Raw genomic sequence first — 270,315 nt, forward strand, 5'->3', positions numbered from 1 at the left:
AAATATGTCTTCCCAGGGGTAGGGTGGTGTGAGGTGTGGGGGTGATTAGAGAGGAGGAATCTTGACATAAACAGTGGTCTGTGCATGTGGAGTAAAATGTCATGGCTCTTCATATCTCACGGGATGCATGTCAGAGAGCAGCAGCGTGTGCCTGATCCAAGGGTGGAGTTTTTCCTCTGAGGACAAAGGGTTACCCAGTGCACACCTGCACAGGTCCAAGTGAAGGGTCAGTGGTTTCAAGTGGTTCGAGAGAGACAATATCAGCATTCAGGTTCCCCCAGCACAGCTTAGGCACCCTTATCACTGTGACCTGTAAGTCAGCAGAGTTATCTATAACAAAGTTACAGACAATGGACTGCTTAGCTAGGTGACCTCTAAAATTAGGGACAACAGCAAGTCTAAAAGCTAGGGAAGCCAGAAGGTTTGTACGGGTTTTCTCTCAGGCCTTCAGGTGGTCATTTGTGAAGGCACCCATGTCCTCTGAAACTTTGGTAAATGTGTAGGCTTTTCTCTTGTTCGTCTGTTATAACTTGTTGTGGGGAATTAGCCATGACCCTTGCAAAGGGTAAGGAAAAGGTACTATATTTTTCTGCCTTCCACCCTGATCGAGAGCAACCCAGACAAACAACTGAAGAGCAGCTCCCTGCTTGCCCATGTTCCCACACACTCTTCTCCTGTTTCCCATGTTTCTGAGGTTTCTCTCACTGCCCGTCCCAAGCACAGTACCGAGAATGTCAAATCTTAGATTAGAATTCAAAGGTGGCAGTGACATTTAGTGACATGAAGGCCTCCCCTGCTTGGACCAGAAATGGGCTAGTGGGGTAATTCACTCAGGAAATTACATAAGAGTTTATTTTAGGAGTATACATATGTATACTCCTAAATTACATACATATGATTTTTTTATGATACCAAGGATTGAACCTTTTTATTTATTGAGACACAGTGTTGCTTAGGGCCTCACTAAGTTGCTGAGATTGGCTTTGAACTTGCCATCCTCCTGCTTCATTCTCCCCAGCCATTGGAATTATTGGCATGCGCCAGCTCACCTGGCAATTTTTTAAAAAATTACTAGGTCACAAGGCCTCAGCCGTACATCTGGTAACGAATGAAAAGAAAATTTCTTCTTCCCCTTAATATATATCAGCTTTGCAAAACAGGAGCAGTGGAGAAGTTAGTTTAGGGCTTCAGTGGCAAGGTATGGAAGGGTATTTTGGGCAGGTTTTTTTGTGTTTTTGTTTTTGTTTTTTTTTCCCCAGTACTGGGGATTGAAACCAGAGCTATATCCTCAGCCCTTTTCATTTTTAATTTTGAAAGAGGGTCTCCCTAAATTCCTGAAGCTGGAATTCCAATTTGCAATCTTCCTGCCTCAGCCTCCCCAATTACAGGTGAGGTGTCACCCAGTTGGTTTGGGGCATTTATTTATTTATTTATTTCACAAATGGAGCCCAACTTTTTATTTCTCGGGTTGTACATGATGTAGAGTTACACCATTCCTGCACTCATACCCATACCCAGGGGCAATAATGTCCGTATCATTCTCCCATCTCCCCCCCCCCCCCCCCCCCCGCCCCATGGGCTGTCCTGTGGCAGCTGAGTTTGAAAGCTGCTACCTTGGAGGGGATCCATGGCAATCATATTTTGGGAAAGTTCTACTTGAGTCAGGTAAGGGAAATTCAGATCAGAGGGTTTTTTTTTTTTCCTGCATCTTCTGTGCTCACAAGTTTTCCTTTGCTTTACCAGCTCTGCAGGTCAGGGTGAGTCCCAGTACCTTCAGGAGGCTGGACTGGCTCCCTTATGTCCCACTGTCTGCCCCTGCCTGCTGTATTCTCTAAGAGAGCAAAAAGGTCTCAGGACACGGTAAGTCCTGAGTCCTAGGCCCTGTATAGCGGAGGGAAAACTTCTTTTCCCTAACCTCCGAGATCACTGGGGCCTCTATTTTAAAAAAAGACAGGCAGGCTTGCAGAAGAAAAACATGCATGACTTATTTACTATGAGTTTTATGGGACAGGGGATCTTTCATAAGGAAATGAAGACTCCCTCAGAACAGGTAGACCTGGGCATTTTTATGACAGGTTTGATGGACAGTAGGCAGTCACGGAGACACACAATAGGGCAGAAAGGGCCTGATGGGATAGTAATGATCTCAGGAAACTTGGCCAGACCTGTTGGTTGGGATTCTCCTGTGTCCCTTCATCTGTGAAGATAAGGGTGTTCTCTTCCTCTGAGTATAAAGATGGCGATTCTCACAGGAATGTCTAGTGACCAGCTTTAGGGGGAAGATCAAAAAATTCTTCCTACTTTTTTACAACCTGCTGTCAGGGTGAAGGGCAGAGGAAGATAGAGAGACCTTCCTTCAGCTTAAAACAGTCAATATGCCAAGGTGCCATATCCCGGTGTAGCAAGTCCTGGAACCCCATCATCAGGAACTCAGGCTGTGTCCCTTCTGCCACATTCTGCTGATCAAAGGAAGTCCTACGGGAAGCGTGGGTTCAAAGGCCAAGGAAATAGACTCCACCTCGGAGGGGAGGAGCAGAATGGAATTTATGGCCTTTAATCCACCACAAAGTTTGGCTAGATAGCAGGTAGGTGAATGTGCCCTGTATCTTCCTGAATGGAGCCCTGAATGAACCACCCCATCCCTTACCCCCTGCAGAGATCTGCAAAAGCTTCCCTCCCTCCCTCTCTCCCAATTTTTTTTTTTTTTTTTTTTTTAGTTCCTGGGATTCAACTTAGTGACATTCTATACCCAGCTACATCTTCAGCCCTTTTCATTTTTTAATTTTGAGACAGAGTCTCTATAAATTGCTGAGGCTGGACCTTGAGCTTGCAATCCTCCTGCCTCAGCCTCTAGGATTAGAGGTGTGCTCCACTGCACCCAGCCGCATTTCTCTCTCTCTCTCTCTCTCTCTCTCTCTCTCTCTCTCTCTCTCTCTCTCTCCTCTGTAGACCAGCTGAAGGCAAGTTCTATGACCTTGATCGTGTCACTTTTCCTCTGTGGCCCTCCCTCCCAACTCGGGGACCCATTCTGTCCCCCACCTCAGGCCCTCACTTCTCTTCAGCAGGGGCACGGGAAGAACTCTCAGAATGGAGTGGAGAACTAGGAAAGCCCCTCGAAGCTTCTGGATCTCCTAGTAGCAAAAGAAGACTTGGGAAAACAGGACAGTTTGATCTGGTGAACCTGAGTGGTGGTGTGGAGGGGTTGGAAACAGCTGGGAACAGTCACCTTTAACTTCCTGGCCTTGGAGAGGCCCTGGGCTGCCCCAGGTATCGATGCTAGCAATCGGGGCTCTCTGTCCTGCCTGGTGGAGCATATACTAATACGTAATGGCCCACAATGACTTCTCCTGGGACTCAGCCCAGGTAGGAGCCCAGGCATTTGAAAATCATAATGGCTTTTCTTCCCTTTTTAGCCTCAGTGTGTTCGCTCCCGGCCTGAAAGGCCTTATTAACCCTAGTGCATTGATAACTGGGTTGTTTCTCAGGTTCATTAAATACTTCCAGTCAATACAGATAAGAGGGGCTGGGATGTAGCTCAGTTGGTAGAGTGCTTGCCTTACATGCACAAGGCCCTGGAGGGTTCAACCCCAGCACCACAAAAAAAAGCATTCTGTTTCTGGTCAAGACAAAAGGAAGCAGAGAGCCTAATTCTCCTTAAATAAGTGTCTCTTTCATCCGAAGAGGATCAGAGGATGCATGATTCTTATAAGCCTGGGTTCAACAGAGAAAGGGCGAAGCCAGAGGCCCCCTAGTGGGGACAAAGGGAAGAAACAATTCCAATGTGTGGCTGCTCACAAGCTGAGCCTGGGTTTTCTCATCTGTTACATGAGCCTCAGGATCAGAGGTCAATGACCTCTTTTTTGGGGGAGTGGTGCTAGGGATCGAATCCAGGGCCTTGTGCGTGTGAGGCAAGCACTCTACCAACTGAGCTATATAAGGAAAAATTGTGTTTGTTTTTTTTTTAAAAGAGAGAGAGAGAGAATTTTTAAAATACTTATTTATTTTTTTAGTTTTCGGCGGACACAACATCTTTGTTTGTATGTGATGCTGAGGATCGAACCCGGGCCTCACACATGTCAGGCGAGTGCGCTACTGCTTGAGCCACATCCCCAGACCGAAATTGTGGGTTTTTTAAATTAAATGGGATTCCAGTGTGGACACTCATCCATCCTCCTCTGCCTGATTTGTCTTTGACTAGACTATTTTCAAGCTCTTTAGAGATAGAACTTAACTTGTAAAAATAGTAATAATGATACCGAAATGAATACCTTTCTAAAGAAATGCAAATGTGTCCATTCCATAGCAGAACGCAGTAGATTCTCTCCCCACCACGGGGCCTTAGCCTTGAGCCAACTTGCCAGTTCTTTCCTATTGTATCCATTTGTAAATTTACTCTGTTGTTCCTTAACTGAAAATAAACTTGTGTTTCCTTTGGCATTGGAGGTGATATCTTAGGGTTTTCTCATTCATTCATGAGCTAGACTCTTTGCATTTTATAGCTGTATTCCAGTGGTGATTATTCATCCTTTAACTTTCTACAGAAGCAGATGAGGAGGCCCAGAGAAGAAATGAACTCTTTCCTGAGATCACCCAGCTTGGCTGTTCTGAAGCCTTGACCTGAGCTCTTTTAGCTGCTCTATGCACAATAAACAGTCTCTGAGGTACCTCACAGGACGGCCCCGAGGACCCGAAAGTGGAAAAGAAAACAAAACTGGTGTGAAAAAACTGATGTCACAGAGGCCAGAGCTTCCTGTGTGGGCTGTGACCATCCTGGGGTCTTGGGCTCCAGGCACTCCTTGCCTCACTGGGCTTCGGGAAGGAGGACTGTAGAAGTGCTGTGGTGATTTAAAAATACATTTCTTTGATATTCCTCCATTCGAGAGTTGGAACCTTAGAGAGGTAGAAAGTAATTCCCCTCCCTTGCGTGTGGTTGGATTTAGTGACTCATTTCCAACAAACAGAATGGAACGGAAGTGATGTTGTGTGTGAGTGGGACAGGGACAGGGGGGGAGGAGGAGGGAGGCTCTGGATCCGACAGTAGCGCTGTAGGGCTGGGGTGGAGCTCACGCAGAGCCCTTGCCCAGCACCCCCCAGGAGGCCCTGGGGTTGATTCCCAGCAGCACAAACTAAACAGAATGCCAGCATGGTGCCTTCCATCTTGGTCACCCTCTCCTGGATTTCTCCCTCTGGGAAAGGCATCAGTCCTGCCTGAGAATACTCGGCGCTGGGGAGAGGCCCATGAGGCCTTCAGCCACACTCCTGTGGAGTCAAGTCCGGGATTTGACCAGGAGGTGGCAGTAGCACAGGATGAGCCTTAGTTAGGCCCTGTCCTGACAGGATTGCCTGCGGGGGAAGGCGGCTGGCTGGCAAGAGGCCTTCCAGGAGCAATGACTGAGGCTGTCACCTGGAACCGGAGGGCAGGGGAGCTCCTGGGGGCAGGGGAGATTGGAGAGGATCGTTTTGGGTGTGTAGACGATGTCCCTCCTCAGCACACAGGGCAGAGTCTCTGGGTCGGAGAAGAAGGGAAGCCACGATTTGGGGTGTGTTAGAGCTCCAGAGTTTACTGTGTCTATGGCCAGCAGATGTGGGATGGTAGTGTGTGGAGTATGCAAATCAGTCAGGGTCTATGAAATCATGGCATCTGCAGGTAAATGGTTGGAGCTGGAGAATATCATGCTAAGTGAAGTGAGCCAATCCCCCAAAAAACAGAGGCCGAATGTTCTCTCTGATAAGTGGATGCTGATCCATAAGGGGGGGTGGGGCATGGGAAAAATGGAGGAACTTGGATTGCACAAAAGGAAAGGAGGGGTGGAGAAGGTGCATGGGTGCAGGCAAGATGGTGGAATGAGATGGACATCATTACCCTGGGTACATGGATGGACTGCACATATGGTGTGACGTCACAAGGTGTACAACCAGAGAAATGAAAAGTTGGGCTGCAGTTGTGCACAGTGAATCCAAATGCATTCTGCTGTTGTATATACCCCCATTAAAGTTAATTAATTAATTTTTTAAAAATCAGGCAGGTTCTAAATGACTAGCAATACATTTGGACTACCTTTAAAACAATTGGGTCTGTCAGAATTTGAGTTTGGCACTGCAGGCTTTTGAGTCAATGAAGAAATAACACAGTGCCAAGGCAGAGCCGATGTGTGTTTGGCTCCTATACGTGGCACACGTCAGTCTTTGAGTGTTTAGTTCCAGTCAAGCTTTCAGATGACTGGCACCCTGAAAGAGCTTGACCGAATCTTCATGGGATGCTCTGACCCAGAAACCCCCAGCAACTTAGCTCCCAGGTTCCCAACATCAGACACCAGGTGAGAAAAACCCATGTTTGCTTTCTAAGCTATTAAGCTTTGGATGCTTGTGATGCAGCAGTAGGCAACTCATACAAACTCCTTGAGAAATGAGTCAGTGCCGCTGTGTAGAGCTTAACTCTGTGCTCATGTCCATTTGTTACACCAGAGTTCTTTCTCTGTCACCTTCTTCCCTGCCCAAAGCCAGGAGGATCTCAGAGAAGATTTATCTCTGTCCTAACTGGATTTTGTCCTTGGCTGTGGTTCCTAGTAATTGACTCTGATTAAGTCTCAAGGAAGGAACTGGCTTTGCCATGTCCCATCCTCTTTTTCCAGAATGAATCTAAAGGAGTTTCTTCCCAGCAAGTGCAGCCTCCTCCTTGCCCAAGCTCATGGGGCTGGTGCCCTGGGACCCAGATCCTCTCACAGCACAGCCCACCACCCTCACAGGAGACACACTGCCACGATGATTCTGCTTTCCAAGATATCTGTCCTCTATCCATCTCTCAGCTCTTGGCTGGCCAGGAAGTCGGTGAAGCCTCTGAGGCTCCAGGAGACCCATGCAGCAGCCAGAGAAGGAGAGGCATCCTGGGTGTTGTCCTCCAGACAATGGCTCCCCCTGGCCCCTGTGTGCCCACCTCTGGCCTCCATCTGGGGCTACAGAAGTTGGGGATTTCTTGTTTGTCTCAGGATGCTCTACTGCTAAGCTATAGCATCAGCCCTTTTAATTTTTTTTTTGGGGGGGGGGTACCGGGGATTGCACTCAGGGGCACTTGACCACTGAGCCACATCCCCAGCCTTATTTTGCATTGTATTTAGAGACAGGGTCTCACTGAGTTGCTTAACACCTCTTGTTGGCTGAGGCTGGCTTTTGAACTCACAGTCCTCCTGCCTCCACCTCCTGAGCCTCTGGGATTACAGGTGTGTGCCACTGCGCCCAGCCCTTTTAATTTTTTTAATTTTGACACAGGGTCTTGCTAAATTGCTCAGGCTGACCTCAAACTTGCAATCCTCCAACCCCAGCCTCAAGAGTCACTGGGATTATAGGTGCACATTAGCAGTCAGAAGCTGGAGGGCAAGGTTTACTCTAAAACCATCAGCTGGCAGTCTGAATGCCGCAGTCTGGCTGGGCACAATTCAGGAGCCACTTGTTAAAAGAAACTAACTTTAGTTTTAGAACCACACACGCCAAACAAAACAGCTCCTCAGGAAAAGCCCTCAGAGCCCAACTGCCACCACCGGCTTCCCCCAAGCCTCTCACACCAACAAACGCCTCTCCACCTCCCACAATCCTCCTGCTCTTGAGGCCAATTGGCTGGGTCGTGTGGGCGGAGCCAAAAAAGTCCCCCAATGAGCAGCTCCATGGTCTGAAAGGGCAGGAAAACAGCCCAATGAGGATAACCGCAGAGGAGCCAAACAGCTAGATGTTGCCGGGGCTGCTGTGAGCCAATCATCAGCTGGCAGTCTGAAAGTTTGCTGGCAGCTGGAAGTTTTCTGGGGCCCCTTTGGCTGTGGCTCTCAACATGAAACTCCACTTGGCCCAGCAGAAAGCTCAGACACACAGGTTATGGTATAGCTATGACTGGACCCCAGGACCTGACTTTAAACCCAGAGCTCAGACAGCTGGGTGGTCCCTCACCCACCTCCCCAGACTCCAGATCTGGTATGGAAAGACCTTTACCCCAGCTAAAGGAGGACTCCTTCCTGCTCCTCGACTTTACAGGAGCCTTTTCCAGGGCCTCTCTTTGGTCTGGTAAACTCTGACCTGCTTTCAGACTTCAGTGCAAAGGCTACTTTTTCTGACCCTCTCTTGACCTCTCAGAGCAGTCAGGCCAGCCTGTCCAACAACACCACCCGCAGCCTGCATCCTATGCTGGTCCCTTGGGGCATTCCCCAGGATTTGAATTTTTGCTTACGTTTATCCAGGCAATGAAGATCTGAATCTGTACTTTAACAATCTCTGATTGTTACACCCTCAAGTCGAAGAACCACTAGGTTAATTCCTGAGCCCATTGGCAGCCTCTCCTACTGCCTAGCTTAGTTTAGCCAAGCTTGGGGGCTTGGGCTGCCAGAAGGAAGTTCATAGGGTCAGGATCAGGCCACAGATACTTCATAAAAGAGCTAGAAAAAATTCAGTAGGAGTCCACCTGTCACCAGGCTGCTTACGGGGGCAGGGGTCCATGCCACTGGGTGACTGTCCTACTGTACACTGATGGCTCCATCCTCCAGGGTGCAGAACTTTGACTGTGGGACAAGTGAGTGTCCCCAGAACTGCTGAGGCTGCTGGCAGCCAGGGCCCTGCTCACTTCCTCACTCCGGACCTGGTGCGTCCTGAGGGCAGTGGCAGCGACTGTAGGTAACACCCTACACTCTCCACAGCCTGGCGCGGGCCTGGCACCTACACAGAGCCCTGATCTGGGGCTCTCCCTGGCAGAAGCTGAGCAGCATAAGAGCCTCCAGGTGTCAGAGCTGCCTGGGCTCCAAGAGGGCGGCTGCAGCAGGGGAGGACGAGCCTCTCTAGCTCTCCAGCCGAGGCCCCGCAGCAGGGTCCGCTGCTAACCAGGGACTGCTGGGTTGGGAGGGAGGCTGGCCAAGATGCCTTCCATAAATTGTCAATTGCTTGTCATGAGTCTCTTTCTACAGCTTTTTAACTTCTGGGTAAGTAAAGTCACCATGGAGGAATCTTCAGGGATAGGTAAGGAAGGAGGGTTTGGCCAATGGGTCTAGGCCAAGGTTTCTGAAATCACTGCTCAGGAGCACCTCCCTATGCCTCTACCTGAGATCCTCTCAGCTGACCAGACCCTGAGCAAATGCCTGGTGAGGCTAGTCATGATCCCCCATTCCCTCATCTCTGCCCTCCTCTGATTAGAGGAACAGCCTGGGGTGGCCCTGCAGAGAGGGTGTATAAGGGAGGGGAATCTCAAGTCAGAAGAACTTGCTTTTATTATCAACAAAGTTCCAAGAGACGTCAGCTCATTCCTACCATGCTGGGACTTTAATTAAATTTTAAACCCTTATTTCCTTTTTTGAATTTCCATGTATCCAAAGAGAAAATTACAACAAATTTAGTTCTAGGTCTAATTGACTTTTTTATTCATGATTCATGAATTGAGCAACATCTCATTCTCTTTTTTTGGTACTGGGAATTGAACCCAGGGTTGCTTTACGGATGAGCCACATCCCCAGTCCTTATTTATTTATTTATTTTATTTTGGGAAAGGGTCTAGCTAAATTGCAGAGGGCCTCCCTAAGTTGCTGAGGCGGGTGTTAAACTTGCCTCAGCCTCCCAAGTCACTGGGATTACAGATGTGCACCAGTGTGCCTGGCTGGGCAACATCTCATTCTATAAAATAGAGTAAGTCAAGTGTTCCAAAGTACTGAACAGAGGAGTTTGACCTTATAGACAAAAAAAAAAAAAAAGAAAGAAGAAGAAAGAAAGAAAAAGACAAGGGCTGAAAGAAGCAATCTTTGTCACTGGCTTTCCTGATTTTGTGGAAGTGTGGAACAGTGACTCTGTTTTGGCTTGGTCTGCTGGGCCCAGTGCAGAATATCAGTCCAAACCAATAGCCTCCTATGAATTGTATTTAGCACATGGAAAATACTTCATGTTCCTTGTCTTCAGGTAAACAGTTCATGAAAGCTCTGCTAATGATGATGGAGAACTGTGATTTCCTTGGGAGCTTGTTTTATTTCATTTTCTTTTACTTCCTAGAAGAAGCAGCATCAGGGGCTGGGGTTGCGGCTCAGCGGTAGAGCGCTCACCTAGCACGTGCGAGGCCCTGGGTTCGATCCTCAGCACCACATAAAAATAAATAAACAAAAAGTAAAGATATTGTGTCCAACTATAATTAAAAAAAGAAAAAGAAAATAAACAGCACCAGAGTGGGGAAGGAAATGACTTTAGCAGTCATCGGTTGAAGACAGCAGGACTCCTTGTCAGGGCTTTGGTAATATCCCTCCAACAATGTAAACAGGGCCTGTTACTCTCATCATTCTAAGGAGGCCAGATGGGAGAGTCACGGGACCTGGGCTCTCACACACGGTGGGGGCAGCTCCTGGAGGAGGGGATGCCCAGGTGCAGGAGTGGGGGGGGAAGTAGGGGCCAGGATCCTGGTTTGAGGTTGCAGGGCTGCTGTGGGCCACACGAGGGCGCACCCGCACTGCCGCATCTGGGCTGGGGGGGGTAGCAGGATGGAATGAAGACCTTGGGGTTGGGGTGGGGGGGAAGGGAGGAAGGGCGGGAAGGGACTGACTGTCCTTTGCACCCAAGGACTGGCCCCCTCTCTCCAGGCTTCTTGAAGAAGGCCGGTGTGATGTCCCGGGGAGCCCTGGAAACAGATGGCTTTCAGGTCCTGAGGAATTCATGGTAGGTCAGGGCTGTCTTTGTCGGGGCAGGGGGGCTGTTTGCGCCTATTGAGGTGTGTTTCCTGTTGATCCAAGAGTGTTTGCTGTTGGGTTGGAGTGACGGCATGCACACCACAGGGGTGTCAATGTGGAGTGTGGGCTCCCCAGGGATACAGTGTGGGAGGTGGCAGCGGGAATGTTCTGGTTCCAGAAGGCTGGGGCTGGTGCTAACAAGGAGAGAGGACCCTGAAGCAAGATCCAGCCCTCATGGACCCAGGCAGGTTTCCTCGTCTGAGGCAGGGACGAGCCTCCATGTTTGGCCAAGCTGGGCACATCCCCCTGCCCTAGCCCAGCAGGACGACATATCGGTGGCTTCCCCACCAGCCTGTGTCCTCCACGTCCTCTGTGGTCCTCCTTTCCCAGCAGAGGCAATAGTTCACAGCAGTGCCAAGCCCTGGAGCCTGTCCAGTTCTGCCACGCAAGGACCTGGAGTTACCAAGATTTGCCCAGGGACACAGCTAAGGTCTTGTGACCCAAGGAATAGCACTGGTCTTTCCCCCTCGAAAGCTGCACGGGGCAGTTGGCAAAAGAACCCAGATTGGGGGTGGGAGGGGCAGCTGCCGTGAGCCCGGAGGCTTCTGCCCACTCCCACTGTGGTCACCAGACATCTCCTTCACATGAATGAGCTCTGCAGGCTGTACCCTGGCCTGGTGTCTCAGCCGGGGATTTGAAGGCATTAGTGTTGGTAGAAATTAAACCCGGGTGAGGACCTCAGGTCAGTAGGCTGAGGCTCTGGACGGTGTCCCAGAGCAGAGGGAAGAGGAAGTCCTGAGGCTTCTTGGAGCCAGACTGGGAGGGGAAAGAGCAAGCCTAGGAGTCCTTGGATTCTGAAACACGGGGCAAGAACAGGACTCTGGGTGCCCAGAAGACCCCCTACTGGGAATGGAAAGGACTCTCTGGGGGTCCTGGTTGGTTCCTCTCTCCCTGTGCAGATTCCCCAGTACATATCCCCTCTGCATCTTGGCCTTGGCTCTCTCCACCCCCTCCTTCCCAAGGGCTTCAATAACTGGGACCGTGTGATAAGTGTGAGAGGAAAACATCATTCGGGAACCTGACCCCTCCAGGGAGTGGCAGGATTTATAGTGAGCAGGAGATCCCAGGAGCAAGACTCCAAGAAAGCATTGGTATCATGTCTGAGTTGGTCAAAATTTCAGTTTAGTGGACTAGGAAAGTAGCTCCGTGGGAGAGCCCTTGCCCAGCATGTACAAGGCCCCAGGTTCAATACCCAGCACAAAACCAAAACAAAACAAAATTTCAGTTCCATCACCTGGTGGTCATGTGACCTTGATGAACAAAAAAACCACCAAGCCTGGTGGTACTCGCCTGTAATCCCAGCCACTGGGAAGACTGAGGAAGGAGGGTCACAAGTTTGAGGCCAGCCTCAGCAAATTAGTGAGACCTGTCTTAAAATAAAAAATAGAAAGGCCTGGGGATGTGGCTTAGTGGTCAAATGCCCCTGGGTTCAATCCCTGGTACCAAAAAAAAAAAAAAAAAAAGCCTAACTCATCATCTGCAAAATAGAAACAATATTTACCCTGCAGAAGTTTGCAGATTTAGAAATAAGGATAGTAAATGATCAGTAGTAAATGCTGTTACTGTTACTATTTTCCAAACATCCACACTCACTAGGATGGCTCTGGGACTCTCACCTTTCTAAAAAGCAGGCCTCTCTTCTAGGATCCAAGATCCAATTATAGAGCAGTCCTAGAATTTGCCTGCACTAGTGTGATAGTAAGAAGTTGATACTGAGGTAGGTGTGGTGGTGTCGTAAACATGTGGTCCTTGCTGCTTGTGAGGATGAGGCAAGAAGATCACTTGAGCCCAGGAGTTGGGCAACAGAGCTAGACTCTCCTAAAAAAGAAAAAAAAATTAAAAAAAAAAAAAAAACCTTAATTTGACTGGAGGTTTAGCACAATGGTGGAACATGTGCTTAGCAGGCATAAGACCCTGAGTTCAATCCCTAGCCCCCCAAAATAAAAAATAAAGTAGTTATGTGTCACCCAGGGGTTTCGGGCTCTTGTCTCCCTGTAGCCAGGAGACATCTGGGGAAACATCGTGATTTGGAGTTTATTGGCCAGCAGGCTGTGAGTCCTGTGGGACAAGGGTCTGGAAGTTTCCTCCTTTCCTCCTGGGTCTCGCAGCAGAAGGAACACAGAACTTTCTGGCCTTCTGAGAAGGAAGAGGCCACCTAGCTGCCTGTTCCAGCAGGATTTGGGGCAGAGAGCCTTTGTGGAAGGCCCTAGTGACCACCCCCCTACTTTGCCTACCTGGGGTGGGGTGGGGGGTGAGAAGCAGGGCTGGGGTAGGCGTGGTCCTCCAGCCCTGGGGGAGGGGACAGGGCCTGAATGCAGGCCAAGTGTCCTGAGCTTTCCCTTCTTCTCTTCCCACCCCCAGCCTCCCATCTCTGTCACCCAGTATAACCCCCATAGGGGAGCCTGGAAGGAGCCTCCCAATTCCAGGCACATAATCGGTGCTTACTAATTGTTGGTGGAGTTGAATCACACGCAGGCCATTGAATGGGAGGGAAGGGGCTTTCTATGAAGTCAGTCCAGCACAGGCAGCCTGTGGGTGGGCACCATCCCAGGATCAACTGCCGGCAGTGGATGGGAGCCCCACCCTATCGGGTGCGCCTGCTGCCGAAACCTGGCAGCCACCCCAGGTTCCTCCCATCCCCCACCCCACCCCCATGGCTCACTCTGCCTCCTCCTGAACTCAGCTCTACTGCCCCCCCACCCCCATCCTCCTCTAGGCTGCCATGATTTCCGGCCCAGATGGCCAAGTTATAAATGAAACCTTGCACGCAGTCCTGCCCTCTTCTAACCTGTTGCACAAACTACATCAAAGTGATATTGCTGAAACCAGAACAGCCACGATCCTTTCCCTGATTAAATGCCTTCAGCAGCCTCCCAAAGCCCATAGGCTAAAGCTCAATGCCCAGGAAGGACACTGCATGCCCCATGAAGTCTCCCTATCCTCTTTTTTAAAATTTTTTTAGACATTGATGGACCTTTATTTTATTCACTCATTTATATTCAGTGCTGAGAATTGAACCCAGTGCCTCCCACAGGCTAGGCAAGTGCTCTACCACTGAGCCAAACCCCACCCCGCCTCCCCATCCTCTTTCCTCTCCAGCTCATCCCTTACCCACTCACCCACCACACTGTGCACCAGTAAGACAGATGTCCACTCCTTCCAAATGACAGACGCTCTCCATCTTCCAGGGTTTGTAAGGGTTCCTTGGGTGGATGTGAACGTCATTACACACCCCTTGCTTCTTTCTGCTTGACCTGGTCCATGTCGACTTCTCCTTCCAGCCTCATGTTAAGAGTTCCCTCCTCCTGGAAAGACTTCATGGCTCCCCATCTCCCCCCGGACAAGTCTTGTCAGGGTCCCCTGTTTGACTCTCACAGCCCTGTTGATCCCAGGCTTTTGTGACAGTTTTCTTTTATGTAGAACAATTTACTTTGTCCTTAGTCTATACTAAAGGGCATGGACCTGTCTTGTTTGCTGTTGACTCTCCCAGGGCCAGCACAGTGCTGGCACACAGCAGGCACGTGACAATGACAGCATATGAACCATAACCCACACTTACTCAGCACCTGCTCTTGTGCCAGGAACTGTCCAGGACACCCTCCAGGCAGAACCCTTGCTGGCTGAGAAGCATCCAGGATCCACCGCCACCTATTTCCTGTACTTCAGAGGCAGAAAGCTCAGTCAGGTGCCGTGGCACATACCTGTAATCCCAGCCACTGGGGAGGACAAGGCAGGGGGATCGAAAGTTCAAACCCAGCCTCAGCAACTCAGCGAGGCCCTAAGCAACTCAGCGAGGCCCTGTCTCCAACAAAATATAAAAAAAGGGCTGGGGATGTGGCTCAGGGGTGAAGCACCCCTGCGCTCAATCCCTGGTGCCAAAAAAGAAGGGAGAAAGCTGAACATGGCCTTTCCCAGATCCGGTCCTTCCCGAGGGACAGTGCAGACGGGATCCACCGCTTAGACCCTCACATGAGACCGGGGAGGTGAAGGAAGCCGCCTTCCTGCTTGGGCTGCCCCTGGCAAGCTGGCCATGCAGTTGCACGTTATTTCCTGCACCAGCAGCTGGTGTCCAGTCACCACCCTGGGCGCCAGGGGACAGCTGGCAGAAGCAGTGAGGCCCGTCTGCTCCCTGGCCACAGCCGTTGGTGCAGCCTTGGGCGCCCGCCTGCCTTTCCTGCTCAGACCCAGCGGCAGACCCTCTAGAGACTTAGCTCCCCCTCCCATGGCCACACAGGCATCCCCCATGCCCCCAATCCTGGGTCCAATCACTTTCCATTCAAGACACCTCTGGTGGCTGCTGTGTCCTGCATGGAATTCTGCCACACAACCATGACTGTCATCATTTTGCCAATGAGGAAACTGAGGCACAGAGGCGCATGGCCAGTGAGTGGCAGGGCCAGGCTTTGGTTCCAGGTCTTTCTGAGTTTGGTGCCCATTCTAGTTACTGCCTCTGAGAGTATGTGACACTGGTGCCAGGGGAGGGAGGTGGCTCAAAGAGCTGGGGGCAGGGGCCGGGCTGCCTTCTGTCCTGAGGCAGGTGACCAAGGAACCTGTCCCTTCTTGAGCAGCACAGCAGCGCAGCCTCCCGGGGAAGGGACAGGGGCTGTGTTGTCCCTAGATGGGCTGGGCAGGGCCGGGAGGCTGCCTGGGAGAGCCAGGCTGACTGGGCAGGACATCAAGCTCAGGCAAGAAACATTCCTTTTGTAGTTCATCTCATTGATGTTGCTTAATCACAGTGAGACCATCTGGTGTACCACTGATAGTGGCAAACATGCACTTACGACCTTGGGAGAAGACAGTATGCCTCGGAGACTACCAGGACAACTATCAGGGGAATGATACCAACAATTTGGAGTGTGTGTCTCAGCCAAGGTCCCCATGAGCCAAACCAAATAAAATAAACAAAAGAAAACAGGTCAATGGCAAGAATAAACTACGTAAACCTAGTATCTGTGTCCAGAGGGCAGTAGAGAAGATTTTAGATGTTGGTCTGAAAGCATTTTCAGTCCATGTCAATCTGATGGATTTTCCTGGTTTGAAATTTGCAAGTGTCCCACCCAGTGAACTTTCTGAGCAGTCCACATATCAACAGGCACGAAGCTGCCCATGTATAAACTGTTCTGGTGAATTCTCTGGAGCCTATATCAAGTCTTCTGACTTCAGGGAACCTTTTAATTCAGACTTTTTTTCCCCCTAAGGGGCTATTTATTGATTGCATAGTTTATTTAAATTCCTTAAAACTGTTTGGTCATGCTAGGAGCCATGACCACATACCTATGATCCCATGACTCACGAGACTGAAGTAAAACATAAAGTTTGAGGCCAGCCTCAGCAAGACTGTGTCCCACAATAAGAAATAAAAAGGTGTGGGGACGTAGCTCAGTGCTAGAGCATGCCTGGATTCAATTCCCAGTACCAAAGGAAAAAAAAAAAAAAAAGCTGTCTTGAAGCTTTTGTAACATAACCAAACTAGCATTTCCAATTGTTTCCTGTTACAAAAAGAACAGATTTTGTTTGAGTTTATGCAAATAACTCTATTGCCATACAAATAAGAATATTCCCTAAGAGGGCTGGGATTGTGCCTCAGTGGTAGAGTGCTTGCCTAGCATGCAGGAGGCACTGGTTTTGATCCTCAGCACCATATACAAAAATAAATAAAACAATTATATCCATCTACAACTGAATATATTTAAAAAAAAAAAAAAGAATACTCCCTAAGAGTTTCCCAGTTCTAGAGTTATCAAGTAGGGAGCCAAAAAATGTTTCAATTTTTGTTCACAATAGTATACTTTACCAAATTCCCCAGATAGCTTAAGGGGAAGAAAAAAGTTTCCTTAAATCTGAAAAATGCAAAACAAAACCAAAAACAACAACAACAACAAAAAAAACCCCTAAAGAATGAACAGTGTTTGTTTTTTGTTGTTGATTTTTGGTACTGGGGATTTAACTCAGGGGCACTCGACCACCGAGCTGCATCCTGAGCCCTATTTTGTATTTTATTTAGAGACAGGGTCTCACGGAGTTGCTTAGCATCTCACTTTTTTACTGAGGCTGGCTTTGAACTTTCGATACTCCTGCCTCAGCCTCCTGAGTTGCTGGGATTACAGGTGTGGGCCACTGAGCCCAGCCATGTCATTAATGCTTGTTCTGCTTGATATTGGGTTAGCAGTTTCATAAACTCTTCACTTTCATTAAGGTTCTGAAAATTCTTACTCAGTTCAATGGTACGGTCTTAAGAAATCTTATGCTTGTTAGGGTTTTCCACGAATTTCCTTAAATGACGTTAAACCTAAACCTTGAAGTTACCTTTGTTGTAGATCTGAGAGAAGATGGAACACTTCAGTAATGTCGTTGCTTACCGGGTGTGGGGGTACATGTGCATATAAACCCAGCAATTTGGGAAGCTGAGGCAGGAGGATCACAAATTCAAGGTCAGTCTCAGCAACTTGCAAGGCCCTAAGCAGCTTAGCAAGACCCTGTCGCAAAATAAAAAGAGCTGGGCATGTGACTCAGTGATTAAACAGCCCTGGGTTCAATTCCTAGTACCAAACCAAACCAAACCAAAAAACCCACCTGATTAAACAGGATCATAGTCACTATGATGGTTATGAAACGATACCAAAGTGAAGAAAGATTTCACTGCAAACACAGGAAAGTTACATAGTTTTTTAAAAAAAGAACTTAGCTCTTTTAATATTGAGAAGACTAAGTTTTTTTTTTTTTTTTTTATCAAAAGACCTCATACAAGACAAGATATTCTGTTCTTCATAAAAGACAGAATCCGGGTATGGGGCTTGCCCAGCATGTATGTGGCCCTGGATGTGGTCTCCAGCACTGGGAGGGGAGACGGGGGCACAAATAGACACTACAACAGAATCCCACAGAATCCCTTAGCAGATAACTTAAAAGGTAAAGAAACCCTTTCAGAGCCTTTTATCAATGCTCCGAGGAAACCATTTCTTTAAAAGGGAAGACCAAATTCTAGTTTTGTTCTAGTTTTGATACTAAGAATAAATTTAAGCTGGGCTTGGGAGGCTGAGGCAGGAGGATGTGAGTTCCAAAGCCAGTCTCAGCAAAAGCAAGGCACTAAGCTACTCAGTGAGAACCTGTCTCTAAATAAAATACAAAATAGGGCTGGGGATGTGGCTCGGTGGTTGAATGCCTCTGAGTTCAATCCTCAGTGCCAAAAAAAAAAAAAAGAATACATTTAGAAACCTCATTCCTCCAGGTGGTGGTGGTTTCTCACTCTGTGCCCATCACTGGCTCCTGGGGCATGCAGAGGGGTTGCTGTCTCTGCTGTGTCTCACCCATGTGCTCCTGTGGCTGCTGCCACCACTTTCCCTGGGGTCTAGGGAAGTAAGGGAAGGACCTTGCAACCTGTCACCAAGACAGCATATGAGCTGACCATTATTAGCTGCGGCTCATCTCTCCAAAGCCACGAAGCTGACCATCCAAAGCTGACAATCCCGGAAGGCCCTTCTGCCACGAGCTCTGCAGAGGGATAGTCACATGACAGTCCTCCTGGCAGAGAGGCAGGAATGGGTCAAGCGTGAGTGAAGAAGACTCAGAGCTCACAGAGGACCAGGGTACAGCTGCCCAGCTGCAGGCATCTCACCAACCCTCTGCTGAGGATGGGAGGGCCAGGTTGGTCTTCCCCTTTACAGCCCTTCCACAGGGAAGCTCTTCCGTGAATTCCAGGGGTCTCCCAAAGATGATAAAACAATCATTATACAGAAGCAGGCAACTGAAATGGAGGATTTGAGGAGGCATGCAGAATTTCTTGTGGTTGAGAATGAAAGATTAAGGAGGGAAAATGAACCACTAAAAATTGGAAAGGCCAGACTTCTAACAGGTCCAATGGAGAAGGAGCTGGACATCGACGCTAATATTTTTTTTTTTTTTTTTTTTAAGAGACAGAGTCTCATTGTGTTCTCCAGGCTGGCCTCAAACCCCTGGCCTCAAATGATCCTCCTGCCTCAGCCTCCCAAGTAGCTGGGGTTACAGGCACACACCACAGTGCCCTACATACTGATTTTGTTGAAAAGTCAGAGTTATGGAGCTTGCTGCCACAATTCAGAAACTGCCCCAACCTCTTCAGCCCGGCAGAAGTTTGCAGCAAATACCAGGGAAGACAAGAACATTCCAGTATCCAATCTTTCTGCTCTTTTCTCAACGCCTGGAACTCCCCCTTTAAGGAGCCCTCTGAGGAGATTCTAAGAGGACTTACCAATAATTAAAATGGAAAGCCTGGAGGAGGTCAGAAAAAGAAATAATACCGTAATACAGCTAATCCAGGAAAAATAGAAAAACCACATAAAAGTGTAAACCCAGAAATGCTTTATCATCTGGCTTCCTGCAGGAGAAAAGGCATTGCCAGGAGGTTTGGGAAACAGTTGCCATAAATCATGTCAAATATCTGATTCACTGACTCTACCCAATGATTCCTAGTGGCAGAAACTAAACTCTAGGAGATTTGCTTTCTCCTGATAAAAACCAAATGTCTACCTGAAATAAATAATAATTATTTTTCTTATGCATTCAGGGTTAAAATGCATAAAAGTACATTTTTTTTTTTTTTTTTAGAGAGAGAGAGAATTTTTTTTAATATTTATTTTTTAGTTCTCGGCGGACACAACATCTTTGTTGGTATGTGGTGCTGAGGATCGAACCCGGGCCGCACGCATGCCAGGCGAGCGCGCTACCGCTTGAGCCACATCCCCAGCCCATAAAAGTACATTTCTTGAAAGCAATCTAAAATGTCATAAGCAATAAATAATACGGTGGCTGAATCTGGGACATGGGACATGCCTGTAATCCCAGCCACTCGGGAGGCTGAGGCAGGAGAAAGTGGTGGCTAGCCTGGGCCTAGACCCTGTCTCAAAATTAAAAAGTAAGTAAAAAGCCCTGTGTTGAATCTCCAATACAAAAAACAAACCAACAAAACAACAACAACAACAACAAAAAATATGTTTAAAAATTTCTGTTTAAGCTGGGCATGGTGGCGTAAGCCTATAATCCCAGTGGCTCAAGAGACCAAGGCAGGAGGAGTTCAAAGCCAGCCTCAGCAGTGGCGAGTCACTGAGCAACTCAGTGAGACCCTGTCTTTAATAAAATATAAAATAGGGCTGGGGATGTGACTCAGCCATCAAGTGCTTCCGAGTTCAATCCCTAGTCCCCCACCTCCATTTTTTTTCCACTCAAATTTAGTTGATTTGGCTACACCAGATTCTCTTTTGCTCACTCTCTCTCCAAGTTTTAAAATTTTTTGCAGTGCTAGGGATGGAACCGAGTCTTTTGCATACTAGCTATATCCCCAGCTCTCTTCTCAACTTTTATATCTATTCAGCTTTTGCCCTGTATTATCCTTTTTCATCCTAAAACAATATGTCATCATACTTCAAGACAAAAATTAATTTTTCTTTTAACAATCAACAAAAACCTACATCTTTAGCTGGGTGCTGTGGTACATGCCTATGTAATCCCAGCGGCTCGGGAGGTTGAGGCAGGAGGATTTTTGAGTTCAAAGCCAGCCTAAGCAATTTACTGAGGCCCTAAGCATCTCAGTGAGACTCTGTCTCTAAATAAAATGCAAAAAAAAGGGGGACTGGGGATGTGGCTTAGTGGTTGAGAGCCCCTGGGTTCAATCCCCAGTACCAAAACAATCCCCACAAAAGAATATATCATAACTTTATTCACAAAGAAATGCATCTTATTTTTTGGTATATTTTGCATATGGAGTTGTTTCCTTTTCAAAAATTTTTTTTAGTTGTAGGTGGACACAATACTTTTGTTTTATTTATTTATTTTTATATGGTACTGAGGATCGAACCCAGTGCTTCACACGTGCTAGGCAAGTGCTCCACCACTGAGCTACAACCCCAGCCCTTTTTATAGTAATTTTATCTTTCATTTTAGTATGAATTAATTGCCACATACCAACATCTGTATATTTACCCATTTTATAATTTCTAGATGCATGCATTTCCTCATAATACCATTTTCTTATGTGACGCAGAACATGTTTACCAACAGATCCTTAGTTCTTCCATAATAATAAACCAGAAGGAGATAAGTTTGATTTTATGTTCAGTAATTAATGTTTTGGCATTTTATCTTATTTGGAAATCTTCTAGGCATTTAATGAATATCTATTATTCATTTTTATCTTAGCCTAGCTTTTAGATTGCAAATTACCAAAAAAAAATATTTTGACACCATTTTAAATATACATATATACACACATATATTTATAGCACAGAAATATTATTGAAAGTTTTACTTAAAAATTGTATTACATTTACTTACGTTCACCTAATTCACTAGTTTTAAAGAATTTTTGTATTAGGGATTGAACCCACAGCTTCATGCATGCTAGGCAAACACTCTACCACCAAGCTACACCTAGCCCTTTTTTCAAGTTGCTGAGATTGTTCTGGGATTTGCAATCCTCCTGCTTTAGCCTCCCACGTCACTGGGATGGCAGGTGTGTGCCAGCACACCGGCTCTGCTTATTTTTTAAAATCTAATTTGTACTTCTGACAAAAATGGGACAAGTTAAATCTACCTGCTCACTTGGCCATAGCTTTTTAAAACTAATACTTGTGAAAAAAAAATAAGATTTTTTTTTTATCAGTTTCCAAACAGTCCCCTGCTCTCAATTGTAGACACAAAGTCCAAGGTTCCTAATGAAGATCCTGAAACTTTAAGTTTACTGCTTTAGTTAGATAGGAGCTTTCTAATTTAGCTTCTGCTTTTAAGCAGATTATGGAGTTCAGGGTAGAGCCCATGGACAAACAGGACTGACAAAGCATTTTTCTAAATGGATTACTCTGAGCCCAAGAATCTGACTAGGGCAGAAAACTAGTTAAAGAAAACCTTGTTGATCTGAGGGCTTAACTTTATCAACACTTTATCTAGTTTTTTTTTCTTCTCCCCACCCCCCTCTCTTTTAGATACTGGGAATTGAACCCAAGGGTCTCTATCTCTGAGCTACATTCCCAGCCCTTTTTATTTTTGAGACAGGGTAAAAGTTGCCCAAGCTGGCCTCAGACTCATGATCCTCCCATCTCAGCCTCCAGAGTAGGTGATTATAGACATGTGACATCATGTCTGGATTTTTTTTTTTTCCTTTTCTTTTTTGAGACAAAGTCTCACTATGTTCCAAGCTGGTCTTGAGTTCATAGGCTTACACGGTTCTGCAGAGCTCTAGGATTACAGGCACATACCACCAGGCGGGCTATATATAGTTTTCTTTTGAGGCTCAGGATTGGATGGTGACAAAGCAGATTCAACTTTAAAAAAATAAATAAATAAATTACCCACCTAAACTTGTCATTTGCTCTTTTTGGAGGAGTCTTTCAGAGAGGCAATGTTTCGAGTCTTCTTCATATGAAAAATGGGTGTCCTGTTGTCTAATTTGGGAGCCCTTATTTTCAAATATGCCTGTTTTTTTTTTTTTTTTCTCCTTTAGGCAAGCTGGACAAAAGTTGTGAGTCAACTAAGGGCCTACTGCTTGCAATGAACATCTGAAGCGGGGGCAGTGTCGTGGGACTAAGTCCTTAACTTGTGGGGTCTGACGCTTTGCTGGATGGAGCATGTCAGGATGGAGCTCCATGACAGGACTCCCAAAGATTATCTTTGAAAAGGGAAGGGAATTCAGAGAATTCAAGAAATGCTTAGTGTGGGGAAGTAAAAGCAGATATTTGGTCACAGAAGTGTTCTATGTTGAGTGTAAGTATGTAGAAAAATAGCCAGTTCTTCCTCTACAGCAGCCCTGGGGCCTTGTGCCTCTGAGGTTTGGCCTGTGGACTTTAGGGCCCTGATCACAATGTATTGCAAACAGCAGATTAAAAGCTTCTTAAGAGACCAGGCTAGCCTGGGGCCTGGTGAATAATTCGTGATTAACACGTGATTATCAGTCCCTTCTCACAGAGCTCTCCCTGGCCACTTTTTTCAAGGAGAAAAACCTCCTGCATAAACTTCCCCAGATCCTAAAATCAAAAGATATCTCTCACTTTGTATGCTGTTTCTTCTCAAGAAGCTCAATCTGGTAGGAATTTTTTTTAAAAAAGGAAGCTGGGCACAGTGGCACACACCTGTAATTCCAGCGGCTCGGGAGGCTGAGGCAGGAGGACTGTGAGTTCAAAGCCAACCTCAGCAACTGCGAAGCACTAAGCTACACAGTGAGACCCTGTCTCTATTAACCACAAAATAGGGCTGGGGATGTGGCTCAGTGGTCGAGTGCCCGGGAGTTCAATCCCTGGTACCAAAAATAAAAATCTAAAAAATAAATAAGTTAACAATAACGATGCACTGCACTGCTATGAAAGGACAAATAGGGAGTTGGTGCAGAGGAGAAAGGAGGCATTTCCAGGAATGGGTCAGCAGGTCTGAAGGCAGGCAGGTGTGCGACAAGGGCTTGCACTTAGGAACTAAGAAATCCAGTTGAGATGGAGAGCAGGGTATGGGTGGAATACTGGCAAGAGAAAAAACTGTAGAGGCAGCGAGCAGCGTGGTACACACCTGTAATGGCGGCAACTCTGGAGGCCGAGACAGGATTGCAAACCGGAGGCCAGTCTCAGGAGTTTAGCAAGACCCTGTCTCAAAATAAAAACTTAAAAAAGTGCTGGAAATGCAGCAGACAGGAGCTGATCAGGAAGGGACCAATGGGTCAGGCCAAGGAATTTAGACTTGTTTGGACTTTATCCTCAAATTATAGGATTTTAAGAAGAGAAATGACATGATTATATTTGAATTTTATTACTTTTATCTTTATTGGTTTGTTTAAAGTAATAAAAAAAAGCAAAAGATAAACAACTTTTAAGTAACAATACTGAGAGAATTGGCCCTTTTAGAAAACTCATTTAGGCAACAGTGTTGAGACTGGATTAGAAATAGAGAGTGAGAACAAAGCCAGGGAGGCTTCTATAAATCAAGCCAACAGAAGAGGAGTGATGGGAAGGACAAACAGTCAATCTGCAGGACTTGGCAACTGATAAGGCACAGGGAGGGGGGGGAGTGGCTGGTGTAGAGATAGATACTGGGGGGTGGGGGCTCTTAACTCTGCAGGCCTGCTTCCTCATTTCTTAGCCTTTGAGAAAACAAGATAGTGCTTGAAATTTAGAAGGAAAAAAGTTATCTAAAGTCTCTGTAGCTCCTTTTTCTAAAAAGCATATACAAATAAAGCCTGAGCAAAACCACACAGGCCCTTTTTTTTTTTTTTGACGTTAAGGTGATTTTAAGATTAAAAAGAAATGAGAAGAAAGGAAAAAGATAAATCACAAAGGCTACAACAATCACAAACCTTCTCTGAATAATTATGCCTATACAGATTGTCAGCACACCAGGTGACTTTTAATCCATCCCCATCCAGTTCCCCTCCTGGCCCTCTTAATGGCTTCTAGCCACTTCCTCTTGGGATGTGGCCAGTCTAAACTCAGGAAATTCAGTTTTAATTCTGGAATCAGTAAAGCATATTAGAAAAGGAAATCCCCAAGTGTAAAAAGAATCACATTATGAGTTTCAAAGCCAAGGGAAAGGATCATAAACTAAGATTGTGAATTTGCTGGAAACCATTTTACTCATTTTGATGCAAGGCTCCTGCGATTTGGCTTGGCCACTATTCACCCTTCAGGATCACCCAGGATTTGGCCTCTTCCATTCTTGTTTCCAGAGCTTCCACCCTGCACAGCCTTCAGCTTTGGCAGAGTTGCTTTTCTGACCACAGGGGAGGTGCTGGGCCAGGATGAAGGCCCACCTAAAGGGCCAGTATTTTGAGTTACACCTACCTCCCAGGGATTTTGCTTGAGATATATTTGAAAAGCCTTTGTAAATAGATGAGCGAGGGCATAATCAGCTGTTCTTTATTCATCGCTGTTCTGGTTGATGACTTAACTGACTTGCTACACTGTGTAGCAGAATATTCATAGATTGATTTTTAAAACCACATGCACTACGCAGTATGTTGTGTACCTTCACACTTAATCCCTGCAGTAATTGTCATATTTAGCAAAGATCCAGAAATTAACTTGCTCAAAGTCACACTTTTTGATCCTTTTACACTCTCCTACGATTGGGTTAGGTTTGCTAACCCTCTACATCAGTTTCCAGTCTTCCCCAATGGGCTAGCAGCCCACAGTCGGTCTAGGAACGGTATTTGTATTTTTGCTTCTTGAGAAAAAACAGCACGCAAAGTGAGAGATGCATTTTGGTTTGAAGATCCAGGGAAGCTTCTGCAGGAGGTGTTGAAGATGCTCCCAAAATTTGGATGAATTAATGTAAACTTACCCTACATCTATTGTTTATATCTATTATGTTGCTTTCTATTTTCCCCATTAGAATAGAAGATTTAAAAAAAAAAAAAAGATAACTGGCAGGAGGTAGTTGAGTAAGAGCTATATGCACAAGCAGATTCCACCTTGTTTTTCTTTTTGGCGCTGGTGTTTGAATCCTGGGCCTCACTCATTGCTAAGCATGTCACCACTGAGCTATACCCACCCCTAACCTCAGTCTTTTTGTGACATCAGTGTATTGTTTTCTGAAGCTGAGCTCAGAAAGATAATGCCCCAGAACAACCACAACCCTCTGAGGTGGCTGAATGCTGAACCTCTGGCTTCCTGAGTTCAACATTTACTTACAGCTGATGCTCAGAAGAGGAACCGCAGGAATGTTGTCTCCAAGACACCTGCCTGCAGGAAGGAGCCCTGGCAGCTGGCCCAGTGCAGAGGGACTCCACAGCTTAGGTCCAGTCGCCAAAGAGCTTGAGTTCCACGTCTCACTCACCCCACTTTCACCAGAGTACAACCCTTGAAAAAGCTGAAAAAAATTACTTGCTTATAATCATCATTAGCTTCATTTTTATTAGGAGACAACTGTCTCTTGCCAGAAGTCTTCCAGATCAAATCCCGTGGTTTTTTTCCCCTTGCTACATTAAAATTTTCTTTTTAGAGCTAGGGATACGCTCAGTGGTACAGCACTGGTCTAGTAAACATATCGTGCATCTTCACTTAATATTTTCATGTTTATATCACAAGGACATTGTAACTATCATTTAAATACTTACTGATACCCCCTTAAAAGATAAACATGAACTTTCTTAAAATTTGAAAGTTTTAGGGAAAAGGATAAAAATGTGAACTCCAGGTACTTGATACATATTACAAAACTGCTTTCACAAAATGTCATACAAGCCGGGCGCAGTGACACATGCCAGTAATCCCAGTGGCTCAGGAGGCTGAGACAGAAGGATTGAGTTCAAAACGAGCCTTAGCAACAGAAAGGTGCTCAGCAACTCAGTATAGAGCTGGGGATATGGGTCAGTAGTTGAGGGCCCCCAAGTTCACTCTCCAGTACCCCCTCTCCAAAGAAAAAGTTATACAAATTTACTCAGCCACCAAGCAATAATTTGTCATTTAAACCAAGTCAGTGATGTAGTAGGGAAAAATAAAAATCTCTTCAATTTTCCAATTTGCTTTTAAGGATATTGCTAGGGACAAAAAACTTTAACCAGAATTAGTTACTGATTATATTTCCTCATTTATACAATCAACACAATTGTGGAGGGAGTGTGCTATTATAGTAGAAAAGAGCAAGAACTTTAGGATGCATCTCACAGCAAAGAGCCAGACATACAAGCACAAACCACAAATGATTTCCCATCCATTTACATACAAAAGAAAAACAGGAAAACTAAAAGGAGGGATGTGATCAAAAAGGATAATTTGATCACTTAGCTAACATTCTAAAGAGTCACCGCAAAACCATTCTTTCCAAGTAAGAATCAGCTTTGGAATTGTAAGAGTACAATGTTTTCCCAAGCACTTAAGATTTTTAAAAATAGGGCTGGGGTTATAGCTCAGTTGGTAGAGCGTTTGCCTCACATGTGTGAGGAGGTACTGGGTTTGCACCTCAGCACCACATAAAAATAAAGATATTGTGTTCATTAAATATTTTTTAAAAAATATTTTAAAAGAAATTTTTAAATATGTTTACATTTATCAAGCACTTGCTATTAACATAGCTGTCACTTGTCAATTAATCTTTGACAAACCTAGGGCTGGGTACTAATTATTAACATTTTAAATAGGAAATACCCTGATGCTTAAGGAGGCCAAGTTACTTGGTTGAAGTGACGTAGCCTCCATTTGAACCCAAGCAGCTTACCTTTCGCCCAAGCAGGAGGCTGTGACTCCTTTTCCTAGCTAATGCTACCCTCCAGGCAAGTCAACACAAAGCCAATGGATGATGCCCGTCAGTTTTGGAGAAAGATATTCTACCCTCACCCATCCTATTACTTCTACCTGCTCACATGTGAATGAATTTGCCTCTACAGTCCAGACTTAATTAGAAAAGGGTGACTGATTCTAATGCTAGAACACATTTCAGGAGTGATATACTTGAACCTCACCCCACCCCCATCAACACCAGCCCAGATGCTTCTAAAGTCTGAAGCAACTTGGCGTGATCACATTGGAGCAAGCCAGTCAAGTTTGGGATGTCACTTCTCATCAAGTACTGAAAGAGCGTTCATAGTTACACAAACTATTATTAACTTCTTTCTTCATGTCTTCTAGGCAAATGCCTGACTTGTTTGTTAAAGCAAGTCGTGTTGCAAAAGTGGAAATTTACTGTTAATCTTTCCTTACCTTTCCAAACAAAAGTGTGTGGTAGGAGGGAGGGGCCACACCTGCACTGATGAATGAATTTATCATGCTGAGAACCATCTGCTAGGGAAGGTAAAACCCAGACACAGGTTTTTCAAACAAACATGTAACCAATTCCCAATTTATCAATTAAAATTCAATACAATAAAATGTGAGCTCATATAAAAATACCAAATGGTTAACAATTTTTCCTTTTTAAAATAAAACTTTAATATTGACATGTACAACTATAATATAGACATAAACTACTAAATTCAGACAACTTAATAAACCCAGAGGATTATTCATTGTGACTAACTCAGGGATAAAAAGAGCCCAAATTTTCCAGTTTGTTTTACCATCATCCTTTCCTGAGTACTTTTTGTAGAAAACTGTGCTAAGGTGATCTAAACTTTATTAAGAGACTTGCATGTAACCATGATAAATGGTCTGATTTATGTTAGCATGATCTCCTATAATTGTCAAATTTCTAAGTAACTTTCCTGCTCCTTGTTTCAGAGTGTACTCTTGGTTCGTGTCTCAGGCCTTTTAGATACTGCATCTACCTAGGAGGGTGGGGGGCAGTGAAAAGGAAAAGGTAGGAGGAGTCCTACGCACACATCTCTTTACCCACAGCAGCCACTAAAACCACTGAACTGAAATAAAAATTCATATGAAGTCGTTCTTCAAATAAAGTAAGGGACAACAGAAAAGATCAGAAAGCTGGATGTTTCCAGGATTGACTTACAACGGAGAGATGATCAGCCAGTTGTTAACCAGGACCCTTAATCCTTAACTAGGAAGAGAAGACATGGAGCAGACCCATGTTGAGTTTTCAACTTGGCTGTCACCAAAACTGATCTTGTATAAAACCCCTGGGTCAGGGTTTTAGCTCAGTAGTAGAGCACATGCTTAGCAGATGCAAGGCCTTAGGTTCAATTCCCAGCACCAGAAAACAAATCCTTAAAACCTACCTCTTTAGTGCAAAAAATTAAATAAGGGCTGGACAGGTGATAACAAGTATAGTTCCAGCTTTGAGACAGTAACTTTTGCTTTTGATTACAACAAATTCAGAACCCTTCATTCTAGAGTAGTGATAAATCTACACAATATTCTCACTCCTGTAACAGGATTTAACTACTGAACATGAACAACTTAACATCTGGGATGGGGAGCAGGGATAATCCTCTAAGGCTTGCTTTATTATTTTTTTCCATTTCTATTACTTACAATTCCTCAATAATTGTCTTCATTTTTATAGAAAAGAGGTTAAACATGGGTTTAGTGTCCAAACAGGCTCAGTCTCCAATACTCTCAGCAGGCTTCTTCCCTCAAATTCCTTCCTCTCTGCCATAACACTCATACAAAGGGAGTTTCTCATTGTGTCCTTAATGCTAACTGCTCTGGATGCTCTCAATTTAGGAGAGGAGGTTTCAAATTCCCCTCCTGCTTGTCTTAAAGCAAAGAGGAAAGGTGAAAAATCAACACAAAATAAGCTATATACACAAAATTAAGGCACATAAACTGGGTGGTTTAATATTAGCAAAGGCCAAACTGAAACTTGATAATGAAAATGAAGACACAGCAATATTTTATTCAACAAAATAAACATTTGGAGGAAGAAATATTTTCTAAAAATAAAATAAATGTTTTATTTGCAAAAGCCAGTCTCTTATACAAGGTTTTGAAATCTATACTTTCACTTATCAATTACAGTGGTATTTTAAATGCATTGAATAATTCACTGAATATATTTGTCTTTCTGCCTTAATTTAGAAGATATTAGGTTAAAAAATAAAAAAATATTTAGTTCCAACCTGTCCACCTCCCCTCCTACCCATATACCAGAACCATTCTCCACATTTCAGGTAAGTAAAAAGGGTCACAAAACTTGAGTTTCACGTGGATATAAGAATGTGCCCAATAATTCTAAGCATATGTCATAATTTTCTTCTTAAGCCCATTCAGAAAAAGAGGATTTACTGAAACTAAGCATACTTTACAACTTCCCTCCCCATCTTTATAGGTTTGCCTCGGTCCAAATTTTTCTGGCCCCCTTGAATTTGCAAACACTGAAAAAAATGTAAAACAAAACATGACATACAAACATTTATCTATACTGAATAACACAGCCCTAACTAGAAGCAAATATAAACTGAATCACCAAAAATCAATGTGGAAAAATTTCAGGAGACTGTAGGGGGACAGCTCAGTGGTAGGGCATATGCTTAGCATTCTTGAAAGCCCTGGGTTCAATCCCCAGGACCACCTAGACAAAAACAAGAAAGCAGCAACCAACAACACAAAGCCAACAGACACAAAGATTCCAATAGTCTCAGAGTATAACTGAGGTTTTAGAAAAACCAAAGGTGAATATAGCTGATGCTTAAACTATCTGTCTATATTTAATTACATGAGTTGCATTTACTTAGGAGCCATGACTATAAAGTTTTCTAGACTTTAATACTTTTAAAGTGAGAAAAATAATACCCAGTGACTTCAAAAAAGACAATGATCTATAACCACTCAAAATGTTTTTGAATAGGGGAGAACAGTAATTTAGTGAAAAACACCAACAAACAAACAAAAGGAACAACAACAACAAAGAAAAACCCCACTTAGTTTCTAATAAGAATCCTGGAAAAGGTACCCGAGAGATGTTGACAAATACTATGTGGCTAGGACTGTCACGATATTTCTCAAGTTTTATGCTTTAAATTTTCTAAACATATAGCTAACAGGCACATACATACGCCAGGCAACTACTGATGCTAGAAAAATATTTTAGTCAGCATTTTATAAAACCTCCAACTTCAAACCAACATTTCTGTTCATAAGTGTTCCAATAACAATGTCTGACAATACATTACAAATAACAATGAAGCAAAATTAAGTTTGAGTTGCCTCAAACAAGTTAGTTATTTTCTTTTAATGTGACACTTAAAATAAATGAATTCAGAAGAATGGTTTAAAAAGTTAAGGCTCTCTAAAGAGTTCTAAAGACTAAAACTTAAGGCACATGTTATAATCTTTTTGACACTATTAAAAGCTAAGATTAAAATAAAACAAGACAAAAAACACTACTTCTTTCCACATACTTTGCCAACCACTCCCTCCCCAAAGCATATGATATTTTCAATTCAGGCTATTGGTAAGGAGTGAAACAAAAACTCCATCATGAACACTGGTATGTTTTCCACACAAATGTTCACTGTCTGTGTTGAGCACCACTGATAGACTACAGGCCAGTAGAGTATTTTCAGAAGTCTTGGGTCACCAACTGCTCCATTTACGCTCCAGCCTCTTTGGTTCAGACTGGACTCTCTTCCTCTTTGGGGTCTCCTGTGCTTTTTGGCTTTGGAGATTCTGCTGCTTTAGTAACTTCTTTTGGATTATCACCAACATCCATTCTGGTCTCCTCCTCTTTACTTTCCTTTTTCTGCTTCTCATCTAATTTCTGTTCTTTTGCCAAAAGTCGATAATTGATTCCCATGCCAATGAAGAGATAGATACCAGCAAAAATTAGGATCACACCACATGACCAGTATGTGTATTTGTAGTCTCCATACAAGTCATTGAGACGACCTAAAGAGATAAAAAAGAAAGAAAGCAATGTGGATAAAAATGAACAGGGATACCCTTTCCCAAAGTATTAAGGATCCTGTCAGGAAAAAAAAAAAAAAAAAAAAAAGATGTTGATCCAATCTTCTACAAGCCCACAAATGACAAATCAGTATAAAAAGGAATTTCTAAAAATTATCTATTTAGAGTCGCCTTGTATATTGTTATTTTTGGCAACTTGAAAAATCATCAATTCTCGGGCAAATTCGAGTTAGCAAAAACCTGGAGATCAATCTGTAATCAAACCCCTCAATACATAATGGAAAAAGTGTTGCTCAGAATCTGGGACTCTTGTCTGAGGACACAAAGCTATTCCAGTTACAAGAGGACAATGCTCTTTCTCTAGCAGAATTTCCCAAAGAGTGTCCTGTGAACACTTGCCCTGTGCTGGTAACTAAACTAACAGCAATATTTAGCCACCATTCCAAGCACTTCATTTTGACAGGCACATTCCATGGTCATCCTCATTTTATCTATACAAAAGTAACTTATCCAAGGTCATAAAACTAATAAATGTAACCATTTGGCTTTAATCTGGGAATTCTGATCCCTGGGTCTATTGTGCAAAAGTGAGCCGAATATTTCAAAGGTCAAAAGAATCTGGGGTGGCATATCCCTTCCTTTTATCTTCAAGGCTTTGTGAAGTCTGATAGTAAAGAAATCCATTTAATTGGTGTTTCTACAGGAGGACCAGTTAGGATTGTACCATTAGGATCAGGAGGAATAGGAAACAGGAGTTTGGTTAAGGGTGGTAGTTGTGATGGAGAAAAATGAGCATTAGAAAGAGATTAAGGAGATGAAATTTGACAGAATTTGTAAACTCATTGGGAAGAGATTAGAGGAAGAGAGCCTTATGAAAAGACAACTGTAGCCAGGCATGGTGGCATAATCCCAGCCAAGTGGGAATAGAGATAGGATTGCAAGTTCAATACCAGCCTCAGCAATTTAGCAAGTCCTTGTCTCAAAAATAAATAAATAAAGATGACCGGCACGTGATTTAGTGGTAAAGCATCCTTGATTCAATCCCCATTATCAAAGAAAAAAACCAAAATGATAGCTGTCGACTTTTGTTCACTCCCCAAAACGAAATTCCAAAAGTATGTATCATATCCAAAAGAGGTTCAAATTACTTTCTTACTTTGTGTTATCTATGGAGCTATTAATTTATAAGATGAAGTATTTAGTAACCTCAGGGAATAGTTCCCAAATTACACACTGACTTACAAGCTATATAATCTTGGCCAAATTATTTTACATTTTCAAGCTTCTATTTCTTCACTTATGAAATGGGGATTAAAATAGTCCTACCTCACAGCCTTGTGAGATGCAACAGATACATACAACTTTAGTGTTGGTACCACTGTAAACTTACACAACAGCTATTATTACATTATTTCTACTGGAATAAATTCCAGCATTAAAATAAAACTCCCTGAGGGCTGGGGATATAGCTCAGTTGGTAAAGTGCTTGCCTCCCACGTACAAGGCCCTGGGTTCAATCCTCAGCACCACAAATAAATAAGTAAGTAAGTAAGTAAATAAGTAAAATTCCTGGAGCCGAGAATGGTGGTGCATGACTACAATTCCAGCAAAAGCAGGAGGATTACAAATTCAAGCCCACCCTCGGCAACTTAGATCCTGTCTCAAATAAAAACAACAACAAAAATCTCCAAAGTACTTTTAAAGGTAGAATCGTTCTCCTACAAAGAATGTATTGTTAGTTTTAGTGATAGAAAATTTTAAAATATTGTCTTTTAAAATATCTGATCCTGCTCCCACAATCTTTCATGCCCTTCCTTTCCATCTTGGGCCTGGCAGAATGGCTCCCACAAAGAAGGGTTGCAAGAGGAGGGGCTGTTCTGCTATCAATGAGGTCGTGACCTGGGAGTACACCACCCACATTCACAACATCTGGAAATCTGCCATGATGAAGGAAATGGGAACTCCAGATATGCACACTGATAATAGGCTCAAAGCTGCCTGGGCTAGAGGAACAAGGAATGTCCCATATCACATTCAAGTGCAATCATCCAGAAAACATAATGAGGACGAAGATTCACCAAACAAGCTCCATACTTTGGTAACCCATGTCCCTGTTACCTTGTTCAAAAATCTAGTCAACGTGGATAAAAACTGTAAAACAACAACAACAAAAAAACCTGATCTTCTTGTACAGCTGATGGTTCCATTTTATTTGACTCTGTATATCAGCAATTATGCTTTGTCAAGTTGTGTGCCAGTACTGAGAGCACAGAAATGAGACACACCTGCTCTTTGTCAAACAGCTCACTAATGTTTTCTATCACTGTCCCAATCCTGTAAATCTATATTTTGAATTTCTTTTTCAGTTGTAAATGGACATGATAACTTTATTTATTTTTATGTGGTGCTGAGGATTGAACCCAGTGCCTCACATGTTGTTGTTGTTTTTGGATAGCAGAATCATAGAGGTAGGAAAACATACTATACCTAACAGTGGTGGCCCCAGAAGGACAGGACAGCATTCCACAATGGTCACCAATCCCACAGCGCTGGAGAACCTCTGTGGTCCAACGAGGTCCATCAGTGTTTCAAACAATACAGAGCTGAGCCACCCAAAGGCAAATCCAAAGAATCCCGCATAGATACAGAACCCAATGTAGGTGTTGGCAGATAAAGGTGCTAACAAATGGCATGCTCCATTTGCAATAACAGAAGCAGCAAAGAAATACTGGACTCGAGGTCTTATCCACTTTGTGTTGGCTACCAGTCCCATGGAAGGTCTGGCTACCATGTCAACAAAAGCCAGAATGGAAAGAAGGAAGGCTGACTTCTCACTAGAATAATGCTTACTCTTGCCATAATTACTAAGAAAAACCAAAGGTGTAAAGAGTCCAAAAAACATGATCACATTTCCAGAGAGATACAGCAAAAAGCCTCTGTGTGTGAACAGGGACAAGTCCAGGAACTGGTTAATTTTTTGAATAGGTGAACGTTTTTCCTTTTTGCGGTTTCCTCCAATGAGATCTGTATTTGCATCACCTACATTCTTTGCATCAGATTTTCCAGCTTCTTGAAGGGATTCTTTGGACCTAACATTTTCTTTCTTTGTTGGCTTTGGCCCTATGGGTCGCATCAAGGATCCAGCTACACAGCAATTTAATAGGAGGCCCCCAAGAATTAGGAAGCTTCCTCTCCAGCCAAAGATACCAAAGAAAGCCTGATTGAGGGGGGCCAGAGTAGAGAGGAACACAGGGCTGCCAGCCATAGCCAGTCCATTTGCCAATGGTCTCTTCTTGTAGAAATACTTGCCAATCATGGTCAAAGCAGGATTCAAGTTGAAAGCAAGCCCAAGACCTAAGGGAAAGGGGCAAAATTAACTTTTATAAATATCAGAAATATCTCCAATATTACTTAACCAGACAAAGAAACTAAAATAGGAGGTGTAAGTAATAGAAAGGGACAAAAGAGTCTCATTATTGGCTACATTCTATAGTGGTTTAAAGTGTGAATTCAAAAGTGAACTACAGAATTCAAATCTCAGCATCACGACTTACTGGCTATGCAACAGCCCGAACAACGAGTAATACTATTTCAAAATAAAATATAAGCTGGGCATGGTGCTGCACACCTGTAATCCCAGTGGCTGGGAGGCTGAGGCAGGAGAATTGTGATTTCAAAGCCAGCCTCAGCAAAAGCAAGGTGCTAAGCAACTCAGGGAGATCCTGCCTCTAAATAAAATACAAATTAGGGATGAGCATGTGGCTCAGTGGTTGAGTGCCCCGAGTTCAATATCCAGTACAAAAAATAAAAATGACTAGGAATGTAGCTCAATGATAGACTCTCCCTGGGCTCAATACCCAGTACTTCAGGCAAGCACTCAACTACTGAGCTATATTCCCAGTCCCATTATTCTTATATCAGTAAGAAAATGAATTTATTATAACAGTTGTCAAAAAACATGTTAAAAAATTATACTCAAAAGACCTAGACACAAAATGAAAAAACATTTTCTAGATTACCCCTTACTTTCCTAATATGCAGAGACAAATTACAATCTGAAGGTACGCATTACCTATTGAATTAGAAATGATGAAACAAACAAACAAACAAAAAAGGATACCCCATTGCTGGCAAGTACATCCTCTCTCATACTGTGGCAGGACTCTTATTCACCCTTTTCTGGAGGACAATTTAGCATATATGTATTTAAATAACAAACATAGAAGGAAGGGAATGTATCTCAGTGGTAAAATGTTTGCCCAGCATGCACAAAATACCCAGCAAAAGAAACAGAGAAAATAAAAAGACACACAGCAGTTTCCCTTTAAAACCCTTAATAGGCAGGCATGGTGACAAATGCCTGTGATCCCAGCATTCTGGAAGGCTTGAGGCAGGAGGCTCATGAAGTTCAAGGCCAGTTTCAGCAACTTAATGGGGCCCTAAGCAATTTAGTGAGATACTGCTTCAAAATTTTAAAAAAAGTGGGGACGGGGGGTGGGGGGTAGGTGGGGGGGAAATTGTCATTCAAGAGATCTGAAAGTTGAACGCAATGAGTACTAAACGACCAGCAAAAAATTAACACTCAAAAATGAATAATACTTTACCTCCAATGACACCAATACACAAGTAAAGTTCCGATACAGTGTTACAGAAAGAAGCTGCAATCAAGCCACAGCCAGACAAGCAGCCACCAATAATCATGACTGGACGACTGCCGTATTTATTCACCAGGATACTGCTGATGGGACCTGGGAGAGAACAAAAAATTTAATATATAGGAACCATATTCCCTCATATCTACACAAGGCATGAATAACAATAAAGAACAAGTCCTCTAAAATGGCAATGATAAGAATCTTTGTGGGCTGGGGATGTGGCTCAAGCGGTAGCGCGCTCGCCTAGCATGCGTGCAGCCCGGGTTCGATCCTCAGCACCACATACAAACAAAGATGTTGTGTCCGCCGAGAACTAAGGAAAAATAAATAAATGTTAAAATTCTCTCTCTCTCTCTCTCTCTGTCCCTCCCTCTCTCTTTAAAAAAAAAAAAAAAAAAAAAAATCTTTGTATTATTACCTGCGAGTCATATATATGTGTGCTAGAAAGTAAAGACATTTCAAGATTTACTAAAATACAAAAGATCCCAGTCCATCATTAATTTTTTTCTTTAAAGGCATTTGGAATACCTTGTTAATGAATGTTCACAGGGTACTTGATGCATGCAGGATGATCAACCTATGTATAGTAAGTTTGCTCTAGTTTCAATTTTTGGACAGGCATTTTGATATGATGAGATGTAAGAACACATCCGAGTAGGTTTCTAATTTTAGTGCATTATTTATACATTACAACCAATGTGGCTTGTGTCACAAAGAAAAAAAAACAGTCAATAATACATAATAATTTTTTTTAAGTTTAAGTTTTCCATTAAAAAAAAATTAAAAAAAAAATTCTCAGTTACATCTGGATGTCTCAGGTATTGAACTGAATACATCTTTTATTTTTCAATTACTACGTTTCAATACTGTGAAAAAAAGCTTGCAGAAGATCAAGTTAGATAATAATCAATTTTATAAAAGTAGTTGTAATGAGACTCCAAAACAAAAAAGGGCCAGATGTGGTGTTATACACCTATAATACTGCAGCTCAGAAGGCTAAGGCAGGAGAACGGCGACTTCAAAGCCAACCTCAGCAACTTATGGAGGCCCTAAGCAGCTCAGTGAGAAAGCACCCACTCCTGGATTCACTCCTCAGTACCAAAAAAAGGTGGGGTATGAAATGAAAGGTTATTTGGGTAACCAGATTAAATTCTCAGCTAAACGTACGAAGATGATTAGTTTTACTTGAATGGGAAAGAACCACATGAAAAATAATCAGAAAAAGAATTTTATGTATAAATTTTCAAATACAGAAAACATGGCCTCTCACTTGCTATGAGCAAGTACAATTTGCCCCCCTACTTTTTCCTTTTTTTGGTGGTACTGGGGATCGAACTCAGAGGCACTCAACCACTGAGCCATATCCCTGACCCTTTTTTGCATTTTATTTTGAGATAGGTTGCTTAGGGACTCACTAAAGTTGCCGAGGCTGGCTTTAAACTCAAAATCCTCTTTGCCTCAGCCTTTAGTTTTACTAAATAAATATATTTTTATCCTTTTGAGATTCATTATCATGATGATTGGATTTTCACACCATTGTGTGAGATGTGCCTCTTTCATCGGTCATGATGTTGGCACAGTACTTGTCTGATACAGAGGGAAAACAAAAAAAGGGGGGAAAAACTAACAACATTAGCAGAATTTTTTTTTTTTTTTACAAAATGGAGTAACATACATTGAATTTCATTTATTCATATTTATAAAACTACTTGTGTCATATATCATGCATATGGATTATGGAAATGATAACTAGGTTTACAGGACACATCAGTCTATCTGGTTAAGGTAGATGACTGCAAATGGAAAAGGCTCAATGCAATGCCTCAGTAGGGAAGAAGACACAAGAAAAGAACCGATACTAGAACCTGCAAAGTCACAAAGCGAGTGAGAGCCGAGTTTCACATCTAACCTATCCCCACTATCCTACTACAGTACTCTGTAGTTTTGGAAAAAAGTTATACTGCAGAAGACACAAACCACATTTCTATTAGCACAGCACATTCTGACCTTACTGTGTTTCTTTCTATACTTAGCTCCCCTAGAAGACAATATGTTTATTTTAAAAATCATAAACTGACTCTACATATTCAGAATACACTGATTATATAAGCTAGTATTATTATTCAGAGTTGCCACATGGTATACTAATATTAAAAGGACAGGCTCTGATCCAAGGGAATCCTAATTCAAATTATGGCCCCATCACTTTCTTCTCTTTGCTCCCCAGAGGTAGTGACAGTAGTTATTATTATTTTTTATTATTAATTATTTGCAGTACTGGAGATTGAACCCCGGGCCTCACAACTTGAGGTTATTATGAATTTACCTTTTAGGGTTGTTGAAAAGAATAAAAACGAATTCACATGTGAAGTGTTTAGTAGGTCTTCTTCAACAAATATTGGTAGTAATAATGATAACAGTAGTGCACATGCTTATGCTTTTGCGCACTTGTTTGCACGCACTCTCTAATCATCTGATAGAGACATATGTATGAATAATAATATGAGAGGGAATCAAAACTTTTGATTATCCTTGTATCTCAGAGGACCAAGTCTAAGTAAGTGGCTGAGTCAAGGACTAGCTGCCCAAAAAGCTCCAGAGTGTGCACAAAACAGTTTCCACTGATACCTTCTAAGTCACTGCTATAGTCTGAATGTTTGTGTCCCCTCAAACCTAAGGAAACCTAACCCCTAAAGGAGCAGTATTAAGAGATAGGGCCTTTAAGAAATAATTAGGTCATGAGGGCAGAGCTTATGAATGGAATCAGTGTCCTTGTAAAAGAGGCCTGAGGGTGCTTGTCTTCCCTTCTGTCATGGGAACATGCAGCTAGAGGTAATCATCTATGAGGAACAGACTCTTAACAGATAGCTGAAAAGACTAACAGTCACTTAATGAAAATATTAAGTCCCAGGTAATTTGAAAATAATCTGAAGTTATAGCTTTCGTGAGACTGAAAAACTGAACACTGAAAGAATATTTGCAAAATGGTTCCATATAAATCAGTAATGAGATCTTTGTATAGTCAGAATTACAAAGATTAATATTGCTATACTGTTGAGTCTATGAGGTATAAGTTAATACTGTAAATTTTGCATTCAAAATTCCAAACCAGAGTATTAAGATATTCATTGTGAGACAGGTGAGGTGGTGCCTGTAATTCCAGTAGCTTGGGAGGTTGAGACAGGAGGATTAAGTTCAAAACCAGCCTTAGCAAAAGCGAGGTGCTAAGCAACTCAGTGAGACCCTGTCTCTAAATAAAATTTAAAAATACAGCTGAAAATGTGGCTCAGTGGTCGAGTGTTCCTGAGTTCAATTCCCCCACAAAAAGAAATTTATTGTGGTACTGAAAATATGTAAATTGAAGCTTTCATATTAAAAAAAAAAGGAAAAACAAAAAGGAGGCAACTAAGATAATCTCCTAATAATATACTTACATTCTTAATAACTATCAGTACCTATCTCTCACCCAAAGCACTAAAACCAAGACTATCACTCACAGCTGAAATCATACTACCATTTAGAGTGTAGTGTTAGTGCACAAGATAAAGGATTATGACAGGGCTGGGGTTGTAGCTCAGTGGTAGAGCACTTGCCTCTCATGTGAGAGGCACTGGGTTCAATTCTCAGCACCACACATAAATAAATAAATTTAAAAAAGGTCCATCAACAACTAAAAAAAAAAAAAAAAAGGATTATGACAACTGTGAGATGAAAATTCTTACGGTACATATCACTTAGAGAAACAACAACAACAACAAACCATTTAATAAAACTTCTGCCACACAGCTCATGATAGGCAATTTGTCCTTCAGAGTTATTTAAGGAATGATGGCCCTAATTAGCTATAATTAAAAATAGAAAGCGGTAGTTTATAGGCCTATAAGACAAACTCAGAGAAATGTGCTAGTTATCTCACTAACTGGGTGAGGACAAAGAAGGAACTGTTTCCCCTAAAGGAAAGTGTCACATGCAATTAGCACAAGTGACATCACTTACTTTTGATGCAAAATACAAGTGGCTCCCAAGCTCTTTGGTAGTTTAGAATTGCAACATGTGAACCTCTGATTTGTAATCAGCTTAAAGATACAATGAATACCTGGAATGCCTCTGGATAATACTTATGCCAATTTCTTCAAGTCATCATACTCAAAATCTGGTTAGAAACTCTGGCAGATTGGAGTTCAAAGCCTGTAAATTATAGGCGCTCAGAAACTTTACAAATGTCCAAAGCCCAAAGTTTCTGAACTTAAAAAAAAAAAAAAAAAGTACTACAATTTAGCCCTTAATTTCTTTTAAAATGTATGTGAAAGACCTAACAGGCCTATCTTAAAACTGTAAAAAGCAGAAAAAGCTGCATGGTGAAAAAAATAGGTATTCCCACTCTTGTTCCTAGACACCCAGGTTATCTTCCTCCAAGGCAACTATTTTTTCTATTTCTTCTGTGAAAATTTAATAATGCGTAATTTAATTATGATTTCTACTACATATTCCTGCTTCATAAGCTTATATTATTATCTCCAAAGAATTATAAATTTCTCAGAGGAAGAGATCAGGACCAGTGTTCTTTATTATAACAAATAGCTCAGTGCTGAGTATACTCATGGAGCTCCATGAAAGCTATGTAGAGAGTAAATTGCTTATTTATGTGTCTCAGTGGTAGAGTGCTTGCCTAGCATGTGAAAAGATTCTACACTTAACCTGCAAATAATTTAGCCTTTGGCTGCTAAACTGGTAGCAAATTGGACTAGTACTGAGACACATTCCCAGCCCCTAGAATCTTTATAATGGCTATTAAAGATTTACATGTGAGTTTAATTGGAGGCAATAAATTGCTAACAATGACAAGATATAACAGAATTTTGTCTAAACAAAGAAACGACACACTGTCAATCCCAATAAACAAAAGCACTTGGCTCTAGAATTCTTGCTAACTAAGCAACTACATATTTTATTATGGTAGGTTTAACTTTTTTACACGTTTAACTGTGATTTGATGTCTTATAGTCAAGCAAACAGTATTTTAAATAATATTAAGTAAGCAATTTACTCTCTACATAGCTTTCATAACATGCCAAAGAAAACAGAAGGGAAAGAAATGATAAAAACTCAAGTTTAAAGTACAAACGAAATGCTTTTGGGATGCAAATCACAAGGAACAAGGGAAAGTTCTATTAGTTTTTTGATTTTTTAACATCATTAAAAGAGATTTTACCTGAGACTTTGAATTATTCTAACCAGGTTATTTTAGTTTAATTCTTCCAATATCACCTTTAAAAAATATGTTTACATTTCAATAGTCTAAAAAAAACAGCTGCGTACATATAATTTTTATGAAACCTTTTAAGCTCAATAATACTTGAATGGGGCAGATCACAGCTGTTCACAATTTCTTATTTCTATTTCAGAAAACCATAGTGAAACAAATGGAGTAAGATTTGACATGTTATCAGAAATGAAAAACATGACTCTAAACACAAAACTTCAAGAAATAACATTTCAAAACATCTTGAGACACTTTAAAAATGCTATCAAAAGAAACTGGCTGCTTAATGAAAATTATTAAAAAAACAAGTTTTTATGCATAACTTACCTCCACCATACATGACGGCCAACATGATGGAAGATATCCACGATACTTCACTAGTGGTGGCATTGAATATACTTTCAATTTCTTTAAAGAAGACTGTAATGGATTTGGGAAATGCATAAGAGAAGCCGATAGAAATGAAAGCTCCAATTACCACTGCCCACCCCCAGCCTCCATCTGGGGGGGTATATCCAACTGGTCCTCCAATTGCTGGTGGCATTTTAGGTATAGATGAATTCCAAAATGTAGCTCAAATCCAAATATCTGAAGAATATAAAATTAAAATAGTATGTCAATAATAAAATATCCTAAAAACAAAACAAAAACCCTTCTGTGCAGCAATATGTGTTTCACTCCTGGTACCTGGAATAGAGCCCTGTGTGTGGTAGCACACACCTGTAATCTGCACACACCTGTAATCTGCGTAACTCAGGAGGCAAAACAGGAATACTATAAATTTGAGGCAAGCCTCAGCATCTTAGTGAGACCTTATCTCAGAAGACTAAGGATGTGGCTCAGTGGTAAAGCGCACCTGGTTCAATCCCAGTAATAACGACGACGACAAACTTGAACCAAGTAGAACAGATTTCTGTCAAACAAAATCATGTTTGCTGGGTGCAATGGCACACGCCTGTAATCCCAGCAGCTCAGGAAGTGAAGGCAGTAGGATCGCAAGTTCAAAGCCAGCCTCAGCCACGGGGTGGTGCCAAGCAATTCAGTGAAACCCCATCTTTTGATAAAATACAAAATTGGGCTGGGTATGTGGCTCAGTGGTTAAGTGTCCCTGAATTCAATCACTAGTACCCCCCCCCAAAAAAAATCACATTTCATTTTAATTAATAAATGTGTTAAATTACACATCACTGTGATAACCATCTCATTTTTCTAGAACTAATTTGAACTTAGAACAGGGAAGGCAGGAATTTTTTGCCCATGCAAAATAAGTTCATGCTCCCTTCAATATTTCTGACCTAATCTCTTTGGATTTCTGTCATAGGACTCTCTAAAACAATGCCTTCTATAATTTTTCCTTCCTTTAGGGCCCTAGAGATTTTTATTGCATGGGGCAGTGAAACACAGTAAGATATGGGATAAGTAAGAGATATAAAATATAAAATTATATTTTTATTTTATATTCGGGGAAGGATCTTCAGATAAGGCAAGGTAGAAAAGCAGAAGACCTCAGGCATCCATTTTTAGAAAAAATGATTTTCAGCTAAGATTCCATCTAAATCTAATGATCTGGGAAAGAATTCCCTTAAAAATATCACCTAAAGATTAAAGATGCTTATTCTAGGGCTGGGGTTGTATGTAGCTCAGTGGTGGAGTGCTTACTTTGCATGTGTGAGGCACTGGGTTCAATCCTCACCACCATGTAAAAATAAATAAATAAAATAATGGTATTGTGTCCATCTACAACTAAAAAAAATAAAAATTAAAATTAAAAAAAAAGCATTTCACTTAGCTAGTATTTACAAGGTTTCCTAAAATTTCTACTGAACATAAAAAATGTTATTTAACATCTCAATTCCACTAACAGAGGCAGCCTAGATTCTAAGATTATGTTAAACAGAATTCCTCTGGGCATCAATTTTATGAGTTTTTTCTTATACATATAAATATGAAAAAAAGAGAACACTTGAAATTTTTCAAAGAACTACTAAAAAGATTAATTCATCTCAGAATATTTACATAGAATAACACCCACACACAGACAGTAGAGCTGTTTAACACATCAAGTCCTGACTGGAACAGCTAATACGTGCTGGACGTGATTAAACTTTGGGCTTAGCTGCCAGCTATGATTTGTCCTAATTAAGCAGTTCTAATTTTTAGTCACTAAGACTCGCCTCATCATGTTAATAATACCTCATTCTATAATGTCAAAATTAGATTTAGCACTTCAGGATAAAGCTTTAAGATGATTCAAAAATAAATACAAAGTGAAGAAATAAAGGGTACACAAAATAATTTTGGAAAAAAAAAAAAGAACATTTATAAAACCCCCAAACTGATTCAATATAGTTCTACTACCATCTAACAAAAGGCTGCTCCGGTTAATTTAAAAATTCTTATTGTACATAAGGTACAAGCAGGACTCCTGGCCCAGTATGTGGAGCTCTATTAAGAAAAGGGAGCACATAAATATAGATGTTCAGAGGCTAAAAGGGACTTTAAGACTTTAATCCTTACAATGTACACAGTAGCCTCCCTATCAGCTTAGCTACTGTTGCCTATAAGTGATGGGGGGGATTAAGAGAAAAATGATAGGGTGATGAGAAAAGCTCAAATTGCCTCAGACAGGATGATATGAAATAATAACCCTAATTTTTCATAGCAATGATAACAGTAGCAAGAACCCCTTTCGGAGTTTCTGAAGTCTCTCCTTTTCTCATGTGTCTTTGGAATTATGCTTAGTAAACCAATATGAAAAGCCAAAGTTATGCTCCACACCCACCAAGTTTTGGGTCCACTCTAGAAGAGCTACAAAAGCTCTTAAAAACAGTAATCATTATGTTTATATTATTTATATTATATTTATATTATCCATACTTTTCCCATCAACACATAAAACAGAGCCATTGTCATTTCCTAACATGACAATGGCAGTTTGTGATCGAAAAAGAGGCAGGAAGTATCTAAAAATCAATAATCTTAAAAGAATTTATTACTAAGTTTAAACTAGTTTTAAGTTTCAGCTACACATGGAAACATTCAAATCCAGAAGGCTGATTTACTGAAGCTATTACTGCTAAAGAAGCTAACCTTCTGCTCTTTACAACTGGCCCTAATCCAGCTTCATAGTTTACAGAACAACCTGCCCCAAATTAATCTCCAAGACTCAAGAACTAGTAAATCTCACCTTCTTTTGCCTTATTTTCCACTATTAAACTGATTACAGTGAAAAAGGAAGGAAAAAATAAATAAGTAGGCTGGAGTGTATAGCTCAATGGTAAATGTGTGCTTAGCATGCACAGGTCCCCAAGTTTATTCCCTCAAATCAAACAAAAAGCACCCATCTCAGTAAAAATACAACCACTAAACCTAACACTCAAGCAATGCATTGTTTTGATCAAACTGCATATGAAGAACATTTAAAAAGTATAAACCTATCTCTGCAAACCTCCAACTATCTGTCTTTGGGGAAAACCTACCTATATTACAAGTAAAATACACTCTCCTCATTCCAAGAGAAATCAACAAATTGCTAACTAGAATGCTTTAAGAAGCATTTCAAGTCTATCTTCCAGAATATGTGTAAATAAATTCTTGCTTTTAACCCATTTTTATCTCTCTAAAAAAAAAATCAAATATTTTAGTTAATAATCTCAGTTTTTTATATGATCTGACCTTTGTACTAATAAACTAGAAAAAAAATATATTTTTTAAGACAGCAGATCTCAGCCAGGTACAGTGGTGCACGCCTGTAATTTCAGCAATTCAGGAGGCAGAAAGATCCCAAGCCTCAGGCCCTAGGCAACTTAGTGAGAACCTGTTTCAAAAGAAAAAATTAAAAGGGCTGGAGATGTGACTCAATAGTTAAGCGCCACTGTGTTCAATTCCTGGTAACAAAAACAGGAAAAAAGTAAAAACAAAAAACAGTAAAAAAGACATGTGGCCACTATGGAAAACATGGAGATTCCTGAAAAAAAAAAAAAGGTCAGTAAACCATACCTTCCAGGTATATATACACCAAAGAACTGAAATCTGGATCTCAAAGATCTGCACTTCCATGTTCTTTGCAGCATTAGTCAGTAAAAGGCAAGAATGAAAGCAACCTAAATGTCCACCAGTGGAGAAATGGATAAAGAAAACGTGGCATATACATACAGTAGAATATTATTGAGCCTTAAGAAAGGAAACCCTGCCATTTGTGACAACATGGATAAATCCAAAGGACACTTGCTAAGTAAAATAAATCAGACCAAAAAAGACAAATACTGCATGATCTTACTTATATGTGAATCTAAATTATTCAAAGAAGCAGAGAGTGAAATGGTAATTGCCAGGAGCTGGATGGAGGGGGAAATAGGAAGGTAACAGTCAAAGGGCACACACTGTACAACACATAGCAGCATTATACCAAATACTTAATTTGCTAAGAGTGTATATCTATATTAAGTTTGTTTGTATTTTTTAACACAAAAGGAAAAAAACAAATTGGGAGGAAACTTGGAGGTGATAAGCACAAGGCATAGACAGTGATGATGGTTACAAAAGTGTAGACTTATCTCTAAACAGCTCAAGTTGTACACATTAAATAGCTACAGCTTTCTGTATGTCATCATACATCATTAAAGCATTAGAAAGGGAAGGGAGGGCAGATCCAGGAAGCAAGATATTAAAGATGTGTCATGAAATTCATAAAGCTATCTTATTTTCCTGGGTTTATTGTTCTAAGTAAAAATTCGCTTTCAGGGCTGAGTTGTCCAGCATACTTGAGGCTTTGGATTCCATATTCAGCACCACACACAAAAAAACAGCCACACCAACAACAGAAATTCTTCATTCTCATACCCAACACCTGCCCCCTGAACAAACAAACCAAAGCAACCTTAAGCAGATATATAGTTGAAAAGGGGAGTAAATAGCTTTTTCAGATAATTGTGAATGTTCTTTGATAACCACACTAAAGTTTGGCAAACGATATAGCCTTTTGTTTGTTTTTGTGGTACTGGGGATTGAACCCAGGGCTTCACACATTTGGGCAAGAGCCCCTACCATAGAGCTATAACCCCAGTCCTTTTTAAATTTTATTTTGAGAAAAGGTCTAAGTTGCCCAGGCAGGACTTGCCTCAGCCTCCAATTATACGCAAACAGCACACATGGCTCTATAATCTGGACCCCTGTAATGCTGGGAATTGAATCCAGGGCCTCAAGCATGAGGGCAAACACTACAACATAGCTAGCTATATCTCCAGCCCTATAGTTTTTGTTGTTGTTTACCTTTTTTAAAAAATTGGTTCTTTTTAGTTATACGTGAAATGATAGTTGAACCATTCTATACAAGCACAGAATATATCTTATTCTAATTAGGACCCTAGTCTTATGGATGTACACAATGGTATGATACACTGTGGTATATTTATACATGTATATAAGATATGTCATATTCACTCCACTGTCCAGCCCTGTAGTGTTTTTTTGTTTTGGTAGTGGGGATTGAATTCAGGAGCACATAACCATTGAACCACATCCCCAGTCCTTTTTTGTATTTTATTTAGAAATAGGGCCTCACTAAATTGTGAGGCTGGCTTTGAACTTGCAATCCTCCTGCCTTGGCCACCCAAGCAGCTGGGATTAGGGTGTGTGTCACCATGCCCAGCTTGAACAGCAGTCTCTACCCCAAATCAGGAATTTGTTCAAAGTTTTCCCCAACCGGAAAGCTTATAATAAATGCTTGTTAGAAGTAAGAGCACCATAAAACAGAAAAACCTAACATTCCTAATTTATACTGTGATCCAGAAAAGGCCTGCTGTCTTTTGACTGAACGTATCATGTGATGGAGCAGAGTGTTTATCAAATTGCTTAGCCCTTTCACTACCTAAAATAAGACAGAAGGTGGTGCTGGAGGTTGAGAATAGGGTTTCTCCAGCATAAGTCAGTTAATACCCCTTAATTACCAAGCTTTCTGGCATCTCTCTTAAGTGTAGTTTTATGTATAAATTGTTCAAGTATGACACTTTATCTTGTGGATGATTTTTTTTGTGGCTAATCTTTGCTAAATGAGTTCAGTTGGATTTTCTTAGTTGAGCAAAGGCTCAAGACTGAAATTCTTTAAAAGGGCAGAAACAAAGTTGCACATATCATGGAGGCCTGCAGATATAAAGACCCAGCCTCAAGAATAAATCCCAGGAAATGGAATTTAGTGCCATCGCCAAATGACATGCAAAATACGTACTCCTGGCTTGTTTGATGAAGTGATTTGACATAAGTTTTTTTCACAGAGCTTTCTGATAATCAATATTTTACTTTACCAGCAGTTAAGAGTTCCTTGTGCTGTTTCATGAACAAAGCTACGAAACCTAATTCAATGAATGATAAATAAAAAATAGTGCCTTTCTATTCTCAACTTTCTAAATTTCATTAAGAAATTATAATATGCCCAAATAAGATTGAATTTTCACTTATATTTCCATTCTACTGGGTCTATGTTGATGTACAATTCTAATTAATTTACCTTAACTTTAATACTCAATAGTAGTCTCATGATGCTATTATTATGTCAACTATAATTTTCTGGTAGTTGTTTTAGAAATGAAGAAGAGTAAAGTAATACAGAGAACCAACGAAGTTGACCATACTTACAGGTGAGTGAACAGGAAAATTTAAAGGTAGTGCATGATTTTATACAATGAGGGTGGAAGGGAAAATAGCCTCAGTAACATAGAAATTCTCAATTGTGAGTTGATTCCTCTGTTGAATTAGTTTTAATATTTAATTTTTTATTTTTTATTTTTAAAGAGAGAGTGAGAGAGGAGAGTGAGAGAGGAGAGAGGGAGAGAGAGGGAGAGAGAGAATTTTTTTTTTTAAACATAGTGGCACTTAACCACGGAGCTACATCCCCATCCCTTTTATTTTTTTTTTTTATTTTTTTTAAGAGAGAGTGAGAGAGAGAGAATTTTTAATATTTATTTTTTAGTTCTCGGTGGACACAACATCTTTGTTGGTATGTGGTGCTGAGGATCGAACCCGGGCTGCATGCATACCAGGCGAGCGCGCTACCGCTTGAGCCACATCCCCAGCCCCTTAATATTTTATTTACCCTCCCTACATTAATATAATTTCTTTCATAAGTGATCCATTTGTAGACTTGCTAAATATATAAGAATAATGGCATTTTGGGTTGAGAACAATTTTCAAAATAAGGCAGAGAAACTTCTACTTATAGTCTGATTAGTAAACTTTGAATACAAATTCCAATAAAAAATATTTGTCCCTGTTACAATTCAACTTGAAGCTCAAGCCTGCATGAAAAATTGTGAAACAGCTGTTAAAAGGTTTATAGTTAAGGGGCTGGGGCTACCGGTCAGTGGTAGAGTGCATGCCTGACAAGTGTGAGGCACTAGGTTTGATCCTCAGCACCATATAAAAATAAAGAAAGATTTTGTGTCCATCTACAACTTAAATTTTTTTAATATTATTAAAAGGGTTCATGAAACTAGTAACTATTTTTACTTCAATTGACAATTAGAAATAAATGAGAACAAAATACAGTAATGTTTTATTTTTTTTAATGACTTTTTTTTCAAATTGACATTTTTTATTACCAGGAGTATGGCCCCTATTCTAGGAACAAGTAAATTTAAGGGGACATGGCATGAAATACAATTTCACACTGCTACCAGTGCTACTTCAAAAACACATTGCTACTTCAAAAACAATATAAGCTACTAGCACTTAAAATACATCATCCCAGGTGAAAGTAAGTTTTACAATAGCATATTAATTCTCTAATCTCAATAACAACCTCCTAAAGTGGCAGCCTGGATTCCTTGGCCATTTTACTGTGCCTTTCTACTATTTAAGTACATACTAAGTTTCTTTATGAGCCTTACAACTCCACAGATCAAGGGTTAGTTTTTTTTTTAATGCAATAAAGAATGGGGCCTGAGCTGGGTGTGGTGATGCATGCCTGCAATCCCAGCAGCTTAGGAGGCTGAGGCAGGAGGATCTTCAGTTCAAAGCCAGCCTCAGCAAAAAGTGAGGCCCTGATCAACTCAATGAGACTCTGTCTCTAAATAAAATATGTAAAAGAACTGGGGATGTGGCTCAGTGATGAAAGAAAGAAAGGAAGGAAGGAAGGAAGGAAGAAACTATAAAACTATTCTGGGGTAAGCATACATAAAATGTTACATTGCTGGAGGCTGAAAGGGAGATAAAAAATTAGAGTGCCAGTGAGTTCAATTCCCCATAACACACACACACACACACACACACACACACACACACACACACAGTCACAGATATTCATTATAGAAAAATTGGAAGATATACATACATGTGTGAATAGAAAAACTTACCTGTTATTAACATTTTTATGTCTATTCTCTTGACTTCCTTTTAGGATAGTCATGGAGAAGCATAAACATCAAATAGGGGCTCATATTATATTCTGCTTCAGAGCCTACTTTTTCTACTTAATATCATAAACTTCTGTTTGGTTTTTTGGTACTGGAGACTGAACCCAAGAGTGTTCTTCCACTGAGATTCATCCTCAGCCCTTTTCATTTTTAACTGATACAGAGTTCAGCTAAGTTCCTGAGGCTGGGACCAAACATGCAATCCTCACCTCAGCTGGGACTATAGCTGTGTGCCACCACACATGACCTCAGAAACCATATCTCAAAAATAAATACATAATTAAAAAAGACTGAAGACGTAGCTCAGTGGTAGGGCACTTGCCCAGTGTGTGGAAACCCCAGAATTAGAGAAAAAACAATACTGTAACACTGTTGCATGCTTAGGTATCTCTTTTATTTTCCTCCTTCTATAAACATCCCATAAAACACTACTGTGGTAAATTAGAGATTTTGGATAAATTTTTAGAATTCCTATAAAAATTCTAAGGTATATATTACCAACTTACTCTTAAAAATTACATTAATTTGTACTCTTCACCACTGTGTAATGAAACAGACTATTTTCAATTAAAAAATACACCAATGTTAAGAAATCTAAGGGTAGAGATGGAAATATGGCTCAGTGGTCGAGTGTGTGCCTACCAAGCACAAGGCCCTGGGTTCTATCCCCAGGACCCTCTCCCCCCACCAAAAAAAAAAAAAGAGGAAACACCTACATCTTTTCTACATTAAGTTTGCTGAGTATTTAATATCAGATGAACAAAAAATTGGCAAAACCATGCAATATAATAGAACCACAGGTTATTTAGAGCTAAGCACTAAAATTCTTGAGTAAAAGCTGGACACCTGGTCAAAAGTAGTGAATTCATTTTTACTTTACACTGCAAACACCTGACTTCCAGAGCATTTTACCATTTCAGGAATCTAGGCTACTTCTCAAAAGGCACACAGAGAAGCCTGTATATCTATTAATATATTGTATTAATATACTGTATATCTATTAATATATTGTAGAAAATATAAGCACAATTAACTAAAACAAAAGCTACAGAATCAAGTCAGCTCATTTCTCTTTAGGATTGGAGTTAATGGATTAGTGCACATAGGCATAAAATAGTAGATAAGGATGTCCAGAGATTAGAAAATAACTTCTAAAAGATATTTCAAAGTTTTAAGAAAAGTTAGTAGAACCAATTCTTCATTATATCAGTCACAATTAAAAAGTATATTTTTAAGTTTCCTTCTCTTTGACACTGCTGTGTCATTAGTGCTTCTCATATTTACTAGTAAAGATTGAGGCTTTTTGTCTCATAAAACCAATGGAAAGAAGGAAAGGGGGAAAAAGATATTCTGATAAGCATCACTGTAAAAGAGGCAAAAGAGGAAGATAAGTAATGGACTTTAAAAATACTGATGTATGGTTCATAATGAATCATTTTTCGGGCAATTTTAGCTGTAAATAGACAACCTTATGCCTCCCTTGGGAGAAAGACACATAATGACCATTAAGGGACACCACTACTGTAGGACACCTTTGTCCTAAAGACCAAGTCAAATAAAGGCAAAAAGCGTAATTTTGTTCCAAATTCACAAATTAACGTGATACAAGAAATACTCAGTAATTTGCAAAAGTAAAAAGACTTTTCATGAATTAATAGTTTACCTAATTTTACCTAACACTAAGGTATAACTAATTGCTTTTCTGAATACATCTCACCACATGGAGTTAGTTTCCTGTATGACACCTTATCAATGTTTCTTGGGTACTTTAAAAACTCTACAAGTTGTATGTCTATTTCTTTTTTTGTAAGCAATATTCCCCTAATTGAACTGTTGTGTGCTTTTTTTTAGATCATGAAGGACAGAGGCTATTTTTCTAGTTTTAAAAATTCTACACATATAAATGACCAAACGGTAAGCTTCAAGGAAATTTGTTTTTACAGGTTTTTTAGAAATAGAAAAAACTGAAACAAGAAAAAAACCTCTTTAGTCGTCCTATGCTCTCTGGATATAGTGCCCTCTACAGAGAGGCAGGGAAGTTTCTGTTCCTGTGCAGGTTCCCTCCCACTCCTTTTCTCTTGTCAGGCTGGGCTGCTCTACCACTTAGCCATACCCAACAAAAACTTACCTTCTTTAGTGATTCATTTTTGCCTTTTCACAGACTAGAAAGTAACTATTGTTTATGTCCTGAGTCTTATGACCCTTTCATGTGTTTACTTCTTCCCAAAAATGGACCCATTTCATGTTTTATAAACCATAAAAATGAAATAATACCGAAGAAAGGACATATGTTGTATCCATCAATGCTGGATTTTGCTTGGCAGAATTCCAGATTATATTCTGGAATAAATACCTATCAAGATCTAAGTGGGCCAATTCAATTTACTAATATATGAGCTACCTTGTTCCAGAATCTGAAAAATAAATATTATGGCTAGATTAAAATTAAAAAGCAGCATATTGTCAGGGTTACATCATTTATTACTCTGAATGTAAATGAACATTTTTTAAAAATATTTTATTTAGTAGATTCTAGTATTTCTGCTAGAATCTACTACACTTGAAGAATTCTGAAGGCTAATAAAGAGCATAAGTGGATTAAAATTCACTGAAAGATAGACAGAAGGCGTTTTCTTACAAAAAACTGAGCTGAGGGCTGGGGATGTGGCTCGAGCAGTAGCGCGCTCGCCTGGCATGCATGAGGCCCGGGTTCGATCCTCAGCACCACATACAAAGATGTTGTGTCTGCCGAAAACTAAAAAATAAAATAAAATAAAAATAAAAATAAAATTCTCTCTCTCCCTCCCTCACTCTCTTTAAAAAAAAAAAAAAAACTTAGAGCTGAATTATAGAATTAACATTATACTTAATTTAAAATAAAAATCTTTCTTTAAGGACTAGAAATAGAGTAATAACAGTTCATTTAAAAGCTTTATTCTCATTCTAAAAGCTTTCAAACCATATTCCAAGATATTTTTTTCAGCAAGGTACATTGGCGCACACATGTAATCCCAGCTGCTCAAGAGGCTGAGGCAAAAGGACCACATGTTTAAGCCATCCTGGTCAACTGAGACCCCGTCTCAAAATAAAATTAAAAAATGGGCTGAGGATGTAGCTCAGTGGACGAAAGCCCTTGGGTTCAATCCCCAATTATCAGAAAAGAAAAAAATAAAGCCTCCATACCTTTCTACTAATTCCTTGCACATTCAGTAATCACATAATAAAAACCTTTTGAACGAGTACAGATTTCACTATGATAGTACCTTTGACCACACAGAACTAAGTTGTTTTTTCTTGTTGTTTGTTTCACTAGTGCCAGACAAACCAGAGTATTAAAACCGAGTACTACTGGGCAATTAAAACATTCATCATTTAAAAATTTTTATTTGCATAGCATTTTTAGAGCAAAAAAAAGTCTATTTATATAGTCACTACAGATATAATCAAAAGGAAATTAGTGTTATTAACTCAAAATATACTAAACTTAAAAAAGCCCTTTTAATTGCTGACAATATAAGGCCAGGCTACGTTGTCATTAAGATAATATCAGTAATTTAATTAGAAATATACAATTTCCAAATAAGCATTTTATTTTCCTGAAAACTATAGTAATTGGTAAACCACTCTCCTTTCCTCTATTCCATCCAACAGATTTCTGTGGGTAATTAATAATACTGTTATATAATTACATAGGTTGAAGTAAGGATGTACAACTGTAATCTGCAGAGGCAGGTATTTCAAATCTGAGGTTTATCAACCTTTTCAGGGGTTCTTCCAAATGAGCAAAGTAAATGCATTCAGTCATACACTAAGCTGTTGTTGAAGACAAAGTTTCAAGTACATTTGCTGATTTCAAGGTACTCAAAACAAAGGTAAGAAAATGCCAAATAAATGAAGGCATCCACTGTTCCATTTAACACAGCCCTTAAAATAAAACTCCTTTGAAAACACAAACTTCCTGAATTCAAAGCAAAATTATTCTGCCTGAATTTGTGAAGGAAAATTATTTTAGTCGAGTCCAGCACAGTGGTGCATGTCTGTTAATCTCACTGACTGGGGAGGCTGAGGATTGACAAATTCAAAGCCAGTCTCAGCAATTTAGTGAGACACTGACTCAAAATAAAAATAAAAAGGGGCTGGGGATGTGGCTCAAGCGGTAGCGCGCTCGCCTGGCATGCGTGCGGCCCGGGTTCGATCCTCAGCACCACATACCAACAAAGATGTTGTGTCCGCCGAGAACTAAAAAATAAATATAAAAAAATAAATAAATAAAAAGGCTGGGGATGTGGCTCAGTACTCCCCCCACCTCCCCCCAAAAAACACATCATTTTGCTCTACCTTAGCATATACATAAGCATTTTGTTTCCTAATTTGTGAAGCCAGTATTTATAATAAAGGAGAGTAAGTCAATGGCCCAAGAATTTACCTAACCTATAACATCATCATTCTACAACCCTGCAACATTATGATCTATAGCCTATGCTGTATTTGGTTAATTTCACTCTCACGTGGGAAAAAAAAGTAAAGGAGTTAGGAGCAGAGGTCCTTAGCATCTTTAGTGCCAGATTCCTTTGGTGGTTTTCAAAAGCCCATGGAATTCTTGTCAGAATAATGTTCTAAATGCATAAAATAAAATGTAAGGTAGAACTGTAAAAATATTTAATTGGATGTAATAAGGCGTTTGTAAACAAATAATAAGTAAGCTGGGCACGGTGGTGCACGCCTGTAATCCCAGTGGCTCAGGAGGCGAAGGCAGGAGGATTGAGTACAAAGCCAGACTCAGCAATTTAGCAAGGCACTAAGCAACTCAGTGAGATCCTGTTTCTAAATAAAATGCAAAACAGGGCTGGGGAACCTATCTCAGTGGTCAAGTATCCCTGAGTTCAATCCTCAGTACCAAAAATAATATAAAATAACAACTAAGACCTAGCAGTAATGGTTATAACCAGTGTTTAGTTGATGGTTGGTTTGTTGTTGTTGTTTCTTCAGCACTAGGATTGAATCCAATACACTCCAGTGACTCTCCACCACTGAGCCACGCTCTCAAGCCCTTATTATTTTTATTTATTTTATATTTATTTATATTTTATTTATACTGTGCCCAGCTCCACAGTATTTCTGAAGTAGGGAGAAGCTTAAACAATTTCAAGACAGCTATAATTGTATGAACTTGCCTCAGCCTCCTGAGCTGCTAGGATTACAGGTGTGCACCAGTGTCCAGCTCATTAGGCTTTTATTCATTCAATAATCTTCAGAAGATGTGGGCTACACAAGGCCCTCGGTTCAATCCCCAAAAACAAGATGAGGGCGAGGGGCAGGGAATGGAGGGAAGAAACTAAACAGAAAAGTACTCTGAGCCACATGTGGTAGGAGGCTGAAATAGGAGGATCGCAAATTTGAGGCTAGCTTCAGGGACTTAGCAGAACCCTATCTCAAAATAAAAAGGACTGAGGGTGCTGGGGATATAGCTCAGTTGGTAGAGTGCTTGCTTTGCATGCACAAGCCCCTGGGTTCAATCCCCATGCACCACAAAAAAATAAAATAAATTTAAAAAGTACTTGAGGATTTACACAGGAAGAGCAAAATCACAGGGAACATATTTTCAACCCATGATCAAATAAGCAATTTATAATACCAGTACATTTTGAGAAATTTCTTCTTTACACAAAAGCTAAATCACTATAACAAAATCAAATTCAACAGTATTATGAGTTGTGATTAGCAACAGGGTAGTGTGGACAAACAAAAGAGCTGAATCCTGTTACAGCATAAATGGTCAATGGCTCAGGCCTTGCCACCATTTTCACTGATGTGGTACACGTGAATTTATCCCATCATTGCATGTACTCTAAACACCATTTCCATAAGATGACTGCTGTGGCTGGCACTAGAGCTCAAACATGTTACCCATACTCAATTTTTCTATCATATGGATCCACTGTAAAATTTCCCACGACCCTCCAAACAAAGAAAAAAAAAATCACAGGGAAGAAAGTACAAAGGAATATACCAGAGTGTCTGGGCAAATTAAAGAAAGAATACTGGGTGTGTTGACCATGCCTGTAATCTCAACTAAGGAGACAGAGGCAGCAGTAACGTAGGTTCAAAGCCAGCCTCAACAACTTAGCAATGCTGGAAGCGACCTAGCGAGACCCTGTCTCAGCATAAAATATTAAAAAAGGGTTGGGAATGTGGCTAAGTAGTTAAGGGCCCTTGGGTTCAATCTCTAGTATCAGAAATAAATAGTAATATGTGTTCTGTAGAACACAAATGAAGACTATCCAAGCAAATACTACTTGGGTAGGCACTGAAAGCCATGAGAAATTAGAGAAATGGCATGAACAAGAACTGGCAGCAAGTAAGACATAGTAGAGAAGGAGGATGACAATGATAGACGCTAAAAGGTCATAGCAATAGCCCAAACTATGTAGTGGTGATATGAATAAAGGGGAGAGGGATGGAAGCAAGAGCTAAGCTAGAGAGGAAATGACTGGCACCTACCTGCATACAATAGTGCAGAGGGCCCACTGGGGGAAATAATAATAAGATTCAAAGGTTTTAATTCTGGTTACCAGAAAACTAGCTTTGGGGAATAAAGGGAAATTGAAAACAAAGATAATGGGCTTTTAAGTGACACACTGAGTTTGAAATGCCCAGGTTAACTTAAAAAGAAGATCAAAAGAGTCGCTAATCCCTGTTCTCAGGGAACTTAAAATCTGGAATCTGGTTAAAGCCTATAACTTAGATTTGGTAATACTTCTACCAGGTATTTCCCAACAAAAGCCCTAAAGCTTGGGAAACAGATAAACTCCAAGAAAGGGCAGAGATGAACAACAGAAACACTATCAATTTACGAGCTGATTTTCTTTTCTTTTTGTTCCTGGGGATTGAACCCAGGGCCCTTTACCACTGAGCTACATCCTCAGTCCTTTTATTTTTTTTATTTTGAGACAAGGTCTCACTAAACTGCTCAGAGCCTCACTAAACTGCTGAAGCTGGCCTCAAACATGCAATCCTCCTGACTCAGCCTCCAGATTGCTGGGATTACAGGCATGTACCACCAGACCTAGCAAGAGCATAATTTTAAAACATTCCAGTTGGATGCAGTGGCACATGCCTGTAATCCCAGCAGCTCAGGAGGCTGAGACAGGAGGATGGCAAGTTCAAAGACAGTCTCAGCAACAGTGAGGCGCTAAGCAACTTAGTAAGACCCTGTCTCTAAATAAAATACAAAATAGGGCTGGGGATGTGGCTCAGTGGTCCAGTACCCCTGAGTTAAATTCCTGGTACCTCCCCCAAAAAATTCCAAAGAAGGTCATTTGAAACTCTAAGTTTCAAATGCACTAAAAACATTTTACCAACTTAAAGCAGTGGCTTTTTAAAGATGTACCTTATTACCTTTAAATACATTGTCCAGGGGGCTGGGCTGTAGCTTAGTTGCAGAGCGCTTGCCTAGCATGTGTGAGGTACTGGGTTTGAACTTCAGCACCACATAAAAATAAATAAATAAAAGTATACTGTCTATCTACAAAAAGAAAAATTAAATACCTTGTCCCCAAAGATAGTGTTTCAATCATATACCATATAGTATTTTTTTTAACCACATAGTATTAAAACACAAAACTTGCCCTTCCTATTTTAATTGTAGTTTCTCTTTTATGTGAGTATTCTGGTTAATAAATTAAGAAATGTAGGCTAGGGTTGTGGCTCAGTGGTAGAGTGCTTGCCTAGCATGTGCAAGGCCCTGGGTTTGATCCTCAGCACCACATAAAGATAAATAAATAAAGATATTGTGTCTAGCTACAACTAAAAAATAAACATTAAAAAATGGTCAAATTACTTACATTTGCAAACCACTAGCAAAATTATGAAATAGGTTTAATAAAGCAGAAAGAGGAACAATCAAATATCCTATGCCTCCCTGAAGTATACACCACTACCTATGAATTGTATTTACCCTCTCTTCCCAGACCCTCAACCAGAAATAAAACCTGAATCAATCTAAATTTGCTCCAAGTTTTCAATCTCGCTACCAATTTGTAGAAAATACAAGGGATAAAGGGACATGCTAAACTAGGACAGGTTAAAACTATACCAGAGGGACATGATCATCAAAATCCAGAACGAGGGAAACTAGAGGAAAAATGACCTATTTCCTTCAACAAATAAATTATAAGATAAATGAGGAAGAATCTACAGGTTAAGACTTAAAGAGACATGCCAAACCAGTGTAATGTGAGACCTTGTTTGGATCCCAAATTAAGCCAGAAAATTATCTGAAAATAACTTAAACAACTTAAGAATAGGGAGGGGGGAAAAAACAGCCAGGCACACTGACACATGTCTGAAACCTCAGTGACTCAGGAGGCTGAGGCAGAAGGATCACAAGTTTTAGGTCTGCTTCAACAATTTAGTAAGACACTATCTCAGAATTAAAAAAGGGATGGGGAGCCAGGCACGGTGGTTTACACCTGTAATTCCAGGTACTCAAGAGGCTGAGGCAGAAAGATCACAAATCTGAGGCCAGCCTCAGTAATTTAGTGAAGCCCTAAGCAACTTTGCAAGACCCTGTCTCAAAACACAAAAGAAAAAAGGCGAAGGATGTAGCTCAGTAGTAAAGCACCCTGGGTTCAATTCCCAGAACCAAAACAAAACAAAAACCAAAAAACAAGACTCATCTTTTGATGGGAGCAGTGGTACACACCTTTAATCATAGCAACTTGGGAGGCTGAGGCAGGAAGACAGTTTAAGACTTGCCTGAGCAATGTAATGAGATCCTTTCTCAAAATAAAGAACAAAAAAGGCTAAGGATGTAGCTCAATGGTAAAGCACCCCAGTTCAATGCCCAGTTCTACCAAAAAATAAATCCTCTTTCAGAGAGATACTCTGAAACATTTAGATGAAATACTTACATAGATTTGCTTCACAATATGAAGGGGATGAGGAAAGTAGATGCGGTGGAGATGAAACATTAATGGCTCAATTATTTGTGTTTTGAAGATACCAAAGAAAAACTCCACTCTCAGTGTCATCAACAAATGCAGAGGATAGGAATGGCTTTATATTTTGTCCCCAAGTTTTATAAAACTGAGCAGCCTTTGGGGTCACACAACCACTTAGCGCCCCAAAGGTTAGACGAAGACAATGAACTCATTTATTTGCTCAAGTTAGAAACCTGGGTGACTTAACTCCTTTGGTTTTCTCCATCCTCCCACTACTGTCCATCTACTTCATCATCGTGGTCTCCCACCATTCCAAGGGCCTCCTTTAACCTGCTTTCCACATGGATCCAGAAAAATGCCCCTATAATGCAAAATATGATCAGGCTATCCCCACATCCCCTAAAATCCTTCGCACAGAGTGCTCTTTCAAACTCTTTTTTTTTTTTTTTTTTTTTTAGGTGTAGATGGACACAACACAATGCCTTTTATTTTTATGTGGTGTTGAGGATCGAAGCGGGGTCCCGCCCGTGCTAGGCGAGCACTCCACTGCTAAGCCACAATCCCAGCCCCTCAAACTTTTTTGTTAATAATTTAAAATTCCTTTAAATGATTCCTTTAAATGATTTAAGGCTCTCCATTATCTTCTCATGTTCTCTGACCCCTCTTTATGCTTCAGCTTTGGTGAGCTCTTGCACTACACTTGTATTCTATAGCTGCACCACTCATATCTGAAATGCTCTTTTTGCTTATCCTCAACTCCCTTTCCTGCCTTGCTCCTATTCATATTTCAAGTTTCAGATTGCTTCTCTACTAAGCTGGATACTCTCACAGCTACACAACACAGTACTAGCTCCCATAGAAACCTGTACATCCCCTATCATAACAATATGTGTTCAGAATACTTGCTGTGGTAATTTATATATTTATCTGTTTTCCCAGCTAGATTATAAACTCCAGGAGGGCAAGTGCTGAGATTTATAAGTCTCTCCTTATGCCTGAGAGCCAATAACAAATTGCTGAATTATGAAATTCACAAGTTTCTAGACTATTTTCCAAGTTCCATCTTCCTGATCCTCATCTGCAACAAAAACAGTCATCCATTTAGGCATTTACACAGGGATCTGAATCTGCACAGGAACCTGTATTATGAAGAAAACTGGAAACAGAATGGGTATGCAGAACCTAAAAAGGAGATAAATTATGGAGCTGGGGGGTTGTGGCTCAGTGATTAGAGCGCTTGCCTAGGACTAGGTGAAGCACTAGGTTCAGTCCTCAGCACTGCATTAAAACAAAGGTATTGTGTCCGTCTACAACTTGAAACTTTTTCAAAAAAGAAGTAGATAAGTTATTACTCTAAAAATATAGTTTCAGCTTAAGATAGTAAGTATCCATATTTACAGTTTTAGAGAAAATTCAGGAGTGCTAAACTGACAAAACAGGAGTCAAAGACAGTTTTCTCCCATCCATTAACAAGTTTTCAGACACAAAATGTTACGTCTCTTAACCTCTCCAGCTTTAGTTTCTGTATGTATAAAATAAAGGAAATCGGACCCTTTATGGAGCTAATATTATATGCTCTAATATTTAAAAGGTGAAAAGACAGGTAAACTATCAAACACTGATCAGCTGGTTTCATGCTAAGGTGGTGTGATCTTTTTTTACCTTAATAATAACTGTTTAGGGATGTTACAGCCTATTATGTTAAGCTTACAGCCAAGTCTTTAGTCATAAAATGCTCCTCAGATTATTAATGGACAGATTTAGTAAGGGTTACAGCAATCTGATGCAACAGCCTCTATTTAAACAGAGAATGAATTACTATTCAATTTTTGGCTTAAATAAAAAAAAAAATCTTTCATTACCTGTTAGATGCCTTGAATTCTTCATCATTTTCTATGGTATCCTGAAGGTAAAGCTGTACCCCAGAATATAAGATTTGGATTTATGGGTTTATTTAACTAAAACTGAAGACACAGTCTGTTTCAACCTCGTGGGGCTGGGAACTGAGATAGAAATTACGAATGGCTTAATTCCTATTTACATTCACACAATTCAGAGTTCATGCTATCACGAAATGCCAGTAGTTACCAGTCCCACGCTCTTATCAGGGAGCTTAACTGTACACGTTTTATTTCGAAAGTAGAATTTAAAAAAAAAAAAGATTTCGAAACTAGCTATGGCAAATAAAGTAGCTTGTAAAGGTTTTACTATTAAGCGACAACCAGTTTGCAATGGGCCACTGGAAACCCAGGGGGGAAAAAAACTGGAGTTAATAACACGTGTTTCCTGCTTTACAGTGATTACAAAGTAGTTTTTGCAACTGCTTCTTGTTCCACCAAATATGTCACGACAAAGAAATGCAATGTTAAAATGAATGCGGAAAAAAAAAGGATGTAGTTGAAGAAACAAAAAGTGTGCATCCGTCCAAAGATAACGCTAACCTTGAGAGTCATCTCCACTGGGCCGCCTAAAGTCCCCAGGGCGGAGGGCGCTATAGAGGGCGCCTCTCGGAAGCCACAGGTTGAACGACAAAGAGCCCCCGCCAGCAGCAGTCCCGAAGGTGGCGGGCTGGCCAGCCCTGTGCGCTCCATTCGAACCCTGCAGTCCAGCCTTGGTTGTGGGCAATGCAGCTCCTCACACCAGTCTCAAGTCATCAGGTGGGACAAGGGCTGGCAGGCTGAGAAGATTGGGGCGGGCATGCCACGAGTCCAAAATAACTCCCGCCCCGAGTCCCTTCCCGGGGACCAGAAGGCGGCGGGAGAGTCCGGAGGGACCACGTGAACCGGCCCCAGGTCGCCCCTTTTCTAAATCAAAGCATCTCTCCGGGAGCCTACAGAGGGCCAGAGGGGAAGCGACTCCCCAAGGTCACCGGGCACCATGACTCGACTCTTCGGTCAGGTCAGTGGCCGACACCTGACCACGGGGCCCGTGGATCGGTTGGAAGACGCAGTCCCCGGCACCTCCAGGTCCCCTTCAGCAAGACCACGCAGGTACGATGCCCTCAGTCACGCCACCTTCCTCCCCCCGCCCCGAGGAAGGTTCCCGACGCCGGAGGGCACCCCGACCCCAACCCCACAGCCAGGGCACCGCGGGGGACGCGCCGAGCGCCGCTCGCCGTGACCTAACTAACCGTTATGTGCCGGGCTCGCGGCGCCGAGCTGTGCGTGACGCGGCGGCTCGAGCTGGAGTTCCTCCGGGCCCCAGGTCCGGCTCGCGTCGCTCTCCCGCCGCCCGGTTCTCTCGCCCTAGCACCCACGCGGCAGGGCAGTCACGTCGCAGCTCGCCACTTTGTCTGGCCGGGTTGGCGCTGCTGCCTTATAACCCGCGGGGGCCGGAGCATGCGCACAGGGGGCGGAGTCGGCCTGCGCGGCCGCCGCCCCCTCCCCGCCATACATACTCCGAACTGTAACTCGCGCCTCCAACGCTCACGGCCGCGCGTGCCCGCTCGCCCGCCCGCGCGCTGGCGCCCCCTCCCCGCCACGTGACTCGCGGCCCGGCCAGACCCGCGCGCTGCGCCCCCGGCTCTGAGGCGCGGCGCCGGCTGCCGCGCTCCTTCCGCGACTTGAGGGGCCGGCGCGCACCTCCGCAGGTCCGGGATCCCAGCCCGGCCTCTCTGTGTCGATTTCTGCCTGAGAAGAGGGAGACAGCCTCCTGGGGGCCCGACCCTGAGCGTGAGGGGCGGTGGGCGCGCGATGGGGACGGGAAGAGGAGGACTGGGCAGCGTTTGAATGGACGCGCTGCAGCTCGGACCCGGGAAGACGCCCGGGCTGTGGACCGCGTGCGCCTGGCTCCCCTGCGGGCCTGGCACTTGAGCGCGGTGACCTCGGGGAAGTCAGCCTCCCGGGGCCTGTTTCCTCTCTCGAATGGCAACAGAGAACCGACTTCCTAGGCTCGTAGGAAGTTTGGGTGAGAGAATTTAGGAATCTCCCTGACCACGTTGCCCGGGCTGTGGCATTTGATGAACGGTGGGTGTCACCAGTCGGTTAAGAGAGCGGTCAGAGGGTGGGGAGACTGGCCAGTGGGATAGGGCGTGTCCCTCGGATGCGGAGAGGAGCATGTTTTTATGAACATGATGTTTGGGACTGGATAGAATTACAGCTCAAACCGTACTGAGGGGCAGATTATCTGTTCAGCAATTCACCTGAATTATTTGAGGAATCCTCACAACCCTATGGGGTAGGTGCAGCTACGAACATTTTATAAATAAGGGACCTGAAACTCAGAGAGGTTAAGTAACTTTCCGGAAGCCACAGAGGTAGGAAGTATCCAGAACTTGGAGTCAGACGACAGACCTTAGTTTTGTTATAAGTGCCATTTTAGATTCTTGACCAAGTCCAGACACCAAAGTGTGTCCATTGAAGTGATCAAGTAAAGTAACAAGTGCCTAGATTTCTAGGACCCTTGGAAAACACCAAAAAAAAAAAAGTAAGAGAAGAGGCCTCCGCCTGGAGAGAGTTTTCAAGTTTTGGGACACGAATCAACCAACTTTTGTTTAGCACTTGCTTCATAGCAGAACCCTGCCCAACCTCTCTTGTTTTCCTCCCTCTTCTCCCAACCCACACTCAATTTTCAAGACCCTTTGAGGTAAGTATTACAGTTTTTGTTTTGCAAACGAAGAACCTGAGACAGAAGAGAAGTAGAGATTGGTTGATGAGGTCCCCTTTGCTTTTTTTCACCCACTCTTGCCTCTTCCTAAGGCAGAAAGTTTTCACTAAGACTTCAACATGTTACTAGAAGACCGAATGGAATCCATGCCAAGTACTGATTGTGAGCTATTTTGCTTTTACATTTGATAAATGCAGAGAAGATAAGGCACTTCAGGTCATTGGGAAACCTGGCTAGAACAGCAGTGTTCTAAGATTGTTAGGGTGGCAGCTAGCATTCAGATGGTTAGGTAGACACAACAGGAGGTTGATTCAACTGTGAATTTATTCCCACTATGGAATATAATGAGAAGTGATAAAATTATTCCCAGGAAATGTAAAAGGTTTACAGAGCAGCGTAGTGTGGTAGATGCACAGCAAGGACCTGAGAGCCCGATCTCCTTTTGAGTTCCAGCTTTGATACTTGCTGGTTCCCAGCTCTGTATCCTTAGGCAAGTCATTTTATCTTTCTTCCACTCATTTTCCACTCCATACAACAAGAATAATTCCTACCTCAAAAGGTTTTATGACAATAAAATTAATATTTATTTCAACCTTTTTATTTATTTTCAGTGGTGCTGGGAATCAAATGAGAGCATGCTAGACAAGTACCCTACCACTCAGCTACATCTCCAGCCCTCCTTTTTTCTTTTCATCTTGAAAATCTGGTGAGATGCTTGCCTAGCAAGTGAGGCCCTGGGTTCCCATCTCCTGCATTGCAAAAAAAAAAAAAAAGCAGATTTCCATTTAACTTAATCCTAGAGATTAACCCTAAAGGCCCTCACTTGAATAAACTCTTTCCAAAGCTCTGAGAAGGGCCCTAACAATGTGCTCACAGAATCATACTGTTTTATACTATAAATTTATATTCCTGCTTTTGAAATAACCACAAAAATTGTTGACACCTCACACCCTACAAAACCTGGATCTTCAGGACTTGGTGTTCTGAAAAGACTGTAGACTTTGGAACCCGAAGACCTGATTCCATAACTACTATCTATACAATTAATTCACTGGGCTCCTCTACGCTTCATTCCCCAAAGTAAACTGAAGAGGTAATACCTATGAGCCTGAACTGTTATGATAATGAGATAGTATTTGCAAAAGTGATTGGTAATCCTTGGAAAGTGTTCTACAAGTATTTATGAATTAACATTATTATAGTTTATGAATTAATATTGTTTATGTGTTAATATTATAAAGTGCATAAAAGGGAACTGAAAAGTAGTGAATGGGTGGCACAAGTTAGCAAAAATGATAAAATAATGTAGGTAAAATCCTTGCTCTTCAGGAAGATTTTCTTCCTGAGTTAAGCCATGAGACATTGAAGAAATAAACTAGGAAGTATAGGATCAGAAATTTAAGTCTGTGAAGAGGATAAAGATTATCTCCCAGGCTGAGGTTGTGGCTCAGCGGTAGAGCGCTCTGCTAGCATGCGCGAGGCCCTGGGTTTGATCCTCAGCACCACATAAAATTAAAAAAACAAAATAAAGGTATCGTGTCTAACCAAAAAATAAATATTTTTTTTAAAAAAAGATCATCTCCCACCCCTACTGCCATTTTATAGAAGTGGAAATTAACGTCTAATAAAGGTCTAAAAGACCTTTCTAAAGCTTGCCATCTAATGAATAGCATGATCAGAAGAACCAAATAGATTTCGAAGCTCCAGGTTTTTCTTAGTATACCAAGTACAGTATTTAAGATAAAAGCATTACATGAGCAGGGCCTAGTGTTGCACACCTGTAATCCCAGCAGTTTGGGAGGTTGAGACAGGAGGATCGCAAATTCAAGGCCAACCCTGAGCAACTTAGACTCTGTCTCAAAAATACAAAGAACCTGGTATGTAGCTCAGTAGTGGCCCCTGGGTTAAACTCTCAATTTTAAAACCACCCAAAAAACCAACACATTACACCATGGAAATCATTGCATCAAATCCAGAGAAGATGTTAAAGTAAACAATTGAAGAAAAATGCCCATAAAAAACAGAAGGCATGGTGCTTTCTAGTGACTTCTAGGTTTATAGCAAAATTCCCAGGACAGGTCTGTCTTAAGGTTGATAGACTGGGTGAGTTTGTAAATTTATTAAATGAGCAAAATGAAAAGATTTCAAAATAGGAGTTATATAACTTAAAAAATTATTGCCTGTGTGAGAAATGCAAATGGCAAGATGTGAAAACTATCAATATAGGTGTTCTTCAAGCTAAGTAAGTTGCTTAGTTGCTTCATCTGGAAAGGAAAAATAAAACTACATTGTGTTTTCTCTTGAAATCTGGAACTACTTAATTTGCATACCCTCGATTCTATCCCTTGTGATATATGAAGGAGAAGATTGCTAGTCCCATTTCACTAATAAAAAAATAATACAGGAGCCAGGCCCACGTTGTGACGCATGCCTATAGTCCCAGAGGCTTAGGAGGTTGAGGCAGGAGGATATTGAGTGCAAAGCCAGCCTCAGCAGTTTAGCAAGGCCCTAAGTAACTCAGCAAATAAAATATATTGTTATATTTTACATTTTTATAAATATTTTTATATTTTATATTTGTCTCAAAATAAAAAATACAGAGACGACTGGGGTTGTAGTTCAATGGTAGAGCGGTTGCCTAACGTGTGAGCCACTGGTTTTGATCCTCAGCACCAAATGAATAAAGAAAATGAATAAAGAAAATAAAGGTATAGTGTCCATCTATAACTAAAAAAATTTTTTTAAATAAATAAATAATATAATAAAGGGTTGGGATGTGGCTCAGTGGTTAAGTACCCCTGGGTTCAATCCCCAGTCCAAAACAAAAAGAAAAAAAAAAAAAAAGAAAAACAGTACAGGAAAGGATTCTTTTTGATACAATATTTAATCAATTAAGAACACCCCATCAGGGCTAGGTCTGTAGGTCAGTGGCAGAGCACTTGCCTAGTGTGAGGGAGGCACTGAGTTTGATCCTCAGCACCACATAAAAATAAACAAATAAAATAAAGGCATTGTGTCCATTTACAACTATAAACAAATAAATAAATAATAAAAGAATACCACATCATAATTTGTAAGGATTTAATAGGCAACATCTAATTTGGTTTTGAACCATGTATGCTATTGCAAGACACCTAGAAAAAATGAGATAATGCCAGTCCCAAAAACATTCTTTAAAGTTGTGAACCCACTCGTTCAGAGCATCTTCATTTAATTTCCTGTTAGATTTCAAGTGTAGTCCTGCTATTTGCCAAGGACTAAGTCTGGATCTGTGAAGAATTTGCCATTTTTTGAAGAATAAACTCAGGGTTGGTAAGATGTGCTCCAAGCCTCTCTGACCTCTCCCCATTTCTCCTCAGCTCTTCTTCCTCCTTTTTTTGACACTTCACTTATCTCTAGCCTCCACTAGTTCAGCATCCTAATCAGTTACTTCGCTGGCTTCCTGCTAACATGAGATAACTTGGTTAAAACAGTTTGATAGAAAACAAATTGCTTACAAGAAAATATTTTTCACCCTGACAAATTAGTCCAAAATTATTACTTCTGACCACTGTTTTTTGTGTGTTTGGTAATTTTGGTGGCCAAGAATTTGTTTTCCTGCTTCTTTAGATCTTTGAGGATTTTTTTTAAACACATACATATAAGCAAGTTTTTCAGGGATTTATATAATACTATTTGTGTGTGTATGTGTGTGTGTATGGTGCTCAGGGCCTCACACATGCTAGACAAATCCTATACCTCTGAGCTATAGCCTATATTTTAAAATATTGATAGTATGGGACATTTACATTGTTTCCTTATAATTTTCTAAAATTAATTTAGATTTGAGAACAAAATTTTAAAAAATTATAATAAAGTGTAATGATTAAGACTTTAAGGGCAGTAAGACATTCTATATAGAAAACAAGTACTTGGGAATATTTCTTTTTTAAATTTTGTTTTTAATATTTTTTAGTTGTGGTTAAACACAATACATTTTATTTATTTTTATGTGGTGCTACGGATCAAACCCAGGGCCGAGCCACAACCCCAGCCCAAGAGAATATTCCTTTTTGACCTATTTATCCTCTAATTCAGTTTGTTTTCACCCAGATCACCCAATCCTCTCTTTATTGCATTTCAGTTCCCATCACCTCACTCTGTTCTGTGATTTCATATGGCTTTTCTCCCACTCCTGTCTCAGGCGGCACAAGGCAGAGTTGGCCTATGCTTTTGGTTACCTACGCCACTGTTTAGGATCTTCCTTTGCAAGCATTCCTTCTATACGTGTTCCTACCTATTTACTAAACCTTTTCCTTCCTTTACTCTGACTAATGAAGTCCTAACCTTGAGCATCTTTTTTCCTTCCTCCCTTCGTCCTTCTCTTCCTTCCTGCCTATAGTAAAGTATTTTTAGGCAGATGTAATGAGTGCAGATTAATAAAAACAATAATTTGATGACAGCTAAGATTTATGGAATACTTAATATTTTGCCAGCATTAGTTGGATGCAGTGGCACACACCTGTAATCCCCATGATTCAGGAATCTGAGGCAAAAGGATTGCAAGTTCAAGGTCAGCCTCAATAACTTAGACCCTCAGGAGGTTAGCAAGATCTTGTCTTAAAAAATAAAAAGGAAATGGGCCATGTATGTATAATACATCAAAACATACTCTACTGTTATGTATATCTAAAAAAAAAAAAAGGAATGGGGATGTACTCAGAGGCAAGGTACCCCTAGGTTCAATTATGTATATCTCTATCTAATCTACACATGCATACATACAGACATACACACATATGCCTGCATGCCAGGCTTCATTCTAAGTACTTGGTATGTATTGACTCATTAACTCCTCACAAAGATGCTGTAAACTAGATACTGCTATAATCCCATTTTATAAACAGATACAGAGAAATTAAGTATCTTCCCAAGATCATATAGTATTGTCAGTATTATCTGGAATCATTAAGAAATAGTCATCATAGCCGGGCATGGTGATGCAAACCTGAAATCCCAGCAGCTCAGGGGGCTGAGGCAGGAGGATTGCAAGTTCAAAGCCAGCCTCAGCAAAAGCGAGGTGCCAAGCAACTCAGTGAGACCCTGTCTCTAAATAAAATACAAAATAGGGCTGGGGTATGTCTCAGTGGTTGAGTGCTCCTGAGTTCAATCTATGATACACCCCCTACAAAAAAAGAATCATCATGGTGGTGCATGTCTGTAATCCCAGCAGCTCAAGAGGCAGAGGCTGGAGAATCTCATGAGTTCAAAGCCAGAATCAGCAACTTATTGAGGCCTGAAGCAACTTAGTGAGTCCTGTTTCTAAATAAAAAATATTTTTAAAAGGGCCGGGTTCCTCACCTTGAGCCCCAAGGAATGGAGCTGGCTGGCTGTGTGCTGAGATCTCTGCAACCACAAGCTCCCAAACACAAAAGGCCCAAATAGCCAAATTGTATTTCTCCTCAATTTGGATGTGGAAAATGGGGGTGGGGGGGGATGGAATCCAGAGCCTCACAGGTGCTAGGGTTCCTATCTTTCCTTCCCATCAGTTATAAAGCAACTTTATAATGCAGCAGCAGAATCTACTGTTATTGTAAACTCAAAATATTGAAAACCTGAATATGCTCAGTGCAGGTAGCACTCAACAACCAGGATTATTACCTACAGGCCACAGCCTTTCTATTTAGCTGATCTGTATAACTCTTCACTCAGTTTGGAACAAGTAATTAAAAGTTATGTATCTGTGGAAAAAGGCTGGGGGAGTGTGGCTAGGGATGTGGTTCAGTGGTTAAGTACTCCTGGGTTCAATCCCCAGTATTTAAAAAAAAGAAAAAGAAACAGTCATCATTTAGTTTTCACCAAAAATAAATGAATAGAATTGTCATTTGTAACTACTAAAACCATAGGAGACAAATGCAAAGAGTTTGAGGCCCTCTTGACTTAGAAAGACCCTTGGTAGAGCTAAACAAACTTGCCAGGTGTGGTGGCTCATGCCTATCATCCCAATGACTCCAAAAGCTGAGTCAGGAAGAGTGCAAGTTCAAAGTCAGCCTCAGCAACTTCACAAGACACTAAGCCACTTAGTGAGACCCTGTCTCAACATTGGAAATAAAAAGGGCTGGGAATATAGCCCAAAAGTAAAGTACCCTTGGGTTCAACCCCTAGGACAAAAAAAAAGAAAAGAAAATGAACTAAGCAATGATTATGAAAGCTGCCTTTGAAATCAGAAGGTGCACTATGGGAAATTAACCAATACATATCTGAATTTGGAGCAGTTATGTGTCTCTAGGCATCTAAGTTGTGGGTAAGGATATTAGGACATGTTTTTTTTTCAACACCTTTATTTCAGGTCACTCAGCATAAAGTATAGAACTCAATTTGAGATTACTTCTAAGAGTCCCAAATCTGCCGGGAGGCCCTGCACTACACATTACCAAGTCCAGGGATTATCAAACCTACTCTAAGCTTTATATAAATAAAGACTTCCCTGCCCTACCTTTTGAACAAGTGTTGTTTTCAGATGTTATGCCTGTTGTACTCTAAAATGGGTTTTTTTTGTGGGGGGGGTCATTTAAAAAAGACATACCACTGTGGATACGTTATAACAGTTTCCCTAAATAAGGTAGATGTTCTCATTATTGCTCAAAGAAGAGAATGCTCACACGGAAAAACTTGGAATGTGGAACAGTTGGAAGGTGGCTCACCTAAAAAAGGTGTGTATTTAGAGAAGTTAAGTACTGTTGAGGACCCTCCTCACCCATACAGAGAAATGGTCCCTGCCATTTCTCTATTCCTGGAGAACTAAGAATGAAGGTAAACATTCATGTTTTGTAAGTCTTTTCATCTGAGTATCACTCTACTTATTCCTGAACTTAATCTAAACCAAGATTCAAACTGAAAAACCTTCAAGGACTAGGAAAAAATTAATGAGCCCAGTATAATATATTAAGGAATGGTAAGCAGTGTGAGGAGAATCCATACCCTTGTAGACCTCCACATTCAAAGGCTGAGAAGTTCTGCATGAAACACTTCCCCATACAGCACGAAACACTTCCCCATACAGCACAATCTATAGTCCAAGTTTGCTTGACATTTCTATATAATGCATTATTCAGTGATTGAAAAGAAACTAAAATCCATAAAACTAACACTTTGTTTTTAATTAACGTAAAAGAAGAACTAACAATAATAAGAAATTGTGTGAGGGTTAGGAATGAGGAATGAACAGGTAGGTAGGTGGGAAGTCTGTTCCTGTGAGGTTGCTGCAAGTCTTTATGAACTAGGCAGAGCCAGGCATGGTGGCTCATGCCTATAATACCAGCTACCCCGGAGCCTGAGGCAGAAGGATGGCAAGTACAAGGCCAGCCTAGGATATTTAGTGAGATCCTGTCTCATAATTTTTAAAAAAGAGTTAGGGATGTAACTATGGTAGAGCAGCCCTGGGTGCTGGGAAGTCCCCAGTACTGAGAAGGGGGAAAAAGAACAAATGCTTCCCCAAGTTCTCATGGTGCCCATGATGATTTATGAAAGGTCTCTAAGGAAAAGTTAATCTCAGACCCAGGGTCATACTCACAGAGTTAGCAGTCCTGTCCCTATGTGGAGACTTGCCTGCCGTTGTCACCTTTCACAAATTAGGGTTCAAGTTTAAGGACAATTTCCTTGAAGCTTCATTCATAATTTTTCCCGATCCTAGATCCATGAGTTCATTGTGGTCATCATGGCCACAGTGACTGAACTGGCCAACTTTATATTTCTCTTTTTTCTTCAGTACTAGGAGTTGAACACAGGGTCTTGCACTCGTTAGGCAAGTGTTCTACCATTGAGCTACCCTATTTATTTATTTATTTATTTATTTATTTAAGAGAGAGTGAGAGAGGAGAGAGAGAGAGAGAATTTTTAATATTTATTTTTTAGTTCTCGGCGGACACAACATCTTTGTTGGTATGTGGTGCTGAGGATCGAACCTGGGCCGCACGCACGCCAGGTGAGCGCGCTACCGCTTGAGCCACATCCCCAGCCCCACCCTTTTTATTTTTTATTTTCTTTAAGTTGCCCAGGTTGGCCCCCAACTCGCCATCCTCCTGCTTCAGCCTCCTTAGAGTAGTGGGGATTACGGGCATTTCTACCACTCTGAGCCCACTTACAATCTTCAGCCCCAGACTCCACAGCCAAATGGGCAAGTTCTTTTTTCTCCAATGGATTAGAAGTCATAGTCTCAGGCTGAGGAATTTTTAAAGTCTTACAGATTGATGTACACATACCTCCCACTGTGTCTTACCACATCTAATTTAATAGTAAGAAAGAAACTGGGAAATCTTGTCCTAATGGAATACCCTTTGTTACTTACCCCCAGGATAGCCAGTCTACTGAGTTATCCCAAAGCCAAAAGTATAGTCACCAAGCTCAGAATACATTCTCCTAGAGTGACTGTTTTCATCACCCCCTAAATCCCTCATGTACATAGATTTCATTACTTTTGTCTCATGTAAACTAGCCACAGCAGGAACTAGAATCTGGAGAAATTACATGCCATTCAAGAGGCCAATGGGAGGCATAAAACCGTAAATTACAGATGGGTAACCAAATAGAGGACTAGGTTTGGCCTTCATCTCATGCTCCATCAGGCCCAGGCAGGCTGGATAATAGGTTTTTACTCCTATTTTCAATTAAAAGATTAGTCAATCTGGGAGCCTTCTAACTCTATCATGCAGAACCTCTCTGTTTCACTAGTCACTTGTTTGATCAGCCCAGATGAGACCACAGGCCTTAACTGCCCAAATGTGCTCTCACCATAACATAGGAGTACATGAATCAGGCTGTAATGACTCCAGGATCACTTAAGAGAATCCAGTGGAATGAGGAATCCATGGACTTAGTTACTGAGGGAACTCTCAGTCACTGCAACCATAATGTTGAAAGCTTTCTACCAAGATCCTGTGGCAATCCCATTCCCTCTCCCAAAGCTTACAGGTAGGTCACTAAACTTATGTTTAATCATAAATTGAGTAATTTTTTACTCATAAATACTATAAAGCTGAGATTTAAACTTAAGCATACTTAACTCAACTTGTGTTCTCAAATGCTAAGCTATTTTTATTAATTTGTTCAGAGTCCAGAGAGTATAAGATAGGAATGAAGAGGATGCTAATCAGGAAAATGCAAGAGTACTTCATATTTCCAACCCTGAGCCCTCAGCCTTTGTACATGCTGATTCTTCTTCCTAGAAGGCATTTTTTCCCAAGTCTGGGATGTGTGGAGCTCTGAGCTTGAGGACTTGACTAGCATGTGTGAGATCCTTAGTTTGATGGGGGGAAGGGGGAGATTCAAAGGATCTGTTATTGAATTCTGTTATAGAATTCCAATCCTTACTCCCATTTAACTTTCTTACTAATTAATGTGAATTAATAAGGTTTCATAGTTATTATATTTGCCAACGAGTTTCTTTTGACAGTTATTTTACTCTAATAAATTGCTTAGGGAAGCCACCTCCAAATCCAGATTATTTATAATATGTTTCATTTCCTAATTCCTTCCCAGGGCTCATGATTACTTGGGAAAAAGCATGGGCTTGCAAATTAAATTTGGTGTTTTGAACTATCTCCTCTAGATGTACATCTCTTTATTTTTTTTAACATTACATATTTATTTTTTAAAATATATTTATTATATTTTAGTTGTAGTTGGACACAAACCCTTTATTTCATTTATTTATTTATTTTTATGTGGTGCTGAGGATCGAACCGAGGACCTAGCATGTGCTAGGCGAGTGCTCTACCGCTGAGCCATAATCCCAGCGGTAGAGCATTACATATTTATAAACCTCATCAATCCATGGAAGCATTCCTCAAAGCTGTTAGTGAATTTGCTTAAGTAATAAGGACTTCAAGCAAAAATCTATGCGGTCTTTGTACTTTAAAATTCAGTTATTCCAAATTCCTAATATATTGTCTACTATTAAGAAGCCAAGTTGGGCATGGTGATGCACACCTGTAATCCTAGGAATTCCTAGGGGTAAGGCAGGAAGATTGCAAGTTCAAGGCCTACCTCAGAAATTTACTGAGGCCCTAAGCAGCTTAGCAAGACCCTGTCTCAAAATAAAGTATAGAAAGGTCTTCATTTGGCTCAGTGGTTAAGCACCCCTGGGTTCAATCCCCAGTACCAAAAAAACAAAAAGCAAAAGCCACAGAATTTAGAAATTACACATTGAGTTTTAGATAATCATATAAACATTCTATGATCTTGTACATTCTTTATATGAAAAACTTTTCCTCATATTAGCAAAGCAAATTTCTCCTTTTTTCTTCATCGAAGAGAAAGTTGGGGTGAGGGAGAAAATTATGTATTTTAAGGTAGTATTAAAGTCTACTGCAGCCATATCCTAGGGACGAAATAAATTTCATGTATTCTCTTCACTTTTTTTTTTTTTTTAAGAGAGAGTGAGAGAGGAGAGAGAGAGAATTTTTAATATTTATTTTTTAGTTCTCAGCAGACACAACATCTTTGTTGGTATGTGGTGCTGAGGATCGAACCCAGGCCGCATGAATACCAGGTGAGCTCGCTACTGCTTGAGCCACATCCCCAGTCCCTTCACTTGTTAAAAAAGAAAGAAAAAGGCTTAATGTCCACAAAATGGATTTTCTGTCTATATTAGGCAGGAATTTTTTTAAATTTATTTTTAGTTGTATATGGACACAATACCTTCATTTTTATTTATTTATTTTTATGTGGGGCTGAGGATTCAACCCAGTGCCTCACACATACTAGGCAAGCGCTCCACCACTGAGCTACAACCCCAGTCCCTTGGCAGGAAATTTAAATTTTGTGTTAATGCTTGGTATGACTTCCTGCCAATTAGGGACACTAACCTTTCTGAGATAATCTCTACTAGGAGTTTGTTTTCTTTTCAAGATTTTTACTCACTCCTTTTCAAAGTGATTGCAAGACAATTTCAATTCAGCCAAAGACTATTTTCCACTTATTGAATATCCTGTACAATTGTAGTTTAATTCCTTTTACTCCTCCTCCCTTTGTTTTGTAGATTAGAAGATATACCAAAACAAAGGCATTCAGGGATGGAAGCACTCATAGGTAAAGGCTGAGCTAAAGACATTCCCATGAAGCTAGTCTCTAAGCAGCTAGTTTTTCAGTCTTTCTCCTGGCCTCTCCCTATTGGCATTCTATCCTCTTTGGTGGGAAAAAAAATTTATAAAGGAAATTGGTTCCTCCATAGGATATGGCTGTCATTCAAATGTCTAATTTCCCTGGGAACCTTGATTCTACATTCAGAATACCTGTGGACATAGCCCCTGGGACAAGAGTCCTGTGTTTCTCCTTTGCTAGCAAAGCAGTGAAACTTCTTTTTTCTTTTTCTCAAACAAACAAACAAACAAAAACAAAAATATGGAGTTTGGTCCAGTTAATGAGACACCAGAATTGTTGAAAAGCAATACATTCTATTACTGTGTAATTAATTTCACTTACTATCTTACATATTAATGGTTTCTGTTTTAAATTTATTTGAAAAACAATGTGCTATGAACTTTTCTCAACCTTTGATGCAGGGCTCTGGTTGAACTGACAAAGGACATTATGATAGGAAACTGAATTTTTTTCTGTAAAATTTTGATTTTCTATTTTTTCTTCATCAAAATGTATCATTGTGCCTTGGTGCACACCTGTAATCCTAGAGACTTCGGAGGCTGAGGCAGGAGGATCACAAGTTTGAGGCCAGCCTCAGCAATTTAGAGAGACCCTTAGCAACTTAAAAATATTTTTGTCTCAAAAAAAAAAAAAAAAAAAGAAAGAAAGTAAGGGAGGGCTGGGTTTGTGGCTCAGTGGTAGAGCTCTTATCTAGCACATGTGAGGCCCTGGGTTCAATCTTCAGTACCACATAAAAATAAATATACAAAATAAAGGTATTGTGTGAAACTACTTCTAAAAAATAAATATTTTTTAAAAAAGAAAGAAAGGGGCTGGGGATATGGCTCAGTGATAAAGTACCGCTGGGTCCAATACCTTGTACAAAAAAAAAAAATACACACACACACACACACACACACATCTTAAAGCATCACTAAATTTCTTACAACCTGATTTGTATAGATATATGCATATGACTAATAAATAACTTGTTGATTATTTCAAAGTGGTAGGTGTCAGGATAATAATGATGATGATAAATAGCAGCTAATAAGGCATGTCCTCTGTGCCAGACACTGTTGTAACACTTTACATAGAGTTGCTCAATGTAAAACCACTTGTCTGGTTGTTTTTATTTGTTTTTCTGGGAAACTCCTGAGAATCTATATTGCAATCAGTTCCCCAATTCAGTTTTTACCTAAATATCGATGGGAAAAGTACACCAGAATAGAGCCTTAAAACTGATAGATTTTGGATTTGAAAACCAAAATATCCCAGCAAGGTGGTACACATCTATAATCCCAGCTACTCAGGAGACTAAATGGCTAAATCAGAAGGATATCAAGTTCAAAGTCAACCTTCTAAATTTAGGGAGGACCTATGCAACTTAGACCCTATTTCAAAATAAAAATAAAAAGGACTCGGGGTGCTGGGGTTGTAGCTCAGTGGTAGAGCGCTTGCCTCTCATGCATCAGGCACTGGATTCAATCCTCAGCACCACCTAAAAATAAATAATAAAATAAAGATATTTTTTAAAAAAGGACCTGGGGATGTAACTCAATGGTAAAGTGTCTTTAGGTCAATTCTCCTTGGTACCAAAAAAAAAAAAAAAAAAAAAAGTAATCATGCTTTAAAAGAGTGTAAAGAAAATGTTTATGATGTGTTGTAAGTAATTCAGGTTTTAAAACACTAAAAGCGAAGTGATGACTTTTTTTTTTTTTTTTTTTTTGTGGCACCATCCTGAACCCAGGGCACTCTACCACTGGACTATATCCCCATATCCCCAATCTTTTTTCATTTTGAGATAGGGTCTTGCTAAATTGCCCAGCTGGCTTCAAACTCATAATCCTCTTGCCTGAGCCTCCCAAATTGCTGGGATTATAGGTGTGTGCCACCATGCCCAGTCAACAATTTTGTTTTTTAAAGAAAATATGCATAAAATTATGACCACAGATATGAGAGATAGATGCGGTGGTGCACACTTGGATTCCCAGCAGCTCAGGAGATTGAGGCTGTCCCATACATTCAAAGCCAATCTGAGCAATTTAGCAAGGCCCAAAGCTATTTAGTGAGACCCTGTCCCAAAATAAAAAATAGAAAGGGCTGAAAATGTGGCTCAGTGGTTAAGCACCCCTGGATTCAATCCCAGGTATTTAAAAAAAAAAGTAATATTAGGGGCCTAGGATGTAGCTCAGGGGTAGAGCACCTGCCTACTATGTGGGAGACCCTGGGTTTGATCCAACAACAAATTCTGCTATTACATACAATTCTAATGAACCATTTAAAAAATTGTTTTAAAATGCTAATATGCCTGGTGTGGTGGCACAGGCCTGTAATCCCAATAATTTGAGAGGCTGAGGCCTGAGGATTGCTAATTCAAGGCCAGCCTCAGCAGTTTAGTGAGACACTATCACCAACTAAAAAAAGGACTAAGGAGGTCTGGGGATGTGGCTCAAGTGGTAGCGCGCTCACCTGGCATGCGTGCAGCCTGGGTTTGATCCTCAGCACCACATACAAACAAAGATGTTGTGTCCACCGAAAAACTAAAAAATAAATATTAAAAAATTATCTCTTTCTCTCTTTAAAAAAGAAAAAAAAAGGACTAAGGATATAGCTCTCAGTGGTAGAGCACTTCTGGGTTAAATTCCCAGAAACTCACACACACACACATACCCTGTAATAACAAAAGATTATAACTTCAAATGTTAAGGAGGTTCCTCTCCCAGTAGTGGAGTTATACCCATAGGATAGCATTTATTTTCTTCTTTGTATTTTTATCTGGATGTTTTAAAATAATTTTTAAGTGGTATCATGAATATCTGGGGAGAGGGGCAGACATTCTATAGAGAGGGAGAGAGCTATTTTAAGCATCTGTGGTGATTTTTTTTTAAAACTGAAAATGATTGAGCGTTCTACATACAACAAGGACCAAAAAAGAGGAGAGTTTGCTTGTCAGATGAATCAGAATATTCAAACTAAAGAATGGGTTAGAAATACTTTAATCCAACTCCTTTATTTTACAGAAGAAAAAGTTCAGATATATCCAATGTCATATAGATAGTGTTTAAAAATCCAACAGTGTTGAATTTTCTAATTCCCAAGATCCTCGGCTCATATTTCTTCCTTCCTACTTATGTATAATGTAGTAGCTGGCAACAGTGTTCTAACGCTAAAAGAGAAAAGAAGTTTTGGGAGTTCTTTTGTTGATTGTTTTGTTGTTATTTTGTTTTTTTATTGCAGTGTTCCGGATTGAACTCTGGGCCTCAAGCACTCTGCCATTGATCTACATCCCCACCCTGAAAAGAAGTAATTTAGATAACATAGGAACATAGCTTTTCTTCCAGTTCTTGAATTAGCATTTGCCAAAAGCTAAAAAACAAAGAAGCTACATATAGCCAGGCATGGTGACACATGCCTGTGATCCCAACAGCTTGGGAGGCTGAGGCAGGAGAATCATGAGTTCAAAGCCAGCCTCAGCAACTCAACAAGGACCTAAGCAGCTCAGCAAGACCCTATCTCAAAAAGAATAAAACACTGGCTGGGATGTGGCCCAGTGGGTCAAATACCTAATACCAAAAAAATGCAAAAAATATAACTAAACAGTTATGGGGTGGGGGATGAAGCTCAGTGGTAGAGCACTTGCATAGCATGCATGAAAAATAAATGTAGTTACTACCTCAGACATACACTTATGTGGCTTGAGAAATAATGTGGACTAAGAAACTATGATATGAACTTTTAACATGCTCTTTCCAAAGCCTACCCATCATTCAAATCATCCAAAATTGGATCTAATACTTGGTTATAAAAAGAATTCTGGTTCTCTCTGATATGCAAATGCTAACACAATAAGGGGGGGTGGATAGAAGCTCATTGATTAGACAAAGGGGAATGAAGGGAAGGGAGGATGGGAATAGGAAAAACAGTAGAATGAATCAGATATAACTTTCCTATGTTCATATATAAAGGCACAACAGGTATAACTCCACATATACAGCCATAAGAATGGGAATTTATACTCCACATATGTATAATATGGCAAAATACTGTCGTGTGTATCTAAAAATAACATATAAAAAATGAAAAAGAAAAGAATTCTGAGGGTGGGGGTTGTAGCTCAGTGATAGAGTGCTTGCCTAGCACATGTAAGGCACTGGGTTCTATCCTCATTACCACATAAAAATGAATAAAGAAAGAACCAATAGAGGATTTAAAAAAAAAAAAGAATTCTGACACAAAACTCATTTAATGTGGCTGTTCAATTATAAAGAAAGCATTCTTGTGCTCAGGCACTGCTACCAATTAGATTACAACAGATTGTTGGGCTGGGGCCATGGCTCAGTGATAGAGCACTCGCCTAGCCTGTGTGAGGCACTGGGTTCGATCCTCAGCACCACATAATAATAAAATAAAGATATTGTGCCTACTTATAACTAAAAATAAATATTTTTTAAAAACTAGATTGTTGGGGCTGGGGATGTGGCTCAAGCGGTAGCATGCTCGCCTGGAATGGGCGCGGCCTGGGTCCAATCCTCAGCACCACATACAAACAAAGATGTCGTGTCTGCCGAAAACTAAAATGTAAATAAAATATTTTTTTTAAAAAAAAAAAACAGATTGTTGTTAACACCATTGAAATTTGGTCTTAAAATTTTTTGTTTTTTAAATAAAACAGATCTTTTTTTTTTTTTTAAAGAGAGAGGAGGGTGGGGAGAGAGAGAGAGAGAGAGAGAGAGAGAGAGAGAGAGAGAGAGAGAGAGAATGAATTTGTTTTTCGGCGGACACAACATCTTTGTATGTGGTGCTGAGGATCGAACCCGGGCCGCACTACCGCTTGAGCCACATCCCCAGCCCTGGTCTTAAAATTTGTTGATGTTAATTTTACAATAGTTTTTATAATCACATGAGATAATATGTGGAAGTAATCTGAGAAATAATATGACCTAGCATTTTGGAAGCTTCCAAATACCAACACTTAACAGAAATCTTTAACATATTTTAAATGATCAGAATATTAGGAACTTTTAAAGTTTTAAAGATTCATCGGTGTGTAACTATGTCTTTTCACTTACTGATATCTCAGTCAAATCAGGATCTGTGCTTTTAATCAAAGAAGCAAAAGCTTTTTAAGAGCATTCTTTTATTATCTTCTCCATAAATAATAGATTTTTCTACTTTTATTTGCTTGGGAAGTAAACACAACACTAAAAAGTAAAGAGTTGACCCTCCCTAGTCTGCTCCACCTAACAGAGACAGTGGTGCTTACCTCAGACCTCCAAGGGTTAGCTTCTGCTGTGTCTTCTAAAGGAAAGAGAACAGATTATCTTTAGTGTTGATATCAATGGGGGAAGGCAATAGCTGTACATGACCTTGTGTTCTGAAATGGTTCTGACATCTGTGCAGTATCTATTTGGTAGGCTGTACGTCATCACTTTCTAGCAAAGATAGAGACTAGGCACCTGAGATCTGAGGCTCAACCAATCCACAAGTTTCCACATTTCCTTTGGAGTAGGAGAAAGGGGTCCCAATATTGTTGTCAGTCTTGGATGGGCTTTAGAACCCAGTTAATGAGCAGGCCACAATGAGAAGTATGTGAGCTTGGATCTCAGAGCGTTCGTGCTCTGAAACTGAAATCATAAACCAGAACATCTGATGTGTGTCTCATACACAATGAGGGAGGGAGGAAAGGCTGCTGACGGAAATGTCACAGGCAGCTGCTTTTAGCGCTTGGCTTTCACCGAAGAATCTTCCCCCTCTACCACTATGCCCCACCCTCTTCCTGCATGAGAGCCATTTAGGGCTCTTTGGTTCTCATCCTGCTTGCTCTGAAACAGGCTGTAAATTGGTATCTCTTACATCAGTCTAGCTCATGGTTGGTTGGTATTCCTGATGGGCTACAGAAATAACTGGCTCAGCTACTATTTGAGTCAGGAAAGTCTACCTTAAGAGAAAATTGTGAGCTCTGTCCTGAAAGGTTAAGAATATGACCTATGGTCCTAATTAAGTTGTTTGTTAAACAGTGTCCCTTGAACAAGTTGTTTTTTTCTACAACTTCTCCTGCTATATAACTAGGAATGTAATCCTGTGGGTATTCATCATCAAACTACGAGAACGTGCGAGTCCCTCATTGTGGAATTCTTTTCTCTTCACTTTTCCATTGCCAAATCCTCCTTATTCTTTTGGTTTAAATTGAAACGTTAAATTTGGGAGAGATCTTTTCGACTCTACTTTCCTATTGCTCAAACCAGGATAGTCCCGCAGTTTGTCATTCCATATCACTTGGTACTTACTTCTGTGTAACCAATGCCATATGAATTATTACAATATTGTTCATGCCTACATTCCCTATTAAAAACCAAGGGCTAGGTGTAGTGGTGTGTGCCTGTAATCCCAACTACTTGGGAGACTGAGGCAGGAGAATCACAAGTTCAAAGCCAACCTCAGTGACTTAGATCCTATCTCAAAAAAAAAAAAAAAAGAAAAGAAAAAGAAAAGAAAGAAAGAAAGAATAAATAAAGTAAAATTTAAAAATCACTAGCCTCCCATAAAAAAGATTTCATGTAATCCGTAACTACATTTGAGAATGAATTCAACAACTTCAAATAAGTTGCTGGCCTAGAATTAACAATCCTCCTGCCTCAGCCTCCCAAATTGCTAGGATTACAGGTATCTACCACCACACCCAGCTTCAAATAAATTCTTTTTTTTTTTAATCTTTAGTTACTGATACAACTTTTTTTATTTATATGTGGTGCTGAGAATCAAAACCAGTGCTTCACACATTTGATGCAAGTGCTCTACCACTGAGCCACAACCCCAGCCCCTCAAATAAACTCTTAACAAAATACTTTCTTTTTGTTAACTCTAGTTGAAACATTAACCGAACTGGAGTATTTAATTCTATCTAAAAACTATTCAGAATACTTCTAGAAAACCAATTTTATATGCCATTCATTGATTTTTTTTTCAGCTATTGATGGGTACAATACCTTTTATTTATGTATATTTTTTAATATTTATTTTTTAGTTGTAGGTGGACACCATATCTTTATTTCATTTTTATGTGGTGCCGAGGACCAAACCCAGTGCGTCACTTGTACTAGGCGAGCATGCTGAGGGCCATTGCCAAGTAGGAATGACGCATCGAAATTTCCTTGCCAGCGTACCCCATGTTGCTTAGAGGACATTCAATGGGACATTGCATGTATGCTTTAGTAAGGTGACCTTGCTCAAAGACCAGGGCGGATCCGGGTTTAGAGCAGATCAGGTTTGAGGAAGTTTCCCGCTCCTTGAGTTTAAGGCGTTCCAGGTTTAAGACAAGTTTAGGGCGTTCCCAGTTTAAGACAATAGGGGTTTTAGGGAAGTTGGAGGTTGAAGATTATTGCTGCTGGGATTAGGGTGTTCCTGCTGCTTGTTCCCCTTGAGTTCTCCTGAGATTCAAATGGGATTTGGAAAAAAGCCTCGTGGAGTAGGTGAATTGGGCTGGAAGAACTTGGATTTCCCCAGAACGTGTTTGTACAGGGCCGGTGTGAGTCCGGGAATAAAGAATTGCTGTTTGAATCTACAAAGCTGAGAGTGGCTCGTGATTCTGTGCCAAGCCGAGACATTGGCATTTGGTGGTCCGTACACAGAATCTCTGAAACTTGGAAGTAAGTGAAATTGCTCGCCCCTGAGGGAAGGCAAGAGAATGGGGGACCATTTCAAAAAACAATGTGTTCTTGTTTTGATTTATTTTGTTTTTGTTTCAAGCTGCCTATCCCTAGAAATTTCTCAGGCAAACTGGGAAAAATGGTTGGCTCAAGGTTTGAAGTTAGTCAGCCCCGTGGAAGAGAAAATTGATACAGCTAATTTTTATTCAGTTTTTGTTTCATTCAGTTGCGGTTTTGTTTTGTGTTATCTTATTGGATTGCGTTATCTTTATAGAAGATTAGAAATTAGTAAAAAAGAAACGGAAAAGGTGTTAAGTAAATTGTTAGCAATTCAGACCATGGAGAAAGACATTTTAGATCAAGCAAAAGAGAAGGTCTCTCGAGCTAGTCAGAGAGAGGAAGAAAATTTAAAGGAAAAGGAGTTATTAGGAAAAAGGTCACAACAAGAGGCTGTTACTAACTCTGTTTTATTACCAGAGGGCGTAATTCAACCAATGGCCCCACCGATGGAGACAGCTGAGTGGCCCTCAAACCCCGTAGTTGATAAGTGGGATCCTGAGACAGGACCTCAAAGATTAGCATGCCCTGTACTTGAGCAGGCAGGAGGGCAGCGAATTTACCATGCTTTAGATTTCAAAACAGTGAAGCAGTTAAAGGAGGCTGTAACAACCTATGGTCCCCAAGCTCCCTTCACGGTAAGCATGGTCGAGTCAATTACTAACTTGGACATGACGCCAGCAGATTGGGCTAGCATGTGTAAATCTGTGCTAAATGGAGGACAATATTTGTTATGGAAGATTGCCAATGAGGAATTTTGCATGGAGACAGCTAGGCGAAATGCAGCAGCCGGTTACCCTCAAAGAAATCTAGATATGTTGTTAGGAAAAGGACCTTATGAGAGTCAATGGCAACAAATTGAATATGATCCTGCTGTATATGCACAGATTGCTGCAGATGCAGTTAGGGCATGGAAGACTTTACAAGGACATGGAGATTTACAAGGTCAGCTATCTAAGGTAATACAGAGACCTAATGAACCTTATGCTGACTTTGTAGATAGGCTTATTCAAACAGCTGCCAAAATTTTTGGGGATACAGATCAAGTAATGCCATTAATAAAACAACTGGCTTATGACCAAGCAAATCGTTGCTGCAGAGAGGTTATTAGGCCATGGAGACATGAAGATTTAAACACATATATTAAATTATGTAGAGATATTAATGAACAAGGGCAAATCTTGGCAGCTGCAGTACAACAGGCTTTAGATGCCAGGCCAGAAACATGCTATAATTGTGAACAAACAGGACATTTTAAAAGGAGTTGCCCCATAAGAGGAGGGTTTAACAAAACTAGAAATCAAAGGAATAGAATACCGGGTATTTGCCCACGATGCCGTAGAGGGAGACATTGGGCTAATGAATGCCGTTCTCAAACCACCATAGAAGGTACTCCCTTATCAAAAAACGGACAAGGATCAGGTATTTACCCACAATATCGTGGAGAAAGGCATCAGGCTTCATTGCCAAAAAACGGATTGGGGGGCCCAATGCTCTGGGGCCCACAACCACAAATATACGGGGCAGTGGAGGAACCCAGCAACACCATCAGGGTGGTGCCCAGGACACATTGTCCATTAAATCCCTCATCAGACAAACCCGAGGGAGCGCAGGGTTGGACATCTGCGCCTCTGCCAGAGCAGTATTAACTCCAGAGATGGGAGTTCAAATCATTCCCACAGGAGTAAAAGGACCTCTTCCCCAAGGAACAGTAGGCTTATTATTGGGACGTAGTTCATCCACATTAAAAGGACTTATGATAAGTCCTGGGGTAATTGATCCCAATTATGTAGGTGAAATAAAAATTATAGCTAGTTCTCCAGGAGATATATCAGTAATTTCACCTGGAGATAGAATAGCACAGTTGTTAATAATACCCAGCCTACATAATAAGTTCTCTAGTCATAATGTAGAAAGAGGTTCCAGGGGATTAGGCTCCACAGGGGTAGATTGGGCTATGTTGTCTTTAAATTTAGATTCTCGCCCAATGCTAAAACTAAATATTCAGGGTCATGAGTTTAATGGACTGTTGGACACAGGTGCTGACCTTAGCATCATATCTCTTCAAAAATGGCCAAAACATTGGCCATTACAACAAGCCACTCAAATGCTTCGAGGCCTAGGAGTGGCGACTAATCCCCATAGAAGTGCTATGGTATTAGATTGGAAGGATCCTGAAGGATGTGAAGGAACTATACAGCCATATGTTTTGGATCACCTTCCTATTAATTTATGGGAACGAGATGTCCTAGATCAACTAGGTTTGATGTTAACAAATAACATCAATCCTAATGCGCCCACTACTAGGGCTAGACAAGGTATTAGGAAAGAAAAAAGATTAGGAAAACAAGAACAAGGTATAGCAGCACCAATTCAAATAGATCAAGGAACAGACAGACATGGGTTGGATTTTCAGAAAGGGCCACTGAGACAATCAAAATTACTTGGAAATCAGAAAGACCAGTGTGGGTTCCTCAGTGGCCCCTGACTAAAGAAAAGATAAAAGTTGCCCATGATCTGGTCAAACAACAATTAGCGGAAGGACATTTACAACCTTCCGTATCTCCCCATAATACTCCCATTTTTGTCATCAAAAAGAAATCTGGTAAATGGAGATTATTGCAAGATTTAAGAGCCATTAATAATGAGATGGTTATTATGGGACCTGCTCAATCAGGGATTCCTCAATTGTCTGCTTTACCAAAAACGTGGCATGTTTTAGCTATAGATATTAAAGATTGGTTTTTTTCGATTCCAATTCATCCCGAGGATAGTCCACGTTTTGCATTTACTATCCCTGCACTAAATCATGAAGGTCCTGATGAGAGATATGAATGGAAAGTACTCCCTCAAGGAATGGCTAACAGTCCAACTATGTGTCAAATATATGTTAATAAAGCAATCCAGCCACTTAGAAATCAAAATCCTGAACTAAAAATATTTCACTATATGGATGATGTATTATTAGCACACAAAGATAAAAACACATTGCTAGAATGTTATGCCACACTTACAAACTTGTTAAAAAATTATAATCTAGAGATAGGAATAGATAAAGTACAATTAAATTTTCCGATTAATTATTTAGGAGTTCTATTATCCTCAACCATGGTCCGTCCACCTAAAATTCAAATACGAGTAGATCAACTCAAATCACTTAACGACTTTCAAAAGTTATTGGGAGATATAAATTGGATAAGGCCTTATCTAGGCATACCAACAGGAGAGTTGGGACCTTTATTTGATATTCTAAAAGGTCCATCAGATCCAAATTCACCCCGAATGTTAACTCCTAAAGCTAGAAAGGCATTAAAAATTATTGAAACATATATGGAAAATATGCATCTAGATAGAATTGATATAAGTTTGCCTTTATTATTTATTGTAATACCAACAAAAAATATTACTACAGGAGTATTTTGGCAAGGAAATTTCGATGCGTCATTCCTACTTGGCAATGGCCCTCAGCATCTCCCCCCTTCTGATTAATTAAATTGGCACGAGCACTCTACCACTGAGCCACAACCCCAGCCCTATTTATGTGTATTTTTTATGTGGTGCTGAGTATTGAACCCACTGCCTCACACTTGCTAGATAAGTGCTCTACCACTGAGCCACAATCCCAGCCTCTATTCATTGATTTTTGATTCAACAATTATTAGCAAGCACCACATCAGGTACTTTTTCTAGATTTATGGAAATAGAAATAAGTAACACAGATTTTTGCCCTCAAGGAAGTAATTCAAGGACTACTATACCATAGACAGTACTCACCAAATATTCCACTGCTCCTTGCTTTACCCAGCCTTTCTTGCAGTTAGTGTGATTACAGCTGGCTAATGACCTGTGAAGGAAGTAACATATATCATTTTTCAAGCTGAGGAAGTATAAATTATTGTGCTCCCTCTAACCTTTTTCCCTGTCAACAGCCTCTGAGATTACATGTTCTGTTTGGTTCAGTTTCAAGGTATAGTCTGAGTCATCATGGTTACTGAGTTTTTTAATTCATTTGTGCTGCTAAAACAAAATATCTGAGCCTGGGTAATTTCCAAATAATATAAATTTATTTCTCACAGTTCTGGAAATTGAGAAGTCCATGATCAAGGTGCAAAAGTTTTGGTATCTGGTAAGGGCAGCTCTCTGCTTCCAAGACAGCACCTTATTGTTGCATCTTCTGGAGGAGACAAGAAGGGACCAAAGGTACAAACTTGCCCTCTCAAGCCCTTTTATAAGGCACCGATACATTCATGATTAGTGAATCATGGCCTAATCACCTCTTAAGGCTCCACCTCGGAATACTGTTGCAGTGGGAATTAAGTTTCAACATGAATTTTGGAGGAGGCACAAACATTCAAACCATAGCATTCCATCCCTCATCCTCCAAAATTGATGTCCTTCTCACATATGAAATATATTCATTCCATCCTAGTAATTCCAAAAGTCTTAACTTAAGGTCTGAGTTCAAAGTCTCATCCAAATATCTTCTAAATCACATGAGACTCAAGGTATGATTAATCCTAAGGCAAATTCTTCTCCAGCTGTGAGCATGAAGTCAAGCAAGTTATATGCTTCCAAAAGATAGGCATAAGATAGACATTCCCATTCCCCAAAACAGTAACAGTCAAGAAGAAAGGGTAACAGGTCCCAAGGAAGTCCAAAACCCACATTAAACAACATTAAATCTTGAGGCTGGATAACAACCTTCTTTGACTCTGTGTCCCACTTTCTGGACACACTGGAGCAGAGATTGGGATCCTCAGGCCTTAGGCAGCCAAACCTCCACTACTTCTCTGGGTTCAGCCCATGCTGCAGATCCTAGGAGTAAGAGTTGGATGGCTGTGCCTCTCTCGGCTGGTGCTGCATCATAGGGTTCTATAGTTTTTGAGTCTCAGTTTTTGAGTCTCCTGTGACTCCTCTAGACATTGTTTTATAGGGGCTCTCAGCAGTGGCCCTGACCCTACTGCTCTGCTGGGCATTGCCCTGGTGGGTGTTCTCTGTGGCTGCCATGCCTTGACTCAGTTCTCTGCCTAAGCCTCAAGGCTCTCTGACAGCCTTTGATGTCTAGGTGGTAGCAGCAACCTCTGCAGCTCTTAGACCCTGCATACATACAGAGTTGGCCCAACAAGGACACTGCCAAAGTTTATCACTCAGCTTTCTAAAGGGCAGCATGAAGCATACCTGGGCCAGCTAGAACCACGAATGGTCAAGGAGTGCTGCAGTGGAATGCAGGGGGCGGAGCCTCTAGGCCCCCTTTGGCCTCCAGTCCTCTTCTTTGAACACATTCTGCCCTCAAGGCCCTAGCACTCTGCCTGTGATGCCACTGGCAGCCTCAGAAATCTCTGAAATGCCTCAGAGTCATTCTTCCTTTGTCCTGATGAAAAGCATTTGGCCTCATTCTAGCTGTACTAATCTCCTTATCAAATGGTTGTTGGGTCCAAACCCTTGGTATTCTGTCTTAGGCAGGCTTTTACAATTTGACCAAGCTAAGAATTTTCCAGATCTTTAAATTCGGCTTCTCTTTTAATCATAAATTCCATCTTTGATTTTTTTATCTTCTCACATTTTACTATTGTCACAGGAGGTCCAAGGATTTCCCAGAGACCTCCACTGAGGAAAGCAGGGTGTTTGGCATATGTGACAAAAAAGAATTTTAGCATGTAACTAGTCAGAGACACAAAGGTTTATTTAGGAGAGGTACATCCAAAGGAGAATGTGGGCTATCTCAAGAATGAGTAGCTTTGGGGGTAAAACAAGGAATGTGGGCTATCTCCAGAGAGATAGAGAACAACCCCTTGTTATGGGTGTATTTGGTGGATAGGGTAAGATTTGCAGAGGACAGTTTAGGGGCTGGACTAGAAGTGAAATCAGGGCAGAGTTTCACAATTTCATGTCAGTTTTTCCTCTGCTTGCGTATTACCCTCATGTTTTGCAGGTAAGAGCATGGGGTCAAGGGTGCAGGCTGAAGGAGTGGTCTGGGTTGCTTAGGAGTTCCAAAGGTTCATGGGCGTTTCCTGCATTTCAGTGGGTCAGCTTATCTTTCTTTCCCTTTTCTGTATCCCCAAATCCCTATCTCACTATAAGCAGTCAAAAGAAGCCATGCAGCCTCCTCAGTCCTTTCCTTAGATATTTCTTCCTTTATCTGGGCAGAAGCCCATAATTCCAGCAACTCAGGAGGTTGAGGCAGGAGGATCACAAGTTGGAGGGATCACAAGTTGGAGGCAAGCCTCAGCAGTTTAGCAAGGTCTTAAGCAACTTAATGAGATCCCATCTCAAAAAATAAGAAAGGTTTCAATCACTAGTACCAAAAAAAAAGATATTTTTCATCAAATATCCTAGTTTCATTGCTTACAAGTTCTGCTTCCACAAAGCATTCAGCTAAGTTCATTGTCTTTTTTTTTTTTTTTTTTTTAGTTTTAGATGGACACAATTCCTTTATTTTGTTTTTCTTTATTTTTATGTGGTGCTGAGAATCGAACCCAGTGCCTCACAGTGTGAGGCAAGTGCTGTACTGCTGAGCCACAACCCCAGACCCAGTTCCTTGTCATTTTATAACAAGCATGGCCTTTCTTCCAGTTTCAAGGACTTTGTTTTTCACCTATGACCTCATCAAAATGGTTTTTATTGTCTGTATTTCTACTAATGTTCTCATCCCAATCACTTAAGTAATCTCTGGAGATTTGGGCTCTCTCTACAGCTCTCATCTTCTGTGCCCCACCTGAATTGTCCTTAATGCTGTGTTCATGGTGACCTAGGTTTTTATAGCATGTACCTCCAAACTCTTCCAGCTTCCACCCATTGCCCAATTTCAAAGCTGCTTCTACATTTTTGGTATTTGTTAACAAATGAAACCACTTTTTTTTTTCTTTTGTGTGTTCAGAGACAGTTACTGGGGATTGGATCCAGGGGCACTCTACTACTGAGCTATATCTTATCCTCTTTTATTTTTATTTTAGACAGGTTCTCACTAAATTGCCTAGACTAGCCTCCAACTTGTGATCCTCCTGTTTCAGAGTCCTGAGTTGCTGGGATTAGCGGCGTGCATCACCACTTGGTTCTGCCACATACCATTTTTTTTTTTTTTTTTTGGTACTGGGGATTTAATTCAGGGGCCCACAACTACTGAGCTACATCCCCAGCCTTTTGTTTTATTTTTGTATTTTACTTAGAGATAGGGTCTCGTTGAGTTGCTTAGGGCCTCGCTAAGTTGCTGAGTCTGGCTTTGAATTTGTGAACCTCCTGCCTCAGCCTCCGGAGACACTGGGATTACAGGTGTGCACCACCATGCCTGGCAACATGCCACTCTTGTGTGTGTGTGTGTGTGTTGCCAGGGATTAAACCCAGCCAGGGTGCATTTGAGGTAAGCACTCTACCAACTGAGCTACATCCCCAGCCTGACATGCTACTCTTGATATCAGTTTATTAGTCCGTTTTTGCTGATATTAAAGAAAAAAAGAAAAGTTGAGACTGAGTCATTAAGAAATAGTGAAATCTATTTATCAGCTAGGCATGGTGGCACATGCCTGTAATCATGGTGGCTTGGAAGGCTGAGACGAGAGGATCCCAAGTTCAAAGTCAGCCTAAGCAACTTAGTAAGGCACTAAGTAATGTAGGGAGCCCCTGTCTCTAAATGAAGTATTAAAAGGGAGAGGGGAGGGCTAGGGATGTGGTTCAGTGGTTAAATGCCCCAGGGTTTAATCCCAGTACTTTTGGTACCCACCCCCCAAAACACAGAGAAATCTATATGTTGCCAGGCACAGTGGCACATGCTGGGGAGACAGAGGCAGGGGGATTACAAGTTCAAAGCCAGCCTTAGCAACAATTTAGTGAGGCTCTAAGGAACTTAGGGAGACCCTATCTCTAAATAAAATATTAAAACATGGGCTGGAGATATGGCTCATCGGTTAAGTGCTCCTAAAAAAAAAAAAAAGAAAGAAGGAAGGAAGGAAGGAAGGAAGGAAGGAAGGAAGGAAGGAAGGAAGGAAGGAAGGAAGGAATCTATTTACCGCAGTTCTAGAGGCTGAGAAGTATAGAAATAAGGTGACATAGGCATGGTGTCTGGTGAGGGCTGGGTTTCTGCTTCCAAGATAGCTCCTTGTCCTCACATGGCAGAGGGGATAGAAGGGCAAAAAGGAGATAGATACACTGTGTGAAGTGTCTTTTATAAGGTATCAATTCCATTCACAAGGGTACATGACTTCATCACCTTCTAAAGGCCTGTCTTCTTAATACTGTTACATTGATGAAGTTCCAACATAAATTCAGAGGGATCACAGGCATTCAAACCATAGCAGGAGTGAAGGTAAGGAGCATACAACATTCAGCTTAGCTGCTTGCCAACCTGCTAGATACAAGACATGTGCAATATGCAGTTTTGTTATTTAAGCCACTGAGAATTCAGGGTTCAGCTGCTGGGGTAGCCAACATTAATTACTCTTAATAACATAACTCCTCTTATTTACTTAATACCTTTTATTACTAGGCACAGTAGTAGGCTGTTTGTAATAGTAATTTGTTATTGTTAAAATCCTGAAAATTCACTTTTCTTGCCAAGAGGGTGGTATGTTCCATGTTCATTCTGAACAGTTATAGTCAATCTCACTAGATATGTTCCTCTCTTAAAAACAAAAAGTAAAATAAAAAAAGCACTAGTTCTAAGATTGATGCAAACCTTGACATTTTAGAGGAAAAAAGGATTTTAGGTTTATTCTAGAGGACTGAATCCTGACTCTATGGTATTTGAGTAACTAATCTGCCTTACTTTTTTCATAGGTAAAATTGGGGATATAATTTGGTATGAATATCACAAGGTTATTTTGATGATCAAAATGAGCTGACTATTTAAACTGTAAAGCATTCATGCACATATAATATGACTATTCTCATTGAATCTAAGACATAACTGCTTATAAGGCCATACAAATTTAAAAAAAAAATGCTGTAACTAGACACAGGGGAGTGAAGGGAGAGGATGTGGCATGGGGATCGGAAGGACAGTAGAATGATTCAGCCATTATGACCCTATGTGCATATATGATTACATGGCCTGTGTAACTCTACATCATGTACAACGAGGGGAATGAGAAGTAATACTCTATTTATGTATTATGTGTCAGATGCATTCTACTGTCATGTATAACTAATTAGAACAAATAAAAAAATTAAAATGCTGCAAGTTAATCTATGACACAGTGTTGTTGTTTTTTTATCACTCAGTCCTTATTGAAAGAGCTTATTAAGATTTATTTATACATATTGTCTTTTTAATTTGTGTTTGTGTGTGTGCTGCTGGGATCAAACCTAGGGCCTCATGAATGCTAAGCACTCACTCTATCACTGAGTTTCTTTTCTATAGACTTATAGACTTTGGCTTTTTTCATATATCACACTTGTGCATTAATAAAAGGTAAATATAAAGGAAATAACTCAGTTTAGTTAGCTCTAAATGTCTTTATATTCAAAGTTTGTCTTCTGAATCCCTTTTTCTGTTTTGTTTTTTGAGGTGGTCTCCCTAAATTCCCCAATCTGAACTTGAACTTGGCAATCCTCTTGTCTCAACTTCCCAAGTAGCTAGAACTATAGGCATGTGCCACTATACTTGACCTGAATTACTTTGTATTTCAGTGTGTGTGTGTGTGTGTGTGTGTGTGTGTGTGTGTGTGTGTGTGTGTTAGTTACTGGGGATTGAACCTAGGGGCATTCTACCATTGAGCCACATCCCTGGACCTTTTTTATTTTTTATTTTTTTAATTTTGAGACAAGTCTTTAAATGAGTTGCTTAGTGCCTCACTAAATTGCTAAGGCTGACCTTAAACTCATGAGCCTCCTGCCTCACCTCCTCAGCCAATGGGATTATAGCATGCACCATGGGGCCTGACTTTTTTTTTTTTTTTTAATTGAGACAGGATTTTGCTAACTTGTCAAGGCTCACAATTCTCCTGCCTCAGTCTCCCAAGCAGCTGGGATGACAGGTGTGCACCACTTTACCTGGTCTGAATCACTTTGACTGACATTGATGTCGGTAGTTTTCACACAGTACTACCAGTGCTATCAAGAGTTCTGATGATGCTGGCTGAGGAGGTGCAGGCCTGTAATCCTAGCAACTCAAGAGACTAAGGCAGAAGGATCACAATTTTGAGGCCATCCTTTGCAATTTAGAGAGACACTTTCTCAAAATAAAAATTGAAAAGGGCTGAGCTCTGAAGTGATATTGGCCAACTTATATTGTTATTTTGTGTGCACCTATAAATATGTAACAACAAAGCCCATCAAAAATAAATAATAAACAAAAGGGCTGGGGGTGCATCTCAATGGTAAAGCAGCTGGGCAGGGTAACAGACACTTGTAATCCCAGAGGCTCAAGAGGCTGAGACAGAAGGATCGAAAGTTCAAAGCCAGCCTCAGCAACTTAGCAAGGCCCTAAGCAACTAAGCAAGACCCTGTCTCAAAATTAAACAAAAAATAAAGAAACCCACTCTTTTATGCCACATTCCTCAAGGAGGTCTCTACTATTTTTTTTTCCTGAGGTTTTCTTACAAATCTCTGGTATCCATTCATCAAGCTGTGTTCCTTTGCTTGCTTGTTTTTTGTGGTACTTGGGATCAAACCTGGGGCCTGTGTCTATTAGGGAAGTGCTCTGCCTCCATTCTTCAAGTTTTGATGCTGGTGCTTTCTTGATCTTAGAAGGTGTCAATGGAAGGTTTTCAGACAACAATAGAATTCACAGTCCTTACACAACTGTTAGGTCAACAAACTTAAATGTCCACGGATTTAAGTTATCTGTTTGTTTCACCAGGAATAGCAACCATGTTTGTGCATGAACAAACAACTAAACTACATCACCGGACAGACCTGTAAAACACCATCTGTTGTAAATTACATCTCAAATTTAAGAGATATTGGGCTGGGGATGTAACCCGGTGGTGGAATGCTTGCCTAGCAGTCTGGGTTCAATCCCCAACACTATGAGAAAAAAAAAAGAGAGAGAAATTTTACATATAACAATATATGTGTCTTGGAATAGAAAAAAAATGTAGTTCTTTTCTTTTACAAATAAGGATGTAATAATAAGGCCCTAAGAATTTCAGCTACCCAGAAGCTCACAGATCATTCTTATATTTCTATTCAACTGTTGGCACTCTAATACGGGCCTTCACAATCTTAAATCTAGGACAAGACTATAGAAGGATCCAGGGTAAAGGGGTATCTGAAGATGTTAGTATGACTCTCAGCCTTGCAGTATTTCTTATGTGCTACTTTGGAGGGGTCAAGTCACTAATGGGGGGAAATAATTGATTCAGAAGGTTTTTGATCAAGGGAAGCCTTAATGTATGCGAAAGGACTTTATAAACTGTAAAATCTCTATGCAAGCAGAAGAGAACTAGTGGTTGAGTGCCAGGAGCTGTGCTGGGTACTTGGCATGCTGTATCTCTTTTGATCTGATGGACATGCTAAGGTGTATAATGCCTTTATGGTTACCTTGCTACCTGATCTATTCCAAGATGTTCTTCTCCTTGATTTCTTTCTCCGCCTTCTCCTCCTCCTCCTTCTTCCTGAAATACCCCTTTCATTGCTTCACACTTGAAGCATAAATCATCTATGACTACCATTTGTATCATCAACAAAAGTTGATGATTTATGAGTGCACCCCAGAGCTTGCCATGTAGCCAGACTAATTTGATAAGAGACCCTTAGGCTACCACCATACTGCTTTCCCTGTGACTCATTCCAGAACTTGCCTCTAGGACCATGGCAAAAAGTTTTACTTTTTTACTTTCTGCCCTGGTTCTGGAAGTTAGAAGTCCAAAATGAATACAAAATTCAGGGTATTGATTTAAACAGGCATTAGACAATTGTACAGACTCAGATGTACTGAAAATTGACATTCAAAAATCTGGTAGTAGAAAACAGAGACACTAGTAATAGATAGTTTTGAGGGCTGTAACTTTATTAATGAGAGAATTTCTGGCAAGAACTCTAGTACTAGTTAATTACGTATAAGGCAGAACCCTCGCCCCCGCCCCCTCACACCAAAGCCAGATTACCTTTGAGACTGATGCTCGGAAAAGGACTTAGCCTCTGAATGTTCTTCTAATAGGGAGAATTGAAGTTCATGAAATGAAGTGAATCTTTTTTTTTTTTTATTGTTGGTCATTCAAAACATTACATAGTTCTTAATACATCATATTTCACAGTTTGATTCAAGCGGGTTATGAACTCCCAACTTTACCCCGTATACAGATTGCTGTATCACATCAGTTACCCTTCCATTGATTGACATATTGCCTTTCTAGTGTCTGATGTATTCTGCAGTCAGTCCTATTCTCTACTATCCCCCCTCCCCTCCCTTCCCCTCCCCTTTTCTCTCTCTACCCCTTCTACTGTAAATCATTTCTTCCATTTGTATTATCTTGTCTTACCCCTCCTTTCCTCTTATATATCATTTTGTATAACCCTGAGTATCGCCTTCCATTTCTATGCGATTTCCCTTCTCACTCCCTTTCCCTCCCACCTCTCATCCCTGTTTAATGTAAATCTTCTTCTCAAGCTCTTCGTCCCTACCCTGTCCTTGTTTACTCCCCTTATATCAAAGGGGTCATTTGGTATTTGTTTTTTAACGATTGACTAGCTTCACTTAGCATAATCTGCTCTAATGCCATCCATTTCCCTCCAAATTCTATGATTTTGTCATTTTTTAATGCAGAGTAATACTCCATTGTGTATAAATGCCACATTTTTTTTTATCCATTCATCTATTGAAGGGCATAGGTTGGTTCCACAATCTTGCTATCGTGAATTGTGCTGCTATGAACATCGATGTAGCAGTGTCCCTGTAGCATGCTCTTATTAGGTCTTTGGGGAATAGACCGAGAAGGGGAATAGCTGGGTCAAATGGTGGTTCCATTCCCAGCTTTCCAAGAAATCTCCATACTGCTTTCCAAATTGGCTGCACCAATTTGCAGTCCCACCAGCAATGAACAAGAGTGCCCTTTTCCCCGCATCCTCTCCAGCACTTATTGTTGTTTGACTTCCTAATGGCTGCCAATCTTACTGGAGTGAGATGGTATCTTAGGGTAGTTTTGATTTGCATTTCTCTGACTGCTAGCGATGGTGAGCATTTTTTCATGTACTTATTGATTGATTGTATGTCCTCCTCTGAGAAGTGTCTGTTCAGGTCCTTGGCCCATTTGTTGATTGGGTTATTTGTTATCTTATTGTCTAATTTTTTGAGTTCTTTGTATATTCTGGTTATTAGGGCTCTATCTGAAGTGTGTGGATTAAAGATTTGTTCCCAGGATGTAGGCTCCCTGTTTATCTCTCTTATTGTTTCTTTTGCTGAGGTGAATCTTTTTTTTTTAAATTATTTTTAGCTGTAGATGGGCACAACATCTTTATTTTATTTATTTATTTTTATTTAGTGCTGAGGATCGAACCCAGTGCCTCACATGTGCTAGGCAATTGCTATACCACTGAGCTACAGCCCAGCCCCTGAAGTGAATCTTAATATGGAAGTTAGGATTACAGATCCAAGAGACTACTTAGAGATTAGAGAGATATGAAGCACACTGTTATACTGGGCAAATGAAATGCTATCTTGAATTATTAATAGGCAAGGTAGGATGGAGTGAGGGGTTAAAACAATAAACTTTATATGTTTCAAATGTCCAAAAGATTGAGGAGCAAAGCTCCACAGAAATTTGGGGACTCCCAAGACTGCTCTCAAGGCTTTCTTCTTTAGGAAAGCAATGCTGTCATGTTTAATTTGTAATTCAATATAAAATTAACATCATCCTCTGATTATTTTTTGTACAGGCATATTGACTCCCCATTGAGATTTTAAGCTTAAGGGCAGTAGTGATAAATAGTGTCTTACTTTTTGAAATATTCTGCATGCTCAATACCTAGCATAATGCCATGTATGCTCAGAAATTTTATTAATGTAACCTCTTCCTATTTAAATCTGGTGGAGATAATATCTTCTCTGATGTCTGTAAAGGTGAGAACCCAGATATTCAGCACATGTTTTTCAAAGAACCCAGTCACTCCAGAAAATCTATTTTATTTGCAGAACTATTGCAAAATCTGTCACTCCTCTTCACTTCACTGGAATGCCCTTGTCATTGCCAAATGTTGCTTTGCCTCGTGGAAATTCTTGGCCAGATCTATGGATTGCCAGACCTTGCAGCTGTTGACCCTTGAAGTCCAAATCTCCTATAATTTCAAATCAAACAACATTTCTTAATGACTTAATGAGAGCAGGCACTGAGATAGTTGCCAACAAAGGTATGAAACATGACAGTTGCCCTTGAGTTGATATAGTTTATATAACAAACACATGAATATTTAAATAGCAAGTACAGGCTTCAGTGACAATTATGAATAGTAGAAGAGATAACAAAGACATAATTCAGGGGAAAAAATGTGTAAGAACTCAGTGGAGGGAGATATCAATGTTACTCCTACGTAGGAAGCCGAGAGCCTATTTTAGTTTTCCCCCTTTTTGTTCACATGTCATTATTATTATTATTATTATTATTATTATTATTATTATTATTTTGCACTGGGGATTGAACCCAGGGGCTCTTAGCTACTAAGCATATCCCCAGCCCAGTTTTATTTTTTATTTAGAGACAGAGTCTTGCAAAGTTGTTGAGGGCCTTGCTCAGTTGCTGAGGCTGGGTTTGAACTTGTGATCCTCCTGCCTCAGCCCCCTGAGCCGCAGGGATTACAGGAGTGCACTACTACACTGGCTCATGTCACCATTTTTAAAGTGAATGTATGGAAAATACATGTCTCTACCCCTTACAAATCTTTCATGTACCTTGGACTATTTCTCCTGGGTTTTAGTTCTCATCTCTTGGCCTGAGGTTACTCAGTGGCACTACTGAGACTCCTACCTTGGGAAAGGTCCACCTCCTCTCTTTACAGCTAATCCTTAGAATTTATACTTTATAGAATATTTTGGGGGCACAGGTAGGATGCCAAGGATTGAATCTAGGGGGGCTTAACCACTGAGCCACATCCCCAGCCCTTTTTATTTTTTTATTTTCAGACAGGAACTAGCTAAGTTGCTGAGGGTAGCTTTGAACTAACATGCACAGGTGAGGTGCCAAGGATTGAATCTAGGGGCTTAACCACTGAGCCACATCCCCAGCCCTTTTTATTTTTTATTTTTCAGACAGGAACTTGCTAGGTTGCTGAAGGTAGCTTTGAACTTGAGATCCTCCTGCCTCAGCCTCCTGAGCTGATGCAATTACAGGCATGTGCCACCATGCCTGGCCCGCTGTAGAATTTGTTTATAAGTTTTCTAGACCTGTGAACTATGTACTGGTACTATTCTTGTTATTACAACTTACTGCCTTTTCCTAGGAAGTTTGGAATATGTATGATTTTTATTCATCCTCAGCTTTCCGTTTGAAATATGATCCTCCCAGAAGAGTCTTCTGAGATGAAGAGACTTTGTCAAAACCTGAAGTAGCAGGGCATGGTGGTGCACACCTTTAATCAGTCTCAGTAACTCAGGATGGAAAAATTGCAGTCAGCCTCAGTAACTTAGTGAGGCCCTAAGCAACTTAGTGAGAGCCTGTCTCAAAATAAAAAATAAAAAGGGCTGGGGGATGTTGCTCAGTGGTTGAGCATCCTGGGTTCAATCCCCAGTACCAAAACAAAACAAAAACCAGTGCAGTAAGCTGGGTGTGGTGATACACGCCTCTAACCTCAGGGGCAGGAGGAATGTGAGTTCAAAGCCAGCCTCAGCACCTTAAGGAGGCCTAAGCAATTCAGTGAGACCCTGTCTTTAAATAAAAAATAAAAAGGGCTGGGGAAGGGCTGGGGGTATACCTTAGTTGGTAGAGTGCTTGCCTCACATGCATAAGGCCCTGGATCCAATCCCCAGCACCACAAAAAAAAAAAAAAAAAAAAAAGGCTGGGGATGTGGTTCAGTGGTTCAGTGCCCCTGAGTTCAATCCCCAGTACAAAAAAAAAAAAAAAAAAAAAAAAAAAAAACCACACACCCCAAAACCAAAACAAAAAATCAGTGCAGTGGCCACTTCTTCCTCTTTCTTCACCTCATATTCCCTGTAGTCTTCGTACCACTCTCCTTTGGCCACTTCACGTGTTTCCCTATGAGAATGAATGTCATCCCATTCCAAGTCTTCAATCAATGTGTTCTAAAAGGAGAGAAAGCCTAAGCGTATGAGTCAACTTTATTCCTGGTACTGAACCCTGTTTGTTCTTGTACTAGTTGCCCTGAGGAACAGGGAAGAGAAATGCAACTTCTGCTTTTTTTTTTTTTTTTTTTTTTTTTTTGCTTAAGGGAAGTGATTGGCAGCCAACCCATTTTACTAATTTAAAAGAAAGGGATTACACACTGAGCTCCTGATACAAGCACATAGGGCATTACTAAGTATTTACTTTGCGGTGTTTAATATGTTACAATAGCCTTTATTAACCTTGGTGTTGGCTTCATGCAAAAACAGAATCAGGCTGCCCCAGGAGATCAAGAAGCATCTGCCTGATGGCCTGGTAAATGAAAATGCTCTCCTTCAACTTAACTAGATGCAGTAACTACAACAGTAACCTGTCCTTTCTCTATCTTCATTTTATGTTACAGTGATTTGGGTGTACACTTATGTTTCTGTTAGGATGTAGCTTCCTAGGGGCTGGACGTATAGCACTCACCTAACATGCACATGAGACCCTGGGTTTGATCCTCAGCAGGACAAAATGGGTGTGTGTGTGTTTATTTGTTTATTTATGAGGGAGAGAATCCTTTTTCTTTGTGGTACATGGGATCTGTCCTAGGGGCTCATATATGCTAAGTAAGTCCTCTACCACTAGCCTTTTTTTTTAATAATTTTATCTTGAGATAAAAAAGTCTCACTAAATTGCCTAGGCTGATCTTAAATTTGCAATCCTCCTGCCAGCCTCCCAAATAGTTAGAATTGTTGGCTTGAGCCACCACACCCAACTCTGTTTTCTTTTTTTAATTTCGATTTACTTATTTTTTTTTTTTAATTTTTGAATACTGGGAATTGAACCTGGGGAGCTCTACCACTGAGCTGCATCCCCAGCCCTCTTTATTTGAAGACAGGATCTTTTTTTTTTTAATATTTATTTTATTTATTTATTTTTAATTGTAGGTGAACATAATATCTTTACTTCATTTTTATGTGGTGCTGAGGATCGAACCCAGGACCTCATGTGTGCTAGGCAAGCACTCTACCACTGAGCCACAACCCCAGCCCTGGAGACAGGATCTTGCTAAGTTGCTCAGGGCCTTGCTAATTTGCTGAGGTTGGCCTTCAACTTGCTGTCATCCTGCTTTAGCCTCCCAAGTTGCTAGGATTACAGGCATGCACTGCCACACCTGGCTAATTTTTTATTTGGAAACAAGGTCTCCCTTAATTGCTGAGCCTGGCCTCAAACTTATGATCCTTCTGCCCCATCCTCCAGAGTCTCTGGAATTACAAATGTGTGCCACCACATCCATCTTCCATTTTCTTATTTCTTATTAGTCTTCATGTCACAAAGTAGTACATTGTGCCATACCAATGTTCAACAAATATTTTTTAATCAGCTATTCAATGAATCAACCAAGGCTTGCTAAAGTGGTAGCCTGTCATTTTTGCCTGTTTTTGTTGAAGAACACTAGGTATGCTAGCTAAGTGTTAGGAACAACAAAACAATAGCAGTTACCTGTGGTAGTCACGAAGGGCCAGTCCTCTGAAAGCCAGTGACAACCAAAGAAAGGTCAAGGAATCTTGGGTGCATAGTCATCCAACTAGCTCAAACCAACCCAGGGAATGCCTCTGAGGTACTACATGGTGAATGGAGCCATGGAGAACACCCATAATTCAATGCCGGTTATATCTGACTTTCAGCACTCAGCAGACACCCTCTGAGAGACCTTGCACTGTGTCTCATCCTGTTTTCACACAGCGAGTGAGAAGGGGTGACTCTCTCTGGCCCTAGCTGGTAACCCAGGGAGACTCCCTGACATGAGGGCTGCTGAGAGACTGAGCAGATGCAATAGGAATGCCTGTACTCTTCCCTGACTGCCTATTTTGGCCATCTCCCTGCTTTTAGATTCCATAGCAGAGGGGTGAGAGACTTATGCCAAGCCAAAGATATGGGAGAAAGATCTGGAATCTACCTCAATAGGTAGGGCTGATTAAGACAAGATGGGGGCTGGGGTTGTGGCTCAGTGGAAGAGCGCTTATCTAGCAGGTGTGAGGCACTGGGTTCCATCCCCTGCACCATAGGTAAATACATAAAGAAAGAAAGAAAGGTCCATCAACAACTAATAAAAATATTTTCTTAAAAAAAAAAAAAAAGATAAGATGGGAGTGCACAGTGGGGAATGTTCAGACCTTTTACAAGAATCTGGAGTCATAAAGGAGCCAAGGCTTCCTACTCAGTTAACCTCTGAACACCAGCGGAAAATTGATTTTAATGTGTACTTATTAGACCTAGGTGGGGTATGATAATAAATCCTGGAATCTTGAGTGACCTGGTTGGCCTTCAGTGAAGAGAATCAGCAGTTTTAGTCTGACTGCCCTGATCAGCCCTATTCCTCTCTCCTGGCATCATCAAGAGATCTCTCCAGAGGGAGGCTGTAGCTGATCAGATATATCCATCCAGTAGTTCTCTGTCTGCACACCAGGAGCTTTGACTCTACTTGTGATTCTCTCCATCCTGCAAAAAGGAGCTGAAAAGTGGGCCTTGAGAGGCAGGCGCTTCCATTCTCATTGTACTGTCCCAGTGTGGTGGCCCAATAGTGCTGGAAAAATTCTGCACCCCCAGCATTTGCCTGTACCCTGGAAGTACTGAGAAGAGAAGGGGAGAGGAGTTATTCTGTGCCATTCTTCCCTGGGATCTGCTGTGAAAGGTGTTGTGTGGCATATGCAGGCAGTGGAGCAGCCTTGCTTTGACTTTAAGCTCTGTAGTGACCCTGGGTCCATGGGTTCCAGGAGCAACTGTCCTCCTCTAAGTCTTGGCTGCTCTAACTGGTAGGACTCCTAAGCTTCTCTTTCACTAGTTGTTATCAGCCGGAGAACCCAGGCCTTCTGGAAGCTCTGCATGGGAGTAAGAACTGCTGCTGTTGTTGTAACTGCCTGGATTTATGGCAAAGAGCCAAGAAACAAAATTGCTTCACGCTGTGTGGACTGACTCCCCCAGAGCTGGCACAGCTAGGGAGTCTACAGAGCCATCTAAATCTCTGTCCAAGCAGTCTGTCTCTTCAGTAGCTACAGAAACAGTGTTTGTTATCCTTTAGTTTTCAGTAGACGGGTGAAAATCTGATGGCGACAGTCTCTGTTTCTGAAGCTGGAGAGCCAAATAGGCAAAACCTTCAGAAACGAGGAAGCCGCTTCTACCAGAGGGGTGCTGTCTCCAGTTGTTGCTGTTAGTACTTTAGGGCCTCAGTGAGAAGACCCCCCACCAAGAACTTGGAACTAAAGTTGCCCTTTCAGATTTGAATCTTAAAATCAATGCACAATGGATCAAAGTATAGTTATTCAAAGTTTTAGTAAAGAGGATGAACAGCCACATGGGCCAGTAAGATTATGCTGTAACTTGAAAAAAATAATAATATAAATTCAAGAAAGAACATAATTAATCAGGAGCAGGGCTGCTGAGCCCTGAAAGCTCAGGAAGAAACAGGGTCTTAGAGCAACTGCGGGTGCTGTTTATCCAAGGATTCTTAGATGAAAGGTTGCACTGAACTCTCATTTTGGAGGAAAGTAAATTGCTGATTCAGAGTTGGATGGGTCTGATTCTATCATGACCTATAAATATTCATAACATAAAACAGACTTCCTACAAATAAACAAATGCCCTTGTTTTTGATTTTGTGCTCTGCAAGCAACTTACTCTGACCATCTGACTTTCCAAGTGCTGGTCATAGGACATGAGTGTTATGGCACTTGGCCCCTATATTTCTTTCTATTTCTATTCATAATTTGATGAATAAAATGGTAGTTTAATTTTGAATATCAGCCTCTGGGAACTTGAGTCTGCTTTGAGAGATAAATGTACAATCTATATATTAGGAATCCATAATCTATGTATCAGCAGATTGGATCGTTTGTATGTGTACAGGACTGGGTATTGAGCTCAGGGGCACCCCACCACTGAGCTATATCCCCAGTCCTTTTAATTTTTTTTTTAACAGGATTTTGCTAAATTGCTGAGACTGGCCTTAAACTTACGATCCTCCTGCCTCAGCCTCCCAAATTAGCTGGGATTGTAAGTGTGTGCCACTGCACCCGGCAGCAGATTGGATTTCTAAACCTATATGGCTGATGATCAGAAATTCACCCTAGTCAGTCACCACCAGAACCACAGCCAGACTATGCCATGGAAGACCTTGTGGAGCCCCTGAAATTTCTTGATAGACTTGTGGTCAGTATGCCTCTTAGTCTGACTTCTAAAGTGTTCAGGCACAGTTAGTGTTCTGTCTATTTCAAGAGACTAGCAGGATAAAATTGTGTTTGCATCTCTGGTCTGGCGTCAGATAGACTGTCTTCCATTCTTTAAACAAGTTGCCTAATCTTTCTGTGCCTCAATCTTCTCATCTATGAATTGGTGATAACAAAAGTATCTACTTGATAAAACTGTTAGGGAAAAGTGTTACTGTAGTATCTAAATGAATAGATGCTCAATAATACTAGCTTTGCCTTTTTAAAAAATATATTTTTATCGTTGCAGATGGACACGATACCTTTATTTTGTTTATTTATATGTGGTGCTGAGGATTGAACTCAGTGCCTCACACGTGCTAGGCAAGCTCTCTACCACTGAGCTACATCCCCAGTCCCCCCCCCCACCTTTTTAAAATAGCTCTCACAAGATGCCAGGCACTGTGCTAAGCACTGATAAACTTGCCTAAAGTTAAACACTTGGCAGGTAGTAGAACCAGAACTGGGAGTTCAACCAGGCCAAAGCTTATATGTTTGACTAGTGAGTTAAACTGTCTCTGACTGCTCAATAAACACACCAAAGAGTGTATTGTCACCTTTAAAGGAATAGATTTGGAAGTCTGTATATTTATTCCTAAGCCAATTTAGAATTGCTCATTTTACTTACCTAAGAAATCTGATATATATATTTTAATATCCTTAATAAGGATATTAAATTCTTTAAGATTTTATTTTCCAGTGTTTGGGGAGGTAGTTTAGTGGCAGACTGCTTATCTGACATGCCTGAGGCTCTGGGTTCAATTATCAGCAACATACAGACACAAACACACAAAATAAATAAATAAATTAATCAATTAAAAAAGAAAGATGTGACCTTTCAGGGCTGAAGGTGTAGTTCAGTGGTAGAGTATTTACTTAGCATGTGTGAAGTTCTGGGTTCAATTGCCAGTACCACACACTTACTCCTTCAAAGATTTGAGCTTTGAGATCTTTGGGTATGGTGACACATGAGTATAATCCCAAGGGACTTGGGAGGCTGAGGCGGGAGGATCACAAATTCAAGGCCAGCCTCAGCAATTTAGCAAGGTTTTAAGAAACTCAACAAGACCACGTCTCAAAGAAAAATATAAAAATGGCTGGGGATGTAGCTCAGTGGTAAAGTGCCCCTGGGTTCAATCCCAGTACCACAGAAACAAAATTTTGAAGTCTGATGGTGAGTTTGAGCTTGCTTCTGTCAATTACTACATGGGTAGCCTTTGGCAAGTTAGTCTATATCTTATTCTTTTCAACCCTAGAATAAGAATGGGAATAATATTTGTACCTACTACGTAGGACAGTGCCTAGTAGACGATAATAAGCACTCATAAGTAGTGAGTATTAGCTATTTTATCATTGTCAATAATATTCAGGATTATTGACTGGGCCAAATAGCTCCAGCCTGTTCTGCTGTCCTCTAGGTCATCTGAATAGTCTGCTGTTCATATAATTTCATGTGCATACTTGTATCAGTAACTCTGGTTTATGTACTTGATCCCTTTAGTTTACACACAATTAAATGACCAGGTGAGGGAACTTAAGCCCCCCAGGGACCAAGGTGCATGTGCTTTTCTATCCATTCTTTATAACTTTACCCTGTACCTAGGCCTCAGACTGAATCCCAAATACTTGGGAGTTCTGGAAACAGTATCCAAATATGAATACACAAAAATCAATTAATTTGACAGTTTCACCCAAAGTTTGATATCAAAATGTTCTTTTCCAACATAATTTTACAAAGACTTTTCTCTTTATTCTGCCATTCATTTTGTCCAAAAACTGTTTATTCTTCTCTTATCACTCCTCAAATACTAAAGGACTATGTGGACAAAATGTGCACCCTGAACTTTGTTTTCTCTGGGAAGGCCTGGAAAGAAACATTCTGAAGCACATAGACTTTGTGTGTGTGTGTGTGTGTGTGTGTGTGTGTGTGTGTGTGTGTGTGTTGGGGATTGAACCCAGGGCGCTTTACCACTGAGCTACATTTCCAATCCTTAGCCCTTTTTATTTTTTATTTGAAGACAGGCTTTCACTAAATTGCTTAGGAACTTGTTAATTTGCTGACACTGGCCTTGAACTTGCAATTGCCCTGTCTCAACCTCCTGAGTGGCTGGGATAACAGGTGTGCACCACCATACCCCTGAAGAACCAGAAATTTTAAGACAGAAATTGGGGTTTGGGGATCTAGCTCACTGGTAGACTGGTAGAGCTCTTACGTAGCATGTGTGAAGCCCTAGGTTCAATTCACAGCATTACAAGGGAAGAACTGTAGTCACATTCACCTTGTAACTTTACCCTGTATCCTATACTGAAGAAAGCAGAAGATAAGCCTGCGTGGGTGATGCACAGGGAGTAGGTGCCATGTGAACAGAGGCACACTTATCACGGTTGTACTGACTTTCCGGACCTTCTCCTTCCCAGTCCCACCTGCAGAACCACCCCGCCAACCCACGTATGTGGGTCACTACCCAAACAACTGCAGTCTTCACTTCAGGATTGGGTAAAGATTACCCACTAAAGTCATTCTCTTTACAACCCTACGGTATTCCCTGGGAAAGAGGAAATACTTGAATACTTGAGAAGAGTAGATAAAGTCAAGCATACTGGCATCATTCACGTGTCTATTTGAAAGTTATAAAAAAATTTTTTAATCTCTTCAGTCCAAACTTAACCTATTTGAAACTGACCACTGAGATTTGGCCTCCTGTTTAAAGGTTTGGATGTAAGTAAACAATCTAGAAAAAAAAAAAAAAAAAAACATTTAAAACCTTGTTTTTGATCAGACTGTTCAAAGAAGGTCTTAAGTGGGTGAAAGTTCACTAGGCTGAAACAATAGAAATATCGAGGTAGAATAAGGCCTTCACTCTTAAAACAAGATCTTAATTTGCCTTTGTTAGCTTCCTTCACGTAACAACTGGGATACACAATTTGGCTTCCCTCTCAGAATATTTTTCAAGCTCATCTTGTGTATGCTACCATGTTATTGGGGATCAAACCCGGGGCCTTGCACATTCTAGACAAACACTCTACCACTGAACTACATCCCCAGTCCTTCTATTATTTTTTATTTTGAGATAAAGTATTATATTTTATTTATTTAAAACATAAATAAAGGGCTAGGGGTATAGAGTGGTAGAGCACTGGCCTACCATGTTCCAGGTCCTGAGGCTAAGAGTTTCTCTAAACTGCCCAGGCTGGCCTCAAACTTGCCTCAAACTGAGATTCTCCTGCCTCAGCCTCCTGTATAGCTGGGATCATAGGCGTGTGCTACCATGCTTAGCCTCCTCAAGATGACTATCAAAAACAAAAATAACAGAAGAAAAAAATATATATTACTATCAAAACCACCCAGAGGGGCTGGGGATATGGCTCAGTGGTAGAGTGCTTAACTAGCATGTGCAAGGCCCTGGATTCAATCTCCAGGACCAGAGCTAAAAAAGACAATCTGACTCATGCCCTGATTCAAACTTTACTTTTCAATCTTAACTCTGATAGAAAAATGAAATTAATCCTTCCCTAAATGAGCCTGTAAGTATGGAGAGGCCAATATTAAACACAATATCAAGAGTGGTAATTATATGCCTATGAGTTTACATTATGAGAATTAGCCAGGGCAATCATTTGTCCTAACTTATCTGGGAAGGTCCGGATTTCACATATTTCATCTCACAATTTCTTTCTCTTCAGTTAATCATGAAGTTTAGGAAATTTTCAGTTTGGAAAATAGGATTATTTACTTATTTATTTATTTTTGCTTTATTTGCAATTGAACCCAGAGATGTTCTACCCTTGAACCACATCCCCAGCCCTTTTCATTTTATTTTGAGATGGGGTCCTGCTAAATTGCCCTGGCCTCAAACTCATGATACTCCTGCCTTAGTCTCTCGTATCATTTGGGATTACAGGTGTGAACCACTGCACATATCAGAAAATAGGATTATTTTAGCTATGGCCTTATAAACTCTATTAACAGTAATGATGTGCAAAGCTATTTTAGACTGAGGGAAGACTTTTAAAGAACAAAGAGTCACCAGGCTTGGTGGCTCACACCTGTAATCCCAGCTACTCATGAGGCCAAGGCAGGAGAATCATTAATTCAAAGCCAGCCTGGGCAATTTAGCAAGTCCTATCTCAAAATAAAACATAAATAAAGGGCTGGGGGTAGAGAGTGGTAGAGCACTGGCCTACCATGTTCCAGGTCCTGGGTTCAGTCCCTAGTATAAGAAAAAAGAAAGAAAGGATGGAAGGAAGGAAAGAAAAGAAAAAAGGACAAATAGTCAACTCTCACCTCCTTATGACATTTTACCAACATATTATCGAGGGCATATTCCTTATATGATTTTAACCGCACACCAAAAGAATAGGGCTTAACATGATTGCTGCTGGAATTTGCCTGACCCTGACCTTATTCTGTGTAGGAAGAAGAAAATAGAGGGGGATATTGGTTTCCCCTTCTCAATTATCCTTCCACTGGTTGGAAATTGTATTTTCTTCCTAGGTGCCCATCACATGCTCTTCATCAGTTCCATAAAGGGTCCTCATTCAGTTAATTGCAAGCCACTGTTCCAAACACCTGGGCTCTGCCCTCCCATAGGATAGTGTTCCCTGTGATGGCTGTAGCAGAAGAGTGAATGTGAACGAGGGCACATTTTTTTAGGTTTTTGTTGTTGTTTGATTTGTTGTTGTGGCTTAACCACTGAGCCACATCCCCAGTCCTTTTTTATATTTTATTTAGAGACAGGGTCTCAGTAAGTTGCTTAAGGCCTCACTAAATTGCTAAGGTTGGCATTGAACTCACAATCCTCCTGCTTCGGCTTCCCAAACCACAAGGATGACAGGCATGCACCACTGCACCTGGCTATATTTTTCACTTTCATCCGCTTATTCTCCATATCTTCCCCCCAAAAGGTAGTGTAGGCTTGGTGAACGATTGTAGTAACTTAACAAACTCACGATGTGGGGAGGGGAGGAAATTAAACTGAACACAAAATCTGCTACAGTTGCATAACTTATAGTACATTTGCTAGGTAGACAAAGAGCTGTATTTAAGCTGACTTCCTACAAGTCCTATCAAGACTTCCACTTAATTTCATTAATTACAAACTAAAACTCGTGGCCACATAGACTCACTGCTTCCAGACTGAAGTCCATATTCCATGCTTGAACTTCTCATGTTACCATGGTTTCAGCCTAGTGAACTTTCACCCACAAAAGACTCTATAAAGGCTGGGAGTGGTGGCACACACCTATAATCCCAGTAGCTAGGGAGCCTGAGGCAGGAGAATCGTGAGTTCAAGGCCAGCCTCAGCAATTTAGTGAGGCCCTAAGCAACTCAATGAGACCCTAAGCAACTCAATGAGACCCCCATCTCTAAATAAAGTACAAAAAAGAGCTAGAGATCTGGCTCAGTGGTTAAGTACACCTGGGATCAATTCCCAATAAACAAACAACAAAAAAAGAAGGCCAGCAAAATGGGTCTCCTGGCACCCCACCACTATAAGAGTAGAACAGAATAAAATTAGTGATACTCATTGATCAAGTTTATCTTTTATTATACATCCAAGTTTTAGTGTATTAATGGTAGTCCTGCTAAATGACCCTTCTGTTCATCCCAGGAAAGCTGACAAGTCATTACATCCTTCCTCATAGGTTACCTTGTGGACAACCCAATCCAATCTTTCTAATCTGCCCTCAGGTCTAACAGCCCCTGCCATTTCCTAACCTCTGCTGTGTGATTACCCACCTACCTCCAGAAAGCGCCAGTCATTGCCCTCAGAGTTTGTCCTTTCCTAGGGACTCTATCTTCCTTTGTCTAGTGGCTCATTCTTCACCTCTGAGTTACTCAATCAAAAAAACCTTAAATGCATCAGACAGCTCAAGGCCTTTGGCCTTCATTCCACAGAAGAGTTCAGGTGGATACATGGGCTCTCCAAATGTGACCCCCATTTAAGTCTCCTTACCCTGTGAGATGTGATATTGGCCATACTGGGGATTCAACCCCCGGACCTCACACATACTATGCAAGTGCTCTATCCACTCCACCTCCTTATTTTATTTATTTATTTATTTATTTATTTATTTTTGGCACTAGGAATTGAAGCCAGGGGTACTTAACCACTGAGTCACATCCCCACCCACCCTCACCCCCATTTTTTTGAGACAGATTCTGGCTAAGTTGCTTAGGGCCTCATTAATTAAATTACTGGGGCTGGGCTCAAACTTGCAGTCCTCCTGCTTCAGGCTCCCAAGTCACTGGGATTACAGGCATGGGCCACCACGCCCAACCCATCTCCTTCTTTTTAATATTGTCCAGCCAATAACTGTTGGAACACTGACACAGATGCACATACATGCACACAACTTTCACGGGCAAATGTTAACTCACAGAGATATTATAAAATCTAAACTAAAGCTCTCTAACTGCATGTGAAGGGAATTCAGTCCACAGACTTGATCAGTGTTTTGTTGTCGCTGTTTTTAAATGATTTTTAGTGTCTTTAGAAGGTTCATACAATTCCCATTTTACCCCAGTCTCAGCTCCTCCCTGTTGCATTATATCCAGCTGCTTCACCCATTTATGCTTCTGAAAGCATTTGGGTTCGAGATCCCTGAACCTTTCCTAATTGCCCTTTATTCCTTTTGCTTTTGGATTTTCTTTCTTTTCTCTCTCTCTCTCTCTTTTTTTTTTTTTTTTTTTTTTTTTTTTTTTGGTGCTGGGGATTGAATCCAGGGCATCACACATGCTAAACAAGTGTTGTGCCATTGAACCACATCCTCAGCCCTTTTCTTTTATGTTGAGACAGGTTTTCTCTAAATTGCCAAGGCTAGCCTTGAACTTTTGATCCTCCTGAGTAGCTGGGATTACAGAATGCACCATTGCACCGGGCTTAATCTCCTTTTAAACCGTGCCTCTTGGATCTTCAATCACAGGCTACTCCCTTAGCTACACCCAAACCACATGAAATTGTTAAATGTTTATTTAGGAATGTAGGTCTCTTCTTAGAAATATGTCTTTTTCACCAGCTTTTGAACAACTGGAGATGGAGGGGAGTTTTGATGCTTTGGATTATATATTAATAGTAATCATTTGCCAAGGTATTCCTTAGTATTAATATTCCCTACTATTGTTTGGCAATAATTACTTTAGGATTTCATTTAATAATTTTAATTTCTTCCTATTATGTCACAAAATATTTTCATTTGTTCAACAAATATTTTTTACCATCTACTATGTGTTGGGCATATGTTCTAGATATTGGAGAGAGAGTAATGAACAAAACAAAGCTCCCTTCTTCATAAAGCTTACTTATATTCTAGAAAAGAAAGAAATTTCAGTAGACATAATAGATATAATATCTATAATGCTGAAGACTTAATGTGCTCTGTCCTTACTTCAGAATTATCTGTCTTACATGTATTCTTGTATATATATCTTTCGGGTAATCAGAAGATTTTTATCTCAAGTAATTGCATATTGCTAAGTATCTGCCTAATAAAAAAAAATGTTCAAATATAACTAGTCTGCAAGCAGTGAGCTCAACAGGTAGGGGAAGATATAATGACTCCAAGGTTATCAATTCTTGGCCTTCTTCTTCTTTTTCTTTCTTTCTTTATATTTGTACTGGCACTAAACCCAGGGGTGCTTTACCACTCAGCTACATCCCCAGTCTTTTTTATTTTTTATTTTGAGACAGGGTCTCACTAAACTGCCCAGGTTGGCCTTGAACTTGCAATCCACTTGTCTCAGCCTCCTGAATCACTGGGATTATAGGGGTGCACCACCACAGCTGCCAAGTATTGGCCTTATACTGTGTACAAATAGATTAATATCTATTGTCTCATTGCCATAGAGTATGTTGCTAACCCTGGCCAGTTCTCCCTCAAATGCACACAGTTGGAAACAAGAGAAATCAGGGAATGATATATTAGGTATGAATTAGCACCACTGAGAATAATGTAACATTGTTGATGTTGCTTAAAAAGAGGCTTTCTGGACAATAGTGTTATTGTGGTCAAATGTAGCTCAGGACAGTCTTTAAACTGAAAGTTCTCCAGGCTGCCTTCTTTCTCTATTAATCAGGAGGATCATAAAGGAGTTCTTTTATTTGGATCAAATCCTCAGGATCATGAAGGAATTCTTTTCCTTGGATCAAATCCTTGGGATCATAAAGAAGTTCTTTTCCTTGGACTGAATCCTTGGACTAGGTTTGCAATCTTTTTTTTGTGCTTTTTGTGATGGTATAGTCCTCTATCTTCAAAAGTGTTTCCAAATTCAACTATTAATGCAGACAAGCTAAGAGGGCAACAAACATGATGGAAGTGATTTGAGAATTTGAGCTGACACACTCTGGCATTCAGACATGCCTGGAGGACCTGTCTGCCAAGATCTCGTGTACAGGAAGGATTACGAAGAGCTTATCTGAAGGGGAGTGAAGACTTACGAGACCAAGTTGGAAGAGGAAAGAGATTGTGGGTACAGACCAAATTCATGTTTGAATCTTAGGGAATGGGAACTAAAAGGGCATGTCAAACCCAAAAGAGTAGTTTCTATACAATCCTCTGAGACATTAGGACTTTTCAGATGGGCCATGTTACGGTGTGGAGCAAAGTTGGGTGAAGGGTGCTTTTGCAAGCTAAAATGTGTATTGAAGACATTGTAGCCCAAAGCAGCCAACATCATGGCCCCAAAGGAAACAGGGCAGCACTGCACCTAAATGAGCACCAGAAGAATATCACAGACGGGCTGGGGATGTGGCTCAAGCGGTAGTGCACTCGCCTGGCATGCGTGCGGCCCGGGTTCAATCCTCAGCACCACATACAAACAACCATGTTGTGTCTGCCAAAAACTGAATAATAAATATTAAATAATTCTCAAAAAAAAAAAAAAAAAAAGGTTGACTGGCTTGGAAAAAAAAGAAAAAAGAATATCACAGACATCATCGACACCGGGTGCTTTGGACCTAACGCCAGTATGTGTGCACAGGTTGGCCTCAAAATGACTGGGGACTGCACTAAAGTGAGTCAGAGAAAAAATGAGGTACTTGTAGGGGTCAGAGGGTTGTTGGGAGTAAGAGTTAAGAGTGTAGTTCTACAGATAGCTGACTGTCAGGGAAGGGAGTTGCAAATAGGAAATTGAGGATTCTAAAATGAACTCTGCAGAGCTGGATCTGTATATTGGGCTGGGGATATAGCTCAGCTGGTAGATTGCTTGCCTCACATGCACAAGACCCTGGGATTGATCCCCAGCACCACAAAAACAACAACAACAAAAACCTATGAATATCACTGTGAGTTCTTTTTGGGGGGAGATGCTTCTTTGCTTTTTATTGGTGCATTATAAGTATATAGTTTCTTTAAGTGTGTGTACATGTGCACATGTGTGTTTGTGATTATGAAATAGCCTGTACTCAGAGGGCCTACATAAAATAATAGCCTAGTACTTTTTTTTTTTTTTTTTTTGGAGAAAGGGTCTCACTAAGTTCCTGAGGCTGGCCTCAAACTTGAGATTCTCTTGCCTCAGCCTCCTTAGCTAAAGGCATGTGCCACTTTGTCCAGCCCAGACCCATCTTGAAATTCCCAAACTCATGTAATACTCCTCCTTTAGCCTTCCTCATAGCTGGGACTACAGTCACATATCATTGTGCCCAATAATAGCTTATACAAATTGGCACACCTAAAACCCTGGTTTTTTTTTGGGGGGGGGATATTGGGATTGAACCCAAGGGTGGTGCCTAATCACTGAGCTACATACCCAGTTTTTAAGTTTGAGATAGGGTTTCCTAAAGTTGCTCGAAGCCTTGTTAAGTTGTTGAGGTAGAATTTTTTTGTTTTGTTTTGTTTTGTTGTTGTTTATGAAATATTATTGAAGAAAAATAAATCAATAACTAGCAGAGGTATTAGTTGATCACTCATCCATTGACAACTTGCTTCATTTATTCAGTGCTATATTAAATAGTATATTGGAAGATAGATTAACTAATAGCTCTAAGCCTCCTAACAATTTAAATGAAAATTATAAAATGTTTTGAGACCCTATTTTGGAACACAGAGGGTATTTGACTTCCAATTTCCATTCTTTGTAGAATAAGAACAGGTCATTCCTTTATTGACATGCATAAAATACATCACATTTTCTGTTCTGCTGATGCTATAAATTCAATACCAGTTCTCTTGCCACATCATTATGAGCATAAAGCATATCATGTAACCTCAAGTCTCTAACAGTAGAAGGTTTAAACAAAATGAATGCTGCTAGAATAATGCTGCTTTCTTTTAAGTGACAACTAAGCATCCATCTCCCACCCCCTCAGATGATTTCTTCCGCATGTTAGAGCAGTGAGGAATAGTTTAGTCTCATAACCAAGTTAGAGTGAAGACATTGGCCACATAACACACATGCTCCATTTTTTTTTTTTTAATTCTGAATCTTGGGCAACTTTTCTCTTGTAACTATTTTATAGTTTCTAAAAAGCAGTTTTTGTCCAAAGCTGGCAGAACTCAAGTCTTCTCAGATAACCATGAGAATGAATGGAGGGTGATAAACAAAAAATAAAAAAGATGAAGTCTGGTAGGCGAGCAACTGTATAAGAAAATAAAAAAAAAAAAAACAAAAGAACAGTAAATTTAAAATTTATTCCAGCTATAATGCAGGTTATTCTGACTTTAAAATAGCGTCACATGGCATAATTCTGAGTTCATTCCTGAGATATTCTGTTGTACTTATCTCTTGTCTCTTTTATAGATAGGTACAATCTCTGGCACTAAAGGGTCATCTGGGTTTGGATCACATAGCAGTGAACAAGTGGATAAAAGAACTTTAGAAATAGTTAAAGCAGGAGACCATTCTAATTTTAGAATATTGAGATAAATGCTGCCATTACCGTCAATATTTGGATGACAAATTCTTTTTGTAAATGCAACCTTAGGTGGTTTGAAGGTGTTGCTGTAGGAAAATGAATTATCAAAAAGAATACGCCGCTAGGGGCATGGTGGCGCACACCTATTATCCCAGCATCTCGAGAAGCTAAGGCAGGAGGGTCGAGAGTTCAAAGCCAGCCTCAGCAAAAGCCAGCACTAAGTAACTGAGACCCTGTTTCTAAATAAAATACAAAATAGGGCTGGGGATGTGGCTTAGTGGTTGAATGCACCTGATTTCAGTCCAGTGAGAACACTCACACACCACACACACACACCTACACACACATCCCGAGCCAAATAAAAAGAACATACCAGGTTGATATGGGCTATTATTAGGTACCATAATAACAGTGGCTTGCCAATGAAACATATCATCCCCACTGGACTTGCAGAACATTGTGCTGGGCGGCCAAATCACCAGATTCCTTTTGATTTGTTTCAGCACCATAGTCTGTACTTTTCATCTGGCTCCTTAGTATCTTGGTGTGGGCTAAAAAGTTCTGCCCAAACTCTTGATTTTCAGGGAGGTAGGGAAGGATTGTCTCTTTTTCTCACACCGGCTGTAGCAGACACAGGTGCGGAGGGGCTGGGGCCCCTCTCAAGTTGTGGCCTCTGCCTCCTCCCCTGCACCTAGCTGGTGTCTCCCTGGACCCTACTGGGCTCAGGCACACAACACATTGAGTATGGCTTTGAACGTGTGATCTTCCTGTCTCAGCCTAGACCCTAGATCTTTTTATTAAATATTGTCCATTAGAGGAACAAGAGTTTCTAAGAGAAAAGTTTGAGTTCAGGTTTGGTGCTAGGAATGTACAAGACAAGCCTGTTGTCTCATAAAATTAGGAGGCTCAAAGAATTTTGAGAACATATGGAATAGTTTGAAGAGACTTCCACTGTCCACATTGGAGACAATTTGAGCATCCGAATAAATACTGTCAACAATAGATTGTACGCTAGGAGTGGTGGCATACACCTGTAAGCCCAGCTACTCAGGAGGCTGAGGCAGGAGGATCCCAAGTTTGAGGCCAGCCTGGACAACTTAGTGAAACCTGTCTCAGAATAAAAAAAACATAAAAAGGGTTAGGGATGTAACTCAGGGATAGAGTGCCCCTGGGTTTAATCCCCAGACCATACACCACACACACACACACACACATACACACACACGCATGCGATTACAATTCATTGAATAAAATAGGACTATGAATTCATACTGGTATTAATAAATGTTCAAGATAAAATTTTTATTAACAGTAGAATGCCACCAAAAATATAGAAAAAAATGGAATTATAAAATCACATTTGGGCTAGGTGTGATGGCATACCTGTATCCCAGTGACTCAGAAGGCTGAGGTAGGAGGATCAAAAGTTTGAAGTTAGCCAGGTGCAATGGAACACATCTGTAATCCCAGGAGTTTGGGAGGCTGAGGCAGGAGGATCACAAGTTCAAAGCCAGCTTCAGCAACTTAGAGAGATGCGGCTCAGTGGTTAAGTGCTCCTGAGTTCAATTCCAGGTAACAAAAGAAGAAAAGTTTGAGGCCAGCCTTGGAAACTTAGCAAAGCTCTGTTTCAAAATTTTAAAAGAAGAGAAAAAATATTAATATTTGACAATTACTATAGTAAAATTGATTCAGTTAAGAAACATATTGGACGATAAAATTAATGGATAAAATTTTGATGAGAAACAGAATGTTTACAGTCTCATAGTATCTTATAACAAGATATTTGTTAACTGTAAAAAGAAAATTAGGGCTGGGGTTGTGGCTCAGCGGTAGAGCGCTTGCCTGGTAGAGCTCTTACCTGTTATGTGTGAGGCCCTGGGTTCGATCCTCAGCACCATGTAAAAATAAATAAAATAAAGATATTGTGCCCAACTAAAAAATAAATATTGAGGGGGAAAAAAAAGAAAATCAGTAGTTTTGAAGTGGAGAAACCTGGCAGGAATCACTTTAACCAAGTCATCAGAATTAACTTTAACAGTAATGGAACAAATCAACTCCAGATATTATGTACAGATCACATCGCTTCTGTGGTATTCCTGCTAAGAATGCATAACCTGAATCTAATCATGAAGAAGCATCAGACAACTCAAGTTGGAGAACATTCTACAAAATCATTGGTCTGTAACTCTTCAAATATTTCAAGGTCATGAAAGACAAAATGCAGAAAACCTACTTTTAGATTATGGACTAAAGATACTTGACAACTTAATGCAATGTATGGTCTGGAATTTCTTTTACCATAGTTGACATTACTGGGACACCTGAGCAAAATTTGAATGAGGTCTGTAGATTAGAAAATGCTATTGAAGCAGAAATCATTGATTTCTCTTTCTTTCTCTTTGTGGTGTTGAGGGTTGAACTTCGGCCTTGCACATATGAATCAATATCAATTTCTTATTTTCATAATTGTACTGTGGACATGAAAAAGAATGCCAATGCTTTTAGGAAATATGCACTTGACTATTTAGAAGAAAGGAGCATCTTGTCTACAACTAATTTGCAAATAGAAAAAAACCTAAGAAAAAATTATGCCCACATGTATACATCCAGAGAGTGATTGAGCAAGTTCGTACAAAGTATTCGCCTAGGTTGCTAGGAGAAAGGATTGAAATTAACAAGCAAGTGATTCATGACTAACATCAGTAATTTTGAGAATATGCCCCCAAAGACCTTTTTAATGGTCTTTGCCAATTATGATGTAAGATAAAAACAGAAAATCTTGAAAACCAGGAACTCACTTTCTAAATTTACGATACTATAGCATACTCTTCTAACGCAGAATCAATTCAATTCATTCCAACTTCAACTCCAAACTCCTCTAGCAAAAAATACGTGGGTTTTGTTTTTTTACTTTCATCTTTATATTAGAAGATTGTAGTAACAAATTCCACACAATTCTCCTTCTAGAACAATAGATGAATCCCATTCGTGATAAACAGGTGGAATCCAAATAAATTCCGAACACTTGTATAATATAGAGATAAAACATTTTGGACCCGAAGCTCAAAGCTAATTAAGAACCAGCAGGGGCCACGGATTGAACCACCTCCAACCTCTCTTTCCTCTATTATTCCTATATCACTGGCTGCAGGAAGCAGCCATATTGAAATACAAATTTTACTTGTTTCTTTGAAAAAAAGAAAAACAAATAGATGGTTTATTCTCAGAATGTACAGGAACTTATAGTCTAAACGTCCATAAATACATATTCTAGAAACTCTTATCACCTCAGAACCCTACTACAGCTTCTCTTTAATCTTTTTAAACATCCTGTAACAAAAATTGCAGCTGCATCTATGGCAGGAAGAATAATAAGATAATAATTGGTCAAACATCAAAAGCATTTGGGTGTGTCTTCCACAGACTTTTAGTCTTCTCTCCCACCAACACCATGTTCTTAGATTTTTCTCCCCAACTACACACATGTATTTTTTGTTTGTTTCTTTCTTCTTTTTCCTTTCTCTTGAGTAATTACTATGAATTTTTGCCAGGTCAATCATTTTTGTCAGGAAGAAACCCAAAATAATATATATATAAAAAAAAAAAGCAGATAAACAGTACCTGAAGATGTAAACTGTTCACAGGCCCACGCCTCCCTTTGATTTCTTTCTCCATACCTAATGGGATTCATTGGTGGAATTGCACGTCCTCAGTTTTGTAGGCGGGAGATCCTCTAACTGACGTATGCTAGGAATTTCCTATTAACTTCATGGGATGAATTTAGAATTACCCTCGCCACCCAGTGTTTACTAAGAAAGAAACACACATATTATCTTATGTGGGCTGTGAATCTAATACATATACATATACATCCAGCAAGTAGTTCTCCCTGCCCACCTACTGGGGATTGAGCCCAGGGCCAACTAACCACTGAGCCACATCCCCAGCCCTTTTTAATATTTTATTTAGAAACAGGGTCTTGGTGAGTTGCTTAGAGCCTCAGAACAGATCACATTGAATTAATGCACAAACATTCAAAGGTTCACAGTGGTCACTTCTGGCAGGTAAGATGGTGGTCCTGTTTTTATTGCCTTGAATAAGGTAAGGTCTAATTTTCACAATAAATACTAACTTTAACAACAATGACAACATGAATTATTTATTAGTTTCTGCTAGATGTTGTTTCCTAGCATGTAGTTCCTATCCTTGAGGATATTCCCATTGCACAGATAAGGAGACTGGGGCCCAAGGCCACAGAACTAAATAGGTGATGAAAGAAACTAGAACCCAGGTTTGACTGATTCTTAACCTTTCTTCCTATAATGAGGAAAATAATTTATTTCTTTTATCAACAAGAATTGATGGGGGATTATTGTGGTGTGCAGAAGTTCATACAATATGCTAACTTTGGTTGAACAGCACAAGTTACATTGAGATTATTATGTCCTTTATTTGGATACAGTATGAAGACTGCATGTGACATTTTACCTGTGATGTGAGATCATTGGCTCATATAGAACTTACCAAAAAATCCTGTGGTTCTTATTTTATTTTTCCTTTTTCTCTTGACTCTACCTCTTCCCTATTTCTCTCAGTAATCAATTTAACAAATTAATTGTTAACCACTTTTTTCTCAATGTTGGCATAACTACATATAGACAAATAGAAATACACTCATATTCAAAACAGATTTTTTGTGTGTGTGTCATTTAAAAAGTGACTGCTTTTTGCTGGGTACAGTGACATGCACCTGTAATGCCAGCGATTTGGGAAGCTGAGACAGGAGAATTGAAAGTTCAAGGTCAACTTCAGCAATTTAGCAAGATCCTCAGCAACTTAGCAAGACTCTGTCTCAAAAATAAAAAGATCTGATACAAAATACATGCATAAAGATGTGAATTTGGTGTCAATATACTTTATATATAATCAGAGATATGATAAATCATGGTATAATGGTGTGTTAAGAATTGTAATGCAAAAATAAATAAATAAATGGATAAAAAATATTTTCTGGGAGATGTACAAGGGTTTATTTTTGTTTTAAATGGATCATTTTTTTGTAGTGGTAAAATATACATAATATTTTATTACTGCAAGAATATACTGTGTATTTCAAAAAGCTAGAAGAAAGAATTTTGAAAGTTTCTCCCACAAAGAAATGACAGATGTTTGAGGCCATAAATATGTTTAACCCGATTCAAACATTGTGCAATGTATACAAGTATCAAAACATAACATGGTATATTACTAAGAATGTACAACTTTGTTTTTATGCAATAGGCTAAAATAAATAATATTTTATCAAAAAAAAAAAATAGGCTGGAGATGTGGCTCAGTGGCTTAGTGCCCGTGAATTCAATCCCTGGTACCCCGCCAAAAAGAGTTGTTGAAGTATGATATCAAAAGTACGCAGGAGTATTTGAAGTGTCAACACTGAAATATCTGGTGCAGTCTCTTTCTACAGGGCTCTGAGACACTAGTTCTTGGTTAAAAATGAGAATTCTGGATAGAATCTGATTGCAGAAATTCAGGAAAACTTTGACTAAAATAGAAACTATATATAAAATGGTTATGGCTGATTTTTCAAGAGTGAAAGAGGTTTTGAAAGTTTATAAAAAGAATAATATACCTGCAAGGAAATTTGGTCATTTCCGTGGCATGCAAAATAAAGTACAGGCACAACATTTTTTAAATTTTAACCGTGGGTTGAACCCATGGGTGTTTAACCCACATGCCCAGCCCTTTTAATGGTTTTTTTAAAAAATTTTTAATTTGTTCTTTGAATACATACATGACAGTAAAGTATATTTTGATAGATTACACATATACGGAGTATAACTTATTCTAATTAGGATCCCATCCTTGTGGTTATAAATAATATGGAGTTATACCAAAAAAAATTTTAAAAATTAAAAAATAAAAAGGTCTGGGATGTAGCTCAGTGGTAAAGTACCCTGGGTTCAATCCCCAGTACCAAAGTACCAAAAAAAAAAAAAAAAAAAGAAAGTGGCTACTTTTAAAAATATTTTAGAGCAAATTTAATTCAAAACAAAGACAAGTCATACTTTGTAATATTCTCTACAGGTGACAAAAAAATTCTCTAGATTAAAATGATAAACTTCTGTCCTAACCTGGAAAGCCATCTTCCATTACAACTTGACATTGGGACTGAGTAATCAATTTATCTTTTTTGTATTTGGAATTCATAAAAGGTATCTAAAAACTAACAACCTTCCTTTAAGATTCTCTCTTTCTTTTTTTTTTTCCTTTTCTTTTCTTTTCTCTTTTTTTTTTTTTTTTTTTTTTTTTGAGACAGGGTCCCACTGTGTTACCCAACCTGGTCTTAAACTCAAAATTGTATCTCAGCCTCCCAAAGATCTAGGGTTATAGGTGTGTACATTGCACCCTACTAGATTTCCAATAGTATATGTGCTATTGATGAATTTCTTTAGTTTCTCGAAAAAGTGACCACTTTTTTTTTGGGGGGGGTACCCAGTGATTGAAGCTAGGGGTGCTTAACCACTGGACCATATTCCAAACCCTTTTCTTATTTTTTATTCTGAGACAGGATCTTGCTAAGTTGCTTAGAGCCTGGCTAAACTGCTGAGGCTGGCTTTGAATTTGATCCTCCTGCCTCATCCTCCCGAGCCACTAGGATTACGAGCTTGTACCATCACACCCAGCTAATATTCTTGTATATATGTCCTATGGTATTTTAACTCAATAGTTTAATTAAGCTAGTAGTTTTAGCTCAATAGAATAGATACCCAGGACTAAGATTACTGGGTAAAGTACTCTATGCATTTTAAAAATAATAGCTGTTGTCAGATGGCTTTTTGAAAAGCCTATAACACTTTATCTTTCAGTAACCAGCACATGAAAATGCCCTTTACCCAACATCCCTGTAGCAAGAGCACTATAGCCTATTCACCAGCCATTCTTTTTTTAAAATATTTTTTTTTAGTTATAGATGGACACAATATCTTTATTTTTATTTATTTATTTATTTTTTGTGGTGCCAAGGATCGAACCCAGTGGCTCACACATGTGAGGCAAGTGCTCAACCACTGAGCTACAACTCCAGCCCCTCAGCAGCCATTCTTATACAAACCCTGTGAAACAAGAGATCAAAGGAAACTATTTAATAAATATAATTTGGATTATCTACCAAAATCAATAGCCATGAACCCTGTCGAAATATTAAAATTCTTTCATTCATATTTGGGAAATATACATGAGCAAAAGCTTTAATTAGAAAATAAAATACATTTCCCAAATTTAAAATCCATGTGTGACATTACATATAAAATGTACACAAATCAATCAGAGGATGTGGGGGAAAAAGACACACTCATACATTGCTGGTAGGACTGCAAATTGGTGCAACCACTCTGGAAAACAGTATGGAGATTCCTCAGAAAACTTGGAATGGAAACACCATTTGACCCAGCCATCCCACTTCTCAGTTTATACCCAAAGAACTTAAAATCAGCATATTACATGGGATGGGATTGTGGCTCATGGGTAGAGTGCTCGCCTAGCACATGCAAGACCCTGGGTTCAATCCTTGGTACCACATAAAAATAAATAAAGTAAAGGTATTGTGTCCATCCACAACTAAAATAAATAAATAAATAAATATTTTTTTAAAAGAATTTTTTAAAAATCAGCATATTACAGTGATGCAGCCACATCAATGTTTATAGCAGCTCAACCCACAATAGCTAAACTATGGAACCAATCCAGGTGCCTTTCAACAGATGAATGAATAAAAAAAAAATGTGGTACAGAATATACTTTGTATATAACCGGAGATATGAAAAATTGTGCTTTATATGTGTAATATGAACTGTAGTCCATTCTTCTGTCATATATAACAAATTAGAATAAAAATTTTTGGGGGCTGGGGATGTGGCTCAAGCGGTAGCGCGCTCGCCTAGCATGCGTGCGGCCCGGGTTCGATCCTCAGCAGCACCACATACCAACAAAGATATTGTGTCCGCCAAGAACTAAGAAAAACTAAATAAATGTTAAAAAAATTCTCTCTCTCTCTCTCTGTCCCCCTCTGTCTCTCACTCTCTCTTTAAAAAAAAAAAAAGAATAAAAATTTTTGAAATGTGGTATATATATAATGGAATATTACTCAGCCTTAAAGAATGAAATTATGGCATTTTCCAGTAAATGGATGGAGCTGGAGAATATTATGCTAAGCAAAATAAGCCAATTCCAAAAAACCAAAGGCAGAATGTTTTTCACAATGTAGTGGGGCTAGGGAAGAACAGAGTTACTTTATAGGTAGAGGGGTGTGAAGGGAGGGGAGTGGGTATGGGGGTAGGATGGAGAGTAGAACAAATCAGACATTATTACCCTATGTACATATAAAAGTGTATCACCAGTAGGATTCTACATCATGTATAATCAAAAGAATGAAAAATTATATTCCATTATATATGATATATCAAAGTGCATTCTACTGTCATGTATAACTAATTAAAACAAATAAATTATTATAAAAATTCTGGGAATGACATGGTTCAAGCACTTTCTCTCTGCAAAAAAAAAAAAATGTACACAAATCATAAGTGCACAGATTGATTCATTATCACACAGTAAACATATCCACGTGGCTACCAGCCAGGTCAAGAAACAGACCTTACCAGTACCTCACAAGCCCTCTTCATGCTCTTCCCAAACATTGACATTCCTAAAGAGAACTACAGTCCTGACTTTTAACACCACAGAATACTTTTTTGCCTGGCTTTGAAGTATATGAAATAGAATCATGCAGTCTATCCTCTTTTTTGTGTGTGTCTGCTTTATTGCCCTCAAATTATCTTTGTGAAATTTCTGTTTTAGATGAAAGTAGTTTACTCACTTTCATTAATGTACAATAGTTCATTGTAAAAATAAAACACTGCAACTTATTATCTATTCTGTTGTTCCAGAAATTTCAGGTCCTTCTGAACTGGAAAACGGCCTCCATATTCCCAGCTTTGTATCATCAGAAATTTGTATCATTATAACATTTCTGTCTATGTGAATTATTTTTTGACTTTTAACTGCTCAGTAGGGCCAGACAAATCTGTATCAGTCAACTAGTAATCTCTCTTTTGGTTAATCTTAAAGACCTAATAAATATTATTTGTGTAAATTTGTCCAATTAACCAAAACTGTAGCTACCTATGGCCTCATTCAACAAACATTTCTGCAACTCATCCAACTCAATTTAACAAATATTTATTGAAAGTCTACTGTGGGGCTGGGGATGTGGCTCAAGCGGTAGCGCACTCGCCTGGCATGCGTGCGGCCTGGGTTCGATCCTCAGCACCACATACAAACAAAGATGTTGTGTCCGCCGAGAACTAAAAAATAAATATTAAAAAAAAAAGACTTTCTTTAAAAAAAAAAAAAAAAAAAAAAAGAAAGTCTACTGTGGCTGAGCACAGTTATATACATGTGTAATCCCAGGGAATGGTGGCTCACACCTGTTATTCCAGTGACTTGGGAGGCTGACATTCAAGGATCACAAATTGGACGTCAGCCTCAGCAGTTTAATGAGAGCCTGTCTCAAAATAAAAAGGGCTGGGGTTGTGGCTCAGTGGTAGAGCACCCCTAGATCAGCCCCCAGTACTAAAAAGAAAGGAAGGAGCTGGGCATGGTGGCGCACGTCTGTAATCCCAGCTACTCAGGAGGCTGAGGTAGGAGGATTAGAAGTTCAAAGCCAGCCTCAACAACTTAGTGACACCCTATCCTAAAATAAAAAGGGCTTGGATGTAGTTAAGTGCCCCTGGGTTCAATCTGTTATCAACAACAATGACGTGAGAGAGAGAGAGGAGGGAGAGGAAGGAAATCTATGGTGTTCCAGGTACCAACTGGGTTGACTGGGGTTAAAACAATGAACAAAACAGACCAGACCTACACCCTCATCAAATTTACATTCTAGTTGATGAGATACTTGTAAACAAAAAATTAAATAATTTAGATAATTTTACTTGAGTGCATGATGAAAGTGAAATGGTGCAACACGGGCTGGGGTTGTGGCTCAGCGGTAGTGTGCTCGTCTAGCATGTGTGAGGCCCTAGGTTCGATCCTCAGCACCACATAAAAATAAATACATAAAAACAAAGGTATTGTGTCCAACTACAACTAAAAGGTAAAGATGAAAAAAAAGAAATGGTGCAACTCTAGGAACTAAAGAGGGAGTCAAATAACTTTAGAAGAGATTGGCTCCATGAAGATTGAAGTATAACATTCCAAGCAAGGGGAATGGCCAGTTCAGAGGCCTTCAGAAGGGTTTAGGCTTCAAGCCCAGACAGGAAGCATGGTCAGCAAATAGCCAGAGTTGACAGCTCTTTCAGGGTCTGCCTCAACTACAGAGAGCCCTGCTATAAAAGGGCATATACTTCCTGCAGCAGACCACCACATCTAGAGACTGAGTGACCAGTCATTCTGATCAGACATCCTGACCAATTCTTATCGATCGACGATACCTGTCTCAGAGCCCCCTGATGGGTTGGCAAAAGCTTTGTTGGGTTACAGCACTGATCTTTCTCTGTTGCACCTGCTTCCTCTCCCTTTCTTTCACAGACATTAAACCTTAAACAAACATCTCAAATCCTGAATTCCATCTCTGTATCTGTAGTGAACTCAGGTAAAACCTGTGACAAGTGGGAAGCCACTGGAGAGCAAAGACATTCAAATTTAGGTTCTTGATCACTCAGAGATGCGGTATAGAGAATGGATTCTAGCGGGGCACAGTGGCACCTGCCTATAACCCCAGTGGCTTGGGAGGCTGAGGCAGGAGGATCACAAGTTCAAAGCCAGCTTTAGCAATTTTGTGAGGCCCTAAGCAATGTAGCAAGACCCTGTCTTAAAATTTAAAAAGAAAAAAAAAAATGGGCTGGGGATGTGGCTCAGTAGTTAAGCACTGATGAGTTCAATTCCTTGTAGAAAGAAAAAAAAGGGGGGTGGGGTGGGGCCAGGGTTGTAGCTCAGTGGTAGAGTGCTTGGCTGGCATGTGTGAGGTACTGTGTTCAATCCTCAGCACCACATAAAAATAAAAATAAAAAAGGTATTGTGTCCACTTACAACTAAAAAAGAAAATGTGTATTTAAAAAAATTTTTTAAAAAGGTCCATTGACAACTTAAAGAAATATTTAAAAAGAAGATTAGGGGCTGGGGTTGTGGCTCAGTGGCAAAGAGCTTACCTGGCACATGCGAGGCACTGGGTTCGCTCCTCAGCACCACATAAAAATAAATAAACAAAATAAAGATACTGTGTCCCTCTATAACTTAACTTAAAAAAAAAAAAAAAAAAAAAGATTGGTAGTAATGTGCCCAGGGAGAGATGGTGTGGCTTAATCTAGGGAGGATAGAAGAAGTGAGTGGATTTTGGATAGGATTTTAGAAGAGAAAATTGGTTCTTCCCAAGCATTTTGATCAACTGTCTGAAAACAAATATTTTATTTGGCACCTAGTTTCGATTTCTTTAAGTGCTTTTTTATTTCTTGGATCTACTCATCCCGTAGTCATTTCAAAAAAGGTCCTCGTTCCTGATTGTGCAATATGGTACCCACTTGCCTGGATGGTCTCCTTCCTAAAATCTCCTTCTCGTTTAGGCCTTGTTGCTGTCTCGCGCCTTTTTCTCCTGGGGTTTCCTCTGTAGTGCTGTTCACATTTTGCCCACCTAAATTCTACGCATCCTTCCAGGCTCTGTTTCTATACTACTTCCAGGATCACAGAGGATTTCTCTAGCTCTGCCTCCTGCGCCCTCCACCCCCAACTCCATGAGGCTAACTCCACTGGGAGCTCATCATGTGTTCACATAATCTGTGTTCTCTTTCCTAGCACTTATCACAAGTTGTAATTATGCTGTGATTTTTACTATCTGTCTTTCTCACCAGAGTTCCACAAGGGGCAGGAATGTGCTTGTTTTGTTTTCTGCTTCATCACTGTGTCTTGCGCAGTAACTGGAACCCAGAAGGTTCACAAAAAATACTTGTCAAGTGAATGAACTTGCCCTTAATGGGCCCACGCTGGCATCTAGGGTCAATTCTTTTAAGTGCTTATAAAACATCTTTTTAACAATCCATGCCAAACATCTTCCAGGAATAATTGAAGATTTTGAAACTATAAGTTTCAGGATCTCTTATTTTCTACATAGAAAACATTTCTTGTAGAGTTTAATTGCCATATTATATGAGTGTAATTTTTTTTTTTTTTAACGGTACTAGGGGATTGAATCCAGGGCTATTTTACCACTGAGCTACATTCCAAGGATTTTTTATTTTTCATTTTGAGACAGGGGCTTGCTAAGTGGTTGAGGGTATCCTCAAACTTATGATCCTCCTGCTTCAGCCTCCTAGGCAGCTGGAATTACAGGCAGGTGCCACTATATTATAAAGTGGTACCAAATATTTATAATAATAATTTTTAAAACTCTGATCTATTCTCCAATCTTAATCTCCAGATATGCAACTCCTTTAAGCAGATTTGCTCATTCCTCTGTCTTTAAAAAGAATTCCCTCTCCCCCCCACTTTTTTTTTAGTTGTAGATGAACACACAGTATCTTTTATTTATTTTTATGTGGTGCTGGGGATTGAACCCAGTGCCTCACACATGCTAGGCAAGCACTTTACCACTGAGCTACAACCTCAGCCCCCACTTTTACATCTTGTAAATCAAGTGCAATTACCTGTCCATAAATTTAATTATATTTCATTTGTGATTTGCAATCACATTGGTGATTTATGTCTTGTTTTTATAGTACTGGGGATTGAATCCAGGGGCACTCTACCATTGAGCTACATCCCAGCCCTGTTTATTTTATTTTGAAACAGGGTCTTCACACATTGCCCAGGCTAGGCTTGAATTTGCGATCCTCCTATATCAGGCTCCTGAATCGCTGGGAAACTTTGGTGATTTCTTTCAGTATTAAGGACTAGAAATCTTTATTTGTTAAAAGTGGCAGAACATGTCATATTCTTTTATCTCAAAATGTGTTTCAAAAATGGGGCACAGTGGCACATACCTGTAATCCCAGTAGCTTGGGAGGCTGAGGCAGGAGGATCTTGGAGTTCAAAGCCAGCTTCAGCAACAGCGAGGCACTAAGCAACTCAGTGAGACCCTGTCTTTAAATAAAATACAAAATAGGGCTGGGGATGTGGCTCAGTGGCCAAATACCCCTGAGTTCAATCCCTGGTACCCATCCCCACCAAAAAAAGGTGTTTCAAATTTCTTACCTTGTTTACTCTTCCTCTTCCAGCATGAAAAGTATCTTTCTCTCTCTTTTTTGGTTCTAGGGGTTGATCCCATGGATACATTACCACTGAGCTACCTGTCAGCTTGTTTTTATTTTGAGATAGGGTCTTGCTAAGTTGCTGAAGTTGGCCTCAAACTTGTTATCCTCCCACTTCAGTGACTTCCTGAGTCACTGGGATTACAAGTGTGTGCCATTGCACCCAACATCTCCTTTTTTATTGAGATATAATTCACATACCGCAAAATTCATCTTTTAAAAAAATTGTCTTTCTTTATGAAAAAGATAGCAAGATAAATAGATCTTACATGGTTTACCATCAGGTGTGATTCGGCTTTCTAGAAACAATGGTCTTTTGTCCTCCTTAAAGAATAAAAGGGTTCCAAAGTCAAGGCAGAATAGCACAGAAAGGCAGAGTCAGGGAAATTCAAGGCATTGATTTTGTCTAAGCAAAAAGGAGTAGTGAATGCCTTTCAATGATTTCCTCTCATAGGAAATCATTTCCCCTAGTTCATAATTTCTTATTCATATCACTGGTCTTTTATCAAATATAATGCACAGAATTAGATACCTTTAGCACTGGAGATTGAATCCAGTGCCTTGCACATGCTAGTCAAGCGCTCTCCCATGGAGCTACACCCCCAGCCTTTTTTATTTGATTTTGAGATAGGGTTTCACTAAGGTACCCAGGCTGGCCTTTAACCTGTGATTCTCTTGCTTCAACCTTCCTGGCCAAATTTATTTATTTATTTATTTTTAGCAATTCCAATGAAAATTTAGTAAGCCATCATTAAATGGGACATATCTAAGAAATGCTCCCTCTCTCTTTTATGTACAATTCACAACACCAATCCAGAATTAACACTTTGCTGTTTCTCAGCTAGGTGCATCCCATGTTTCAGTAGTTTTGTACAATTAAGCAATATCCAATAGTGTAGTGGTGCAAAAGTTCAAGTTTTCTCAGAAAGTGATAGATATTAGAATGATATTGCAGCTCATGAAGACTTTGCTTTGTTTTAAAGACTACTGAGGTGGACTCATTGCTTCCCATGATGGTGCTGGTTTGGCCAAAATCTTTACTCACAAAGCTCTGTCTAAAATGTATTGTTCTCTCTCTGTTTCTGATCTCTTGTGAGCTGCTTCCCTCTGCCACACACTCTGCCATGATGTTCAGCCTGACCTTAAGCCCGGAGGAATGGAGCCAGCCTCCTATAGACTAAGATCTCTGAAACCATAAGCCCTCAAATAAACTTTTCCTCCTTTAAAGTTGTTCTGGTCAGATATTTTAATCACAGCAGCAAAATAGCTGACTGAAACAGAAATTGGTACCAAGACATAGAGCCCTTGCTGTGATTAATCTGACCATGAGGTTCAGAAGCTTTTTGAGCGTTTTGGAATTGGTGGGAGGCATTTTAAGCTGTGTAGCAGTGCAAGCTGGAAATTCGTTAGGTTGTGGTAAATGGAACTTAATGACTAATTCTGGTGGGAGCTCAGAAGACCAGAATGCCAATAGGACTGTGAACAGTGAAGAAGGTTTTAGAGGAAAAGGAGAACACTATCAGTAACTAGACTAGAGGCCATTAGATTTATGTTCTGGCTGAGAAGTTGTCTGCATTTTGTCCATGACCTGAGACCTTCTGTGAGGCTGATTTTAATCTGGTAGGAGAAAAATCCTAGGCAGCATAGCGGTGGCATGGATGTTGCTGGTGGCTTTTAACGAAATTTATTGTGATAATCCAGAGCAAAAAGAATTGGAAAATGTGGACTCAAAGTCAAAGGCTGGAATGAAATTAGAGCTAAGGAAGTTGCAGTTGCTAAAGACTTTGCCCAGAAACAATAAGAAAGGTGGCTTCAGGGCATTTCAAGCTCAAGAGAGTAAAAATGAAAATTCTCTTGAGAAGAGACCAGTGAGGCACCCTTCTTGACAATGGGGCCTAGGAAGTTGTTTTTTTTTTTAATGTATTCAGTCACCCAGTGGCTCAGAGGCTGCCGCAGCCACCGTCCCTGGAGGCTGGGCTATTACTGCACAAGATGGCAGCAGGTCTTGGCATCAACCATGTGGTGCTGGTTCTGCAAGACTGCAGGATGCTGGACTTAGAGGGTCATGGAGGCTGCCACCAAGATTACAAAGGAAGGCCTGGGAAGCCAGGCAAAGTGCAGCTGGGTTGGAGTCCCTGCGGGCACACCCTGGGAAGCCAGAGTGTGGAGATGTGAGGAGGAAGCCAAAGCTGCAGAGGAGACCCCCAAGATTAAGAAATGCCAATAACGTGGGACATCATCCTAGGAAAGCTTCGGGAATTGAGCAGAGACAAGCTAACAGAGAGGCCACTTGGGCTGCAACCAACAAGGCCAAGGGGTGGAGCTACACAAGCCTTTTGGAGAAGACATCATGCCATGTGCTCCAGATGCCAAACACAGAACTACAGGGCTTGTTTGCCTAGCTGAATTTCGGCCTTGTTTTGGTCCTATCCTTTTTTTTCTATGAGCCTATTTTTGTGAAAAGAAATGTTTACTCTGTACCTTTACATATTTGACACTTGTAAATTGCTTTTATTTTATTTTTATAGGAGCTCACAATGCGAGATTGCCTTGAGCCTCAGAGAAGACTTTGGACTTGAACTTTGAGCAATCTTGGGACTGTTTAGACTAGGGGGACTCTTGGAAATGGACAAAATGCATTTTGCATTGTGAGATGGTTGTGAGCTTTTGGGGATGGAATGTTATGGTTTGGATGTGAGGTGTCACCCTAAAACTCATATGTGAGACAATCCAAAAAAGTAAAATATAAGGGCTGGGGTTGTGGCTCAGTGGTAGAGAGAGCACTGCCTAGCATGTGTGAGGCACAGGGTTCAATTCTTAGCACCACATATAGCCAAGAAAAAGAAAGGTCCATTGACAACTAAAAACAACAACAACAACAAAAAATTAAAAAATAAAATAATGTATTGTTATCACCTGGGGCCTTCTTCCACAGGGTTGGAGGTAGCTGACTCCAAGTCATCAGAGGATTCCAAAGTCTGCTTGTTCTCCAGACATACGTAGATCTGTGGTCTGATTTAGGTCAGTGGTTGAATCTTGGTCCCAGTTCCCTCCACCTCTGTGGTTAACTCTAGATCGCTGGTCAGTTCTAGTAGGTCAGTGGTTGATGAGGGCAGCATGAGGGAAGCCACAGTCAGGGCACACAGGACAGGGAGGATCAGGACCTTTCAGAACATGATGCTGGTGCCTCGGGGAGAACAGGTGGCTGGTAGGTGAGTAGGTACCTAAATTGATTGTTTGTGCAGTTTAGAGTTATGCTATTCATGTCCATACTCTTGTGCTGTAGGCACTGTTATCTTTGGATATCCTTTGTAATGTCATATTTACATATTAAAATGCAGTCACATTTCAAATCAGATATCAAATTTTTGCTGTAGGTAGGGGGTGTGACTCAGTAGTAGTTTAATTCCCACCACCACTAAAAAGAAAGTTTGTTACAAGATTATAACAGAATGTTGTACAATTGTTTTTTGTTTTTTTTTTTTTTTAAATGGTGGCACACATGGGCTGGGGATGTGGCTCAAGCGGTAGCGATCCTTGACTCAGGGGGCTGAGGCAGGAGGATTATAAATTCCAGGCAGGCATCAGCAAATTGGTGAAAACTTGTTTAAAATAAAAAATAAGGGCTGGGGGTGTAGCTCAGTGGTAGAGTGCTTGTCCCGTATGCACAAGGTGTTGAGTTCCAAACCCAGAACCACAAAAAAAGAAAAAAAAAATTTTTTTTAAGGACTAGGTACGCAGGACAGTGGTAAAGCTCCCCTGGGTTCAATCCCCAGTACCCACCCACCCCCCCCACAAAAAAAGGGAAAAATGTCGGGAGGGTGGGGGCTTGTGAGAAAATATATCACATTTTAAAACTCTGAGAGTTTTAAAATGAAGCATGGTGGTACTTGCCTGTAGCCCCAGCTACTCTAAAGTCCACAGGCATAGAAGTAGGAGACCAGCCTGGGCAATATAGTGCATAGCAAGGCCTCATCTCAAAAATAAGTAAGAATAAAAAATAAAATTCCAAACTCAGATTTGTGTTGGTGAGGAAACCTAGGGACTCCCCAAATGATTTTGCATATTTTTTTTTTTTTTTTTTTAACTTGCAAGTGCTAAGAATCAAACCCAGGGCCATGAACTAAAGCCTCCCCACATGGGGAAAAAAAAGTAAAGAGGATAAAAATGATGAGAGAAAATGATTAGGTTGATGAACAGAACATCTTCAGGCAATATTACTGAGTTTGACAACTGCACTTTTCCTGTGTAGTTCTGGAAGTACTCACCTGGGTAGAAGGGGAAGGTGGTACCAAGCTGGTGGAGATATATTTTGAATCAAGCATTTGATCTTTTTTTTGGGGGGGGGGAGGGTTGGGGGATTGAACCGGGGGTGCTTAACCACATCCCTAGCCTTTTTAAAAAATTTTATTTTTAGTTATACATGGGCACAACGTCTTATTTTGTTTATTTATTTTTATGTGGTGCTGAGGATGGAACCCAGGGTCTTACATGTGCGAGGCAAGTGCTCTACCGCTGAGCCACAACCCCAGCCCATCCCTAGCCCTTTTTATGTTTTATTTAGAGACAGGTTCTCGCTAAGGTGCATAGGGCCTTGTTAAATTGCTGGGGCTAGCCTTGAACTCGGATTCTCCTGCCTCAGCTCCCAAACTGCCGGGATTACAGGCTTGTGCCACCACACCCCATAGCATTTGCTCTTCTTACACACTTCTCTGATTACACCAGGTAAAGAGCAGTCTCTTCCAGCCTAGACCCTCCTTTCTCTTTCAGTGCTTAGAACCTCCTATACACTAAATCACTGGATTCTCTATGGGCATTTTGCTGTCCAGGGGATTCAGTAAAAGCAACTTTTCATGTTATATCTTTTGTACCTTTTGGATTTTCTATGTAGGAGGCTGAGGCAGGAGGAGGGTAAGTTTGAGACAAGCCTGGGCAACTTAGTAAGACCCTGTCTCAAAATTTTAAAACAGTTTTAAAAGACAGGGAAGTAGTCATTTTTAAATGACTGGGGAAGTAGTTCAGTGTTAGAGCACTTGTCTACAATGCATGAGGCACTGGGCTGGACCCCACTATTGCAAAAAAATAAAAAAGGAAGTTATTATTATAAAGACTTGATTAAGATGGAAATTTAAGATTTAGTTATCTTGCCAGCATAGCCTCTTGGATATACTCTTTTCGTTGTTATTATTATAAAGACTTGATTAAGATGGAAATTTAAGATTTAGTTATCTTGCCAGCATAGCCTCTTGGATATACTCTTTTCGTTCATTTGATTTGTGATTTAGTGCTGTGAAGTTTCAGTTTAGGAACCTCTCCCTGCAAACCACACCCTCACCCAAGTTATCTAAACAGATCATTTTATGCATGACATCTCATTTCTTCCACTCCACTCTCCCACCAGCAAATGAAACATCTTGTTAAAACAGAGAATACCACCTCAAGCTTGAGATCAGAATTACAGTCACATGTCAGCTATGCTACGTTTACTGGATACGTGACCTTTCTGCAAGGCAGTAAATGTGCAGGGATTCTATTTCTCCTGTGAGGCTGCAGAAGGTGCATTCATTAGATCAGGAGTCAGAAGATAGGCTGTGACTGCTGGCTCTCCCGCTCTGTCGCTGTGTGACCTTGAACGTGCTGTGAGTTTAGGCTTTCGATAAAATGAGAATGGTACTTCCAGGGAGGTTGTGAGACAGTGAGGAAAGTAAGATGCCTGGTACCTAGGACATGTGGTGCCTTTTCCTTCCTCCTTCCTTCCTGAGTTAATTTTGTTTGTTTTACTTTGTAAAATGGGAATAAGTGAACTTCATCAAACCGGCTCATTGCCAAGCGCAGGCACACCTGAATTTCCAAGGACTTGGGTGGATTGAGGCAGGAGGATCTTCAATTCGAGGCCAGTCTCAAAAAAAGTGAAAAGGGCCGTGGATGTAGCTCTGTTGTAGAGAGCCCCTGGGTTCAACTCCCAGTACCTCAAAACAAAACCAACCCTGTGTACTGTGCAGATTCTCTGCCTCTCATAGTACTTTATAAACTGTAAAGCGGAAAGTAGAATGTGTGGTTCTTTGGGCACCAGGCTGTAAATTTCACTGACCTCTCTCAATTGTGCTTGAATTCCAGAGAAGAGCTGTTTTTCTAGGTTGGAATTAGGCAAGTTTTTCCTAGGCTTAGCCCCAGACAGCTGAGGGCTGAGGCTCAGGGTTCCCTTCTGGAAGGGGAGCCAAGCATGGGTATTGTTCTTCAGATGCCTGGATTCCAGCTCACTCCCTCTGGAGGAGAGAAGCTGCTCCGGCCCTTTGAAACACATTGGTAAAAACTCACACAGAAGCCAAAGCTGGAGAGCATGGTGATTCTGCTGCTGATAATAATAATAAATAATAATAATAATAATATAGCCAGGGCAGGAGCAAATGCTTGAGTCCCTGCTACTCAGGGGGCTGAGGTTGGAGAATTTCTTGAGTCCAGGTGTTCAGGGCCAGCCTAGGCAACATAGTGAGACACCATCAAAAATGGTGATGATGATGATCATGATGATGGTGGTGATGATGATGATGATGATGATGATAATAAGCCACACCTGACATTCATATACCATGCTCTGGAAGAAGTCAGTGCAATGCTTTTGCCCAGTACTTTGATTTGTAAAGTTTTGATTGCATTTTCTATTTCTCTTTTGAAATTGTATATTTATATATGTGTTTACATGTAGTATGTAATTTAAACTTTTTTTTTTACATTAAGGGAGCAAAATGGTTTAAAGGGTTGAATTGAGCCCTATAATCTCCACCCAGAAAAACAACAAATAGGCCAGGTGTGGTGGTGCATGCCTATAATCCCAGTGACTCAGGAGACTGAGAGAGGAAGATCACAAGTTTGAGGCCAGGTTTAGCAATTTTCTGAGACACTGTCTCAAAATAATATTTTTTAAATGGTTGGGGATGTAGCTCAGTGGTAGAGAGCTTGCTTAGCTGAGGTGCTGCTTTGGGTTTAATTTCCAGTATAGGTGGGTGCGGTGGTACATGTCTATAATCCCAGTGGCTCAGGAGGCTGAGGCAGGAGGATCAAGAGTTCAAAGCCCGAGTCTGGGGTTGTGGCTCAGTGGTAGTGTGCTTGCCTAGCATGCATGAGGCACTGGGTTCGATTCTCAGCAACACATACAAATAAATAAAATGAAGGCCCATCACCAACTAAAAAGTATTTAAAAAAAAAAAAAAAAAGTTCAAAGCTAATCTAATCAAGGCCCTGGCATTCAGTGAGATCCTGTCTCTAATCTGCCCTCCTCTCAGCTCCCAGCCCCTCATCTCATTCTCCCACCTAGTCCTCTCACTGGAAATAATCATAATTACAGCATGGAATTCCAGGCCATTTTCAAATTAAAGTTTCACTATTACTATCCTTAGGTTGTTCTCTTATGAAAAAAGAGACTCTGGAAAGAGTCTGGAGAGAGTGAGCTTTCATAATATAAAAATAATTTTAGACAGGACACTTTTCAAATTGCAACCAGCAGAGCTGAAAATTGAACCAAGGTGGTTTCCAGGGCAGGGTGGTTTCTGGTCACCTTCACCTCAGTAAATACTGCTGATTGACTGGCTCTGGCTCCGGCTCTGGCTCCAGTTCGCCTGCCAGAGACATCCAGACCCAGGAGATCTGACAAATCACTAGCATCCTTCAGTTCTTAATCTGATAATTTACACTTATCTCTCCCCCTGTGTTTTCCCTCTGCTTCTGTTTCTTTTACACACAGTAGCAGGGACACACTTCTCTCTTCTTTCCTTCCTAAAGGTTAATGTCAAAGACATGTCCAGGCCAGGTCAGAAAATATTACATCAGAGACACTGCTGCTATATTTACCCCCAACTTGCCTTTCAAGCAAAGCAATTTATAAGATGAAAAACAGCGGAGACAAAATGTCCTGGCTATTATCAGAAAAGAAAAAAAAATGAATTTTAAAGCTCTGTATGATTTTACTTTGCAATAATTTTACTTTGGTCTAAATTTTCTTTCCCTCTTGTCATTTAAAAAAAATTTTCCCTTAGGTATTACATCAGTCCAGGCCCAGGGCCCTGCAGTGGCCATTCAGAGTTTAATCCCTTCTGGGCTGTCACCATTGCCTCTGAGAAGAAAGACACTAAACAGGAGAACTACAGGCACAGTCACCACTGGATTTGGTGTGAAGTTTCCATATAGGCCTCTGGACCCTACCCTACCACTAGCCCCTGCAAATCAATTATTTTTATTTATTATTATTATTTTTTTTAATGTGTCAGGCTGGCTCCTTGAAAAAGGGAGTCATTGATTTTTCTTTCTTTCTTTTTTTTTTTGGTACTGAGGATTGAACACAGGGGTGCTCTATCACTGACTTGTAGCCCCAGCCCTTTCTATTTTTTTTACTTTGAGGCAGGGTATCCCTAAGTTGTGCAGGCTGGTCTCAAACTTGCAATCCTCCTGCCTCAGCCTCCTGAGTCACTGGGATTACAGGCCTGTGCCACTGTGCTTAGCTAACTCAATTGTTTTTATTCTTCAAGACTTAGTTATTTGCCCCTCAGTAAATCAGGAAGGATACATTCTATTTCACCTGGAGAGGCATTGTTAGATGAACAAATGTGAATAAGGTCTTGACAGATGGTAGTTAATTCAGCTCTGATTCAATCCAACAACTAGGGCTAGTGGTAGGAGTAGGGTCCAGAGGCCTATATGGGTGTTGGGGTGGAACTTGGGCCTTGCACACGCTAAGCAAGATCTCTGACACTGATCTAAACCCCAACAAACACTTCCTCTCTCTGCTTTTGAAATGAGGTCTCATTATGTTTTCAGGCTGACCTTGGACTCCTGAACTCAAATAATCCTCTATCCTCAGCCACCCGAGTTACTATAATTACAGGCAAGTTCCACCCAGTAGCAATCACTTCTTGAGAATATATTAAATGTGGCAGAAGGTACGCCCAGCGAAGACATTGTAATGCCCTTAAAAGTTCTATAGTTCTATAGTCTAAGGGCTGGGGTTGTGGCTCAATGGTAGAGTGCTTGCCTAGCGTGCAGGAGGCATGGGGCTCGATCCTCAGCACCATTTAAATGTAAGATAAAGATATTGTGTCCACCTAAAACTTAAGAATAAATATGAAAAAAAAAAAAAAAGTTCTACAGTCTGGTAACTGGTAAAAAGATAAATTTACAAAGAACCATAATCCCAGGTAACAAATAATGAGTTTCAAATTTTATATGAGGGAATACTGAGGGAGTTAGGAGACTAGAGGAAATTTGTAAACGAGAAGGAAGAAAGAGCAGACCCCTGTACCTGCTTTCCTCCATTCATCTCACACACAAATACAAAATTCTTTTTCCCTGCTTAAGAGAGTTGCCAACTTAAACAGATGCCTCATCCCCTTTTTCTTAGCTACTAGATATGGGATAAAAGTTTGCTACTATTAAAAATTTTACAGAACACTAATATAGATAAATAACACAAATTAGGTTATTTATACATTCTTAATGGATCACATCTTATACAGGACTTAGATTCTGATGTTGGATAAGTAGGAAAAACTTCCTTTTTAAAAAAAATATTTATTTTTTAAGTTGTAGTTGGACACAATACCCTTGTTTTATTTGTTTTTATGTGGTGCTGAGGATCGAACCCAGGGCCTCACATGTGCTAGGTGAGTGCTCTACAGCTGAGCCACAATCCCAGCCCCAGGAAAAACTTCCTTTAATAATAAAAAGAAAATAATCCTTGAAGATCTCCAAATTACTCTTTTTTTCCCTTTCATATTGGTCTTTTTTATTAATTTTTATTTATATATGACAGCAGAATGCATTACAATTCATATTACACATATATAGCTCAAATTTTTCATATTTCTGGTTGTATACAAAGTATATTCACACCAATTCGTGTCTTCATACATGTACTTTGGATAATGAGGTCTCCAAATTACTCTTAAATGTTCAGCACATGGGCATTTCAGTTTTAGATGAGGAAATGCGGAGGGAATTAGGAGATTAGAGGAAATTTGTAAAGGAGAAGTGGCATTTGAGATAAAATGGAACCAGAGGACAATCTCTATCCTTTTCTTTCTTTCTTTTTTTCTTGGTATGGGGATTGAACTCAGGGGCACTTGACCACTGAGCCACATCCCTAGCCCTATTTTGTATTTTATTTAGAGACAGGGTCTCATTGAGTTGCATAGTGCTTCATTTTTGCTGAGGCTGGCTTTGAACTCATGATCCTTCTGTCTCAGCCTCCTGAGCCTCTGAGATTACAGGTGTGGGCCACTGCACACGACTGGAGGACATTCTAGATAGAATACAGAAAGGTGTAGAACCGAGTGTGGTGGCTCCCAGCTGTAATCCCTGTTACTCAGGAGGCTGAAGCAGGAGGATTATAAATTCAAGGTCAGCAATTTACTGAGACCGTATTTCAAAATAAAAAATAAAAAGGACTGGGTATCTTGCTCAGTGGTAGAGCACCCTGGGTTCAATTTCCAGTACAAAAAAAAAAAAAAAAAGTGCTGTTCGGGAATAGCTTCCCTATTTAACCAAACATGTTTTCCATGGTGCTTTTTCCCAAGTGTTCACAGGGAGGAAGGGCATTTCATGCGGGAGGGAACACAAGGACATTCCAGATAGAATCAAGACTCCTGGCTCCCTATTAGAAAGAAGATGAGCTCTCTGACAACAGGACCTTTGTTCTTCACCTCTGTCCTCCACTCTGTGGGCAGCCTAGCGGTGGGCCTCACTTAGAGTCAATAGATTGAGACTCCACCTGAAGGCCAGGGTAAACTTTGCTTTTTGTCTCGGGCATTTTTCTGAGTTTTTTTTTTTTTTTCAACTTTTTTAGTTGTAGACGGACACAATACTTTTATTTTATTTGTTTATTTTTATGTGGTTCTAGGGATCAAACCCAGTGCCTCATGCATGCTAGGCAAGCGCTCTGCCGCTGAGCCACAACCCCGGCCCCTGTTTCAGGCATTTTTCTTTGACAAATTTCATCTTTGCAATAACCGTCATCTATTAGTTCAGAGGAGGTAAAGAAAGGTATTGGGGATTGAACACAGTTCCCCGTGCATGAAGGGGAAGACCTCTACCACTGATCTACAGCCCTAGTCCCCTTATTTTTATTTTTTATTTATTTTTGGTACTGGGGATTGAACCCAGGGGCACTTAATCACTAAGCCACATCCCTAGCACCCTTTCTTATTTTTTTATTTTAGTTAGAGACAGGGTCTCACTGAGTTGCTTAGAGCCTTGCTAAATTGCTGAGGCTGGCTTTGAACTCATATTCCTCCTGCCTCACACTCTGGAAATATAGGTGTGAGCCACCACTCCTGGTCTCAAATGTTTATTGAAGGAGTTGGTGTTTTGATATAAGGTTTTGTGCCCAGAGATTAAATTGCAAATTCTTAACCTTTTCACTACTAAGGAACTGCCAAATAGTTAATTGATTAACTAATTCCTTTTTCCTTAAGATAACCAGGCCTACCACAGAGTTGCTGGAACTCTAAACAAAGGTAAAAGAATTGGGTAGCCTAAAAAGAATTGACAATTTGTATGAAGCCCTTTTGAAATGATGAGAACAGCTCACACATCTTAATTAACACCTTCTTAGAGGCTCCAGGATTGTGGTGGCACTGGGGGGTAGAAAAGGTTCAGGCCCAACATTTTCCATTAGCATGCTTAAGTGTCTAGCTTTTTTGAGGTCACCATTTATATCCCGGCTGGGTGGTTCATCCTGTTGTCCTAGCAATTAGGGAGACTGAAATAGGAGGATTGCAAGTTTGAGGCCAAGCCTTGGCAAGTCAGTGAGACCCTGTCTCAAAATAAAAAGGGCTGGAATACAGTGCCCCTAGGTTCAATCACCAGTACTCTGCCAGCTCATATCAAAGAGAGAGATGGAGATAGAGATAGAGGGAGAGAGAGAGAGAGAGAGAGAGAGAGAGAGAGAGAGAGAGAGAGAGAGAGAAGAGAGAAAACTATTTATTTTATAGGAAGGGAGTTGAGCGGAGGGTAGTGGCACGTATCTGTAATCGCAGTGACTCTGGAGGCTGAGGTAGGAAGAGGATCACAGGTTTGAGGCCAGCCTCAGAAATTTAGCAAGGCCATAAAGCAAAAGGAAACTAGAGAAGACGCTCCGTGGTAAAACCTTCCTGAGTTCAATCCCTGTATCAAAACAAAGGTTGGGAGTTGAGGAGAGAACAGGGTAATGAGTAAGGAATAAGGAGCTACCCTGGGTATTCTCTGGCCTTGAGGATGATGCTTGTTGCTTTTAGTCAATTAACTAAATTAGAGCTTACTTTGGTTCAGTTGAGAAGACGTTGTATAATAGGAAAATCACAGATTGTGAAGAGAGGCATATTTGGGTTTTAATGCCTTTTTTAAAAATATTTATTCCTAAGTTTTAGATGGACACAACACTTATGTGGTGCTGATGATCGAGCCCAGTGCCTCGTGTATGGTAGGTGAGCACTCTACCACTGAGCCACAACCCCAGTCCCAATAATGCCTGTTTGTTCTCACCACCTCTATAACTTCTGAATCTCATAGATCAAAAAACTTATTCTTGTAATTATTATATGTGAGATAAGATATGTTAAAATAAATAAATAAAAATCCGGGGCTAGGAATGTAGCTAGCTCAGTGGTCCTTAGCATGCTTGCGGCCCTGGGTCCTGGGAGGAACTCTAGCATAAAAATAAATAAAATAAAGTAAAATAAAATCATATCCTGGCATTAATAGACATTCATCGAAACCTTTAGAATTATAATTTTGTTTTAATTTGGTGGCTCCAAATTAACATTTGCACAACTGACATTTTCTTGTGGAATTTAAGTCTGGTTAAAATAAACTTGAAAGACCGCAGATATTTTTAGTTAAGATAAAGTGTGAGCCAAACAAAAGAGCATGACCTTAAGGAATCTGATGATCGCCAGGAAGATAGACTGCTGACAAAGCTGCCAATCTGTGTCAGAATTTTTCATTTGCCTTTTCTAACATCATCTCGATCCGTTTTAATCTAGAAAGTGATTTTCAACATGAAGATCATCAAGAATGTACGACAAGTATTTATTTCAAGTTGTGACATAATTGTTGTTTATTTCTATTTTAGAATCCTCATTCCAAGATCTTCTGGGTTTGTAGGCCTGACATTTGGGGGTACAGTTTGTGTTTCCAAGCTTTTGCCTGACTTTCCTGTTTTGTTCACTAAGACCAGTTGTTGACCCTTTGCATCTGTGTCTTACCAGGAACTGTAGAGGGAATGGGGGTGGGGAGCTGAGTTCCCTAGCACTACTATTAAATCCCTCTAAGCAAGACTATCTCTTTTTTGTTTGTTTTTGCTTTGATTAAAGCTTCTCCTAGTAGTTGTAACATTTGCATATTCAGTAGCTATTCCTGCTGTGTTTCTGACTACTTTAATTTCAAAGAGAGGAAAAGAAAAAGAAATAACCTACCTTGTTAGAAACGATTTAAAAATTCAAAGAACATACAAGATAGGTGTGTGCCTCTCTCTTCTTAGCCCCACGCCTGAGGGCTCCTCTTCTGGGAAACTGGTTTGGTCAGATGGGGGTAGAGAGGTAGATTTTTCCAGTTTAAGCATATTCCAGAGACCAGAGTTGAAAAATAGGTGGAGATTTCGAGATTTCCCTAAAATTGGTAAATTTTTAGAACTAATCTTAAATTTTGAACTAATCTTAAAAACCAGCAAGACCATCCCACAAGCAGGATCTCTGGTCTGAGACAGCCTTTGCACTTCTTCCCTGGATTAGAAGCAGCTCAGCCAGAGAAGCCTTTCCATCACCTCTCCCCACAGGTTTACAGAAACTTCCTTCCAACATTGCTGTAACCTTCGGTGTAGCTTGTAACACACTGATTACAAGTTGATGGCCATAGAGGCACCTAGGTTAGTTACTCAAGAGATTTGTATATGTGTGTGTTCGTGCGCATTTGTGTGTAAAATCAAGTGCAAGATCTGGTCAGTATTTAACTGCATTGTAATACTGGAAGGAAGGAAGAAGAAAGGGACCAGGGAAGGAAGGGAGAGAGGAAACCCTGTTGTGCCTTCTCCTCACCCCCCACCTGACCACTCCCCACCCTTAATACCTCCTGCCCCCCTTCCTTCCAAGAGAGAGGACAGTCTCCCAGGCAGGGAACACCAGTCAATTTTCTGCATTTTGAAAAAAAGCAAATGCATGTTGAGTTTCCAGTTCCCCAAGAATGGTAGAAAGTCCACACCAAAAAAGACAAGGTGTCTAAGCACTGAAATAGGACATTTTTAAAAATTTCCAGTTCCAATCAAAACCTTCGGTCCGAGTGGAATCCAGCCCTGTAAAGGAAAAACTGAGAGTTTCAATGCTGTTTTTGACTCTGTGATGACTCGGGGCTTTTTCTTCGCTTCAGTGTGTTCATCCATAAAAATGAGTCTGTGTTAAAAAATGTGAGTTGTGATCCATTAGCAGGTTGTGTCATCAATTTAGCAGGTTGCGACTGGCGTTTTACAGTTAAAATCAGAGTACATCGTTTGTGGTAAAAATTGTTTCATGACACTTGGTTTTGGCTATATTTTATGATGTAAGTAATTGGATCATGGTTCCAAATATACTTTTTTAATTTATTTACTTTTTTGGTACTGGGAATTGAACCCAAGGGTGCTTAACCACTGAGCCACATTTCCAGTGCTTTCTTTTATTTAGAGACAGAATCTCACTAAGTAGTTTAGGGCCTCACTAAATTGCAGAGGCTAGTTTTGAATTTGAGATTCTCTTGCCTCAGCTGCTGGGATGACAGGCGTGGGCCACTGCACCTGGCCCCAAATGTATTTCTCAAAGTGTCTAGGTCAAAAATTTTCAAGACAAAACAATGAAAAAGCTAAAAACCAAACAACAACAACAACAAAAAAAAAACTAGTGGGGATGCAGCTTTGTGGTAGAACATTTGCCTAGCATATGCAAGCCCTGGGTTCAGTTCATTCACCAATATGGGGTGGAGAGAAAGAGAGAGAGAAAAAAAAAAGAATTAAAAAGACATTGGACGGGGCCAGGTGCAGGGGCACCACATCCCAGTGGTTCAGGAGGCTGAGGCAGGATGATCATGAGTTCAAAGCCAGCCTCAGCAAAAAAGCCAGGTACTAAGCAGTTCAGTAAGACCCTATCTCTGAATAAAAAAATACAAAATAAGGGTGGGAATGTAGCTCAGTGAGCAAGTGACCCTGAGTTCAATCCCCAGCACCCCCCTTAAAAGAAAGACATTGGACTAGATGGTAAGTGAGGTCCCTCTCATCTTAATCTATATGAATTTGGCAGGATTTCAATGCAACACTTAACAGAGACGGGGAAAGGAGAAGCAGGAATTGAAGAGAGATAAATTAGAACACTTAAAACAATTCTCCTAAGCTCCACCGTACCTTGCCTGACTTCTGTATTATCTCTTTTATGTTATTGATTTATTTATTTTGAAATAGGGTCTCACTGAGTTACCCCGACTAAGCAATTTAGCAAAACCCTGTCTCAAAATAAAATAACAAGGACTGGGGAGCCAGGTGTGGTGGTGCATGCTTGTAATCCCAGTGGCTCAGGAGGCTGAGGCAGGAGGATTGCAAGTTCAAAGCCAGCCTTAGCAATTGAGCAAGACCCTGTCTCAAAGAATAAAAAAGGACTGGGGATGTGGCTCAGTGGTTAAGCACCCCTGGTACCAATAAGCAAACAAACAGATAACCAAAAGAGAACTGGGGATGTAGCTCAGTGGTTGAGAGCCCCTGGGTTCAATCCCCAGTACCAACAAACAAACAAACAAAAACTAAGTTACTCAGGCTGGCCTCCAACTCCTGATCCTCCTGCCTCAGCCTCTGGAGGAGGTGGGATTGCAGGTGTGCCTCCCTGGGCCTGGTTATTACCTGCTAGCTCCCCCCTCCCACCCAACACACACACACACCCTTGGTTTCTTCTTCTCTGTACTAAGGTGCTTCATCACTGAGCTACATCCCCTTTCCTTTCCGCTTTTTATTTTGAGATAGGGTTTCATTAAGTTGCTGAGGCCAGCCTTGAATTTGTGATTCTCCTACCTTAGCCTCCTGAATACCTAGGATAAACAGGCAATGTACCACCACACCCAGGTTATTGCCTTTCCTTCTGAGTTGGAAAGAGCATGATGTTTTTGCAGAACTATTCGCTCCATCTAGCTCCCTTCTCCACCTCTGATATGATATTTATTGTCTTTATGCTCACCCTGCCGCTTCCGACTCCTCCCACCTCCGTGTCTGGGCACCCACTTAAGTGTAAGTGTGCTGTGCAGGATCTAATTACCACTAGGTGTCTGGCTCTGGCCTCTATTCATCCTTGGTGGTCTCCAGCATGTGCTCCACACACTCTTGGAGTCAAGAAGTGTGTGTTTAGAACGTGGTATCTGTAAGAGAAGGGAGATAAAAATGGGCTGGCCAAGTGTAGATAAAGTCCATTGTGTAAAGGCAAAGGGCAATTTCTACTCCACTTATTAATGTTCTCCTCCAGAGAAAGTCAAATTAAATAGGAGAAATACAGATTTATTAATGTGCAAAATGGGGAAATCATGGCGCTGGGTAAATCACGGGAGTGTGATTACCCACTAGCTCAACATGGTTCAGAAACCCATAAGCCCCCTTTTATATAAGGGAGTGGGGAATGTCAGGAGAATGGTAAATTAATTTTAGAGGAACCCAATGGGTTTTGGAACATGCAGTGGTCTGGGAAAAGGTCCAGTGGACCTGTAGAACCAACAGTAGATTGTAAATTATTTACAACAACAGATTTTACATTTGTCCTCAAAAATAGAGAACAGAATTGTGTGACAGAAATCTGTCCAGGTGTATTGATAAGACTTATCTTTCTTCTTACAATATAAGTGTAGTCTCCTCTGGTTAGTAACATTTCAGCAAGAAGACTGAGGCAATTGTGTTCCTCTTTTGGCCAATCCTGTTAGGTAGTAAAGGGACTTTGCAGAAAGCCTCTCGCTGGGCTGGGAGGGAGAGAAAACAGGGAAAGCGAGACAGACCTTGACTATGAGGTGGGTTCTGAGGACTCTCAGCCCATTCAAAGCACCAGTCTCTGAGTATCATTTTCCTAGACCTTCAATATTAGCAATAATTCTTGCAGGAGCTGGTGATGGTGGCTCAGGCCTATAATCCCAGCCACTGCACTTGGGAGGATGAGGCAGTTTGTGGCCAGCCTCAGAACCTTAGCAAGACCTTGTCTCAGAACGAAAAGTAAGAAGGATTGGGGATGTAGCTCAGTGGTAAAGTGCCCCTGGGTTCAATTCCCAATTTAAAAAATCAAAAAAATCTCAGCCGTGCTTGGTGGCAATTGCCTATAATCCCTGCAGCTCGGGAGGCTGAGGCAGGAAGATCACAAGTTTAAAGCCAGCTTCAGCAATAGCGATCACAAGTTCAATAGCCAGCTTAGTGATGCTCTAAGCAACTCATTGAGACCATTTCTAAATAAAATATCAAAAAGGGTGGGAGATGTGGCTCATTGGCTAAGCCCCCCTGGGTTCAATCCCTGTTCCCCCCACCAAAAAAAATTTTTGATGGCATTATTGGGAGATGGTGGAAATTGTAGGAAGCAGGGCCTAGTGGAAGGAAGTAGGTCAATGGGGGCATATCCTAGAAATGTTTATCTTGCCCTGGCCCCTTCCTTCCCCCGTCTCTCTTCCTGTCAATCATCAGAAGGTGAGCAGCTCTGGTCCACATGGCCTGTCTGCCATGATCCTCTGCCTCACCGCAAGCCCCATAGCAATGGAGTTCCCAGATCATGGGCTGAAACCTCTGAAACTCTGAGCCAAAATAAATCTAAGTTGTTTTTTGAGGTATTTTGTCTTAGGGATGCAAAATTGACTAACACAAAAGTCATCCCTCCAGATTCTTGGATAAACTGAATCTCTGTCCAGAAGATAAAGGTGAGTGGGTTATATGCCAGGATTTCAAGGTTCAAGTCTTTTGCAACAGACCAAATGAATTTTGACATCTGGCCTCTCCTCTCTATTTCTCATTCTTCCTTTTTTGGGTATTCATGTAGATAAGAGTGCCTTCCATTGCCCAGCACTTCTTAAGGTAATTTACACAAATTAAGAAGTGATAATAGTAGAATAGAAAAAATAGTATTTATTATTCTCATTTTATAAATTAGAAAACTGAGACACAGAGAAGTTTGGTACCTTGACCTAGGTATTTGGGTATGTGACTGAGTCAGGTTTGGTCTTACTTGAGGTTTTGTGACTCCAAGGTGAGTAACCTGACTGGTTGCTAGGAATGAGGATGGAAATGGTTAAAGAGGAAGCTGAAGACCATTTTGACCCTGTTCTGGAGAAGTCATGGACCACTGCTTCCGTGGGGAAGGCAAGTCCTGGTTATCCTGGGTTTCCTACTCCAGAAATAACACTAGTCTAGAGCTGTAGTCTTCAAACAGCTTTGCTCTTGTACTTTGTAGAGAAAGTCTGAAGTCAGGCAAGGTGGCACAAGTTTATAATCCCAGCTACCCAGAAGGCTGAGGCAGGAGGATTGTGAAATTGAAACCAATTTGGGCAACTTAGCAAGACCCTGTCTCAAAAAAAAAAAAAAAAAAAAAAGGACTGGATTTGTAGCTCAGTGATAAAGTACCCTGGATTAAATCCCAAGTACTGCAAAAATAAATAAATAAAATAAAAATAAAGATCTGGGGGGTGCACCTTAGTGGTAGACTTACCTAACAAGTCCCTGGACTTAATCCCCAGTATTGGAAAAAAGAAAGAAAAGCTGTGTGATTCATTGTACATTTTATTATTTTATTTTTTCATCTTTCATGGTATTGGGGATTGAATCCAGGGTGCTTTACCACGTGCTCTACCACTGAGCTAAATCCCCGGCCCTTTTTAATTTTTTTTTTTTTTTTATATTTAGATAGGGTCTCTTTAAGTTGCCCAGGCTGAACTTGAACCTGTGATCCTCTTGCCTGAGCCTTCTGAGTTGATTAAGATTACAGGTGTGGTTCATGGTCTCTGGCTCCTTTAAAGTTGATATTTAACGTTTTGTGTTATAAGGTTAAAAGTCATAAGATATAATTATGACTTCTGTGAATATTACTGTAATAAAACAATGAAGTCACTTTTATTTGCTTATTGGCTGGTAGGGATTGAACCTAGGGGCACTTTATATCCCTTCTTAGTTTTTATTTTGAGATAGGGTCTAGCCAAGTTGTAGGGGAAGGACTCAAACTTAGATCCTCCTGCTTCAGTCTCCCAAATTGCTGGGATTATAGGCGTGTGCTACCACCCAGCCAATACTTCACTTCTGAAGCAGTAAAATTTTATTAGAAATTTCTTTTTATCATGTGCAAAACCCAGGGTCTCTTTTTCTTTTTTTCTGTGGTGCAGGCGATTTCCCTAGGGCTTCAGGTATACTAGGCAAGTGCTCAGCACTGAACTTTGTCTCTTGAGGAGATGAAAGCAGTGGGTGGGGTTTATGATTCCTTGGCTAAAATAATTGTGGAATGGTCCCTTTGATGTCTTGAAAGTTTTTACACCTCAGAGCAATACATCAGTCAGCAATACCGCAGGATTCTTACAGGGTAAGAGGTGACATTTTTTGCAAAGTGGGTAGAGTAATTGAGAAAATCAAATGGGGGAAAAGAAATCAAGGCTGGAGGAATTCCCTGAAATGAGTGACACTAAGCTATTTACTACAGGTAAGGGATGGTTACATAGATTCAGGAATAGGTTTGGACTAAAAAATTATAAATACAATAAAGGCAGGTGTAGCACACAAAGTAAAGAACGGTCTCAAAAGGAAAATTATCTGCCTGTGTTCTGGCAACCTAATCAGAGAGCTTGGGTGATAGCCATCTTGTTCACGGAATGGTTCCAGCAAAACTTCAATTCAGAAGTGAAAAAACACTTGGAAGAAGAAGGAGTGGAACTGAAAGTCCTATTTTGCCTGGCTATCATAAAGTTTTTGGCAAAAATACCTTTGACTATTAAGGATCCCCAACCATCCATAGCACCATTGCCATCCGAGGTTCAGTCACTGACATTGATGTGGCTTGATGATGCAGGGTAACTCAGAGCAGAACATGCTCTTTCTGAATCACCACAAGACTCAAAAGACTTGCTGTCTTTGGGCTGGGGATAGCTCCATGGGAGGGCACTTGCCTAGCAAGCACAAATCAAAAACAAAGAAAAGATTCCCTTGCCTCTTTGTCTCTTTGGCATATCTCAGCTCAGTGGGTCCTTTTTAGGGTCCTTCCCCTTTTCTTTGATGATCTTCAAGTAACAACTCAGCCTTTTTTTAGGCAGGGGAAGTTGATAGTGGGAATTGAACTTAGTGCTTCATTCATTTTAGGCAAAAAGTGCTAACTAAGCTATAACCCTGACTGTGCTTTAAAGGAAATAACAGTTTATTATCAGGCTCTGAACACAAATTTAAGTTATCTTAAATAACATTTTTCACTGTGGTAGAGATTATGTAAACTTTTTATAGTTACAGAACACAAGGAAGTCATAAATCAGTGAATTTACCAATCACGTGGGTAGGGCATCATGTAGGTAGGCTCAACAAAGCTGAGAAATCTCTGCTATGTTTCAGACATTTTGGGGATTGAACCTAGGGATTCTTTTCTGTAGAACTATAACCTAGGCTCTTTTTAAATTTTATTTTGAGTCAGGGTCCCACTGAATTGCTGAGGGTCTTGCTAAATTGCTAAGGCTGGTCTTGCACTTAGGATCCTCCTGCCTCAGCCTCCTGCGTAGCTGGGGTTACAGGTATATGCCACCATGCCCAGCTGACTATGGCCTGCTTGAGGATATAAGCACTCAAGAGTCACTATCACTAAATATGACCAGGAGTCCAAAATATGCCACTCTAAAACCTGTCTCTAGGTGGGTGGAGTGATACCCTTCGACTACTCAGGAGGGTAAAACAAGAAGACCACAAATTCGAGGCCAGCCTCAGCAATTTAATGAAATCCTGTCTGAAAATTAAAAAATAAATTAAATTAAAAAGGGACAATGATGTAGCTCAGCGGTAGAGTGTCCCTGGGTACAATTCCAGTACTAGAAAACAAAACAAAACATGTTTTTTTTTGGCAAATTGATTATTTTACCTGGCTGTTTTGAGAAACTGCAAACCTTGGAGTAAGAAAAATTTGCATGTAAATGGGACATTTTCCTTTGTAAAAGTCTTTCTCTTTCTGCAGGAGAAAGAGAAGTAAGAGTAATCACTAGAGGCTCTTCTATAAAGCAGAAGGCAAGGACTTTAATTTGCATAACAAACCCCACTGTGCTTAAGGTGCTTTTCCTGGCCAGCTCTTCTTAACAAGCACTTAATCTCTTTTTTCTCACACCTTTTTTTTCCCCTTTGTTTCAGAGTCTGGTGATATTTAAACTTAATTTAACTTTCTTTGAGATCTACTTTAGAGATTTACCCCAATGTCTCTTGTACGTATGAAACTATATATGTGTTCATAAACTTCTGTTATTCTTCTTTTAAAGAAGAACTCCTTTGTTACAAGGAGGCCCAATTAAGAACTATGAAGGGTGGAGAAAATTATTTTTTCTCCCTAACAAGATGTAGGGCTAGATTTATCAGAAATCATGCTATATGTTAAAGGACAAAATTACAATTTAGTTAAACAAAAAAAATTTTTTTTTTTTTTGGTATTGGGAATTGAATTCAGTAGCTTCTACCACTGAGCTACATCCCCAGGCCTTCTTATTTTGAGACAGTGTCATGCTAAACTACTCTATGCTGGTATTGAATTTGCAATCTTCCTACTGCAGCCTTTGTAATCTCTAGGATTACAGGCGTGTGCCACCATGCCTGGTTAATTTAACAGTCTTAATTGGCGTTATTTTGACTCTAGAACTGGGCAATACTTTATTCTACAAAGCAGAAAAGTGTTCCAGTGGGCTGAGCAAAAAAAAATTAGTTTTATAGATAGAGAAAGCCCGAAGAAAGCAGAAAAGAACATAAAGAGCAGATTGGTTATTTCAGTGTTAGTTGCTTTGTAGTGCAGGGCTAGAAAAGGAAAATAACTCTTTTATCAGTTTACCTCAGATTATCCTTTTTTTTAATGTAATAATTAAGATAATATGCATTATGGGCTGAGGATGTGGCTCTAGCGGTATCGCGCTCGCCTGGCATGCGTGCGGCCCAGGTTCGGTCCTCAGCACCACATGTCCGCTGAAAACTAAAAAATAAATATAAAAAAAAGATAATATGCATTATCATACTTATTGAAACTGACCTATTCGGGAATGTGACCATTTCTTTAATCCAGAGTTCCCTAAAGGTGCAAGAAACACCTTAGTGTTTTAGCTTGGTGATGTGGAACTTTAGCACAAATGACCACATTTTGATTTTTAGCCTGGTCTGTTGGGACCTAATACAAGAGCTTAGTCCACAACAGAGGCCTCCTATAATTAGTGTTTAGCAATTCCCAGTGTTAAATCCCCTTTGCATAGAGCAGGTCCTAATAGGATATTCATTAACCTGAAAGTCATGTCATTTGGAGAAACCTGAGTAAAAAAAAATGCAATTCTACTGATTTTGGCATGTTTCATAAATGGAGACATGGAGTAGTTAAGATGTATTCCTTGTCTTAAGTCAGGAGGAGGCTGTAACAAAATACCTCAGACTGGGTCATTTACAAATGACAGAAATAATACTGCTTACACTGATGGAGACTGGGAAGTTCAAGATGAAAGCGTGAATTCAATGTCAGATGAGGGCTGGTTCCTCATAGACAGAGCTTCCCAGTGTCCTCAGATGATGCAAGAGGCAAATACCTCCTTTATAAGGGCTGGGTCCTCAGGACCTGATCACCTCCTAAAGTACTCACCTCAGGCTAGGGATGTAGCTCAGAGGTAGCGTGCTTTTCCAGCATGATGAAACCTGCATTTGATCTCCAGCTCTCCCTGCCCCCTCACACACAAAGGACCCACTTCTTAATACTATCACATTGACGAATAAGTTTGAATAGATGAATTTGAGGGATAGTAGTAGTAGTAGTAGTAGTAGTAGTAATAGTAGCATTTTGTGGTGCTGGGGATCACGGACTTTCCTATGATAGACAAGCACTTTGCCTCTGAGTTATATCCCTAACACAAGGCATATCAATATTCAGACCTAAGGAACTGGGGCTGTAGCTCAGTGGTAGAGCACCTGCCTCGCACATTGGAGGCACTGGGTTCGATTCTCAGCACCACATAAAATAAATAAATACATAAACGAATATTAAGAAGTGCATATCACATTAAAAGAAAAAAAAATTCAGACCTCCGCAACACTTTTCTCTATCTTGTTATCTTTTTTGGTGCACATAAGGGAGTGGCTCTTAAATTAGTCCAAGTGTGATTCCAGTTACTCAGAAGGCTGGCACAGGATTACATAAACAATACAAATTAGAAAGAGTTGGGGATAGCCAGTACACTGTTGCACACCTGTAATCCCAGCAGCTTGGGAGGCTGAAGCAGGAGGATCGCAAGTTCATAGCCAGCCTCAGCAAAAGAGAGGCGCTAAGCAACTCAGTGAGACCCTGTCTCTAAATGAGTTACAAAATAGGGCTGAACATGTGGCTCAGTGGTTGAGTACCCCTGAATTCAATCCATGGTACCTGCCCCACCTCAGGCCCTCCCCCCAAAAAAGAGTTGAGGATGTAGCTTAGTGGTAAAGCTACCTGGGAATAATTTCCTACCACAGGGGAAAAATATTAGTAAGAGTGCTTTTAGGTGTCCTGAAGATAACAACTCCTTTGTGACTCTGGAGGTTCCGGATTCTGCAGGGTATTGAGAAGGGTACAGAGGACTCTGGGCACAAGCCCTGGAGCACAGTTTGAGTCAGGAATAACTTCATTTTTATGCAAATATTTACCCCTGCTCAGGGGTGAAGGAGGGCCTATTGTGATTCTTCTGCCAGTTGGGATGAAAGAAACAGTCAATGGAGAACCAGCCTATTATCTCAACTCAGCCTCCTCCAAACAATGCTCTGGTTGATACAGTCTCTGCTCCTTTTCCAAGGGGAGAGAACAGCTGATCTATGAAATCTTCTGGCCTGGAGTAAAAAGGATTTGGACAGACTGTTCTGGGGGAAGGACATCTTCTCAGAATGCCATCCAAGCAAGCCCCTTACCCAAATTTACACAATTTTTCATGCACTTGCGTACAACAGAGCTACTCAAATTATGGTCCTTCACTGAATCATTGCAATATCTTGGGAGAGTTAAAAATGCAAATTATTGGGCCCTATTCCAGACCTACAAAATCAGAATTCCAGGGTGAGGCCCAGGAAGCTGTGTTTTAACAAGCTCTGCAGGAGATCTCTAGGGCTGCCAAAGTTTAAAAAGTACTGCTACCTAGGACACACATACCTTCTCTGTCTTTGTCTCTCTCTCTCTCTCTCTCTCTCTCTCTCTCTCTCATTCACACACACACACACACACACACACACACACACACACACACACACAACACACAGTGGCCTTCAGCTCCTGCAGCTGCTAATGCCACTTGCTCATTTTCCTGTGGTTTCCCTCAGCAGGGGCCTGGGATTTGTTTTTCTTCACTGTGGACCTTGATCATTTCCTGCTGCTTCCAAGAGGTTGGGAGAGGAAAGAGCAGGAATGAAGGCAGGAGGGAGGGGAAGAGGTTAGCTGAGGAGCTTTCAAGAATGAAAAGGAAAATGCTTAGTGACAATGTTTCTTTGTGAAGAGTTCAGCTTTATGTTGATGGAGCTGCAAGTCATTAGCAACCCCAGCGCTCGGTGGGAGTTGCCCAGGTCATTCTCCAGGGCCAGATCGCCCTCTGCTGCCCACTGATACATAACACTCTGGGATTCGAACTGCCAAAGGAAAGAGAAGAGTCTCTGGGGATGGGGTGGAAGAGAGGACATGGCTAAGGCCAAGAGGTCGATAAGTCACCACTGCGGACTGTAGCAGAATCTTGTTAAAATCTAGTTTGCAGGGAAGGAAGATGTAGCCAATTCAGTGGGTGTTTCCAGGACTCATCTAACAAACAGTGAGGTTCTGCCAAGATCTCCCATGATTCCAAGCTCCCAGTTTGCTCTGGCTCTGTAGCCACTCTTCCCCTTATTGCTCACCCTTACCTTGCCTTGGACAGAAAGGGTGTTTAAAATGAGAAGAGGGAAACAGAAAGAGAAAAAACGGTGGAAATATTGGGTATGGAGCCGTTTGTTTATTTATTTATTATTTTCTCTCATTTATTTTTTCTGCACTTTTAATTGGTGCATTATAGTTATACATAACGACGGGATTTGTTGTTATATATTTGTATGTGCACACAATATAATTTGGTCAATATTAGGTATGGAGCCACTCAGAAGCAACTAGTCAAGACTCAGGCTTTTTTTTTTTTTTTTTTTTAATCTTCTTTTCTCAGACTCTCTTTTGTTTCTTTTGTATCCCTGAAAGCACTTTATCTTTCAGTCTTTCTTCTCCTGCCAGGGAACTCTTACCCCACAGCTGTGGAGTCAGCCCTTCTTTCCAATTTTATTGCCCTACTTTATTACTGTTGAGAATGATGGTCCATGTGGGTCACTGGTGGAGAGAGCAAAGATTTGTTCCCAGAATAAAAGTTCAGGCACAGCAGTTGCTCCTGCCAACCACAGGCAGTGACCCATTTCCTCCTGCTTCTTGCCTTTGCCCCTTCCCATTTCTGACTGTGGCTGACCACCAGAGTGCTTTGGCCCCTCCACCTCCCACCGCTGGGTTTCCGCATGGTATAAAACTCCTGTTGGGGAGATCCCTTTCATGTCAGGTCTGGAAAATTCAACCCTCCTAAAGGGTCTGGGGTGAGTTGGGGGTGGGACTGGGAGGTGGAGAGTGGGGGATGGGAATATAGGTGGGGAACAGACAAAGAGTAGCAGGCAGACTCTTTGTTTTGGTGACAGTACCAGAGATTGAACCCAGGAGCCTTCTGTTTCTGAGCTACACCCCCCAGCCCTTTTAAAATTTGATTCTGAGACAGAGATTCGCTAGGTTGCTGAGGCTACCTGGAACTTGGATCCACCTGGCCTGTCTTGTCAACCTCCTGGGTGGCAAATTACAGACACGTTTCACTAGGCCCAGCTTAGCAGTCAAATTTTTCAGAGTATTCTTTTTAAAAAAATATTTTTATTAGCTGCTTATGATCCTTTATTTTATTTACTTATTTATACGTGGTGCTAAGAATCGAACCCAGTGCCTCACTAGGCAAGCACTCTACCACTGAGCCCCAACCCCAGTACCTCAGAATATTCTTATGACACAAAACACTCTAACCTCTCCCTCAAACAGTCTACATGAGACTGAGCCCTTTCAACCCAAACCAAAAAAAATTTTTTTTTTTTTTTGCACCAGGGATTGAACCCAGGGGTATCTGACCACTGAGCTGCATCCCCAGCCCTTTTATTTTATCATATTTTATTTTATTTTGAGACAGGGTCTCACTAAGTTGCTGAGGCTGGCCTCAAACTTGCCATCCTCCTGTCTCAGCCTTCTGAGTCGCTGGGATTATAGGCGTGTGCTATGGCACTCAGTTCAATTTCATCTCTTGTAAAGAATTTACTTGGTTGTCTTCTTTGTGAGCAGGGGCAAGTTTTGTGCCTGGAGTTGGATCAGAACTCCAAGTAGGAGGAGTATATGCAGAGGCACTTGGGTTGGGGAGAAGTAGTCTGGTCTCTGCACGCACAGGCAGGTAGGCGTTTAAGGAGAAGAATGGTTATTAGAAGACATGAACAGCTACATAATTTGCAGGGTCCATTAAAAAATGAAAAGACAGTGCCTCTTGACAGAAAAAAAAAAAGAATTAAAGATGGTAATAACAGAACATGAAACTAAACACGAGGCCCTTAAGCAATGTCACAGGTTGCATGCCCATGAAGCCCGTCCTGGCAGAGAGTCCCCGCGAGGACTCCTCTGCCACACACTGTGGCCATAATGAACTGTGCTGCCACAGGCCCAGAGCAACAGGGACAAGGGACCAAGGACTGGAACCTCTGAAACCATGAGTCAAAAATGTTCTTCCTTTTCCTTATTTTGGAAGGACTGGGGATGAGCAGATAGTGTGTTCTGATTTTAACTGAGCCCCGAAGGCACCATTGCTCAAGGTCTGCTTTATTTCCTCCTTCCCTCCCCCCAGGCGAATTCAGTGCTCTATTTGTGGGTGAATGAACTAGCCACATCCTTCCTGACCTTTTTCTCAGAAATTAGGAAATGCAGATTAGTATGAAGAATGTCACTTTTTATAAATATTAATCATTAAAATACTAAGACTAAAAAAAAAAAAAAAATACTAAGACTAGCCAGGCACAGAGGCACAGCAGCAGGAGGCTGAGGCAGGGGAATCACAAGTTTGAGACCAGCCTGGGCAACTTAGTGAGACCATCTCAAAGTCATAAAAAGGGCTGGGGTTGTAGCTCAGCGTTAGATAACTTCCGGGATTAATCTCCAGTACCCCCCCCCAAAAAAAAAAAACCAAAAACACAGCAATGAAATATAATACATAAAACATACTTAGTATGTTTAAATGTGTTTCAAATATGTATTTAAACTGTATAAGTCCCAATAATTAAAGTTGCTGTTTAAAATAAGAATTGATTGTTGTTGCTTCTTAGTTCTAAGGGAGGTGACAAAATACAAGTTGGTGGGAAAAATAAATCTGTCTTGGTCCTTGCTTCATCCAAAGGTTATTGAAGAAGAGGAAAGGATGATATTTCCAAGTGGCCCAAGAGGTAGGATGTGGGGAAAGTGTTCACAGGCCAGCAATGCATGGACCGAGGCTGGATCTGTAGCGAAGGCCTGGGTTGAATTCTCGGAAGAGAGGCTGGTCGTTGTACAAAACAGAGTGAGAGGAACTGAGTTTGTGGAGGTGGCAAAGGAAGAGGCATCTGAAAGTTAGGTAAGCAAAGGAGGCTGTGGGGGGAAAAGATGGTCAAATAAACTTTTGAGTGTTTGTATTTCCACAAAGTAAATCCTTCACCCTCCCAAGGTCAGCTACACACACTAATACTTAACAAGTAATAAAACAAGCATTTATTTAATATTGTGTACCAGATGACTTTTCTTTTTTTTCTCCTTTTTAAAAAATTCTCTTTTTTTATACTTTTATTTTATTTATTTATTGTTATGTGGGGCTGAGGATCAAACCCTCACAAGTGCTAAGTGAGTGTTCTACTACTGAGCTACAATCCCTTTCTTTCTTTCTTTCTTTCTTTCTTTCTTTCTTTCTTTCTTTCTTTCTTTCTTTCTTTCTTTCTTTCTTTCTTTCTTTCTTTCTTTCTTTCTTTCTTTCCTTCCCTCCCTCCTTCCTTCCTTCCTTCCTTCGTGGTACTGGGGATTGACCACAGGGACACTGTACCACTGAACTACACCCTAGCTCCAATATATTGAAACTTCACTAAATATTAACATGTTATTATTTACTTTCAACCGGTTCAAGAAACTATAACTCAAATACCTGAAAAATTTTAAATTATCAAGTTTGAAAATTAATAGAGGGGCATGGGCATAGGTCAGTGGTAGAGCTCTTGCCCAAGTACGTACATATCCCTGGGTTCAATCCCCAGTGAACAGAAAGGAAAAAACAAAGAAAAGAAAAAAAAAAAAAGTTTTTAAAATAAAACTATTCACATGGGCAAAAAAGTAAATCAGTCTGTTTTGAAATTCGAAATTAATGGATTTGGAAAAATTCAAAATAGGTTATATGTAGAACAGAAATGACTATCTCAGGAATGTTCAGAAGTGGCCTAATTACTGAGAACTGCAAAGGCTGAACTGTAAGCTTTCTCAAAGCTTCCCTTATGTTCCTCCTTCCTTGGGGTCAAAGTCCCTAGGACTCAGCAGTAATCCAAGAATAGCTTTTTACCTCTCTGGAATTAAATTAGTTGTCGTTAGGTTAAGAAATCTGGTCATTGTTCACTTTCAACAATGTAAACCTTGTTACTTAGCATTTAAAACATTCAAGGCAGGAGAGTGGATGCTAATTGTTGTTGTTGTAGTCATTGTCACTGTAATTATCACCATAATAACTAGCCTGGGCTAAGTGCTCCAGTGGAGAACTATACATGGAATATCTTATTTAATCCTAACAGTATGTAGGCTATGGATTTCCCCCCCCCTTCCCTCCCCTATGAGTATTATTTTTAATTCCCATTTTTACAAATGGGGAAATTGAGGCAAAGAGAAGTTAAATAGTTTACCTTAGGTAACAGAGCTAATAAGTGGTAGAGCTGGGATTTTTATTTTTCTTTCTTTTTTTTTCAATGCTGGGGACAAATCCAGGGCTGTACATATGCTAGACAAGTGCTTGACATTTGGGGAAGGCCTGAAAGGATAGGGGAGGTTTGCTGCTTGGAGAAGATGGAAGGGGTATGCCAGGCAAAGGAAATTGCCTGTACAAAAGGCACGGGAGATGGCACATGCCTGTAATGGCGGCTACTCAGGAGGCTGAGGCGGGAGGTTCACAAATCCAAGCCCAATTTGGGGAATTGAGTGAGACCTTGTCTTAAAGAGCTAGGGATGCAGTTCAATGGTAGAGTACTTGCCTATCATGTGTTAGGCCCTGAGTTCAATTCCCAGTAACACACACACATACACACACACACACACCCCACACACACACACAATACACATGGACACAGACACTGGAGAATGGAACATGAAACATGTCAGACTTGGGGAAAAGTACATAGTTTGCAAGAGAATAGGATGGTACAGTGGGGAATGAGAAAGGAACCAGTTTGTGAGGGCCTTGATGGCTGGTGAGTCATGCAAAGTGTGAGCACAACAACAGGGTCAGAGCTGCAGGGATGCTGCTAGTGTGCTTCACCTCATTCACTGAACGTGGAGAACATAAGATTTTAGGTGGGGAAGATATCAGGGATTGAACCAAGGGCCGCTTAACCACTGACCAACATCTGCAGCCCTTTTTAGTTGTTTTTGTTTGTTTGTTTGTTTGTTTTTTTGAGACATGGTCTTGCTAACTTGCTGAGGTTGGCCTCAAACTTGCAATCTTCCTGCCTTAGCCTCCTGAATTGTGGGATTATAGGTATGCACAACTGTTCCCTGCAAAAGACAGCATCTTTATCCCAGTATTCCTAGTAACAATCCTGAGAGTCACCCTGATTACAACAGCTTTGGTCACAAGCACTCTTCAATCCAATTACAGTGGTGGTGAATGAAATGCCATGATTACCTTAGTCATTAGGGGTCTCCTAATTGACCCCTGAAGTCAGCTTCCCCAGAACTCCATGAATCTCCAGAGGGAAAACAGAATTACTTAGAAAGTAGAATTATTCAATAGCCATCCTCTGTGTCATATAACCACGATTCAGAGAACTCACTAGAGCCTTGATTTTCACATAACCTCATTCATTTTAGTAGCTCTGAAAATATCACACTCTCTGTTAATCCAGCAAGTCTTGCCACCTCCAGAGATTCTGATTTCATTAGCCTAGACATCAGTGTTTTGTTTTCAGCATATCAGGTCATTCTAATGGGTATCAAAGACTGAGAACCACTGCTTTAGAATTTTATTCTTGTTACTTCTTCAGTCATATGCCTAGTTTTATATACAACTAAACTATGTTGAATCTAAAAAAAAAAAATAGCAATACAGATGCTATGGTTTAACTGTATCCCCCGAATTTTACGTGTTGGAAACTTAACCCCCAAAGTCATGCATTAATAGTATTAGAGGGTTGGGACCTTCAGGAGGCAATTGGGTCACAGGGCTTTGTCCACATGAATGGAGTAATGCACTCATGGATTAGTGGGGTATCCTGGGAGTGCCTTTGTTATAAAAGTGACCTCTCTCTGTCTCCTTTGCTCCGTCTCTCCATGTGGTGCCCTCTGCAATGTTATGATGCATCAAGAAAGTCCTTGCCAAATGCTTATGTCATGCTCTTAAAGTTCCCAGTCTACAGAAATGTTAGCTACATAAGCCTTTATTTATTTTTTTCCTTCCAGTACTGGGGATTGAACACAGGAGTGCTGTACCATTGATTTACATCCAAAGCCCTTTTTTTTTTTTTTTTCGGTTTGAGACAGTTTCAGGTCTCAATAAGTTGCTTGGGCTGGTCTTGAACTTGCAATCCTCTTGCCTCAGCCTCCTGAGTAGCTGGGATGATAGGCGTGTGCCATGGTATCTAGCATAAGCCTCTATTTTTTATAAATTACCCAGTCTGGGGTATTTTGTTATAGCAATAGAAAATGGACTAAAATAACAAGAAATATAAAAATAATAACTAATTTAGACTTATATGTTCTAGGTATACTGAAAGTTATAATACAGACATTTCATTTCATTCACCCAACAATCTTTTTTTTTTTTTTAATTTTAGTTGGACACAATACCTTTATTTCACTTATTTATTTTTATGTGGTGCTGAGGATTGAACCCAGGGTCTTGCACGTGTGAGGCAAGCGCTCTACCACTGAGCCACAATCCCAGCCCTCACCCAACAATCTTATGAGACAGAGAATATTATCTCTTTTTCAAAAATGAAAAAACCAAGGTTGAGCTGGGCTGCAGCTCAGTGGCAGAGCATTTGCCTAGTGAGGCACTGGGATCAGTCTTTACCACTGCATAAAAATAAACAAACAAAATAAAGACATTCTGTCCATATTCAACTACAAAGATTTTTTTTTTAAAAAAAGAAAGATAAAACCAACGTTCAGAGAATTTAACTTAGTTGTCCAAGAACACACATCTACTATGGATTAATAGAGGGCTTGAGGGGTTGGAGGTATAGGTCAGTGGTGGAGTGTTTGCATAGCATGCAAGAGGCCCTGGGTTAAATCTCCAGCCGCACACACAGAGACTTGAATCCATGTGTGTCTTACTCCCAAACTCCCTGCACATAACCCCTGTTAAACATTGTTCCAGAACCATGACTATAAGAGAATTCATTTACAATTCAACATTGCCCAACCTTTATTAGTTCCTGACACACCTATGCATTTGTCAGGGCCTGCCAAGTCACATTTAGGTGGAGTTTAGTTTTTAAACCACCTCTTAGTGCCTTCTGTACCATCTACCACATTTTATATACATCGTATTGCACACTCTCAGATTACACTTAGTATATATCCATATGTGCAAAATGGGGTGTGATCTAAATATGTGTTCACAAATTACTTATTGTACACTTGGAGTTTATGTCTCTCTCTACATACACACACACCTTGTTTTATACATATATAAAAGTTGTGGACGTGATAGAGGAGAGAGGACAGTGATTTAGAGTTCTACTTTTGACTACTCTGTAAACTTACACCCAGATTTGTACAATCTCCTTTTAACCATCTGTAAACAGGGAGACAGTGCTTGCTTTTTTTCTGAGGATTATCTGAGGATCCAGTGAAACCTCAGACTCAGGAAGGAGTCTTGCCCATATATTTCTTTTTCCCAGCTAATGATTTATACAAATGAACTCTAGCAAATGTACACAATGGTGTCAATTCTTTTTTTTTTTTTTGTACTGAGGATTAAACCCAGAGGCACTTTACCACTGAATCACATCTACAGCCCTTTATTTTTTATTTTGAGACATGATCTCCCTAAGTTGCTTAGGGACTCGCTAAGTTTTGTTGAGGCTGACTTTGAACTTGCAATCCTCTTGCCTCACTTCAATCTCCTGAGCTGCTGGATGTGCAGGTGTGTGCTACTGCATCTGGCACCAGTGTCACCTTTTCTAGGGTGATGTTGTGTTTCTGCATATCCCTGTTGATAAGCCCTAAATTCCTCTTCCCTATTTCTCATCTACTAATACACCTGGAATTCTGTGTAATGAGCATGGGTCAGAGATTGTGAATGTAAAAGGAAGCTAGGGAAAAGGCAGAAAGAAAAGGAGAGGCAGAAGAGTAGCAGAGGCATTTTTTTTTAATATTTTTAGTTGCAGTGGACACAATGCTTTTCTTTTGTTTATTTAGTTGTATGTGTTGCTGGGGATTGAACCCAGGGACTCACACATGCTAGGCAAGCGCTCTACCACTGAGCCACAACCCCAGCCCAGCAGAAGCATATTTAGCATGTGCTTTTTTTTTTTAAATACTGGGCATTGAACCCAGGGTTTTACACATTCCACTGTATTACCACTGGGCCGTACTCCCATCCTCACACTTTTCCATGCTATTGGTGGGAGCATAAATTGGGAAAAGATTTTGGAGAGATTATGTTCAAAGGAGAGGTCAACATATCAATTGCATTTTGTAATAGATAATAAAAAAAATAAAATCTCAAGCTCATACTTACACCAAGATTTGTGCAGAAAAAGCTACCAAAACATAGACAATAAATGTTTAGCAGAGGTTGTAACCCTGGTGGGTGGTAGTATCTGGAAGGGAAAATTTCACTTTTTACTTTATATTTTTTAGTATAGTTTGAACTTCCCTATGATCATTTATTATTACTATTTATATATTTTTGCAAAAAAATAAAATAAGCCCAGGGAAGAGAATAGCTAGCTATGCACACAGCAGCTGTGCTCCTGTGTCCTCAACCCTCAGCTCCTCTCTACAAGGTGACTTTCAGTCCCATGAGGGCACTGACCCCTGCCTGCAAGCTCTCCTCGTGCTGTTTTTTAGTCCATCACCAGCTGCTTAAGCAGCAGGTTCCCAGTGGCTGGTCATCTGGAACTGCTTCAAGAGGACAAACAGGAAGGACGAAATTGCCGGTACAGATTACCCTGTTGGCCTTGCTGACAGTAGAAAACAATTCAAATCTCAAAATGTTAAGGAAAACGTCATGCCATTAACCACTCCTTCATGCCTCTTCCTGAATCTGGCAGTGAGTTGGATTTGGGTTGTGCTGAAGAATCCTAGCCTTTGCATGTAACAAGCTTCCTTCCTCATGTCCTGGCAACGCCTCTCCCACTCCCTACTTGCTTAGGGTTTCAGTTCCACAGGCTAAATTGCATGGCCATTCTGATTCCCCCATGTCAAACTGGAGCTTCCTCTATGGGAAAATAGAATGTCTCACCATTCTCTTAAGCAAGAAACCTGTAGGAGCTCAGGATAGAGGCAGATTCCTGAAAAGAGAGTCGATGAATTAAGGTAAGAAGTCCAGTGTGGAGTCAGGCAGATGGATATGCAATCTCCCATCTGATGCCTCCTAGTTATGTGATTGTAGACAAGGTACTTCACCTCTAAGTTTCCACTTTGGTAAAATAGGGGGAAAAAAATTAAACCAATCCCACCTTATAGGGTTGAAGGGGTTGCTGTCTTTAAAAGCTTAGTGCTAATTGGGCATAGTGGTGGACACTAGTAATCCCAGCAGTTCAGGAGACTGCAACAGAAGGATAGCAAGTTCAAAGCCAGCCTCAGCAATTTAGTGAGATTCTGTTTCTAAATAAAATATATATATATAAAAGCTGGGAATGTGGCTCAGTGGTTAAGTGCCCCTGGATTCAATCCCTAGTACATCTGACAATGCTCAGAAGGTGTTACCTTTGCGTATGTGTTTTGCCTTATATGCTATCACCCATGACAATGGCACTGTTAAGTGTCTGGGCTCTATTCTAAATTACAAAAATGCATTACCTAGATTTTAGTAATTAAAAGCTGGAATTCATTGAAAAAAAAAGTCTTGGGGCTCCACAGCAGGATGTGGTAGCACTCACTTGTCATCCCAGCTCCTTAGGAGGCTGAGGCAGGAAGATTGCAAGTTCTAGAACTGTTCCAGCAACTTGGTGAGACCCTGTCTCAAAAGAAAAAGGGCTGGGGATGTAACTCAGGGTAGTACTCAATACATAGTACTAAGAAAAAGCCGGGGGGATCCAGAATGGGATTGTCAGGGATCAGATCCTAGCAAAAATGAATATAAGGATTCTCCTCTCATACGGACCTTGTGAAGATGAATTCAGGTAAATACAGGCATTTAGGCTTCTCTTTCTTTCCCTGCCCTGGGGCCCTCTCATTAGTCCAATTAATAAGCTGTTGCTGTCATTGCAGTTCAGCCCCAGGATCAGGGTCCCTTAAGGATAGGCATTATTCTGTGGAGTGAGATGATGGGGAGCTTCATGGGCATCCTCATTTCCACAGGGGAGTGGAACACAGAACCATGGTTGGCAACAGATGGACCTCCCTGGCCTCAGGTCTCCTGGGACATCATGAGGATGATCAGTGAGAACTTCATTAGAATGAGTCTGTCTATTTGGCAGAACATCAGGGTCCTATTCAGGGACAGAAAGGCTCTGGCCTGGAGATAATGACCAGCCTGAGGCCTCTGGCCTTCTTCCATGCCCTGACCTTCAGCTCCCCCTGGGCACCCACAAACACGCATGCATGCAGGAACGCACGCAAGTTCCTGGGCTTTTAGTCAACTAAAGGGTTTGTGGGTACATTCCCTGCCTAGAAGACTGGTGATCAGGGTGAGGCCAAAGGGCCCAGAAACGCACGAGTGCTTTGCTGATTGCTGAGAATGACCAAAGCCTGAGGTTCCCAAGAGCCTATTAAATCATCATAAGTGCCTCATCCGAGTGAGAGCTCATCCCCCTCATTTCTTGAAAGGATAAAGGAGCAAGTTTGGGGATGCGTCCAGATAGCTGGAAACAAAAGTGGGGCTCACTGCAGGTTAGCTCCGAAGCTCAAGCAACCTTGGGATGGGTTGACAGGGTGCAGATGGGAGGTGAGCATTTCAGCACTCTCCTTGCCACACCTTCTAAGCATGAAACTGGAGTTGATGCTGAGGCTGTGGGGTAGAGTGTGGGATGGGGTGCATGGCTTGGTGAGAAGTCGGTCATTTTCCCAATCAGTTACATGGCATCTATCTCTTCAGGCATGCATTTTTGGGAAAAGGGTTCATATCACAGTCATTCTGCTGACCTCTGGCTCCTAACTGCTACACTGTCAACACTCCTAATCACCACCTAGAATTACGAGCTTCTGTGCTGGCCTCGGCCCAAAGAGAATTGGAAGAAGAATGCCAAGTCTCATCTGTCTTTCTTTTTCTCTTTTTTATGGTTCTGGGGATTGAACCCAGGCATACTCTACCACCGAGCTATACTCCTAGTTCTTTTCACTTTTTGGTTTTGATACAGGGTCTCACTACATTGCCAAAGCTAGCTTTGAACTTTTGATCCTCCTGCCTCAGCCTCCCCAGTTGCTGGGATTAACAGATGTGTGCCATTACATCCAGCTCCATGTTTTCTTGCATTGTTCTTAATTCCCTACAACCACAAAAATACATATGATATAGACTTTTTTTTTTTTTTTTTTTGGTGGTGCTGGGGATTGAACCCAGGGCCTTGTGCATGCTAGGCAAGCACTCTACCAACTGAGCTATGTCCCCAGCCCATAAAAATGCATATGATGTGTATGACAGAGTTTACTGTGGATCTCAAAATGTGGTCCATTGACCAGCACTTAAGCATCACTTGGGAACTTGTTCGAAGGCAAATTCTCACATTGCACTGGAGACTTATTGAATCAGAAACTTTTGGGGACCATCTCTTTAATATTAATAGTCCTCCAACTGATTCTGATACTTGATGAATGTAACAGTTCATTGCTTTATGTTTAAGGATAACTTGAAAAAAAATTATAATGTAGGGAAGGCAGAAGACTAAATTAAAACCAAATCACAGCCAGGGATGATGGTGTATACCTGTAAACCTAGTGACTCTGGAGGCTAAGGCAGGACGTTCAGGCTCAAATTGTAGCTCAGTTTTAAAAAGTGCCCCAGGTTTAATCCTTGGTACTCTCCCACTGAAAAAAAAAACAATGGTAGCATGTCCCTGGGTTCAGTCGCCAGTATAAAAAATATAAAAAACCCAACAAAAACCTGAACTGTAAGAGGCCTGTCTGCAAGCTTATAGGATTGATCAAAGCCTTGCACAATGCTAGGCTGTGCTAAGCCACAACTCCAACCCTTTCATGGGGTGTTGCTTCCCCCTGTGGAGGTGGAAATTGATTTCTCTTTCCTTTTTTTTGGTACTGGGGATTGAACACAGGAGGGCACAGGGGCACTTTACCCCTCAGCCATATCCCCAGCCCGTTTTTATATTTTATTTAGAGACAGGGTCTTGCTAAGTTGCTGAGGCTGGTTTTGAACTTGTGATCCTCCTGCCTTAGTCCCCGAAGTTGTTGGGATTACAGGCATGGGTGCCTGCTCTCTCTCTCTCTCACTCTCTTTTGATTGTTCTCTTCCTTTCTCTCTCTCTCTCTCTCTCTCTCTCTCTCTCTCTCTGTCTCTCTCTCTCCCACTCTCTCTCTCTCCCATCAATGCATACATTCCCCACATTCTCTCCACAGAGCAAGCCCATAACCATTTTTTTGAACTTTATGTTTATTATTTTTGTGAAATTTTTCCAGATATTTACTACCTAATATTTTTTTACATACTTTGAACTTTGTATATTTTGGACATACCATACTTATTCTTGGCAGTTTGCTTTTTTCTATTGGCCACTAAGTTTTGAGATTTATCTTTGGTGTTACCATATCTATGTATTCTCTGTTAGTAGACATTAAGTTGCTCCCAACATTCAACTATTATAAATCATGCTGCGTTAATACTCATGTATATGATCCTTTCCACCCATGTACTGGAGTTTCTCTAGGATATTTATCTAGGAACAGAATTGCTGGGTCCTCTGTAATGTGCGGGTAATTTTCCTAGATCTTTCCAAGTTATCCTCCAAAGTGATTATATTGATTTAATCTGCTAGAAAGATAGGGGACAAGGGTTCCTGTTGCTCACTGCCAATATTTGATACTGTTAGACTTTAATGTTTTTGTTAATTTTTCCAATTTTTGGATATGAGTGATTTTTTTTTTAGAATTTTTTAATATTTATTTTTTAGTTTTCGGCGGACACAACATCTTTGTTTGTATGTGGTGCTGAGGATCGAACCCGGGCCCCACGCATGCCAGGCGAGTGTGCTACCGCTTGAGCCACATCCCCAGCCCATGAGTGATATTTTATTGCAGTTTTAATCTGCACTTCTGATGTTTTTAAAGTTCAATTTTTGTTGTTGTTGTTTTTTTAGTACTGGGGAATGAATTTAGGGACCCTTTACCATACAGCTACATCCCCAGCCCTTTTTATTTTTTATTTTGAGACTGGGTCTCGCTAAGTTGCTGAGGCTGGTCTTGAATTTGTGATCCTCCTGCCTCGGTCTCCAGAGTTGAGTCTCTGGTATTACAGGCGAGCACCACTGTGCCTGGCTTAAGTTGAACATTTTTTATTTGTTTATTTTGTCATTAATAGTGTTAGCTTTGCGTCATTATAACAGATTCCTGAGATAACCAACTAATAAATAAAAATGGTTTATTTTGGGTCACAGTTTTACTGATTTCAGTCCACGATTGATTGGTCCCAGTGTTTTGGGCCCCTGGTGGCACATCATGGTGGGAGTGCAGGAGGAAAAAACTTTTCACCCCATGATCAGCAAGCAAAAGAAAGAGGAAGGGGCTGGAGTCTCCGTGTCACCTTCAAGGACATGAATCCAAAGACCTGCAGACCTCTCACTAGGCCCTCCCTCTTAGACTTTTCCACCCCCTCCCAATCATTTACCACACAGCTCTTTAGGCGACAATCCAGATCTAAGCTATAGCATTTAGGTTTCTCCTCTGATTTCATGTTTATTTCCTTCATCAGTTGTTCTGTTGGGTTATTTTTCTTTTCTGCATTGATCTGGGGAGGTTTTTTCTTTTTCTCCACTGATCTGGGGAGGTTTTTAAAAATTAAAATTTTAATTTTGAGATTTTCCTTTTTTTTTTTGTACTAGGGATTGAGCCCAGAGACTTTACCACTGGGCTCATTTTCAATCCTTTTTATTTTGAGACAGGATCTTGAAAAATTGTTGAGGGTCTTGCTAGGTTGCTGAGGTGGACCTCAAACTTGTGATCCTCTTGCCTTAGCTCCCTGAGTAGACGGGATGACTGGTGTGCACCACCTTGCCCAGTTTGAAGAGTTTTAAAATATATGCAGAATAGGCATTATAAATATCTTTTTTTTTTTTTTAAAAAAAATCATAGTTTGTATTTTCATATGATGGCATTTTAAAGTACTGCTGTTTTTCATTTTAATATAGTCAAATTTTATCAGGATTTTCCCATCAGGTTGGTGTTCTTCAAGTCATGATTACAAAATATATCCGCATTAGTAAAGAATGAGTTGTGGTAATAAAAAGACCCCAAAATATAGTGGTTTAAAGAACAAAAACATTTAGTTCTCTCACAGCGCTGGGGAGGCTGGGAAATGTGCCCAACTATAACATGCTTATTAGGGAAAAATGGGAGAATGACATGGGGGGGGGAAGGAGCAATCTCTGTCACACCTTCTCTACCCTGAGGGCACACATGGATGTTCTCAATTTTTTTATTCTAAAGGTTTACTTTTTGCATTTAAGCTGCCCCCTTTCCTTTGTTCATTTATTCTTCCTTCCCTCCTCTTTCTTTTTGTTTTGGTGGTGCTAGGGATCCATCCTAGGGCCTCCTACAAGCTAGACAAGGGCTTTACTATTGTGCTATACCCCAGCCCACATTTAGGTCTTTTTTAGTTTTATTTTCATTACAATGTGAGTTAGGAATCTAATTTTCTTTTGTTTTGAATAACAAGTTGTTCTAGCATATAGTTGTTTTTGTGGTTTTTTTTTTTTTTTTAATTTTATTGCGGTGCTGGGATCAAACCCAGGGTTTCATGCATGCTAGGCAAGTGCTCCACTACTGACCTACACCCTTAGCTCCTAGCATATTTGTTGATTAATCTGTCCCTTTTTTATTGCCTTGTAATATGACCTTTGAATTATAAGTTTCTTTGTGTACATGATTTTAATTCTGGACTTTATGTTCTGTTTGACTATTTGCCTATCCCTATACCTCTTCCTCACTTTTTAATGACTGAAGTCTTATTACTTATTATCTGGAAGGGTAGGTCCCTTGATCTAGGTGGTTTATTTATTAATTTTTTTTTTTTTTTAATACTGGGGATCCAACCTAGGGCCTGTGCAAGCTAGGCAAGCACTGAGCTACATCCCAATCCCTTTTTGTTATCCTCAAATTTTAAGATGGCCTGATTAATGGCCCAATCCCTGGCCTTGAATTTGACATCCTCCTGCCCAGGCCTTCCCAGAAGCTGAGATTGCAGCAGTACCCCACCATGCCTGATTCTCTTACTAATAATGAGACTGAGCGATGTTTTCATCTACCTTTTTATATTTCTTTGACTATTTATATTTCTTTTTTGAAGTGCATGTTATTTGTTTTTATCTAATTTAATTTTAGGAATTCTTTGCAAATTCTGGATACTTTGTTGGTTATGTGTGTTGCAAATCTCCCTCTCTTTTTAATGATTATGAGGATTAAACCAAAGTCTCAAAGGCTCTATCACTGAGCCTGTAAATACTTTTTTTTTTGGGGGGGGGGCTGGGAGGCTACCAGGGATCGAACTCAGGGGCACTTGACCACTCACTGAGCCACATCCCCAGCCCTGTTTTGTATTTTATTAGAGACATGGTCTCACTGAGTTGCTTAGTGCCTTGCTAAACTGCTGAGACTGGCTTTGAACTCTCCATCCTCTGCCCTCCACCTTCCGACCCCCTGGGATTACAGGCATGTGCAACAGCGTTCAGCCCTGCAAATACCTTTTTATTGTGTCTTTTGGGAATGAAGATTCATTTCAATGTAGTCAAATTTATCATTCTTTTTTTAAAAATATTTTTTAGTTATACATTGACACATCTTTATTTTGTCTATTTATTTTTATGTGGTGCTAAGGATCGAACCCAGAGTCTCTCACGTGTGAGGTGAGCACTCTACCACTGAGCCACAACCCCAGCCCAAATTTATCATTCTTTTAAGGCTAATAATTTTTGCATCTTAAGATATACTTTTTTACTATGGAGTGGAAAAAAAAAATTTCCAGTACTCTCTTGTTAAAGCTTCATGGTTTTGTATATCATCCTTAGGTGTCTTTATTGTTGTTGTTATTACTAGAGATTGAACCCAGGGGTGCTTAACTACTGAACCACATTCCCAGCCCTTTTTATTTTTTATTTTGAGACAAATTATCCCTAAATTGCTTAGGGTCTTGCTAATTGCTGAGGCTGGCTTTGAACTTGTGATCTTCCTGCCTCAGCCTCCTGAATTGCTGTAATTGTAGGCATGAACCACATGCCGGTTCAGTTTTAGGTTTTGAATTGATTTTTATATGTGATGTCAGAAAGGAGTCAATTTCTTTTTCTCCACTTGGCTATCTAAATGAGCTTATCTTCATTTAATAAAAAGAATTCTATCCTTTTATCACTGTTCTGAAGTTCTGCCAGAGTCATAAATCAAGTATCTTATCAAGTCTCTGATATACACCAAAAATCTATCTAACTCTCCCTGGGGCAATACTATGCTTTATAATTACAGTAGCTTTAAAATCTTGAAATCTAGTACAGTAAGTTCTATATTTTATCTTTTTAGTTTTTAAAATATGACCATTGCCTTTTTATCTTTCTGCAAAAAAAATACATGACATAGTTAATATGATGTCATAATAGTATAGCATACTATGTCATATATGTGTTTGTGTATATCTATCTATCTATCTATCTATCTATATATTTGGTGGGGGAGTATGGAGGATTGAACCTAGGGGCACTTAACCACTGAGCCACATCGTCCCAAACCTTTTTTTTTTTTTTTTTTTGAGATAGGGTCTTGCTAAGTTGCTTAGGGCCTACCTGAGTTGCTGAGGATGGCTTTGAACTTGATATCCTTCTGTTTCAGCCTCCCATTTCACTGGTATTACAAGTGTGTGCCATCATGCCCTACATCATTCATATTTTATATATTCATATAGTTATGTGATTTTCTCCTTTTACTTTATGTAATAAATTAATAATGTAATGAACTATAGACTCTCTTTGCTTTATCTTCTTTTTTGGCACTGGGGATTAAATCACTGAGCTACCTCCCCAGTCCTTAGTTTATTTATTTATTTATTTATTTATTAGTTGTAGATGGACACATACCTTAGACTCTACCCCCACCTCTATTTTTTTTTAAAAGAGAGGGGAGAGAGAGAGAGAATTTTTTAATATTTACATTTTAGTTTTTGGCAGACACAACATCTTTGTTTGTATGTAGTGCTGAGGATCGAATCAGGGCCACACGCATGCCAGGCGAGCACGCTACCGCTTGAGCCACATCCCCAGCCCCCCACCTCTATTTTTTGAAAAATTATTTGTTTATGTATTTGGTAGGGGATATTGAATCGGGGCAATCTACCAGTGAACTAATCCTTAGCCCCTTTTATTTTCTATTTTGAGACAGGATCTTGCTTAATTGCTGAGATTTGCCTCAAATTTGGAATATTGCCTCAGGTTCCTGAGACAGTGGGATTACAGGTGTGCACCACCGCAAATGGCTTTATTTTTTGAGACAGGGTCTTGCTAATTTCCCAGGCTGGTCTCTGCCGCAGTCTGGCTGGGCACAAAATAACCGAGCCACCAGGAGGCACTTGTAGGTTCAAACAGGAACTCCTTTATTGCCGGAATCAGGAGAACACCACCCACGAGGCCCTTCCAGGAACACCACACACCCACGGGAACTCCCCAGGAATTCCCTAGAGAACTCCAAAGTAGCAGGCACCTGGATAGGACAGCAGGGGTCTAGGTACAATTGAATTCACAGCCTGTTTCAATCCAGCATCATCCAGTCACAGTAATTATAGCCAGCTTAACTTAATTATCATCATCTTAATGGTTCCCCTCTCAACCATTGCTTCTGGCAAAATGCCAGGGGCCATTCCAACTGTGCTGTGGCTCTCAGCAGGTCTCTAACTATCCCTCTTTTTTGCCTCAGCACCCAGAATAGCTGGGATAACAGGCATGTGTTACGATGCTGGGTGCCTTCTCAGGTTTTTAATTTACAAGTCAGAAAACCCATGGCATTACCAACCCTGCCTGTGGCTTTGGGTAACTTCTTAACCACTCTGAGCTTGTTTCCTTATGGGCGGTAACTCAATGTCACAGTCATTGAGGGACCAATCAAGGCAACAGGCACAAATGCTCTTTGGAAAGTATTTATTATTAAAATTTTATTCATAACTTTGGAGAGTAGGCATAAGATAGTGAGATAGCATCTGCTTCGGGATAAAGAAAAATATTTCCTCACAGCCTTCATTTTGTTGACTGATACATACTCTCTATCTACCTGTCCTGTTTGTTTTTCTGAAGGTGTCTATGGAGACCACCACCCTCTGAAATCGAAGAATATTTTCCTTAGGTACATGCGGGTGCTTGGAGTTCAGCACTTATTGAACCCCAAGCTACAACAGAAGCTGGAAAAACCCAGACGAATAAACAGGGGCCCCGTCTTCAGGAAACTCTAGACCCCCCACAGACTGCGATTGCCTCCACTAGCAGGACAGCAGCACGCGCAGCGGACCAACAGCAGGGGGCAGTGGAGGCCCAGCTCGGCCTGGTGGAGGACCCGGCTGAAGCTAGGATGGAGGCTCTCGCGTCCATTCGCATCTGCGGCTCGGAAGGCGGCCTGTCATTCCCCTTTCTTGGGGTCTAGGGAAGAAGAAAAAACAAAAACAACCAAAAAAAACCCACGGGGCGCGGTACTGCAGGCCTGTAATCCCAGCGACTCGGGAGACAGGAGGATCTCAAATTATTGAGGCCAGTCTCAGCAATTTAGGGAGACCCTGTCTCAAAAAAAAAAAATAAAAAGGATGTATTTCAGCGGCAAAGTATCGACAGGGTTCAATACCCAGTCCCCAAAAAAGAAAAGAAGGAGAAGAAGAAGAAAGATCCTTTGATACTACTAAGCTAGATAAATCCGGAGTGAGGACTTTGGACTGCGGCGGTGGCTTTGCCCCACGGTTCCCTCCTAAAGAACCACTGCGCCCTCCAGCGGAGGAACGGCAGCGGAGCCGCGGAGGGGCAGTGCAGTCTGGAGCACCTTAATACCCTTCTCCTGAAGGAGCGGGGCGGTCCCTGGTCTCGCCCCCGACGCAACTTCATCCTTGTGCACAGATTGGCTGGGCCCTGTGCGTGAAGACGTTGCGTCGCGGGGCGGGGCGGGCAAGCGGTGTCCGTAGGGCCTCAGCCGCCTGTCTTCAGCCGCTTCCCCTGCTGTCCCTCCTCTTCTGTCTGTCGCCTGCTTTTAGAGGATACAGGCGACAGCCGGGGCTTTCAGGTGGTCGCGCAGCGGCCAAAAGCCTACGCCGAGCCGCCTTGTCAGCCAGGCGGGTTTTCTCGGCCGGGTCCCGGTCGAGGGGAAAATGGCGCCGGCGCCCCTAGGCGTCCGGGAGGAGCAGCTCCCGGGGTGTCGGTCCGGACCCCTTTCCCGGCTCCTCTTCCTCGCCCAGGCAGTCCTCCTGCTGCCCGTCGCCTGGGCAGGCCTCTGCCCCGCACCCTGCTCCTGCCGCATTCCTTTGCTGGACTGCAGTCGCAGAAAGCTGCCCGCGTCGAGCTGGAGGGCGCTGTCGGGCCCGCTGCCCCCCGACGTCGCCACCCTGTGAGTAGAGTGGCCAAGCCGAGGGACCGAGAGAAGGCGAGCTCTCCTCCGCCGCGGGCTGGAGGGCGCGGTCGCCTACCTGAGTTGTGAAAGAAACTGCTGTTCTGTGGTTGGGAACTTGGTTTTGGGTGGTGGGAGTCTAAAAGCGCTGGTATTGAGGGTTTGGGGAGACTTGAATGAAGACTGAGGTCGAGATTCTCGGGGCTAGGGAGTCTGATTTCCTGGCTAGGGAGGAGGTGGGCTAGGGTGCTTAATGTTAAGTACTCGAGGGTTCTGGGCACCACCAGGGACGCGGAATGGCTGGGGGGTGGGCTGAGCGCGGATCCCTCGTGGGCTGCATCATTTGTTGTGTACCTCAGCTTGAGTGGTCTGCCGCAGGCACGTGATTTTATACAGGATCACCTGAGATAAATGAATTGTCTTCTGTCCCTAGTTCTCATATATTGTTTCCTTTCGTGTTGCAGTTTTGATACTTGACAGGATTGAAAACTTCATCATGTATCAGGAGATCCAGGATTAACCCAGAATATCTTCATAAGTAGCATTCTTGAGCTGATTTAGGATTCACTATAAAGAAGGGAAAGAGTATATTTTTCCCCCAAAATAATGTGATGCTTTGTTTTCATTGCTTTTACTTGTGGTGTACAACTCAGAAATGAGGCTTCTTTGTTTATATATAAGAAACAAGTACAATGGGTTGAATGAATAATTCTGGAGTCTCCACTGCTGCATTTTAATTCTGACAGGCCTATATTACACAGTGGCGCTTAGAAAGGTGCATTAGCTTTGAGTCAGCATAGTGGCATTGGGAACAAAAGTTAGGTATTAAATAACTGTAATTATGAGGTTTCTTAACCACCAACATACAGTTATTTCCGTGTCACATACTGAGCAACACAATTATTAATTGACAGACTTCTAATAGAGTTACTTAAAAAGAAAAAAAAAAGTCATCATTAAAAAAATTTTTGGCATGCAATTAAAATATGGGGGCTTTTGGATTTTCATTGGAAATAGAATACAAATAGAAGGTCTGTTGCAGAGGTTAAGAAGTATTTATATATTTACAAGTTGATTAGCATAGATAGGAAAGAAACAACTCATTTATTGAGAAAATGTATCCAGTGTAAACAGAATTGCAATATAATAGTATGGTTTCTTTCCTTTTTTTTTTTTTAAATACCAGTGATTGAGCCCAGAAGTGCTTAACCACTTCCTCAGAACCTTTATTTTTTATTTTGAGACAGGGTCTCTCTAAGTTGCTTAGGGGCTTGCTAAATTGCCTAGGCTGGCTTTGAACTTTTGATCCTCCTGCCTCAGCCTCCCTGGCCACTGGGATTACAGGCATGCACCATCACACCATCAATATGATTTCTTTTGTTTTATTATAGTAACACCTGTAGTTAATTCTGGTTGTATTGATTTAAATTAAGGCACTCATGTGTATGGTAGTCTGATTTAAACCTAGTACAGCATCTTTGTTATGTAGCAAGTACTTTTTTCTAAGAAATTCTTGGAACAGCTACCTGATTATGACAGAATAAATCTAGCGTAAGTTTAAAAAAAACATGCCTTCATGTAGTTGTAATTGAATAAATGTGGCTTACTTTCTAAGTTTCTACACTGGTAGTTAAACAATAATTAAAAATAATTTTATGTAAGATTATTTTATCAAAGTTTTATTTTTGTTTAATCAAGACAAATTGCCTAAAGCCAAGTGGCATTCAGAAATTTTAAATGTCCTATAATGAAATTGACATTTTCAGTTGAATTGAAATGCTTTGGAGAGCAATTCTGTTACAGAAATATAATTGGATGGAAGTCTTACATTAGCTAAAGCACTCTTAGAATATTAAAAGACATGATTGTGCTATTTTATTTTATTTTATTTTTAGACTGGTGATTGAACCCAAGGGTACTTTACCACTGAGCTACATCCCCAACCCTTTTTCTTTCTTTCTTTTTTTTTTTTAATGTTGAGACAGGGTCTTGCTAAGTTGTTTAGGGCCATGCTAAGTTGCTGAGGCTGATCTTGAACTTGCTACCCTCCTGTCACATCCTCCTGAGTTGCTGGGATTACAGGCCTTCAGCAACACACCTGGCTGTCTGATTGTGTCATTTAATTAATTAATTAATTTCCCCCAGTTGTATATGGACAAAGTACCTTTATTTACTTTTATGTGGTGCTGAGGATTGAACCCAGTGCCTCACATATGCTAGGCAAGTGCTCCTCCACTGAGGCACAATCCCAGTCCCTTATTGTGTTATTTTAAATTGAGAAATGAAACATTCTTTAGCAATTGCCATTAGCTTTAAAATAACCAAATACACTTAGGTTTCTTCATGCAAATTAGAATTTTAAGACATATGCAATGGGCTGTGGATATAGCTCAGTGGTAGAGCACTTCCCTAGCATATGCAAGGCCTTGAGTTTCATCTCTAGCACTCTAAAATAAATAAAATTCATGTGATGTTCTAAATATATTAGTGATCAAACGCAAATGCCTAGAATGGTTGTGTTTGTTAATTCTGCTTTTTGTTTTTATGATTTGAGATGCTGAAGTTCTAATCCAAGGCCTTGTGTGTACTAGGCAACGTGTTCTACCATGGAGTTTACACCTGGATTCAATATTGTTTTTTTAAAACCTATATCAATACTATCTTGTTTTTCTGTATGAGAAACTGTGAAATATTATTTCGTTATTCATAACTTGACTGGATTCTCTAGGTGGTTTTGGAGCTCCGTAGCACATTGTTCTTTTTTTTTAATTTTTAATATTTATTTTTTAGGTTTAAGTGGACACAATATCTTCACCTTACATTTATGTGGTGCTGAGGATTGAACCCAGTGCCTCAAGCATGCTAGGCGAGTGCTCTACCATTGAGCCACAACCCCAGCCCCACATTGTTCTGATTGCACATATGAACACGCAAACATTGTAGGACCAATAGTCAACTTCTTGTTTTGCCAAATAAGGGTGTTAGAACCCCTCTCTTGTAGTTGTTTGTTGTCATGGTCATTTCACAATAGCGCCAAGAAGTTAACACACATGTACTTAATAGAATTAAAGACCATTCTATTGAATTAAATTAGCTTTTTTTTTTTGTTTGTTACTGGGGATTGAACCCAGGGGCACTTAACCACTGAGCCACATCCCCAGCCCTTTTTTTTTTTAAATATTTCTTTAGTTGTAGATGAACACAATGACTTTATTTTATTTATTTTTATGCGGTGCTGAGGATCGATCCCAGTGCCTGACATGTGCTAGGCAAGCACTCTACCACTGAGCCACAACCCCAGCACCCCCCTCCCCCAGCCCTTTTTGTATTTATTTAGAGACAGGGTTTCACCGAGTTGCTTAGGGCCTTGCTAAATTTCGGAGGCTGGTTTTTAACTCAATCCTCCTGCCTCAGCCTCCCCAGTCACTGGGATTACAGGTATGCTGGGATTACAGGTGTGTGCTACCAGGTCTGGCCAAATTTGGCCTTTTGAAAATTTGTAATTTTGTCTTTGCTGTTTTTATTTCACTATAGACTGCTGAAAACTCCATCATAAATTAGTGTTTGGGAACCACTGCAATACTAAATCAATCTTATTGAATTATTTATGTATTTAGTTACCTATAGTTTTTAAATCTCTTCTGCTCTTATTATAATGACTGCTTAAAAGTTATTTGCATTTGTTCCTTTAGTTGTGAACAGGTTAATTCTTTAGCATACATAGGACATTAACTTCCATTGAAGAACTCTGGGTAAGTCTTTTATGTGTGTATATATGTGAGAGAGAGTGAGAGATATTGAGGATTGGACCCAGGGGTGCTCTGCCTCTGAGATACATCCTGAAGCTTTTTATTTTACTTTTGAGACAAGTTCTTGCTAAGTTGCCCATAATGGCTTTGAACTGTGATCCTCCTGCCTCAGCCTTGTGAGTAGCTGGGATTATAGGTGTTTGCCACTGTGCCCAGCTCATCCCTAGGTCTTTTAATTTTCTTTTTTTTTTTTTTTGAGACAGGGTCTCACTGAGTTATCAAGGTTGGTCTACCACTTACGGTCCTCCTACCTCAGGCTCTTGAATAGCTAGGATTATAGGTGGCACCACTGCACCTAGCTATATATTTTACTTTTTAAAGATCTTCTAGCCTAATGAAAAACTGGCATTTAACCAATGGAGAAAAGATCACATCATATTCAGACCTTTTAAAAAGTGCTTTGAGTACATTCTTGTGTCATTTACTTTGGCATAAAAAATATGACATAACTCATTTATTCTGTATTTTTCCAGTCATGAAAGATGTTGGGATGCTCAGTTGATGCAAATAAAAGCAATTTAAGTTATTACAACCCATCCAAATGATTAATTTCATGTGTGAGACCAAACCAGAAGAATGCAGTAGTTAGTGTAAGTTTTATCTTGTAAACCAGTTTTTTTTTAAGGGCACGTTGTGTTCTTTACCTCTGCTTTTATTGCTCTTCCCCAGCCTTTCCAAAAAAATGAGACTGTAATTATTTGTAACAATTGCCAGAATAACTAGTGGTGAGTTTAAATTTAAACTGAGCAATAATAGTGAACTATGGTGAATCTAGATTTGTAACTAAATGCTTCTTAATTTGGGGTTTCTCTTACACATTTTGGTTTTATTTATCTGTTTCAAATTTATTATGATGATTTGCTTATATAATAAAAATTTTGGCAGGATGCAGCAGAAAGAGCATACCATAAATGTTGCTTGCTTGAGGAGATATTGGATGTGGTGCCAGGTTAGACAGGTATTAAGGAGCGATGGATTACTTTAATAATGAGAAACCCAGCTGATGCTTGGCTTTGTAACTATACCTTCTCCATCAGCATTGTAAATGATAAGATGATTTGTTTTAATATCCATCCACTTGTAAAAATCTGTATAACTTAATTATAAAATAGTGATACAAAGGTGTGATACTCAGAAAATGCTCACTAATGATAATGGCTTTCCATTTTCATTTCCATGTCATAGCTTTCTGTCTATTTTTGTGTAAAAGCCACTATATTAGTTCCACTTTTTTTTTTCTTTTCCTTCTTGGTATGGAGATTGAACTTGGGGGGGGGCACTCAACCATTGAGCCACATCCCCAGCCCTATTTTGTATTTTATTTAGAGACAGGGTCTCATTGAGTTGCTTAGTGCCTCAGCAACAGAGAGGCTGTCTTTAAACTCTAGATTCTCCTGCCTCAGCCTCAAGAGCCACTGGGATTATAGGCCTGCACCACTGCACCTGGCATTCTGCTATTTTTGAACTGTTATTCTAAATGGGAAGGGAAGACAGATACTAAAAATATGGATTGGGGTAATATGCTATGGCTCACTATAGATTTAGTTCTGTTAACTTGAAATTTGAGGGCCAGACACTGGGTTTGAAGTAGAATTGGAATTTACTACTTCATAAATCAGTCTGAAAACTGTCTGGAGTGTTTATATTTTCTACTTTTTTTCTGAGATATATATTACAGATAGGAAAATAAGAGATCATGTAGTTATTGAGTTTTTCTTTGTGATAATTTGGTTAATTTATGGCATCATTCTGAAAGCATTCTGTAGGAAGATTTCTTTTTCCTTTTAATTGTAAGACTGTGATTGAACCCAGGGACTGATGCATGCTAGACGAGCACTCTGCCACTGACCCACATCCCTACCTTATAGGAAGAATTCTAATCTTAGAAAAGTAACAATTAAAATTTGCCCGGTTCAATGGTGTATTCATGTCTGCCTGTAAACCCAGGGACTGGGGAGGCTGATACAGGAAAATTGCAAATTTGATGCCAGCCTCAGCAAGTTAGCCACCCTCTCAGCAACTTGGCAAGATGCTGTCTCTAAAATTAAAAAAAAAAAAATTATAAAGGGCTGAAATGTAGCTCAGTGGTAGAGTGTTCCTGGGTTTAATCCCTAGTACCACCACCAACAAAAATATCCTATTTTGCTGGTACATTCTGAGAAGGTAGATTTAAAAAAATAATAAAACATGGTCCTTTATTCAGTGTTTATAATACTTTCTTTAAAGTTTTTTAGATTTTTTAATTTTTGGTACTGGGGATTGAACCCAGGGCCTTGTGCACACAAGCACTTAAAGTTAGTTTTTAAATAAAGTAATACTGGAGCTGGGGCTGTAACTCAGTGGCAGAGCACTTGCCTAGCATGCATGTTGGCACTGGGTTCAATCCTCAGTACCACATAAAAATAAACAAATAAAGGTATTGTGTCCATCTACAACTACAAAAAATTAAAAATAAAGTAATACTGTCCAGCCAGGCATGGTGCTGCATACCTGTAATCCCAGCTGCTGGGAAGGTTGAGGCAGGAGGATCATGGTTAGAGCCCAGCCTAGGCAATTTAGGGAGACTCTGACTCAAAAAATAAAAGGAATGGCTAGGTGCACAGTGGTACATGCCTGTAATCCCAGTGGCTTGGGAGGCTGAGGCAGGAAGATTGCAAATTCATAGGCAGCCTCAGCAATTTAGCAAGACCCTCTGGTTAAGTTCTTTAAAAAAAAAAAATAAAAAAAAACACATGAGCACTTTGTATAAATATGTTTTTTTTTTTTTTAAAACTGGCTGCAGAGATTTTTATATGGAATTTTTGTAAATAATTTAACTGATCTTCTATCCTTATTCTGTATGCTAGGCATTTTTACTATAATGTGTCTGTAGTTTTGTACATTTGGTGTTCTTTAGGCCTCTTGTATTTGGTTTTCCAATTCATTCTTCATACTTGGGAAATTTTCTGATATTATTTCATTGAAGAGATTAAGCATTCTTTTGGTTTGAATCCCTGAACCTTCCTCTAACCCAATAAATCTTAAATTTGGTCTTTTGATGGTATTCCATAATTCTTGAATGTTCTGTTCCTGGTTTCTTACCATCTTCACTGTGAGGTCAACTTTATTTTCAAAATTGTATATTTTGTTTTCATTTTCTGAGGTTCTGTCTTCCAAGGGATTTAGTCTGTTGGTGATGGTATCTATTGAGTTTTTTAATTGGTTTATTGTTTCTTTGATTTCGAGGATTTCTGTTTTTTTTTTTTCCAGAATCTCTCTCTCTTCCTTGAAGTAATCTCTTGCAACCTGTATTTGCTCTCTTATCTCTTTGTTGGTGTGATCCATTTTTGCCTGTATCTGCTCACTTAGGTCATTCTTTAATTCCCAAATCATTTTAGTTTTATATATTCTAAATTCCTTCTCTGACATTTCACCTACTGCGCTATCTATGGATTCTATTGTTGTATCTTGATTTGTTTGGGGCATTTTCCTCCCTTGTGTTTTCATAATGTCTATGTGTCTTCCTCTCTCGTAGTATAGATCTGAGGTATTACAGCTCTTGCCTTATTATCTTATAATGTGCCTACAGGTAATACCTCACTTTTAAGGGAGAGATCGATATTATAGCACTCAATGTACCCAAAGTGCAGCCATATATCAGTCAACTTCTTTTTTTTTTTTTTTTTAATATTTATTTATTTAAGTTATGGGCGGACACAACATCTTTGTTTGTATGTGGTGCTGAGGATCGAACCCGGGCCGCACGCGTGCGACGCGAGCGTGCTACCGCTTGAGCCACATCCCCAGCCCCATATCAGTCAACTTCTATTTTTACATTTACAGTTTTGCCACTATAAACAGAAATGATGGGTTTGGTTATCTTCAACTATATGATCAGTAGATTTTCAGCTATATGATCAATGGTTTACAGTTTCTGATGGTGGAAGCAGGGACTTGGGGTTGGCTGAGATGTTTATGAGATAGGATTTAAGGATATGGAGGTGTTAGATTAGAAGTCTAGTAAGAGGGTAATCATAGGAAGTTGGCTGTTAGTAGGAGAAATAAGAAATAGGCAACCCTATGCAAGACTCCCTGTTACCTCAGCAAAAGGATAACTGTTAGCACTCCTAGTAGAGAAAGCTCTGCTGCAGCCAGACCACAGAGACCTTGGTGACGTCTTACCAGGACCTTATTGTTGTCTCTTTCTTTTTTTTTTTTTTTTAATTTTTTTTTTAGTTGTAAAATGGACACCATACCTTTACCTTGTTTGTTTATTTTTATGTGGTGCTGAGGATCTAACCCGGTACCTCTTACATGCAAGGCAAGCGTTCCACTGCTGAACCACAACCCCAGCCCTGTTGTCTCTTGATAGAAGCAGCCATATCCCAGTTTTGTGGCAGTGGCAGTTTCAAGCCTGAATGTTTCCTGGGGTTGGGCTGTGGAGCCATGCTTTGGTGACTAAGGAACCCCAGTGCGGGGTGGCTCTACCTTAACTGATCTTGATAAGTATAGGTTTCCTTTATGGTTTTGCCAGTACTATAAATTCTTGGTAGACATCTTTTCATAATTATGTGGGTATATATGTAGATTCTTAGTAAGTGGTATCACTGGGTAATTCTGAATCATTAAATCTTGTGGTACAGGTATATACTTGAGTAAGTTGCCCAAATCTTTGGTGGGCTTATTATTGGCATCTTTATGATGAATCCAGAGTCAATACTTGGAATAGGACTTTAATAAGTTAATATAGGAGAATAGATGAAATTAATTAAGGTTTTACCTTGGCAAGTAGATTTTACGTACATTTCCAATAGATGGAAATTTACTCAGAAAAAGAGATATTGCTGGGTCATGTGACCTGTATACTAAGCCTTCTATTTATAATCTCTTAACTTTTAGAGAAATCTGATAAAGTTGGTATTAATATTCTTATTTTTTAAATTTATTTATTTATTTATTTTTATGTGGTGCTGGGGATTGCACCCAGGACCTCACCTGTGGTAGGCATGTGCTCTACAGCTGAGTCACAATCCCAGCCCTTATTTTTCCGTGTAAAACAAGTTCAGAGATGCTGAAGTTCAGGACTTGCTGAAGGTCCCAGAACTAGGTGTGCAAGACTGTTCTTAAATGATTATGTAGAGACCCTGGGGACATAGTTCAGTGGTAGAGCGCTTGCCTAATATGTGTGATGTCCTGAGTTCAATCCTTAGTACCTTAGAAAAGAAAGTTTGTGTAGAATTTCTTTTTTTTTTTTTTCTTTTGGCACTAGGGATTGAATTCAGGGGCATTTTTTGGCCACTGAGCTGCATCCCCAGCCCTATTTTGTATTTTATTTAGAGACGGGGTCTCTTTGAGTTGCTTAGCACTTCACCATTGCTGAGGCTGGCTTTGAACTCGAGATCCTCCTGCCTCAGCCTCCTGAGCTGCTGGGATTATAGGTGTGAATAGAAATTCTGCACCTGGCTATAATTTCTTATTTTGTTGTTGATGTGTTGGTGAACCCCCCCCCCCCCCCCGTGAAACAGTATTTTTAATCATTTAATGATTTTTAATAGTTAACCCAAGGACAGATAATGGAAAAATTAAAATGTGTCCCTTTGATTTTAAAAAAAAATTCTCAAATATTCTAACGTCTATTTTCATTTTTTTTGATTTATATAAACGCATTATAATGGGCTGGAGGTATAGCTCAGTTGGTAGAGTGCTTGCTTTGCAAACACAAGGCCAGGGTTCAATCTCCAGTAAAACACACACACACACACACACACACACACACACACACACAGTATTGTAAAATGTATTGCAAATAATACAAATGAAAGATAAGATGTTTAATTCGGAATAGTGTTATGCCTCATGCACTCTTCAAATCTTATTTATCCTGAAGATATTTACCCAGTGTCTCCAGTTATCTCTAGTTGAACCACATAGTGAAAATGCTTCTAGGAAACTCTCACTCAGATCTCATTTACTTCTAATTCAGACATTGCTCACAGGCATTGGGGTTTCCTAGCCTGACGATTAGAAGCAACAAATTAAAAACAAAGATAAAGAGCCACTATACAGAAAGGCTGACAGTTTCAAGAAGTGACAGCTTTTAGTGGAAAGTTGTTATATTAAAAATGGTAAAGGGAAAGCACACCTATAAAAACAGACAAAATTTTAAGAATTATTAGAAATTCTTGTGTTTAGTTCATTATACCCCATGAATATTCGGATCATCCGTATTATAAATCACAGCATGGTAGTTGATTATGTAGTAAACCTGAGAATTAGTAGTAGTTTTTTTTTGTGTGTGTGTGTGTGTATGTGTGTGTTTGTGTGTGTCCTCATTGAATTCAGGGATTTTTTTTTTTTTTAATATCAACGAGCCACATCTCCAGCCCTTTTTATTTTTTTAATTCTACGTTAAGGACGCCTCTGGCTCCACATGGTATTAGAACTTTAATAATTCATCATTTATTGCAGCTTCATCCTTATAGATTAACATGAGTGGGAGCTAAGTTTACAACACTGAGACACATATCCATAAATTATCAGATTAGTGATGTTAGAAAATAAAGTTTATTGACTTAATTCTTACATACATTTTTTGGATATTTCAAGGAGAAATAGTGAAAGTTATTTGTTTCAGGATTCTCACTTTAAAAACAATAGCTGGACATAGTGGTGTATGCCTGTAATTCCAGTGATTTGGGAGACTGAGGCAGGATTGCAAGTTCCAGGCCAGCCTCAGCAATTTGGTGAGGTCCTAAACAACTTAATGAGACCCTGTCTCAAAATAGAAATAGAAAGGACTGTGAATGTAGCTCAGTGATAAAGTGCCCCTGGGTTTAATCCCTAGTACCAAAACCAAACCAAAACAAAACCTAACAAAAAACAATAAAAGACAAACTGTCATTAGCATATGCAAACTAAATGGAATTAATGCTTACACTTAGAGAAGAATGCCAGGAATCTCCAATCAAAAAGAAATATACAAATTCTGATCTATGAGTTTTATATCTGATATTTATATCTGAAGTCTTCAAATTTCAGTTTCTTTACCCTTTTTGAAGTGCTTATTTTAAAAGATAGAAGCTGAGCATGGTGGCCCAAGCCTGTGCCCCTTGCCAAGATGGGAGGATCCCTTGAACCCTTAAACTCATGTCAAGACCAACCTAGGCAAAATGTGGAAACCCAGTCTCAAAAAAGAGGTGATGGGCTGGGTGCAATGGCACACACCTCTAATCCCAGCAACTTGGGAAACTGAGGCAGGAGTTTCCTTCCACCTCAGGTTTGAGGCCAGCCTCAGCAATTTAGTGAGACCCTATCTCAAAATAAAAAATAAAAAGGACTGACTGGGGACTTAGCTTTGTGGTAAAGTACCCTGGTATTTAAAAAAAGGAAATAGGAAAGACATTTATGGGAATAAGATTATGTCTGCTATGCATTACTGAAGTTAAGAAATAATCTTACAGACTTCTTTCATCTTAGTATACTTTTTGTGATGTTTTGGTGTATTGACAATATGATATATATAAATTTATTTTAGTGCCTTAAAGTACTAGTTATATGGATTAAAAAAACAATGCTTTTATACTCCTGTTAGCACATGTTATATGATTAAATTCCAGAGTGAAATTTAGATATAAAAGTTAATCATTTCCAGTGAAGGGAAATAATGAAATTGATGTTGAATTTATCTAGTTTTGGGATGATCCTACCTGTGAGAACTATAAATGTTGTTTTCAGAAAGAGAAAAAGACTGTAATACTGACAGTTTTTGTGGCACTCACAGGGCATACATAGCATATGGTCCAATAAATATTTACTGTAAGAATACCTGGGGCTGGGGATGTAGCTCAGTGGTAGAGTGCTTGCCTGGCATGCATGAGGCCCTGGATTTGATCCTAATAAGCACCAGCAAAAGAAAAAGAATACTTGATGATTAAATAAAGTCAAATAATTCTAGTTAGATATCTGCTATTTTGATAACTTAAGCAACTATACTGGTATATACCAATTGATACAATTATGTTGGAAGTTCACTTTTAGTGTGTTTTTGTTTTAGTTTTAGTTTTTGGTACTGGTGATGAAACTCGGGGCCTTGTACTTGCTAGGTGAGCCCTGTATCTCCGGCCCTAATATTGTTAAATCTCATTCAAGGAAGATTTGTTTCAGAAGGGTGCTGACATATGAGACTATTTCAGAGCATAAAACAACATTATACTGTAGAGAGGCTTGAAAGTATTTTAGGTATCCTCTGGGTTTGGTTAAAAAGCTCATCGTTTCTTCAAAGACACAGATTAAACTATTCTGCCTCAAATAGATAACTGGACAGTTTTCACTAATACTGAGTACAAAATTATTTATATCATATAAATTGCGCTTAATATTTTATTGCTTTATGTTGTCTTTAAAAATGATTGCTTGGTAAATGATTGTCACTGATGAGTGACATTCATGGAAGAATTCTTGGGGGAAAGTATGATCAAAAGTTGTGCTGCCAGGAAGATTGAGATTTTTTAAGGCACTATGGAAATGCATTGTTGTGATTAAAATGAAAGCCCAAATTCTTAAGGGGAAAAGCTGCTAAATACAAGCAGTCATGGTATGTAGAATCTAGTAAACACCATGCTAACTAATAACATCCAGATGTTATTATCTCTTCATTTGTTGTACCAGCCAATTTGGGGCAGAATATGGAATATTTACAACAGTTGAATTTCTGCTACAGTTGAAATGCCACAAAACAACAAAACTTTTCACTTGTATGGAATTGTTTGTTGTTTAGTAGCAAGTGTGTGTTGGATAAAGTATCCAAATATAAGATTTATTTATTTTTTGGTGCTGAGAGTTGAACCCAGAGCCTTGAATGTGCTAGTAGCCTTGCAACATCACTGAGCTATACCTGCAATCCTGAATATGACACTTTTATGTGGCATGAATTTATATATGTGTGTGTGTGTGTGTGTGTATCTTGTGTTTCCTATCACACCGCTGTATTCATGAGTATTTTTGAGTTGCTACTTTATGACAGATATCTTGGAGTAAAAGAACTGTTTAGAACTGTTGTGAAAAAGTGATGGTTTAACATAGCCTTAGTTATGTCATGGTGTAAATTAAGCTCTTGAATGAAAGTACCTAGATTTTCCAGATGCTCAGGCATGAATTTAGCTCAGAATAAATTGTTCTGCTGCGTTAGAGACATCGTTCAAACCTGCACGCATCTGCCAACTGCATGTGGTTGTCACAGTGAGACAAATTGATCTGTCATTTTCTCTAGTGTGTTTCTGTTGCTTGCCATATTGTAACCTATAGGACATCTCTTGGGCAGCTTGTGTGCCCTGATTCCACAACAGTCTTGTAAAGATGCCAGGGAACATCAAGTTGAATTTTTAAAAGCCAATTTAAATATTTAAACGTACAACTAACTTCAGTAAAATTTCTCCCATATCTAACAAACTGCTTGCTGGAGGTGAGATGGACTTTTGAATTTATGGTTCCCTACGTATTTGTTGTGACCTTATATTGACAAGTTATTGATCTCTCTGTGCCTCCTTTTTGTATTAGGAAAGTGAAGATTGTCAAAGTAATTGTTTTGAAAAGGAGCTGTTGTATGAATTTAGATAATTTTATATGTGTATATGTGTGCATATACATATATATTTAAATAAAGTGCATAGAAGGCTGCCTGACACTTAATAAACATTAGCTGCCACTGTCATCATCCTACCATAATTTGAGTAATAATTGGGTAATTATTCTGAAGCTAGAGAGCTCTTTGTAGGAAGATTGCATCTCTCTGAAGGATGCGGTTAACTCCAATTTTAATATAGGAGCTCACCATATTGCCTTGTGAAATCTACCTTTCAATTTATTTACAGCAAATATTATATAACCACTGCAAGGGGATGAAGAAACTCACTAAGAAGCAAGGGACCAATAATGTGTAAATTCTGCCATTTGTAAAAATTTCTTGGTACATGTATAAAATATCTGAAAGGCTGAACAAGAAACAGTGTGCAGTATTTTCATTTGTTATTGGGAAGGGGAATTGGTTGGATGGAAATAAGGGTGGGAGACTTTATTGTGTTCTCTTTTATACTCCTTGGTTACTGAACCATGTAAATGTATTTCCTAATTACTAAAAGAAGAAATCAAAATTAAAAAGTAACATAGCTGTTTTGAAATTTAGATGAATTCTTATGGATAAACATTTCTTTTTGCCTGTATTCAAATTTAAGAGGACTTTTAAATGTTTTGGTTACATTTTTTTTTTTCTTTCTGTTTGTGGTGCTGGGGATCAAACCTAATATATCTTCTGTATGCTAGGCAGGCTCTCTACCACTGAGTTATATTCCCAGTGCCCATTGGTTTTTTTAAGTCTACTTTCCAAAAAACTAAGAGTGATATTTTGTCGTCTTTCAGGGATTTGAGCCATAATCGGTTATCTGACTGGAACATCAGCTTGGAATCACAAACTTTACAGGAAGTGTAAGTTTTTTTTTATTTAATGTTAAATTCTTTGAAGGGATATAATAAAATTTGAATTTGGGATATATAATCCAGTGATACTTCCAAAAAATTGAATGAAAAAAAATTTTTTAATTAAAAGAAATTGTTAGAAAACCTAAACTGTTGTATTTGACTTTGTTATTATCACACTCTCTGGGCATTGAGTTGGTGATTTCGAGTTGTAAATTGTATAGAAGTATTATTCTACTTCCCTGGGGCCCAAAGCAAGATTTTTCTCCTCTTCAGTGTAAATTTTATCTTTTTTCTTTTTGGCTAAGAGTTTAGCCAGTGAAACTGTGAAGTTTTTTTTTTTTCTTTTTTGTATTTATTTTTTAGCTGTAGTTGGACACAATACCTTTATTTTACTTATTTATTTTTATATGGTGCTAAGGATTGACCCTAGGGCCCTGCGTGTGCTATGCGAGTGGTCTACTGCTAAGCCACAACCCCAGCCCCTGTTATGTGAAGTTTTATAATATCTCAATATATCATGTGAGATGGAAGCAGCAGGTAGAGGATTTTGGGTATTATTTGAGAATATAGTGGTTTGATATCATTTGATTTTCCTTTTTTTTTTTTTTTTGTGGTGCTGGGGATTGAACCAAGGGCTTTGTGCATGCTAGGTTAGTGCTCTACCACTGAGCTATACCCTAGCCCTTAATTTTCTTCTTAACTAAAGTTTTTCCTTTGATGAAATGTATCATTTTGGGATTTTTAAAAAAATGTGAGTACTGGTTATTGCATTTTGATGTTCCCAGGGGTCAACTATTGAGGTATGTGGGCCTGTTCACCCCTGTGCTAAATACTGTGTTATATACTAAGCTAAATACCCTCAGACACCTTTAGTTCTGTTTCTTTTTTGTTTTTTGGTACCAGGGATTAAACCCAGGGTTGCTTAACTGAGTCACATCCCCAGCCCTTTTTATGTTTTATTTTGAGACAAGGTCTCACTATTTGCTTAGGACCTTGCTAAATTGATGAGGCTGGTTTTGAACTCATGACCCTCCTGCCTCAGCCTTGAGTCACTGGGATTATAGGTGTGCACCTACCACACGTGGCCTTAACTTTGTTTTTTGTCTTTAAATTCTTCATACTCTAGTGTCCCAGGCCAGAGCAAACTGTGACCCTGAATCATTGCCTGGCCTTTGTGTCTATAGGCTGCTGGCACTGAAGCAGATTGTATTGTGGGGGAAAATGTTTCTTCATAGACAGGGCTAACTTCTTATTGCTCTGTTTTTTTTTTTTTTCCCCCTTGGTTCTAGGATTTGAACTAGGGACAATCAACCACTGAGCCACATCCCGGCCCTATTTTGTATTATATTTAGAGCTAGGGTCTCACTGAGTTGTTTAGCGCCTTGCCATTGCTGAGGCTGGCTTTGAACTCATGGTCCTCCTTTCTCAGCCTCCCGAGCTGCTGAGATTACAAGCTTGTGCCACTTCGCTCGGCCATGAATTGTTTTTCCTGCATTGTTTTCTCCCTTGTCCCAAATATGCTGTTTCTAATTTGTTGTGATATTGAGTAAACATTTGACAAGTTTGTTAGCTGAAAATATGCATTGAGGAAAACCAGGAATCACTTTATTGGGAAGTTCATGAGTTTTATGCATGTACTTTATAACTTCATTTGGTTTCTTGTTTACTTCTGATTTCTTTTCTATATTCTATATTGTTGACGTTGTTCAGTGATTGAAAACCAGGTTAATGAAATCTGATTGTATTAAATTTGTTCCTAAAACATTTGAGACAATCAGTTGAAAGAGCTGCCGGGAATGATGTTACATGTCATGTCATGTAAAATTAGTCATAGGTTCCATCATTGGTTGGACAAATTAATTTCATCTGTGGTCCTAAGCAATACTCCTTAACTTGAATAGCCTTAAATTTTGACTGTCATAAATGCAAAGAACTTTGCTGGTACTGAAAATGTTTAATGTGCAAAAAATTTTTCCCAGCCTTTCTTACATTGGTACCAATACTAAATCAACATTATGAAAAAAGTCCCTGCCCCTGCCATGTTGGGTATTGAATCCAGGGTCTAGCACATACTGTGTAAGTGGTCTACTTTTGAGCTATATCTCTAGCCCTGAAAAAAGCATTTCTTATTAAAATCTTTAATTTCTCAACAAATAGATCTTATCTTTGTCTAACTCATTGTAAGTTATAGGCTTTTTCAAATTTAGTGTCTTTACTAATTTGTATTAGTAAAGAATTCAAGAGATAGCATTTCCCTTGTTAAACTTTGAAATCTCTCTTTCCCCTTGCTTAGGAAAATGAATTACAATGAGCTAACAGAAATCCCATATTTTGGAGAACCAACATCTAATATCACTCTACTTTCATTGTAAGTAATTAAAATTTTAAATCTTTTACTTAAATTATGAATAGTACATAGCTTTTGGGGGGTGGATCATTGGCAGTAACTTCAATGTAATTTTTGTTTTGTAGAGTTCATAATTTAATCCCAGAAATAAATGCAGAGGCTCTCCAGTTTTACCCTGCTCTTGAGAGTTTAGACCTCAGCTCCAATATAATATCAGAAATCAAGGCATCTTCATTTCCTCGAATGCAACTTAAATACCTGTAAGTAAAATAGAATTTAAATTAGATTTGCCGTAGATTGCATTTAAGAAAAATTTTTATTTTTTAGTTGGACACAATACCTTTTTAAAATTTATTTATTTTTATGTTGTGCTGAGTATTGAACCCAGGGCCTTGTACATGAGCGCTCTACTGCTGAGCCACAACGCCAGTCCCTTAGATTGCATTTTAACTGTTTATTGGTATCTATCTTCCTTAAATGTCTGTTATTTATTGTAATTTTCTATTTTAATTTTGTGACAGGGTCTCACTAAGGGGCTGAGGCTATCCTTTGAACTTGTAATCTTCCTGCCTCAGATTCTGGAGTCACTAGTATTACAGGGACGTGCTACTGGCTTATTATTTTGGTATATGTGAAACAAAGCTCACGTTGGGTGTTTGGGGTTGTTGGTGTTGTCACCCCCCCCCCCCACCCCAGACAAAGAGACACTGTGGTCAGAAAATATTGGTAGGCATCCAGGGTAATTTTTGAGATATATACTTCTTGAATTTTTTTTTAATTTTTAATTTTAATTTTTAATTTTTTTTTTTAAAGAGAGAGAGAGAGAGGAGAGAGAGAGAGAGAGAGAATTTTTTTAATATTTATTTCTTAGTTCTTGGCGGACACAACATTTTTGTTGGTATGTGGTGCTGAGGATTGAACCCGGGCCGCACGCATGCCAGACGAGTGCGCTACTGCTTGAGCCACATTCCCAGCCCCAGAATTTTTTTTTTTAAGTCAATAGTTTTGTAAAAGGTAAATAGGAAGTAGTTTGTTTAACAGCTTACTCTATATAATGATGATTGTATATATATCATTGATTTCATTTATAAAGCATATTCACACACACTGCTTCATGCCAACCTAAATGAAGTAGGAGTGATGTGTGTGTGTTTGTGTGTATGTATGTATTGCTGGTGTTGTAACTCAGGGTCTTGCACATGCTAGGCAGGTGCTCTGCCACTGAACTACACCCCAACCCTGTCATAATAATTTTGTAGCTAAAGAATAAAGCATTTAATTGATTTGTAAAGTTTGTATATAATTAAATGATACAGCTGGACTCAATCGTAGTCTTTGGTCAGCTTTCCAGTGGTAGAATTTTTATTTTAGTTAATTTTTTTCTTTTGCTGTTGTCTTGCTCATTTTAGGAATTTGAGTAATAATAGGATAACTACTTTGGAGGCTGGTTGCTTTGATAATTTATCCAGTTCCTTATTAGTGGTAAAGTTGAACCGGAACCGACTTAGTATGATTCCACCTAAGATCTTCAAACTACCTCACCTTCAATTCCTGTGAGTAACTAAGTGGATCGATTGTTAGAAGATAATTTTTCCTAGTATTTTTTCTTTTTTGACTATTGTTAGAGCAATTCAGCAAACCAATTTTCTAACTGTAAAACTTTTTTTTTATTTAAGGGAACTTAAAAGAAACAGGATTAAAATTGTGGAAGGTCTTACATTCCAAGGGCTTGACTCCTTAAGATCTTTGAAAATGCAGAGGAATGGAATTAGCAAACTTAAGGATGGAGCATTTTTTGGTTTGAATAATATGGAAGAATTGTAAGTACTGAGAATTAGTATAGAGGATTTTAAGGAAAGGAGTCTTTCTGGGACTTTTTTGTACCAAATGGTTAAGATAGTTGTTTTGGGCTGGGGATGTGACTCAGTGGTCAAGGGCCCCTGAGTTCAATCCTCAATACCAATCAATCAATCAATCAATCAATAAAGTTGCTTTAATTATACAGTAATTAGTAATTTCTCAAATTAGTAATTTCTCAGTTCTTTGATGAAATAAGTATACTTAAAGCTCTGTATGTCTGTGTGTTGGGGATTGAACCCAGGGTCTCACACATGCTAAATACACACTTAACCACTGAGCTGCACCCTCAGCTTTCACACAAATCTTTTTATTGGGAGGTGGGCAGGGATTGAACTTGGGGGCACTCAACCACTTAGCCACATCCCCAGCCCTATTTTGTATTTTATTTAGAGATACGATCTTACTGAGTTGCTTAGCCGAGGCTGGCTTTGAACTCGCAAATCTCCTGCCTCAGCCTCCTGAGTGCATCACTGTGCCCAGCCACACAAAGCTTTTAAGTTTTGTAGGCTTACTGGCATTTTTGTCATCATTCTTACAAACTTCTTATGTAAAAAGTTTGTATTCCCAAATTCTTTGAGGAAAATTATCAGAATTCATCTGTGAAAGCATGATCAAGGCTTGCCCTAGGAGAAAATGCCCATTTATGAGGCAGCTCTGCAAATTTTAGAGCAGGGGGTGGTCTGACTGTTGAAACAGTTTAACAATTTAATGGTTTTGGCAGCTGGCATGGGGTGCTTTCTGATTGGTGGATAAGGATCATGTGAGTCAGCAGGACTCACCATTGGACGGCTCTTCTGGGGGATGGGGAGGTTAGTGTTTGGAGCCCAGGCGACTCCCAACAATCTGGAATACAAGTATTATACCACTTAGCTTGTTGGTTTTGTAGATGTGATATTTTAGACAATCTTAATACGTTCTAGCACTGAATCTTAAGATAATATTTATTTAATAGGATTTATTGTATCACTTGGGTTGAGCAAAGGTATATGTTTTTCTGAGAAAGACTTATTGAAGATTTAAAACTATACTTCTATTGACATGCTTTGTTTTGAAATATTCTCTTTTCTTTAATTCTGCAGAGAACTAGAACACAATAATCTTACACGAGTGAATAAGGGGTGGTTGTATGGCTTACGAATGTTACAGCAGCTGTATGTGAGCCAGAATGCTATTGAGAGAATCAGCCCTGATGCATGGGAGTTCTGCCAAAGACTATCTGAACTGTAAGTGTTGGATGGTATTTTTTTGGAGGCTGTGAGACTAGAATAATTGGAATAAATCATTTCCATAGCCAGTAATGAGATCTAACTAACATTCTTTCCTAGAAGTTTGTTGAAAACTCTAAATTTACCATCTAAATATAGTAAGAATTTGTAAGTTGAACCAAAATACAATGAATTCCTTACCTTCTATGTTTCCTGTTTTTAGTGATCTGTCTTATAATCAGCTGACTCGCCTGGATGAATCTGCCTTTGTGGGTCTGAGTTTACTGGAGAGATTGAATTTAGGAGATAACAGAGTCACTCACATTGCTGATGGTGTGTTTAGGTTTCTTTCCAATCTTCAGACACTGTAAGTTTATCCATTCTGGTTTAAAATGAAATAAAGCAAGTTAATTCAGTCCACTAATCAGGGGATCTATTTATGTATGTTTTATTTTTATATTTTGTCCTTCCCTCAGCCCATGATAGGAATAATAATCTTATTTGTCTTGGTATCCATAGATAAAACTTTTCCTATCATGAGAAGTTCATTTTATATTTTAATTCTGAGTTAACATATAAATAGCAAAGCCTGTCTTTTAGAACCAGTTGCTATGTTATAAAACATAGTTGCTGGGGTCAAGAATGCAGTCATTTTCTTGTTTCTCTGACTTCGGCTGTATATCAGTTCTCATTCTGAGAAATGCAGGATGTATAGTGGGAGCAGTTCTTTCTGTTCTGTTACTAGTTTGCTGCATGACTTTTGGCAGAAGAAACTAACAATTATTATCTGTAAGTACCAGGAACTTTCAGATATTAGGTTGTTACTGTTCTTATTAGGTGGCTGAGGACTGAGAGATGAAAATTTAAAGTCATATAATTTATAAACATTTGGATCAGGATTAGAACCCAGGTCTATTTGACATGAAAGCTCATGTATTTTATTATGAAATGAACAAAATCACTTAGCTTTTCCTGGGTATGTTTTTGTTTCTTCATATATGAAAGAAGAATTTAGAATTAAGTGGTTACTAAAGGCAATTTCAACCTGAAAATCCTGTGGTTCTGTAAGTTAAATGTTTTGCCTTCATGGAATATAATTTTATTGAATGAAGAGGTATTTTAATGAAATATAGCATTCTCAAACATACAGTAGACTAAGAGAAAACAGAGTAATTAGTAGAATTTATAGATTAAGAAAAAAAATTTTTTAGGGGATATGGGAATTGAATTCAGGGCCTCTCACATGCTAGGCAAACACTCTACCACTGAGCTACATCCCCAGGTCTTTGTCTTCCATTTTGAGACAGAGGTCTCAATAAGTTGCCCAGCTGGCTTCCCACTTAACGATCCTCCTCCCTCAGCCTCACAAGTAGCTGGGATTACAGGTGTGGGCCTCCACACTCTACAGAGTTTGTAGATTGTTAATAGTTTTTGAATAGGGGACTTTATGGTCATTAGTTTCACCATTGAGGATTTCAGAAAAGAAGTAGATTCACATCTGTGAGACCTAGCCATCAATGAGAAGGAAACATGATAATTTTGTGAAGATGTTTATATACATGCACAGGTGTGTATGTGTGTGTGTGTGTGTGTGTGTGTGTGTGTGTGTGTGTATCAATATGTATATATAGCAAAAGCGATTAAAGATAAATATATTTTTTTTCAGAGAGACAATTTTTTAATATTTATTTTTTTTAGTTTTCGGCGGACATAACATCTTTATTTGTATGTGGTGCTGAGGATCGAACCTAGCGCTGCATGCATGCCGGGCAATCGCATTACCGCTTGAGCCACATCCCCAGCCCAATATATATATTTTAACTTTGTTCAGAATTGACCTTGAAAAGTAAAAAATTAATTTCCTTTTATATTCCTTTTTTCTGTATTATCAGAGGTAAAACTAGATTAGTGCAAATTCAGAAATTTATATCAGATGCAGTTGCAGCTTTTTGATAATTCAAAGGATGGCAAACAGATTGTTTCAGTCTACTGCTAATGATTACTTTTAGATTTAAAGTTTAGGGGCTAGGTGCAGTGTTGCATGCCTGTAATCCTTGTTTCTCAGGAGGCTGAGGCAGGAAAATCGTGAGTTCAAAGCCAGCCTTAGCATTTTAGCAAGGGCCTAAGCAACTCAGCAAGACCCTGGTTCTAAAAAAGGGCTAGGGCTGTGGCTCAGTGGTTAAGTGCCCCTGGGTACCCCCAAATTAAAGTTTAAGAAAGTAATTGAGGAAGTACGTGGTTTTCTAATGCCTCACAGAGATAGTTATGGCAGAATGAAGGATCAAATCTGAGAAACTCTGGCTTTTAGCCCAATGCTTTTGAAAGAGTAGGTATAGGACTGGGATTGTGGCTCAGCGGTAGAGCACCTGCCTAGCATGGGCGGGACCCGGGTTCGATCCTCAGCACCACATAAAAATAAAGGCATTGTGTTGTGTCCATCTATACCAAAAAATATATATTAAAAAAAAAAAAAAGATGGGGCTGGGGATGTGGCTCAAGTGGTAGCGCGCTCACCTGGCATGCGTGCGGCCCGGGTTCGATCCTCAGCACCACATACAAAAAAAGATGTTGTGTCCACCGAAAACTAAAAAAAAAAAAAAAATTAGAATTCTTTTCTCTCTTCTCTCTTCTTCTCTCTCTCTCTCTCTCTCCCCCTTTTAAAATAAAAATTAAAAAAATAAAAAAATAAAAAAGAAAGAGTAGGTATATTTGTGCATGGTTTCTCTTAATACTTTATTGTGGAGAGGGTAAAGTCCTGAGGAGTAGAGCCACTGGTGCTTTCAGTATTTACTCCTTAGTAAAATAAAATGAACTCTGTTAGCTTTTCATTTTAAGTAAAGATGGGTAACCAAGAAGAGGGATCTACTACCTCCTTATTGTTATTCATACAGCTTTAGGTCTTACAAAGCAGAAAGCTTTGTGCTTTATTTTTTTTATAAAATGGCCTAAGGAAGCAAAAATGATTAAATATTTTAAACTGATATTTCTTTTATCAGCATGTGATGTGGTATAATTGCATCTCCCAGCTGAGAATGGAGCAGTAGATTTTAAAAGATCCATAGTTTCTTTTTTGTTTTTTGTTTTTTTTTCCTAAAAAAAAAAAAAAGATACAGTGATTCTTCTACACACGGGTATGTCATTCTTGGTTCCCAGAGGGTGTGCTTAATTGCTCTTGAGCTGTAAAGCTCTATATTGATATTATTCTTTGTCAGCCATTTCAAGTTTAAGGGCCCAGGGAAAGCCTTGGGTCACCCAGAAATCCCATTATTCTGAATCATATCCCTTGTATCTTGAAACTCTCCTTCTTTGGCAGGACCCTATCCATGATTTTTTTTTTTAGTTGCCAATGGACCTTTATTTATTCATTTGCGGTGCTGAGAATCAAACCCAGGGCCTCACATGTACTAGGCAAGTGCTCTGCCACTGAGCCACAGTCTCAGCCCTATAATTTTAAATATGTTAACACAATTAGATACTGTTAGCTAGGAAGATTAGTGCTATTAGCAGGATGCCCAGCTTAATTCTTAGCTTATGAGAATCAGGTATTGCATGTTTATACAGATACACCTTTAAAGTATAATTGGGTCTTCATTATAAATAACTGTTAAAATAAGGATCAGAATTAGCACATGTACCTTAACATTGTCTTGCTAGGATCCCGCTCAATGGCATGATGACTGTGTTGACTAACATAACTTGTATTTTCCTGAAAATTTTCTAGAGACTTAAGAAACAATGAAATTTCATGGGCCATAGAAGATGCTAGTGAAGCCTTTGCTGGACTCACAAGTCTTACTAAATTGTATGTATTTATACAAAAGTGTCTTTTCAAGAACCAGTTGTAAATGTGATTGGATTTTGATATGGTCAGAAATTCTGAACCTTCTGGCCTCTCTGCTAGTGAAAGGAGCTTTGTTATTTATCAAGTAGTTATTTTATTTTTTTTTTTAGGCTGCCAAAATTTTTATTCAGATATTAAAGCATTTTGAGTAATAACTTATCCCACATCTCATTAAAAAGGGATATGGAGCTGCATTTTTTTTTTAATTAGTTGCTCAAGATAATACAATGATCTTGACATATCATACATTTGATTTAAATGGGGTATGAATTCTCATTTTTCCACGTGTACAGATTGCAGGATCACATTGGTCAAGTAGTTTGTTTTTAATGGGGCATTTTTTGTTAGCAAAGCATTCCTATGAGCACATAGAGAAGTTACTTATAGAACTTGAATTTCTATTCAAGTAAAAGAGATCACTGAGAAACTGTAGTTGAACAGGAAGTGTGTTTAATCAAGTGAAATTTTTATAAGTTAATTCATCTAGAAGAAGGAAAGAAGATTCTCTCATGTTGATTTTAGATCTTCCATGAGAAGAGTTTCTCCAAATGTTTACACTGGCTTAATTTCTTTGGCCTGATGATCTTTTGTTAAAGAGTGAGAAATGGGAAATTTAACCTATTTAATCATAAGAAAACTGCCAGTTTCTTAGTGGCCAGGATGGTTGTTCAGAAGTATTTCATTGAACTCCAGCATCTTAATAATAGAAGCTTAGATTGATTAATAAGTTCATAAGTCCTTAAAAATGCTTGTTCTAATCAAATTCTACACTCTGAATATGTGCAGTTTTTTGTTTATCAATTATACTTCAATAAAGCTGTTAAAATATTTAAAAAATGCATATTAAGCTTATTTTCACATTTTAAAGGTAAATGTCTAATGAATATAATTTTATTTCAGAATCTTGCAAGGAAATCAGATTAAGTCAATTACAAAGAAAGCATTCGTTGGTCTTGAATCCCTTGAGCATTTGTAAGTTTTGCATAATTTACTCACTATATAATAATCTTCACTGTTAGTAGAGACTGTCACAAGCATTTAAAGTATTTATATAAGCCTAGTGTGGTGATATACACCTGTAATACCTGTGATTTAGGAGGTGGAAGCAGAGAGGCTCACAAGTTCCAGGCCATCAGTAGTGAAACTCTGTTTCAAATAAAAATGAAGGGCCGGGGGCCATAGTTCAGTGGTAAAGCATCTCTGGATTCAACCCTCAGTACAAAAAGAAAAACAATAATAACAACAAAAAGTCAAGTGTTTGTGTAACTTAATTGTAGAAATGTGACTGGCAATGTTTCATTTCTCTTCATTTCAGAGATTTGAACAACAATGCTATAATGTCTATCCAAGAAAATGCTTTTTCTCAGACTCACTTGAAAGAACTGTAAGTAACTTAAGTGTTTTCTTTTATAAATTTTAAAAAATCACCGTGCTTGTGCTTTTTTTTTTTTTTTCTTAATGCTTGTGCTTTGAAGTGTGACGAAAGTGTTTCCAAAAGTGTGCCATTCAGGCAGGAAAAAGAAAGTGTAATGCTCAATTATTTTAGTGCCTATCTGTAATTTAAAAATAATCAGTGCAAAGTTCAGAGTGTGTGACACTAAGACCTTCTCTTTTTGTTTGTGCTCATAATTAGGAAGTCTTAGCACTGCTCCCTGTGCTTTATGTATGTGTCCTACTGTTTTTTGTTTGTTTGTTTTTTCCTTCAGTTTTTGACTACCAGAAGCATGTTTCCCAATTCTTATCCCTTGGGTGGGTTAAAATTAAGGAATCAATGTGATTTTGTCCTTTAATTTATGAGTTGAACTAAGCTTTTGTTGTAATTATCAGAAAGGATGTCTTTACTCTGCTCAAATTACTAAAACGTTCAAATACTATTAATAGTTGCAATAGAAAAATTTATTTTTATATTCTTTTTCATTCATGATTTCTTTTATTGGTTTAGAGATTTCCTGGGGATGGGGATGGCTAGTTGGGCATTAGTATTAATTATGATCTCTGATGATTTGAATATGCATTCAGATGTCAGAACCACTGGACTCTAGCCATTTATTTTGCCTTGTCTGGAAGCTACACATAGGATTGTCTGGGTACCAGAACTGATTCATAATAAGATAATGATAGAAATTCAAAGTAAGCTTTTATGAAACTTAGAATAATTTGACATTACTGAGACACTTTTGTTGTAGTTTATGTAATTATTGGTTTATAGTGGACTGGGAATTTTGAAAAGTGGTTCTGGACACAATTTGAGATAAAATGGAAACGTGTGAGTTTTTGTACTTCATGGGTTTAAATTCTTGCTGTATTCTTTACAGCCTATGACAGTGGGCATATATTGTCCAGCCTGAGACTCAGTGTCTCGTCTCAAAATGGAAATAGCACTTCCCTCAGGGTTATATGAAAATAAAATAATTTGTTTAGTAAAATTTTCTTTATCTACTGTGTAAGGTACTGTTCTGGATGCTGAAAGCATAATAGTAAACAAAGCGAAGTATTCCTATATAAATTTTACTAAGAAAGATAAATAATAAGTCAGTAGATGGAGAATATCCCATCAGGTAATAAATTTTCTTAAGAAAAATAAAACCAGGTTAGAGGTGTGGGGATTGACAGGGATTACTATTTTAGATAAAGTAGTGAGAGGAGTCTCTTGTGAAAATTGAGCATTTGAACATGGATCTTAATGAAATGAAGCAGCAAAACATGTAAATATTGGATGAAGGGCTTTCTGGGCAGGGAGGAATAAATGAAATGGGGTCAAAGAGAAAATCAGGAGCCAGATCCTGTGGGTCCTAATAGGCTATGAGGAATGAGGATTTTTCTTTTTTCTAAATGCCTGAGGAAACTTTGGAGGTTTTTGAGAAAATGCTGAGCATAAAGTCTGGCACATAATAAAAGTTGAATAGGTAATATTAACCATAAAAATTTAAATATTATGGAAATCATTTTCTGTTAGATTAAAAAAAGTTTTGGGGGGTAGTGGAATATCTTGATATTTTCAATTATTTTTCCTAGCCTTAGTTAACTTGTTAGGACACAGCTTACTGCAAATAACTTTTATCTCAGTTTTGAATGCCGGTAAGAAGTTTGACAATTATAATTTGAGGGCCAGCAAGAAAGTTTTGACAATTGTTATAAGAACCCAATTTAAGAAATAATTTTGATAGTAGCTGAAAGCAAATATTGTAGTTTCAATCTTCAGAGTTTCATTTAGTAATTTAGAGTTGTCATAAAGATTTTGCTTGACCAAACTTTAGTCAGGTTCTTCAATCTCATAGGACTGTGTACTTTTATGTAAAATCAGTTTACCAGTTGCTAAACCAGTTTAGCAGTAACCTGTCCAGTAACGTGCTTAACCTAGGGTACCCTTGATAGCTGATCAGGTTTCTCAGGTTTTTTGTTCTAAATCATTTCCCAGATGTTGTCTGATTGCCCTGGCCTGTCTTCAGCAAGAATCCTGTTAGCTTGGTTTAGCCAAAAATCCCCTTCCCCCTTCTTCTCCTTCTACTTCTTCTAGTTCCCCACCCTTTCTCTATACTTCTTAATAATTTTCCATTTACTGACCCCATTTACTACTTGGCTATAAAATCCCCGGTTGCCCATGGTTATTTACAGTTGAACCTAGTTATCTCTCCCTCTTTGCAAAATCCTGCTGCATTATTCTCTATACCTATCGAGATGGTCTTGAATATCAAGTCTGCTTTACCATGATGCTTTAACAAGTATCATTGAGTAACTTTTTCTTTAACAGTTTTGGTGCTGTGGCTCGGATAGGATCAGATTCATCATTGGACCCCCGGACCTCTCACCCAGGACCCCAAGTGTACTCCTTGAAGCCTTTGTTTTCATTCCTGACTGATTGATCGGGGATCCAATGGTGAGTCAGACTGGTCAACCATTGCTCCGGACAAATGTCCGTTGAAGCTGGTAAGGAGAGATTTTGATTCTTAAAGAGTCTGATACTTTAGGAACTGGGATGAATGCCAGACTTCTTTTGAATGGTATCTGCTAGACTGGAAGGTCTTCTTTCTGGCTGTCTTTCCCTTGGGTATTATTCCCTTGCTGCCTGGGCTGGAAATCCTTCCTGGCACTCTGAGAGGCCCGTCTGTTCCCCCTATTGGATTCAGTCTGTCCCATGTGAACCTTTCTGTCACCTGACTTACTTTTTGAATCCTCTGCCGATGATGTGCTCTGCTAATTCTGTCTACCTCCTTCTTGTTGGAACTTCATTGGCCTCTTTGGGAAGCTTAAGAGCTCCTCTAAAATTCTCACTTCTCATTGCTGCTGTTCTCCTTTCTCTTTAACCACCTTTAATTTTCTCTCCATTTCCCTAGAGTCATTTGATAGGCTCCCCTGCAAATCCCTACTTCCTATATCCTTCAGTCCACTTCTGTCAGACCTTTTCTTTCCCACTATAGCCTCTCAATCACTTGAACTCTGCCTTCCTGTCCTCCATTGGGGGCTCTCAAGGGATTAGAGACCATAGAAATAGCCTCTTGAGGCTGAAAACAAAAATGGCTGAATGAAAATAGAATAAATATTTTATTTATACTCAGATGGGCTTTAGAGATACTCTGATAGTCCCTAGATATCTCTTTAGCCGCCATAAGATCATGTATCTAGCAAAAGAAAATCTCAAATGTCTCCTTCACAAATATAACAATTCCCTCTCATCTACAAGGGATATGTTCCAAGATCCATAGTGGATGCTTGAAATGAGGATTGTACCAAACCTATCTATACTGTGCTTTTTCTTATGTCTTGCAACATTGCCACATAGTACCAAAGTTTGTCTCTCCTTCCATGTTTATGACCTGGTGCCTCCTTTGCATCGTTATTATTGTCCTCTGAGACATTATCAAGTAATATAGGGATTACTTGAACACAAGTACCATGATAACACAGTTGATCTGATAACTTAAGATGACTACTAAGTGGATAGCATATACAGTGTGGATACACTACACAAAGGGATGATTCATGTCCTGGTTGGAACAATGGGAGATTTTATCATGCTATACACAATGGCACACAATTTAAAATTCATGAATTGTTTCTTTCTGGATTTTTCTATGTAATATTTTTGACTGTGGGTAACAAACTGGAAAGTAAAACCATAGATAAGAAGGTGGACTACTGTATTGGTAAACAAGTGATTTTTATCCATTTTTGTCAGAAACGTAACTTAGTGGGTTTTCTTTTTTTGGTGCTGGGAATCGAACCTAGGGCCTTCTTCATGCTGAACATGAGCTCTGCCACTGAGTTTTACTCCTGGCCTGTAGTTTTGTTTTTTAATTTTTTTTTTTTCAATGCCAGAGATCAAACGCAGGGCCTCCTCATCTAAGCAAGGAGCTATGTCCACAGCCCTCTACAATATTTTTAATGCTTGCTTTTATCAACAAAAAAGATAATGAAGATGATAGACTAGCTTTATTTAATGTCTCATGAAATTTTTACAAACAGTTGAAGCATAATTGTTAAGTAAATTAAGTAGATATAAGTGGAATAAAAGTTTATAAATGAACTTTTTAACAATAATTGTTTTTTTAAAAAACAATTTTTATTATTTTTTAGTCATACATGACATAGAATGCATTTTGACATATAATACATACATGTAATGTACATACATCAATCAAATTGTCTATTTTGCTGCCCTTCCTATCCTCCCTTCTCCTCTCCTCCTCTCCCATCTTTTCTCTCTATCCAATCTAATGTGACACACTTTTTAAAAAATTTTTTCTCATTATAACATCATATATGTATTCTGTATAACAGTGAGGTTCTCCTTCCATCTTCTGTGTAACTCCCCTTCTCCCTCTTTTTCCCTCCCACCTCTCTTCCCTATTTAGTGGTAGTCTTCTTCTCATGCTCTTCCTCCCTATCCCATTTTGAGTCACCCCCCTTATATCAGAGAAGACATTTGGCATTTTTTAGGGATTGGCTAACTTCACTTAGCATAATCTGCTCTAATGCCATCCATTTGCCTGCAAATGCCATGATTTCATTATTTTTTAGTGCTGAGTAATATTCCATTGTGTATAAATGCCACATTTTTTTAATCTATTCATCTATTTGAAGGGCATCTAGGTTGGTTCCACATTCTAGCTATTGTGAATTGTGCTGCTGTAAACATTGATGTGGCTGTGTCCCTGTAGTATGCTCTTCTTAGGTCTTTTGGGTACTACTTGAAAATAGTTTGAAAAACCTGTTTGGTATCTTAAAACATTAAAGCTGTACCATTGCTGGGTGTGGTGGCACTCAGCATTTTGGGAGGCTGAGACAGGAGGCTCACGGGTTCAAAGCCAGCCTCATCATTGGCGAGGCTCTAAGCAACTCAGTGACCCTGTCTCTAAATTAAAGATACAAAATAGGGCTGGAGATGCAGTTCAGTGGTCGAGTGCCCCGGAGTTCAATCCCCTGTACCTCCCTGCCCCCCCAAAAAAAGTTGTACTGCTAAGTAAATGGTTATTTATTGAATATGTAGATCATTTACCAAACTGAGATATCAATTGCTGAATATAAGTCTAAATTTATCTACTTTTGGCTTTTTAAATTTTATAGAAAACCAGGTATATTTGGATTAAAAATGTGACCTGTACAACTCTGATTAAGCATATGCTTCTAAAAATTATAACAAGATATATTCATAAGTCTTAATTTATAGAATATTGGTGTATTGCAGTTTACCTTTTTTATTTCCTAGTTTTCATTAGAAATAAAGATTATGAAGAGTCAGCAATTCTAATTTATGCAAATGAATAATGGTAAGAAAATGTGTAAGATATGAAGATAGAGTTCATTGAGGGAAAAAATAATTTATGTTAGTATGGAGATTGTTGTTATTTATTTTTTTGCAGTGCTGAGAACTTTACAAATTAGCTACATCCCTAATCCCTTTTTATTTTAAATAGGGGACAAGAACTGAATGGATATAGGAGGTTGGGATGAGACAGAATTATCTCATGTGGTTAACTGTCTACAATTGAATGATTTATTATTATAATGGGAGGTGTGTGTGTCTCTGACTCTGTCTTGTCTGTCTCTCTTTCTCCCTCCCCCTGTCTCCGGTCCTAGGGATTGAACTTAGGGATATTCTATCACTGAACTATATCCTCAGTTATTTTTTCAAAATTTGAGACTGAGTCTTGTTAGATTGCTTAGGGTCTTGCTAAATTGCTGAGGCTGAGATTCTCCTGCCTCAGCCTCTTGGATCTCTGGAATTATAGGCTTGTACCAACACATCTGGCTTATAAAGGTTTTATTTATTTATTTGGTACTGGGGATTGAACCCAGGGGTACTTTACCATTGAGATAATCCCCTACTTTTTTGTTTTACTTTTTATTTTTGAGATAGTGTCTTGCCGAGTTGCTAAGAACCTTGCTCAGTTGCTGAAGTTGGCCTTAAACTTGTGATCCTCCTGTCTGAGCCTCTCAAGTAGCTGGGATTACTGGCATGTACCACTGCATCTGACCTTATAATTTTTTTTAAAACTTTTTTTACTTATAACTGGACACAATATCTTTATTATATTTATTTTTATGTGGTGCTGAGGCTCGAACCCAGGGCCTCACATGTGCTAGGTGAGCGCTTTACCGCTAAGCCACAACCCCAGCCCCTTTATTTTTATTTTTTATTTTTTTTATTTTTATTTTTTTAGAGAGAGTGAGAGAGAGAGGGGGACAGAGAGAGAGAGAATTTTAACATTTATTTATTTTTTCTTAGTTCTCGGCGGACACAACATCTTCGTTTGTATGTGGTGCTGAGGATCGAACCCGGGCCGCACGCACGCTAGGCGAGCGCGCTACCACTTGAGCCACATCCCCAGCCCCCCCAGCCCCTTTATTAACAGTTTTTAATATCAGTAGTGCGTCTGTGAAAAATTAAATCTAATTTTATTTTAGCAAAGATATGTTTTCTTGCATTTTTGGTCTTCTCCTTTATTTTTTCCCTAGTTGCTGGGGATGGAACTCTGGGCCTCAACACTAAGCATGGGCTGTACCACTGATATACTTGCAGCCCTTTTGGTATGCCATAGGGATTTAACCCAGGGGCACTTCACCACTGAGCCACCAAACTGTGTCCCAGCCCTTTTTTTCCCATTTTGATACAGGGTCTTTCTAAGTTGCTGAAACTGTCTTTGAACTTCTGGGCTGTAGTGATTCTTCTGCTTCAGCCTCTTGAGTATTTGGGATTAACAAAATATACCATGGCACCTGGCTCTTCCTGGAAAATCTTAAAGCATTTTTCTCTATATAAAAATAGGTTTATTTGGTATTTTTAGTTATGTAGGAAATGTTAAAAAGTGATGCTAAGGTTATATTTTTATGTTATGTATCCTAGTAATATAAGTACTTGAGAAGTTGTATAAAGTTCATAGAAATTTGTCAGAACCCTACTGTTCATGATATATTTGCCATAATGTTATTGGTCATAATTTTGTATGCCACAGAAATAACTGTTTACTCATTATCTTTAACTATGATCATTCTAAGTCCTGTGCCATTCATAAACAATTATTGATTTATTCTGACGTTTTCCTGAAGGCCTTTTCAAAGAATTGTAATCTAAAAGTGCTTTGTATTCAGAGGTTCATGGGAAGGACTGACAGAAACACGTTTCTGATAATCATACTGGTAATAATTGGACTGAATAAGATTTTCAGAAATCTAATGAAGGAATTTTATGAAACTGTTCCTTCACATGGTTTTATGAAACTGTTAGCCCAAGATCAAGTAGAACAAGAATTAATTACCTGGGACTGAAGGAACTTATAAAGTATAATGACGTTTTTTGTTAATGTTCTATTTTCAGATTTAAGGCACTCTTTTTGTTTTCTCTTAGCTATCTATAACTTAAAACAGTTTGCTAAAGTGTGTCTTTGTGAACAACAAGGAAATAATTCCTTTTTCTCCTTTCCTGATCTCTCCAGAATTCAGGAGCTTAGAGAGTATTCTTATTTTCCTAGTAATATTATTATTTGTATAAGTTCAATAGGAGTATGTTCTTATAACAGGATGCAGTTGAAAACATTGAATATATTACCAACTATTTGACTGGAATATCATTTGACAATGATGTATAAAATCAGATCTGACCAGACAGCTTTAACAAAAGAACCAATGCTGACTTTATAAGCCCTGGAACTTAAAGTGCCTGTTGGAAATACTGGCCTGGTGGTACCTTGCAGATGGGGTTCCTGTCTTTGGGCCTCATAAATGAGCAAGGTTCCTTTTGGCAGTCCTGGAAATTTCAGAGTATTTTGACACCCTCAAGAAGAAAAGAATTCCTTCAAATCTAAAGACTGAAGGAAAAGTCTGGTGATGAGTTTCTGACTTGGCTCTGTGGATTTGAGAGGCTTTTAAAAGGCTAATCTGGAGCCTGAGAGAGTGTAGTGGGAGTGCCTGCCTAGTGTGCTAGAGGCCCTGGGTTTGATTGATCTCCAACATGACAAAAAACATAAAGTCTAATCTGAGATTCTTAGAAAAATTCCAGCAAAGCAAATTTAAAAAGCCTGGTGGTCAGTTACCATTCTTGCTGCACCTATGTAAACATTCAGGCCAAATCTCAAAAGTAACTATAGCTTATTTTATTTTGTAAATAAGAGTGAAGTATTTATATAGAGAGAAATCTTTGTTTCAGTGGAAAAGTATGGTACACCCTGTGGATTCTACCAGTTCATTTTGCTAGTTCTTCTAAATTCCCAGTTCCTCTTATTTCCTCCAATATCTGGCTGTAGCTCTCCAAGTTGGTGCACCAGTTTTTCCTACCCTTCTGACTAGTGGGTAGGCATAACTTTAGGCATAACTAAAACAGACCTTTTCCGAAAAGCCTTCTAAATTGAAGTGGGATGTCTTAATAGAAACTTCAGAGAAATCAGCAAACGGATCACATATATAGCCTACCTTCATGCCTGTTATTGTGTGAATCACTCAAAAAGTTCACTTTAATAGCTGGTGACATTAACAGAGACAATCTGTAAACCAGGAAGATCTGTCAAATTGTCATGGTTTGTTCTAACTTCACCTGAAGGTACTTTGAACCCACTATCTAGTGGGTTTTTTTCAACTGACTCTCCTCTGGACCTAAAAAAATGAGTTTATGGCTAGTTGTGGTGGTTCACACTTTTAATCCCAGTGATTTGGAGGTTGAGGGAGGAGGATTGCAAGTTTGAAGCCAGCCTCAGCAACTTAGTGAGACCCTATCTCAAAATAAAAAGTAAAAAGAGCTGGTATGTTGCTTGATGGTAAATTACCCCTGGGTTTAATCCCCAATACTGCAAAAAGAAAAAAACAAACTGAATTTCTAGTTTAACCATTAGCCTCTGTTTTTCATTTTCATAGAAATCTCCCTCATTAAATGCCTGACTGCTCATACCACTTAGCAAATACTCTTTACTCCTGGGTCCCAGCAGATGATTCAGCTGGTCCTTAGTGAACAGAAGGTGACAGAATGAAAAAAAAATGACCCATATTGTTCAAAGGAAAGAAAGACATCTCTTTTTTCCTTGAACACAAGGGAATGCTGACTTTAATGAATATTATTGAGTAATTTTTTTTTTCTCTGACAGTTTTCTTTTTATTTTATTTTTTTGGTACTGGGAATTGAACCAGTGGTACTTAACCACTAAGCCACATCCCCAGCCCTTTTTATATTTTATAGAGACAGGGTCTTGCTAAGTTGCTGAGGCTGGCTTTGAACTCAGAAGATCCTCCTGCCACAGCCTCCCCAGCTGCTGGGATTATAGGTATGTGCCAGTGTGCCTGGCCTGACAGTTGATTTGAACAAACTGTTATACTAACTCTGAAAAAAATTTTTAATTGCAAAGCTTTGGTTGCTTTTTGGTTACTTGAAATCTTACAGTACTTTTTTCCTTTTTTTTGTACTGGGGATTGAACGCAGGGGTGCTTAACCACCAAGCTATATCCCCAGCCCTTTTTATTTTTTGAGACAAGGTCTCACCAAGTTGCTGAGGCTGGCTTTGAACTTGTGATCCTTCTGCCTCAACCTCAAGAACTGCTCGGGATTATAGATGTGCACTACTGTGCCTGGCTATAGTACTTTTTAGGTCAACATTTATTAAAATCTGTGCTTTTTAGTATTACTTGCATTGCTTTTTATGAATATATTTAGGTAGATGAAAGAGTTACATATAAATTGAAAAACAGTTTTCATTACAATTATATACTTATAGTAGAAAAATTATAAAATACAGTTAAACCAAGAAGGAGAGAAAGAGTCCTGAATCCTCACTACTCAAAGACCTGATAATATTTTGGTGTGTATTTCAAACACTTAGAGAGAATGCAGTATACTCTGTTAGTTGCTTGTGTGCAGGGTCTGTTAGTATGTGATGATGGAAAGCAAAAGAAATACAAGTGAAGAAACTACTGTGAATTAAGTATTTTATGTGGCCAGGTACTGTGCTAAATGCTTTATTAAAAATTATTTTTTGAGGTAAACGTTCTCATTTTCATTTTCCAGAAATAAAAACTGGGATTTTGGAGCATGTAGTATGTTGTCTAAGGTTGGTTGTGGAGTTAGGATATGAGCCCAGTTTATATTATACCTAAGAAAACATAAACCAAACCATGTCACTCCTCTAAGCCTTTCAGTGTCTTCCTGATACATTGAGGGCTTAAAAAGTAAAACTGAAGTTATTTTTAGTTGTAGATGGACACAATGCTTTTGTTTATTTAAGGTTTTTTGTTTCTTTGTGTTTTGTTTTTTAAGTGTGGTGCTGGGGATCAAATCCAGTATCTCATGTGCTAGGCAAGTGCTCTACCACTTAGCCTCAGCCCCAGCCCTGAAGTTCTTTCATTAGTTTATTTACTTTTGGGTACTGGGATTGAACCCAGGGTTACCTTACCACTGAGCTACTTTCCCAGCCCTTTTCATTTTGAGACAGGATCTCACCAAGTTGCTTGGGGCCTTGCTAAATTGGAGCTGGCCTCAGACTTGTGATCCTTCTGCCTCAGTCTCTTGAGTAGCTGGGATTACAGGTGTGCATTACTGTGCCTGGCTCCTTTCGTTAGTTTATAATGCACTTATTCCCTGCCCAGCCCTCTGACTTCATTCCTGTCACTATCCCTTTGCTTTATACTAGATGATCTCCTTGCCTTTTTTGGGGGATGTGAGGGGCTGGTGGTCTTGCTATGTTGCCCAGGCTGGTCTTAAATGCCTAGGCTCAAGGGATTCTCCTTCCTCGGTTTCCTGAGTGCGGGACTATAGGTGAGTGTCACCACACCCAGCTGGCCTCATTGATTTTGGTAGAGCAAACTAAGCTTATCTGCCTCAAGTCCTTTGCATGTGGTTTCCTCTATCTGGGTGGGATATTCTTAAGTCAGATCTTTGCATCATCTGCCCTTTCACCACTTTCAGGTCTTTGACCAACTGCCATCTCTTCAAAAAACTTTTCCTGACTACCTTATCTAAACTAGTAGCTTCTGTCTCTTATGTCTTTGCCTAGCTTTGTTTTTCTTCATGGCACTTAACACTTTTCTGACATTGTATTTTGCATTTATTTATTGCTAATTTGACTCTAGATACATACAAAAGCTCCATGAGGAGTTTGTGCCCAAACCTAGAACAGTGCCTGGCATATAGTGATAGACTTTCAAATATTTCTCTATGAATGAATGAATGAATGAAAAGTACTTAAAAATTCTTAAATGCAAAAGGGAACTATGTTAAAATTAAAATTACCCTTGAAATATGGATTTTTTGAGTTACCCTTAAACACTCTGTGGAACAGACTTGTAGATACTTTATACCAGACTTTAAACCTAGATGAAGATTATGATCATATACACAAAGCAGGTTACAGTCTCAAAATTATTTGCTTTCCATTCTTCTAAGTCATCAGGAGATTTAAGAGGTCATGGAGAATGGTGATTTTTCAGATATGTGTTATACTCCTATTGTAGGACATAAATCATATTTTAGTGGCTCTTAGTCTAAGTTGCAGTACACATTACCATAGGGCAGAAGTATTTTTAGTTTTGATGAAATTTGGAAATAATTATATACTCTTTACAACAAAGATCTCTCACTGTTCTAAAATACATAGTGAGCCTTTGCCCTCTTTTCAAAATTTTCAAAAATTTAAACCTCAGAAGTTTAAAAGGGACAATGAATGCCCTCTACTTTGATGTTTTTGCCACATTTATCTGTTTCCCTTCTTCCTCTTGTTGGCTCTGGGACTTGTTCTCACTTTTGCTTTCTTGCCACACACATGGATATTTGTATACACAATTGTTCTGTGTGTGTGACCATTTAAAAGCTGTAGACATCATAACACCAGTGTTTAGAAATAGTTCACAAATTTCCCTGTTGTCAAAAAATGTCCTTTTTAGATATATTTTTTTCCAGTTAAGAATCATATTGGGCTGGGGCTGTAGCTCAGTTGTAGAGTGCCTGCCTTGCATGTGTGAGGCACCGCTACAGGTATGCACCACTACTTTTGACTTCCTCAGCACCACATAAAAATGAATAAATAACGATATTGTGTTCATCTACAACTAAATAAATATTTTTTTAAAGAATCATTTTATTGGGTTATAGTGGCTTTTTAGTCTTCTTTTAAATGGTTCCCTCGGGTCTGGGAATGTGGCTCACATGGTAGCATGTTCACCTGGCGTGTGTGGGACGCAAGGTTCGATCCTCAGCACCACATAAAAATAAAATAAAGATGTGTCCACCGGAAACTAAAAATAAATATTTTTAAAAAATGGTTCCCTTGCTGTTGTTTCCCCCTTCTTGATGTTCTTCACTTTTAGGATTCGATTCAGATTAAACATTTTGGCAAGAAAAATACATGAAGGTTTTAATACCAAAGAAACTTATATTGAAAAGTAAAACAAAGGGTACTTTTCCTCTTTTTTCTGCAGGATTCTAAACACAAGCAGTTTGCTCTGTGACTGTCATTTGAAGTGGTTACTTCAATGGCTGGTTGATAATAACTTTCATCATTCTGTAAATGTAAGCTGTGCACATCCTGAATGGCTAGCAGGGCAAAGCATCCTGAATGTGGACCTGAAAGATTTTGTCTGTGGTTTGTATTTTTGTCTTAAAATTTTATATATTACTTATTTAACTGTATTAACAGAATTAAAAAGAAAAGAAGCACTAGCTTTCCCACTAGCATATCTATTTCCATTTTTCTGTGTTATTCTCTAACCTGGGTTTCAGTGATTATATTTTAATAATCATAGGTTAAATTTTGTGTTCTTTGATTTAATATTTCATAAGCAGTTTTTCCCTCTGTCATCTTACCTGTTTTTTCAGTGCCAGGAATCAAACCTAGAGCCTTGTACATCACTCTACCACTGAGCTATGTGCCCCAGTCCACCTCTGTATATTCTTTATTTTTTTGAGATAGGTCTCACTATGTTGCCCAGGCTATCCTTGAATCTGGGCTTAAGTGATCCTTCTGCCCAATCAATAAGTATGATTTTTTTTTTACATGAATACTTATTGTAGGTCTTGAAAAGTGCCACAGGTATTCTAAAAAAAAGAACACTAGTTGTGTTGTGACCAGCAATGTATGTTGTCATCAGCAATGCTGTAATTATACATGTACAGCAAGTTTTATGTATAATAAGATACTGGTTTCATGTGCTGTATTTTTAAATGCAGCTTTTTAAGACTGAAGGATTTTTTTTTAAGACTTGGATTTTTTTTTGTTTTCTTGAGAGGGTAGACATAGACAAGGTGTCTTGATTTTAATACTTATAATTTCTGGTATAAATCTTTTTTCAACTTGGAAATTTTGCCTTTACATTCAAATTTCCTTTAAAGTAGAAGGAATGATTCTTAGCTTCACATGGAACAGTCATCCCTCAGCTTCCACAGGGGTTTGCTTCCAAGATCCTTGGATGTTTTAGTCCCTCATATAAAATGAGATAGTATTTGCATATAAATGCAGTATCTGCATATTTATTAACTCTAAATTACTTAAGATACCTAATGTGATATAAATGCTATGTAAATACTTATACTGTTTTATCTAAGGAATAATTTTAGGAATAAGAACAAAAGTCTGTATGTGTTCAGAACAAAATAATTTTTTCCTGTTATTATTTATTTTTTGGTACTGGGGATTGAACCCAGGGGCATTTTATCACTGAGGTATATCCCAGCCCCTATTTTAATTTTGAGACAGGGTCTTGCTAAGTTGCTTAGGGACTCACTAAGTTGCTGAGGCTGGCTTCAAACTTGAAATCTTCCTGCCTTACCCTCCATATTGCTAGGATTATACCACTACTTTTGACTTCCTCTGTTATTTTAATTCTTCCGTTGGTTGAATTCTTGGATGCAAAGCTCTTGGATATAGAGGGATGACTTTAGTACATCTGTGTTGCGTGTTCATTTGAGTACTCTTGTTTTGCCAGATCTAATTTCACAATCTACTTAATGATACTTGGGGTGCTTGCAAGTTCAGGCCCACAAAATACTTCCATTGTTTTTACAAATTTTAAAGAAGGAAACAAAGAATCTAATAAAGACTAAATTCTGCATATGTTGCTGCACATTTCTTTTTTAGTAATTAAATGTAGACATATCTCTTATATTCTATCATTCTGCGTATCACTTTTATACGGTGAAATATTATTCAGTAAAGATAATAAAGTTAAGAATTCATATGCAAACCTCTCTGAAACAACCCAGTAGCGTTACAGTTTATAAATCTATAGTTGATTAGTCAAGTCAGTCCTACACTAATCTTTAGTTGTACATTTGACATACTTGGATTTTTTTCACTATTTTAATGTTGTGAGTATTCACAGAGTACTGCCAAGTATTTTGTATTATTGATGCTACTCTGTGAAATAGAATAGTACATATCCCCATTTTCTATATTGGCATGGAAAGGGTAATAGTTATAATATATGTAATATATAATAAGAAAGGGATAATAGAATTAGAACTTGTCTTGAAATTCTAATCTAAGGTTTCTTTTTTTCTCCTCTAACTGGTAATGCTTAAGAAATACATTATAGGCACATAAGTGTCATGGATAGTAAAACTGGATTCTTATGTCAGGAGCCTGAGTTCCTATCTAGGTTCTGCCAGTGACTTAATGACTTTGAGCAAGCTATTTACTTGCTCATTTACAGAAAATACTTTTCTGTAATGTATCCCCCATCTTTAAACAAAGGAATTGGACATCAGCTCTATAATCTTTTTTCAACTTTAATATTACACTGTATAAATAGAACTCAGTTTTACGGTATTTGTTTTAAAATTGAATCTAAAGAAGTACAAGTAAATAATTAACATGTCTACTACTGCATTTTTCCCCCCTCAGATGATTTTCTCAAGCCACAGATAAGAACACATCCTGAATCCACAGTTGCTCTAAGAGGAGTTAATGTGTCTCTGACATGTACTGCAGTGAGTAGCAGTGATTCACCCATGTCCACTGTGTGGCGCAAAAATAGTGAAATCCTATACGATGTGGATATTGAGAATTTTGTTCGTTACCGGCAGCAAGCTGGAGAAGCTCTGGAATATACTAGTATTTTACATCTTTTCAATGTGAATTTCACAGATGAAGGAAAATACCAGTGTATTGTTACTAATCATTTTGGTTCCAATTATTCTCAAAAAGCCAAACTGACAGTGAATGGTAAGGAATTATGTTCCTTGACTATATTTAGTTTAGATTGGTATTATTGTCTAAATTAGTCACAAAGAATCATTTTTTAAATTAATGCTCTTCTTTCTGTGGCTGGAAAAAAAACTTCAGGATAGCTTTATCTATTGCCTATTATGTTGTATAAATGTCACATTTTAGACTTTATGCAACCAAAAAAATGTATTTGTCTTCTGTGTTTCTTAGATTTTTAAAGACCTTTCTTTTTTTTTAAAACATGCAGTTTCCTTGACCACTGTGTTGATGTTAGTTTAGGAAGCACCATTTAACTTCATACATATGAGAGTATTATTAAATATCAAGTTCTGAAATATGGAGTTCAGAAATGTTTGTGGCCTTCTGCTTTCCCTAATCCCATCAGGAAAATCACAGGCATGTCAGATATTCTAGAAGAGTTAGTTGTCACTGTGCTCTAAATACTCTTGAGTTTCTGAGAGGAAAGATGGCTTCTAAAGTTGTATTGACTGTCAATCCAGAGAGAATGTCTTCTCAAAGAAATGCATCATTTCAACAATTGATATCTTGCCTGTCAGATTGGCATGTTGTGTATATTTTTCCCTCTCCTGACTTTTTTCTTAATGATCTTTCTTGGAACAGAGATGCCATCTTTTCTGAAAACTCCAATGGATCTGACTATCCGCACTGGTGCCATGGCCAGATTAGAATGTGCTGCAGAGGGGCACCCTGTACCTCAGATTTCCTGGCAGAAAGATGGTGGTACTGACTTTCCTGCGGCTCGAGAAAGACGCATGCATGTCATGCCTGAGGATGATGTCTTCTTCATTGCCAATGTGAAAATAGAAGACATGGGAATCTATAGTTGCATGGCGCAAAATATAGCAGGAGGTCTCTCAGCAAATGCCTCTCTAACAGTTTTAGGTACATTAACTACTTCAAGTATCCCTACTATTTCGGGAGCTTTTAAGAGCTGATTTTGTTTTGCAAATTATTATTATTTTGTAAAATAATTTTGAGATTTCAGTTGTGATTTTTTACCTTTGTTATTATTTTGTCACTTTATTTAAGTTATGTCAGCCTAGGATATTAGTGGGTCAGATAACTGAAATCTGGGGAAATGCTGAGGGCAGAATTAGGGTTCTTTTATCTCATAAATCGAAAATTCAATCCCTTAATTTTATGTCTCCCTCTGTAATTTTTCTACTTTGTGTATTTTATTAACTTTTCAGAAAGCTCACATTACAAGTCCTACTGTTTTTCTTAGAAATGTTCTAGCCATTCTCTAATGCTCCATATACTGTTTCACAAAGAACCTAAGATAATTTAATTATTTTCCCCTGTTAATTAAAAAATACAACATATAACCGTTGTATTAACTCATTAGATTTTCTGTTTTCCCCTCTATTGTGCTTCATAATCCTGTATTCTGGCAAAATGTTTTTTCTTCAAATATCTCCCTTACTAGAATTTTTATTTATTTTCTTTCTTCTTATTAGAGTCCTATTCTCAAGTTTAAAGCAAATTCTTCTTTCTAGTTCTGTATTTCCCTAGATGGCAGGGTTTTTTAAAAGAAATTTGTTAGATTTGTTACTTATTTAATCAGAAAAATTAGTATTTTAAAATTTTAAGGTTACAGAAAATTTAGGTAAGTCACTGATATTTTAGCATATTCTAAACGTTTTTAAAATTTATTTTTATGTAGTTAAGTATTTATACCTTTTTTGAGTTTAATATTGTATTACAAGGATTACCTTGTCATTAAAAGAAAGTTTTCATAAAGAATCATGTGACTCTATTTTCTTGAAGAGCGATTTTTAGATATGTCCTTATACTTTTAAATTGCAATTGATTTTGTAATAAGCTTCTTTGCATATAACTTTTTTAGTTTTTTGGGAGAGCATGCCCAAAGTAGAAATGTTGAGATGAAATTTAGGTTTTGGAGCTTCTGTTGTTTGTTTGTTGTTGTGCAGGAGAGTCAAACCCAGGACCTCGTACATACTAGACAAGCGCTCTACCACTGAGCTGTACCCCAGCCTCAATTTAAGTTTTTTTTTTTTTTGGAGGGGGTCTGAAACATATTCTAAGATAGAATTATAATAGAATTATTATATTAGAAGATTCTTTTTTTATTATTAGTTATTCAAAACATTACAAGGCTCTTGACATATTTCATACATTTGATTCAAGTGGATTATGAATTCCCATTTTTAGAAGATTCTAATCTTCCCATTAGTCAAATTCAATAGGATTTAGAGAATACAATTGCCTAACTTTTTTTTTTTTAAAAGAGAGAATTTTAATATTTATATTTTTTAGTTTTCGGCAGACACAACATCTTTGTATGTGGTGCTAAGGATCGAACCCAGGCCGCATGCATGCCAGGCGAGCGCGCTACTGCTTGAGCCACATCCCCAGCCCCAACAATTGCCTAACTTGATATTTTAAATGTTTCCCTTTTAGAGACACCCTCATTTATTAGACCTCTGGAAGACAAGACAGTAACCCGAGGTGAAACGGCTGTATTACAGTGCATAGCTGGAGGAAGTCCTGCTCCACGCCTCAATTGGACTAAAGATGATGGACCACTGCTGGTGACAGAGAGACACTTCTTTGCTGCCGCCAACCAGCTTCTCATCATTGTAGATGCTGGACTAGAAGATGCCGGGAAATATACCTGTATCATGTCTAATACCCTTGGGACAGAACGTGGCCATATTTACCTAAATGTCATTTCATCCCCCAATTGTGACTCTTCTCAGAGTAGCATTGGGCATGAAGATGATGGCTGGACTACAGTTGGCATTGTCATCATTGTTGTGGTCTGCTGTGTTGTGGGCACCTCTTTGATCTGGGTCATTGTTATTTACCATATGAGAAGGAAAAGTGAAGACTATAGTATCACAAACACAGGTGAGTGGTACCTAGATGATATCTGTGACTTAATACTTGAGTCAAGAATGTAGTAAAGGGCTGGGGTTGTGGCTCAGTGGTAGAGCGTTGGCCTTGCAAGCATGAAGCACTGGGTTTGATCCTTAGCACCATATAAAAATAAATAAATAAAATGAAGATTGTGTCTATCTACAACTAAAAAAAAAATTATAAAAAAAGAATGTAGAGTAGGATTTATTATTAAGTACAAAAACTTAGGAGCCTATGATACATTATACCTAATATAGGCATAAGGAAGTTTTTCTGTTAAAATTTGCAGTTTCCTTGATATATCAACCTGTTTGAGGAATTAGTTCTATCATAGTTTTTCTGAAGGGGAACAGTGGTGCCCTTTTTTCCCCAGCCCTGGCCAGCTGTATCAGAGTAGAGCACATTGAGAAAATAGCCTTCAGAGTGTTGGCTTTAACTGGGTAACTTTATTTGAAAGTTACAGATGTCTTTTTTTTTTTTTTCAATCAGAGGAGCTCAATTTGCCTGCAGACATTCCTAGTTACTTGTCTTCCCAAGGAACACTGTCTGAGCCACAGGAAGGATACAGTAACTCTGAGGCAGGCAGTCACCAGCAGCTCATGCCTCCTGCCAGTGGATATATACACAAAGGCACTGATGGTAAGGATTTTTGTTTATGCTTACAACTTCAGCCTGTCCTGTCATTTATTTTTCAGTGTTCAATTTCCCCATTAACCTGAAGTAATATTTTATTTTTTACCTTTCGGTACCAGGGATTTAACCCAGGGCACTTTGCCACTGAGTTACAGCCCCTGTCTTTTTAAATTTTTTTACTTCAAGATAGGGCCTCACTAAATTCTGAGGTTGGCTTCAAACTTGTGATCCTCCTGCCTTAGCCTCCCAAGTCACTGGGATTACAGGTTCATACCACAACTGGCTCTGAGCAATATTTTAAAGTGAAAATATTTAGCTTCATGCAAAATAGGATAAAAGTTGACCAGAGTCTTAATAAAAGACTTTTCAGGGAGGAGCATCCCTCAGATCACATCCAAGGGAAGTTAGTGTCTCCTGCTAACATGTAGATAATCAGTAAAGTTTAAAGTGCAACAGTGTTCAAAGCTAGCCTCAGCAAGGATGAGGTGCAAAGCAACTCAGTGAGACCCTGTTTCTAAATAAAATACAAAATAGGGCTGGGGATGTGGCTGCTACAAAAAAATAAATAAATAAAGTACAACAGTGGTTCTCATTCATCATATAATGAAGAACATCAGAGAGATAAACATATCCTAATTAAATGGACCTGACTTCTCAATCCTACTTCTCACCCCTACTTCTCAAGACTCTTGTTTCCATAGGGAGTGCCAAAACATGGGGAGATGAATGAAGGAATAGAAAGACTGTATTTGATTCTGAGTTCTTCCTGTTTCTAGCTCTATGACTATGAACGTATTACTTTAGATCTGCTCTTTACTTTATTAAACTTTTACTTCTATCACCACATGCTTGTCAGGCAGGACTTAGACTAGGGATACTTTTAGCAGTTAGTATTGCTAACCTCTTGACTTTTAAAAGTAACATGGTCTCTCATGAAGTAAAGTCATCCTAAACTCCTTGTTGTCTGCTTTAATTTGCTTAGGCTAAGCATGTATCTTTTGGCATAGTGCAAGCCCTATCTTGGATCCCTTTGAACTTGACTTATCCGGGCTGGGCAGAGATGGTTTAACATAATATTCAAGAGTGTGGGCTCTAAAGCCAGAGTGCCTGGGTTTTTCACTCTGGCAACATTACTTCTGTCATGTTCTGTAGTTACCTTATCTATAAAGTGGGGATAATGATAGTACCTACCATATGAGGATATTATGAAGATTAAATGAGTCCATTCACAGATTTTGAAACTTCATCTTGTTTATAAGGTTTAGGAGTTCAAGGATGGAAATTGGTGATACGAACTAATTCTTTAACAGAAAAATGGTTTGGATTCTGTCCCATGTTGTCATTAGGTGGCACTGGTACCCGGGTGATCTGCTCAGATTGTTACGACAATGCCAACATATACTCAAGGACCCGTGAATACTGTCCATACACCTATATTGCTGAGGAGGATGTTCTAGATCAGACACTATCCAGCCTCATGGTCCAGATGCCCAAGGAGACATTTTTGTCACATCCTCCCCAAGATGCCACTGTCTTGGAGAGCCTGATATCAGCAGACAGAGAGCTGTCTGCCTTTCCTACTAACAATGATAGAAAAAGTGAGAAGAAACTTTCCTGCGCACAGATGAGCAATGGTAAGGGTCTTTTTTGTTATTTTGCTTTCACTTACCCAGTGGATTTTTCCTTCTATCATATAGGTAGCACTCATTTGACAGGAAGCAAACAAATTGTTACACTGGAATAAGTGGCCATTGTTAACTGGTATATATTAGAGCCAGAGATTTTTACATATTGGGTTACAAAGTCTTTATCTGGAGGATGAAAACAGCTTTTGTGGGGTACCAAGATTGTATTACAGAAAATCCAAAGGCCACATAGAAAGAAGCTTTAGAGAAGTTTCATATGGGTATTGGTAATTTGTTCTTCCATTTTATTTAAATAATGGAAATTTGAAATGCTTAGAATATAATATGGGCAAAATTATTTTGTACTGAGAAAACTTTAAAATGTTTTGTTTGGTTGCAGTTCTATCAGACAAATATTTTATTTCAGCATCACTTGGCAGATGTTTTCTTTCTGCTATGAGGTATGATCAGCACCATAATTGGGAAGACAGTTTTAGAATAGGTTCTTTTGTCCTTCATGGCCCAGGAAAAGAAATACTATACTGTGTAGATTAGGTCTTTGATAACAGCTTGGTCAGTAAAACATAGCTCTTTCTAGACTATGAAAGGTACTCCTGAGCATATCTTCCTGACCATTTGGCTTTTTATCCCCTGTCATCTCCTGTTAATCTGAGGTGGAAGAGCACTGGAAATGGGGCAGGAGGTAAGAAATATAGGATTAGAAAGGAGGGTAAATTATGTAGTAGATAGTAGTATTTTTCAGGGATGGTTCTGGCAAGAGTAGCAATGTAAGATGAGACTTAAGATGCACTCTTCAGTTTTTTTTTTTTCTATTCTCCTCTTTCCTTTTTTAAAATTTGTTTTAATTAGTTACACATGACAGTACAATGATCTTGACATATCATACATTTGAATCAGATGGGATGTAATTTCTCATTTTTCTGAGTGTACAGGTTGCAGAGTTACATTGGTCATGGAGTCACATATATACCCACAGCAATACTAGTGTCTATTTTATTCTGCTGTCCTTCCATTCCCCCCTTCCCCTCCCCTCCCACCACTTCTCTCTAATCTAATGTGACCACTTCTTTTTTTTTTCCCCCTAACATTGTCCTACCTGTATTCTGTATAACGAAGGGGGTCTCCTTCCCTCTTCCATGCAATTCCCATTCTCCCTCCCTCTCCCTCCCACCTCTCTTCCCTATCTAAAGGTAATTTTCTTCTCATGCTCTTCTTCCCTACCCCATTTTGAGTGACCCCCCTTATATTAGAGAAGACATTCGGCATTTGTTTTTTAGGGATTGGCTAACTTCACTTAGCATAATCTGCTCTAATGCATCCATTTCCCTGCAAATGCCATGATCTTGTTATTTTTTAGTGCTGAGTAATATTCCATTGTGTATAAATGCCACATTTTATTTATCCATTCATCCATTGAAGGGCATCTAGGTTGGCTCCACAGTCTAGCTATTGTGCACTCTTTAGTTCTTAAGAGACCAATTCTAAAGCTTGCTCAAGAGGGTAGAGGGCAGATAAAAGTACCATTATTGAAGTTAGTCTTCTATGTTTACATTCAGTGTCCAGGAAAAAAATGCACCAACACTAAATCAATTTTTCCTTCTCTTAGAAGAGTCGCATTAAGGGGCTGGAGTTGTGACTCAGCGGTAGAGCACTTGCCTAGCATGTGCAAGGCCCTGAGTTCAATCCTCAATACCGCATAAAAAATAAATAAATAATGGTCTTGTGTCCAACTACAACTAAAAAATAAATTATATATATATATATTTTTAAAAAGTCACATTTTTTAAGTGACTCTTTTTAATGGTTCAAAGCTGGATGTAGTGACACATGCCTGTAATCCCAGTGGCTCAGGAGGCTGAGGTATTAGGATGAGAGTTCAGAACCAGCCTCAGCAATATAGCAAGGCCCTAAGCAATTCAGTGAGACCCTATCCCTAAATAAAATATAAAGGGCTGTGGATGTGGCTCAGTGGTTAAGTATCCCTGAGTTCAATTCCTGTTACCAAAAAAAAAAGAAAAAAGAAAAAAGATTTAAGGAGAACCAAAGGTGCAGCATATCCTTTTTTTTTTTTTTTTTTTTTTAAGCTTTCTGCATGCCTAAATTTTGATTCTGTTCAAATGAGAGTGCACTGGTGCATTGTCTATTCTTTATCTAGGGTACTATAGATTCTTGCTACCCATAGTGTGGGCTAGGACTGTCAGCATGAGCATTACCTCAGAGCTTGTTAGAAAGGCAGTCATGGCTGGGTTGTGGTGGTGTATATGTGTAATCTCAGCTACTTTGGAGCTGGAGCAAGAGATCACAAGTTTGAGGCAGCAACTTAGAGACAATCAGCAACTTAGGAAGACTCTGTCTCAAAAGATAAAAAGGACTGGGGATGTAGTTCGGTGATAAAATGTCCATGTATTCAACAAGATCCTCAGGTTATTTCTGTGCATATTAAAGCTTGAAAAACTTGCTCTAGCTTACTTTTTACATGGATTTTTATTTGTGGGTTTTGGTTCTCAGAATGTTAGGCTAGCTTTTCCCAAAATGCACCAGGTGAAGTTAATGTAATGAAGTTAATGTTTAATGTAGTTTTGGGGAAAATAGTTCACTACTGTAATAAAAATGAGAGAAATGCAGATTTTTTTTGAAACCAGAGTATAGATAATGTCATTTAATATAGTTGCTTTTGGTTATTATTTATTGCTTGTATTTGTTTGGTTCTTACATTCTAGAAGTTAGAAGACAATGATTTTTTTTAATGATGTTTATTTTTTTAGATGTAGATGGACTCAATATCTCTATAATTTTTATGTGGTGCTAATAATTGAACCCAATGCCTCATGTGTGTGGGGCAAGTGCTTTACCACTGAGCTAAAACCCCAATACAGTGATTGTTTGTTTTTTAAAACAAAAACTTTTAAAGATGTAACAGCAGCACAAAATCAGCAGTTATTACTCATGTATCATGAAACTTTCATTATAATTAGGATACCATTGTCTTTTTAGTTATTTTCCATGTATGTATAGCATTTAATTTTTGATGTAGCAGAACCACTAAAATAATAGCTGAATGAGCATAAGACAGCATAGTTTCAGAAATTAATTGGTTAAATTCATTGAATATAAGCATCTAATAGGGCACAGTTCCATTTTTTAAAAAAATTTTGTAAGTATTGTATTTGTCACTGAAGAAAAAACATAGCTGCAAGTTCTGTATTGGCTTCAGTTAGACCAAATAGTTAATCTTTAACATAGCCATTACACTACAAAAATTGAAGTCACACAGTCATTATTAAAAAGTACTTGTTGTGGGCTGGGGATGTGGCTCAAGCTGTAGCGCGCTCGCCTGGCATGCATGTGGCCCGGGTTCAATCCTCAGCACCACATACAAAGATGTTGGGTCCGCTGAAAACTAACTAACTAAATAAATAAATAAACATTTTCTCTCTCTCTCTGTCTTTAAAAAAAAAATTACTTGTTGAAAGAATCTATTCTGAAGAGAATGAAAATTAGGAAAAAAAATTTAAACAATTCCTCCAAATCACACATTTATAAATATTACCATATTTAAAATGCTTGAAAGGCATGGAGTCTCCATTAATGGAAAAGCAGTTTGCTATTGGCAACAGAACAAAAAAACAGTGATAGTTTATAAAATTCAAGAGCTGTATTGTTTTGGGTTTGCACTTGAACAGTATTGTCATTACTACTGTATTCAATGTTTGTATGGTTATGTTTTTTTAATTGTGGCTAAGAATATGGCAAATACACATTTGTTCTCCATGTTCTTATTCAGGAATACTGGGCATCTTTATGTCTTTGGGGTTTTGGTTAAAAGGACATTAAGTTTTAGAAAATTAATTTTGAATTCTAGTCACCACTGATAATTCTTGTCTTTCATTCTCAGAAACATTGCAACAGCCTCTGTGGAACATAAACAGAGAATTAGGCCTGTCTCATCCACCCTTTTCCCAACAACCAGTCCTTGAGTCACCACAACTTCATCGAAATGAAGGCCTGGCAGAGAGAGATCCAGACTCTTCTTCCCCAGTGCCCTGCCACAGGTTACATGACCATGCTTTTGAATTTAGTAGGACTCGGAACATTCAAGATGGTAGTGAGGGTACATGAAACCCACTCTAGGATAAAATCTGGGCAGAGACAAAAGTGAACTAATTTGTACTTACTACCTCAGAGTTCAGAAGAAACCCCAAAGTCAGCATTTGCTTTACTCTTTGTTCATGATTACATCTGACCACACCAAGGTAGGACAGGCATTTGGGTTTATGCCTGATGAAGGAAGGGTAACAGCTGACAGAAATGGGTATATCAAGTCAAAATTATGCAGCACTGGCAGAGGAAGATACAGGACAAATGTGCTTCCTGATGGTTCCATGGAGATGTGCCGAGGTGTGCTTTGCCTATCAGGAAGGTCTGATTGCTGCTTAACCTGCTGGAATTATCTTAATTCTCAGAATAACCCTGAGAAAACATTACTGCTTTGATGTTCTACTCTACCTTCCAAGAGCAAAAATAACTTTGGAGCCCTCTGGGAAGTGTGCCTGGGGTTCTTCAGTGGTTTTAAGCAGGTAGTTGAGGCTGGGGCTTTGATATTCAAGGTCTTCAGCAAGAATCCCAGTTTGACCAGCTGGTATTAGGTCAAAAGTTTTTGTATTCTTGTGATTTTTTTTTTTTTTTTTTGGTCCCTATTGCCCAGGGAACTCATTGTAAATATGTGTGTATTTATAAATAATTTTTCTATTCATTGACCATGTGTGTTGGTTGTAATGTAAATATTTTTGATATGCCAGAATTATATATAATGTGTCTCTAGTTATTAAATTGACAGCAGCTTCTCAGATCAAAGATTTTGTATAACTTAGTGAGATCTAAAAACTGTCTAAAGTTCTAAAAACTTATTTGTTAAGTATATGTATAGAGGCAGGGTACTTGGTGATTATGCACATATAACACAGTCTTGGTAAAATTAACTGCTTCACGCCAGACGGTTCATACATTTAATCATTTGCCATCTGTTTACAAGCACCAGGTGACATTCCCTTTCTAGCATTAAAAGCCAGGCTGTTTCAGAGCCTGGCTGTCTCATTATAAACAGAAGAAGACTTGTTTGGGGACTATCTTTTTTCAGCAAAGTACTTCATTGACAGGGAAACCAAAGATTGCTTCTTCCTGTGTTTGTATTGTTTTTAGGAAGAGCATACAGAAGATGTTCCTATACTATAAAGCTTTAGAGTTGTCCTTGTTTTTTACAAGTGATTATTTAAGCCAAAAAGTTTTTTTTTTCTTCAAATTTCATAGCAAAGAGCTTTATGTGAAGAAAGAACTTAACAGTCTAATGAAATATAGTGGATTAAAGTTCTTTCTTTGTGCTGTCAGATTTCTTTATACACCGTTCGATCCTCTATTCTAATATTCTTAACTATATAATTTTAACCTCTTAAAAATATCTAAGTCATGCATATCCAGGGTTCTAAACTCGCATCTTTTTTCAGCTTTTTGTCATAAAGTTTAGCTGAATTTTCTACTTGGTTTTAATCAGTTTTTCTCCTGTGGGCAGCAGCACTTCTTTACCTCTTGCACCTGTTACCTTTTCCCTCTTGCACCTGTCAGAGTCTGTTCACTTTTACTTTGAACTTAAATATGACAGTTTTTCTAAACTTCAGTCTGCATCTCTCTTCTTAGGAGGTTGTGGTATTGGTTATACTGGACTGACAGGAATTAAGAGACCTGGTTCACTTCTGACTCTGCTCTTTACTAGCTGGGTAATCAAGCATGAGTCCTTGAACTTCCCTAGGCTCAATTTCCTCATTTATGAAATGAGGCATTTTATTTTACTAGATGCTCTTTCCAGCCCTTTCTATCTCCTTTAGGAGCTGAAGAGGATTATGCCACTTTAATAAAAAGCTGCTTTTGTGAAGTATTTTGTTAGAGTTGAACAAGAATGATACTGCTTGCTCTAACTTGATCCATATTTATTTCCTCTATAGTAGGAATAATGGTGTAGGAAATACGAGGAGCCAGGCATGGTGACACACACCTGTAATCCCATTGACTCAGGAGGCTGAGGCAGAAGGATCCCAAATTCAAAGCCAGCCTCTGTAACTTAGTGAGACACTATCTCAAAATAAAAAATTAGAAAAGGGCTGGGGATGGGGCTCAGTGGTTGAGTCCCCCTGGGTTCAGTCCCTGGCACCATAAACAGACAGACAAATACTTGTGAGGAAAAATATTCTTTTTTTAAAATTTTGTTTTGATTGAACCCAGGAGCACTTAGCCACTGAGTCACATCCCTAGGCCTTTTTTGTATTTTATTTAGAGACAGGGTCTCAACTGAGTTGCTTAGTGCCTCACCAAGTTGCTGGGGGCTGACTGAGCTCTGATCCTCCTGCCTCAGCCTCCCAAGCTGCTGGGATTACAGGCATGCACCATCTGCCTGGCAAAATATTCTACTTCTAAACAGTTATCAGTAACCTTAAATAATTTTGTCTCAGTTGAAAAATCAACCTTTGCTTTCTAGAGCAGCAGATCTGAATACTAGAATTACAGCACAGCAGAGTATCCAGATCATCTGAGAGGTGGGCCACAATTAATTTGTAACTAGTTTGTGCCTTGCTTCCCTTTCTAATGTACTCAAAGTTATAGTACTCTAACTCAAAGAGAGATTTTCCTGAGTGGTAAATGTGGAGTTAGGCCGGATTGCCAGAGTTTGTGCCCACGAATATTAGCTGTTATATGTGGAGAGGGCAGAAAACAGGTGAGAGTCACTGCTCTAGAGACTGTAGTGTGTGAATCACTGCTCTCTCCATCCAGGTGTGCTCCCTCCATGCTGCTCATGCTGACAGTGGTGTCAAAGTCTGGTGCCCTGAGGAGCCAGGTTATCCTTCCTTATATCAGCTCAAATGGTTGAAACCTCCACCCAGATATTCCAAGCTTGCCTGAATAACTAGTCAGGAATCTGTCTAAATACAAAGAGCCTACCTTGGGTCTTAAAATAATAACTACAACATCTAATCCTAGGAAGAATTTACTTAATTGCTTTTTTTTCCCCCTCTCCCTTTCTGGTACAGGATTGAGCCCAGGTCCTTGCACATGTTCTACCACCGAACTATATGTCCAGCCCTTTTAATTATTTTAAGACAAGATCTTGCTAAAGTTGCTTAAGCTTTTTAGAACTTGAGATCCTCCTGCCTCAGCCTCCTCAGTAGCTGGGATTACAGTTGTGCATGTATTTCTAACCACGTAAAACACTGATCAAGTGCTTCACCATCTAATGTAAACAGGATTGATGGCTTACCCATGCTTTTTTCTGTCAGTACATTGTCCACTTAATGCTAATGTAATCAAGGATGTTGCAAAGAAAGGCAAACAAATGCTAAGAGAAATCTGTCTCCCTACCCAGTTATCCCTTCATTTTAATAGGGATACATAAATGTTCTTAATTTGTGCCCCTCTTAGGTTTTTTCTTTCTTTTCTTTTTTGGTACTAGGGATTGAACCCAGGGGCACTTAACCACTGAGTCACATCCCCAGCCCTCTTTTTAGTATTTTATTTAGAGACAGGGTCTCACTGAATTGCTTAGTACTTCACTAAATTGCTGAGGCTGGCTTTTGATCCGCCTACCTTAGCCTCCCAGGCCACTGGGATTACAGGCGTGCACCACCACACTGCAGATTCATTGAACTTGAAGCTTTACTAACACAGGAACTCTACTTAAGCCATTAACTTTCTGTTTATCGGCATCTTCTAAATACTTTCATTGTATGCAAGCTACTTTCTAGAACAGGAAATGTCAGGAACCTGGCCCAGTGTACAGTTGCACCTTAAAGTGCCACATCAGAATGCTTTGTGTATTTTTCTGTAACTTTCGTGTTGCCTGTACTTTGCCCATTAAAGAGTTATAAAAGGAACTTTAGGCTGTTAAAGCAGTTTAGACTGTTTCCCATTTTCCTATCTTTCTAAAGGGAGATGTTATAAAAACCTTAACTTAAAGGTTGTCATATGAAATGACAGGACAGGTGTCATCTACATGAAAGTGCACCATATACCTGCTAATAATTCTATATGAGTTAACTCTCTAAACAATCACATTTATCTGACAAGTGGAACAGTCAGCCTTTTGGGGGAAAGGTACATTGAGAGTCTAATAATCTTTAAATAGTGTTATATTTCTGTTTGAGATGGAATATGGGCAAGATGACTTTTAAGTTCTCTTTATTTCTATTGGAACTTTCCATGCAATCTGACAGTCTTAGAATTTTACCCTTCAAAATCTTTTGTGTTTAGTTGAGAGTACTTCAGTTTTTGTTTTGTTTTGTTTTGATGGCACTAGAGATTGAACCCAGGGTCTTTTATGTGCTAGGCAAACATTTTACCACTGAGCCACATTCCCAGCTCAGAATTTTTTTAAACTAAAGAACTTTGGGACCATGAGTAACACAAAGGATGTGACCCATGATCATGACTGAAAATGTAAAATTATGGGCTTGTTCTAAAGAGAACTAATGCAAGCGGCATTACTATAGTGAAAAATTCAAAGCTTGTGTTGCATTATAACTCTCCTTTTTGCTCTTTGATTAATTTTTCTTTTTTTTTTGGTGTCAGATATATTAGGATATATAAAGATAATGATTGGATAAAAAATTCTGAACTTGACTAAATATGAAAAGATATATTCCAAAATAGAGAATGGATAAGAGACATAAGAAGGTTTTAAATATGTGTACATGTGTGTATATGTATGTTTATATACATATATAAAAATTTATATGTGCACATTCAAGTGTTTATGTCATAAATAGAAATGAGAGAACTTGGTTTTTTTCTTATCTATTCCCAGTTGGATGGTGTTGGAATTATAGTGTTCAGTTTTATATTCAATATTTTACCTGGTGTGGCCTTTTTCATAATTATAATACCACGGAAATGCCAAGGGGGTAATAGATCAACAGAGGTAAGTTTGCTGTTGGGTTTTTTTTCTCCCCTGGGTCTGGGTTTTGAATCTGTACATGCTCTGCCCCTGAGCTGTGCCCTGAGCCCCAAATGTGCTGTCATTTTATGTGACAGCTTTCATTTTTAAATTTCCTCATTAATACAGATTATAGAGGTAATTGTGAAAACAGCTGGACCTTAGAAGGTTGAGCTTTCTTTCTTGGCAAGTAACTTTTTCTGTTAATTGATCTTTCTCATTTCAGCTCAGCAGGGGCTTTCCCTTCCTACCTCTTCTACCTTTAACTTTTCTTTTGAGGTTAACTGATATTTATTTAGATTGTACTCCAATTAATTTATTTCCTCCCTCCTTCCCTTCTTTCCCCAAGTTCTGTATTAAGAGATGTGTTACAAATTGCACTTAAAACAACATTTGAAACCCCAAGAATCACCTGGAGGGCTTGTGAGTAGTAAGGTGGTGTGTTTGTGTTTTTTGGTATTGGGGATCAAATCTGGGGCTTTGTATATTTTAGTCAAGTGCCCTACCATTGAGCTACATCTCCAGTCTCCAGAGGTGTGTGTTTTAAGAGTTAAGATTCAAGCCCCTCTTTCAAGGTTGTGTGCTGTTTCTTATCAGTCCTAATAATCTGCAAAGGGTGTGGATAGGTGAAGAAACAGCTTGACTTGTTTGTGCCTATTTTCAAATGTAAGAAGTAAAGTGGTCTTATGCCAATTATAACTGTTTTGGAAGAGAAATTGATCAGCAGGTGGTTAAGTGCTCTTGAAATATCTCTTGGCTATTTAATGTGGCCTCTTGATCCATAGAGACTTAATTCTACCCTATACTTTCCCCTCTTTTTCCCTTATTAGAGGATGTCAGTCTGAGCAGCCCTGGTATTAGATGTACCTAAAGAAAAGTAAGTGTAAGCCAAGTTGTTGTTCAGTGTGGTTCTTTCCTGATATTTATATTTTCTCATACATAAGAATGTATATTTTATAGAGCATGTGTTTTGTCTACTTGTTTGTCTACTGTAATATGTCTTCAATAAAGCTAAAATACATTACGGTCTTTTTGTCTTCACTTGCCTAAACTACAGGAGTGAAATGGTTCATTTCTGATTTTGTATCCTTTTGAGTGAGCCTTCAGATAGCTGAATGAGTAGGAACAGGAAGAGTTGCTCTTCTCTGGTTCTTGCCAACTCACACACTGCTGTGAGCCTGCCACTACCTGCCACCTACCTGCTAGCTGTACAGGACAGGAGCTGTCCTCTGCTTCTTCCCTCGGAGTGTCTACGTTGGTGTCTACGTTGGTGCTAGGTGCCTGGCAGATTTGGATGTGCTAAATATTCACATCCATATTTAGTTCATTAGGAAGTAAGAGTGCTTTCTGCACAGGGAAGAACTTGAAGGCAACATTTCTAGTTTGGTAAATCTTAGATTAACAGAATATTTGAAGATCATCCGTATTCTGTAGTTGTACTACCATTTTGGAGACTCTTTGAAGACTGGGCTTAAACTATTGATCCCATTGTGTACATCTCTTGCACTTTAGTCTTTATGAGGCACTTCCCAGAAATATCCATTTGAATCTCATATAATCTTATTATGTAGATCAGGTAGATAATTGTAATCTACTGTAGATAAGCAAACTGGCTCAGTGAGATTACTCTATTTCACAATATAATCATGGATTTTATGCCAATTTATTTTTGCAAAAAAGGAGTGCAACCATTTTTAAACTTTTTATAAATATTTTTTCTGGTATTAAAAATTTTTATTACTAAACTGTCTTTGGTGCAGAATTAGGATGCCTAGAATATTTGTGAATATACTTTAAAATTAAGTAGTCCAAAGTGACACACATCATTTCTTTCTTTTTTTTGAGGAAGAGGAAAAAGAAAGTTTATTGCTTTACTAGCAAATAACACAGGGTACTCCTGTCCCAAAGTCTGTGACTCGATCAGGAGGGACAAGGGGGTTTAGAGGAACTTCATGGGTTACATTTCAGTTGTGCTCTGGTAGGGGGCCCCAAGGCGTGTTAGGATTCACTTCCACACATCATTTCTTTATGACAGTTTAGTAAACATATTTCTGAAAAAAAGTTAACATTAATTTTTTTGTACATTGTAGTTGAAATATTACATTTGAGAAAATTTACTACAGCGTTGTGAAGTATGGACTTAGAAAGTGTAGTCGTCTGTCCGAAGATTCTGTGCCACTGTGTTTGTTTTCATTATCTGATGCACTATCCTCATTGCCATTCACATAAGGTTTATTTACCCTTAGTACTGCAGCACTCTCAGCAGGCCACGCAAGTAAGCTTTTGGAAGTACACTGACTAGTGCTCATGTACTGAGAATTCTAGATTTGAGGCTCACAGTACTTAAGAAAACAGATACACATCCATATGCCCTGGTGAATACATTACTGCTCTGTTTACCTTTTTATTATTATTATTATTTTAGTTGTTGATGGATCTTTATTTTCATTTATGTATATATGGTGCTAAAAGTTGAACCCAGTGCCTCTTACGTTTGAGGCAAGCACTGTACCACTGAGCCACAACCCCAGCCCCTGTTTATCTTTTTAAGCGGCTGTGGAACAGAACTATACCATCCAACAATTATGTGATGAAAAGTTTTAAAACAATTTTTGGACTAAAACAACCAGGATGCTATGATTTTGTAGTGGCAACAATTATGCAGTATCACATATCCAACATCAAAAAACTTTCAGACAATAAAGCAAGGATTTGAATCCAGATTTCCTGACCTAAGAATTTCCTTGGGTTACAGGATTTTCCCCTATGATACTGCCTGGTCTGAGCAGTATATCTTGTCCATAATTTGCATACACATTTGAGTAAAGCTTTCTGAGGTCTGAGGCCCAGCGCTGTGGCACACACCTTTAAATTCAGTGGCTTGGGAGGCTGAGGCAGGAGGATTACAAGTTCATAGCCAGCATCAGCAACTTAGTGAGGTTCTAAGCAGCTCAGTGAGACCCTGTCTCTAAATGTAAAAACCTGCTGGGCATTGATCACTTTCAATGTCAAAGTTTAGAATGTACCTGGAAATTGATTAAATTTATTTATTTTTTATGATAAATGCATTTCATTATTTATTTAGATGTTTAAGCTCTCACACTAAGTTTTTACAAGCTGGTGAACACTGACAAATTATATCTCCCACAGAACTCTAACCACACATTCCCAGACAGTATAAATATATGGCTGAACTAACATTAATACACATCACCATTTTATCAATTACATAATAAAACAAAATTATCAAGTATCCAAATATTAAGTTACACAGCTCAAAAGGCATATAAAATATTAGATGTCTGCTCAATTCATCAGCAGAAACCCACTTTTTTTTTTGCAAGAGGTTGGGAATAAAAAAAATCACACTTCAAACAAAAAGTTGGTAAACAACTTCTGATAATTATGAAAAAAATTACAAGAATTTCAGAAACTTTATGATTAAGAATTGTTTTACCTACAATAACAGAGCATCTCTACCTTTTAAAAAAATATTTACTAAATTAAAGAGCATATATTCTACAGGTTCTGCACGAGACAAAGGCAACATTTTACTAAAAATATTTAATAGCCCCCTCCCATTCTTTTTTTCAGGCCCTCCCTGTTAAGTTGTACCTCAGAGTGCAAACATTAAATTAACTAAGGCTTTTTTTTTTGTCTGGAGACTTAGACATGTGCTTCTGTAAAAACTTAGGTTTTCAAAATGGAGGTTTCCCATAACAGCAAAAAATAAGACTTATAGAAAGATATTAAATAAAACTAATTGCTGTAAGACTTGGTAAAAGGAAAAGAAACAAAAAACCCCAATAGGTAAAAGCAAACCTGTTGTATACTGGTATGTGGGAGATATAAACATAAAAGAGCAGACAAATAATCATATAGGGCCTACAATGTTTGAAATGACTGAAGGAATAAATCACATAAGGTCTAGACTGTTCTTAGTTCCTGGAATTTTAGTTTTGTATGATACTAAAAATATACAAGTATTGTGCTGGGTATTTTGGCACCTAATCTTTCTAAATTTCTTATGTAAGATTCTGGCATGGAAATAGAGTTAAAGACATTAACTCAATACCGCATGATTTCAGGAAAGGTCAACCGGTACAAATGATAAGCACATTTTAAATTGTGAACAGCAAGAATCTTTTGCTAAGTGTCCAAACAGGTTGATCATAACCCAAACATAGAGGCTGAAATTCTGTCAGGCTTGTGGCCTGGTAAAACTGCTTTCCAATATTCCTATGGAAGCTTCATCAGACTTATTCACCACGCCAACATGTTGGCTAATATGTACGACAAGTTAGGTCCCGTCTTAAGTTCCACTTCCAAGGCAATAGCATCAGGCGCCCGAGTTTTATTGAATGCAACAGTTGTTTCTATGACCATTGGAGTCTTTGAAGCGCAGCCGCATTTTAGGATGATATTCTCCAAATACAAAAGTTGCTTGCTGTTAAAGGCTCCACGCCGCTTTTGTCTTCATAAGACATAATTCATAATTCAAATTCATAATTGTACTGCATCTTCATATTTCATTCCGCCTTCAATCAATGCCAGGGCAACAAGCACTGGAGCTCTCCCAAGGCCTGCAACACAATGAACAACAATACAACAACCAGGTTCTTCACGAAATTTACAAGACTTAACCAGTCATCGACAATTTGGTTGGACAGTGGTGCACCATCATCAAAAGGCCAATCAAGAATATGGATGCCTTCTTTCTCCACAAGAGCAGTGTCATAGGTTGCTTCACATACTCCTACTATTGTGGTAACACCATTACTTCTTAAGTTCCTCTATAAATTTGTTTAAGGTTGCATTGGTTGGATTGTGTGTAATAAGAAATCTCATGTTCTTGTGACTTCCACAGGAGCAGGGCGGTTCATTTGAGCCATGTTAATTTAGTTAAAAAACACTCAATAGGGTTATGAAAGAATTTAAAAAGTTGAATACAGAAATGATGCAAAGTAACTGAAGTTTACTTCAATATACTCCACTTGATATTCTCAGTGCTTTGAGTATGAAGTTAGGAGTAATGGGAAATGAAATGAACCTCCTAACAAGAAGCAGCAATTCTTCAATCCAGTAATACTGAGGCAATAGAAAGGAAGTGCACTGAGGTTTATCCCATCCAGGTCAGAACTCTTGTAAAATGCTTGGTGGATTTTCAATTCAATACGTCTGTGTCCAGGTTAACCACTCTTATGGGGGCTTCTTGGTGGAGTAGTAATGAATTTCTACAGTTCACTTGTCTGCATAGAGGTCGTGCTGTGCCTGGCAGTAATCTCCACTGCCCTTCAGAAACTGCATAAATGTGTAACCAAGAACACCACAGAAAGGAATAAGTTTACTCATTGAAGACTGTGGCCTAATCATACAGCCGGTCCCGAGGCAGCGATACAAGCAGTGGCGGTGGCTGCTGCAGGGCAGGGGTGGCGGTGGGCGCACCAGACTCTGATTAAATTTAAACTTATTAAATTTCTGATTGAAAATGACTATTATTTTTTTCTCTCATACAGCAGAATGAAAAAGTGTTATTTATTTTTTCTTTTGGATTGGGATGTGCTAAGGCCTAAGTGGCAGCATCCTGCTGAGTTTTGAAAGATACTTGTTCACATTCATAGATACTTAGAAGCTGTAACCCAGTGTTTAAGCTGCGTATGCTGCAGGACTCATTGTTTTGGATCAATGATTTTGTGAAGTACAATATCTAGAAAAATAAACTGACAAAATACCAGCTTTTTTTTTTTTTCCCAGTGCTGGGGACTGAACTCTGGGCTTTGTACCCACTAGGGAAGAACTCTACCAGTGACCTCCACTCCAGCCTCAAACAGAAAATTTGTATTACAGATTCAACAGACATAGAATTATTGTTAGACAGCTATTAAGATTTTTTAACTGTATTCTCAATATCTATACTTCATCAGGGACAAGCAGATCATTTGTGGGTGATGGGTACAGAATGCTTCTAGGGGAGCACTGCTGGGCCTGTGCTAATGCAATTGGTATGATGGGACGGGTCATACTCATTTCTGGAGGTTCCTTTTAATGCTGCTGGTGTGGAGTGGTTGAAACTGGAGAAGAGGCCTTCCTGACTAAAAGCAACTATTAAAACAACTTTTCAGTTAAGTTGCTGCTTCTGCTGCTGGAGTTGGCTGAATAGAATCCTTTGCAGAATGTTGTTTGCTTTATTTACGGTCTTTCTGGTCAGTAAGCTCTGGGATGGGCAGCTTGTGACTTGGTAGAGTGCTTTCCTACCACCTGTGAAGCACTGGGTTCAATCCTCAGCACCACATTAAAAAATAAATAAAGTATTGTGTCCATCTACAACTAAAAATATATTTAAAAAATTTTATCACAGGATAGGTTAAGGGAAGTACATGCATCATACTGGGAAGGAGATGGTCTGGCACTGTGAGGCCTAATGTGGACTTGTGGGTAGTTGCTTGAGTAAGGACCTGCTGGGGCTATTTCATCTGCCACTTCTGTTTTACTCAGCCAGTGTTTATTGAAATCTTTTCAGATTTGTCACCAGTGATTTAGTTCCCAGATCATCACTAAAGCCAGTTGTCAAAGCACTTTGACAAAAAAAAAAAAAAAAAAAAGCATATCACAATCCCTACTGGGAAGAAATAAGGCAATTGACAGCAAAGATATTCTGCCTACCCCAGTATTGTCATAACAGCCCCTTTGAAGGAGATATTCTTGTCCCCATGTTACAGATGACAAAGCAACTTGCCCCAGATCACATAATTAGCAAGCAGTAGAACCAGGAGTTCAAATGATGTTTTTATGATCTCAAGGCACAAGTTCTTTTCCTATGCCAAAGAAAGGAGAAAAGGGAGCTTTTAGCAAGCCCCTTCCGTGTCACTTGATTTTTTTTATTAGCTGAATTTTGTCTCTCCAAAATTCACATGTTGAATCCTTATCCCCACACCTCAGAATATAATATTTTAAGATGGAAGAGGTAATTAAGTTAAAATGAAGTCTTTAGGACTCTAATCTGATGTAATTGGAATCCTCCTAAGAAGAGAAAACTGGACACTGACAAATTGGAGCACAGAGGGAAGATCAGAGGCCTTGTGTACACTCATGGAGAGGATGACCATAGCTGGGCAAGGAGGTATAGACCTGTAATCCCAGCAACTTTGGAGGCTGAGGCAAGAAGATCACAAGTTTGAGGCCAGCCTCTGCAATTTATTAAAGCCCTCAGTCTCAAAAAAAAAAAAAAAAAAAAAAGAAAGAAAGAAAAAAGGATCCATCTGGGATATACCTCAATGGCAAAGTACCTCTGGGTTCAATTTCCAGTACCAAAAAAAGATGGGGTTGGGTGGGGAAGGTAGCCATCAGCAAGCCAAAGTAGAGAACCTGTAGAAGAAACCCAATCTGCTGAGTGATCTTGGACTTCCAGTTTCCGGAATGATGAAAAACAAATTGTCTAAGCCATCCAGTCTACTGAACTCTTTATGGCCAACTAAAATAGTCTTCTAGCAACCCAGCCAGGTTGGTAGAATTCCCCTCGCCCCCAGTTCCAAGGATTCAATCCAGGGTGTTCAATCACACATGCCAGGCAAGGCTCTACCCACTGAGCTACATTTCCAGCTCTGAATTTTTCAAATAAAGAAATTGAGTCAGGTTATGATATTTGTCTAAAGTCATATGCCTCAAAGCTCCTGCTCTTTTTTTAATATTTATTTTTTTAGGTTTAAATGGGCACAACACAATGCCTTTGTTTTTATGTGGTGCTGAGGATCGAACCCGAGTCCGCCTGTGCTAGTCCATCATTCCACTGCTAAGCCACAATCCCAGCCCCAAAGCTCCTTCTCTTTTAGTTAAGCTATACTGTGCTCTGATCCCAGTTGGTTCTGTCCCTCTCTCCGCGTCTTCCTTACTGGTGATTGAACTCAGGGCTTAGTGTATGCTAGGCTACATCTTCAGTCCTCCGGGTTAGTTCTTTATATGTTGAAATGCACTGTAAAGATTCAGTGGCTGGGGATATAGCTCAGTTAGTAGAGTGCTTGCCTAGCATGCATCAAGGCCCTGGGTTCAATCCCTACCACCACAAAAAAAAAAAAAGATTTAATATTCTCAGACCCTTGAGGAGAAGCTGGAAATGAAGCCAGGGAACACACTGGCTAGCATGCTTGAGGTTCTAATGCAACCCCAGCCTCACAGAAGTTCAGACAAAAGCATCTGCAAACACTGAGCCATGCTTGCCAGAAAGTAGGAAACTGACATGTTTTTATGGGCAAAAAAGCAAAAATAAGTGCATCTGGGAACAAAGAAGTAAGATATTTGGAGCATTCAAGAGTAAATGCTTTTAAGCTCCTATTTTATTATTTGCATCCAAGGGGAAACCAGATAATTAAGTCAATAGGTAAAATTCTGTATGTGGAACTATGACTGTTGTTGAGTTACATAAAATATCAAGTAGTTTGATTTGCTCTTTCTAAATGCTCCATCAAAGCCGATGTAAATCCCTCTGTTTTGAAAACAATAGCTATCTGGTTCAGGTCAGTACTGATAGAGGCTAGCTTGAATTATTTATTATTTGGGGCAAACTCCCAAAGCACACGCATATATATTCCATGCAGAAACAGCTAGTGCAGAGAAATACAATTGCCTTCCAACAGTGAATTACTGCTGCCTCAATGGCCTTATTCTTTATACATGTAACCTGGGGGTGGATCAGGGACTACACAGATGCTCTTACTAAACTGGAACTTAAGGTAAGATCAACTGTGTGATGTTGAGAACTTGTGACTTTTGCAGAAGCACAAAATCAGAATAAATCGCAGGTCTGTGGCAAGAGGAATTCATCATGTTGGCAGGAGCTGCCTCCCAGCCCTTGCTCCACCAGAAGCTTCATCTTTTTTCTTGTACCTTTTCTAGACTGTGGTCTCCCTGTTTCATCTGCCAAATGTGTACAGTTCCCTGAAGTTCCCTTGAACGCCAAAGACCCAGGGAGATAAGGAGAAGTGTGGAAACGACCTGTATCTTCCCCTGTTGAACGTGTCCTTATTTCTACTTGGAGAAGCCTTGACTTAGGAGAGACTCCTAAGAGCTGGCTGTGCTCATTACTTTCCTCAGTCCAAGAAAGTAATGTTTTGTCAAGAGAAATGACTGGTTTGTCTCTCAAGTCCTTTCTTGTGTCTTAAGTTCTGTATGATGCAAGAGTTGTTAGTGAAATGGTTACAGAGAGGGGTGGAAGAATTAATAGCCTAGAATTTCTTTTGAAGCTCTTGAAGGCAAGGTGTGGCTTTTGGAATATCTCTGGTTAAGAAAACAAACCTGTTTTCTTTCCTCGTGAAACCTCTGCGTTGCTCTTCCTCCCCTTCCTGCATCCTCTGGAAAGGAGTTTGGGTAAAAGTCCCCAGTGGGGGAGCCAGGTTTCCCATGGCTAGGCCAAGGCTGCCAGTTTCCTGCAGAGACAGCAGGCTAAGTGTATGAGGGCCCCTTGTGGCCAGCCAGGCCCTCTATTTATCACATGGTTTTAAAGTCAGTGTAGGACTTTGATCCTACTTCCACCTCTTGCCATTTGCTTAAGGCAGTTTCTTAGATGCTTTGTATTTCTTTCTCCTTATCTATAAAATGGAAATAGTTCATGCCTACCATATATATTTGTGGACAGAATTAGATAAACTCATGCATATATTGTACTCAACACAGTGCCTAGCACAGTGTTTAATAACTTTGTGTCTGCTCTATGGGCACTCAGAAATGGGTGCCCATCTTCTCCCCGGGCTGAGGAATGAGAAATGTCAGTTTCCCAATGAGTCATTGCAGGGATAGCCCTGGAGAATTAAGTTCCTAGCTGGATTTTGTTTAGAAACTAGAAGCTGATTGAATGAAAAGTGCACTCAGCTGAGAGTCACTAAGAGGGATTCTGATCATCGCTGCAGTCATTGACCATGATCTTGGGAAGTCGCCTGACTGCTGAATCTTTTTTGTTTGTTTGTTTGTTTGGTACTGGGGACTGAACTCGGGGGCACTCAACAACTGAGCCACATCCCCACCCCTATTTTGTATTTTATTTAGAGACAGGGTCTCACAGAGTTTAGAGACAGAGTTGCTTAGAGCTTCGCCCTTGCTGAGGCTGGCTTTGAACTTGTGATCCTCCTGCCTCAGCCTCCCAAATGCTGGGATTACAGGCATGTGTCACTGTGCCCAGCCCTGCTGAGTCTTTATGTCATCTCCAAAGGGTGCGTATACACTGTCATCAGCTCTGAAACTGTATTCTTCCAGTCACAGTGAACCATCTTCACTTTTAATTATTTTACAGTCGTTCTTAACTCCCAAGAAAGACTAAATTTATCAAGAGAACAATGGTTGCAAATGCTTGCATGTGTTTTATAGAAAACAAAGCCTGATTGATTTAAGTGAAAAGAATTAAGTGGGGAACAAAGTTAGGAGAAATATTTTTGTTTTAATTGTGAAGTTTTGAGCCTCCTAGAAATTTTACTGTGTGAATCAACCAACACTGAGCATTATTCCTTAATGAGGAGCATCCTCGGTCCCCGAATCCCCACCCTACAGTACAGTAACAAAGATTTCCACATAATGATCTGGAAATCTGAATATTTTCTTCGTACTTGACATGTTGGTTTCATACCAAGAGGGATGGCTGCACCGGGAAAACTCCAGTTGTTCTGGAACCAGAACACCGAGTTCAAATCGTGGCTACTCATGTGTATAGGCAAATTGCTTGTTACTTTTCACCTGTTTCCTTCTCTGCAAGTCAGTAAGACAATACTCATTTCACAAGATTACTGTGAGCACCAAGAAAAATCATTTCTATTGGAGATAAGTTTTTTTTTCCCCTAAAAGAGTGTTCAGTTTTTATAAATCTAACTTATTTGGGAGTATGGGTAAATGAAATGGTGACTTGACTCCTTCAGAAGACCAGTCAGTGGACTGCATTTTACCCCTCGGGAACGGCTGTGGCGTTAATAGATTCCAACATCGATCCAGTTTTCCTGAGGGTTTTCCTCTTAAAGGATCCCTTGTTTGAACTGTTGGTCTGAAGAGGGACCAGCAGCTGCTGCATGTGAAGATGCCTCTGGGGACACTCCCTGGGCACTGCACACAGCTGCTGCCCCCCAGCAGCAGGAATTAGGATGCTGTAATGAGAGCTTGAATATTCCATGTATTTTTTTCCTAATTACAGTTAAATATTCAATGTGTTGAGTAGCAGAGAGCTAAATTATTGGCCTGGCAAAGGAATAAACAGAAAACCCTAAAAAAGAAGGAGCATTTCAAAACAAAATAAAAACAATTCCTTGTTCAGTTTTGGAGCCTGGTTTACTTTTCCCGGTATTGGGTAGTCCCTGTTCAAGTTAGAACCCTGCAGACCCTGGGACCATCAAAGAGTTTCTTCAGGCTAAAATAACCTGATGCCCCTTTTGAATTATCAAACTTTGGTGCCTTTGTAGAACATCCAGCTACTTCTCAATAAATGGCACAGGACAAATGTGTGCTCATGCTCAATATAGGACAGCTAATTGGAGAAAGGTTAGCAGAACCAGCAAGCTTTCAGAAAAAGGAGGTCCTGACTACAGCAAAACAATCTTTCCAAACTAGCTTGAGTCTGAACTTTGAGGTTGGAGAAGAAAAACAGGTTGGGGGACTGGGGATGTGGCTCACTCAAGTGGTAGCGCACTCGCCTGGCATGCGTGCGGCCCGGGTTCGATCCTCAGCACCACATACAAAGATGTTGTATCCACCGATAACTAAAAAATAAATATTAAAAAAATTCTCTCTCTCTCTCAAAAAAAAAAGAAAATAAAAACAGGTTGGGGTCAGGGCTAGCTGGAAAGTTTTCTCCACATATTTGTCTTGAAATCTAGATTTTATGATGTGTGAGAAGCAGTCACATTCTCACACTGGTCCCAAGCTATGGAGGAATTCTTTCCCATTGAGAAGGTGACACACTTAAGCCCTGGCATATCTCATCAGCAAACCACAGATGGACTTGGGAAGAAACTTATAAAGTCCTCTGAAGGGTCAGGGGCCATATTACTGCCTTTTTGTCTTTTGAAACCATATCTCTTAATGGGACTGATGCATGATTCATACCTTTAACTCTACCTGCTAGGGAGGTTGAAGCAGGGCCCAGCCTTGCAATTTAGCCATAACCTGTCTCAAAATTAAAAAATAAAAATAAACAAAAAGGGCTGGGGGTGTGGCTCAGTGGCAGAGAGCGCTTATGTTCAATCCCCAGAACAACAACAACAACAAAAACCCCAAACCAACCAAACAAAAACCCCCTCTCATTACCTATATCCAGGCAGATTTTGAAATTAAACTTACACGTTGGTTCGAACTAGAAGTGGCCTCTAGGTGGCGCTTCAGCCCAGAGAACGGCGGCAGCCTGCGTTTCTCGGGCTCCTTCCTATTCTTTATAAAGAGGCTTCATGGGAAATCAGGCTTTCCTCAGCGGAGGAAGGGCCTAGCCATGTCATTATTCAAACTGGGACCCTGAAGATGTCGGGCTGCGAAAGCACCTAGTCTTGAGCAGTGTAAACACAGTTTTCGGTTCCTGCCAGGACAGAGCACAGAGCAGCTTGCCAAGCCCTGTGAGGTTTGGGCTTGGCCTGTAGGGAGACTGGACCCACAGTTTCAGGCTTCTCTCCTTGTGTTCAGAGGCTTTGCTTACAAACCCTGATTGAAAACAGCTTGGACAGCTGCCTGCCCAAGGTCTCTCCACAAAGCTGACAGCTTCTAGGAAGAAGTCCCTCCCCTGGCCCTCCTTCCCTTCCTTCCAGCCCCCTTCCTTCTCTTCCTCTCTTCTCCCTCTCCCTCCTCCCCTCCGCGTCCCTTTCCTCTCCTCCTCCCTCCCTTCTCTCCCTCCTCCTCACACACTGCATTCTCACCTTCTGCTATTTACAAAGCACTTTTCCCAGTGTGATCTCATTTGCTGCTCAGACTCCCAGGGTGGAGAGATGGGTCGGGCTCTGCCTTTGAAGACAATGCCTCCTTGCAAAGATCTCTTTACCTCTCAGTCCTGACTAGCAAAGAGTGAGCTCCTTGGGGGCAACTCTTGGATTCAACTTAGCGGTTTCAGGGCTCGGCAAGAAGAAGGTGCTCAAAATGATTTATTGAATGAATAAATATTTGCAGATGAAAAACTGAATTAAGGCACAGTCTGGTGGAATCCATTCTATAAGTCAGGGCTTCAGATTCCTAGGACCAATGACATTGCTGTACTAGGCACTAGTTATATCACTTGGTTTTCCAATCAGAAATACAGTGTGTTAGTACATAAAAGGACCCAGGCAGATCTATCTTCATGCCTGGCATTCAGGAACACAACTGTACTTGGTTTGGGTCCGGCACTATGGCACCAATCTGCTGTCAGGGGACACTAGGAGATGTGGAGGGGAGCTGGGCTGGGTGATATTTCTGAGGTGTTCCTTGAAAGTACAGGAGCAGGTAGGCACTCCCAATCTCCTATGCACTAAAACCCTTCTGTTTGTACTGATATGATGTCTTGAGGGGGAAAGTTCCAGGTAAGTTATTACATATTCCACTCTATTTTAATTCATGAATCAGCATTTTCTTTTCTTCTTCTTCTTTTTTTTTTTTTTAAATGTACATTTTTCAATCAGTTTGGGACTCTGGAATGAGAGAGACTACATTGGTTCAAGTCCCAGTTCTACTACTTCCCAGCTGTCTGTCCTTGGATAAACCTCTTTGTGCTTTTGTTTCTCACATTTTGAATGATAATATAATAGAGTAACTCAAAATATTGTGGTGATGCTTTAGGAACTTAATATATAGAAAACAATTAGAAAATTCCTGGCAATAAGTAGAGACCAGGAGGTGTTCAGGTGATCTCCATAGTGTCCTGGAATTGAGCACTGGTCTGTGTTCACACTGTGGGGGGTTCTTTGTGATTTTGTAGAACTCCCTCAGTTCAGCTGCTAGGCTCTCAACTGTCTTCTCCCAGAGCTTTCTTGAGATCTAATGAGGAGAGGAAGCAACCTGAAATGCATTTTTCTGATGATAGAGCAGTGGCATCTTTATTTCATATACAGCAGCTCTAGATAGAGTTCAAGGGCTGTCTTCTCTGTAATTGTGCTTAACATGTAGCATGTGGTAGGAGGTGAGTAAATGCTTATGGCAGAGAGAGAGAAAGGAAGATACCTTCCTGAGGATAATGTTACTTAGTACAGAGTGTTTTATATGGACAAGATCCCTAAGGAATACACACTTGTCCTCTAAGATCTACTGACTAAGCATGAAAATCACCAAGGAAATGTGATCAACTCAGAGGAGAGGGAGTGGGGTAAGAGGAGAGAGAAGAAACTGGAGCTGTCGGTTATTTGACCAGACCTATCGGTCTTTCCATTGCACATGGTTCCAGTGGCTCAGGCCAAGTTGAAAACCATGCTGCTGCTTGGGACACTAAAGGCATCTCCAATTGCTGCCCGCCCTGGAGATTTGTTCTTCTACAATCGTTTGTCATTTGTTTGTAGTCTCTCAGGTGCTTTTATTTATGATGGAAACACTAACAGCTCACCTGGCACTTCTGTGTTTCCGTAGGAGGAAGAGATAAGTAGTAGACAACACACTAGGCCTATCCTTAGTAGGAACCTTTTCTTATTTCAGTTCTTATGTCAAATTAGACTTCTAATAGACCCTCACCCACAACCTGGATCCTCCATCCTAAGGCTTAGAGTAGACAACACGCAACTAGAGACTAGTTTAAGGTTCCATAAGGGAATCGAAATCCAAACTCTCAGAGCTTTTCTAGTAATACATTAGTTATTTAATCAACCAGGTCATGGATGGTAAGTAGAACTGTCTCAGCTGCATGCCAACTCTGAGTGATGGGTAAAGCCTGCCTGGGGAATTGTGTTGAGAAGGATTCTGAGTGTGCCTCATTACATCTTGGGCTTAGGGGCAAATGCTGTGATCAGCCATCAGTGTCTGTCACAGGTGCAGTAACGGGGAGTCTCCCCTGCAGAGGTAGGTATTTACCTGCTTGAGTTGATAACAAGGAGAGAAGGCTGTTTATTTGGAAACTGGGGAAACAATGGTGGCTAACTGGTCAACTCTGCTCATTTAATTAAATCAGGAGACCCAATGAGTTGTTCAGCTCTTACGGAAAACATGGTACCAGCTCACAAAGGAAGGAAAAAAAGAAAATAGAGGAGTGTTCTGGTTCCATGTCTTTATGGAGCCTTGTCAGTATTCAAAAACAGATTGAAGACCCTGGATATTTTCTCCAAAGGTCTAAAATCAGCATAGCACAGCAACAGTCAACAATGTTTATAGCAGCACAATTCACAATAGCTAAATTATGGAATCAACCCAAATGTCCATCAATAAATGAATGGATGGAGAAACTGTGGTATACATACACAGATACACACACATACACACACACACACACACACAATGGAGTGCTACTCAGCCATTAAAAAAAATGAAATTAGGACATTTGCCAGTAAATGGATGGAAACAGAGAATTAACCAAAGCAGAGAAATTAACCAAACTCAGAAACTCAAATGTTTAATTTTTAAAATTTGTTCTTTTTAGATATACATGGCAGTAGATTGTATTTTGACATACATACATGGATTATGACTGACTCCAATTAAGATCCCATTCTTGTGGTTATGCATGATGTGGAATTATACTGGTTATGAATTCACACATCAACATAGGAAAGTTACATTCAATTCATTCTACTATCTTTCCTGTTCTCATCCCACCTCCCTTTCCTTCATTCCCATTTGTCTAATCCACTAAACTTCTATTCTCCCCTCCCTCTTATTGTGTGTTAGCATCCACATATCAAAGAGAACATTTGACCTTTGGTATTTGGGGATTGGCTTATTTCCCTTAGCACGATATTCCCTGGATCCATCCATTTTTACCGGCAAAAGTCATAAAGTCATTCTTTTTTTTTTAATGGTTAATTAATGTTTAATTTTCTTTATCTATTCATCTGCTGAAGGACACCTAGGTTGGTTCCATAGCTTAGCTGTTGTGAATTGAGCTGCTATAAACGTTAATGTGGCTGCATCACTGTAGTATGCTCATTTTAAGTCCTTTGGGTATAGACTGAGGAGTGGGATAACCAGATCAAATGGTGGTTTCATTCCAAGTTTTCTGAGGAATCTCCATACTGTTTCCCATAGTGGTTGCACCAATTTGCAATCCTACCAGCAATGTAGGAGTCTAAAAATTTGAAAGTTTTCTTTCTTATGGGGAAGTTAGAGTAAAATAAAGGAAAGGCAGAGGGAAGGATAAGATTATATTTATGTTACATATTATTACATTATGGTTCTTTAGAACCATTCTAATACAAATTAATAGATGAACAAAAGGAATTCTAGCAGAGTAGAAAAAGGAGAATGGGAGGGGGGATCATGAATGGCAATCGATTTCCATGCATGTATGAGTTTGTTGGAATGAACCCAAGTATTATGTATAACCATAAAGCTCTAAAAAACAAAAGAAAACAAAACAAACAAACAAAAACAGACTGAGATGACATATGAGATGTTTATTCTGTTCTGAGTTGGAGTTTAAGACCTGGGAAGATCATAGAAGAGAGTCAAGCCATTGATTGGCAACCAGATTGAAGAACAGAGAGTGTTCTCCAAACTGAGCTCCATGAATCACTCAGTATTTGTGAGATCTTATAGATATTTTGCCATGAAAATTAGGCAGTGAGGGGTAAGGCAGTTCCATGGTTTCAAGTTTGGAAAACCTGTCCAAAAAAAAAAAATTCAACGGTTAACTGAATCCAGAATGGTTCTTGGCCTGAAGGAATTATGGAAGAGAAATGTAATATGCTTCAAAAGCAAAAAGGTAGGTTGGTTCAGGCTCTGAAAGGCCTTGAATGACAGGCTAAGTAGTTTGGTTTTGATGGGTTAGCGTGGACGAACTGTGGGAGAAGTGACCCAATCAGGGCTGGGGTGAGGAAAATAACTGTTGATTTCATGAAGAGAAGACTGAAGGGAGGAGAGGCTAGGTATAAGAAGCTATCTGGTCCAAACAAGAGCTAGGAACAACCCCATGGAGGGCAGTTACTATGGAAATATAAAGGGGCCAAAGTCAAGGGACATTTCTGACTTCCTGCAGCTTTCAAGTGCTTGAGGCTATACTGAAGGGATACTGGCCAGCTCTTCTCCCCAGCTCCAAAAACAAAGTCAGCAGAATGGGAGGTAAATTGCTGAGATGGAACAATTGATTAGATAGAAAGCCTATCTTCCCAGCACTAGGGATGATTCAACTCTGGAAGAGCCACCAGGGCAGGGCAGGGCTCTTTTACAGGCAAGTGATCATCTGCCCTGGACCACTATGACACAGGACAACTCAAAGCCGCTTTCTGCTGGATGAGTATGGGATTAATTGATTTTAGGAATCTGAATACTGAAAAAGGCCTTCGAAGCTATCTCATCGATGGCATTCAAACCTGATGGAACAGGGTTCAGTGGCTGAGTGCATGCTTAGCATTGGAAAGGCCCTGGGTTCAGTCTCCAGCACCCAAAACAAATGAACAAAAGACCATCAACACACACACACACACACACACACACACACACACACACACACACACACCACCTGGCTGACTATCAAAATCCTCTGAGGAACTCAGTGAAGTGCAGATTCTCGGTCTTCATTTCCAGAGAATCGGATTTGATTGACAGAGTCTGAAAATCAGTATTTTATGATGTCTTGAAATTATTATACGGTATACTTAGTTAAATCTAGGAACTGTTTTGACTCACCTCTTCATTTTAGAGGGGAGCACACTGAAGGCCAGAGAGGAACAAGGACTTGCCTAAGGTCACACTGACAAGGGCATCAGTTTTCAAAGGCAGAGCTGGGACTTGTACCCCATGCTTAGGGCTCTTCCTACATATCACAAAATAATGTTTGATCTCTTTGCCTGGGTCTAGGCTGAGCACACAAATGACTAAAGGCCTCAGAAACCATTTCCTACCCGCCCTCAAAAGGATGCTTTGCTGGCGTCTGAGACAGACACAAGAGAGCCCCGAGGGCGGAAATAACAATAAAAGTCAACCTTCACTCAGCGCCAGGCATTGCCCTAAGCACTTTACGTAAATATGCTCTTAATTCACTCAATGATTGCATGAGATCAATGTTACCTCCATGTTACAGACAGGAAACTGAGGCCCAGGGAGGTTAGGGAAGCAAGCTCTCTCATCACAGCATGTTACGATAACTGTTTACCTTTGTCACTCTGAGCCTCCTAGCTGGCCTCTTCCTGCCCTACTTCCCCTCTGGGAGCCACCAGAGTGGAGCATTGGGGGAGCTGAGATCCAGAGGCTGCCCACTACCAACTCCCCGCTGGGCCCCCGTTACTGAGGAACTACAGCCAGAGAGCACAGGCATCAGGACTGTTTAGGGGGCTGACAGTATTATGCTCTAGGGTCCAACTTTGTCCTTGGAGTGGTGCCTGTACAGCCACAAGCAGGCAAGAGGGACTGCTGCTTTTGCCAACCCTGATTTGCTCCTAGAGGGGTGGACGCTTGTCTCCTCTTTAAAGCACATTTTGTTTTTTTCAAGTACTGGGGATTGAACACAGAACCTCCTGGGTGCTAGGTAAGCCCCCCTTAAAGTGCATTTTTGCCAGAGCAGAGCTACAGAGCTATGAGGCTGTAAATAAGGCCTTGTTGCTGGTGGATGTCCAAGATGGCACACGTAGGTAGCATCATCTCTAGAACTACTTTTTAAAAAATACTTTTAGCTATAAATCGACACAATGCCTTTATTTTGTTTATTTATTTTTATGTGGTGCTGAGGATCGAACCCAGGGCCTCACACATGCTAGGCAAGTGCTCTACCACTGAGCTACAACCCCAGCCCTCTAGAACTACTTTTGAAATTGTCCATTCTGTTATTCAAGGACCAAGTGTTAGGACTCTCTTGACAAAACTTTCCTCCTGGAGTTAATGACAAAGTTTCTCTCCCAGAGGTCCTGGAAATGTGAGTTCTCTTGGCGGTTTTGCAGGGACTGCTAGGAAGCTCTGGAAGTGAACACTCGATCTAATTTTGATTTTTTTGATAGGATTAACTTCTTTCTAGGCCAAGCTTGTTGGTACATGTCCCTAATCCCAGCAGTTTGGGAGCCTGAGGCAGGAGGATTGCAAGTTCAAAGCCAGCTTCAGCAACTTAGAGAGACCCTGTCTCTAAGTAAAATATACAAAAGGGCTGGGGATGTGGCTCAGTGGTTAAGTCCCTCTGAGCAAAATAAATAAATAAAAATAAATTTTAAAAAAGAATTAACTTCCTTCTACTCGGTTTTTCCTCCACTTTTAATGATTACTAATCTCTGACCCAATTTTAAATTGCCCAGTAGTGTGCTTTTCTTTTAAGCTACCTCAAATAGTTTACTAGAAATAAGCGAAGCAGTAAATAACTGAATTCAATTTCTTTGTTTTGGACTATAATGAGCGACATCCCCAGCCCTTTTGATTTTGAGATAGGGTCTCACTGAGTTGCCCAGTCTGGCCTTGAACTCGCAGTCCTCCTACCTCAGTCTCCTGAGGAGCCTGGATTACAGGTGTGCGCATCGTCCCTAGCTGAGCTGCTCACCCAGGAAGGGAGTGAGTCTAAGGCCAGGGAGGCTACTGAGCAGCCTGCAGTGCACCCGCCAGCCCTCTAGAGCAAAGGAGTATCTGGCAAAAGGAGTATCTAGAGCAAAGGAGTATCTGGAGTATGTCAACAGTACCAAGGTGGAGAATCCCTGCTGCGCACCAACCATTACAATCATCTCTCCAGGCTCCACAAAGCCTCCTCAGCCTGGTTCTCTGTCCTTGATCTGCCTGAACAACTGACAGGGCCTCAGGATGGGCCGGCAATTGTGTCCCTACAGCTCACTCCGCTGTAGGGAGCATGCGCCCTTGTGCTCTCAGAGCCCACGATGGAAACCTAATGGGGCAGAGGTTGCCGAGCGGCAAGTGGAAGACCTTTGTGCCCCTTGTTATTGCTGGTGCAAAGAAAGGTGCTACAGGAGGAGCTTGAGGGCTCGTTACATTCGGGACAGGTGCCTTATTCCCATGATTGGAACCCTCCAGAAAGCCCTTGGTTACTGAGGCCCCCAACCCCAAGTGCTTCACATGCGCCCTGCACGCGTTCGCCTCCCTTCCTCTGCTCTCAGCTTCTCAGACTCCAACCTCATACACCGGTGGGGTCTCTGCGAGGTTCCTCCGAGGCCCTCCCCCCCACCGGGACCACTGATGGCTGACGCTGAGCTCCCTGGTGTGAACAGGGACCAGTGTCTGTTGCTCCAGAACACCCCATGAGCAGGCGCAGGCCCCGTGTGAGTCCAACTCATTGGAAACTCCGTGCCCCCTCCTTGGGCAGCGAGGATAGGATACTCCTCCCTCCCTGGCGGCTCTTTCGGAAAGAAGACTGCACAAGCGTTGGCAGGCCTGGCTGGCAGATCTGGGTACTGAGGAGCCCCGCATGGGGCTTAGTGCAGGCCCGAGTTACATTTATCTCCTCTCTGGTCCCTGGCACCAGGCTTTGCGTGGAGCTGCCAGTCAACGGTTATTTGTTGGACAGAATAAATGAACCCTGCTCTGCTTTGCTGTCCTCTCTGGATTGATAGAAACCGTGTCCACTCATGGACACAGGTGGCAGTGGCAGCCTCCTCCATATAGAGCATGTGGGACACATGGCAGAAGAGCTCACCAGCTCCTGCCCACTGCAGGCTCCTGGACACAGAGGTAGAACCTGCACTGTGTGTGGACTTGTCTCAGCCTTCCCTGTCCACTGCTCAATCGCCCATCATCTGGGCTCCACAATCTTTTTTTTTTTTAAATATTTTATTTTAGTTGTAGATGGACACAATATTTTATTTTTATGTGATGCTGAGGATCTCACCCAGGGCCTCGCACATGCCTCTGAGCCACAACCCCAACCCTCCACAATCCTTGAAGCAGCCACTATTAGTTAACTGAACTGAGGCTCATGATGGGCCTCCTATGCACCAAATCCCGGTCAAGTGTTACAGACGTGGCAGTTAATTACATGGTACCTGATGTGTGGAGAATAGAGTGTGAAAGAGCTCCTAACTGCAAGTGGGAGGTATGTGATGAAAGTAGTGCAGGGAGATTTGTTACTGTTTATTATTGATATATGGAAATGCTAGAAACTCAATGGGTGGGATTCTTATTTTAGAAGCCATGTATATAGCTGGGTGTGATAGTACACATCTGTAACCCCAGCAATTTGGGGGGCTGAGACAGAAGGATTGCCAAAGATCTGCTTCGTCCTCTCCTGGTATAGTAGTTTAACATTTCTCAGACAAGCTCCTCCTCAGCAAAATTAGAGTGACAGTAACCATGGCCCCAGCATCCCAGGAGCGCCCGTGAGTTGCCGAATGGGGTCAGTTTTATGGCAGCCCTCCTCTTCCACCAGACAAGAAATCCCAAACTAGAGAGGAGGTCAGGCCACAGGAGAAGGCCTGTGATTAAAACCTCCCCGACAGTTGGTGAAGGAGCAAAGGGCAGACGCTTGTCCTTCACGCTGTGAGCTGGTTAGTGGAACAAGCTTTGGAGATCCCCGAGCCCCAGGTTCCCAAATAAAGAATAGAAATAAAACTGGTAACATTGTGGGGATGGATGGATGGACATTCCCCCAACCTTCCGCCCTGGAGATTGGACCCAGGGGCTCTCTACCACTGAGCTGCATCCCTAGCCCATTTATTTAGACACATGTAGTATGTGTCTTTTGTGCCTGATTTATTTACTTACACGAAACCACCTTTGGTTCAATCCATTTTATTGCAAATGACAGCATCCCATTCTTTTTTTTTTTTCTTTTTTTGTGGCTGAATATTATTCCATCGTGTGCGTATACCGCAGTTTCTTTATCATCTGTCAGGGGACACTTAGGTTGAGTCCATATCTTGGTTATCATGAGCAGTGCTACAGTCCATGGGCATGCAAATGTCTCTTTAACACACTGATTTCAATTCCTGTGGATATGTTCTCGGTAGTGAGATTGCTAGATCAGATGGTAGTTCTATTTCTTGTTTTTCTGCAGAAACTCCATTCTGTTTTCTATGACTGTGCTAGTTTATATTCACTGACAGCAATAGCATATGAGAGTTCATCTTTCTCCACGTCTTCAACAGCATTTCTTTCTTTCTTTTATTTTCTTTTTTGTACCATGGATTGAACTCAAGGGCACTTTATCACTGAGCCACATCCCCAGCCTTTTTTATGTTTTATTTTGAGACAGGGTCTCACTAAGTTGCTTAGGACCTTGCTAAGTTGCTGGGGCTGGTTTTGAACTCATGATCCTCCTGCCTCAGCCTCCGGAGTCATTGGGATTCCAGGTGTGTGCCACAGCACCCAACCATTAGTTTATTTTTGATTTTTAAAAAAATAATAGCCATCCTAACTGGGGTGAGATAATATTGTGGTTTTGATTTGCACTTCCCTGATAATTAGTGATAGCTTTTTTTTTAATATGCTTGTTGGTTATTTGTATAGCTTTTTTGTGGGGGCAAAATGTTTATTTGGGTCTTTCGCTCTTTTTTGTGTGTGTGTGATACTGGAGATTGAACTCAGAGGCACTCGACCACTGAGCCACATCCCCAGCCCTATTTTGTATTTTATTTAGAGACAGGGTCTCACTGAGTTGCTTAGCATCTCGCTTTTGCTGAGGCTGGTTTTGAACCTGAAATCCTCCTGCCTCAGCCTCCCAAGCCACTGGGATTACAGGTGTGTGCCACCACATCCAGCTCTTTCACCCACATTAAAATTGGATTGCGTGTGTGTGTGTGTGTGTGTGTGTGTGTGCGTGTGTGTGTGTGTGTGTGTGTGTGTGTGTGTGTTTCTGTTCAGTTGTCTCAGGAGTTCCTCATATATTCTGCAAATTAATCTGTTGCCAGATAAATACTTTGCAAATGTTCTGTCCCGTTCTTAAGGTCGCTTCTTCACTCTGTTGTTTCCTTGGCTGTACAGAAGCTTGTAAGTTTGACGTGGTTTGTCTATTTTTTGCTAATGCTGCCTGTATTCGTTGAGAAAAGACAACACAGAGAAGGGAAGGAGAGAGACACAGAGCCACCGCCCTGGCTGACTCTGAAGCCACCGACCTGGATTTTCTGTTGCTTGCGGCCCTTGGCCCCCTCACTGATGGTAGTCGTGATCCCATATAAAAACCCACCAGCCTCGGGGAAAAGTCAGGAACCCAGAGAGAAGACCTAGGTTCCAGCTCCATTTCTTCCAGGCAAGACATCTGATTTCTGGGTTTTTGTGGGTTTTTTTTCCCCCAGGGCTGGGGACCAAACCCAGGACCTTACCCACGCTAGGGAAGTGGTCTACCACGGAGCTGCCTCCCAGCCTGCAAAGCATTTCATTTCTGAACCTTTTTTTCTTTTTTCAGAATCTTTATGAAGTGAAATAAAGGCTGGAAGAGCCCTATGTAGGCTGGTCGAAAGTGCACAAGGATTATTATTTCCCCCCACAGGCTCTTGTAATCAAAGGAGACAAGAGCAAAACATGGTAATAAATGAACAAACAAACAGCTGTTTTCTCAGAGGCTTTAACGTTCCAGGCTCCCATTTGGCCCAAGTTTTCATGTATTCTCTAAACTTGGCAGCTGGGTGGGAGGTAGTGGGAGGTAAGGAGAAGGAAATGCTTTGAAGTAGAATTAGGTCAAGGCTGATGATTAAACAGTGTGTAGATTCTAGAAATTTGTTTTTCCTTTTTCTCTACATTCTTAAAGAAGCACTGGAGACATGGTCGGAGGGGGAGGCAGAAGGACGCTGGATGTGGCCAGATGTTGTACCTTCCCTCTCTCATCTCCTCCTTAGGGAGGCCCCGTGGAGGTAGGGAGGATGTGCAAACAGTGTGGAGAGGTGAGGTCACCTGCTGTAGGAAGAGATTTGAACTTCGCCCCTCAGACCTCAGGCCCTCATTCTGTCCAGCTCCCCGGCTCTCAGGGAAACAGAAAAACACAGCGCACTTGCACTTGGTATTTGAACACCAAAAGCTCAATCCAAGCCAGGGAAGGCCTGGATTCCTCAGGTGAACCTCAGACGTTCTGATTCCCCGAGGGAGGGAGGGAGGCAGCTGTGGGAGGAAGAACATGGTCATGTTTGTAAATACCAAGGATATCTTGGAAGGGCCCTCAAAGAACTGGCCATCGTGGTAAAGCGAGGGTGGCAAGGGAGGGGATGGGTGGCTGGGTGAGAGGGAAAGAGGGGAACTTTACGACTGCCCTTTAGGTCACAGCAAAATTGAGTGGAAAGGTGCCGGGGGTGTGGTAGAGCACTTCCCTAGTGTGCCCAGGGCCCTGGATTCCATTCCCAGCACTGCAAATAATAATAATGAATACAAATGAACTGTGTGGAAATACAGAGAATTTCAGTGTGTCCCCTGTCCCCACACCTGGACATCCTCCCCCACTATGGAAATCGCACACACAGCAGTGCATTTGGTACACTTGATGAACCAACCTTGACTCGACCTTGTCACCTGGAGCCCATCGTTGACCTTTGGGTTCACTCTTGGCGTGGTCCATTCTAGTGGGTGTGCCAACAGAAGTAAAATGGTGTGTGGCCTCTGTGACGTTTTGGTTGGGAAAGTCCAGTTTTCCTAATAATTTTTATAATGTGTTGTGAAAGATGGAAAACATGAGTGTGTGGTAGGTGTGATCATGTTATGAATTGGGGGGAACTAAGTAACAGTTTGGCAGCCTTCAAAGATACTGGTATTTGATATCCTCTTAAGGAAAATTGGCCTTCAAATCCAAAGCTGGAAAGTTTCTGGAATAACTGAAAAAGAATCACAGTGTAAGACTTTTTAAGTGTTCAGAATTGTGTACAAATGAAATTCTGAAATGTCTGTGTATTGATCCTCCATTCAGCCAATAAAATCTCAATTATGAAAGAATGCTTTGGGGAAAAAAAAATGTAAGGACATATATGTACTCACCATTGTAGCATCACAAAGAATAGATTCACTGCCCTTGAAATCCTCTGTGCTATTTATTCATCCCTCTCTCCCCCCAATTCCTGACAACCACAGATTTTTTAATCATCTTCATTATTTAGTCTTTTCTAGAATGTCATATAGAATGACCACCCTGCCCCCATCCTCTAAGATACCTACTGTGAATGTCTGAAACTAGAGATAGTACCAAACTCCATGCATGCTATATTATTTCTGTACAAATACAGTTACGGTAAAGTTTAACTTATAAATTAGGCACAGTAAGAGAACAACAATAATAACTAATAATAAAAGAACAATTGTAACAATGCACTGTAATAAAAGTTATAAGATCATAAAAATATGATCTCTTTCTCTCTCAGAATATCTATTTTACTGTACTCACCCTTATCCTTGTGATAGTATTATACAATGAATAATATAGGTACTATGATATAGTAATACCGTATAATGCCTTGGCAGTGGATCTAATGAGTGGGTAGCACATACAGTATGGATACAATGGACAAAAGGATGATTTATGTCCTGGGCAAGATGAAGCAGAATGGTGTAAGATTTCATTTCACCATTCAGAAAGGCATGCACTTTAAGACTTATGAGTTGTTTATTTCTAAAATTTTCAATTTAATATTTTTGGACCATGGTTGATCACAGGTAATTGAAACCATAAAAATAAAATCACAGATTATAGGGGAACTACTGCAGTTGGAATCTTAAGAGTATGTAGTCTTTTCAGACTTGCGTTTTGACTGGTATTACATTGATACACAGATCAAGTTGGGAAGAAAGGATATTTGACAATATTGAATCTTCGTATCCAGGGACATGGAATATCTTTTTTTTTTTTTAACACAGTACCTTTATTTCACATATTTATTTTCATGTGGTGCTGAGGATCAAACCCAAGGTCTCACATGTGTGAGGCGAGTGCTTTACCACTGAGCCACAACCCCAGCTGGGACTTGGAATATCGAATATTCTTTACATTAATTTAGTTCTTTTTTGATCTTTTTTTTTTTAAGAGAGAGAGAGAGAATTTTTAATATTTATTTTTTAGTTCTCGGCGGACACAACATCTTTGTTTGTATGTGGTGCTGAGGATCGAACCCCGGGCCGCACGCATGCCAGGCGAGCGCGCTACTGCTTGAGCCACATCCCCAGCCCCTTTTTTGATATCTTCCATTAGAGTTTTGTAGTTTTCCCATGAAAAATTTTTTCATATAATTTCATACCTAAGCATTTCAGTTTTAATAATCAAAAGTATAAACATATGTACCTGTGTATTTAATTTTGGAGGATGCTAATGTAATGGTAATGTTTTTAACATAAAGGGTAAATTTATGTTTTTAATTTCTTTTTATTTTTTATTTTTTAATTTTTTTATTAGTTGTTCAAGACAATACATTGAATCTGACTATTAATTTCTAATTCAACTTGTTCATTGTTGATATATAAGAAAGTGTTGGATTTGATTTATTATTATTATATTGAGATTTTTTTTTTTTTGTTTCTATATTCATGAGAGACATGGGGCTAAAGTTTCTTGTAAACCCTTGGTCCGTTTTTGATATTTGAGTAATGCTGTCCTCCTAGGATGAGTTAGGAAGCCTTTCCTCTGCTTTTATTTTCTGAAAGAGATTGTAGAGAATTGGTGTAATTTTCTAACTTAAATGTTTGGTGAGATTCACCAGTTAATCCGCGTGGGTCCCGTGTTTTCTGTTTCAGAAGGTCACCAATTATCACTTCAGTGTCTCCAGTGGCTACAGCTCCCTTCACATTTGTTTATTTCTTCTGGATTGTGTGTTGGCACATTATCTCTTTCAAGGAATTGATCCATTTCATCTAGGTTATCACATTTGGGGGCATATAATTGTTTATATTATTATTTTAACAGCCATGGGATCTGCAGTCATTTTCTTTCTTTTTTCCTTTCTTCTCTCTCTTGCTCTCCCTTTCTTTTTTTTTTTTTTTTTTTTTTGATAGTTTTTTTTTTAAGTATAACTAATTTATTTATTTATTTTTTAAATCTTTTTTTTTTTTAAAGAGAGAGTGAGAGAGGAAGGAGAGAGAGATAGAGAGAGAATTTTTTAATATTTACTTTTTAGTTCTCAGCAGACACAACATCTTTGTTGGTATGTGGTGCTGAGGATCGAACCCGGGCCGCACGCATGCCAGGCGAGCGCGCTACCGCTTGAGCCACATCCCCAGCCCCCCTTTCTTGACAGCAAAGTAACAGGATTTATTACAGTAATAGAAAAATCGGAGCTTACAAAGGGGGTGGGGTCCCAAGAGAGGGTTGCCTGACAATATTCCCTCTTTAATTTCTGATATTAGTAATCTGCGTCCTCCCCACCCCCTTAGTCTGGCTAGAGACTTATTGATTTTAAGAACCAGGTTCTAGTTATATTGATTTGATCTATTGATTTCCTATTCATACTTTCTTTGATTTCTGCTTTCATGCTTCCTTTCCTTCTTTCTTTTTTTTAAATTTTTTTTTTAAATATTTATTTTCTAGTTCTCAGCGGACACAACATCTTTGTTGGTATGTGGTGCTGAGGGTCGAACCCGGGCCGCACGCATGCCAGGCGAGCGCGCTACCGCTTGAGCCACATCCCCAGCCCCTTTTCCTTCTTTCTTGGGGACTGGGTCTCTCTCTGTTGCCCAGGCCAGCCTAAAACTCCTGGGCTCAAGCAATCCTCTTGCCTCAGCCTCCCAAGTAGCTGGGACTACCCGTGCACACCACTGAGCCCACATTATTTCTTTTCTTCTGTTTATTTGGGGCTTAACTTGATCTTCTTTTTCTAGTTTCCGTAAGTGGAAGTTTAGATTATTGATTTTAGATATTTCTTCTTTTTCTGATATATACATTCGATGCTATACATTTTTCACCAAACAGTGCTTTTTGCTTCATTCTACAAATTTTGGTAAGTTGTTATATAGTTTAAAATATTTAAAATTTCTTATGAGATTTATTCTCTGACCCAGGTGTTATTTTGAAATGTTGTTAAATCTCCGAGTATGTTGGTATTTTCCAGATATGTTTAGTTCAATTTTAGTTTCATTTTATTGTGGTTTGAGAGCAGACAGGATTTCTGGTTCAAGGTGAGGTATATACCTTAGTAAACGTTCCATATGAGCTTGAAAAGAATGTGAATTCTGCTGTTGTGAGATGAAACAGTCTGCAGATGGCAATTACATCCAGTTGATTAACAGTGTTTCTGAATTCACCTATGTCACCTTTCTGGTGACATTTGGTCTTTTCCTAATTCTGGAGGGATTGGAGAGGGAGCAAAAGTAAATGGTTGATCTTCTTTTTGTGCTCTCCGTGTTGGGAATGGAACCTAGGGCTTTGCGCTTGCTAGGCAAGTGCTATTCCACTGAGCTCGCCCTCAGGGCCTAACATCCAACTTTTAGAAGAACAAAGAGTTAGTCCAAAATATAAAATTCAGTTTCTGAAATATGTTCCAGGATCAGTACAAATTGGTGCCAGTGCCTCTTGTCGGTATTGATGATGCCAGCTCACGAGACTTGCATTGGGGTGAAGGCTCCTGAGGCTGAGCAACGTCCTCCATCATTAAAGAGAGATCTCCTTATGCTTGCTGACCTCCAACTTGGCGAGACTGAGAACCGAGCCAGGCGTGGTGGCACAGGCCCGTAATCCCAGCACTCGGGAGGCAAGGCAGGAGGATTGTGAGTTCAAAGCCAGCCTCAGCAACTTAGCAAGGCGTTAAGCAATTTAGTGAGACCCTGTCCCTAAATAAAATACAAAAAAGGGCTGGGGATGTGGCTCCGTGGTTAAATGCCCCCCCCCCCCCTAGCTTCAATCTCTGGTACTTAAAAAAAAAAAGAAAAGAAAATCATCAGCAAGATTGGAGGTACCGTGAGGTTTTCTTCTTAGGCTCATTCCTCACTTTGTAAGCCAAAATTGAGATTCTGTTGTCCTTGATATCCCAAGCAGGGCAGAGGATCAGGGTGACTGAGCCTGTCTGCAGAGAGGACAAGCAGCCAGGGTTGGGGGTTGGCAGCAGCAGGGCCAGGAGTAAAGTGTGTGTGAGTTTCGTGACTGCCATAGCAACAGAAGTTCACTGGTAGCTCTGGAAGCTGGAAGCTGATTGAGGAAGCTGATTGAGGTGCCAGAAGGGCTGGTTCCCCCTAGGGGAGGGGCTTCCTTTCCTCTCCTTAGTGTCTAGTGACTGCAGACATTCCCCGCCCCCCAGGTCTGTGGCTTGCAGATGCACCATTCCAATCTCCACTTCTCTCCTCACACGGCAATCTCTGGTGTGTCCTTGTGACTCTGTTAAGTCTTCTTATAAGGACACCAGTCCTTGGATCAAGATCCACTTGTCTTAACTAATTACATCTGCAAATGTTCAATTTCCAAATAAGGTCGTGTTGACAGGTACTGGACTTCAATACATCTTTCTTGGGGAACTCAATTCGACCCACACTAGAGTGCATTTTCTATCTTGCACGTTTGGCAGCAGAAGGTATCTGCTGAAATGATTTGATGGAAGTGACTGAAGGGCAGAGGGCCGGAAGGTGAACTTGTGAGTCAGCAACTTGCACATTTCTGCACAGGGAGCAGTGGAGGCTTCATTAGTTGGGGTAATTCAAACCTTCGCATCCTCTCCTATCCTTGGATGGAGAGATGGATTTTCAACAGTGGCATCTGAAGTGCAGGATGCCTTTACTCATCTTCACCTGACCCCAAACATTAAAAAAAAAAAAAAAATTGGCAAATAAGTCCATTCACTTTTTTGGCGGGGGGAGATGGTGGTAGTGGTACTGGAGATTGAACTTAACCACTGAGCAACATCCCCAGCCCTATTTTGTAGTTTATTTAGAGTCAGGGTCTCACTGAGCTGCTTTGCTTTTGCTGAGGCTGGCTTTGAACTCGCATGATCCTCCCGCCTCAGCCTCCTGAGCTGCTGGGATTACAGAATTTCAAGCAGCTAGCACAAACTGTGTTCGTGCACCACTGCATGGGGCACCCCAAACTTTAAAAAAATTGGCAAACTGTCCCATTCGTCATTTATAAGGTGCACTTTCACGTGATGGTTAACATCCCTTTCCAGGGTACCTGTGTGTGTAATTCATTCTAATTTTTAAGAGAGATCTTTCAGAATTCTGCTCAGATTGATCGTCAAACCGTTCCGAAAAATTGCGTCTGACTCTGACTCAGGTCTGGCAGGGAGAGCTGCCACAGGCGCTGAGCTCTGGCATCGATCTGTGACTTCCCAGCGGGAGAACCTCAGGGGTGGAAGCCCACAGGCCTGATTGCCTTCCTAGATTAATATTTAATAGGATGACCGCCCCCATCCAGCTTGCCAGCCCGGATCAGTGCCACAAGCCAAGGCTTGGCCTTGCTGTGCGCAAGGGCAGAGAGGAAGATTTGGCAGAATTTTAATTAACTGAAGACAAACATACATATGGGGCATGAGTCCATTAGCTAGCAGTACCACCCAGAGAGAAAAGGCCTCACTAGGGGGCTGGGGATGTGGCTCAAGCGGTAGCGCGCTCGCCTAGCATGCGTGCGGCCCGGGTTCGATCCTCAGCAGCACCACATACCAACAAAGATGTTGTGTCCGCCAAGAACTAAGAAAAAAATAAATAAATGTTAAAATTCTCTCTCTCTCTCTCTCTCTATCCCCCTCTGTCTCTCACTCTCTCTTTAAAAAAAAAAAAAAAAAAAAAAAAAAGAAAAGGTCTCACTAATCACATGCCACAGCAGGTGAAATGACCTGTGGACCGCCAGTGTCCATTTGCTTTCGAATTAAAAAACATATTTTCAAAATAAATATGCGTGGGGTCTCTGTTCATCACGCTGTTTTCCCCTGAAAAGCAGGAAAGCTGGGGTGCTAATGAGCAACTGTTTGCAATATTTCAACTCAGGAAAGCCGAAAACACAAGTGTAGCAAAACAAGGCTGGAATCAACCTTCCCTTGGGGGAGGGAGGGAGGGAGGTTGGATGGGAAACCAGGCAAAGGCAATCGGAAATGGAGCCCCGGCTCCAAGGAAGAATACAAATAAGGCCGTCAGCCCCGCTGGTTCAATCCAATCTCCAAGTGGGTGGGGAATCAGGTGAGGCTGAGATGTACCATTTGCTCAGCCAAAGAGTCAGCAAAGTTAGATCTTAGAAGAGGTCTGCGATTTACCAAGGTTTGTCTGATCTGCAAGATGGCCAAGCAGCAGGGCTGGTCCCGGAGTTTACAATATTCTAGAAGGAAGAATATGTATACAGCTTGGTCAGAAAGTAGGTACTTCCTTCACTCATTAGGATAGACATTTTTTGCTTCAAGCCTTGGGACAGAGAGTGAGGAAGGAGGTTTAACAAAGCCTGCGTTCTCATGCAGTTTATATTGGAGTGGGAGGAGGTCCATCAACAACTAAAATATCTATTTAAAAACTTTTCCTTAAAAAAAAAAAAATAGGCAGGATTAAAGTTAAGGAGATTGGATTTTATTCCAAATGCCATTATTTGTATGAACCCTGTCATTCCCACCAGATTGCAAGCTTCAAGAAGGCAGAGACTCTGTCTGTCTTGCTCACTCAATATTTACTGTGCATTCCAGAGCATGAAGGGGCTGCCTTTCCTTTCTCTTTGAGCCTGACCTTCTTTGGATGCCTCTACAGTGTGGCGAGCCAGATTCCAAGATGGCCTCCAGTGACCCGGGCCTCCTCATGGAGTCCTCTTCTTGCACGTGGAGTCAGAGCTGGCCCTCCAGGACCAGTAAAACAAGGTACAAGTGCTACAGCATGACATTCAAGGCCAGGCCATAAGAGTCATCCCAAGGTCTGTCTTGGCATCTTGGATTTCTTATTCTGGGGAGGCTGGTGGCCACACCAAGAGGACTCTCAGCAGGACAGGCCCAAGTGGAGAGGACTGAGCTCCTGGACAAGCCAGCAGCCAACTTGCTGCTGACAGGCAGAAAGCCTTCAGGTGATTGCGCAGCTCACTTACTGCAGCTGCCAAGACCCTGAGCCAGAACCACTCAGCTGGGTGCCTCTCAGGTACCTGACCCACCGAAACCGTGGGAGATGGAGAGTGATTATGATGCTGAGCCATTGAGTTTTGGAGGACCCGCTAAGGACCCTTGAATGTATTTGAAGTAACACAAAGAAGGGGAGAGGGGTTAGGGAGAGGCTCTGCCCCCCTCCAAAGTGGCTTTATTTTCATGTTTTATTATATTTCTGATTCCTCCTGCCTCAGCTCCACGGAGGAGGAAATTCTACAGGCTGAGGCTGCAGAGCTGCCAAGGGAATGAAGTCCAGACAGCCCCATGGGGCAGGGCAGCCCGGGTGGGGGCTTGGTAGGAAATGAGGTAGGACCAGGGGGTTGAAGGAAATGAGGTGGCTCAGGGCTCCAGGGGCCCAGACACGCAGCCCTGCAAACCAGCCTCCCTGGAATTCCTGTTCTTGTCACCTGTTCCCAGGTGAGAATGTGGCGTCACCTCAAATAGATTGTGAGAGCTGAAGGTCCAGCAAGTTCTTCCTCCTCAGACAACTCCCTCCTGACGCATTTGTCTGGCTACTTATTTCCGTAATTAACTGATACTGTTCAGTTGAGGTCTGTTGCATTTCAAAATGAATTTTACCCAGAACTCCCGTGTATTAAACCCATAAAAATCAGGTTGGCCATGGGAGAGGGGAGCTGAGTCGGCCGGTTGAGTGTCCAGAGGCCCTTCCCAGAACCCTAGCTTAAAAGACCCAGACCTGAGGACCTTAAGGAGCCGACCACATTGTTTTTTGAATGATGTGATATTTGTGGTGACTTGTGCCACTGCTTTTTTTTCCCCCCTCTACTCCAAATAAACAGATTAATCATCCTGAGACAGCATCTCATCACATCCTCCATGCCTAAGGCCTCTGGGGGATCCTTCTTCTCAGAGTTAAGGTCAAAACCTTTTCCTGGGCCCTGTCCCAGCTCCCTAAATACTAACCCACTCTCCTTCCCTACCACGCCCCTCCATGCTCCAATGCCTGGCCCTGTGTTTGCATTTCCTCCCTCTGGAATACCATCTCCCTCTGCCCTGGGGACACGTTCCTCCCAGCCTGAGGGACTTTTCAGCACCATTAGCATATGCTACAGTCCTCTGGCCTTTAAAATTAACTATGGATCAAAAGTCCCAGAAACAGGAGAGTGGGGCTGGGGGTCCTGAGGGATAGACTAGTTTAAGCTCTTATTAGATAGAGAGTCCACTTCTCCAGACTGGTGAGCCATTCTGGCTGCTTCTTGAAATCTAAGACCCGTGCCTTAACTGTCTCTGAATTCCGTCTACACTGTAGGAGTTCAGTTAATATGTGTGGAGTTCTTGATGGGCTGACTGGTGGTCGAGGACCAGCAACGCATTCCTCTTCGTTTTGGGGTTGATCAAATTCAGAGCTGAGATGGCAGGCGGACAGACATCAGCTGAGAAGAAAGTATGTTAGTCCAAATGCCACTGCCAGATCCTGCCTCGGGAGGGTAGGCGTCCATGGGACGTCCCTCCATCCGGGAGTCGTGCTTGTAGGCAACAGCGTGTAGAAGATTCAGGCAAGTCTGGCTTTGATGTTTTCCACTGTGTGTCTCTGGGCAAGTCACTTAGTGTCTCTGAATGTTAATCATCTAATCTATAACATCAGGATAATAGGAGGATTAGGAAAATGTTTATAAAGCACTTGGTCACGTAGGAACCCAGTAAATAGGTGTGACTTTGATTTATTATTATTTTTAAAATATTCATTTATTTATTTTGCAGAGCTGGGGATTGAACCCAGCCTCGCACATGCTAGGCAAGGGCTCTACCACGGTTACATCCCCAGAACCAGGACTGAAAAAAGTCTGGGATTCATTTATGGGGTGGAATTATTGCTGTTTTTTTTTTTGTTGTTGTTGTTTTTTTTTTTTTTTTTTTTAAGCAGCACTACTCTTGTTTCCATTTTATTGTGAAAAATGGAAAACACATAGTAAAGTAGAAAGCATTTTTACAGCCAATAGCTGTATGCTAATCACCTAGGTTCTACCATTAACATTTCACTGAAATAGCTTTTCAATTATCCATCTTTCTGTCCCTTTGTCTACCTTACTTTATTTTAGGGATGCATTTCAAAGTAAATTGCTGGCATTGGTACCCTTTCCTCTGAACACTTTGGCTTGTGTATACTTAGCTAGAGTTCAGTATTTTTTTAGGGTTTCCAATGGATGTAATATCTATTTGTCGTGTCCCCCCACCGCCCCCACCCCATCCCCATACTGAGGATTAAATCCAGGGTCACTTTACCATTGAGCTATATCTCCAGCCACCCGCACCTGTTTTTTAAAAAAACGGAGGAGGCTGGGGATTTGGCTCAAGCGGTAGCGCTCTCGCCTGGTTTGTGCGGCCTGGTTTGATCCTCTGCCCAGAACTAAAAAATAAATATTAAAAAAAAAAAATTCTCTCTCTCTCTCTCAAAAAAAATTGTTTAAAAAAAATTTTGAGACAGGGTCTTACTAAGTTGCTTAGGGCCTTGCTAAGTTGCTGAGGCTGGCCTCGAACTTGCAATCCTCCTGCCTTACTCCAGAGTTGCTGCGGGTAACAGGCAGGCACCACCACACCTGGCTGGATATAAAATTCAGAAACAATGAAATGCATGAACCATAAGTGTACATTTGCTAAGTTTTGACAGATGTAAAAATACCAGTGTAATCCAAACTCCCATCAAGTTATACAAAACATTTCCATCTCCACAGAAAATATGCCTACACCCTTTTCTAGTCATTCCGTCTCTCCACCCCTAGGTCTGCTGCCAAATTATCATTCAGAGTTTTTTCCTCCCTCGATTACCTGTTACAGAACATCATATAAGTGGAAGCGTATGCAAACCAGTTCTCCAGGGGGCTTTGGATCAACCTGGTTCTCCCCTTTCTCACCTGTGGTTCACAAAAATAACTGGTGGATTCACAGTGGATGAACATCTTGATACAAGAAGGAACTGGCTGGACCAACCCAGGCTCCATTCCCCACTCCCCGATCCCCTGACCCCATCCCAAACAGGGTGTCTTTTCACATTCCCTGGGGTATAAAAGCAAGGGTGGGTTGCTTTTGGGGATCCTTCAGCTGTTGTAGGACATGCATAGTAGAGACTCCTCTCCTGTGGGTGGCCCTCAGCAGGTGCTGGGCTTCTGTTGTCCCTTGCTGCTTATCTGTATAATGAGCCTCCTTTACCTTCTGTCTCACTAGACTTTGCTAATCTGGCAACCGTGCACAGCGACACCTGCTTCCCATCATGGGCTGTGCGGTCTTTTATATGAGGCTCCTTTCACTGTGCATAATGTTTTTGAAACTCATCCATGTTGCGCAATCAGTGGGTATATCCTTTTATCGCTGAATAGTATTTCATTGCGTGAGGATACAACCACCTGTTTATCTCCTTATCCTGCTGTTAGGTTTGGTGCCTAACCACTGAGCCCTTTTTAAAATATTATTTTAAGTCACGGTCTTGCTGAGTTGCTTAGGACCTCCTAACTTGCTGAAGCTGGTTTTGAACTCTGGATCCTCCTGCCCGAGCCTCCCGGGCTACTGGGATTACAGGTATGTGTAAACCGTGCCTGACCTCTGCTGTTAGTTTTAATAAATGCTAGTTATATCCCGTCTTCCTTTATGGTAGATCATCATCAACACGCCACAGGGTTCAGCCAGGGGGGAATTGGCATCTCTGAGATAGAAAATAAACTTAGAGAGAGAAGATGCATCTCCCAATGGATCTGGAGCCAGTTCTCTCCTGGTTTAAATCAACACGTAGATACAACATCAACACAGATAGAAGATTAGACTTTAATTTCCTCCTGGGAGATCCTGTGCCCTGTCTTATTCTCATTCAGTGCGCTTCCCCCAGCTTCCTCCACCATGAAATGACTCGGAGCCAATTAGGAGCCCTGTGCCTCCTCATCAGTGATATTTATGACTATGGAAATATTTATGATGCATGGAGAGGGCTCAGGTCAGGGAGGAGACAGAGCTTTTGCTGTCCTTGGAAATGGGATTTGTCTCCTGCTTTTTTTTTGCCAGGGTTGTGAAAAGGAAGACGGCAGGTCTTACAGTTTGGGGTTGCTTTCCCCCGCCCCCCCCCCCTTTTCTTTCTTTTCAGCTAACCTTTGCATTCAGGCTGGGGATTCCTGGTGATAAACCCTTTGGTTACTACTGACCTCCACGCCATGAATGAGGGCAGCACTCTGCTTTACTGGACACTTTGGTAGAATCACCTCCGCGTCCGGAGTCTGCCCTCCAATGCCCTGTCCGGCTAGAGCTGTAAAATACAAGGAGAAGACATTTTTTAATTCAAGGATGAAATTCTCTGCATTGTGAAAGAGGTTCAAAACCTGCTGCTGGAAGCCACCTAAATGCCTCTGCATAGAGAGGCGAGGGCCAGAGAGTCATTTTGGTTTTGGTACAGCTCTGGGGAGGCCATCACCTCCAACTTCCATTTTTCTATAGTTTCTGTACATTCCGTCACCCATCCCCCAGGGACCTCCTTGCTCCTTCCTGGGTCTGTGGCCTCCACCTGCACGTGGAGTCCCATCCTTTACTCAGACCTAGTTCACGTCCGTTTTCAAGGACTCCGATGCAAAGGGTTCTTCCAGGGCTGGCTGCTGCCTGCCTAGCATGCACGAGGCCCTGTTTCAGTCCCCAGCACAAACACTGCCTCTGTCCCTCCTATGATACTGAGATGTGTTTATAAAAATCTGTATCAATGCCCATTTCCTCCCGCGTGACTTGAAAACAGCACCTCTGCCTGGTTTCTGTCCCCCTGCGGCCTCGCCCCTCCTCCATGCTGTGCTGCGAGGGTCCTGAAGGCCACGCTGGAGATCTCAGTGGGCAGATGGAGCAGCCTCTTCTGGGTCCAGTGTCCTTCTGCCCTGAGGACCAGTCCCCTCCCCGGGGACCCCTGTGACTCAGCAAGGTCCTTGTCACTTCTCTATCCTTCTGTCTTTTTCTTTATTGGACTTTATTCCCCCCACTTCCATCCAGAAGGTGGTCCCATTCTCCAAAGGAGGACCATGGTGTCCCTGCTCTGGGAACAGCTTGGGCTCTCCCTGTGTGCCGTTGGGTCCCAGCCCCACCTTGGTGCCCTTCTACTACCCTCGCCCGAGCACCTCCCACCCTGCAGCCTTTTCCCCCAGGCAAAGCACGGTTTGGCCCTCGGGGAACTTATCATTTAGTCAGAGGGACACAGGCAGATTGCGAAATGTTCTATGACAAACTCCCGGAGTTAATTAATATTAAAGGTGTTGATACGGCGAGTCACGCCGTGTGACAGAGTGCTGTATGAGTGGTACTAACAATACCACGGTCACTCAGGGGAGAGAGAAGCCCAGGGCTCTGTGGCCCAGGAAGGGCTTGTAGAGTGTGACCTGCAGGACAGGGCAGGCAGGACCTTCCTGCAAACATTTTTCAACCTGTCTTCAGCCACAGCAGAACAAGGCTCCTTAACCTGAGGTACAACTGCTCCCCCACCCGGGGGGGCGGGATTTTGGAGGCTTTCTTTTGGGTTCATTGTTGGGGTGACTGGGGGCTGCTAGAAGCATCTAGTGCCTGGAAATCAGAAAAGGAAAATGTCCTCCAATAAAGGGCTGGTCCCATGTCCCACTGGTAGGACCTCATTTGAAAATCATGACATGTAGGGGTCATGGGTCATCTCCATGGCTCCAAGAACTCCACCTTGGCTCGTAAAAAACACACAAAACGAAACTCTGGTAGAATCCGTACATGATGAATGGGATTATGCTCATCTGGAGGTGACCCATGTCTAGTAGACAGACGCTGGCCTGGGCACTGGTCACCAGCCCACTGAAACAAGGGTAAATTGACCTGTGATGAGCTTATTCACAATTTTGCAGGCAGAAAAAGCAAAAATTTTTTTTTTTTAATTTTCAGTACAAATTAAGGTTTAATGTTAAACCAACATCTAAAGGTTCTATTTTGAATTCCATGTAAAGTCAGCCCTTGTCAAGTCACCCGTGCTCAGGGCCAATAGGAACATTACCTGGCAGTGGGAGTCTCTCCAGAGAACACTGTTCTTAAGTGGGGGGGAGAGTTGGGAACCCAGGAGACTCCTCTTAGGGAGGCTGGATGGGAAGGTGGACTTAGGGAACCTGAAGCCCCATCAATGGCTCTGTCTTGCCTGGGGAGGAGGGAAGACTGGAGGGGTGTCCAAAGGCCAGAGTACTTATGCAGTCACTGTCACCTCCCAGGCACGGGGCCAGGCCCAAGGTACAGTAGTAAACAAGATGAGTCCTTGAGCCATTTGTACCTGCAGTGAGCTTCCAGAAAAGTGAGTCTGAGAACAATAACGTGGCAGGTTTATCCAGCCCTCTCAGGGGAGGCGGAGACCTTGGTCACCGGTCACTTGACCACCGACTGGCTCTGCAGGTCTCACCAGGGCTGGAGGAAAGGCACCCTGCTCCCCTGGGGCTGCCCCAGGGACTGGAACACAGGGGCATCTGGCCAGACAGGAGTGGGATGAGCCTCAGGAAAAGCGCCAGGGCCAGAGCCAAGGAATCTGAGCCCCATTCTAGTCTAGGGGGCTGGAAACGGGACTTGACGGGGGACAGGAGCTTGGGGACGCTGGCTGGTCACCAGGTAAAGGGCTGGAGCTTGGTTCTTTGCCTTGTGGGTGGTGGGCTTGTGGGGGTGTGGCTTGACTTAAGGGACCAGGTGTGACTTCATGAGTGGCAGCCTCGGGTCAGAGGGGCTGTGCGTGACTCAGTCGGAGTCCAACAGGACCAGATGCTGCACTCACTGGAATAACTCAAGGAGGTGGACGTACAAAGGTGTGAGAGGGGAGTGGGGAGCCCTGAGGGGTGGGAGGGTGACTCTGCAGCCCCCAGGCCCTAAGCAAAAGGGGAGGAAAGTGCTTTCCGAAACCAGGAAGGAGGAAAGTTGTGTAGAGAAACGTGAGGGAGATCGCACGGCTAGCCTGGGGCCTCCGCCTGGGAGACCCCAGGGACTAAGTGCTGCCACCCTACTCCCTCCAGTCCCCACTCCACATGGCTCCACACTGGCCAAACCAGTCAGAGGTCAGAGGACACAGCTGGGAGACCAGGGTGACCAGAAAGAACACCCCATTATAAATCAACCCACCAGGTGTGGTGGCGCACATCTGTGATCCCTGTGGCTTGGGAGGCTGAGGCAGGAGGATCACAAGTTCAAAGCCAGCCTCAGCAACTTAGGGAGGCCCTAAGCCACTCAAGGAGACCCTGTCTCTAAATAAAATAAAAGGGCTGGGGGTGTGCGCAGTGGTTAAGTGCTCCTGGGTTCAATCCACAGTACCAAAAAAATCAATCAAGAACCAGACTCCTGGAGATGGGGTGCTGCACCTGATGCGATTCTTCCCCCTCTGCTGCCTGACTGCCCCAGCCACACCGTGTTCCTCTCTGGATCCGTCCACTCTCCTCAAGCCACCATCATCTCCTGTGCGTTTCTCTGGCAGCTGCCCGACTGGCCTTCCTGCCTGTTCCTTCCTCCAGCCTCTGGCAGCCAGGCAACCAATCTTCCCAACAAGATCCCAACAGGACAATTCCTCTGTAAACTGAGCTTCCTTTCACCTCCAACATGAAGTCCCAATATTTTAAAAAATATCTATTTTTAGTTGTAGATGGACACGACACCTCTATTTTATGTATCAGTTTTCGTGTGTTGTTGAGGGTTGAACCCAGGGCCTCACATGTGCTGGGCAGGTGCTCCACCACTGAGCCATCACCCTGGCCCCAAATCCCAATATCTTCTCACGCCTTATGAGGCCTTTCCAGCCTCTCTTTTTTTTTTTTTTTTTGCTAATTCTATTTCAATTCATCATCTCTTCCATTCTCAATCTCCCTTCAACAAACCCTTCTCCCTAAATCTGGCCCACTGGGGTCCAAACACATAGAACTACTCTCTGCTCTTTCTCTCTGACCCCAGGGGCTTTGCACATGTTGTTTCTCTTCCTAAAAATCAGGAGGTCAACTCTAACCTGACCCTTCCTCATTCCTCACTCCTCTGTTGCTAATTGCCCAAGGGTGTGGTGCGGCTCCTATATGCTTCCATAGCACCTTGAGCCTGCCCAACTTAAAAAATTCCTTTATAGGTATTTACTGAGCAACTGGGTTGTACCAAGACCTTCCTAACTGAGCTTGGAGCTTGCCATGTTCTTCCTTTCATTCTTCATCTAACCAACCCTTACTCATTCTTCGAGTCTCAGCCAGACTCTTATTTCCCACAGGCGGGTCCCCCTACTTATTCCCAGTTTCCCAATGGTTTGGTTGATGGACGTCTTCCCCGCCCATGGGCGGGGCCAGGTCTGTTTCAGCCTCCACGTTCCCATCCTAGTTCAATGGGTGGCCTGTGCTGGGCGCCGGCCACCTAGTGGTGAGGGGAGGGATAGACAGCTGCTGCCCTCAGACCATGCTAAGAAATTATATTCCTGGGGTGGACTCAGGTCTTGTGGGGCCTGCAGGTTAGATGACTTGGGGGACTTTCTAAGAACACAAAGTTACAGACATAAAATCGGGTATGAAAGCGAATCTTCATTTAGTGTGTAAAAATAACGACAGAGGTCATAAAATATAAAACAATCCTGTAATTTTTGTTAATTAACTGCCCTGCACAAGCTGTCAGACTCCCCCTCTACACTTGTTGGCTCAATTTTCTTTTATCATCTCCTCATATGCAGCAATTTGTGATGTTTCCTGTGTAGAGAAAGAAAAGAAAATGACGTTTTTGGTTTTTTTTCTAGCAAAATAAAAATTATATTTAGAAGTCAGGCTCATGGTGCATACCTGTGATCCTGCCACTCTGGAGGCTGAGGCAGGAGGATCACAAATTTTAGACCAGCCTCAGCAACTTAGGGAAAACTTTTCTCAAAAACAAACAAACAAAAAAACCCAAAAAACCCAAATAATTCTGTTTATTGTTGATGGATGGGATGCATAAAACGTGTGACTTCACAGCCAGACATGCTTGTTGTTTGTAGGAATGCTACGGTTTCTACCCTGCAAGCACAGGAATTCGGATAAATCCTATTTGGCATAATTCCTCTTAAAGAGAAAAAAAAAAAAAAAAGCATATAATTGTCTTCCCTGCATTATTCAATGCATGCCTCATATATGTGACCAGATGTCAGTGAGGACTGAATCCTGCCCTTGTTATAATCTTTCACATCTGGTGACTGGAAGAATTTCCCACAGCCAGCTTTTGGCTTAGCACTATTCGAATCCTGTTTCTCCTCCAAATGACCAAATGCCTCCAGGGCAGGTTCCATAGGACACTGTCACACCTGGCTTGATCCTGGGCCCCACACCTCAGTTTCGCAATTCTGGATGGGCCAACACCATGGCCGTCGTCTTCCTGGAAGCCATGTCTGCACGGAGAAGGCCAGCGAACACTGGACACAGAAATAACTGCAAACTGTCGGGTGTGGTGGTGCACCCCTGTAATCCCAGTGGCTCGGGAGGCTGAGGAGGGAGGATTGCAGATTAGAAGCCAGTCTCAGCAATTTAGTAAGGCCGTAAGCAACCTAGTGAGGCCCTGCCTCAAAATAAAACAAATAAAATAAAAAAGGCTAGGGATGGGGCTGAGTGGTTGAGCACCCTGGGGTTCAACCCCTGGTATCCCTCCAAATGAACTCAGAACCCCAAAGCTGTTAAACTAAATTTCCTTTTAACCGGATCCTCAAAATGCCCGTGACCGCTTCAGGGCCAGCCAGCATGAGGGGACATGTGACAAGAGGGGAAGCCTGAAGGGAAAGAGACAGGATTCTTGATTGGGATGGGGTGTGATCAAAAATAGCTGACCTTTGCAAATTTTACAAAAATACATGACCCAGGAGCACGTTGTTAGGGCCCCTTTCAGAACGTCTCAGGGGTGGGTCCTGAAGCTTATAAACGTCATTCTTTTCGTGGTGAACTTGCCTCTGCCTGTATTTTATTCATTGTAATTCTGTGCCCAAGCACCATGCCTGGCACATAGTAGTTGCTTAATAAACATCTGCTGAGCAAGGGTAAGTGCTGTTTGGCCTCAGACCCTCTCTCTCCAGGGAATCTCATTGCCTCCTTTCAGAGCTGGAGCTCACGGAGTAGTCAAGTGGATATTGGAGGTAATGGGGGGGGGGGGAGGGTAGGCTGTCCCAGCTCCTGGCAGCTGGGCCAATAAGCCACCGCCAACACTCCGCTGCCCTCGTTAGCAGCGAGGTGCCCTGGCTGCCCTCTGAGGTGGTTCTAATTGGCTCTGATGAGGGAGAGCCAGGTCAGGGCTTCACTAACAGTGACAGCAGCTCGGTCATTAGAAGAGCCGGTGGAGGGGAGGCCCTGGGAACGCCATTTCTGAGCACAGGGCAATTGCAGACAGTGCGCTGTGGGGCTGGTTTCTGCGGGTCGTGAGGGAGTGGCCTTAGGATCCCACCCACATTCTTCTTTGAGGCCTTGGGTCCAGCCCTCAGAAGTCCTCTGGATTCCCTGAGGATGACTCCAGGCAGTGAGTGGGGACCTCCAGGTGCCCGCCAGCCCCGGGCTCATGGCCCTGTGACAGGGCTGCGTGCGCTGCCTTTTGTTTATTTACTTACCCATCTGTCTTCCAAGAGGGACTGCCAGCTCCTCCAGCCCTGACCCAGTCGTGTCTTTATATTCCTGGTTTATTTCCCAGCACAGAGCCTGGCCCGTGGCCACGAGTAATTGATTGGCCAAAGGAAGGGAGAGGAAGACTTGGGGGAGAATGAGGTGGAGGGTCGTGGGCATGGAGTTTGCAGGAGAAATAACCTAGGAAGGTTTGACCCCCGGATTCAAAGTGTGGTTCCCATTCCAGCTCCACCTCTGTGTTCATCAGGACCAAGTGGCCCTGAGAGTGACAGAAGTCCCCAAGAGAGCGGCTTACACAAGGTGGACGCTGATTCCTCTTGGAGACCCAGGCTCCTGCTCCCTGGTGGCTCTGCTTGTGACCCAGTCACATCATGAGCTCTGGCTGGCACTTCTCTACTCCACTGTCCTGTCTGAGTTCCATTAGCAGAAGCGGGAACGAAGAGGAGCCTCGCAGACTGTCTTTGCTTGTAGCCACGCCCACAACTTAGCCACGCCCACAATCTAGCCCCACAGACACTCCTGCTGCAACAGAGTGGGGGGCAGTCGTATTTTTATTTTTTATCAGTTCTTATAATTATTACATTTATTTAGTGAAATTGAAGTTCGGAAACAGAAATATAGTATCAGGTAAGATTAAATTGGATAACCTAAAATGTAGTGTCAATGGTTATTAGAAATAAAATCAAAGTTTAAAAAAGAACACTTTTTTTTTTTAAAGAGAGAGTGAGAGAGAGAGAGAGAGAGAGAGAATTTTTAAATATTTTTTTTTAGTTTTTGGCGGACACAACATCTTTGTTTGTATGTGGCGCTGAGGATCGAACCCAAGCCCCACGCATGCCAGGCGAGTGCGCTATCGCTTGAGCCACATCCCCCCCCCCCCACCACTACCAAAAGAACACATCTTGAAAAACCAGCTTCTATCTCAGAGCAAAGCCTGTCCAAGGAAGGGACATGACCTTTGTCCTTGGAAAGACCCACAGAGCACTCCTAGGCACATTCCCACCCTGTTAAGTGGTTTATCTACAAATAACAGGAGAGATCTGCTGCACCAGGTGTCCCTGACTCAGTCAGGCTAGGTGGGGATCCATAGCAGCCCCCTAGCAGCCACCAATCAGCATGAGACAGGGAGATACCTGGGATGCCAGATGACCCTCCCAGTAGTTTATGGTGGTTGATAACATGTTGGGAAACCATGTAGTTCAGCATGTACACCCCTCTTGGCTTAAACCAATCAGTTCAAAGGAATCCCCCTCTTGTACTAACCAATCCCCCCTACCCAACTTGTTCCCGCCAGTGAATGTGCTATTCATGTTTTAGAGTTGTTATTTGATTTTCCCGCGGTGTGTGATGATTTGCTAAGAGATGCTATGATGTATGTGAAGTCCCTGCCTTCCCCAAAGAGTGTATAAAACTGCTGCAAACCCTGGGCTCGGGGCCTCTCAGCGTCACCAGCTGCTGTGTGTGCCCGCGGAGGACCAAGCTAGCTTGCAATAAACACCTCTTTGCTGTTTAAATTGATCTTGGTCTCTTGTTAGAGTCTGTAAACAAGTCTGGATGGCACCTGGCAAAATGCCAGAGGGAATGGTTTGTGAAGTAAGGCCAGCTAGCCATTAAGTGTGGAGATTCCTTATTGGTTGACTGATGTATCTAGTTTATGCTAATTAAGATAAGCTGTGTGGAATGTATAAGTATCCCTCCGGTCCTACAATAAACGGCTCCTATTCCTGCTGTATCAACGTACACAAGTTGTTCGTCACCGCCCCCACCCCGACTCCCCCACCCCGTTATTTTGCTGCAGCCGGACTGCGGCAGTCTCTGGTGGTCTTTTGGGGGATCCCGAATTCGAGCATAACAATCTCAGGGTACTTTTCCATTTCAATACCCCTAAAGTGTGTTGCTTCTAGTCAATAGACTACTATCTTTAAAGCCCACTGGAAAAAAGAAGTAGAAACTGCACAAACTAAATCCCATATGGAGAAAGTGATGTTTGGCGCTCCCCTGTACAGTTTATCCGCTCAGGCAGAGGTGCCTGCAATTCATCACCATCACAAGAATTTTTCTTGAGGTTTTTTTTTTTTTTTTTTTTTTTTTTTTAAATGAGGGACTGCAATCTTAATCTACAAGGCCACATGCTCAGCTAGACATGGGGGTCTTTCTGGGCATGGTGGCACATGCCTGTGATCCCAGAGGCTCAGGAGGCTGAGGCAGGAGGATTGCAACTTCAAAGATGGCCTCAGAAACTTAGCAAGGCCCTAACCGACCTAGCGTAGACCCTGTCTCTAAATAAAATATTTTTAAAAGGGCTGGATGCTGCTCAATGGTTAAGTGCCCCTGGGTTCGATGCCCAGTACAAAAATAAATAAATAAGAAATGAGGGTTTATTATTCTACAAGAAAGAAATATTGGACTTTAGAGGAAAATAGTGTCTTTCATATCTGATTTTCAGTTTCCTCATTCAAGAGTTACAGGGTTGTAAGAACACCTCAGTGAAGTGCCTGGTATTTACTAAGGGTTCAGTTATTGCTATTTTACTGTGGTTGTGTGAGGCTGGCAGGAAAAGCCGTCTGCTGCAGGGAGTTTGTGCACTCAAGGCAGCTGGACTGAATCTAAGCCTTCACTAGTAGTGCTACTCACATGCTCTGTGACTTGGGCTTAGTTACTTGACCGCTCTGAGCCCCGGTTTCCTCACCTATCGAATGTAGGTAATACTACTCCTTTTTTTATGGAGTTGTGATGATTATTTGAGATACTGTATGAAGCACAAGTCCTATTTAG

General features: G+C 40.4%; 2 protein-coding genes, 3 long non-coding RNA genes, 2 other non-coding genes and 3 pseudogenes across 15 annotated transcripts; 6 read left to right on the forward strand and 4 right to left on the reverse strand.

The window, feature by feature from the left end:
* The first annotated feature begins 10,539 nt into the window (after positions 1-10,539).
* Positions 10,540-52,086, forward strand: LOC144368260 (uncharacterized). 2 transcript variants are annotated; one of them, XR_013428059.1, is made up of 3 exons: positions 10,540-10,662; positions 47,466-47,529; positions 51,154-52,086. It is a non-coding gene; the product is annotated as an uncharacterized LOC144368260 (long non-coding RNA). The 2 variants fall into 2 exon arrangements; XR_013428060.1 differs by lacking the exons at positions 47,466-47,529; positions 51,154-52,086 and adding an exon at positions 15,470-18,640.
* Positions 28,999-61,653, reverse strand: Slc16a1 (solute carrier family 16 member 1). 3 transcript variants are annotated; one of them, XM_078027038.1, is made up of 6 exons: positions 61,375-61,653; positions 51,941-52,057; positions 41,222-41,482; positions 35,581-35,724; positions 33,464-34,330; positions 28,999-30,958 (listed from the first exon to the last, which is right to left on the reverse strand). In XM_078027038.1, exons 3-6 carry the CDS (start codon positions 41,436-41,438, stop codon positions 30,684-30,686), a joined length of 1,503 nt encoding a protein of 500 aa, XP_077883164.1. In that variant the 5' UTR covers positions 41,439-41,482; positions 51,941-52,057; positions 61,375-61,653; the 3' UTR covers positions 28,999-30,683. The 3 variants fall into 3 exon arrangements, with proteins under 3 accessions (XP_077883164.1, XP_077883163.1, XP_077883165.1); XM_078027037.1 differs by lacking the exon at positions 51,941-52,057 and having other exon boundaries at positions 61,375-61,652; XM_078027039.1 differs by lacking the exons at positions 51,941-52,057; positions 61,375-61,653 and adding an exon at positions 60,686-60,833.
* LOC110599416 (large ribosomal subunit protein eL31 pseudogene) lies at positions 30,956-33,318 on the forward strand (annotated as a pseudogene).
* On the forward strand, positions 37,124-37,224 carry LOC120891100 (small nucleolar RNA U13). The gene has a single exon (XR_005735524.1). It is a non-coding gene; the product is annotated as a small nucleolar RNA U13 (small nucleolar RNA).
* On the forward strand, positions 60,945-226,044 carry Lrig2 (leucine rich repeats and immunoglobulin like domains 2). 6 transcript variants are annotated; one of them, XM_078027035.1, is made up of 19 exons: positions 170,250-170,718; positions 184,920-184,985; positions 187,273-187,347; positions 187,452-187,586; positions 188,736-188,879; positions 189,003-189,146; positions 190,266-190,409; positions 190,615-190,758; positions 194,113-194,193; positions 195,133-195,204; positions 195,548-195,616; positions 208,123-208,286; positions 210,543-210,863; positions 211,488-211,769; positions 213,309-213,758; positions 214,257-214,406; positions 215,747-216,034; positions 216,700-216,728; positions 219,942-220,108. In XM_078027035.1, exons 1-19 carry the CDS (start codon positions 170,483-170,485, stop codon positions 219,969-219,971), a joined length of 3,024 nt encoding a protein of 1,007 aa, XP_077883161.1. In that variant the 5' UTR covers positions 170,250-170,482; the 3' UTR covers positions 219,972-220,108. The 6 variants fall into 6 exon arrangements, with proteins under 6 accessions (XP_040143294.2, XP_077883161.1, XP_040143295.2 ...); XM_040287360.2 differs by lacking the exons at positions 170,250-170,718; positions 216,700-216,728 and adding an exon at positions 60,945-61,234 and having other exon boundaries at positions 219,942-226,044; XM_005337637.5 differs by lacking the exon at positions 216,700-216,728 and having other exon boundaries at positions 170,252-170,718; positions 219,942-226,044.
* Positions 70,846-77,653, forward strand: LOC144368261 (uncharacterized). The gene is made up of 2 exons (XR_013428061.1): positions 70,846-71,798; positions 77,208-77,653. It is a non-coding gene; the product is annotated as an uncharacterized LOC144368261 (long non-coding RNA).
* LOC144368258 (uncharacterized) lies at positions 79,097-85,886 on the reverse strand. The gene is made up of 3 exons (XR_013428058.1): positions 85,748-85,886; positions 85,448-85,517; positions 79,097-79,268 (listed from the first exon to the last, which is right to left on the reverse strand). It is a non-coding gene; the product is annotated as an uncharacterized LOC144368258 (long non-coding RNA).
* LOC106145285 (ubiquitin-conjugating enzyme E2 D3-like) lies at positions 112,800-113,413 on the reverse strand (annotated as a pseudogene).
* LOC120891077 (small nucleolar RNA SNORA42/SNORA80 family) lies at positions 186,064-186,193 on the forward strand. Its single transcript, XR_005735508.1, has one exon. It is a non-coding gene; the product is annotated as a small nucleolar RNA SNORA42/SNORA80 family (small nucleolar RNA).
* Positions 226,045-229,101: 3,057 nt separating the features above from the next.
* On the reverse strand, positions 229,102-229,927 carry LOC106145284 (protein tyrosine phosphatase type IVA 1 pseudogene; annotated as a pseudogene).
* Between the last annotated feature and the right edge of the window lie 40,388 nt (positions 229,928-270,315).

This window comes from Ictidomys tridecemlineatus, chromosome 11 (genome assembly GCF_052094955.1).
Source record: "Ictidomys tridecemlineatus isolate mIctTri1 chromosome 11, mIctTri1.hap1, whole genome shotgun sequence".
Classification (NCBI taxonomy): Eukaryota; Metazoa; Chordata; class Mammalia; order Rodentia; family Sciuridae; genus Ictidomys; species Ictidomys tridecemlineatus.

What these genes read in the sequence shown, in the direction of transcription:
- Lrig2 (XM_005337637.5), top strand. Translation starts at nt 170,483, where the DNA reads ATGGCGCCGGCGCCCCTAGGCGTCCGGGAGGAGCAGCTCCCGGGGTGT. An exon ending in TCACAAACTTTACAGGAAGT is followed by an intron (nt 184,986 to 187,272) that starts GTAAGTTTTTTT and finishes CCCCTTGCTTAG; the next exon opens with GAAAATGAATTACAATGAGC. An exon ending in CTATAGTATCACAAACACAG is followed by an intron (nt 213,759 to 214,256) that starts GTGAGTGGTACC and finishes TTTTTCAATCAG; the next exon opens with AGGAGCTCAATTTGCCTGCA.
- Slc16a1 (XM_078027038.1), bottom strand. Translation starts at nt 41,438, where the DNA reads ATGCCACCAGCAATTGGAGGACCAGTTGGATATACCCCCCCAGATGGA. An exon ending in GGCCGTCATGTATGGTGGAG is followed by an intron (nt 35,725 to 41,221) that starts GTAAGTTATGCA and finishes GTTCTCTCCCAG; the next exon opens with GTCCCATCAGCAGTATCCTG. An exon ending in TCTGGGGCCACCACTGTTAG is followed by an intron (nt 30,959 to 33,463) that starts GTATAGTATGTT and finishes TTATCTCTTTAG; the next exon opens with GTCGTCTCAATGACTTGTAT.